This window comes from Pavona decussata, unplaced genomic scaffold, assembly GCF_977016875.1.
Source record: "Pavona decussata unplaced genomic scaffold, jaPavDecu1.1 SCAFFOLD_58, whole genome shotgun sequence".
Lineage (NCBI taxonomy): Eukaryota > Metazoa > Cnidaria > Anthozoa > Scleractinia > Agariciidae > Pavona > Pavona decussata.
Genome location: NW_028145480.1, coordinates 3,788,405 through 4,074,517, shown reverse-complemented (window position 1 = coordinate 4,074,517; position 286,113 = coordinate 3,788,405). Strand labels below are relative to the sequence as shown.

The window sequence follows — 286,113 nt, the reverse complement described above, 5'->3', positions numbered from 1 at the left end:
GAAAATGAAATATAAAATATATTGAAGAGACATAAATACACATTTCAATATGAAAGATCGAAATTAAAGTAATTACATGTTATAAAATAAATAAATACTGAATAAATACATATAAATGAATGAATAACAATATAGAGATTGTTTCACTTATCTTTGGAGTGCTCAATGCATAGATTTGCAGAGCAAGAAACCAATGAAAAGACGGAAAGTAAGTTGTTACTTGAGTTTCACAAATATATTCCGCGCGTAAGTAAGTAAGTAAGTAATTTATTTAGTGTCAAATACACAGGGGGTGGTCTCCCAGTCCCCCGAGCCACAGGCTCATGATATAAGTGTTTGACAGTATAAAAAAAGATTTTCAGTTTTAAATGCCGTCTTTTCATTTGTAATACATACATATATATGATGTACACAAGCAGTTTTGAGAAAAGAAGTAGCTGTAAGTTATGAATATTGAAATAAATGATAGATCACAGAGTTATACAATGCAGTGTATGTCAAAGTGCAAAAAAGAACCCATGAATTTCCCACTGAGATTAGCCCTGGTAAGGAACCCCTTTTCCTTTTTTCCTTTGTGTCCTCAGTTCTAGCGGCACCGCAACATTCATTTGTAGCCTTGAATATGGTAATGATTTGGAAAACAGACTAGGCGTGTTAACAAATTATAGTTGTCCTCAACTAACAGAAACTTTAGAGGAACTTGGTGCAATTTTATCTTAAAATTATCTTTTGACAGTTTCCGAATATCAGGTGGAATACTGATCCATATTTTACCTCCAATTCTAGAGGAATGTTTTTTCTAGTTTGTTCTGAATTGTTTGACGTAAAAGTTGCTATTAGATGAAAATCTGGTATAAGAATGATGTATTGTATTTGAATAGGCGAATAAAGTAAAGATGTCGGGCGGAGTGAGGTTTATTTAACAATTATTCCACGAGCGCGCGTTGGATATGAGATGATAGATAGCCAACGGGGCGCGTAGCGCCGAGTTGGCTATAATCATCTCATATCCAACAAGCGCAAGTGGAATAATTGTTTTATTAAAAACAACCGAGAAATATTGCAGGATCTTACTGATTTCGCTGTGCAAGAACGACCAGAAGGCAATTTAATGGTCGCCATTTCTCGGCCATGGTATAATTGCTCATATACCATGGCCGCTAAGCCAATCAAATCCCTCGAATTGCATTATACAATGATGCAGTTTTTAATAATTATAGATACATCGTGCATAGTGGCAGAGAAGTAAAGCATATTCACTGAAACGATATTCTTAACTCTTCTACTATTAAAGCAAACACGGCCAAACTTTGTGACTTTTTTCCAAAATTTATCTAACAACTAATTACTAGCTAATTGTAACTAATTACAACTTATCATTCACGTGACACGTTTCCATGGGGACATGATTTGGACAGCATGTTTTTCCAAATTTGAACTCTTTTACCTTTTTGCGAAAAATTAAGTGTATCGTTACTCCATGGTTTTGGTTGGTTTTGGTAAAAAGAAATCCAAGATGGTGGCTGTGCAGAATCGTGGACGTAATTGCTATGTCATGTCACGTCATCGCCGCATTTTCTAGAAGACAGAGGGAAAATGTTTGAACGCAATATTGATACTCCAGTCTTCGTTATCAATCATAGCTTTAAAGTTACGAAAGGGCACAACCCCTACACCCACACCCTCCAAAAAAAAACACAAATAAATAAATAAATAAATAAGTAAAAATGTGACTGAATAATATTGAATTACATATGTCCAGATTTCCGAGGTTCATCATCATCATCATCATATCTTTATTTTCCCTCGGATTTACAGAGTAGCTTAATGCAGCTAATATCTCCGAGCATTTACCCACCCAACCATGAGAGTATACACACAAAGACCAGACCACAGCACCGGGAACTACGTCCCCTACTCTTTGCGAACAGTGAGTGTGTTCTTAAACGTCCCACAGAGTTATTAGAGAGCTTTAGATTCAGGACGCGACGGCTTTTAGGACGCGGTGACCGAGCAAAAGACTGGAACGAGAACGCCGTTGTAAGCGCGGGAAAAATAAACTTTAGTTTTGCGACGCGAGTCTATTCGAAGCGGTAATTCAATATTGTTTTGACGAAAGAAAAATATGGCATCGTTCAAAAAAGCCCAAGAAATGTTGTTATTGTGCTTGGAAGAAGAAATGATTAACGACGAAGAATTTGCTTTGTTGTACGAGGAATACACACCTCGGAATCCTCCATTTCTTTACTCGTCGTACGATAATTTTTCTTTTGTAAACAAAGATCCGGCCGAATGTAAAGCCGATTTTCGCGTGGAGAAAGGAGATCTTCCCTTACTTGTTGAAGCTTTGAGAGTTCCTCCTATTTTCAAATGCATCAATGGAACTATCTGCGATGGAACTGAAGGCTTGTGCATAGTGCTGAAGAGATTCGCATATCCGTGCCGATATTCAGATATGATTCCGATATTTGGACGATCGGTGCCAGAACTGAGCCTCATCAGCAATGAGGTTATCGACTGGATTTACACCGAACACGGACACAGAATCACCCAGTGGAATCACGGCATTTTAAACCCAGCCTTACTGAGTACTTACTCAAATGCAATCTACAACAAAGGAGCTGCTCTTGATAACTGCTTTGGATTCATAGATGGAACTGTGCGCCCCATTACTCGACCGATAGTGAACCAGAGAACTGTTTACAACGGGCACAAGCGAGTCCATGCGCTGAAATTTCAGTCTGTCACGCTACCGAATGGACTGATTGCCCATCTCTATGGTCCTGTAGGTAAATACTGTATTTCCTTTCTTTTGCACTCTCCCTTCATCAAGTCCCCCCCCCCCCCCCCCAAAAAAAAAAAAAACCAATGCTTTTATCATTGATTTTGTCATACACTTCTCCTTTTATTAGTCCATAACTTTCTATAACCCCTACTCCCTTCCCACTTTTGTGAGATCTAAAATTAATATCCCCCTTTCAGGGACCCAAATTTGATGTACCCTTTATGTTCCCTGTAATCTAAACCACACCCCTCCCTTCTGTGGGGCTAAACTAGAGGAAATATGGTATTTGGAAAATGCAGAACACTCAAAATGATCAAAAGTTGATTTGCTCACATAACACAACATTTTCCCTTACTTTTAATCTTACAGAGGGAAGAATGCATGATGCAAGGATGTTGGCAGTGTCTCAATTGTATGATGATCTGGAAGGTTTTGCTTTCAACCCTGTAGGAAGAGAGATGTGCTTATATGGGGACCCTGCATACCCACTCAGGGTTCACCTTCAGGCACCATTCCGAGTTGGCGTTTTAACCAGGCCAATGGAGATGTTTAATGAATCCATGAGTGCAGTTCGTGCATCTGTGGAATGGCTATTTGCGGACATAATTAACTATTTCAAATTTTTGGATTTTAAGAAGAACTTGAAGATTGGTTTAAGTCAAGTGGGAAAAATTTACATAGTTTGTGCAATTTTACGAAATGCATTAACATGCCTTTATTCTAACACCACAGCTGATTTCTTTGGACTTGAACCACCAGCATTGAATGACTATTTCATTTAAAAGTCTCTGTATACTTAGGAATGTACCATTTTACTTTTGAGGGGGGGGGGGGGGGGGTATCTAACCAGAAGTACATCTATTTTCTTTCACTTGTTGTCAATTGTTTATGTTGTTTCTGAGTCCTCCATCACTGAAAGTGGTTTTCAGGAGGATCCTCTAAAAATAAGAATACATAAAATAAAACACTTAGAATAAACAAGAAGTACAGATGTACAAATTACAAAGAATTAAAGAGCTAGAAGTTCTAAAATAGAAATAAAAAGGAACTTTTTAGAGTATTTACCCAACCCTCACCTCAGAAATAAAATGGTCTTTCCCTTAACAAAGTAACATGAATTAATGTTAAAAAAAGGACAGTGTCCCTTTAACTAAATCAATTAATACATAAAATGGCATACAAAGAGTAAAAAGTGAAATTGACTGTTCATGAAACACAATTTACGAATAGGAACATCAACTGTCTCAAAAATCATCTCTGAGAAGCGAAAGTCAAAATTACTTATTAATTACTTTTTCCAATAAAGCCATCAGTACTTTCGTTTGCTCCTGTTGTTGCTGCATCATCAGCATTTGACTGTTCATCAACTGTTGTTGACTTTGTTGCTGACTTTGTTGACTTTGTTGTTGCTGTTGTTGCATCATCCTAAGAATTTCATTTTGCTGCTGTTGGATCTGCAATTGCTGTTGTCTGTTGACCTCCATCTGCTTCTTCTCAAAGTCTTGCTGCTCTTTCTTCATCTTTATTTCTTCTTGTTTCAGTTCATAATTTATCTCTGTTCTCTTGGATAAATACACCATTGCATCACTCCCTCGTCGACGTTGCCGTTTATTGTTGAAATCGTCGTCTTCACTTTCACCTGCTGCCGACTCTCTTTTCCTGGTCTCTGATAGTTTCTCCATGGCCTTCAGTCTTATGCTTTCTGCTTTTGCCCTCTCACTCTCAACTTTTTTTGCCCTTGCGGTATCCGCTTCATGTACTTCGGCATCTGCACTTTCTTCTAAAGCTATGATCGTATCCAAAGCATTGTCTAGTTCTGAGGGCTCATCTGGTGCTATCCCTGTAGCTTTTTCCTCATCTCTCAGCTTTTTCTTGTGTTTGTTGACAAAATTCCCTACGTGGTCACGAACCGAGCGCTTATCAACGCTGAATTTGGGAACTGAACATTTGTTTAAATTGTCTTCAATTTTCTCCCAAATGCCGCTTCTCATTGTTGACCCCTTTTTGGTCGAATACGGGTTTAGGTTGGCGACTTCTCGACACAGAATTATGTCATGGTCTTTCGTCCAACACATCACGGAACTAAAAGAAAAACAGCAACAACAACTTGAAACCGAGTTAAGCTTATTATAATTTGAGCTCAGATTTGATAAGAGCTTAATTTTGTGCTCAGTCCACTAAAAATTCATTCCTGCATGTTCTCAGCAAATCCACGCGTAAGGCTGCTAAAAAACACGAGTAATTATTCAAGAAGCGTTCAAGAGGCATAACTTAAAACTTACTTGGAAGACTTCGCCGAAGCCATCTTTCTTGGTAGCTGTAAATAAAGTTGAAAATGTCAGAACTTTGCAGTGTTTCCGCCGTAAAAATCGCTGTAATGTTTGAACATGAATCTAGGTTTCGAAATATGTGTGGAGGTGGTACATATTAAACCATTTTCTTCACAACAAGAAGGATTTATACTCACGTTTTCTTCGCAACGCCAAATCCTTCTGTTTCACGTTCTCTACGCCGTCACAACGCGGCAAATCGTAGGGGGGAGCATGCGCAACATGTCTTGTCTGTGGAAAATTACTTCCGGCCGCGTCTCAGAACCGTCGCGTCCTGGATCTAAAGCTCTCTATTGGGGAGCTTACGAATCGACAACTTTTGCACGACGCCGCCGTTAGATTGCGTGACAGGCTCACTGCGCTGCTGCTACTGCTGACGACGTTGGTGAGAGCGATTTGCCGGCGTCTTGGATACAGGAGGACGTGAGAATAGTTTTCAAAGTTTTCGCTCGATACTCCGGAATTTTTGCCAGATAATTTAGTATCACATTAGGGGCATGTCCTTGACGTTTAATTGTACTGATTTTGTCTGTTTTCGTTCATGAAACGACCTTCTACAGTGCCATGACGAACGCTATGAGCTCAACCAACACTGAAAGCGTACAAAGCATGACACGGTATGAACGAAAAGTAAATTGCTGTATGAAAAATCTTTCATTTTAATCACGCTTCACTTAAATATAAGACATTTTCTAGTGTACAATGAATTTGAAAGGACGAAGTTGTTATCTCGTCAGGTAGCTGTAGCTGTTCAGCAAGTTTATAAATGTCCTCCCTGTAGAAACGAAACTCGGCCTTGCATTCGTCGTTTGATTTCTCGTTTAAATCGAACCTGTCGTAGTTCCAGTACGGAAACTCTGGATTTGTTGACTTGTGACAGTCTTACAAAAGTACAAATTCTTGTTCGTTTATAAAGTTGCTTCCATAAGCGTATGCGATACAAGCTCTCGTTTCTCTGAAGTTAGGTATTTTGGTTTAAACTCGCCTTGTCAAATGATAAAAACAAACTTCAGAAACGGCAGGAAAATTTGCTGTTCGCGCATAAGCCTCGTCGTCTTTACTGCGAATCGTAAATTAAGACTTCTACAGGACGACGACGACGGACTATAAGGTGACCCAACGGCGCCGTCTTGCAAAAGTCGTCGATTCGTAAGCTCCTTATTTACAAACAAGGGTTGTGAGACGGGGCCTACGGTTTATTGTCCTTATCCGAGAAGACTAGAAAGTCTAACTATTTGCAGATGTTAGAGCAAAGGCAGCACTTTCTCCTAAGTTATTTAAAGACCCTGAGTGTTGGTCCGGCCGGGGTTTGAACCCACGACCTCCCGCACGGTAGTCCGACACTCTACCAACTGAGCCAACCGGTCGGCGGTTAGCTAAGCCTAGATTTAAATTTCAGTTTTCGGCGCAATTGTACTGTAGGTTCGAGGCTTAGCTGAGTGGTGCGTTATTGAGTCGCTTGTTTTTCTCATTTTAATGACAAACTAAATTAATAACAAAAATTGATCAAAATATCATCTTTACTTAAGTCAAACTTAACAAAAGCCAGTATCATTCCTAGCGATCTATGTTGATCTCCACAAAACAAAACAACACATCTAATGGAGAATGTTCTCTTAATGTTCTCACTCGGACATATCTGGACAAAAACTTCAAATCTTGTTTGTTGCAAAGTACCAAAGAAAACATCTGCCTTTCTGACGTTTTCCTTGCAAACAATTCCCAGAAATTTGACTCAGCCTTGAAATTTGCGGCCAAGCTACAATGTATAATGTTGCCTAAGTTTGGACTTTTATAATTTATTTTTCGCTTTTTCAGCCCATCATAACCGATGAAGACCTAAGCTTGTAGGTCGAAATGTCTTTCCGCAGTGTTTTGTTTTGTTTTGTTGTTGTTGTCGGTTTTTTTGTTATTTTGTTTTAAACAAAACGTTTGCTATAGCGTTTTTAAGCCAGTGTCACACCTTTTTACATATTTTCCAATGTACAAATGTCTCTATAAATGCGTGTATAACTCCCTGTACGAAATATTTACACGAAGGGAGGAAGATCTTAACGCTAGCAAGAACCTTGCACCATGTAAACTACCTTCGCTCGGAAGGTCATAGTTCCAAGGACAAAAAATCAAAACAAACATGGCGGCGGCCGGGTGTTCAGCTGCTAAAGGCCGAAAATTTTTCTTCTTTTCCTTCTCCACTTGGTAACCACCCCGACCGAAATTTCTGCACGTCATCCAAACGAGAAGTTGTTTCGCCTTCTAGGATGTAAACAAGGTCAAAATGTTTTTATAAGTGAGAACTTTTTCTGTCCGACTTTTCCTCGTTGATCTATTTATGTAAAAGATACCGGTGTCCTTTCCTATCTCCTGTCAATATATTAAAAAATTTTAAACATATTCAAAGCCAACAAAAATATTAACTTTGCCACGCTTAATTTGGTAGCAGTTAAGTTTATCCAATTGGTTTAGGTGTCACCACATGCCCTTTTTATCGTGTTTATAATGATAAACCCACGAAGCTCGTTTTCGCTCTATTTCCAGACCACCCTTGACAGCATTGTCGACTATATCCCAGTCCTCGCCTCCCCACGATTCTTTTTTCATAAAGGCCTCTGAAAATCCTCCGAAGTTCTGCCAATCCTCTTTGTACATTGCCATTGTTCCATAACTCAGGTGATACCATACGCCTCTAGGTAAAGCGCTGCTCCCGCCACAATGGAGGAAAACGATTTGAGGGCCGTACACCGTCTTTCCTTTTGAACAATGCTGTAACGAGATTAAAAGTTGAAAGTTTTTAAAACGGCAACTTGTCAGCACCCAAGAAACGCCATAGCGTTAAGTGTAAATAATTCTATCGTGTACCTTGTTTAACATTCTCAGCCCGATGTTATTATAGGCCGTGCCCAATTTTTCAAGAAAAAATAGCTGAAATAAATCACAGATACCTATACACTTGTTGCTTTCAGTTTGTAGGTTGTGTGTTAATTTTCCACCACACTCTCAAACCTCTGCATTTGGGGATTGACATAACTACACCAAAATTCCTGAATCTTATTGAGGTACAACGCATGTGAGCGGAGAGGGGGCCCATACCAACGGCCATTTTGAATATTCGTACGTACATCAATTTGTTAAGCGAGCGTGACACACAGCCTTTTATCACTGACAATTTTCTTGGTTTTTCAGGCGTGGGGAAAACCAGAAAAACCTCTCGGAACAGGGACGGTCGCCAACAACAAACTTGACCCACATACGACGCCGAGTCCAGAAACAAAAAAAACAACAGAAGAACAGTAAAATGATCTAAAACAATGAAAGTTAATTGAAAATTCGTAATCATAAAAACCTACTTATCAAAACCTGGTTGCCACGGTAGCATCAAATTTCACGAACATTCACCGGTCCAACAAAATTGTTCGTAGATTAATTTTGGGAAATTCACCAAGTTTCGCACCGTTTGCTCAAAAACTCAAAAACCCTTTGAACGTTCGAAGTTCAACTCACTACAAGTTAGACAGATTACGAGAAGGAAAGACCTGCCAGGTAAAAAGGTTGGATGACAGGTACCCCTCCCTTATTAGCATTTTGCCACTTTCCCATCTGGGGCGACCAGCACCATTTGCAACAAGACAAAAGAACGAACAACAGAAAAATGCTCTCAACCCTAAAAAAAAAACAATGCAGCTGCAGTTTATCAAGGTCCAGTAAAAATAGAGCTTTTGAAAGGTGCAGGTTAACTGTCCCATCTCGCTCTCTCCTAAGACCTACCTTGCGTATATCGTTAATAAACTGACTTCCAATGTCGAGATGCATATCTATGGTTACAACAATGGCGTTAGGGTTCTTTATCGATTCTATGGCTTCACTGAAAGAAACTGTACGAGAATACTTCCCAGGCTTTGTGATGTAATGGTAATTTTTGAGGCTGCTTCTTTGCAATGCCTGCTTTAAATCGATATCTGGGCTGTCAAAATCGTAGATAACCGCGTGCACATGCTCATCTTGCGTTTCTTCGGCGATCTTTTCCATGTTTTTGATAAAATGGTGAACCCATCGACCCAGGTTCTTGGCCGTGAGGATCAAATAGACATCCGCTGTCCTGTTCCATTGCAGGCCTTTGGGATAACATAGTGGAGCGTTCTTACCATTTGGTCTTAATACAAATTCCGACAAGATGTAACTCTTGCCATCAGTGCGATCTGTAACTAAAAGTTCAAGAAGGTATCTAACTCCTTTGTCGGGATCCTCTTTCTTCTCGATGCGTTTTATGGAACCGAGTTTGTATTTCCTGCAAAGAAATGATTTGTCTCTGTTAATTGTCTCGCTCTCCATTAGCATTACATAATTAGTTTTGATTTACATGGTTATCAATCGTAAATTCCATAGTTTAGCAATCCCAATCATATGTACGCGCAAAACAAAATTAAGTGCGAGTAAAGGAATATTAGCAATTGATAACACCTTAAAATTTTAAAAGGTTGAAGACAGCTCCGGTCATGTAACCTTGATCGATGTTACGTCTTCTACTACACTGTTTTTTTTTTTTTTTTATAAGGACGTCGAGGGTGAGATTAACAAAAAAAAATTTTAAGAACGTATTAAGAACATTCCTCAGGCTGAGAGTCGATTAAGAACGTTTTTATGCAATCATTTATGCTAATCTGTATATAAAATCAAGGTAACAAATGTAAATTAACCAAATATTTAAGGGCATTTTTTGTATAGCATTAATAAAGGTGACACACATCTCGGTTTGTCATAATCACTTTGACAGGTTTCCTGGTCACGTCCGCATTGATTTACTGAAATACATGAAGTGTATACAGTGTAAATTTGAGAACATCTTAAGAACGTTTTTTAGCCTCAAATTACAAAAAAAAAATACAAGAACGTTCAGCCTCAGCTCCAAAATTAGACGTTCTTATTAAAAAAAAAACAAAAAAAAAACAGAGTGTATCAGCAAAGGTTAAAGCCGCATATTCCATCCTATGTTGTTTCCTGAAGCTACACTGGTATGGGCTCTATGTTTTATTCATGTAAATATTCACAGAGTTGAACATGAACAGCCCTCTCGAGCAGTTTAGAAACGGCCGGCAATTGCTTTACTAGAGTCAACATTTGATTCTTTTGATTAGTACGGAGCTGAGTCAGAACGATTGCCGAACCGCGCTCCCTATGATTTACCCAAAACGGCGTATGAGATAGGTTCGATGATACAGTCCAACCTCTTCACTAGGGACACCAACTTTACAGAGAGTATAGTGTCCTTACTAAATTATAACACGCCCATTCTTTCTTAGAAGGATGTATAGTCTGTATAAACACGCTTAGGGACTTACACCGCATTTTCGTTCGTGCTCGCGCAAAAAATCAAGGACACTTTTAATGTACAGTTGATTGCTGAAGTAGCAGAAACTTATTAGGAGTTGAAGCCTTTAAATAACGCGGGCCGTGCAAACATTTACTTTTATTCAGTACCATGCTTGGGTGATAATGCTAGTCCAAAATCTCATGTCCGCACAAGTCAGTATTTTACTCAGTTTTCGCGACAATTTCATGGCATAACAAGAACGTCACAAAGAAGTATATACCGACGCAGACTAAATTGTGTTTCATCTCGTGCCGGAATGAAAGTAATATTGAAATCATGCACGTGAATTAAATAAGCGGCGTCGCTATGTCTAAGCTGCTCTTATATGGTGGGTTTCCACTGTCGCGTAAATTTTACGAAGGTAAGGAGATTTCAATTGTTTCTTTTTAAACAATATCCCGGTTCAAACTCTTCGTAACGTCGCTTCCTACTTTATTTGTGTGAGCCGTACACAGGAATTTGTCTGACGGATGATCGGTCTGAAAGCTCGTAGTTATACATAGACGAATTATCAGTTCTTTGCCCAAGTTCGTTCGAGACGGATGATCCGTCTCCAGTATAAATCGGGCCAATGGTACCTTACGAACTACACGTCGAAACGCTGAAGGAGACTGTCTCTTATTTACCACAAAGAGATGATCGTGGCTATGTTTGCGGCACTTCCACTACAAGCGACTTGTGAAAGCAGCCACCGCACTGCGGGTGCAAGAGAATTGGGGACAATTGCCAGCGAAAGAATGTACTTGTACCATTTAGGGTTTGTGTTAAAATGTGTAACAACCAGGCCTTTTACATCTATAAAAGGGTCCTCCAACCCCAGCTTTTAAGTTCTCATATACTGTGTGACCGTTTGTATTTTGAATTTATAGAGGAAATGTATGAGAAGGTCGAAAATCTTCGTATTATCGTACTAGATTGCGATAAATATTCACGTGACCAAAAGCAGAAAATGGAGCAAAGTTTATAGCATTGTGTCCTTTATTCAAGAATTTCCTGTAACCTTAAATGTTGTGTGTTGTCGTTCTTGAGGTTGAAGACGGCGATTTTAGCGATTGGAAGGGTTCGGCGTTGGACGTTCACTCGTGTGTAATAGTAGAGAGACAAGGGAGGAAAACTCCCAGTCGGACCGGTCCAGCGCCGAGCCGAAATTCACATGACGAACAAATCATCATCGCACGGGTTCCAAACCACGCAACAGGTAATTTGAAAACTGAAAACTGAAAACTGTCACGCTGTTTGAAATCAATACCCTTTGAAATCATCCAATCAGCGAGGAGCAAACAGCAAACTGTCACGCAGTTTTCAGTCGGCACACGAAAGTTCAGTTACGCATCCGCATCCATCGAGCTTGGATTGCTGAATTTTTCGGTTTCATTTTAGGTCTTCCTGTAAAAGTTTTGGACGGATTTCAAATCAAATGGTACGAGATGAAAGCTGGGACTTTCAACTTACCTGGTGCGTGGTTTGGAACCCGTGCGATGATGATTTGTTCGTGAATTTTCTGCTCGGCGCTGGACCGGTCCGACTGGGAGCTTTCCTCCCTTGTCTCTCTACTATTACACTCGAGTGAACGTTCAACGCCGCTTTAAGGCGCTTTAAGGTGACTCGACCCAGTTATTTTTTGGTGGTACCACCCTACTTTGAAGCTCTCTGGTATCCCCACTTTACTTTTATCGTAAGTGTAACACATAGAATGTATAAGATATAGATCAATCTACAATATAGCAAAAAAAAATTGGCGATCGGAGTAAATGTCACGTGGTTATAGTGCCGCGCCCCTGTGAGGTCTGAGTCAAAATTCTGCTGTTGCCGGCTTTTTTTTTGTGAGAATCTCTCGGCTACACATGGTGCGCATTAGTGCCTTGCGCTGAACAGAGTTTCAACAAAATCGCAACGACCCAATTCGAGAAATTTAGGTCATAATTTATGTAAAAATGATAAGCAAACTTTAAACGATTATATCTAATAAACTATGAGATTTATTCCTTTATTTTGGGGATCTTTATAACAGATGGGCCCTTGCAAGTCAGCAAAAAGCTTTAGGGTCTTGTAAATGTGCCCGATTTCGAGCAATGCAAACATATAGAAATTATAGTTTTAGCTATTTGTTGACGCTTGTCAGCGTTTCAGAGTCCTTCTCACAAAAAAAGCATTTTCTTAAAAATTCGTAGTTTTTTTTCCTTCAAATTTTTTCAGGGATACAATTGATTAACTAACTACCCGGACTATGAATTTCATGGTCATTGAAAAACTATGACATTCTCTTCTATAAGCCCAAACTTGAGTGAACATTGAAGATTTTTAGCGTTTTGGCTGAGATTGTGCTTTGAGAGTTTTCTATTGTTTCGAGTCTGTCATGATACAGCATTCTTGTTCAGCACGCGTGCAATGACCACGCTTGCCTGACTTCCGAATGCAGTCATTGGACATTGAACGCGTGCTTAACAAGAATGCTGTATCATGACAGACTCGAAACAATAGAAAACTCCCAAAGCACAAACTCAGCCAAAACGCTAAAAATCTTTAATGTTTACTCAAGTTTGGGCTTATAGAAGATAACGTCACAGTTTTTCAATGACCATGGAATTTAGAATCCGGGTAGTTAGTTTATCAATTAAGGCCCTGACATCGTCACGCAAATAAAAAAATTAAATCCTCAACCATTCAATAGATAAAGTCAAGAAATTGGTATGTTGTAGAAGAGTGATACGTAAGCAACGTGTGAAAGCCACGGGGCTGTGTGATATCTCATAATCGAGTTATTCGAGAAAATGTACCACGGAAAATTACAGAGTTTAGTATGCCCGGAGTATGGGACGCCATGTTGGTGGACACCAACATAGCCACCAACATGGCGGCCGGAAACCAGCAAAAACATCTAGAGTTTACCTTGTCTATTTCAAAGCCTTTCTTCTCTCTGCTGAACTTTCAAACATTAACATAGACGCTTCTATTACATGTTAGCTGATCAGACCTAAAAGAACACGAGGCAAATCGATGTTTTCATGTACGTGACATGTTTAGAGCAGCAATCCTTCTGTCACGCACTACGCAAAAATCTAAAGTTCAAACTGCTCTATTTTCAAAACAAAGAATGCTATCCTGCTGAAAGTAAGCTAGCCGATTCAAATTTATATTTTCTTTTATGTGATGAAGATAAAAACCCCAAATTGTGTTTAGTTATGATTTTCAGTTTTTTATGACGTCACGTGAAAAAGACTACCGAACACTGACTACTGGAGGGGAAGGGGGGGAGGCGATTCTATTGGAGTTTTGTTTGTGATATAAAGAGAACGGCATTGGAAACTCGGTGGAAAGAAAATGGTGTTAAAACAGGGTGGAAGACCCAAGATGGCTATCGTTGGCAAAGGTGTCAAAGGTATAAGGAGGCTTTACACGTTATATTTATGAAATTCGAACGGGGTCTTAGTTTTCGAGGTCTTAGGTTTCGAGGTCTTAGGTCTTTGTTTTCGAGGTCTGAACAAAGTGTCAACAAAGTGTCTGTGAAGAAGATTTGCTGAACGACTAAGGCCCGGTTCAGACGCCGAACTATTCATGAGCCGAACCTAGTACCTCCAATTAAGTACATGAAAAGTTCGGCGTCTGAATCAGTTGAGAACGGCTGTTTCAATTTGGAACGGCTCAGCCGTTCTTCCCGTCTGGCTCAGCCGGGAATTTCGGCTTTGATTCAGACGTAATTTGGATTAAGTTCGGCTCATGAAAAGTTTGGCGTCTGAACTGGGCCTAACTAGATTTATAGTAAAACATTTAGATTATTCGCTCTCGATTTCTATGCACGACAGTCACGCGATTTTCGAGCTCATGATGTAATTGTTAATTATATAAACAAAGGTCTCAAAAGGGTAATAATTTGCCCACGTGTATAGCCGAACTACGTCGGCTAGGTTATAATAATAAATAAGAAGAACTCGAAGACTACTTCATTCCCATATGATGATGATACAGTTAGATATATGTTTATCATTTGAGTAATTTTTAGGCAGAACACACCCTATTGCCCTCTAACTGTAGAATAAAGCAGGTGAAATTCACATGCTATTAAATTTTTAAAAAGCCAGAATTTACGATATTCCGCTGTGCTCACTAGGATAATAAAATTATCATGACTTACCCAGAATAGCTTTTCTCAATGGCATCCATATATCTGTTAACAACTGACCAAGCTTCTTCCTCGTCTAAAGGATAGTCAGAAGAAAAGTGTGTGGCACCCTGATTTCGCATAATACCGTCGACAATCGGAAGCGGAAAGCTGTACGTTTTGCGAACATGGCGGTAAACTCCGTGATATTGCCCGAAGCCTTTCAAATTCGCTGGATCGAGAAGATAACTGGGTCTGTATTCACAGAATTCTAACGCCTTGTTTACTGCTGTGTGCTCTAAGTAAGGTGTCGTCTCTGGTCTCATATGTTTGTTCTCGTAGCCTTTTTGATGTTTCCTTGCACATGGCAGCGCATGTGGCAATTTATCGTCAAACATCTTGTACCTCCCTTTCTCACTGTCATTTGTATACGATAATAAATATTCGCTGCCGATAACTTTGAAGTTAGATTCTTGGGGTCGCTTCCAAGCAACCTGAAGAAAGTTTTCAGATTTGTCATGAGCACCTAACGCGTACATTATCTCAATGTAATATTTCCCTTTGGCTTTCAAATGGATTCCGCTTGAAATCTGTGTTTCAGAAGCATTGAAATTCCATTTCGTGACAGATTGTGCGTCGAAAGGCCTTATAAAGGCTACCTTTTTCGCCGCTCTCCAGTGCTTGGTCAAGCTAAGCCAAATTTCCGCAAATCCGTTCGATGCCACAGCAAATTGATATTCGCCAGTTGAATTTGGAAGCACGAAACCAAACAATCGATGGCCATCAGTGCCCGCATCTTTTGGCGCTGTAATTTCCGTTCGAGATATTACTTGTCGCTGATCTGGGGCATTCGGAAAAACTGGGAAATTGCAAAGCGTTTCAATGGTCTTGACGCAGTTGTTTTCCCATATATGTTGATTCAATCCTCTAGGCAAATCAGTAACATTGTCGTCGTAGTCAAGAACACCCAACGGCTCCAACGAGGCAACGATGGATGTCGTGAATGCTGTGCCGATGCGGTACGGAAAGCATGTTCGATTAAACAAGCAAAAATTCGTCACAACCAGAAAAAGGAAGACAAGAAGTGACACAACAGCGACTGTGGACTTTATCGCTCGTACTTTCATAACGGATATTAAATGAAAGCAACCTTTCCATAAGCAAAAAGAATGTTCAAGCTAATTTATGCGCCATTTTGCGTAATTTATATTCATGACTGACACCCGTTATAACAACGATCTGTTCAGAGCCAATCATTAAGGGCCGCGGGGCCTTAGCAGAGAAGGGCCACGAAGTTGGCTCAGTATGGGCCGTTACCCAGGAAACAAATCGAGGATAGTAAAAATTTCGCTGTCATATCATATACCTTGATAAAATCCGGAAACCTAAAATGTTACGGGTTTCATTACATTTGGAAATTTCAAATCCTTCGCAAGGATTGTTTCTGTTTTGCCTTCAGGCGTTTATAACTCGTCACTGGCTCTGACTGCGGTAGCTGTTATTGTCTAGAAAAGCTTCCATTGTGTGTGAATGCATTGTTGCGTGACTTTCTCTTCAGGTGAAAAAACATGCCGACAAGAGCATAAAGAAAACGGTCACGAAAGATAAAATGCCGTGATTTTGAAACAAATTTTCTCATACGAAGTATATGAGGAGTAAGGTGGATTTGCTCGTTAATACCAGGGCTTAAATGCGTATATATAGACGCAGTCAGTTGTCAGATGTCAGTTCTAAAGAATAATAAATAAGCCCGGCGATATCAATCAATGAAAATCAATCATTGATTGCAATCAATATAATCAATAATAGTCAATAATAATTAATTGATTGATATTGATTGGTTCAACCAATCAATAGAAATCGAAACTCACTCACCGACACGTCTTAATTTTATTGATTTTTATTGATTTTTATAGATAATCAATAATTGGTTATGCAACGGTATCTGAGTAAAACCTGACCTTTAATTGACCTAACGACGTATGCACGTCACGCGTCATATATACATATACGACGGAATTTTGCACCCTGTGGTAATCCGATTGCACCACACTTGAGTTGGAGGAAGAAAATATAGGAAAAGGGAATTTAAATGTTGTTGTTTTGAGACCATCACTCGTTTTAAAAAATTAATAAATAATATGATGCTAAAATTAAAGGATACGTTTAGTTATGATATATATTTGAGCAAATAAACTTATTAAAATCATTTGTCAAGTCATGTGATGCGTTTTATTGAAAAGGAAACCGAGATTTGAATAATCAATGATAATCAATACTAACGAATGCAAACAGTCGATCATACTCAATGAAAATCGCAACTCACTCAACTTTTGGGCTTCGATTTCTATTGATTTCCAATACCAATCAATTGATTATTATTGATTATATTGATTTTCATCGATTATTGATTTTCATTGATTGATATCGTCGGGTAAATAAGGTAGTTGCGTTTGGTTTTCAGAAAAAAATGCATGTTATGCTTTTGTCAAGCCTTGAAGTCAGAATCTGATAAGAAAAGAGTTTCATGGAAGGCTGCAAACGAGTCGTATGTCGAAACTCGCTCGTGCATTTAATTAAGTCAAATTCTCTTCAAGCTTTTTAATGAATATGTACACGCGTGAAACACATATTTACATGGCCGAGGTCACACTAGAAAGTTAAATCGTGACTTTTACTGTAAATCACGATTTAACCTAAATAGCGATTTTCATTTAATGAGCGCCCTTATCGCATCCGGCTGTCAAACATTGACCCACAACTGTAATTCTAGTAGCATACAGATATTTTGTATAATTTAGAAATTTCGGTTGGGATGGATTCGGAAAAAGTTATCGTCGCTGTTTTAGCTTTTTTCATCATCAGACACGTATATCTACAAATCGCGATGTAGGCGCATGAGGAAATTGAGATTTCTTTTGTTACGAAGGCAGCGCAATCAAAGAATTGGAGCCGTTATTTGTTGGCAGAGCAGTAGACGGCATAGCCCCAGTTAGCCTGCGAGCAAGCTCTCTTGGGGGTGGGGGGCCGCCCCCCACCCCCAAGAGAGCTTGCTCGCAGGCTAAGCCCCAGTAAAAATAGGCGTGATCACGCCGTGATCACAAACCGTGATCATGCGTAAAAACGTTTTACGCGTGATCACGCCCGTGATCACAGAAAAAACGAGAATCACGCCTGAATGGCTGATGACCGTGATCCAGTGATCACTCCCTAAATCACGGTGGCGTGATCACGCACTTTTTCAATAGAGGACTGAATTCCGAATTGAACCGCTTCGATAATAAGCAAATTATCTATTATGGTTGGCAAGCGTAACAACTTATGTTAGTACAGTGCGCGTGCCTTAACATTATAAACACAGCAGTCTGCAGTTAAAGTTGTTTTGCAGTACGTATAAAGTTTATTTATTTTTGTGTACAGAATAAAAATGAATTATACACTGAAATAGTATACATTTTGACAAGTTGAGAAGTACAAAGGTTTATTAAACGTGAACTAATATTTTTTGGATTCAGAAGAATGCTAACCGGGAATCACTTTCTAAAATCATCGTTATTATATTATGTGATCGTGTTGCTCACCTCAATGATCATGATTCTGGAACGTTCTTCGATATTGACTTTCCCGTCTATAAAAGTGGACTAAAATTGACAACTTGCAAGAATCATTTCGTTTTACAGCAGACCAAAGAAGTGACAGAGTTCTCGATCAGAGTACATTTATCGCGACGAACTTCAAACATCCAAGCGGCTACAATCCGAAGGAACAGTCTGTTGTTTACAAAACGGCCGGGTGCAGATCTTCGCTTCAGAAAGGCAAAACATTAAACCGTTTCCCAAAGCGATAAGAGAAGAAACTTCGCATTGAAAACGTTTCCGCTCTTCTAAGTCAAATTACCAATACTCAAGTTTATTTTCAAGACAATTTTTGTAACGCGATCAGGAAGATCAGAGGTAATTCGAAACAGCTTAATGACATTTGGCCAATAAGATTAAACCCCCAGATGTCTCAAGAGACCTTGTGGATAAAATTCCGACACGCACGTGTCACGGAGGCGCTATTTTTTCTCGAAACTGAAGTTACAATCGTACCTAATGGAAATATTTTTCAGTGCTTCGTCGCGAACATGCAAAAAAGCAGCCTTGAGTTTTCGCCTTGGATCGAGTAAGTGAAATGAATCGAGAAGGCAACATATGCTACGACATATCAGGATTGAATTTGCAGTTGATCATCCAAATGTAAATATCCAGGCGTAGTCAATCGATAAACCGATAATCGGTAACAATCAATAGCAATCGATATCAATCTTCGATTGATATCGATTTCCGATACCACTCGATAGGAATCGATAAAGAAAAAAAGTTGAGTTCGATTGATATCGATTTCCGATCATTGGTTTATCGATTGTTATCGATTGTCATTGACTTTTATCGGAAACTATTTTTGTCAATTTCTACAAGTTAAAGATTGACACAACACATTTTCTATGGTTTTAAAGAGTCATTCAATCGTGGATATGCAATGCAAATATCAACAAGCTGATACTAAAAGAACAAGAACAATAACAGGATTGTTGGACGAGTTCCGATCCAGTTTTCCTGCTTTTTTGCCAAGCTAATAGAGGAATATCATGGACGAATTACCTGATATGTTATCAGTGACTTCAATGTCTGTTTATCTTTCTACGAAGGGAACTTGGGGAACACTTAACATGACTTGACAACATCGTGTTAATTACGCTTATTTATTACCCTGGCTATTATTGACTGTGAAATAACAGCTTCTGCCAAGTCAAGAACGGCACCTTATGCAAAAAAGATGGAAGCGTTCGGGAGGGCTACAATCCGGGCTACAATCTCACAATGTCCGTGCATATATACCATTTGAACGCGGGTCTCGTATTTTTGCTCCCGCAGGGTTTTGGCCCAAAACCCGAGGAGGCACCCTAGGATTCCCCTCGTGTATACATATAAGGAATTTCAAAATGTAAGAAAGTAAGTACTGTAAGTAAATTTGTTAGTATGCGAAAAAAAATCTCGATTTGATCAAACTAGGCGCGCACGGTCGTCTCGGGTAATATTTCAGCAAGTGCGCAAGGTGCTGTCGGGTAGCTGTCATTCTGCAACCACGAGGTCTTCGAGCAGCGTTCGACGGTCTTGCGAGCAAGAGTTTGCGTTTCGTCGTCCTCAAGCAGCATTTCGATTTCTTTCTAGTAGCGTTTCAAGGTCTTGCAAACACGAGTTCGCATTTCGCCATCATTTAGCAGCATTTCAACCACGAGTTCACGTTTTGCTATCTTCTAGCAGCGTGTCAAGGTCTTGCAACCACGAAGTCACGTTTCGCCATCTTCTGCATCTTTAGCAGCCTTTCAAACCACGACTTCACATTATTATACATACAATACGTTGTTTCACAAAACAAAACTGTATGACTGTAATAGATTTCAATGTCAAATTTACAGAGAAATATGCTAACCAGTTACATGGATGTTAACTTCAATAAATATTCAAACGTTTCTTTTTTAACATTCGTATGCACAGTATTTGTCTCCAGTAAAAAACATATACAGGTGTTAAACAGATCTTCAAAAGCGGGGGCAGCTCTAGTGAAAACTATTACTAGTTTACTAAATGAAATGAATACTCCTCCAGGGTTTCCTTGGGATTAGTGGTTGTTATCGATTACTGTCGATTGCTATCGAATATTATCCATTATCTCAATCGACAACAATCGATAATAATTTTTTTCTGTGAGTTCGATTGTTATCGATTACCGATTTGAATCGATATCAATCAGTGATTGATATCAAGTGATATCGATGGTATCGATTGATTTCCGATATCGATTTCTATGGATTGACTACGCCTGGAAATATTCATTCTTTAAATAGTCGTTTAAAAAGCTGCTATAAAGTGTTGTACAGGACTGATGGACGGAGAAAAAAACCCGTGAAACCATGAAACCTGTGAGTTAAAGATTGAACGACACGCAGCAAAGAAATTAAGATTCAATTGTCCCGAGTTTTAAGCGCGGTAAGTGTGCCCGCTAACAAAATGACTGAACCACATCTTAATTTACTAGAATAAAAGATTTTTTTACGCCATTAGTGTTTTAGTGTTACAGATATTTTGGACCATTTGAATGAGATTTATATGCAGTTTGGTTGTTTTTGTTGTTCAATTTTACTCTAATGTATGAACCTGGGGGGGGGGGGGTACTCCTCGGAATTCTTGGTGGGGGTGTGCCGCCCGGGTCTTCAAATCCCGACCCTATTTCAGACCTAAAAATGCCATTTCCCACACCTGTTTTCAGACCTGACCTCTAAAATTCATACCCGTTTTCAGACCTGATAATTATGCATCAGTGCCGAACGGAAGTTGACGCAAGGAGTAAAAGCTGGAATGACATAGTTTATCTATTTCTTTTTCTCGCTATCAGTTAGTCGTTCCAGTTACGTACTGAGAAGAAAAATATGTTTGTAAGCTTTCGTAAATGTTCCCCGCCCCAAAAACCCGACCCGATTTCAGACCGTAATTGTCAAAATCTATACTCGTTTTCAGACCAAAACAGCTCAAAAACCATACCCTTTGGGGCGGCACATACCTATATACCTTATATAGGAGAGTACCCCCCCCCCCCCCCCGGGTATATGAATAATGTTTGGACAGTTGAGCCATCACCGATTATACGTGATCACGCCATTACTGTAGAGAATCACGGTCAGTGGAGTGATCACACCGTGATCACGGGTGTGATCACTCCAATCACGCCTTGCTGAAGGCGTGATCACGGTGAAAGGAGTGATCACGCTGTGATCACAAAATATTTAACTGGCGCTTGTGGGTCATTCCACGGCCGCAACTCTGGTTCGATACGTTACTCGTCGGGCTCCGATGGTATGGAAGGAATAGTAAATCTAAACGGAGGGCGCTCGGACATTTAAAGTAAGAAACAAATCTTCAGTTAACAGATTTGCGAAGACCGATTTCAAGAGTTGTAAATACCGGGAAAACTGGCGGGAACATTCCTTAACTGAGGAATTTGAAGAAGTTGCTGTCATTTTCCTGATTCGTCCTCTCATTGGCTAGCTGATGGAGAGTTAGATAAATCGAATGATAAATCGTACTTTCAAAGATGACTTAGACCGATATTTAATGTCTTTAAACTCTGCCGCGAAAGCATCAACTTCCATCGGGGACTCCAAACAGCTATTTTAGAGGTCACACACAGATTTCGCTAAATCGTGATTTAACAAAGTTGAATCAAGATTTAACTGTCTAGTGTGACCTCAGCATAGACTTCAAATGGCGCAAAACTGCACGAAAACGCGTTTTAACCCAAGGTGACGATAGACAACACCGTGTAATGTTTTATTTACTTTCTTTAGTAATTTGACTGTCATTTCTTTCTCAAATTGCAAGTTTTGATACGATAATCAGGCCCGTAGGAGGGGGAGGGGGGCTTCAGCCCCCTCAGAATTTTCGGAAGTTAGAAAACAATGTGCCAAAAAATATATAATTAAAAAAAATTACAGTGATATGCGTTGTTCAGTCTTAGCTTGAATTCTGACGCTGCAAGTGCCTTTTCACAACCTTTAATAATCTGTTATCTACTACCTGTCAGTTTCCTTCGCTAACAGTCAGGAGCTTTAGTTTTATATACAACAGCAGCAAAGGCACTCCTACCTTGTGAATCAGAAATAAGAACCAAAATGGCTCGAAATCAACCAATCTCAAGCCGTAAAAGCTGTTGAAATAATATACTTGTTTTCTAAGACGTCCGCTCATTGATAGCACTGAATATAAATGTCCCCAATAGTTTATAACAATTAAGTGTTCACGCGTTATCGTAAGCCACACAAATATGTCCTCTCAAGAGGCACAGAAAAAGAAATTTCCCTACAGTCGGATTCTTACTGCTCGATTCCAAATTTAAATGAGAAAGAAAAATTTGCCGTCGTTTACGTCCTCCTTCAAACGTGAAATTAGGAAATTTCACATGGCAGTCAGTGTAAAAAAGAAACGGCAAAGAAATGTACCAAAAAGTGTGATGCAGGTGCAAAGAGTTTGCAGCAAAGTTATTGCTTTGCTTATTAAATCTTCTGCTTTTTCGGATGTTCTCGTTGCATCTTAAACTCCCTAATCGGTCTGTGTTTTGAGTACCGGGGAAGCGAGGCAGTTTTGTTCAACCAATTTCCTCGGCCTCCCTAGTGGTTTTAGCCATGCTACGTGCCTGGATAACGATAAACTCTTAATCCCCGGCTAAACGATCAAACATTTTCGTCCAACATGGTGTTAGAAGAGCATGTTTGACCATTTAGCCGCCTCTCTCAACATTTTTAAAGATGGCTTCCCATGTTTGATGTTTGATCAAACAATTTTATCCAACATTTTGCTTCACGAGCAAATGTTTGATCTTTTAGGGGTGTCAGTAAAACGCGAGGTCGGGGATGAGGACGGGGCCTGGGCCAGAGACGGGGCCGGGGCCGGGCAGGACCCGGGGGAGGAGGGGGTCGGGGTCTCTTATTTTTTATCAATTTCCTTTCTTTTTTTTTTTAATATTTTTATTTTAAGTCTTTTTTCCTTTGTTTTATACCCAAACACCGATTTCTCGCGAGTGCATATTTACTGTGAGGGTGTTAATGGGGTGGAGGCATTTGTTCGACGGCTAATATTTTGGCTTTTTCTACGGCTAACGGTTAAAGGGGGAGTATCACGCAAATTTGCTGTCATTTCAAAACCCCAAAATGCTTGTCTCTCAGCAGAAACAAAGAAATAATTGTCACGTTTGTTATAAGTTATCACCACAATGCAATAAAACTCTTGATTAGTGTTTCCGGCTAGAGACAGAGTAGGCCGGTATGGATCGAAACTTGAAAAATATTAGGCTTATGTTTTTCAAGTTCTCGCATTTTTGTTTCCAAAATGCGCTAGAACAGATCACGAGTTGTTCCTTTCAAGAATTGAGTTGATTTCTTTCCTCTCGTCATTCTAGAATTATTTGGCAGCTGATTGAAGGTCTTATTTTGTCATTTTTAACAAAAAATACCAAAAACCCCATGATAATTCCCCTTTAATTTGTCTCCGTCGCGTCACGGTTAACAGACATGTGAAATGAAGTCAATTGGTTAACTGAAAGTACAAAATTAGTTTCCATTGGTGCAAAACCCTTTTTTAAGGTCTGTAGGTTTCTAAGGACCTTTCCTGAATGAAAAAAAGGCTGAAATAGGGTACATCAGCCACTTGGAAAGACGCAAAAAGTCTTAACAAGCGATCTTGGCAATCTATTATTGGCAAATTTGTGGATTTCAATTTTTTTATACGACTTTTATTTTTTTACGACTAACAGTTAAAATTTTCCACTTTTACGCCTAACGACCGAAAATTTTTGTTTATTTTACGACTAACGGTTAACCAGGCTATTGAGACCCTCTGCATGCTGTATCTTCGCGTGTAAAGGAAATGAAATGCAGTGGAGCTTATTTATCAAGGACATTACCGCAAACGATCCGCGCCACATTTCAGTCAAGACAGTCGAATCTAGAAGCTGCATAAATTTCTTCTCTAGTTCAGTGCCGATCAGTTTGGTATTGCAGAAAGCGACAAGACAAAACGTTGACGCCTGAAAAACCCAAAAATGTCTATCTAATAATAATAATAATAAGAAGAAGAAGAAGAAGAAGAAGAAGAAGAAGAAGAAGAAGAACTTATTTATTCTGATAAAAAACCGGTCAGTCAAACAACAAAGGTTGATAGACTGGTATTAATCGGTGACCAGCACATAAGAAATACATAAACATATTTACATGAAAAACAGATACATAAAATAATTGTCTAACTTGAATTATCACCCTAGTGCAATAACTGTCGATTAGTGCCTCTGGCTAGAGACAGAGTAGATCGGAATGAATTTTTGTTTTCAAAATGCGCTAGAACAGATCAGTTCTAAAATTGTTTTTGTAGCTATGCGAAGGTCTTATTTCACCATTTTTAACCAAACAGGTCAAAAACGCCATGAGATTTCTCCCCAACGCACTTGGTTGTGCTGCATTTATAGTACTTTCAGGCATTACTGCATTACTTTCGTGGTATTTTAGTTGCATGGTTTTGTCTTTCATGATCAATGTTCTTGACGAACTTGTGTTTTCGTGAAGACACTGCAGTTGATTCAATTCAATTCAATTCGTTTATTTTGCCATTAACCAAAAAATACAATATAAATACATTATAGACGACACACAATATTCTTACTATTACAATGTTCATACTTAACTATTTACAATATTAAATGTGTTAAAGGCTAGGAAGCCTCTATAGAAGCCGGGGCTTATTAACTATAGGCTTCCTAGAACTATAGGATAAACCATAGAAGTTAAGGGTACTGATTGAAAATTCCAATTAATTTTTTTTAAAAGAAGAAAAAAAAGAAAAGGTAAAGAAAAGGTGTGTAGCTCAACAAAGAGTCAATTTAACTTAGAAAGAAGGAATTTTATAAGTCTTTTAAAAGTTGATATTCTTTCTTCCTTTGCTCCTAACATTAGTGACATTTTACAACTGGAAATCGAGTCAATTCCATCGTACCCCGCTATTGCAGACTCTCGTTGTAATGGACACCAAACGACGGTCCAAAGGGTGTCCGCTATAACGAGAGTTATAGTGTACGGTGTAAATCTTGATTTACTAAAAAAAATGTGTGCACAGTGATTGGTTAATGGTGACTTAAGGTCAAAATGGGAATTGGGTGATGATGATGACTACGCATCAGGCGTGCTCACACTGTCAGCAACCTTTCTTGCATTCTACCTAAAGATCGATAGAGTCGAGAGTTCATTTTCAACCAACCGTCACATATCTGAATTGATATATCGATCGGAACATCACGCTAACCTTGAGATCGACTTGTCGCCGAGGAAAACTTCGATCGCTCCGTCATTAAAAAGCGAACTCTTGTGATAAAAAAACTTTTCCAGTGTTACCAAAAAATTCCTTGCCATTTCTTCCCACCATTCTGACAGAGGAATACGCCTGAGAATTGCCATTTCATTCAAATCTCAGTTTGGAACAAAGCATCGCTCCTTCGGACGCAATGTTTGTTTACAATTGTTTTGTCGTTAAGTAAGTAAGTAACTAAGTAAGTATTAAGTAAGACCTTCATTGGGTAGAGACAAGTGGTTATAGCTACAATGTCCTGGAAATTTTAAAATGTCCTAGACTAACATCATTACTAAGAAAAATACTATTCGTGCTTTGTTGGCGTTAAACTGCGGAAAGTCTTGAGAAACTTAGTTTATCTAGTTTGCTCAGGTTTCACCACATTCCTTTTTTACTGTGTTCATAATGATAAACATACGGAGTTCGTTTTCGCTCTATTTCCAGACCACCCTTGGCAGCGCTGTCGATTATATCGTAGTCCTCGCCTCCCCAAGTGTCCTTATTGATAAACTCCTTGGAAAATCCTCCGAACTTTTGCCAATCTTGTTTGTACATTGCTACTGTGCCGTAGCTGTAATGATACCACCTACCCATGGGTAAAGTGCTGCTCCCGCCACAATAGAGGAAAATGATTTGGGGGCCGTACACCGTCTTGCCTTTTGAACAGTGCTGGAACGAAATTGAAATTAAAAAAAATTCAATTTTCAACATTTGAGCAACGCCATATTCTCTAACTGTAAGTAACGCTATGGGATATCTTTGCTTTTCAAAGGGAGGAAGTTGGGCATAAAGTCGAAGAGACTCAACGACAAGTTTAAAATTGAATACAAAAAGAAAGATGTTGAAGTAAAGACAAGTGTTGGGAATGGCAAAAGATAGAGAATATATGGATAGCAAAGCCCAAGAAGTCGAGGAAGCTGCGAAACGGAATGAGTTGGCAGGGGCGGATCCAGGTTTGATTGGTAGGGAGGGGGGGGGGGGGTCCAAACTTTGATTCAAAAACACTGTTGAAACTTAATTGAGGCAAATTGCTAATCCCCCACATCTCCGAGTCCTCCCCGCCCCGTTACACGTTATAATCAACCCTTACCGTGTACATGAATTCTACTTGTAAAGGATGCATCCTTGGAACATCCTGCTTTTGTGCTTGGTAACAAAGGCTGTACAAATGTCGTCAATATCAGAAAGCAGAAAGGAGCACACGTTTCTGTGAACGCCGGTCTAGCAATACTGCTTTGCGAGCAGACCACTAGAGGGTGCCCCCCAAAAATTACATTTTTGAATATACCTGGAATTTAGTTTAATGGGAAAATGATTCTTTAAAAAAGTCAACCAATTTGAAAAGTGAAATGCTATCCTGTCGATGCAAAAATGTAAGTGTCATACAAGTAGTAAAAAAACCACGGGTCTAGTAAGGGGTCCGCCCCCCTCCCCACCCCCCCTCCCCCCCCCCCCCCCCTAGATCCGGCACTAGTTGGGGACAGTGCATAGTATTACGAAAGAATTGTGTAGGAGGAAAACGTATTGCTTTGTGGCGTTGTCGTTACCGTCGTCGTCGCCAAGGCTTAAGTTTCCGTATCAGTGCCTGGATGCCTAAAGCAACCCTGGTAGCTGCTGCGACAGAACTGGGTGGGTTATACACAACGATCTGTAGAACTAAGAACATACCGAGTGACAGGTATAAAAGACTAGTTCTGAAGATTCCAAGGAAGGCTGACGAAACGGAGTGTGGCAATTGGAGAGGAATCACATTATTGTGGATACCAAGGAAAGTGCATAGCAATATCATAACTCAAAGAATCCGCACATTGTGTACCAGAAAGGCGTGCATGACTATGTAACTATGCCCAGAAGGACATAGTAATAAGACTTAGTAAAGCTAATATAGAGCAGTTTTTTCCTCTACTTCATAAAGTCGAAACTCTACCTGTAATATGTTAATGTATTGTCTGTTTTTGTGTGCCTAGTTGAGAACTGAAAAGTCAACAAGAACTGGAGAGAATAGGATGTTGGACACATTTCAGAAGAGATGTCTGTCAAACCACGAATTATACAGAAGCACCGGACTTACTCCAGTCAGTAAGGAAGTCAGATCAACAAGATGGAGGCGGATCGATAGGGAACTTTTGGACGATGCAACCTCTTATAGCCTTCCTCGCAGACTCTCTTTAGGCTCGTCACACAATCTTCTCACCAACGAACATTCGATGGGAGGAAAGATTAAGTGACGAGCCAAAACAGCGTCTGCGAGGGGCTAACCGAATAAGGACCCCAGAAAGGAATAAATGGCTTTCAGAGAAATGTGGGAAGATCCAAGACAACCTGGCCCCAGTTGTTCAAAGGTCGGATAACTTTATCCGCTGGATAAGACACTATTCAGGGTCTAAAATATACTTCACGTTAAACGTTGTCCAAGGCTTTGGTACACTACCAAACTTAACTGTGGTTGGAGTATGCATATTCGCTTGTACAAGAGGAAATACTGAAATCTTTGCACAGATTGAAACTGTCGGATAGTGACTTATCCACAGGATAAAGTTATCCGGCCTTTGAACAACTGGAGCCTGGCGTACAATGGCTGAGAAAGAAAAGGTGCGAAGATTTGGGGTGGAAGAGTTGGAAGGGAAGCCTACAAAGTGATAGCCAACGGGAGGGATGGAAACGACTCGCTGAATTCCTGTGCACCATTCAGGCCATTAGTTAATCCCTGGATTATCGTTAGTAACAGATATCTTATAGATATCTCTCGATTAGGTTCAGTTTATCTTCAGGTAGCGCTAATCGGCTTTCCAGGAACCGTGGTCAAAAAGGCGCCAAAATTGAACAAAAAGTAATCACAGCCAGTAGAAGAACAGACAAAAATCTAAAAGCGTGGAGGTTACGTTCAAAAAGTTAAAATTCTTCCATTAAAAACAGGATTATTCAAAACCATAAATACATGCTTTTCAAAACCTGCTCGCTGTGGTATCATCAAATTTGGTAAACATTCACCTGTCCCATCATATGCACCAAATCTTTCTCATATATATTTGAGGAAAATGCGTGAAAGTTTGCTTATTGGAAACGAAAAGAGTGTATACAGAAAGAGTCCGGATCCTCGCTCACTCCCCACCCCTTCTCCCTGCCTCCCCTCCCCGGAAAGACCTTCCAGGATCTCTGCATGGTAAACAAGTTTCCGTGACCAGTCTGATTCATCTATTTATCAAGAAACGTTTTCCCACATGCTCAACCTCCCCCTATCCTAACACCTACCTTGCGTATATCGTTAATAAACTGACTTCCAATGTCGAGATGCAGATCCATGGTTACAACAATGGCGTTAGGATTCTTTATCGATTCTATGGCTTCACTGAACGAAACTGTACGAGAATACTTCCCAGGCTTTGTGATATAATGGTAATTTTTAAGGCTGCTTCTTTGGAATGCCTGCTCTAAATCGATATCTGGGCTGTCAAAATCGTAGATAACCGCGTGCACATGCTCATCTTGCGTTTCCTCGACGATTTTCTCTACATTTTTGATAAAATGGTGAACCCATCGACCCAGGTTCTTGGCCGTTAGGATCAGATAGACATCCGCTGTCCTGTTCCATTGCAGGCCTTTGGGATAACACAGTGGAACGTTCTTGCCATTTGGTTGAAATACATATTCCGCTAAGATGTATCTCTTGCCATCAGTGCGATCTTTAATAATAAGTTCAAGAAGGTATCTTAATCCTTTCTGAGGATCTTCTTTCTTCTCGACGCGCTGTATGGACTGGAATTTGTATTTCCTGCGAAGAAATGATTTATTTTTGTTAATTGTTTCGCTCTGACATTATTATTACATAATTCGCTTTGTTCTCTTTTAAGTTTTTTTAGCTGCTGTAACTGCTTTATTCTTCCTTCAATACTGATCCATATATTATTGCTAATTCTTGGAAATTTAATCTGTATAAAAACGATAACAGTTCACGCCTGTACAGAAATTCAGTTTTTCTGGTTCTAAATACCCGCCCCTCACTTAAAACTGTTGATGACGAGTTTCTTCCATAGGTCGCACTCTTCCATAAGCATCGGTAGTGCTGATCACTTCTGATCAAAATGTTTGCGTTGAGCAGTATTATATAGTAGATGTTTTGGAATCTCTTTAAAATCAGCAGCACCACGAACAACCAGGGAGCCGGAAAACTGTTGTGGACAATGTGAAATCAGAAACGACGGATTCTGTGGCATATCATGCTGATTTCCCCGATTGCGCATCAGCTTTTCAGCGTGAAAGCGACAGTATGTTGAGATCTGTAATATTGAAATGATGTGGTTAGGTCTCATTTTCAGCTGAATAACCGCAGTTCGATTTGGAAAACGACAACTAGGCCTGACGATTATTTCGTCTGCTATAGAAAGCCGAATGCACCGCCATGTATTTTATCTTTGAATTCCTATTTCGATCGCTCTCGCGTCAAGATGAAGTAGACATGTGAACAAGGACATGACTCGTTGCATCCAATGGAGTTTCGTTTTGTAAGTTACTGAATTTTTGCGCTTTGCGGGAATCAATTTTCGAAAATTTTGATTTCATGACCACATACGCTGCCGGGAAAAAATTTTCATTATCTTGAGGAAGTCCTACCCGAGAGATGGGATTGGAAAGTTCAAAGACGCCAAACGTCGCCTCGTTTTTATGCGGTCATATTTACGATAAATCAAGCCTGGAGTCCTAAAGTGATACATTTACTAACAAACTAACAAAGAATGTTTTATACTAATATTGCATAAAAATGTAAACTTAACGACAATACACTTCAGCCTTTTTCGCAAAGCAAGGTTGCGTTCGATTGACCGTATTCCGGAATAAGAATAAGCGGAATAGCTGTTAGATTTCTCTTTATAAGAAAATTGGGGAAGATATTTCTGCAAACTTTCGTTCACATGATCATGTAAGAGCGATTTTGTACCCCACTAACTCCAAAAACCTTTTATGAGAGATTTCTTGTCATCCCATTGTATGTATTCCTATTCCGGAATAAAGTCAATCGAACGCACCCTAAATTCGAAAAACAATGACTCTCAAAATCTCGTTGCCGTGGAAACATCGAGTTACATGAACAATCAGATGTCATACAACATTGGTGCCAGATAAATTTACGGAAAAGAAACAAAAATTTGGTGGTGTTCGCTTAAATATCAAAAACGGTTCGAAGTGAGGATGGGCGGGGTTAATATTAATGGTAAATTATTCGAATCGCTTTCAGGGAAAAAAGCCTTCGAGGACAAATTGAAATTTACGTGATTTATCGTGACATCTCCGCCATTAATAGAAGAGAGAGCAGAACATCTGCTTTTGTCTTGCACAAACTAAATTGCATTTTAATATTCTAAACAAGTGGTAAACAACACGCTCTGCTTGGCTCTTTGTTTCGTGACTAAGCTTTAATCCATTCATTCTGCTTGGGCGTAACTATATATACTTACTTCCCTTAATGTTTTAGATCATTGAGAGATAAATTTCCTAGCTATAGTTTGAACAAAACAGAGAAGTTGTCACCTTAGGGTTAGGTTCAGGGTTAGCGTTAAGTGTTGTCTTGGCGGCAGCTAATCAGTTAGGCCTGACGCGACCACAAGCATTGTCTTCTTTAAGCTAAATTGAAAATTTGCATTGTAAATATTATTTAGCAGTTAGACTATTCTCTTAAAATATTTTATCCTGATGATGGACGCCATGCAATTCCGATACGGCTCTATTTTACTTTTTTTAGAATTTACTGCTGGAGAAATTTTTTGTCAACTAAATGCCCCATGAATATTGGGTATTTAAAAGGAAACTGCACTCACTTTTAATTATCATTCCTATTGTTTTTCATGTAAAAATTGTAGTATATTTCTATTATTGCACTGTTATTATTCTTTACTTTTTTGCTCTAGTTAGTTGCACGTGGCAGTGACCGAAAGCCTAAGCTCGTTTGGTCACTGCGCACATTTTACTTTTCACAGTTATGTAATTTAATGCTGTCTTTATGTTATTTTTCTTATATATTATAATTTCCTTTTGTTGTAAACCATTGAAATAGTGCATAATAATGAAAACCTTAAACCTTAAAACCTTAACAAGACTAAATAAATACGAATTTTTGTCATTAATTTCATGAAGCGCTGGTGTCCTGATTATAAGACGTGATAAATAAGCGAAAAAAGCAAAATAAATGTATTCTGGTTAACATTTAAGAATAAAATTAAGTGTGAAAACACAACGATTCGATGTCGCCAGGACATCATTTTCATTTTTGTCACTTGAAAATGATGTCATGGCGACATCGAAACGTTGTGTTTCCTAGGTAATTTTTATCCTTAAAAGTCTATCTAAATATAATCTAGTTCGAGTATTCTGGTAATTCCAGTCAAACAATGACACGGGTTTTCAACTACTATAAGAGCCTGTTTAAACCTTCTAGGAGAGCTAACTTTTTGTTTGTTTAAGCCACGTAAATGCTCAAGGTAGGGTTATCCTCCTAGAAGAGTCAACTTTAGGGCGATCAGATTTACTGTTACATTCCCGTCAACTATAAACATGGCTTCGCACGGTTATAAACCTGGAGAATTATTTCGGAGAAGTATGTTGACAAGAGCGGTGAATCCAAGCTGGAGCGAGGGCAACAGCTTGGCAGCTGGAATAAAACATTCTCGTGATCATGATGTGATTGTTCAATGAATGGGCGAAATTCTTGACCAAAACGAAGGCTCGAGAGACGAAGCCGTACTTTCGAAGCGATTGCTTAAGGTTTCCGCGGCTTTGTTGGCAGACATAGTCCTAGGGATAACCCTACACATGTAAAGGAGGGCTATCTTATGACCCGTCAACAAGGGTAACCCTTCTAGAAGGGTAGAGTCCTTCCATGTAAACAGGCCCTAAAACTTTACTCTACAATCAGTGTTCACAGTGCTTACTGCCAATAACCAGCAGCCAGTCAGCTCTGTTGTTAACGAAGTTGAATGTTGAGCTTCCATCATTTCTTGCATTGTTTAGTTCACTCTTTCTTTCGAATTTTGTTTTCGATTTTGTTCGTGTGAAACTATGACATCTTTTGTTTAAGCAGGTCCTCAGAAATTAACTGACAACTGTCTTTTAGTAATTTCATAACAGGATTTCTGTAAGTTCCCAGTGTTAGACAGTCAAAAGGAATCATTTTTAGTAGAACGCTTTTTAGTAGTTTCAATTAATGGGTTTACGTTTAAAGGTATTTCTCGGTACCGTTATAGTGTGTTCTTTGTTTAAGGTCATTCAAGTTTTATTCAAGTTTGAGCCTGCAGAGGCATTTCCTTAGTTTTTGAGTAGTCCTGTCTTCTTAAGGGTTTGTCGAGTTTAGGTGTGGTATTTTTAAGTAGGCATGCTTGAGGATTTAAGCTGACCTTGGATTTTATTGGCCCTGTGATTCTTGTTTGGGTTTATTGTCTAACTTTGTACTTTTGTTATGGGGTTTACATCGGCGGTCCTCCACTTGTTATTGTCGAGCATGTAGGTATGTTTTCGCACATTGAGTTAAGCAGTGGAGTGTGAAGCTAGAGCTCCCTTGGTCAGCAAACCCAAACATGTCTACAATTATAGTTTATATTGAGATTCGCAAATAACCGACGTTGGTCAGTCAGTTGTAAGTGAGAGCTGTGCTAAGGAATAAAGATTTGTCTTTAGGAAGACTCCCAGTACCTCTGTTACAGTCGCAAGCGGGTTGCTGCTCTACATCAGTGAGGCTTGATAGCTCAGTGTTACTGTCTGTCTCATTTTAGATGAAAATATACGCCAAGCCGTGAACAGCTGGTGAATGCGGTTAGATTCAGTTTGCATGCTAATAAAATAAAACCAGAGTTTAAGTTCCTCTGTACTTCATTGCGATTTATATAAAACGTAAAAACTTACCCAGAATAGGCTTTCTCAAGGGCATCCAAATATTTGTAAACAGCGGACCAGGCTTCTTCCTCGTCTAAAGGATAGTCGGCAGAAAAATGCGTGGCTTTTTTATTTCGTACAATACCGTCCACATTAGGAAGCGGAAAGCTGTACGTTTTATGAGCATGGTGATTTACTCCGTCATACCGCTCAAAGCCTTTCAAATTCGTGGGGTCGAGAAGATAACTGGGTCTGTATTCGCAGAATTGTAACGCCTTGTTTACCGCTGTGTGCTCTAAGTAAGGTATCGTCTCCCGCCTCATGTTTTTATTCTTGTAACGTTTCTGATGTGGTTTTGTTTCACATGACAGTGCATTTGGCAATTCATCATCAAACATCTTGTACGTCCCTCTTTCAATGTCATTTGTGAACGGTAATAAAGAAGCACCATCGATAATTTTGAACTTAGATTCTTGGGGTCCTCTCCAAGCAACCTGAAGAAAGTTTTCAGATTTGCCGTGAGTACCTGAGGTGTATAATATCTCTATGTAATGTTTCCTTTTGGCTTTCAAATGAATTCCAGACGAAATCTTTGTTTCAGGAGCAAAATTCCATTTTGTGGTGTATTGTACGTCGTATGGCTTTATAGTGGCGATCTGTGCTGCCGCTCTCCAGTTCTTGCTCAAGCTAAGCCAAATTTCAGCAAATCCATTCGATGACAAAGAAAATTGATATTCTCCAGTTGAATTTGGAAGCACGAAACCAAATAATCGATGGCCATCAGTGCCTGCATCTTTTAGCGCTGTAATTTCCGTTCGAGGTATTACTTGTCGCTGATCTGGGGCGTTCGGGAAAACTGGGAAAATACAAAGCGTTTCAATGGTCTTGACGCAGTTGTTTTCCCATACATGTTGATTCAATCCTCTTGAAAAATCATTTTCGCTCTCCTTGAATCCAAGATAACCCAGCAGCTTTTGAAATGAAAGTCGCTCAGACCACGAGGAAATTATGGAGGTCTTGAATTCTTTCGGCTTTGTAAAGCATCTACGATTAAATAAACAAAGGTTCGTCACAATTACAAAACCCCAAACTAGAAGCGAGCCAACAGCGACTGCAGACTTTATCGCTCGTAGTCTCATAGCAAAAGCTCAAGCTAAATTGCCAAAAACTAAAACACAAATTCTAATTAGGCCATTAGAAGCACAGGGTTTCACCTGCCAAATGCTGACGTATTACAATATGAATGAAAATAGACGGTCTAAAAAAAAAATGCAAATTTCCGGTTCCCAGGGAATAAGTCAGATAAACATGTTCTCTGGATTAACTCTGGAAGCAACCGCTGCGTTGGAGTGGACTGAACAAACGAGTCGTTTAGCGGTCCTTTGCTGACGCGCCTACAAGATTTTCGATTAAAACGACGAAATTTGGCCGGTGCTCTTCAGCTGTTCTCCTTTAGAGTTTATTGTGCTTTGCGTTTTATTGAGAGAATTGAGATGAATCGCGTAGAGTAAGTCACTTGACAATGAACACACCCTTGTTAGCGGAATTCCTGGAACTGTCTAGATTTCCTTTCTAAATATTTTTTACAAGTTATACAGACGAAAAAAGACTAGTTGATATCTCTCATTGTAAAAGTTTGTTGTAGACTTAATTTTAGTTATGCTGATCAAACGTTATTTTCTTCTGGTACGAACTCAGTGTGAAGCAAAAGTCGACCCGTTGTTTTGAATATTTATTATTGGTCAGTTCACAAATAATAACTGATTGCTTTTGTTTTTAATTGATATCTCTCATTGTGTACCAATAGGTTTTCGATGACTTAATTTTAGTTATGTTGATCAAACGTTATTTTCTCCTGGTACAAATTCAGAATGAAGGAAAAGTCGATCTGTTTTGAACAATTGGCCGGTCAACGCGTGTTTCATTAACTGGCTTGGACCTTCAGTTAGACCTCTTGTCCGAAATTGCCGGGAAATAATTCTTTTACCCACTTTTGATAGTTTTGGTGTAATTCCGCCGTGTTTCAAACCCAATTTGAAACCAGTTGATTTTTACCTTAAATTACTTTTACCTTCTATAACTGAGTTAATTAACTGGTGCTCACTGAATATGTTTTAAATTCAAAGGTGATCGGTTGAACGGTAACACCTATTGTACCAGATCTGTTGTACCAACAAGTGCAGCGTTTTTAATAAAGGTTCGTTCTTGTAAGCACTTTCCACTGTAACTATGGAAATAGGCGTGTGCTATAAAAGTCCATCCCTTCCAGTGTTGGATAGAAACGATTTGTTGACGGCTAAGTGGCCGGTTCCTTTGCAATGACTTTTTCGTTTATATTGCTCTCGTTGTGATATTTGGTATTTTGGTGGAGCACTTCAGTAGTGTTAGTGGAGGTTTGTGAATGAATGTCAATATATGAAACATATATATTTGAACTGCGGGCGAAAGAATGATTGATTTGGCCAAGCTTGCTTGCAGTGCCACAGGCGCCCCAAGCTCACGTTTAGAGAAAGCGAAAAATTAATTATCTATATATTCATATCATCAGGAGTATCATGATCGGTGAGCGCTAGTACCCAGATTCTTCTTACACACGCGCGAACTTAAATTTTAGTGGCGAATTTAGTTGTCTTCGCTCTGTTCAAGAGATTTGGATAAGAATAGCAGTGTTTATACGTCTTACTGTATCAGGATGGTGTATAAAAATAGCAAAGATCTTTTTAAGCGCTAGGAAACTTTGCAGAAGTTTTCACGTTTAGGAGCAATCGAATTTTTCCTTCGCGCCATCTTATTTTTCGATCCTGCGCGACTTTGGAAATGTTCCGCTCTAATGGCAGATTTGTTGCTCCGTTGGTGGACGGCGAAATTTCCGACGGCTCTGTGAATCGAGAAGGTAAGAGAATTCAAATCTTAACTGTTTGTAGTGTGTTTTGTTTTCTGAGGAGGGAGCAATTTTAATCTTTAAATGATAATATTTAACAATTATTCCATGAGCGTGCGTTGGATATGAGATGGTAAATAGCCAACGAGGCGCGAAGCGCCGGGTTGGCTATGACTAATCTCATATCCAACAAGCGCGAATGGAATAATTGTTTTATTAAATTCTCCGCGTTTGGACATTGCTGTTGCAGTTTACCGAATTTTTATATTTTAAGTAAAAATTTCTTTCAAATTTAAACGACCGGATGTTGAGGCAACCTCCGACCAAAGCGCGCGAAACCTAATGATCACATGACACGCGCAGCGCTTTGCATACGGAGTTGAATGAAAAATCGAAAGCGAAGAAAATCGGACACAGTCGGACATCTAAAATTCAAGAAACGTTTAAATGTACGAATTATAACCTTTCTGAGACTAGCATTCAAGTGCTTTTGAAGTTCCAGCTCATCGAGAAGCGTAATAGTTGTGCACATTTGAGCAAGTGTTCTGCTGTGTGGTGCCGAGCGAAGGAAGAGATCAGGGCAAGGACGGCTTTTATCATGCTGAACTGAATTCCTCGCGGACGATTTAAAACACTTCAGGCACGTCCAAGTGTACGAGGTACATGTACAACCTCACTGAGACAAGCATTCAGTGCAAGTTTTTAAACTTCAAGCTTATTTGAGAAGCGTAAGAGCTGTGCACATAAGTGCAAATGTTTTGCTGAGTGGTGCCGAGCGATGGAAACGAACATTATGGCCGCCGCTCGTACGGATTTCATAGATAAACCATCTGAAGTCCTCGTAAATTCGTAAAAACATAAAGGCAGGCATGAAGCTCTTCCTGAGAAATTTCTTCGATTGGTTTTAACCTCTTACCGCCAGGAGTTGCAAGCTATCCTGAAATTTTTGAAGGTAACCGGTTGTTATTGTTGTTGTTATGTGATCTAAAAAATCGTAAAATCTTGCAATTTTGAAGATTTTAAAGGAAAGTGTCATACCGAACTTTGTGGCTTTTATTGTTGTTATATTGAGATGGCATTGTTTAGTATTTCTTTCTTTTCCTCTTTTTTCTACATTTTTCCGAAGAAACTTTTGCTTCCCGCCGAAAACAAAAATTAGCTTAGTGACACCTGGGGCTTTCGTTTTCCATATAATGTCAAACTACGGTATATGAGCTGATAACCGAGATTTAGTGAACCAATCAGAACGCTAGAAATGCAATATCCGAGGCTGAGAATTTAACAAATTTATCCACTTTGCCTTGAGAATGGTGTCACGACGACGCCGGAACGTCGGCTATTAACTTTAATTTTCGCTCGCTTATGTTTCAAGAAATCGTTACTGATCAAAAATATTCAAATTGCAAGCTAATACGGACAATAGTAGGCCGGTGTCGTTATGTGAATAATCTTCATGTGGTCGGTAACATAATATGCACAATAAAGATATCATTCCAAACTAATACACTGTGGACCAAAACGAATCCTTTATTAGGGATGTACAAAATATTTTAGATTTCATCGTTTTCTAGTCAAATTGAGTGGTTTTTTTTGTTGTTGATGTTTAGGTTCTGTTTGAGGGAGATGCACATTGGAGATGTTTGAATACAGGAGAAATATTTCAAGTCAATTGCAACTTAGCTTTGTGCCATTCTTCTATTTCCTTTTAAATACCTAGACTGCAAGCAGTCCCTTTCTGGTCAGTCGAGAGGGTGCGCTCACAGCGCAGCGAGACTGGAGCGAGATAAAATGGTGAACCCATCGACCCAGGTTTTTGGCCGTTAGGATCAGATAGGGATCCGCTGTCCTGTTCCACTGCAGGCCTTTAAGATAACACAGTGGAACGTACTTGCCATTTGGTAGAAATACATATTCCGCTAAGATGTATCTCTTGCCATCATTGCGATCTTTAACAATGAGTTCAAGAATCCTTTCTGAGAATCTTCTTTCTTCTCGACACGCTGTATGGACTGGAGTGTGTATTTCCTGCAAAGAAATGATTTATTTTTTTAATTGGTTCGCCATCCTAATCGTTATATAGAATTTATTTTCTTCTGCTGTTCTTAAAGGGACTGTCAGCTGCGGCGCATGCTCAGTAAAGTCCGGTTGGGACTAATTTGCACAGAACCGACTCCTCGCGGGATTTTTAGTTTTCCGCCATTGCAAAAGCTTTAAAAAAATCGTAACAAACAGCTTCTGTAATTACTAAAACGTTTGTAAATAAAAAATTCAGCTAACTTTCGAAAGATGAACGCGATTCAAACAAATGAAAACAGCTTCCTGAACTCTCTGACCGGTATTTGGAAAGTTGGGCCAACGATTTCAAAGTGCTTCTCATCAACGCGCACATGCGCCTGGGATGACATAGCCCCTTTAAGTTCAGTATAAACCGTTGTTATTGGTCTTAAAGTATCCCGTGCTTTATAAGCATTATATATAATAGTTGCCCTGACTTGCCTAACTTTACCTTTTTACAAGTTTATCTTATACTGCAGCAGTTTAGTTCAACTGCTCTCCGATGATTTGGTTTAGATGTAGTTTAACTAGGTGGCGATAACAATGAAGCTCGAGATGTCTGTTATCATCTAAAGCAAAACGTTGGAGTAACAACAACCTGAGAGCTCGAGGTATCTGAACAACACAATCTCCGAAGCACATTGGCGTTGCATGTAAAAAGAATGTTGTTGCAGACTGGTGCAGGTGTTTCGCAACAAAAAACTCAGTTGAGAAGGTGCGTATTACGTGGTATACAACTTTATGATAGCATAGTTTGTTTTGTTTGCACGTGCACTTATAATCCACTGGATAGTGATTTATCGGCTGGATAGCGTTATCCAGCCCTTGAACTGGCTCGGCCGTGAAGTTTACAAAGCTGTTCTCTACCAGAGTTACAACTATTTTTCATATGAACAAAGTTTCCTGATAGGCCTGCTTTGTTTTCAAGATAAAATCCATTGAAAATTGCATGGAAGGCCAGAGAAGTCTTCGTGGCTTTCGTTCGAGAAACGTGTCCAAGCTCCCGAACTTAAGTCCCGAGCGAGCAACAAAGGTGTTCGAGGACGGAACGTCAGGCCCTAGGCGAAGACGCGGGAAGTCCTGGGAGGGTTTTGATTAAAAGACTGCGCGAACGACTTTTACTTCTACTCCAAACATCAGGAAATTGAGTTTTTGGTCAGCCGAGCTGGAACTGATCCATTTCTGGCGCAGCAGACAGGACGGTAAACACGTGCTGCAAACAGCGAGAAAGTACTTGCGCCTTCATTCAGTGTGGTCAGTCACAACAACCCATTTATCCCACCATCCCACCTACTCTGTACTTCTTCCTATATGAATTTCTTTCGGATACAATGAAACTTCATTTCATATAAATATATAAATATACACACTCTTTTTGTTTTGTTTTGTTTGTTTGTTTGTTTGTTTTTTTGTTTTGTTTTTTTTGGTTATTTTCGTTTCATTTTTTTTTTTCTTTATTTGTATTTTATTTTTTTGTGTATCTAATGTATTCATTTTTTATTATTATTATTTTGTTTTTTTCGTGTTCTGGGATGTTCATGTTCCTGGTTTTATCGAAGGCTAGGATACTATCGTATAGTCCGAATGTATCGATCCGTATTCGGACACATTCGGGCCCGAATATTGGCCTTTAAGCGCAGTTAATTTCGCACGAAACATGCTTCTCTTCTGATTGGATGTTAAACAATTTCAGTTACATCAGAGTGTGACGAATGAATCCCAAAGATTTTGAAACCGCAAATATACTTGAATCGAATCAGGCTGACAGCAAAATTGCACTTTCCTCGGTTTTCGTCCCTTAATTCTTTATTCTCCCGTTATCATAGCTAAAATTAGCCGGAAGATATAGACATGGCTCACTGAATGATTTTCTTACGCATACGTACCTAATTGACTCGATTTCTCAAGTGCCCGATGCGTGAACCATCCTGAGAAATTCATTAAATATATTTCGAGAGAAATTGTTGCGTTTATATTATGAAACTACGACAGATAAAGTCCGCATTCGTTGTTGGCTCGCTGGATGTCTGGATTTTTTTTATTGCGACGAACGTTTTCTTGTTCAATCGAAAATGTTATCCGGACCCGACAGCATTCAAAGCGTATATCGTTTCCTCGCTAGAAATGCTTTTCATTCCAAGAGCCTTTGGGTTTTTGTGACGACGAGGAAAACAATATTGATTTGCCGAGAGGGTTAAACCAGCATATATGGGAAAACAACTGCGTCAAGACCATTGAAACGCTTTGCAATTTCCCAATTTTTCCGAACGCCCCAGATCAGCGACAAGTAATATCTCGAACAGAAATTACAGCGCCAAAAGATGCAGGCACTGATGGCCATCGATTGTTTGGTTTCGTGCTTCCAAATTCAACTGGTGAATATTAGTTTGCTGTGGCATCGAACGGATTTGCGGAAATTTGGCTTAGCTTGGGCAAGAACTGGAGAGCGGAAAAAGGATTGCCTTTATAAGGCCTTTCGACGCACAATCTGTCCCGAAATGGAATTTCGATGCTTCTGAAACACAGATTTCAACTGGAATCCATTTGAAAGCCAAAGGGAAATATTACATTGAGATAATGTACGCGTTAGGTGCTCATGGCAAATCTGAAAACTTTCTTCAGGTTGCGTGGAAACAACCCCAACAATCTAACTTCAAAACTATCGGCAGTGAATATTTACTAGTGTATACAAACGACAGCGAGAAAGGGAGGTACAAGATATTTGACGATTAATTGCCACAGGTGCTTCCATGTGCAACGAAACATCAAAAAGGCTACGAGAACAAACATATGAGACCAGAGACGATACTTTACTTGGAGCACACAGCAGTAAACAAGGCGTTAGGAGTGTGAAACCCAGGAAACGATAACTCGCTAAAATGACCTCAAATCAGCAAAAGGAGACAGAGAATCAACAAACAGTACACCATATACACAAGGTATGTCATTTTTATTGAGAAATTTACGGAATTTTTATCTCCTAAACCCGATCGTAAATGTTCCCATACAAACTCTCAAATTTGCGCCGTGACGGTTATTACGCAAGATGATCTCAAATTTGCGCCGTGACGGTTATTATGCAAGATAATCACCACAACTCACAGCTTGAGCTTGGGCCGCCTGTGATGTCTCAAGAGACCTTGTGGATAAATAATTCCGACACGCACGTGTCACGGAATTCGGAGAAAAGGCGCTATTTTTTCTCGAAACTGAAGTTACAATCGTACCTAATGGAAATATTTTTCAGTGCTTCGTCGCGAACATGCAAAAAAGCAGCCTTGAGTTTTCGCCTTGGATCGAGTAAGTGAAATGAATCGAGAAGGCAACATATGCGGATCTTGTGTCTTATAGGGGGCCTCGATCGATTGTAACGGTCGATATGTCGGTCGACTCACGGTCGACTGACGGTCGATATCTCGGTCGAGCCTCGGTCGCTACCCGGTCGACACTCGGTCGATAATTGGGGATCACTCGGTCGATGTTGTACCGCTATGGCAGTCGTCGTATCGACCGAGGTGGCTGTCGGCCGATATAGATAGCAATACACCGACACTTCACCGACACATCACCGATACTTCATCGATATTTCACCGCTTACTGGCCGATAGTATCGGCCGATATATCGGTCAATATTCTATCAATATGTTTTTTCGACACTTCTTCCTTATCTCGATCGACATTCATGTACATAGCGCACCGCTATATCGGTCGTCATATTAATAACGACCGATAGTCGGTCGATAGTCTGACGTTATCTCATTTGATTCTTCCACTATTGCATCATTTAACCACATTAGGTCAAGAGATGGCGCAAAAATATGCCAGCGTATTACACTGTAGTGTCCCGGTTTAACCGGTTTAAAACAAAGCAAAATCCTTGTTCCTTTTTCGTGTGGACCGACTATCCGCCGATGCATCGACCGATACTTTACCGATACTTGACCGACGGTTCACCGATATATTGCCGACACTCTGCCGATGCTGTCGCGACCGACTGTCGGTCGATCTCTCGACCGAAGGTGATCCAATGATCGGTCGATACGTCGCCTATATAGTGGCCGATGCTCGACCGACACTCGCCCGTTACTCGACCGACAATCGACCGATACTCGGTGGATACATCGACCGAGATATCGACCGTGAGTCGACCGTGTGTCGACCGACATATCGACCGTTACCATCGATCGAGGCCCCCTATAAGACACAAGATCATATGCTACGACATATCAGGATTGAATTTGTAGTTGATCATCCAAATGTAAATGTCCAGGCGTAGTCAATCGATAAACCGATAATCGGTAACAATCAATAGCAATCGATTTCCGATACCACTCGATAGGAATCGATAAAGAAAAAAAGTTGAGTTCGATTGATATCGATTTCCGATCATTGGCTTATCGATTGTTATCGATTATCATTGATTTTTATCGGAAACTATTTTTGTCAATTTCTACAAGTTAAAGATTGACACAACACATTTTCTATGGTTTTAAAGAGTCATTCAATCGTGGATATGCAATGCAAATATCAACAAGCTGATACTAAAAGGACAAGAACAATAACAGGATTGTTGGACGAGTTCCGATCCAGTTTTCCTGCTTTTTTGCCAAGCTAATAGAGGAATATCATGGACGAATTACCTGGTATGTTATCAGTGACTTCAATGTTTGTTTATCTTTCTACGAAGGGAACTTGGGGAACACTTAACATAGCCTGCAGTGCAGGCGTTTTTCATGGGCGAGCGCTGAATAATAAATTTAGTTCGCGTATTTCCCTCCTCTCCCCCTCCCCCCTCCTTTATTTCTCAGCCAGTCGTCCTCTCCCTTAGGGTCACTTTTGACTCGCTCCAGCCCTCTCGCGCTTCCTCGCCCAAGATGACAGCAACAGATATTCAGCGCTCCCGCTCCAAAAATACGCCTGCATTGCAGGCTACACTTAACATGACTTGACAACATCGTGTTAATTACGCTTATTTATTACCCTGGCTATTATTGACTGTGAAATAACAGCTTCTGCCAAGTCAAGGACGGCACCTTATGCAAAAAAGATGGAAGCGTTCGGGAGGGCTACAATCCCACAATGTCCGTGCATATATACCATTTGAACGCGGGTCTCGTATTTTTGCCCCCGCAGGGTTTTGGCCCAGGAGGCTAAAACCCGAGGAGGCACCCTAGGATTCCCCGCGTGTATACATATAAGGAATTTCCATAAGAAAGTAAGTACTGTAAGTAAATTTGTTAGTATGCGAAAAAAAATCTCGATTTGATCAAACTAGGCGCGCACGGTCGTCTCGGGTAATATTTCAGCAAGTGCGCAAGGTGCTGTCGGGTAGCTGTCATTCTGCAACCACGAGGTCTTCGAGCAGCGTTCGACGGTCTTGCGAGCAAGAGTTTGCGTTTCGTCGTCCTCAAGCAGCATTTCGAGTTCTTTCTAGTAGTGTTTCAAGTTCTTGCAAACACGAGTTCGCATTTCGCCATCATTTAGCAGCATTTCAACCACGAGTTCACGTTTTGCTATCTTCTAGCAGCGTGTCAAGGTCTTGCAACCACGAAGTCACGTTTCGCCATCTTCTGCATCTTTTTAATAGCAGCCTTTCAAACCACGCCGTTCACATTATTATACATACAATACGTTGTTTCACAAAACAAAACTGTATGACTGTAGTAGATTTCAATGTCAAATTTACAGAGAAATATGCTAACCAGTTACATGGATGTTAACTTCAATAAATATTCAAACGTTTCGTTTTTAACATTCGTATGCACAGTATTTATCTCCAGTAAAAAACGTATACAGGTGTTAAACAGATCTTCAAAAGCGGGGGCAGCTCTAGTGAAAACTATTACTAGTTTACTAAATAGTAACGCCATCTTTGAAATGAATACTCCTCCAGGGTTTCCTTGGGATTAGGGACCGTTCATTTTTTATGAGTATGGGGGGTCTGGTGGGATTTAGGGGGGGGGGGGGGGGGGGGGGGCACGAGAAAAAAAATGGCACTAAAGGGGGGGGCTACCAAAAAAAATTGAGTGAAAGAGGGGGGGGGGGTCACCAGCAAAAATTGGCTAGTAGGGGAAATTGAAAGTTGCTCAACACAGAAACAGGTGAAGAAATTGAATATTATTTCAATTTTATTTAATACGATTTTCCTAACCACTTTTAATTTGTTTTACATACTGAGGTCGAAATCTGCATTTCATATTAACAACAATGGAGGAAATGAAGCATATCTGTTGGAAAAGCAATAATGAATATAAACTGAAGTAGACACCTATGTTTGTACAAGTTCAAATTAATATAAAAACGTAACAGTCTCACTATTGAATCATCCGTGGGGAAGTATTTTTCTATTAAGTGGTTGTACTCAGAACTATATCAATAGATTGTTTAATGTTCTGTTTAATAGTACTCACTTTTATAAAGACTGTTGATTAGTAAATTATTTGAACCCAGGAGTATCAGTAGACTCAGTAGTATGCCTAGTGTGAACATCCAGATTAGTTTTTAATAATAGAACTGTTGTTGGTGACTTCAGTTGACGGTAAATCTGAGCCGTAGGCTATCTTCAGAAAAGCTTGTAACTGTCATTTTTAATAGCAGTACTTTAATATCCAGGCGTGTAGGAGGGGGGGGGGGGGGGGTTCGAACGAACACCCTTTGAAGATCAATAATGGCGGAAGAAAAAGCACAATGAGGAGGTTGAACAACTACATGAGGTGTACCATGCGAGAGAGTAGAATGTCCGCCCTGGTTCTAATGCATATCAAGCATGATATGCCTGTCAATCTTGACGAGATAGTCAATTTGTTTGAAGGCCTACACCCGAGAATGATGCAGTTTACCAGCTTGGTGTATAAATATCTGCACTGATCGAATAGCTATCAGAACTAGACAGAGCGCGGAATGTACATTGAACTTCTTGTTTAAGTTGAGACAATTATGCCGCAGAAATGATGTATATAGCTTAAAAAGCTGCTGTAAAACAAATTTGTGATTTGCCTAAAATGGGTCTCAAAATGCAGGAAATGAGGTTTCTGGGAACCTAGATTTTCAAAAATTTCCGGGGGAGCATGCCCCCGGACCCCCCTAGTAAGAGCGCCTCCGGCGCTCAACAAACACCCCTATCTAACCCTTACCTACGCGCCTGATATCTGTGTGTCCGCTGTTTTTTTCTGTTTAATATGACTCGTAATTGTTGAGTGGTATGCTTCGATCCGTATTTTGTTAGTCACATCTGTACGTGTATTAATTGTTCCTACTCGAAGGGGAGTAATTTCACGTTAAACGTTTGCTTGATTAATTTTTATAGTTTCTCTAAGAATCTAAATGGAAATTTAGGGTTTGCCGTCGCCGTAAACGTGTTGCTATCTATAAAACGTTTTTTTAAACAAGAGAAATCTTTACCTAAGCAGAGAACGGTAACTTTTTAATAGTACTGTAAAGAAATCACAGTAACAATTACGTTTATCTTTGATATAAACAGTACCTAAGCGTTTTGCTAAAGTTAGGAGTATGATTTGTTTCTGGTTGGGCGGGAGGGGGGGGGGTCATCAGAAAAAATAGTTTCTGCTTGGGGGGGGGGGCCATGTGGAAAAAAATTGCATGTTAGGGGGGCGTCATACAGTTTCGTAGTGGCAATTAACCAAATCCCACCAGCCCCCCCATGCTCATAAAAAATGAGCGGTCCCTTAGTGGTTGTTATCGATTACTGTCGATTGCTATCGAATATTATCCATTATCTCAATCGACAACAATCGATAATAATTTTTTTCTGTGAGTTCGATTGTTATCGATTACCGATTTGAATCGATATCAATCGGTGATTGATATCAAGTGATATCGATGGTATCGATTGATTTCCGATATCGATTTCTATGGATTGACTACGCCTGGAAATATTCATTCTTTGAATAGTCGTTTAAAAAGCTGCTATAAAGTGTTGTACAGGACTGATGAACGGAGAAAAAAACCCGTGAAACCATGAAACCTGTGAGTTAAAGATTGAACGACACGCAGTAAAGAAATTAAGATTCAATTGTCCCGAGTTTTAAGCGCGGTAAGTGTGCCCGCTAACAAAATTACTGAACCACATCTTAATTTACTAGAATAAAAGATTTTTTTACGCCATTAGTGTTACAGATATTTTGGACCATTTGAATGAGATTTATATGCACTTTGGTTGTTTTTGTTGTTCAATTTTACTCTAATATATGAACCGGGGGGGGGGGAGGGGTACTCCTCGGAATTCTTGGTGGGGGTGTGCCGCCCGGGTCTTCAAATCCCAACCCTATTTCAGACCTAAAAATGCCATTTCCCACACCCGTTTTCAGACCTGACCTCTAAAATTCATACCCGTTTTCAGGCCTGATAATTATGCATCAGTGCCGAACGGAAGTTGACGCAAGGAGTAAAAGCTGGAATGACATAGTTTATCTATTTCTTTTTCTCGCTATCAGTTAGTCGTTCCAGTTACGTACTGAGAAGAAAAATATGTTTGTAAGCTTTCGTAAATGTTCCCCGCCCCAAAAAACCCGACGCGATTTCAGACCGTAATTGTCAAAATCTATACTCGTTTTCAGACCAAAACGGCTCAAAAACCATACCCTTTGGGGCGGCACATACCTATATACCTTATATAGGAGAGTACCCCCCCCCCCCGGGTATATGAATAATGTTTGGACAGTTGAGCCATCACCGATTATACGTGATCACGCCATCACTGTAGAGAATCACGGTCAGTGGAGTGATCACACCGTGATCACGGGTGTGATCACTCCAATCACGCCTTGCTGAAGGCGTGATCACGGTGAAAGGAGTGATCACGCTGTGATCACAAAATATTAAACTGGCGCTTGTGGGTCATTCCACGGCCGCAACTCTGGTTCGATACGTTACTCGTCGGGCTCCGATGGTATGGAAGGAATAGTAAATCTAAACGGAGGGTGCTCGGACATTTAAAGTAAGAAACAAATCTTCAGTTAACAGATTTGCGAAGACCGATTTCAAGAGTTGTAAATAACGGGCAAACTGGCGGGAACATTCCCTTAACTGAGGAATTTGAAGAAGTTGCTGTCATTTTCCTGATTCGTCCTCTCATTGGCTAGCTGATGGAGAGTTAGATAAATCGAATGATAAATCGTACTTTCAAAGATGACTTAGACCGATATTTAATGTCTTTAAACTCTGCCGCGAAAGCATCAACTTCCATCGGGGACTCCAAACAGCTATTTTAGAGGTCACACACAGATTTCGCTAAATCGTGATTTAACAAAGTTGAATCAAGATTTAACTGTCTAGTGTGACCTCAGCATAGACTTCAAATGGCGCAAAACTGCACGAAAACGCGTTTTAACCCAAGGTGACGATAGACAACACCATGCAATGTTTTATTTACTTTCTTTAGTAATTTGACTGTCATTTCTTTCTCAAATTGCAAGTTTTGATACGATAATCAGGCCTGTAGGAGGGGGAGGGGGGCTTCAGCCCCCTCAGAATTTTCGGAAGTTAGAAAACAATGTGCCAAAAAATATATAATTAAAAAAAATTACAGTGATATGCGTTGTTCAGTCTTAGCTTGAATTCTGACGCTGCAAGTGCCTTTTCACAACCTTTAATAATCTGTTATCTACTACCTGTCAGTTTCCTTCGCTAACAGTCAGGAGCTTTAGTTTTATATACAACAGCAGCAAAGGCACTCCTACCTTGTGAATCAGAAATAAGAACCAAAATGGCTCGAAATCAACCAATCCCAAGCCGTAAAAGCTGTTGAAATAATATACTTGTTTTCTAAGACGTCCGCTCATTGATAGCACTGAATATAAATGTCCCCAATAGTTTATAACAATTAAGTGTTCACGCGTTATCGTAAGCCACACAAGTATGTCCTCTCAAGAGGCACAGAAAAAGAAATTTCCCTACAGTCGGATTCTTACTGCTCGATTCCAAATTTAAAAGTAGAGAGAAAAATTTGCCGTCGTTTACGTCCTCCTTCAAACGTGAAATTAGGAAATTTCACATGGTAGTCAGTGTAAAAAAGAAACAGCAAAGAAATGTACCAAAAAGTGTGATGCAGGTGCAAAGACTTTGCAGCAATGTTATTGCTTTGCTTATTAAATCTTCCGCTTTTTCGGATGTTCTCGTTGCATCTTAAACTCTCTAATCGGTCTGTGTTTTGAGTGCCGGGGAAGCGGGGCAGTTTTGTTCAACCAATTTACTCGGCCTTCCTAGTGGTTTTAGCCTTGCTACGTGCCTGGATAACGATAAACTCTTAATCCCCGGCTAAACGATCAAACATTTTCGTCCAACATGGTGTTAGAAGAGCATGTTTGACCATTTAGCCGCCTCTCTCAACATTGTATTTTTAAAAATGGCTTCCCATGTTTGATGTTTGATCAAGCAATTTTATCCAACATCATGTTGCTTCACGAGCAAATGTTTGATCTTTTAGGGGTGTCAGTAAAACGCGAGGTCGGGGATGGGGACGGGGCCTAGGCCAGAGACGGGGCCGGGGCAGGACCCGGGGGAGGAGGGGGTCGGGGTCTCTTATTTTTATTACTTTCCTTTCTTTTTTTTTTTTTTTTTTTTTTAATATTTTTATTTTAAGTCTTTTTTCCTTTGTTTTATACCCAAACACCGATTTCTCGCGATTTGCATTAGCAGTGCATATTTACCGTGAGGGTGTTAATGGGGTGGAGGCATTTGTTCGACGGCTAATATTTTGGCTTTTTCTACGGCTAACGGTTAAAGGGGAAGTATCACGCAAATTTGCTGTCATTTCAAAACCCCAAAATGCTTGTCTCTCAGCAGAAACAAAGAAATAATTGTCAAGTTTGTTAAAAGTTATTACCACAATGCAATAAAACTCTTGATTAGTGTTTCTGGCTAGAGACAGAGTAGGCCGGTATGGATCGAAACTTGAAAAAGGTAGGGTTATCCTCCTAGAAGAGTCAACTTTAGGGCGATCAGATTTACTGTTACATTCCCGTCAACTATAAACATGGCTTCGCACGGTTATAAACCTGGAGAATTATTTCGGAGAAGTATGTTGACAAGAGCGGTGAATCCAAGCCGGAGCGAGGGCAACAGCTTCGCAGCTGGAATAAAACATTCTCGTTATCATGATGTGATTTTTCAATGAATGGGCGAAATTCTTGACCAAAACGAAGGCCCGAGAGACGGAGCCGTACTTTCGAAGCGATTGCTTAAGGTTTCCGCGGCTTTGTTGGCAGACATAGTCCTAGGGATAACCCTACACATGTAAAGGAGGGCTATCTTATGACCCGTCAACAAGGGTAACCCTTCTAGAAGGGTAGAGTCCTTCCATGTAAACAGGCCCTAAAACTTTACTCTACAATCAGTGTTCACAGTGCTTACTGCCAATAACCAGCAGCCAGTCAGCTCTGTTGTTAACGAAGTTGAACGTTGAGCTTCTATCATTTCTTGCATTGTTTAGTTCACTCTTTCTTTCGAATTTTGTTTTCGATTTTGTTCGTGTGAAACTATGAATCTTTTGTTTAAGCAGGTCCTCAGAAATTAACTGACAACTGTCTTTTAGTAATTTCATAACAGGGTTTCTGTAAGTTCCCAGTGTTAGACAGTCAAAAGGAATCATTTTTAGTAGAACGCTTTTTAGTAGTTTCAATTAATGGGTTTACGTTTAAAGGTATTTCTCGGTACCGTTATAGTGTGTTCTTTGTTTAAGGTCATTCAAGTTTTATTCAAGTTTGAGCCTGCAGAGGCATTTCCTTAGTTTTTGAGTAGTCCTGTCTTCTTAAGGGTTTGTCGAGTTTAGGTGTGGTATTTTTAAGTAGGCATGCTTGAGGATTTAAGCTGACCTTGGATTTTATTGGCCCTGTGATTCTTGTTTGGGTTAATTGTCTAACTTTGTACTTTTGTTATGGGGTTTACATTGGTGGTCCTCCACTTGTTATTGTCAAGCATGTAGGTATGTTTTCGCACATTGAGTTAAGCAGTCGAGTGTGAAGCTAGAGCTCCCTTGGTCAGCAAACCCAAACATGTCTACAATTATAGTTTATATTGAGATTCGCAAATAACCGACGTTGGTCAGTCAGTTGTAAGTGAGGGCTGTGCTAAGGAATAAAGATTTGTCTTTAGGAAGACTCCCAGTACCTCTGTTACAGTCGCAAGCGGGTTGCTGCTCTACATCAGTGAGGCTTGATAGCTCAGTGTTACTGTCTGTCTCATTTTAGATGAAAATATACGCCAAGCCGTGAACAGCTGGTGAATGCGGTTAGATTCAGTTTGCATGCTAATAAAATAAAACCAGAGTTTAAGTTCCTCTGTACTTCATTGCGATTTATATAAAACGTAAAAACTTACCCAGAATAGGCTTTCTCAAGGGCATCCAAATATTTGTAAACAGCGGACCAGGCTTCTTCCTCGTCTAAAGGATAGTCGGCAGAAAAATGCGTGGCTTTTTTATTTCGTACAATACCGTCCACATTAGGAAGCGGAAAGCTGTACGTTTTATGAGCATGGTGATTCACTCCGTCATACCGCGCAAAGCCTTTCAAATTCGTGGGGTCGAGAAGATAACTGGGTCTGTATTCGCAGAATTGTAACGCCTTGTTTACCGCTGTGTGCTCTAAGTAAGGTATCGTCTCCCGCCTCATGTTTTTATTCTTGTAACGTTTCTGATGTGGTTTTGTTTCACATGACAGTGCATTTGGCAATTCATCATCAAACATCTTGTACGTTCCTCTTTCAATGTCATTTGTGAACGGTAATAAAGAAGCACCATCGATAATTTTAAACTTAGATTCTTGGGGTCCTCTCCAAGCAACTTGAAGAAAGTTTTCAGATTTGCCATGAACACCTGAGGTGTATAATATCTCTATGTAATGCTTCCTTTTGGCTTTCAAATGAATTCCAGACGAAATCTTTGTTTCAGGAGCAAAATTCCATTTTGTGGCGTATTGTACGTCGTATGGCTTTATAGTGGCGATCTGTGTTGCCGCTCTCCAGTCCTTGCTCAAGCTAAGCCAAATTTCAGCAAATCCGTTCGATGTCAAAGAAAATTGATATTCTCCAGTTGAATTTGGAAGCACGAAACCAAACAATCGATGGCCATCAGTGCCTGCATCTTTTGGCGCTGTAATTTCTGTTTGAGATATTACTTGTCGCTGATCTGGGGCGTTCGGAAAAACTGGGAAAATACAAAGCGTTTCAATGGTCTTGACGCAGTTGTTTTCCCATATATGTTGATTCAATCCACTTGAAAAATCAATTCGGCTCTCCTTGAAGCCAAGATAACCCAGCAGCTTTTGAAATGAAAGCCGCTCAGACCACGAGGAAATTATGGAGGTCTTGAATTCTTTCGGCTTTGTAAAGCATCTACCATTAAATAAACAAAGATTCGTCACAATTACAAAACCCCAAACTAGAAGAGAGCCAACAGCGACTGCAGACTTTATCGCTCGTAGTCTCATAGCAAAAGCTACAAGCTAAATTGCCAAAAACTACAACACAAATTCTAATAAGGCCATTAGAAGCGAAGTGTTTCACTTGCCAAATGCTGACGTATTAAAATATGAATGAAAATCACGGACGGTCTAAAAAAAAATGCAAATTTCCGGTTCCCAGGGAATAAGTCAGATTTAAGCATGTTCTCCGGAATAACTCTGGAAGCAACAGCTGCGTTGGAGTGGACTGAACAAACGAGTCGTTTAGCGGTCCTTTGCTACAAGATTTTCGATTAAAACGACGAAATTTGTCAAAATATGCTGACCAGAACTGGCCGTTGCTCTTCAGCTGTGCTCCTTTAGTGTTAATTGTGCTTTGCGTTTTATTGAGAGAATTGAGATGAATCGCGTAGAGTAAGTCACTTGACAATGAACACACCCTTGTTAGCGGAATTCCTGGAACTGTCTAGATTTCCTTTCTAAATATTTTTTACAAGTTATACAGACGAAAAAAGACTAGTTGATATCTCTCATTGTAAAAGTTTGTTGTAGACTTAATTTTAGTTATGCTGATCAAACGTTATTTTCTTCTGGTACGAACTCAGTGTGAAGCAAAAGTCGACCCGTTGTTTTGAATATTTATTATTGGTCAGTTCACAAATAATAACTGATTGCTTTTGTTTTTAATTGATATCTCTCATTGTGTACCAATAGGTTTTCGATGACTTAATTTTAGTTATGTTGATCAAACGTTATTTTCTCCTGGTACAAATTCAGAATGAAGGAAAAGTCGATCTGTTTTGAACAATTGGCCGGTCAACGCGTGTTTCATTAACTGGCTTGGACCTTCAGTTAGACCTCTTGTCCGAAATTGCCGGGAAATAATTCTTTTACCCACTTTTGATAGTTTTGGTGTAATTCCGCCGTGTTTCAAACCCAATTTGAAACCAGTTGATTTTTACCTTAAATTACTTTTACCTTCTATAACTGAGTTAATTAACTGGTGCTCACTGAATATGTTTTAAATTCAAAGGTGATCGGTTGAACGGTAACACCTATTGTACCAGATCTGTTGTACCAACAAGTGCAGCGTTTTTAATAAAGGTTCGTTCTTGTAAGCACTTTCCACTGTAACTATGGAAATAGGCGTGTGCTATAAAAGTCCATCCCTTCCAGTGTTGGATAGAAACGATTTGTTGACGGCTAAGTGGCCGGTTCCTTTGCAATGACTTTTTCGTTTATATTGCTCTCGTTGTGATATTTGGTATTTTGGTGGAGCACTTCAGTAGTGTTAGTGGAGGTTTGTGAATGAATGTCAATATATGAAACATATATATTTGAACTGCGGGCGAAAGAATGATTGATTTGGCCAAGCTTGCTTGCAGTGCCACAGGCGCCCCAAGCTCACGTTTAGAGAAAGCGAAAAATTAAATATCTATATATTCATATCATCAGGAGTATCATGATCGGTGAGCGCTAGTACCCAGATTCTTCTTACACACGCGCGAACTTAAATTTTAGTGGCGAATTTAGTTGTCTTCGCTCTGTTCAAGAGATTTGGATAAGAATAGCAGTGTTTATACGTCTTACTGTATCAGGATGGTGTATAAAAATAGCAAAGATCTTTTTAAGCGCTAGGAAACTTTGCAGAAGTTTTCACGTTTAGGAGCAATCGAATTTTTCCTTCGCGCCATCTTATTTTTCGATCCTGCGCGACTTTGGAAATGTTCCGCTCTAATGGCAGATTTGTTGCTCCGTTGGTGGACGGCGAAATTTCCGACGGCTCTGTGAATCGAGAAGGTAAGAGAATTCAAATCTTAACTGTTTGTAGTGTGTTTTGTTTTCTGAGGAGGGAGCAATTTTAATCTTTAAATGATAATATTTAACAATTATTCCATGAGCGTGCGTTGGATATGAGATGGTAAATAGCCAACGAGGCGCGAAGCGCCGGGTTGGCTATGACTAATCTCATATCCAACAAGCGCGAATGGAATAATTGTTTTATTAAATTCTCCGCGTTTGGACATTGCTGTTGCAGTTTACCGAATTTTTATATTTTAAGTAAAAATTTCTTTCAAATTTAAACGACCGGATGTTGAGGCAACCTCCGACCAAAGCGCGCGAAACCTAATGATCACATGACACGCGCAGCGCTTTGCATACGGAGTTGAATGAAAAATCGAAAGCGAAGAAAATCGGACACAGTCGGACATCTAAAATTCAAGAAACGTTTAAATGTACGAATTATAACCTTTCTGAGACTAGCATTCAAGTGCTTTTGAAGTTCCAGCTCATCGAGAAGCGTAATAGTTGTGCACATTTGAGCAAGTGTTCTGCTGTGTGGTGCCGAGCGAAGGAAGAGATCAGGGCAAGGACGGCTTTTATCATGCTGAACTGAATTCCTCGCGGACGATTTAAAACACTTCAGGCACGTCCAAGTGTACGAGGTACATGTACAACCTCACTGAGACAAGCATTCAGTGCAAGTTTTTAAACTTCAAGCTTATTTGAGAAGCGTAAGAGCTGTGCACATAAGTGCAAATGTTTTGCTGAGTGGTGCCGAGCGATGGAAACGAACATTATGGCCGCCGCTCGTACGGATTTCATAGATAAACCATCTGAAGTCCTCGTAAATTCGTAAAAACATAAAGGCAGGCATGAAGCTCTTCCTGAGAAATTTCTTCGATTGGTTTTAACCTCTTACCGCCAGGAGTTGCAAGCTATCCTGAAATTTTTGAAGGTAACCGGTTGTTATTGTTGTTGTTATGTGATCTAAAAAATCGTAAAATCTTGCAATTTTGAAGATTTTAAAGGAAAGTGTCATACCGAACTTTGTGGCTTTTATTGTTGTTATATTGAGATGGCATTGTTTAGTATTTCTTTCTTTTCCTCTTTTTTCTACATTTTTCCGAAGAAACTTTTGCTTCCCGCCGAAAAAAAAAATTAGCTTAGTGACACCTGGGGCTTTCGTTTTCCATATAATGTCAAACTACGGTATATGAGCTGATAACCGAGATTTAGTGAACCAATCAGAACGCTAGAAATGCAATATCCGAGGCTGAGAATTTAACAAATTTATCCACTTTGCCTTGAGAATGGTGTCACGACGACGCCGGAACGTCGGCTATTAACTTTAATTTTCGCTTGCTTATGTTTCAAGAAATCGTTACTGATCAAAAATATTCAAATTGCAAGCTAATACGGACAATAGTAGGCCGGTGTCGTTATGTGAATAATCTTCATGTGGTCGGTAACATAATATGCACAATAAAGATATCATTCCAAACTAATACACTGTGGACCAAAACGAATCCTTTATTAGGGATGTACAAAATATTTTAGATTTCATCGTTTTCTAGTCAAATTGAGTGGTTTTTTTTGTTGTTGATGTTTAGGTTCTGTTTGAGGGAGATGCACATTGGAGATGTTTGAATACAGGAGAAATATTTCAAGTCAATTGCAACTTAGCTTTGTGCCATTCTTCTATTTCCTTTTAAATACCTAGACTGCAAGCAGTCCCTTTCTGGTCAGTCGAGAGGGTGCGCTCACAGCGCAGCGAGACTGGAGCGAGATAAAATGGTGAACCCATCGACCCAGGTTTTTGGCCGTTAGGATCAGATAGGGATCCGCTGTCCTGTTCCACTGCAGGCCTTTAAGATAACACAGTGGAACGTACTTGCCATTTGGTAGAAATACATATTCCGCTAAGATGTATCTCTTGCCATCATTGCGATCTTTAACAATGAGTTCAAGAATCCTTTCTGAGAATCTTCTTTCTTCTCGACACGCTGTATGGACTGGAGTGTGTATTTCCTGCAAAGAAATGATTTATTTTTTTAATTGGTTCGCCATCCTAATCGTTATATAGAATTTATTTTCTTCTGCTGTTCTTAAAGGGACTGTCAGCTGCGGCGCATGCTCAGTAAAGTCCGGTTGGGACTAATTTGCACAGAACCGACTCCTCGCGGGATTTTTAGTTTTCCGCCATTGCAAAAGCTTTAAAAAAATCGTAACAAACAGCTTCTGTAATTACTAAAACGTTTGTAAATAAAAAATTCAGCTAACTTTCGAAAGATGAACGCGATTCAAACAAATGAAAACAGCTTCCTGAACTCTCTGACCGGTATTTGGAAAGTTGGGCCAACGATTTCAAAGTGCTTCTCATCAACGCGCACATGCGCCTGGGATGACATAGCCCCTTTAAGTTCAGTATAAACCGTTGTTATTGGTCTTAAAGTATCCCGTGCTTTATAAGCATTATATATAATAGTTGCCCTGACTTGCCTAACTTTACCTTTTTACAAGTTTATCTTATACTGCAGCAGTTTAGTTCAACTGCTCACCGATGATTTGGTTTAGATGTAGTTTAACTAGGTGGCGATAACAATGAAGCTCGAGATGTCTGTTATCATCTAAAGCAAAACGTTGGAGTAACAACAACCTGAGAGCTCGAGGTATCTGAACAACACAATCTCCGAAGCACATTGGCGTTGCATGTAAAAAGAATGTTGTTGCAGACTGGTGCAGGTGTTTCGCAACAAAAAACTCAGTTGAGAAGGTGCGTATTACGTGGTATACAACTTTATGATAGCATAGTTTGTTTTGTTTGCACGTGCACTTATAATCCACTGGATAGTGATTTATCGGCTGGATAGCGTTATCCAGCCCTTGAACTGACTCGGCCGTGAAGTTTACAAAGCTGTTCTCTACCAGAGTTACAACTATTTTTCATATGAACAAAGTTTCCTGATAGGCCTGCTTTGTTTTCAAGATAAAATCCATTGAAAATTGCATGGAAGGCCAGAGAAGTCTTCGTGGCTTTCGTTCGAGAAACGTGTCCAAGCTCCCGAACTTAAGTCCCGAGCGAGCAACAAAGGTGTTCGAGGACGGAACGTCAGGCCCTAGGCGAAGACGCGGGAAGTCCTGGGAGGGTTTTGATTAAAAGACTGCGCGAACGACTTTTACTTCTACTCCAAACATCAGGAAATTGAGTTTTTGGTCAGCCGAGCTGGAACTGATCCATTTCTGGCGCAGCAGACAGGACGGTAAACACGTGCTGCAAACAGCGAGAAAGTACTTGCGCCTTCATTCAGTGTGGTCAGTCACAACAACCCATTTATCCCACCATCCCACCTACTCTGTACTTCTTCCTATATGAATTTCTTTCGGATACAATGAAACTTCATTTCATATAAATATATAAATATACACACTCTTTTTGTTTTGTTTTGTTTGTTTGTTTGTTTGTTTTTTTTGTTTTGTTTTTTTTGGTTATTTTCGTTTCATTTTTTTTTTTTTCTTTATTTGTATTTTATTTTTTTGTGTATCTAATGTATTCATTTTTTATTATTATTATTTTGTTTTTTTCGTGTTCTGGGATGTTCATGTTCCTGGTTTTATCGAAGGCTAGGATACTATCGTATAGTCCGAATGTATCGATCCGTATTCGGACACATTCGGGCCCGAATATTGGCCTTTAAGCGCAGTTAATTTCGCACGAAACATGGTTCTCTTCTGATTGGATGTTAAACAATTTCAGTTACATCAGAGTGTGACGAATGAATCCCAAAGATTTTGAAACCGCAAATATACTTGAATCGAATCAGGCTGACAGCAAAATTGCACTTTCCTCGGTTTTCGTCCCTTAATTCTTTATTCTCCCGTTATCATAGCTAAAATTAGCCGGAAGATATAGACATGGCTCACTGAATGATTTTCTTACGCATACGTACCTAATTGACTCGATTTCTCAAGTGCCCGATGCGTGAACCATCCTGAGAAATTCATTAAATATATTTCGAGAGAAATTGTTGCGTTTATATTATGAAACTACGACAGATAAAGTCCGCATTCGTTGTTGGCTCGCTTGATGTCTGGATTTTTTTTATTGCGACGAACGTTTTCTTGTTCAATCGAAAATGTTATCCGGACCCGACAGCATTCAAAGCGTATATCGTTTCCTCGCTAGAAATGCTTTTCATTCCAAGAGCCTTTGGGTTTTTGTGACGACGAGGAAAACAATATTGATTTGCCGAGAGGGTTAAACCAGCATATATGGGAAAACAACTGCGTCAAGACCATTGAAACGCTTTGCAATTTCCCAATTTTTCCGAACGCCCCAGATCAGCGACAAGTAATATCTCGAACAGAAATTACAGCGCCAAAAGATGCAGGCACTGATGGCCATCGATTGTTTGGTTTCGTGCTTCCAAATTCAACTGGTGAATATTAGTTTGCTGTGGCATCGAACGGATTTGCGGAAATTTGGCTTAGCTTGGGCAAGAACTGGCCGGAGCGGAAAAAGGATTGCCTTTATAAGGCCTTTCGACGCACAATCTGTCCCGAAATGGAATTTCGATGCTTCTGAAACACAGATTTCAACTGGAATCCATTTGAAAGCCAAAGGGAAATATTACATTAAGATAATGTACGCGTTAGGTGCTCATGGCAAATCTGAAAACTTTCTTCAGGTTGCGTGGAAACAACCCCAACAATCTAACTTCAAAACTATCGGCAGTGAATATTTACTAGTGTATACAAACGACAGCGAGAAAGGGAGGTACAAGATATTTGACGATTAATTGCCACAGGTGCTTCCATGTGCAACGAAACATCAAAAAGGCTACGAGAACAAACATATGAGACCAGAGACGATACTTTACTTGGAGCACACAGCAGTAAACAAGGCGTTAGGAGTGTGAAACCCAGGAAACGATAACTCGCTAAAATGACCTCAAATCAGCAAAAGGAGACAGAGAATCAACAAACAGTACACCATATACACAAGGTATGTCATTTTTATTGAGAAATTTACGGAATTTTTATCTCCTAAACCCGATCGTAAATGTTCCCATACAAACTCTCAAATTTGCGCCGTGACGGTTATTACGCAAGATGATCTCAAATTTGCGCCGTGACGGTTATTATGCAAGATAATCACCACAACTCACAGCTTGAGCTTGGGCCGCCTGTGATGTCTCAAGAGACCTTGTGGATAAATAATTCCGACACGCACGTGTCACGGAATTCGGAGAAAAGGCGCTATTTTTTCTCGAAACTGAAGTTACAATCGTACCTAATGGAAATATTTTTCAGTGCTTCGTCGCGAACATGCAAAAAAGCAGCCTTGAGTTTTCGCCTTGGATCGAGTAAGTGAAATGAATCGAGAAGGCAACATATGCGGATCTTGTGTCTTATAGGGGGCCTCGATCGATGGTAACGGTCGATATGTCGGTCGACTCACGGTCGACTGACGGTCGATATCTCGGTCGAGCCTCGGTCGCTACCCGGTCGACACTCGGTCGATAATTGGGGATCACTCGGTCGATGTTGTACCGCTATGGCAGTCGTCGTATCGACCGAGGTGGCTGTCGGCCGATATAGATAGCAATACACCGACACTTCACCGACACATCACCGATACTTCATCGATATTTCACCGCTTACTGGCCGATAGTATCGGCCGATATATCGGTCAATATTCTATCAATATGTTTTTTCGACACTTCTTCCTTATCTCGATCGACATTCATGTACATAGCGCACCGCTATATCGGTCGTCATATTAATAACGACCGATGGTCGGTCGATAGTCTGACGTTATCTCATTTGATTCTTCCACTATTGCATCATTTAACCACATTAGGTCAAGAGATGGCGCAAAAATATGCCAGCGTATTACACTGTAGTGTCCCGGTTTAACCGGTTTAAAACAAAGCAAAATCCTTGTTCCTTTTTCGTGTGGACCGACTATCCGCCGATGCATCGACCGATACTTTACCGATACTTGACCGACGGTTCACCGATATATTGCCGACACTCTGCCGATGCTGTCGCGACCGACTGTCGGTCGATCTCTCGACCGAAGGTGATCCAATGATCGGTCGATACGTCGCCTATATAGTGGCCGATGCTCGACCGACACTCGCCCGTTACTCGACCGACAATCGACCGATACTCGGTGGATACATCGACCGAGATATCGACCGTGAGTCGACCGTGTGTCGACCGACATATCGACCGTTACCATCGATCGAGGCCCCCTATAAGACACAAGATCATATGCTACGACATATCAGGATTGAATTTGTAGTTGATCATCCAAATGTAAATGTCCAGGCGTAGTCAATCGATAAACCGATAATCGGTAACAATCAATAGCAATCGATTTCCGATACCACTCGATAGGAATCGATAAAGAAAAAAAGTTGAGTTCGATTGATATCGATTTCCGATCATTGGCTTATCGATTGTTATCGATTATCATTGATTTTTATCGGAAACTATTTTTGTCAATTTCTACAAGTTAAAGATTGACACAACACATTTTCTATGGTTTTAAAGAGTCATTCAATCGTGGATATGCAATGCAAATATCAACAAGCTGATACTAAAAGGACAAGAACAATAACAGGATTGTTGGACGAGTTCCGATCCAGTTTTCCTGCTTTTTTGCCAAGCTAATAGAGGAATATCATGGACGAATTACCTGGTATGTTATCAGTGACTTCAATGTTTGTTTATCTTTCTACGAAGGGAACTTGGGGAACACTTAACATAGCCTGCAGTGCAGGCGTTTTTCATGGGCAAGCGCTGAATAATAAATTTAGTTCGCGTATTTCCCTCCTCTCCCCCTCCCCCCTCCTTTATTTCTCAGCCAGTCGTCCTCTCCCTTAGGGTCACTTTTGACTCGCTCCAGCCCTCTCGCGCTTCCTCGCCCAAGATGACAGCAACAGATATTCAGCGCTCCCGCTCCAAAAATACGCCTGCATTGCAGGCTACACTTAACATGACTTGACAACATCGTGTTAATTACGCTTATTTATTACCCTGGCTATTATTGACTGTGAAATAACAGCTTCTGCCAAGTCAAGGACGGCACCTTATGCAAAAAAGATGGAAGCGTTCGGGAGGGCTACAATCCCACAATGTCCGTGCATATATACCATTTGAACGCGGGTCTCGTATTTTTGCCCCCGCAGGGTTTTGGCCCAGGAGGCTAAAACCCGAGGAGGCACCCTAGGATTCCCCGCGTGTATACATATAAGGAATTTCCATAAGAAAGTAAGTACTGTAAGTAAATTTGTTAGTATGCGAAAAAAAATCTCGATTTGATCAAACTAGGCGCGCACGGTCGTCTCGGGTAATATTTCAGCAAGTGCGCAAGGTGCTGTCGGGTAGCTGTCATTCTGCAACCACGAGGTCTTCGAGCAGCGTTCGACGGTCTTGCGAGCAAGAGTTTGCGTTTCGTCGTCCTCAAGCAGCATTTCGAGTTCTCTCTAGTAGTGTTTCAAGGTCTTGCAAACACGAGTTCGCATTTCGCCATCATTTAGCAGCATTTCAACCACGAGTTCACGTTTTGCTATCTTCTAGCAGCGTGTCAAGGTCTTGCAACCACGAAGTCACGTTTCGCCATCTTCTGCATCTTTTTAATAGCAGCCTTTCAAACCACGCCGTTCACATTATTATACATACAATACGTTGTTTCACAAAACAAAACTGTATGACTGTAGTAGATTTCAATGTCAAATTTACAGAGAAATATGCTAACCAGTTACATGGATGTTAACTTCAATAAATATTCAAACGTTTCGTTTTTAACATTCGTATGCACAGTATTTATCTCCAGTAAAAAACGTATACAGGTGTTAAACAGATCTTCAAAAGCGGGGGCAGCTCTAGTGAAAACTATTACTAGTTTACTAAATAGTAACGCCATCTTTGAAATGAATACTCCTCCAGGGTTTCCTTGGGATTAGGGACCGTTCATTTTTTATGAGTATGGGGGGGCTGGTGGGATTTAGGGGGGGGGGGGGGGGCCACGAGAAAAAAAATGGCACTAAAGGGGGGGGCTACCAAAAAAAATTGAGTGAAAGAGGGGGGGGGGGTCACCAGCAAAAATTGGCTAGTAGGGGAAATTGAAAGTTGCTCAACACAGAAACAGGTGAAGAAATTGAATATTATTTCAATTTTATTTAATACGATTTTCCTAACCACTTTTAATTTGTTTTACATACTGAGGTCGAAATCTGCATTTCATATTAACAACAATGGAGGAAATGAAGCATATCTGTTGGAAAAGCAATAATGAATATAAACTGAAGTAGACACCTATGTTTGTACAAGTTCAAATTAATATAAAAACGTAACAGTCTCACTATTGAATCATCCGTGGGGAAGTATTTTTCTATTAAGTGGTTGTACTCAGAACTATATCAATAGATTGTTTAATGTTCTGTTTAATAGTACTCACTTTTATAAAGACTGTTGATTAGTAAATTATTTGAACCCAGGAGTATCAGTAGACTCAGTAGTATGCCTAGTGTGAACATCCAGATTAGTTTTTAATAATAGAACTGTTGTTGGTGACTTCAGTTGACGGTAAATCTGAGCCGTAGGCTATCTTCAGAAAAGCTTGTAACTGTCATTTTTAATAGCAGTACTTTAATATCCAGGCGTGTAGGAGGGGGGGGGGGGGGGGTTCGAACGAACCCCCTTTGAAGATCAATAATGGCGGAAGAAAAAGCACAATGAGGAGGTTGAACAACTACATGAGGTGTACCATGCGAGAGAGTAGAATGTCCGCCCTGGTTCTAATGCATATCAAGCATGATATGCCTGTCAATCTTGACGAGATAGTCAATTTGTTTGAAGGCCTACACCCGAGAATGATGCAGTTTACCAGCTTGGTGTATAAATATCTGCACTGATCGAATAGCTATCAGAACTAGACAGAGCGCGGAATGTACATTGAACTTCTTGTTTAAGTTGCGACAATTATGCCGCAGAAATGATGTATATAGCTTAAAAAGCTGCTGTAAAACAAATTTGTGATTTGCCTAAAATGGGTCTCAAAATGCAGGAAATGAGGTTTCTGGGAACCTAGATTTTCAAAAATTTCCGGGGGAGCATGCCCCCGGACCCCCCTAGTAAGAGCGCCTCCGGCGCTCAACAAACACCCCTATCTAACCCTTACCTACGCGCCTGATATCTGTGTGTCCGCTGTTTTTTTCTGTTTAATATGACTCGTAATTGTTGAGTGGTATGCTTCGATCCGTATTTTGTTAGTCACATCTGTACGTGTATTAATTGTTCCTACTCGAAGGGGAGTAATTTCACGTTAAACGTTTGCTTGATTAATTTTTATAGTTTCTCTAAGAATCTAAATGGAAATTTAGGGTTTGCCGTCGCCGTAAACGTGTTGCTATCTATAAAACGTTTTTTTAAACAAGAGAAATCTTTACCTAAGCAGAGAACGGTAACTTTTTAATAGTACTGTAAAGAAATCACAGTAACAATTACGTTTATCTTTGATATAAACAGTACCTAAGCGTTTTGCTAAAGTTAGGAGTATGATTTGTTTCTGGTTGGGCGGGAGGGGGGGGGGGGGTCATCAGAAAAAATAGTTTCTGCTTGGGGGGGGGGGGGGGCCATGTGGAAAAAAATTGCATGTTAGGGGGGGGTCATACAGTTTCGTAGTGGCAATTAACCAAATCCCACCAGCCCCCCCATGCTCATAAAAAATGAGCGGTCCCTTAGTGGTTGTTATCGATTACTGTCGATTGCTATCGAATATTATCCATTATCTCAATCGACAACAATCGATAATAATTTTTTTCTGTGAGTTGAATTGTTATCGATTACCGATTTGAATCGATATCAATCGGTGATTGATATCAAGTGATATCGATGGTATCGATTGATTTCCGATATCGATTTCTATGGATTGACTACGCCTGGAAATATTCATTCTTTGAATAGTCGTTTAAAAAGCTGCTATAAAGTGTTGTACAGGACTGATGAACGGAGAAAAAAACCCGTGAAACCATGAAACCTGTGAGTTAAAGATTGAACGACACGCAGTAAAGAAATTAAGATTCAATTGTCCCGAGTTTTAAGCGCGGTAAGTGTGCCCGCTAACAAAATTACTGAACCACATCTTAATTTACTAGAATAAAAGATTTTTTTACGCCATTAGTGTTACAGATATTTTGGACCATTTGAATGAGATTTATATGCACTTTGGTTGTTTTTGTTGTTCAATTTTACTCTAATATATGAACCGGGGGGGGGAGGGGTACTCCTCGGAATTCTTGGTGGGGGTGTGCCGCCCGGGTCTTCAAATCCCGACCCTATTTCAGACCTAAAAATGCCATTTCCCACACCCGTTTTCAGACCTGACCTCTAAAATTCATACCCGTTTTCAGGCCTGATAATTATGCATCAGTGCCGAACGGAAGTTGACGCAAGGAGTAAAAGCTGGAATGACATAGTTTATCTATTTCTTTTTCTCGCTATCAGTTAGTCGTTCCAGTTACGTACTGAGAAGAAAAATATGTTTGTAAGCTTTCGTAAATGTTCCCCGCCCCAAAAACCCGACCCGATTTCAGACCGTAATTGTCAAAATCTATACTCGTTTTCAGACCAAAACGGCTGAAAAACCATACCCTTTGGGGCGGCACATACCTATATACCTTATATAGGGGAGTACCCCCCCCCCGGATATACGAATAATGTTTGGACAGTTGAGCCATCACCGATCATACGTGATCACGCCATCACTGTAGAGAATCACGGTCAGTGGAGTGATCACACCGTGATCACGGGTGTGATCACTCCAATCACGCCTTGCTGAAGGCGTGATCACGGTGAAAGGAGTGATCACGCTGTGATCACAAAATATTTAACTGGCGCTTGTGGGTCATTCCACGGCCGCAACTCTGGTTCGATACGTTACTCGTCGGGCTCCGATGGTATGGAAGGAATAGTAAATCTAAACGGAGGGCGCTCGGACATTTAAAGTAAGAAACAAATCTTCAGTTAACAGATTTGCGAAGACCGATTTCAAGAGTTGTAAATACCGGGAAAACTGGCGGGAACATTCCCTTAACTGAGGAATTTGAAGAAGTTGCTGTCATTTTCCTGATTCGTCCTCTCATTGGCTAGCTGATGGAGAGTTAGATAAATCGAATGATAAATCGTACTTTCAAAGATGACTTAGACCGATATTTAATGTCTTTAAACTCTGCCGCGAAAGCATCAACTTCCATCGGGGACTCCAAACAGCTATTTTAGAGGTCACACACAGATTTCGCTAAATCGTGATTTAACAAAGTTGAATCAAGATTTAACTGTCTAGTGTGACCTCAGCATAGACTTCAAATGGCGCAAAACTGCACGAAAACGCGTTTTAACCCAAGGTGACGATAGACAACACCATGCAATGTTTTATTTACTTTCTTTAGTAATTTGACTGTCATTTCTTTCTCAAATTGCAAGTTTTGATACGATAATCAGGCCCGTAGGAGGGGGAGGGGGGCTTCAGCCCCCTCAGAATTTTCGGAAGTTAGAAAACAATGTGCCAAAAAATATATAATTAAAAAAAATTACAGTGATATGCGTTGTTCAGTCTTAGCTTGAATTCTGACGCTGTAAGTGCCTTTTCACAACCTTTAATAATCTGTTATCTACTACCTGTCAGTTTCCTTCGCTAACAGTCAGGAGCTTTAGTTTTATTTACAACAGCAGCAAAGGCACTCCTACCTTGTGAATCAGAAATAAGAACCAAAATGGCTCGAAATCAACCAATCTCAAGCCGTAAAAGCTGTTGAAAAAATATACTTGTTTCCTAAGACGTCCGCTCATTGATAGCACTGAATATAAATGTCCCCAATAGTTTATAACAATTAAGTGTTCACGCGTTATCGTAAGCCACACAAATATGTCCTCTCAAGAGGCACAGAAAAAGAAATTTCCCTACAGTCGGATTCTTACTGCTCGATTCCAAATTTAAAAGTAGAGAGAAAAATTTGCCGTCGTTTACGTCCTCCTTCAAACGTGAAATTAGGAAATTTCACATGGTAGTCAGTGTAAAAAAGATAAACAACAAAGAAATGTACCAAAAAGTGTGATGCAGGTGCAAAGACTTTGCAGCAAGGACCCGGAGCAGGACCCAGAGGAGGAGGGGGTCGGGGTCTCTTATTTTTATTACTTTCCTTTCCTTTTTTTTTTTTTTAATATTTTTATTTTAAGTCTTTTTTCCTTTGTTTTATACCCAAACACCAATTTCTCGCGATTTGCATTAGCAGTGCATATTTACTGTGAGGGTGTTAATGGGGTGGAGGCATTTGTTCGACGGCTAATATTTGGCTTTTTCTACGGCTAACGCCGGGTTAAAGGGGAAGTATCACGCAAATTTGCTGTCATTTCAAAACCCCAAAATGCTTGTCTCTCAGCAGAAACAAAGAACTAATTGTCAAGTTTGTTAAAAGTTATTACCACAATGCAATAAAACTCTTGATTAGTGCTTCTGGCTAGAGACAGAGTAGGCCGGTATGGATCGAAACTTGAAAAATATTAGGCTAATGTTTTTCAAGTTCTCCCATTTTTGTTTCCAAAATGCGCTAAAACAGATCACGAGTTGTTCCTTTCAAGAATTGAGTTGATTTCTTTCCTCTCGTCATTCTAGAATTATTTGGCAGCTGATTGGAGGTCTTATTTTGTCATTTTTAACAAAAAATACCAAAAACCCCATGATAATTCCCCTTTAATTTGTCTCCGTCGCGTCACGGTTAACAGACATGTGAAATGAAGTCAATTGGTTAACTGAAAGTACAAAATTAGTTTCCATTGTTGCAAAACTCATTTTTAAGGTCTGTAGGTTTCTAAGGACCTTTCCTGAATGAAAAAAAGGCTGAAATAGGGTACATCAGCCACTTGGAAAGACGCAAAAAGTCCTAACAAGCGATCTTGACAATCTCTTATTGGCAAATTTGTGGATTTTAATTTTTTTATACGACTATTATTTTTTTACGACTAACAGTTAAAATTTTCCACTTTTACGCCTAACGACCGAAAATTTTTGTTCTTTTTACGACCAACGGTTAACCAGGCTATTGAGACCCTCTGCATGCTGTATCTTCGCGTGTAAAGGAAATGAAATGCAGTGGAGCTTATTTACCAAGGACATTACCGCAAACGATCCGCGCCACATTTCAGTCAAGACAGTCGAATCTAGAAGCTGCATAAATTTCTTCTCTAGTTCAGTGCCGATCAGTTTGGTATTGCAGAAAGCGACAAGACAAAACGTTGACGCCTGAAAAACCAAAAAATGTCTATCTAATAAGAAGAAGAAGAAGAAGAAGAAGAAGAAGAAGAAGAAGAAGAAGAAGAAGAAGAACTTATTTATCCTGATAAAAAACCGGTCAGTCAAACAACAAAGGTTGATAGACTGGTATTAATCGGTGACCAGCACATAAGAAATACATAATAATATTTACATGAAAAACAAATACATAAAATAATTGTCTAACTTGAATTATCACCCTAGTGCAATAACTGTCGATTAGTGCCTCTGGCTAGAGACAGAGTAGATCGGAATGAATTTTTGTTTTCAAAATGCGCTAGAACAGATCAGTTCTAAAATTGTTTTTGTAGCTATGCGAAGGTCTTATTTCACCATTTTTAGCCAAACAGGTCAAAAACGCCATGAGACTTCTCCCCAACGCACTTGGTTGTGCTGCATTTATAGTACTTTCAGGCATTACTGCATTACTTTCGTGGTATTTTAGTTGCATGGTTTTGTCTTTCATGATCAATGTTCTTGACGAACTTGTGTTTTCGTGAAGACACTGCAGTTGATTCAATTCAATTCAATTCGTTTATTTTGCCATTAACCAAAAAATACAATATAAATACATTATAGCCGACACACAATATTCTTACTATTACAATGTTCATACTTGACTATTTACAATATTAAATGTGTTAAAGGCTAGGAAACCTATATAGAAGCCGGGGCTTATTAACTATAGGCTTCCTAGAACTATAGGATAAACCATAGAAGTTAAGGGTACTGATTGAAAATTCCAATTAATTTTTTTTAAAAGAAGAAAAAAAAGAAAAGGTAAAGAAAAGGTGTGTAGCTCAACAAAGAGTCAATTTAACTTAGAAAGAAGGAATTTTATAAGTCTTTTAAAAGTTGATATTCTTTCTTCCTTTGCTCCTAACATAAGTGACATTTTACAACTGGAAATCGAGTCAATTCCATCGTACCCCGCTATTGCAGACTCTCGTTGTAATGGACACCAAACGACGGTCCAAAGGGTGTCCGCTATAACGAGAGTTATAGTGTACGGTGTAAATCTTGATTTACTAAAAAAAATGTGTGCACAGTGAATGGTTAATGGTGACTTAAGGTCAAAATGGGAATTGGGTGATGATGATGACTACGCATCAGGCGTGCTCACACTGTCAGCAACCTTTCTTGCATTCTACCTAAAGATCGATAGAAGTCGAGAGTTCATTTTCAACCAACCTCACATATCTGAATTGATATATCGATCGGAACATCACGCTTACCTTGAGATCGACTTGTCGCCGAGGAAAACTTCGATCGCTCCGTCATTGAAAAGCGAACTCTTGTGATAAGAAAGCTTTTCCAGTGTTACCAAAAAATTCCTTGCCATTTCCTCCCGCCATTCTGACAGAGGAATACGCCTGAGAATTGCCATTTCATTCAAATCTCAGTTTGGAACAAAGCATCGCTCCTTCGGACGCAATGTTTGTTTACAATTGTTTTTGTCGTTAAGTAAGTAAGTAACTAAGAAAGTATTAAGTAAGACCTTCATTGGGTAGACACAAGTGGTTATAGCTACAATGTCCTAGAAATTTTAAAATGTTCTAGACTAACATCATTACTAAGAAAAATACTATTTGTCCTTTGTTGGCGTTAAACTGCGAAAAGTCTTGAAAACCTTAGTTTATCTAGTTTGCTCAGGTTTCACCACATTCCTTTTTTACTGTGTTCATAATGATAAACCCACGGAGTTCGTTTTCGCTCTATTTCCAGACCACCCTTGGCAGCGCTGTCGATTATATCGTAGTCCTCGCCTCCCCAAGTGTCCTTATTGATAAACTCCTTGGAAAATCCTCCAAAGTTTTGCCAATCTTGTTTGTACATTGCTACTGTGCCGTAGCTGTAATGATACCACCTACCCATGGGTAAAGCGCTGCTCCCGCCACAATAGAGGAAAATGATTTGAGGGCCGTACACCGTCTTGCCTTTTGAACAGTGCTGGAACGAAATTGAAATGAAAAAATTCAAGAATTGAAACTTGTCAGCATTTGACCAACGCCATATTCTCTAACTGTAAGTAACGCTATGGGATATCTTTGTTTTTCAAAGTGAGGAAGTTGGGCATAAAGTCGAAGAGACTCAACGACAAGTTTAAAATTGAATACAAAAAGAAAGACGTTGAAGTAAAGACAAGTGTTGGGAATGGCAAAAAATAGAGAATATATGGATAGCAAAGCCCAAGAAGTCGAGGAAGCTGCGAAACGGAATGAGTTGGCAGGGGCGGATCCAGGTTTGATTGGTAGGGAGGGGGGGGGGGGGGGGTCCAAACTTTGATTCAAAAACGCTGTTGAAACTTAATTGAGGCAAATTGCTAATCCCCCACTTCTCCGAGTCCTCCCCACCCCGTTACACGTTATAATCAACCCCTTACCGTGTACATGAATTCTACTCGTAAAGGATGCATCTTTGGAACATCCTGCTTTTGTGCTTGGTAACAAAGGCTGTACAAATGTCGTCAATATCAAAAAGCAGAAAAGAGCACATGTTTCTGTGAACGCCGGTCTAGCAATACCGCTTTGCGAGCAGACCACTAGAGGGTACCCCCAAAAATTACATTTTTGAATATACCTGGAAATTAGTTTAATGGGAAAATGATTCTTAAAAAAAGTCAAGCAATTTGAAAAGTGAAATGCTATCCTGTCGATGCAAAAATGTAAGTGTGATACAAGTAGTAAAAAAAAAACCACGGGTCTAGTAAGGGGTCCGCCCCCCTCCCCCCCCCCCCCTAGATCCGGCACTAGTTGGGGACAGTGCATAGTATTACGAAATAATTGTGTAGGAAGAAAACGTATTGCTTTGTGGCGTTGCCGTTACCGTCGTCGTCGCCAAGGCTTAAGTTTCCTTATCAGTGCCTGGATGCTTAAAGCAACCCTGGCAGCTGCTGCGACAGAACTGGGTGGGTTATACAGAACGATCTGTAGAACTAAGAACATACCGAGTGACAGGTATAAAAGAATAGTTCTGAAGATTCCAAGGAAGGCTGACGAAACGGAGTGTGGTAATTGGAGAGGAATCACATTATTGTGGATACCAAGGAAAGTGCATAGCAATATCATAACTCAAAGAATCTGCACATTGTGTACCAGAAAGGCGTGCATGACTATGTAACTATGTCCAGAAGGACATAGTGATAAGACTTAGTAAAGCTAATATAGAGCAGTTTTTTCCTCTACTTCATAAAGTCGAAACTCTACCTGTAATATGTTAATGTATTGTCTGTTTTTGTGTGCCTAGTTGAGAACTGAAAAGTCAACAAGTACTGGAGAGAATAGGATGTTGGACACATTTCAGAAGAGATGTCTGTCAAACCACGAATTATACAGAAGCACCGGACTTACTCCAGTCAGTAAGGAAGTCAGATCAACAAGATGGAGGTGGATCGATAGGGAACTTTTGGACGATGCAACCTCTTATAGCCTTCCTCGCAGACTCTCTTTAGGCTCGTCACACAATCTTCTCACCAACGAACATTCGATGGGAGGAAAGTTGGGTGACGAGCCAAAACAGCGTCTGCGACGGGCTAACCGAATAAGGACCCCAGAAAGGAATAAATGGCTTTCAGAGAAATGTGGGAAGACCCAAGACAACCTGGCCCCAGTTGTTCAAAGGCCGGATAACTTTATCCGCTGGATAAGACACTATTCAGGGTCTAAAATATACTTCACGTTAAACGTTGTCCAAGGTTTTGGTACACTACCAAACTTAACTGTGGTTGGAGTATGCATATTCGCTTGTACAAGAGGAAATACTGAAATCTTTGCACAGATTGAAACTGTCGGATAGTGACTTATCCACAGGATAAAGTTATCCGGCCTTTGAACAACTGGAGCCTGGCGTACAATGGCTGAGAAAGAAAAGGTGCGAAGATTTGGGGTGGAAGAGTTGGAAGGGAAGCCTACAAAGTGATAGCCAACGGGAGGGATGGAAACAACTCGCTGAATTCCTGTGCACCATTCAGGCCATTAGTTAATCCCTGGCTTATCGTTAGTAACAGATATCTTATAGATATCTCTCGATTAGGTTCAGTTTGTCTTCAGGTAGCGCTAATCGGCTTTCCAGGAACCGTGGTCAAAAAGGCGCCAAAATTGGACAAAAAGTAATCACAGCCAGTAGAAGAACAGACAAAAATCTAAAAGCGTGGAGGTTACGTTCAAAAAGTTAAAATTCTTCCATTAAAAACAGGATTATTCAAAACCATAAATACATGCCTTTCAAAACCTGCTCGCTGTGGTATCATCAAATTTGGTAAACATTCACCTGTCCCATCATATGCACCAAATCTTTCTCATATAAATTTGAGGAAAATGCGTGAAAGTTTGCTTATTGGAAACGAAAAGAGTGTATACAGAAAGAGTCCGGATCCTCGCTCACTCCCCACCCCTTCCCCCTGCCTCCCCTCCCCGGAAAGACCTTCCAGGATCTCTGCATGGTAAACAAGTTTCCGTGACCAGTCTGATTCATCTATTTATCAAGAAACGTTTTCCCACATGCTCAACCTCCCCCTATCCTAAGACCTACCTTGCGTATATCGTTAATAAACTGACTTCCAATGTCGAGATGCAGATCCATGGTTACAACAATGGCGTTAGGATTCTTTATCGATTCTATGGCTTCACTGAACGAAACTGTACGAGAATACTTCCCAGGCTTTGTGATATAATGGTAATTTTTAAGGCTGCTTCTTTGGAATGCCTGCTCTAAATCGATATCTGGGCTGTCAAAATCGTAGATAACCGCGTGCACATGCTCATCTTGCGTTTCCTCGACGATTTTCTCTACATTTTTGATAAAATGGTGAACCCATCGACCCAGGTTCTTGGCCGTTAGGATCAGATAGACATCCGCTGTCCTGTTCCATTGCAGGCCTTTGGGATAACACAGTGGAACGTCCTTGCCATTTGGTTGAAATACATATTCCGCTAAGATGTATCTCTTGCCATCAGTGCGATCTTTAATAATAAGTTCAAGAAGGTATCTTAATCCTTTCTGAGGATCTTCTTTCTTCTCGACGCGCTGTATGGACTGGAATTTGTATTTCCTGCGAAGAAATGATTTATTTTTGTTAATTGTTTCGCTCTGACATTATTATTACATAATTCGCTTTGTTCTCTTTTAAGTTTTTTTAGCTGCTGTTACTGCTTTATTCTTCCTTCAATACTGATCCATATATTATTGCTAATTCTTGGAAATTTAATCTGTATAAAAACGATAACAGTTCACGCCTATACAGAAATTCAGTTTTTCTGGTTCTAAATACCCGCCCCTCACTTAAAACTGTTGATGACGAGTTTCTTCCATAGGTCGCACTCTTCCATAAGCATCGGTAGTGCTGATCACTTCTGATCAAAATGTTTGCATTGAGCAGTATTATATAGTAGATGTTTTGGAATCTCTTTAAAATCAGCAGCACCACGAACAACCAGGGAGCCGGAAAACTGTTGTGGACAATGTGAAATCAGAAACGACGGATTCTGTGGCAAATCATGCTGATTTCCCAGATTGCGCATCAGCTTTTCAGCGTGAAAGCGACAGTATGTTGAGATCTGTAATATTGAAATGATGTGTTTAGGTCTCATTTTCAGCTGAATAACCGCAGTTCGATTTGGAAAACGACAACTAGGCCTGACGATTATTTCGTCTGCTATAGAGAGCCGAATGCACCGCCATGTATTTTATCTTTGAATTCCTATTTTGATCGCTCTTGCGTCAAGATGGAGTAGACATGTGAACAAGGACATGACTCGTTGCATCCAATGGAGTTTCGTTTTGTAAGTTACTGAATTTTTGCGCTTTGCGGGAATCAATTTTCGAAAATTTTGATTTCATGACCACATACGCTGCCGGGGAAAAATTTCCACTATCTTGAGGAAGTCCTACCCGAGAGATGGGATTGGAAAGTTCAAAGACGCCAAACGTTGCCTCGTTTTTATGCGGTCATACTTACGATAAATCAAGCATGGAGTCCTAAAGTGATACATTTACTAACAAACTAACAAAGAATATTTTATACTAATATTGCATAAAAATATAAACTGAACGACAATACACTTCAGCTTTTTTCGCAAAAAAGGAGAAAAAATCTAAGGTTGCGTTCGATTGACCGTATTCCGGAATAAGAATAAGCGGAATAGCTGTTAGATTTTTCTTTATAAGAAAATTGGGGAAGATATTTCTGCAAACTTTCGTTCACATGATCATCTAAGAGCGATTTTGTACCCCAGTAACTCCAAAAACCTTTTATGAGAGATTTCTTGTCATCCCATTGTATGTATTCCTATTCCGGAATAAAGTCAATCGAACGCACCCTAAATTCGAAAAACAATGACTCTCAAAATCTCGTCGCCGTGGAAACATCGAGTTACATGAACAATCAGATGTCATACAACATTGGCGCCAGATAAATTTACAGAAAAGAAACAAAAATTTGGTGGTGTTTGCTTAAATATCAAAAACGGTTCGAAGTGAGGATGGGCAGGGTTAATATTAATGGTAAATTATTCGAATCGCTTTCAGGGAAAAAAGCCTTCGAGGACAAATTGAAATTTACGTGATTTATCGTGACATCTCCGCCATTAATAGAAGAGAGAGCAGAACATCTGCTTTTGTCTTGCACAAACTAAATTGCATTTTAATATTCTAAACAAGTGGTAAACAACACGCTCTGCTTGGCTCTTTGTTTCGTGACTAAGCTTTAATCCATTCATTCTGCTTGGGCGTAACTATATATACTTACTTCCCTTAATGTTTTAGATCATTGAGAGATAAATTTCCTAGCTATAGTTTGAACAAAACAGAGAAGTTGTCACCTTAGGGTTAGGTTCAGGGTTAGCGTTAAGTGTTGTCTTGGCGGCAGCTAATCAGTTAGGCCTGACGCGACCACAAGCATTGTCTTCTTTAAGCTAAATTGAAAATTTGCATTGTAAATATTATTTAGCAGTTAGACTATTCTCTTAAAATATTTTATCCTGATGATGGACGCCATGCAATTCCGAAACGGCTCTATTTTACTTTTTTTAGAATTTACTGCTGGAGAAATTTTTTGTCAACTAAATGCCCCATGAATATTGGGTATTTAAAAGGAAACTGCACTCACTTTTAATTATCATTCCTATTGTTTTTTATGTAAAAATTGTAGTATATTTCTATTATTGCACTGTTATTATTCTTTACTTTTTTGCTCTAGTTAGTTGCACGTTATACGCCAGTTAGTTGCACGTGGCAGTGACCGAAAGCCTAAGCTCGTTTGGTCACTGCGCACATTTTACTTTTCACAGTTATGTAATTTAATGCTGTCTTTATGTTACTTTTCTTATATATTATAATTTCCTTTTGTTGTAAACCATTGAAATAGTGCATAATAATGAAAACCTTAAACCTTAAAACCTTAACAAGACTAAATAAATACGAATTTTTGTCATTAATTTCATGAAGCGCTGGTGTCCTGATTATAAGACGTGATAAATAAGCGAAAAAAGCAAAATAAATGTATTCTGGTTAACATTTAAGAATAAAATTAAGTGTGAAAACACAACGATTCGATGTCGCCAGGACATCATTTTCATTTTTGTCACTTGAAAATGATGTCATGGCGACATCGAAACGTTGTGTTTCCTAGGTAATTTTTATCCTTAAAAGTCTATCTAAATATAATCTAGTTCGAGTATTCTGGTAATTCCAGTCAAACAATGACACGGGTTTTCAACTACTATAAGAGCCTGTTTAAACCTTCTAGGAGAGCTAACTTTTTGTTTGTTTAAGCCACGTAAATGCTCAAGGTAGGGTTATCCTCCTAGAAGAGTCAACTTTAGGGCGATCAGATTTACTGTTACATTCCCGTCAACTATAAACATGGCTTCGCACGGTTATAAACCTGGAGAATTATTTCGGAGAAGTATGTTGACAAGAGCGGTGAATCCAAGCCGGAGCGAGGGCAACAGCTTGGCAGCTGGAATAAAACATTCTCGTGATCATGATGTAATTGTTCAATGAATGGGCGAAATTCTTGACCAAAACGAAGGCTCGAGAGACGAAGCCGTACTTTCGAAGCGATTGCTTAAGGTTTCCGCGGCTTTGTTGGCAGACATAGTCCTAGGGATAACCCTACACATGTAAAGGAGGGCTATCTTATGACCCGTCAACAAGGGTAACCCTTCTAGAAGGGTAGAGTCCTTCCATGTAAACAGGCCCTAAAACTTTACTCTACAATCAGTGTTCACAGTGCTTACTGCCAATAACCAGCAGCCAGTCAGCTCTGTTGTTAACGAAGTTGAACGTTGAGCTTCCATCATTTCTTGCATTGTTTAGTTCACTCTTTCTTTCGAATTTTGTTTTCGATTTTGTTCGTGTGAAACTATGACATCTTTTGTTTAAGCAGGTCCTCAGAAATTAACTGACAACTGTCTTTTAGTAATTTCATAACAGGGTTTCTGTAAGTTCCCAGTGTTAGACAGTCAAAAGGAATCATTTTTAGTAGAACGCTTTTTAGTAGTTTCAATTAATGGGTTTACGTTTAAAGGTATTTCTCGGTACCGTTATAGTGTGTTCTTTGTTTAAGGTCATTCAAGTTTTATTCAAGTTTGAGCCTGCAGAGGCATTTCCTTAGTTTTTGAGTAGTCCTGTCTTCTTAAGGGTTTGTCGAGTTTAGGTGTGGTATTTTTAAGTAGGCATGCTTGAGGATTTAAGCTGACCTTGGATTTTATTGGCCCTGTGATTCTTGTTTGGGTTTATTGTCTAACTTTGTACTTTTGTTATGGGGTTTACATTGGTGGTCCTCCACTTGTTATTGTCAAGCATGTAGGTATGTTTTCGCACATTGAGTTGAGCAGTCGAGTGTGAAGCTAGAGCTCCCTTGGTCAGCAAACCCAAACATGTCTACAATTATAGTTTAAATTGAGTTTCGCAAATAACCGACGTTGGTCAGTCAGTTGTAAGTGAGAGCTGTGCTAAGGAATAAAGATTTGTCTTTAAGAAGACTCCCGGTACCTCTGTTACAGTCGCAAGCGGGTTGCTGCTCTACATCAGTGAGGCTTGATAGCTCAGTGTTACTGTCTGTCTCATTTTAGATGAAAATATACGCCAAGCCGTGAACAGCTGGTGAATCAGTGCGGTTAGATTCAGTTTGCATGCTAATAAAATAAAACCAGAGTTTAAGTTCCTCTGTACTTCATTGCGATTTATATAAAACGTAAAAACTTACCCAGAATAGGCTTTCTCAAGGGCATCCAAATATTTGTAAACAGCGGACCAGGCTTCTTCCTCGTCTAAAGGATAGTCGGCAGAAAAATGCGTGGCTTTTTTATTTCGTACAATACCGTCCACATTAGGAAGCGGAAAGCTGTACGTTTTATGAGCATGGTGATTCACTCCGTCATACCGCGCAAAGCCTTTCAAATTCGTGGGGTCGAGAAGATAACTGGGTCTGTATTCGCAGAATTGTAACGCCTTGTTTACCGCTGTGTGCTCTAAGTAAGGTATCGTCTCCCGCCTCATGTTTTTATTCTTGTAACGTTTCTGATGTGGTTTTGTTTCACATGACAGTGCATTTGGTAATTCATCATCAAACATCTTGTACGTTCCTCTTTCAATGTCATTTGTGAACGGTAATAAAGAAGCACCATCGATAATTTTAAACTTAGATTCTTGGGGTCCTCTCCAAGCAACCTGAAGAAAGTTTGCAGATTTGCCATGAGTACCTGAGGTGTATAATATCTCTATGTAATGCTTCCTTTTGGCTTTCAAATGAATTCCAGACGAAATCTTTGTTTCAGGAGCAAAATTCCATTTTGTGGCGTATTGTACGTCGTATGGCTTTATAGTGGCGATCTGTGTTGCCGCTCTCCAGTTCTTGCTCAAGCTAAGCCAAATTTCAGCAAATCCGTTCGATGTCAAAGAAAATTGATATTCTCCAGTTGAATTTGGAAGCACGAAACCAAACAATCGATGGCCATCAGTGCCTGCATCTTTTGGCGCTGTAATTTCTGTTTGAGATATTACTTGTCGCTGATCTGGGGCGTTCGGAAAAACTGGGAAAATACAAAGCGTTTCAATGGTCTTGACGCAGTTGTTTTCCCATATATGTTGATTCAATCCACTTGAAAAATCAATTCGGCTCTCCTTGAAGCCAAGATAACCCAGCAGCTTTTGAAATGAAAGTCGCTCAGACCACGAGGAAATTATGGAGGTCTTGAATTCTTTCGGCTTTGTAAAGCATCTACCATTAAATAAACAAAGATTCGTCACAATTACAAAACCCCAAACTAGAAGCGAGCCAACAGCGACTGCAGACTTTATCGCTCGTAGTCTCATAGCAAAAGCTACAAGCTAAATTGCCAAAAACTACAACACAAATTCTAATAAGGCCATTACAAGCGAAGCGTTTCACTTGCCAAATGCTGACGTATTAAATATGAATGAAAATCACGGACGGTCTAAAAAAAAAAATGCAAATTTCCGGTTCCCAGGGAATAAGTCAGATAAGCATGTTCTCCGGAATAACTCTGGAAGCAACAGCTGCGTTGGAGTGGACTGAACAAACGAGTCGTTTAGCGGTCCTTTGCTGACCCGCCTATAAGATTTTCGATTAAAACGACGAAATTTGTCAAAATATGCTGACCAGAACTGGCCGTTGCTCTTCAGCTGTGCTCCTTTAGTGTTAATTGTGCTTTGCGTTTTATTGAGAGAATTGAGATGAATCGCGTAGAGTAAGTCACTTGACAACAAACACAGCCTTGTTAGCGGAATTTAGGGAACTGTCTAGATTACCTTTCTAAATATTTTTTTACAAGTCATACAGTCGAAAATGCGCTAGTTAATATCTCTCATTGTAAAAGTTTGTTGTAGACTTAATTTTAGTTATGCTGATCAAACGTTATTTTCTTCTGGTACGAACTCAGTGTGAAGCAAAAGTCGACCCGTTGTTTTGAATATTTATTATTGGTCAGTTCACACATAATAACTGATTGCTTTTGTTTTTAATTGATATCTCTCATTGTGTACGAATAGGTTTTCGTAGACTTAATATTAGTTATGTTGATCAAACGTTATTTTCTCCTGGTACAAATTCAGAATGAAGGAAAAGTCGATCTGTTTTGAACAATTGGCTTTCAGAAACAACAATAGATTGCTTTAATAGACTTAATAATGTCCGGTCAACGCGTGTTTCATTAGCCGGCTTGGACCTTGAGTTTAACCTCTTGCCCGAAATTGCCGGGAAATGATTTGTTTACCCGCTTTTGATAGTATTGGTGTAATTCCGCCGTGTTTCAAACCGAATTTGAAACCAGTTGATTTTTACCTTAAATTACTTTTACCTTCTATCACCGAGTTAATCAACTAGTGCTCACTGCCGGAATATGTTTTAAATACAAAGGTGATCGGTTGAACGGTAACACGTATTGTACCAGATCTGTTGTACCAACAATTGCAGCGTTTTTAATAAATGTTCGTCCTTGTAAGCACTTTCCACTGTAACTATGGAGATAGGTGTGTGCTATGACCTTTTGAATCCTAGGTTTGTGCTATTTTTTTCAATGACCTTCTGGTAATAAATCGTCTGAACCACTTAGTTTCTCCATAAATGGAGATGAAATAAAAATATCTGCGATCTTAAGAAACTGTGGGCTCAGGCTAAATTGCCGCGTGATATAAGTAACGGTTGTTGTTTGTTTCGAGCGAGTGCACGAGCACGAATCTGGTAAAATCATCGCTTTGTAAGTGTTTTTCGAGCCATTTTCCTCTGCAGAAACCCCCATTCTGGCATTATTAAGCTGGAATGTGGGTAGAGGCAAGCCTCTGAACGAAAACAGAGGTGAGAGGTGGTTTCATGCTGACTGAGTCGCCAAACATGCTGTGTAGCCGGACATGGAGGCCCATGAGCAATCTCGAACCCAGAGTCTTCAGGCTTTTTGGTCAGCGGGGTAACGCCGGGAAGACTCTGGGGACATCGAATTTTATTACCGCAGGATTTCTGCGGTAAAACAATGGAAACCGTTACGGAACAGCCAATCAAAAAAATTGAATTTTTTCGATGTCCCCACTGAGTCTTCCCAGCGTTGCCGCGCTGAGCAAAAAGCCTGAAGACTCTGGGTACGAGATTGGCCCATGAGTGAAGTTGTCTCTCTGGCCGTTTTGTAGGTGGATTCCAGGACGTACCACGGCAATTTGGTTTGGAGAAGTAAACTATTCAATGGATTCGAAATTTTGCTGTTAGTACTGGGTGGCTCGACACTTATAAAAAAAAAAACTTTGAAATGGAAAGGGCAGGAGTTCTCCCGCTCGCGCTATGGCTGAATTACCCAGAATTATTTTCGGGCGTGAACGAGGCAACGTGAGATACGCAAGACTGGGTCTGATAAAATGGCTTAAATATACCCCTCGGAAAGCGAGTCAGATACGAACATCTGACCTTGAGGTTTGCTGTAAATGTAGACTTTTCATTTTTGAACAAATTATTTGGATTAAAAATTGGCGATAAATAAGTGTAAGTTTTGGTGTTGTTATTTGGCCTACAAATTGGCATTTTGGGCTTTGTTGCTAAACGAACGGTGATATGCAGCGAAAGTCGGGAGGTGTAGTCGGTTTGCTGGGTGTAATAATGGCAATACAGCTGTTTTGACAAAGGTTGTCCAAAAAAGCTTAAAAGCGTACGCGACAATTCCGAAAGGTAGTCTGGGAATACCCAATAAATTTCAATAAAAAAAAGCTGATCTCGGAATCCATATTGCTCGCCATCTCAAGTCTTCGCTGTACGATCAAGGCATTGTGGATTCTGAGCTTTCATTGAAATTTATTGGGTATTTTCCAGAGTACCTTTCGGCATTGTCGCGTACGCTTTTATACTTTTGTGGACAACCTTTCTCGAAACAGCTGTATACATCAGCTGGTGCCATTCACACATTATCATGACGTTGTAGCTTAAAGGCCCACCTTCACCCAAGAGTCATTGCGGTCGTTTGTTTTTGTTTTGAAATGCTGTATTGTCCAAACGCGTTATCTTATTGGCTGTACGAACTCAAGCGGTTCATGCGGGTTTCCTCTACGACTCGTGCTGGAGGGAAGGAATATCCGTGATCGCTTATTGCTTTCTTACTCGACTCCCGCTCAAATAAAATGGGGGGGGGGGGGGGGGTTCATATATGAAAACTGTTCCTCTGCGCGCAATACATCTTGGGTAAATGTGGGCCTTTAAGTTAAAAAGCAATTTTTATTTTTAATTTTTTTTTTTATTAGACTTCGCCTTCAAAATAAAACTATAAACAGAGCATAACAACGTAAAACAGAAGATAAACAAGTACTGGGTTAAGGCAGGGTGACCACAACAGCTAGCGCCAATTACTGTGGGCCCAAAATTTACAAGGTTCTAAACACACGAATAAGATAGTAAAATATAGTAAACTAATAACAACACGAAATAGGCTCTAAAAGGTTGCGTGGCATATTACATTTCAAACAGACAGATTTCCAGGTTCTAGTCTCCGCAATATCGAAGTGCGAAATAAGTGCATCTTTGTAGTATGAGGAGAGCAGAGCCATTTAAATTGGTTCAGAGTTACATGTTCATATCTTAACTGCAGGGGAAGAGCGTTCCAGGTTCTAGAAGTTCTTACAAAAAAAGAGTGCTGATAAGTAGAAGTGCGGCATTTCTTTGGTCTGAAACATTTTGCATTGCTAGCGCTTGCTCTAGTAACCCTTGTGGGAACAATGCGTTCAGGGAGCATATCATGTGATACACAAACAATACCATTGGTGGCCTTAAAGAAAAAGACCAAGTCCAAAAACTCGTGCCAATAGCAGATAGGTAGGATAGAAGCAAGAACGGTGTTTTCCACGCAAATATGCGTTGTTGGGATCCAAAAAGTCCATCTCCTCCAGTGTTGGATAGAAACGATTTGTTGACGGCTTAGTGGTTCCTTTGCAATGACTTTTTCGTTTATGTTGCTCTCGTTGTGATATTTGGTATTTTGGTGGAGCACTTCAGTAGTGTTAGTGGAGTTTTGTGAATGAATGTCAATATATGAAACATATATATTTGAACTGCGGGTGAAAGAATGATTGATTTGGCCAAGCTTGCTTGCAGTACATAGTTATGCATCGTGATTCAAGATGGCCGCGTGATCGCTCACTCCGCAATTGTATGCGCACACGCAGTACGTGAGCTGATACTGATCTTGGTAAGAATATAAAGGGGAGATTTACTAAAAAGAGCACAGAGTTCCTGGTGGCGCATTTCATCAATAAATGGACCGGTGGTAGTTTAAGAAATATAATTTATGTCAATTCGCCAAATAAGATCAACAGAACGCGCAAAATATATAACTTTTATTTACCGAAGTGGAGGTAAATATTCACCACTTTCACCGACACTGAGGTGAATAATTGATTTAGTATGTACCACACAAGCTGAATAACTAGCGGGCCAAAACTCCTTTATTTTTGACAGTATACTGACAAATGGTGGGAAATTTTTAAATCTCGCACCGCGCGGTAAGTGATTTCTTGTTGTAGAAAGTTCCGTCTCGCTTTCTTGCGAACAATTAAAACTTTTTGAGAGACTTGTTTAGTTGCTGAAGTGTCATTTCTTTAATTGTTGTGTGAAATTCGTCTTGATTTTGAAACCATGCTCCAAAACAGTAGATGTTTCATTGTCTACATTGTAATTATAGTGCTCGGCAGTTTTCGTAAACAAGGGATTGTAGTTTCATTTTTCGCCTTAGAATATGAGATATGTACAGAAAAGCAGGCAATGACGAAAATGGCGAATTTGACGATATTTCGCCAAAGACCACATTGTTGGTACCTTTGTCTTGAGCTCATTCACTTGCATTTTTTGTCTTTGACAAAATATTGTCAACTTCGTCATTTTTGTCAAATTTGCGGCATTCATCGAATTCGCCGCTTTGTTGATACCCTTCTCTTGATCGAGCTTATTCACCTGAATTTTGATCTTTGGCGAAATATCGTCAAATTTGCCAAATTTGCTGTATTCGTCGAATTAGCCACTTTGTTGGTACCCTTGTGTTGAGCTCATTCGCCTGAATTTTGGTCAATATCGTCAAATTCGGCATGGCTGGTCTTCATGTGTTTAGCTTACTTGCATGCATTTGGCACTTTGACAAAATTTTGCTAAATTTGTCAAAATCGTCAAATCCTCCAACATGGCAGGCTTCCATGTGTTTAGCTTATTTTGCATTTATTTGGGAATTTGGCAAAATCTTGCCAAATTCGTCACCGTTATGACGTGGCAAGATTTGGTCAAAATTGCCAAATTCGCCATTGCCTGCATTTCTGGACATAAGTGGATAGAATATGAGGTTGGGAAGATGAAATTACTTACCATTTAATGCCGTCAAACTAAACTTAGTTGCCATTTTGTATTTTTTGTAACAGCTGCCTCGTTTATCTAAATAAATTCCTCTTTAGTGACAGTGGCGAAATGGGAAGCCATCTTGTTTCTCTTCGGTTGCTTGGAGGTGAATAGTACTTGGCTAATCACCTCCGAGCTAGCCAATCAGCGCGCACGAAAAGTACTATTCACTTGTGCGGTAGTAGCTAAATACCGTTATTCGATGGTTAATACGCGCGGATATATTTTGCGAGTTGGGGAAAAAAAATACGAGCAATGAGCAAAATGTCTGCGCATATTATACGTAAAACCATCGAATAAGAGATAAATTATTTCACTACGTAAAGATTTTGTTGTTTTGGTTTCTCTTTTCTGGTAAGAGCGTTGAAATACATCCAGCATTATCTATCCATCCAGCTTTCTATCAGTATATGGCGCGTGCGAATGACGTAAACAACACATTGTATAATGCAATTCCGGGGATTTGATTGGCTTAGCGGCCTTGGTATATGAGCCATTATATCATGCTCGAGAAATTAAATTAAATTACATAAAATTGTCTACTGTTCGTTCTCGTAAAGCGAAATCAGAAAGATCTAGCAATAGAAATGAATATCTTAATAGGAACGTTTCTATTGATCACAGTTGGTCCAACACATGTTAAGATCTATTGTGGTTTGGGCACGGTTAAGGCCAAAAATGTCGGTTAGCAAAAACATATGACAAAAAAGTTTGTCAGGCTTCATAACCATTAAAATTTATTAACTATGATTTTTCCAATTGGTTTAAGTGTCACCACATTCCTCTTTTATCGTGTTTATAGTGATAAATCCACGGAGACCGTTTTTGCTCTATTTCCACAGCGCTGTCGATTAAATTCCAGTCCTCGCCTCCCCACGATTCCTTATTTATACACACCTTTGAAAATCCTCCGAAGTTTTGCCAATCCTGTTTGTACACTGCTATTGTTCCATAACTCATGTGATACCACATGCCTCTGGGTATAGCGCTGCTCCCGCCACAATGGAGGAAAATGATTTGAGGGCCGTACACCGTCTTTCCATTTGAACAGTGCTACAATGAAATTGAAAGTGAGAAACTTAACATTTAAGAATTGCAATATGTCAGCAACTGAAAATCTTATCGTGTAGACCGAGCTTGGCTTGACCCTGCTCTGGGCTGGGTGAACGATATGACAATGGATCTTGGAGGATAAATATTACATCCTTGTTGGAAACATTTTCCTTCGAAGTACTCAACAGGAAATGATAATGTCACATGACTCAGGCCGATAAGCTCAAGATGGGATCTCCACATGGAAACCAGTATTGTAGCCGTTAGTTTGGATTTCCTGATTCTCCCAAAGCTTTTTAATAAATTCAATGAAATGAAAAAAATGTTATCGAAACCAATCAAAGAAGAGTAAAATGAATTATAGTTGAAATCAGAATAATCTAAAACTATATTAGACCCCGACCAGTCTGTAGCACGTGATGGATCTAATTTGCATAATTTTACAGTCACTTTTGAGTGCGTGATCTGGGGGAAAAAGTACGACTGCTCGCAGTCTAAAAATATAAAAACCCACCGAACAAAAACTGGTTCACATGCATGATTATATTACATTAAATCTCGTAAATATTGACTTTTCACACCCAATTGTTCCCAGATCGAACTGTAATAACGTAATTGCAACAAGAAGCAACCAACCAACATCGATTTGTATGGAGGCAAAGTCACAAATTTTAGTGGTGTCTCCTTGTGTTGAAAAGGAATGTCACGAAGTTTCAAAGCCCGCGAGGGCAGAATTCGCCCCATCTCAGGCTTCTGACGGTACTACGGCTAATCACGTCAGCAGTTATATTACGAGAGGGCTAACTAGACTCCCTCCCTTCCTAGAAAATTGCCATATTCCCTTCGTCCCTTCTTATGCCTACCTTGCGTACATCATTAACAAACTGACTTCCAATGTCGAGATACAACAACAACAACAATTTATTTACAGATTCAGATTATATAAAGGGCTTGTCCCGCAAATAGCCACAAAGCTAGTCGAGGCTGGACAAGGCAAAAAAAATTACGAGATGCAGATCTATTGTTACAACGATGGCGTTCGGGTTCTTGGTCGATTCTATGGCTTCACTGAACGAAACTGTACGAGAATACCTCTCAGGCTTTGTGATATAATGGTAATTTTTTAGGCTGCTTCTTTGGAATGCCTGCTCTAAATCGATATCTGGGCTGTCAAAATCGTAGATAACCGCGTGCACATGCTCATCTTACGTTTCCTTGACGATCCTTTCCATATTTTTGATAAAATGGGGAACCCATCGACCCAGGTTTTTGGCCGTTAGGATCAGATAGACATCTGCTGTCCTGTTCCACTGCAGGCCTATGGGATAACACAGTGGAACGTTCTTGCCATTTGGTAGAAATACATATTCCGCTAAGATGTATCTCTTGCCATCAGTGCGATCTTTAACAACAAGTTCAAGAAGGTATCTTAATCCTTTCTGAGGATCTTCTTTCTTCTCGACACGCTGTATGGACTGGAGTGTGTATTTCCTGCGAAGAAATGATTTATTTTGTTAATTGGTTCGTCATCCTAATCGTTATATAGAATTTATTTTCTTCTGCTGTTCTTAAAGGGACTGTCAGCTGCGGCGCATGCTCAGTAAAGTCCGGTTGGGACTAATTTGCACAGAACCGACTCCTCGCGGGATTTTTAGTTTTCCGCCATTGCAAAAGCTTTAAAAGAAATCGCAACAAACAGCTTCTGTAATTACTAAAACGTTTGTGAATAAAAAATTCAGCTAACGTTCGAAAGATGAACGCGATTCAAACAAATGAAAACAGCTTCCTGAACTCTCTGACCGGTATTTGGAAAAGTTGGGCCAACGATTTCAAAGTGCTTCTCATCAACGCACACATGCGCCTGGGGTGACATAGTCCCTTTAAGTTCAGTGTGAACCGTTGTTATTGGTCTTAAGGTATCCCGTGCTTTATAAGCATTATATATAATAGTTGCCCTGACTTGCCTAACTTTACCTTTTTACAAGTTTATCTTATACTGCAGCAGTTTGGTTCAACTGCTCTCCGATGATTTGGTTTAGATGTAGTTTAACTAGGTGGCGATAACAATGAAGCTCGAGATGTCCGTTATCATCTAAAGCAAAAGGTTGGAGTCACTGTAACAGCAAACTGAGAGCTCGAGGTATCTGAACAACACAATCTCCGAAGCACATTGGCGTTGCATGTAAAAAGAATGTTGTTGCAGACTGGTGCAGGTGTTTCGCAACAAAAAACTCAGTTGAAAAGGTGCGTTTTACGTGGTATACAACTTTATGATAGCATAGTTTGTTTTGTTAGCACGTGCACTTATAATCCACTGGATAGTGATTTATCGGCTGGATAGCGTTATCCAGCCCTTGAACTGACTCGGCCGTGAAGTTTACGAAGCTGTTCTCTACCGGAGTTACAACTATTTTTCATATGAGCAAAGTTTCCTGTTAGGCCTGCTTTGTTTTCAAGATAAGATCCGTTGAAAATTGCATGGAAGGCCAGAGAAGTTTTCGTGGCTTTCGTTCGAGAAACGGGTCCAAGCTCCCGAAGTTAAGTCCCGAGCGAGCAACAAAGGTGTACAAGCAGGCCCTAGGCGAAGACGCGGGAAGTCCTGGGAGGGTTTTGATAAAAAGACTGCACGAACGACTTTTACTTCTACTCCAAATATCAGGAAATTGAGTTTTTGGTCAGCCGAGCTGGAACTGATCCATTTCTGGCGGAGCAGACAGGACGATAAACACGTGATGCAAACGGCGAGAAAGTACTTGCGCCTTCATTCAGTGTGGTCAGTCACAACACCCCATTTATCCCACCGTCCCACCTACTCCGCACTTCTTCCTATATGAATTTCTTTCGGATACAATAAAAACTCCATTTCATATAAATATATAAATATACACACACTCTTTTTGTTTTTTTGTTTTTTGTTTTTTGTTTTTTTTTCGTTTCATTTTTTCCTTTATTTGTATTTTATTTTTTGTGTATCTAATTTATTCATTTTTTATTATTATTATTATTTTGTTTTTTTCGTGTTCTGGGATGTTCATGTTCCTGGTTTTATCGACGGCTAGGATACTATCGTATAGTCCGAATGTATCGATCCGTATTCGGACACATTCAGGCCCGAATATTGGCCACTACGAGCAGTAAATTTCGCACGAAACATGGCTCTCTTCTGATTGGATGTTAAACAATTTCAGTTACATCAGAGTGTGACGAATGAATCCCAAAGATTTTGAAACCGCAAATATACTTGAATCGAATCAGGCTAAAAGCAAAATTGCACTTTCCTCGCTTTTCGTCCCTTCCTTATTCTCCCGTTATTATAGCTAAAATTAGCCGGAAGATATAGACATGGCACACTGAATGATTTTCTAACGTATACGTACCTAATTGACTCGATTTCTCAAGTGCCGGGATGTGTGAACAGCCTGAGAAATTCATTAAATATATTCAAGAGAAATTGTTGACGTTTATGTTATGAAACTACGACAGATAAAGTCCGCATTCGCAGTTGGCTCGCTTATTGTCTGGATATTTTTTATTGCAACGAACGTTTGCTTGTTCAATCGAAAATGTTATCCGGACCCGACAACAATCGTTTCCTCGCTAGAGTGGCTTTCATTCCAAGAGCCGTTGGGTTTTCTTGACTACGATAAGGACAATATTGATTTGCCGAGAGGGTTAAACCAGCATATATGGGAAAACAACTGCGTCAAGACCATTGAAACGCTTTGCAATTTCCCAGTTTTTCCGAATGCCCCAGATCAGCGACAAGTAATATCTCGAACAGAAATTACAGCGCCAAAAGATGCAGGCACTGATGGCCATCGATTGTTTGGTTTCGTGCTTTAAAAATTCAACTGGCGAATATCAATTTGCTGTGGCATCGAACGGATTTGCGGAAATTTGGCTTAGCTTGGGCAAGAACTGGAGAGCGGCAAAGAGGAATGCCTTTATAAGGCCTTTTGACGCACAATCTGTCACGAAATGGAATTTCAATGCTTCTGAAACACAGATTTCAACTGGAATCCATTTGAAAGCCAAAGGGAAATATTACATTGAGATAATGTACGCGTTAGGTGCTCATGGCAAATCTGAAAACTTTCTTCAGGTTGCGTGGAAACAACCCCAATAGTCTAACTTCAAAACTATCGGCAGTGAATATTTACTAGTGTATACAAACGACAGCGAGAAAGGAAGGTACAAGATATTTGACGATGAATTGCCACAGGTGCTTCCATGTGCAACGAAGCATCAAAAAGGCTACGAGAACAAACGTATGAGACCAGAGACGATACCTTACTTAGAGCACACAGCAGTAAACAAGGCATTAGAATTCTGTGAATACAGACCCAGTTATCTTCTCGATCCAGCGAATTTGAAAGATTTCTGGCGGTATCAAGGAGTGAAACAGCTTGCCAGAAAAACGTACAGCCATCCGCTTCCGATCGTGGACGGTATTGTACGAAATCAGAGATTTTTTTTTTAGTACAGTTTTTTAGTACAGCAATTTTTTTAGTACAGTTTTCTTCAGACTATCCTTTAAATGAGGAAGAAGCTTGGTCAGTTGCTTTCAGATATATGGACGCCCTTGAGAAAAGCTATTCTGGGTAAGTCAGTTTGACATCTTATCTTAAATGTATTCTCAACTATAGTTCGGAAATACTGAAATTCTACCTTAAATGGCCGGTATACAAAGCCGCTAGCCCAGCCTTATACTTGTGTTTTAATTCGAAATGGGAAAATAACCGGCCAGGTGCGGTTCGTGATGCTAGTGAGATCTAATCACCTTGCACCTTCTGCACCTTTATTTGCACAATTGAATATCCTAGATATTTTTAAAGTGAATTCCCTTTATATTGTAAAATTTATGTTTTCATATCACCAACGTTTGCTGCCCTCGCCCCTTTTACAGTCAACCCAGGTCACGCGTGAACAGTATTTCCAAGAATGAAATGAACATTCGAATTTCTCTTTGTAATGTCCGACGTGTGAATGGAATGTTGGACATTTCTCTGGAAATCGTTCCGAAAAAGACGCATTAACTGAAAAAAAGATTCAAAATACTTGGGAAACAATTGTTATTCTTGAAATATTCAATTTTGCAATGTAAAGAAAAATTCATAGCTTTATACCGTCAATAAGCTAGGGAAAATTATACGGGAACTCTGAAATCTCGTTGGCGATTTTCAAAACTGACATGTAAATTTCAAAACTCCGTTCAAATTTCAAAAATATCGATCATGCGTGACCTGGGTTGACTGTAAATTTATTTCCGACTGGTGGTCAAATTCATAATTATGATACTAGAACCTCAGCTCATTTTCGACCTCACACCTGCCGAACTAATATCAAGCAATTTACTATACTCTTTTGAGGGCCAAAAATATGGTCCCCTGGTCTATCCACCTTCAAAAGAAAGCTTCTTGATTTCCTCAGTTAATTGTATGAAAAGTCCGACTCTGTTATGTCTTTATAGTCTTACCAGCGAATGTTAAAAAATCTAAATCAGATACAATGTCTTCACTAGTCTTACGGTCCTAACATATCTCCGAGGAGACCTCTCAGTATAAGCCCGGGGGTTTCTTGAGGTCTCCTCGCCACTTCTTACTTCTTCTTTTTTTACTATTATTATTCACTCTAAACTTATGTAAGATCCTAGTCTATTATTCATTGTAACTTTCTATGATTGTATGTCGTGGTGAATAAATAAATAAAAATAAAAACCTTCTCTAGGGAGCCGGTTAACAACTGGCTAAGATAAACCCTAGTATTAAAATACTGATGAGTATATAAAACTTAGCATACTTGTCTAGTCCTAAGTAGGATAGTCAGCACTCTTTTTCTTCTACTACTACTACTACTACTACTACTACTACTACTACTACTACTACTACTACTACTACTACTACTACTACTACTACTACTACTACTACTGCTGCTGCTGCTGCTGCTGCTGCTGCTGCTACTACTACTACTACTTCTACTACTACTACTACTACTACTACTTCTACTACTACTACTACTGCTGCTGCTGCTGCTGCTACTACTACTACTGCTACTGTTACTACTGCTACTGCTGCTGCTGCGGCTGCTACTACTACTACTACTGCTGCTGCTGCTGCTGCTGCTACTACTGCTACTGCTGCTGTTGCTTCTTCTTCTTGTTCTTCTTCTTCTTCTTCATCATCTTGTTGTTGTTGTTGTTGTTGTTGTTGTTCTTCTTCTTCTTCTTCTTCTTCTTCTTCTTCTTCTTCTTCTTCTTCTTCTTCTTCTTCTGCTGAGCTTGCAATCCCTTTTGCGCGCCTTCAGGTAAACTACGTAATAGTACACTGTGCAACGTTTTGCACAGCTTGCCTGTCAGCCTCTGTGAAGCAGGCGCACAGTAGGTGTAGCACGCAGTTATGAACAGTAGAACATACACAGAGTCTCTACTTTGTGCATTTCAAATATTCGCTGCAACCAGATGCTCGGTAACAATCACAAAATTAGAATAAAGTTCTAATTTATGCAACGATTCCAACAACGTTTTCTCCAAAAAGTTGTATACCACGTAATACGCACCTTTTCAACTGAGTTTTTTGTTGCGAAACACAGGCAGCAGTCTGCCCCAACATTCTTTTTACATGTAACGCCAATGTACCTAGGAGATTGTGTTGTTCAGATACCTCGAGCCCCGAGTCCGTTGTTACTCCAACCTTTTGCTTTAGAAGTCAATTTATATGTAATATAAATTGAAGTTAATGTGACAACCATAAAACCATCTGTATCAGTCACGCAAAGTGCTAACAAGACAATGAGCACTGTGTTTACTCTAAAGGTCAATTCGACCTCGTGCATTTGGCATGCTGTGTCATAAGTAAGCCAATCACAATACAGGAAGTCTTCGCTGTCAATCAAACATAGTCTTCTCTCGCCTTCCCACGTGTAGAGTTTACAATTCTTTCACTAATTACAACTGACCCACCCACCCCCTTGTCTTGCTAGCATATTTGCCACTTACGTTAGCAGTTTTGTTCTATTCCAAGTAGTGAATTTATCTGGCTTAGTTTGATATAGTACCAGACATGTTGCCAGCTTCGTATTCATGTCCACACTCCTTTGTTCCGACTTTTAGTAGTTATACAGCCCAGCGCTGCTGTGGCCTTATGCAATATGTCTGCCCATTAAAGACTTTGTAACAAAAGTTGAGATTATATTTAGCTTAGTGCTGGACTGGACTTGAGCAGCCTGTCTTCCCATTGAGACTAGAGTTTACCATTGTTTCAGTTATTTAATTTACACAGTGCCGCCTCTTTCAGGCACATTGTCTGATTATTTTTCTATCTTATTCTTGATTTCCTTGTTTTACATTTTCGAATCTTATTTTGTCATAATATTTATTTCCTAATTTATACTTTGCCAGGTTATGATTGTTTTTTCCGCAACACGGTATTTGTTATCCAAATTTTTTTTTTTTAATCCAAGTTTGGGTTGGGATGAAGTGCTCCATACAGGTCGCCCCTTGCCCCATAGACTCATATGGTCAGCTGTCTTGGTAGAATGGGACCCCAGGATAGCTTTTTTACCATGGTAACAACGAGTTCATGCTAAGTTTTCAAGAGGATTAGGACCACTAAATGGTCTGGGAATTAGGACTCCGTGAGAGGATAAGGACCTCTCAGTGGCCTGGTGATTGGACCGTAGAGAGGATTAGGACCTCTCTGGATTTGGATTCCGTAGAGAGGATAAGGACCTCTCAATGGCTTGGGGATAAGGACCCCACAACAGGCTTAACACTCTCGTTGCTTAGCAACTCGACCTGTATGAACATTTATAGAGCAATTCGAGTACTTCATCCCCCTATCCCTTTTTCCCACATAATGTGTTGCCGTTTCTAGGTTCATGGGTTGGGAGCATAATAATAACAAACATCTCGAGCTTCATTGTTATCGCCACCTAGTTAAGGACGGTGCCTACTAATGCAGAAGTATTTTTGTGCGATTTATGACTATGCGGAAAAAGCAGATCTTAGCAAGGCCTATTTGAATCCAAAAAGAAAATTGGGGGTGACCACGCATTTTTCAGAGATAATTAAGCAACAATATTTCTAAAAAGTGCCAAAATATAAAGCAATGTATGGGGTTTTTTTGTAAATTGAAGTTTAATTATCTCTGAAAAATGCATGGTTTTCCCCAATTTTCGTTTGGGATACCAAGAGCACATACTACGTCCTGTTATCTCCGTATAGTTTTTAACAGCGAAAAAATTTTCCTGTATTAGCAGGCACCACCCATAGGAAACCCGAGTATCTCGAGATGCGCAGAACGTATGCGCAGTAACTATAGAAGGCACCGTCCTTAAACTACATCTAAAACCAAATCATCGGAGAGCAGTTGAACCAAACTGCTGCATTATAAGATGTATTTGTACGTAGAAAGGAAAAAGACAGGCGGGTCAGTGCAACTATTATATATGCTTATAAAGCACGGAATACTTTTAGACGAATAACAACGGTTTATACTGACCTTAAAGGGACTATATCACCCCAGGCGCATGTGGGCGTTGTTGAGAAGCAATTTAAAATCGTTGGCCCAACTTTTTCAAATTATACCGTTGGAGAGTTCAGGAAACTGTTTTTATCTTTTTGAATCACTTTCATCTTTCGGAAGTTAGCTGATTTTTTTTATTTCCAAACGTTCTTTAGTAATTACAGAAGCTGTTTGTTGCGAGTTTTTTGAAAGCTTTTGCAATGGCGGAAAACTAAAATTCCCGCGAGGAGTTCTATGCAAACTAGTCCCAACCGGGCTTTACTAAGCATGCACCACGCTGTAAGTCCCTTAAAGAACAACAGAAGAAATTAAATTCTCTATAACAATTAGGATGAAGAACCAATTAACAAAATAAATCATTTCTTTGCAGGAAATACAAACTCCAGTCCATACAGCGTGTCGAGAAGAAAGAAGATCCTCAGAAAGGATTAAGATACCTTCTTGAACTTATTGTTAAAGATCGCACTGATGGCAAGAGATACATCTTAGCGGAATATGTGTTTCAACCAAATGGCAAGAACGTTCCACTGTGTTATCCCAAAGGCCTGCAATGGAACAGGACAGCGGACGTCTATATGATCCTAACGGCCAAAAACCTGCGTCGATGGGTTCACCATTTTATCAAAAATATGGAAAGGATCGTCGAGGAAACGCAAGATGAGCATGTGCACGCAGTTATCTACGATTTTGACAGCCCAGATATCGATTTAGAACAGGCATTCCAAAGAAGCAGCCTCAAAAATTACCATTACATCAGAAAGCCTGGGAAGTATTCTCGTACAGTTTCTTTTAGTGAAGCCATAGAATCGATAAAGAATCCTAACGCCATTGTTGTAACAATAGATATGCATCTCGACATTGGAAGTCAGTTTATCAATGATGTACGCAAGGTAGGTGTAAGAGAGGGGGGGAATGTTGCAATTTTCTAGCAAAGGGAGGGAGTCTAGTTAACCCTCTCGTAATATAACTACTGACGTGATTAACCATAGGAACGAGAAGCTGGAAAGGGGGCGAATTGTGCCCTGGCGGGCTTTCAACTGACTACAGCTTGTTGCGATTACGTTATTACAGTTCGATCTGGGAGCAATTGGGTGTGGTGAGAGGTCAATATTTACGAGATTTAATGTAACTATGCATGTGAACCAGTTTTTGTCAGGTAGGTTTTTATAGTTTTAGACTGCGAGCAGTCGTACTTTTTTCCTCAGATCAGTAACGCAAAGTGACGGTAAAATTATGCAAATTAGAAAAGTAAACTCGCGGCTCGCGGCTTCAGTGCTCGCTAGATCCATCACGTGCTACAGAACGGGCAACATGGAATCTATTTGTTTTATATAATAAAGAATGGTGACGTCGTGTATGCGTCTGTCCTTCAATAGACCATAAGTAAGAACCAATGAAAATGCGTACAGAATTCAGCTTAATATATAAATAGTTTTAGATTATCCTGATTTAAGTATAATTCATTTTGCTCTTCTTTGATTGTTTTCGGTAATATATTTTTTATAATTTTTTTGAATTTATTCAAAAAGCTTTGGGAGAATCAGGAAATCCAACATAGCGGCTACAAGACTTTTTTCCACGGAGATCTCATCTTGAGCTAATCGGCCTAAGTCATGCGACATTATCATTTCCTGTTGAGTACTTCAAAGGAAAATGTTTAGATGTAATAGTTATCCTCCAAGATCCATTGTCGTATCGTTCCCCCAGCCCAGAGGGACAAACAAAGCTCGGTCTACATAAGATTTTCAGTTGCTGACATATTGCAATTCTTAAATGTTAAGTTTTTCACTTTCAATTTCATTATAGCACTGTTCAAATGGAAAGACGGTGTACGGCCCTCAAATCATTTTCCTCCATTGTGGCGGGAGCAGCGCTATACCCAGAGGCATGTGGTATCACATGAGTTATGGAACAATAGCAATGTACAAACAGGATTGGCAAAACTTCGGAGGATTTTCAAAGGCCTTTATGAATAAGGAGTCGTGGGGAGGTGAGGACTGGGATTTAATCGACAGTGCTGTCAAAGGGGGATTGGAAATAGAGCGAAAACGGTCTCCGTGGGTTTATCATTATAAACACGATAAAAGAGGAATGTGGTGACACATAAACCAATTGGGAAAACCATAGTTAATAACTTTTTATGGTTATGAAGCCTGGCAAACTTTTTCGTTATATGTTTTTTAACATTTTTGGCCTTAACCGTGTGCAATCCACAATACATTTTAACCCTTCGTTGGAGCAACTGAACCAATAGAAACGTTCCTGTTGAGATATTTATTTGTAGTGTGAGCATTAAAACAAAGGATTTTGCAGGGTCGCAGCCCATCCAACGAAAATAGACCAATTTCGATATTAATTATTAATTCCTCTCTGAACCTCAATGTAATTTCTGTTATTTTATTCCCCTAATTTTGTTACCAAGACGAAATAATTTAGAATAATACTAACATAAGATTAAAGGTAAGACTGCATGCGTTCATTAATTCCTGGTGACAATGGCGTCTTTTAGATAGCACACCTGTTAGACAGTGATACCAGGTTTCTAACATTAATTGGATAAATTCATGAAAAAACATTCACCTTGAAGCCTTATTTCACTACCTATTTTGGTCTAATCCATGCTATAACGGAAAAGAATGGAAATTATATGATGCACCAAACTCGCAGACACGAGTTGAAAAGCAGAAACGGTATGAAGATGAGAAAAATCTCTGCAAGCCTCACTGCAGTTTAAGTCATTGTGGATAGCCAATTCTCCCCTCCAGTTTCACAGGGCCAGATCCTATACTTTCAAGTTTTCAGATTTATCATGGCCCCTAACGTGCCGTACTGATCTCTATACAATATTTCACTTTGGCTTTGATATGAATTCCTGATGAAACCTGTGTTTCAGAAGCATTGGTAGATTTTACATCGAAGGCGATCATTTTTGCTGCTCTCCAGTTCTTGCTCAAGCTAAGCCAAATTTCAGCAAATTGATATTCGCCAGTTGAATTTGGAAGCACGAAACCAAACAATCGATGGCCATCAGTGCCTGCATCTTTTGGCGCTGTAATTTCTGTTCGAGATATTACTTGTCGCTGATCTGGGGCATTCGGAAAAACTGGGAAATTGCAAAGCGTTTCAATGGTCATGGTCGCATGATACAGTTGTTTTCCCATCGATATTTAATAATCCTCTTGGCATCTTATCATGAGTTAATGACATTCTCCTCGTAGTCAGGCTGCATGAGAACCCATTAATGGCTCTTGAAATGAAAGTCGATTTAATGAATCTCTGTTGGATGTCTTGAAGTGGTTGTGTGATCCCGGAAACATTTATGCCCACGAAATAAACAAATATCCGTTACGATTAGAAAAAATCCAGACAAAACTGACCCAAAAGCAATTGCCAACTTTAACGTTTGAACTCTCATAACACCAAAGATCAGCGATGTATAGATGCATTCAATAAATTACAGAAGCTCACTGAGCATACCCTCGTACAAAGCCGATATATTTTAAGTACTCTTTAGCTTATACAAATTTATAATGTCGAAATATTGTTTTTCCATTACTGATTATTTCACAAAATGGAGTGGTTTCGCCTTTAACTTAGGCCATTTCCGAGTTGCTGTGAACCTCACTACCAAAGCGAGGCTAAGTGCAAAACTTTTCATAAGAAAATTAGTTTTCTTTGCATACTAATGAAAACCAATTTTCTTAACGGAAACTTTGCACATAGCCTCGTTTTCATATTGAGGTTCACAGCAACTCGGAAATGATCTATTCGAAGCCAACGAGGAGCCCTGCCCCCTGTACGCCTGATCACGCGCCCGTTCCTTCAGAAAGTGGCAAGCGGTGCGAAGAAAATTGTGACGCGAATGACGAATAGTAAAGCATCTCAGACTTAATTTTACGCAAGTAGTAACAAAAATGAGATTGGTAGCTGGGGCTAGCTAGGCCAGCATTGTGATAAGAGCACGAAAAGAGTACAATATAAAGCTAGAGAACATAACTTTGCCAATGCGGATTGCCGACAATGTGATCATGGTCACTGGAAAACTGTCTTGAACGTCCAGCTTAGCGGACAACAACATACACAATCAAGATCTAGTGCAGAAACGTTCAGAAACTCACACTTGATTTATCCTTATGATATTCCATTTGATCAAGAATATAAAAATCTGCACTTACAGCGTATAAATATGGTTTACTCGAGGAAGCGACTTCCAGCCATGTGTACAAACCGTAACTCCTTGTTAAACGCCGCGCACAGCCTTTCCCATAGAACACACGGTGGAAAAACTCCAACGTGCCCCCAATGTTTTGAAAACCTGTATTTGCAGATCGACAGCGGACGAACAGTTTCTTGGACGAGCGAGTCATCTAAAGGCTAGTACTGATTAGTTGGTTCTGAGTCCGGCATGAGCTAATTTACATGTTACAATTTTGTCGATGTAGCATGGGGCAAAGCGGCCTGATCTAAAGCACCGCCAAAGGCTTTTTATAAATTGGGCCAATTTTCGCCCGCTTACTCAATTTCTTTGTTAAATTGTGCCAAATTTGCCCACTTGTATAAATTAGCCTTAAAGGACAGGAAACCTTTTAGGGTGAGAAAGAGAAGGACACGATTTTTTTTTAACCACGGAATCTCAAAATCGCGCCCGTTCATTTTCGCATTAAGTCCGTCCGATACGACTTGTTCGTCCAACATTTTGCCCTTCGATTGCCATCATCATCAGTTTAGTCTACCCGAGTTTCCGCCGTGTGTGGAATTAGGGTGCAAACTGACACGGTAGTCCATTTGCTTGAAACGTTCGCGCGCGTGATTGAGCATAAAAACCCCCATAAGATGCTCTTAAGTTTCAAGTCAGTTTTTAGAAAATCGATCCGAGTCTCACCGTATTAAAGAATAAAGACCACTATGAATAGGACGTCAATAAGAACCAGCATCCAAAGTTTGTCTTACAGGCTGAAACAACTAAAACGCCTGGAGAAATAATAGTAAGTTTCCTATCGTCCGTTATCCTTTCTTTGGCTATCCCCGTCTGCCATTACACATCAAGCGAGCAGTCATTTTTCGCGGAGACACTTTTCAGGCCTATCTGCCTGCAGTTTAAAAGCTTAAAACACTGTATTGTGTCTTGTCAAGCTTACTGTGTTTGTCATTTGAGGGTGCCTTAATTAGTTGATTTGCAAAAAAGGTTTAAAGGCTTACGTAGCTTAGCAAACAATGGAGTTCTATAGAAGAGGCGATATTTTGTTTTGGACGTGTAGTTTTATTTGCATACGAAAGTTATTATATTTACATTTGAAAGCAGATAATGAAAGCAATAACCTCAAACCGCAAAAAAGGACAGTCTTGAAACTGCGATATCCATCACTTGGCTAACAATGGCCTCACATAATGGTTTGGAGTCTTCGCTTCTTTACAGAAAACGCTAATCCTTAGCGTCGACCCAACTCACTGATTTTTAATAAAAATAAAATGTTAATAGATGCATTCATTTAAGAGATGTAACACATAAATGTAGGCAAAAGTCGAGCGATTTCAAAATTACATCGTTCACAAATCAAGTTCCATGCCAGTTTGAAATAGAGCAAGGAAGATGTTACAAGATTACCCCGAGTTTTAACTGATGAATCAGTTGTGTAAACAACAAAACTGCAAGAAAATTCACAGCAACTATTTTGTTAGATTAGCATGTTAGTGAATTCTGTAAAGTGACAACAACCTGCTAAATGCAATCCGTCTTTGCATCTTGGCAGCAAAGACAAGCGCACGCATGGAAGTGACTGGACGAGATTTCGCCACTTATGTTTTTGTTATAATAACTTTGGCCAGAACACAAAACACGTGAAAAGAACAAACATGGCAAATTTTGCGCCAGATTAACCGCCAAAGAACTTAATAACGTCGTTTGAATAAAAAACAACGTATGGCGCTACCCCAGACAACACCGCCGATTTCCACTACGGTACGCTGATGTAGACAGAATTGAGCACTGACCACTGAACATTTGTAACATTTCATATGTCAAAGCGATGGTTTTTTATGGTTTCCTTCACGACTCCATCGCCAGGCGGCCGCTAGCTTTGTCAACACAAATTAATTCTCGATTCCACCACGGTAAGAGTGAATCAGTTTGTATCTTTCAATAAAGTAAGACGCTGCAAATTTGCTATGACACGGTGTTATGTCTTGTCTTCCGATTTGAAACTGCCAACCTTTGCTGGTACTCTTCGTGCTGCCTATCGTAAAAATCCTTCGCTCCTTTCTTAATCAAGTACGCAGCACAATCCAGCTTTCCTTGCTTGATAGCGGTGTACAACGGGGGCCAGCCTTTAGGATCAGTCGTATTTACGTCTTCTGTTCCGCTCTCCACCAGCTCTTTGAGTAGATCCAAATTTCCGTCGGACACCGCACGGTGGATTCTCGGCAGACCTTCAAAATCGTCGATGTCCGTTAAAGGTTTGTTTTCCACGTAAATTTTAGGGGGATCAGACTTGCTTGACGCTCGCTTACAGACTTCTAATTCATCTCTGCTTTGTTTATCAAAGGAATCGTTGTCTTGCTGAAAATCTCGTTGAAGGTGCAGAGACATCTCTGATCTGCTGCGTCGCCTGCACAAAGGCATTTTCGAAAAAGTATTCCGGCGAGATGCCGTTCAATTTACGTTCCAGTGCAACCTATCAACAAAACATCCCAGCCAAATAAACTCTATTTCAGAAGATTCACACGAGAACTTCACTGGAACCATTGTGATTGGTTTAACCGAAGACAAAGCTGGCTAAAAAGCATACGTCACTCGGGGGTTGTGAGCAAGACAAGGTGGCAAATATTAAAGAGCTGCTAATTGGCTCAAGTGCTCTTTAAGCTATAGTCACTAATGACTTATGAAAATGAGACATTCTTTTGTCAGTGGCCAACAAAGAAATACAGTGGACATGTAAAGTGGCGGAAAATTGAGAAGCAGGTGGAGTTTTGAAACAAATGTGATGTTTAGTATCTGATGCCACTCACTCCCAACCTGAAAAAAAATTCCAAAATGTTTTGCAAAATGTTGAAAACAAACTGCTCTGGCGAGACTAAGTAATGCCTTATTTATAAGGAATACTTAATTAATGATTAACTAATATAAATTTCATCCAACAACGTAACGCACAAGTGAATCACCTCACGAATGAAGGTTTTAATTTGCTGCCAGAGAATGTGATAATCGACGACTTAAACGGCATTTGCTCGTTTATAACCTCCAAATCGGGCCAACACAGTGTCGCGTACGTTTTGTGTCACTGACTAGCCAAAAAGCATATTTGAATCCATGGAATAGCTAAATAATGGTCCAATTTTGTTAACAATATCCCTACTAGTGCTTAGAAACTAGTATTAATTATGTTTGGCTGCTGATCGGCTAGGATGGAGACGGATTGCAACTTGAAAAAATTGGTTAATTTATTCAAGTTCTTCCTGTGAAGACTGAGAATGGTTTGTTCTTCCTCTAAGAGACCCCTTGATATTTTCTCCTTGGTGTTCTAAGAACAATCTCGTGTTAGAAAACAGGTTCTTTGTCAAATATTTTAGCAGTTGCCACACAAATACAGTAAAATCGCCGAGACAATGCCCCTTTAATTACCGAAAGAATCTATATTTATTCATTATAGAATGCAATTTAGCGTAGCAAATCGCCCCAATATATGTTTAAATGAGCACGTGACTGAGCCTCAATTAAGTCCATTGATTTTAACCCCACTCTTCAATATCAGTACTATATTATATCCGTAAGCCAATTCCAAATATTGGCTGCTACACTGATATGTGTCATAATCCTTTCAATCAGCAAAAATTATCTTCTTTCTGAGCTGCAAAATAGGCATATTTAAGTAACTCTTCTTTTTTTCTTATCTGGTGTGTTTAAGGGATGTGCGTCTTTTTGTTACTACGTATACAGCTGTTTCGACAAATGTTGTCCAAAAAAAGTGTAAAAGCGTACGCGACAACACAGAAAGCTAGTCTGGGAAATGCCTAATAAATTTCGATAAAAGTTCAGAATCCATATTGCCCGCCATCTCAAGTCTGTACCGTCGAGACATTATGGATTCTGAGCTTTTATCGAAATTTATTGGGTATTTCCAAGACTACCTTTCGGCATTGTCGCGTACGCTTTTACGCTTTGTCGAAACTGCTGTGTACGTTCCGCTCATCTCGGGATGTATGATCCAAGAAATTCGGGTTTCCTAAGGACGGTGCCAACTACTTCAATTAAGGTGTTTTGCACGAGTTAAGATCTGACTATGCGAGAAATTTAAAGACAGGTCTTAGCAAGGGCTATTTGGATCTAGGAAGAAAATTAGCGGTAACCACGCTTTTTTTAAAAAAGCTTCAATTTGGGAAAATATGCCATAACAATGTTATGTATTTTTTAAATGTTTTTTAGAATTATTATTGCTTACGCATCTTTGAAAAAATGCGTGCTTGCAAAAAGTTTTCTTTCTGGATTTCAACAGCTCTTCCTTGTCAAGATCTGCTTTTCACCTGTTCTCTTGTGGTTTGCACTTAAAAGAAAATTGTCTATTTAAAGACGAGTCAGTACTTTTGTCTCAAGAGTCTCGTACCCAGAGTCCTCAGGCTCTTTGGCCAGCGGTTGGTCACCAGGAGAGACTCTGGGGAATCCTGGTGACCAACCGCTGGTCAAAGAGCATGAGGACTAAGTACAATACTGTTAACACAGAGAAAGTTTTCAAGAATAATTTCGCTCAAAAGCCGCTTGCAAGTTTTCAATTTGCTGGTGAATTTCTTGTTCATGCATAACGCAGTAATTTCGGCTGCTTACCATTTTGGTGCACGCAGACAGCAAAGGCGTGTGTGGGAATATAGTTGGGTTGGAGGGGGGAGGAATTAGACTGACTCATGCTTTCCACACTTTTTATTTCAGTGGCCGGTTTTGTCCTCTGAATGTCTTTTTCTGCGGGAGAAAAAAATTGTATTTCTTTCACTTAATCCTGTCACCATGGACATCCCTCTTAAAATTTTTCCTGCCTCTGTAGATTAAGCTCTACTTTTACAATGTGTTATAGTATCAACAAAATTCACTTTCACTTTTCGTGTTTTGAGCAATTATTCTTTGCTGTGTTCCTTCGCAAGTTTATTTGGGTAGTCACGGTCTTGATAGTTTCATCTTTGCGTGAGATAGTTACTGGTATTTTTGAATGTCATATATGAAACACGACGGTGTGGATCCAATACTTTTACCGGAGAGTTGGTGGTAGGGACCTCACCGACTCTCAACAAGTCACTGATGGTTTGCCATCTCACAGTGTTATGTTAAGACCGAAATCGTCCCAAATTTGAGTCAGAGAGGGGCAAATGACTCGTCCTTTTGTAAATCACACCCTTGCGGCTGCCTGTAAGTTTCAAATCTGATTCAGGAAGATTATATTAAATATTTGACAGGTAGCTGACAGCCTGTCACTGAAGAACAGTTATTTATTTAATGGAGCCTGAATTGGAGTCTTGTGGGGCTTTTCACTTCGGCCCGGCTTATGCAAATAAACACAATTGTCCATTCCAGTCAATTCACGCTTAGCCTGGATAGTTTCAAGTTAGTTTCCTTAAGGCTCTACTCTCTAAAACTTAGCTAGCATAGTATTGGCCTCAGTTACAAAGAACTGTAGTACTCACCTTATGCATCAACCATTGAACTTCATTTGCCGCCACGTTTTGAACCTTGAGAGCGCTCGACCCAGTCTCGGTCCGTATCAACGTGGCCCGTGCACTGCCCAGTCCTTCCTGTGCCCCCAGGCTAGCCCCGACCCACAAAAACTATCTACCTCCCTCATCCTATACGCCACTCAGTCGTAAAACTGCCAAGCCACGAAAAATGTATTCCTTCTTTCTATAATCACTGACTAGCTGACAACAGCTCACTGACCGCCACGGACCGCCTGAGCCGTTAACACATATTCTTTTTTCTTTGTTTTCTTCCTATTAATTAAGGCTTTGTTTTTCTGCTACCGACCAGCCAGTAAGACCTGACTTTAGTAACACCGCTCTCGCTCTGAAGGTGGCCCTGTAGCCTGTAGTTGCTCGTAAGTCACTGATGATGCTCCAGTGTCAGTGGTCAGTGATTTCTTGGGAATTCTTCCATTGTAAACTCGATCAAAAGATCTCTCAGTGCAAAAGTGCTGATTTACCCCTTATTCAACACTCTGAAGCCCTCACGGTTGGTCAAAATTTGGGGAGTAAGAGGTAGGGTCGATCGCCAGCTGTCCCCGGGTTTGCCCTAATTAAGGAGAGCCAAATTTATCCCCAAACGGCTAATCTGGCTACTGCTACAAATAGATCATAATCCGGATTGACTTCACTCACAAAAAAAAATTTAGGTCCAAAACAGATCTTATAATTTTTGTTTTAAAGCATTCATTCTAGTTACATACGCACATACATAAAGTAAGATGATTGATGACTCTGAAAAAGGAAATCCGAGTGCTCTTTAAAGAGCCTATAAAATTTATTTTCACTCGAATTGGAGAGTGGCCGGAAAACTTGGAATGTCTTTGAGTAGAATTAAAAAAGAAAAAACATGTACAAAACCAAACTAAAAAGGAAAATAGAAATAAAATGTGAAATAGAATGCATCATCTTGATCAGGAAAAACCTTTAACCTTGCATTTACTTTCAACACACAATTTTCAAATGCAACAGATCTAGATACAAGAATACTATTAGTTCGTTATCTTAACGATCATTAAACATGTTAAAATTTACAATCTCCCTCTTAAATTTGTTTGTATCAGTACAAGTTCGTATGTTGTCTGCGAGGGAATTCCACCGTTTTACAGATAAATCTGATTTAAACTAGTTCAGCCAATAGATTGAAGTCCTAGGTTTAGGGTCGTTTAGGTGGTGCGAGTAAGTTGCTGCCCCGAAGGTCGTAGCTAACGGGGCCTTCATGAAGTTCGGATAGGTCAGTTGAATGAAGAGCCAAGAGCCTAGCGTGCATTGCATGTTTCAGCCAAGCTCGCAAGCTAATACCCTTGCTACTTAGCACTTGTTCAATGATGTCATTAGGGCTTAATTTCAGTTGTCTTATTTTCACGCGAAACGAAACAAATCTCGATATTTAAATTGTTTTGAGCTTCCACGCTTCAGATAAACGCGATGAGAATTTAGAATTCAGCCGTTAACATGACATTGCGAAACCGTGTCGTGAAGAACAGAGCGCAAAGAATTCGCGTGAAGGATCCAGCACAAAGGAACGTGACAGCTGTCCTCGTGTTGAATGCTTTCTTTAAAAAAAATGTGAAAACAATGGAAGAAAGGGGACAAAGAATGACGTGGGCTGCAACCAAAACAAAGGAATAACTCATGTGAATCATAATTGCCATAAAACATTGGATTCACAAGAGGTCAATCAGTGAGTCGCCAAAACCGCTTATCAAGCGAAGTTCACGGTTAAAGAGCAGTTTGCCAAACGGACACATGAAGAAACTCAATGAGTTGACGGGATTGTTTCTAGACGAGAGGCACCCTCGAATAATGAAATTTAAAGAAGGCGTGGCTTTCATCTGGAAAAGAAACAAGTCGACTACAGAAGAAATGACACTGCGGAGAACTTGCTCAGAAAGCGTTTTATCCTTCGGTGAATTAAAACGGTTAGGAAATGCCAACGGTGCAGAAGGACGCGGTGTATACGCATTGCTAAATCACACAAGTGCGACTCTGCGAAGGAGTGTGAAAGTTGAACAAAGTCCTGTGCGAACTAGACATGAGATAATACCTGTGAAATCGTGTCTTCGACAAGAGCCGCAAGGAACTCCATGTCAAAACTGCAAACGTGTGACATTTTCAACTTATGCATTGATACTATCGGCCGCTAGACAGAATGCCGTGTCTGAACTAAGAGGACTTCTTGATGAAAAGCCTTCGTATATTAACAAACCGAGCTCCTCCGGCGAAACGGCGCTCCACAAGGCGGCAGCTAAAGGGAGTTTAGAATGCATCACATTGCTGCTACAGCGAGGAGGAAATGTTAATCTAGCGGATAAGCAAGGGAGGACACCATTATTTATAGCATGGGAGAATGGACATTTCGAATGCCATAAACTCATGCTAACATCTCTGAAACAAAGCCTCGACTGTGATTAACTCAAAAGTGAATCCGTGAAAACTCACTAATGGGATGCAGTTTGTTTCTAAACACACTGTAAACAACTGATGTCAAAACATTTCAGTCGATATATAGGTTTTAACTTAAAAGTTCTTATTGAACGCTAAAAAGTAAGTTAACAATTTTATTCAGCTCGAAAGCTGAGTATTTTTGGGCGTCAATAATTTGTAAAGATTTTTATTTTTTTTATCAAGCCGAATATCATCTTTAACGCAAAAACGAGACCGTTATCGTGTATCTATATTTATACAATGTGCGCCAGGGAGCATAAATTGCGAAATATTTTTGTTAAACTAACAAGTGCTCAAATAGGTGTAATAAATTTTTCAATGATTTCGTGATAGCGGCCTAGCAGTATGAATTTTTTAAATTGAAAAGCTTCAATAAGTTTTTGTCATGTCTGTCGAGCTGAACGTTTAAATTACCTATAACTGTGAAACCCCTGATGAAACTCGGTTGGGAAGTTAAGTCACTAAAAATTATACATTTAAAAACAAGTCTCGTCTTGTTCTTTGTCATTATAAATAGATCGACTAGTAAATAGCCCATGGCAATAATATTATGTATTGTGAAGTCAGATTTATCATCAAGATTTCTAGTTCCTATCATTAATCAGACTAACCGAGTCTATTGGGTATATAAAGTTCAAAAAATCTGAAAAATCATTTCATCATAAGAAACGCAGGTAAAAATACCTAACACGTTTATTAATATACTGAAACAAGATCGAGGAAGACAAAGCCTTACGGGTATATTTGTAGCAAATCAGCAACAGTGACATTTGAGTTGTTTTTGAATAAAGATATGTTGGTTATCAAAATATGGAGCAGAGAACTGAATAAAGAAAAATAACCAAGTTTTGGCCTTTTTTTCAACTTTCACTGAAGACAAATCGTCCTTCCGGTCAGTCAGTCATTTCCTTCCTGCCTGAAGAGTAGGAAATGCTTGGGATTAAATAGGCAAACAGCGCGGAAAGACAAGCACAGCAAAACTGGGTCACAATCACACCAAAAGAGCTTCCAACCTTGATCGATAGGAAAATTATAACAGCTCGAAGCACACGACATCTTGATGGCGCTGCTTGAAGCCCAAGCCAGAGCGGCTCAGAGTTGGACAGGTCCTTCAGAAAGCTTATTATTTTTGAATGCAAATTGACAGCATGAATATATATATCTTGATCACAGGCTACAAAGGAAAGTATTATGTAGCTGGTTTCGAGTAATTTACTTCAAAAGGCTTGTGTTTCTCAAATGCAAGAAAATACCTTAAGAACACTCTAAGAACTCTCAAGTCTCAACAATTAAGAACTGACGTTCTAAAAAGAAAAATGCGTAGACGAATTTTCTTCAACAAATCAGTATGACTTCTTATATGCTGAGAACATGTCTAAGAGCGGTAAGGGGTTGTTATGTCTGTTTTAACACAATTCAACTCACTATGGCTCCCAATCACCGGCTCAATTCCATCAAATAGTTTTAAAGTTAGGCATAGTTTTGAATTTCCAGTACATCTGCATACCAGTACCGTCTACCCTTGCATGGGTTTTCGGGGTGTTTTAGCCGTATAAAATGACGGCGTTTGGCATTTGAAAGAGTATTTGTGTATTGCGATAATAGGTTTTAAATTCGTAAACTCTGAAGCATGTTCCGTACACGGAACAATACAGTTGGATGTCATACGGCTAGTTTTTGGAGGTATATTGCGTGTCTGTTCCGTAACTCCATTAGCTCAGTGTGCGGTTTGTTTCTTGCGGAGATTGAATTGGAAAATTAAAACATTTGCTTCTGCAAATGTAAAAGCGGCGGGGCATATTTTTTTCGTTATTTTTTCTAGGCATAACAGAAGCAACAATTTGCGCGTGGCAAAATCACACAATATGGATAATTCAATGTTGTTGATCTTGGCGACGTGAAGTCACGGTGTTTTCCACCCATATTTATTCTTTAGAACTACTGAAATAATTATCATGGCAGTTACACAGCTAAATATAGCCTTTCGTCGCAATTTACCTTACCATTTCAAATGCCGGAACCACAGGAAAATATTAAAGTATTGCTCAACCGAGCCGCTTATAATTCATTTGAATAGTCATAACTAGGGATTTCATGTGTAGCTGTGTAAAGGGAATAACTCCCGATAACCGTGTATCGATGACTGATCTCAGTTTGGCTCTGGTAGTTTAAAGGTTATGCAAGTTATTTCTAAACAGAATGCTTTCCATCCGTGTACCTTTAGCTCAGTTCAGTTCATTTCACAAAGAACGCAAACCGTTCCTTTTACGAAAAAATCACAGTTATTTACGCTTTCACTGTAAACCTAGCGACTTTCAAAGTACAATGCAGGCATTTGATGGAGGATTTAAAATGATTAAAAGACGTAGTAACATAACAGGTAAACCCCTACAACACCTAATAATAGCTTGAAAATCATACAGCCGGAAAATGAGAGAATAAAATCATTAGCTAAGGAACAGTGATTTTGAATAAACTGATGACGAGAATAGAAATGACTACACATGGAACAATCATCAAAACATGACCAGATCACGTTTTTTTAGTCAGAAAGGGGTCAAAAACTCTAATTTTCTTAGCTGACGGTTTCAAAAGCTGGTAAAACTGTTGTTACGATTAGTGGAACTTGGCCTCTAGCTACCGGCGCGGTTTTACAGTCGACTGACTGCCGTAAAACCCAAATCAAAGTAATTTCTCTGGCCAATCACAGCAGACCCAAACAGCGCCATGGGCTAATCAGAATTCGAGGCAAAGATGGACTACGTGACAGACTAGATGCTACAAAGGGGAAGTTAAGAATGTGAATGGAGCGCACCCACGCGCTCCCACGTGCTTCTCGCGCGTTCGAATCCCTTCTTCCCTTTGCCTTGCTCACGTCTGAAACGCAAGACAGTTCTTTTAAAAAAAATGTATCCACTTTGATTTGATGATTGCTTTGCTAATATCAAGTTAAATTTTGTGTAAGATAAATTGAATGAAATAATTTTTTAATAATAAATTCAAACGGAGAGACTGGTGATTAACAATTGTTCCTTGAGCGCATATTGGATATGAGCTGAGATGGTAGATAGCCAACAAAATGCGCATTTAATCGAGTTCGCTATAATAATCTGATATCTAATAAGCGCAAACAGAGCAATCATTTTATTTAAAGAACAACCTAAATCACTCAATCTCACTGATTTGGTGATATTTTTTTTCTCGCATACACGTACACTCAGACCATGTTTCTCAGGCTGGGGCATGATCCTGAGTAATGGCTCATATAGCATGACCACTAAACCAATCATGCATCCTAATGTAATTCCTGTTGGCGTCATCATGGTACATTTCTCAACATATGCACGGCCGTACGTCCATCCATTCTCGTCCGGTCCTCTTAGCCGCTTGAGACTGGGCACGAGGACCAAGTGGCTCTGGCAATCTCGTACCCAGAGTCTTCAGGCTTTTTGGTCAGCGGGGCAACGCTGGGAAGACTCTGGGGACATCGAAAAAATTCAATTTTTTTGATTGGCTGTTACGTAACGGTTTCCATTGTTTTACCACAGAAATCCTGCGGTAATAAAATTCGATGTCCCCAGAGTCTTCCCGGCGTTGCCCCGCTGACCAAAAAGCCTGAAGACTCTGGGTACGAGATTGTGGCTCTGGGGTGCAGAATTACGGAAGTCCTAGATTCTAGGACTTCCGGTAATCATGTATGAAGTCTTGAAATGTCATTAAATTTAGTGAGAATAACATGGCGGCTGCTAGAGGCGATACGTCTATTGAGATACTGGCGAATGTACTGCGTCTTCTTATTTTGGAATCGATTTTTCTTTGTGAGCAGCTTGGGAACGCAATTATTGTCGAAAAAAGGAGGTATATGTAAGGTGTCTTTGCCTTCGGCAAATCCTTGATATTCCAGCTTTTGCCCTTTGTTTTGACTCATGGCTGGAGGTCAGTGACTCCATCATTTTGGTCGCATCGCCGTTGAATGAGGTGACGCGGAATCAGATATCAAACTTGACAGCATGGAACTGCCATCTGCAATGATTCTTTGAGGCGAATCGTTAGACTTCTCTGTATCCCAGATGGAAGGAAAAAAAATTAGGAAGGTTTTGGACAGCGTTGAGATTAGGGAAAAGATCAAAGCAGCTGTAGATGTGCCATCTGATTGCAGAATGGTAACAAGTTTTATTCTAATTCTTTTCACAATAAACATATAGATGCTCTAGAACTATATACTTTGTGATCAATCTAAATCACACCATACAAACCTATGAGGGTTAATCTATCATTATATTAAAGTTGTACAATGTTATGCAAATCATTAATGGGAAGATGACTACACTACGTTCGCATTTTTAGGATGGAACTGGCGTTTCGAGGACTCAATTTATAATACAGATGGGCCATCTGATGGCTCATTCAATAATTATACACTTCTACTTTTATTTCACCTATTTTAAAATCACTGGTGATCCTTGCAATCTGATTGGCTCTCAATAGTGTGATTTATTTACGAATCGCACTATTTTTTGTCTCCAAATCGCATCCCTTCAGCCCATGAAAATAAAATGAAATAATAATAACCACTTAAAAAATGGGTTTCTTGAAGCAGATCAATAAATCTTAACATTGACAAAAAGAAATGTGATTTCAAAATGGGTTCAATAAATTACTAAATATTTAACTTGGCACTCCACTCAGTTCTATTAACAATTATGCTTTTAATAATTTTAATACATGAATGCCATTAGAAGGATAATCTGCCCATACTGTTATACACAGATGACAGATTATCAGACAAACTAGAAACACTTGTCAGTTCAAGTTGTTCCTTCTAGACAAGAAGTCCATCTTTAGTATTTATACCTGTAAATTAACTACCATACAGATTCATTGGGTTGGATTATCCATCTCTGCTATAAATCCACCCTTTTTGACTTCAGCACACATTGACTCATTCACTTATTATATTAATTAGGCATTGACATTTGTGTGTTTAATCATGTTATGTGTCTGTAGCCTTCAAGAGACTTATGTTGAGTTCATTGGGTTCAATGAGTGTTTCAAATATTAAGTAAATTAAAAAGAAGTTGTTCTAAAAAAGACCAAATGTTGAATGTAATTTCTATTATGATATAAAATACAATTTTAAGGAATTTTCATATTTTCAGTGACACTCTTTTTATGTCTCAAAGATAATTCTAGCAGGTATTAGATTTGAAGGAATGATAGTGCACTTGTAAATTATTTGTGCTGCCCTCTTCCACTTTCAAGTAGGTAATTTCCCAAATTCTGCAACCACCCCCTCCCACCCCCCCCCCCCCACAAAAAAAAAACAATCAGAAAATGGATGTTGCAAAACAACTGCATATTAAACATTGTTAATAATTATTGATAATATTCATAGGGAAATAATTATTTTTAGACCTGTTCCTAGGTATGCTAAGTGGCATGTTTCCAAATGTACCTATAATTGCACTTACAGTAACAGCAACAGAGAAAACAAGAGATATTCGTTAGAGATAGTGGATCCTGCCATCATATTATTGAAGTGAACTCAAACAGAAAGAACATTTTTTACAGTAACACTGCTGCTGCATACCAACATACATGAAACAGAGGCCCTCTTGCTGTCTTACATCGCAAAACCAAAGGCGCTAGGAGAGATGTCCCGTACTGTACTTTATTCCAAGTTAGAAATTTGTGGGGAATGCTCCAGCCATTTGAGAAGCAGTTGATGCTCGGAAAATTTAACCATCCAATGGCGTAGAACTGCGAGCTCTTTCACTTTTGTCTCAGCGCACGAAAGCTCCTGCGAAGATAGACTCTTTTTCATTTAAGACTGCCGATTCGTAAATGTTTTTTTATCTTGTGAAAACAAGGTTGACGGAGTTTTTTTTAAGGCAAATTTAATATCATCGAGCGAAACTTCCCTTCCCGATAAAAACTCTAAAGACTTTTGCCAACTCCACACCGTGTTTCCTTCACGAAACTATTGAAATAGCGGTTTTTAATTAAAAACCGTTTGATTATAACACCTACAGATGTTTAAAACATTTACCAACGGCTTTTTCGGAGAATCTTTATCGATTTTTATCGTCCGCCATCGTGCTGCATTTCTTTTTGACGATACTTATAATTTTCGCGCCAGGCCGCCAGTCGCCCGTCCTACGCTCTGCCGCTAACATTTTCACTTACGTTTTAGATTTCTATTGTTAGGAACTAGCCAATCAAATCCTGTGTCCCCAGAGCCTCCTTTCCCTCGTGCGAAGGCCCCGCCGGCTAAGAGAGACAGGAGGCTCTGGGGACGAGAATGACGTCCATCCAATTAAGTGTGCAAGTCAGATGGGGGAAGCATGCTCGCGCCATGTTATAAAAAAAACTTTTTACAGAGAGACAACACCATAAAAAATGTATTTTTACCACAATTGTTCCTAATCTCGCAATCTGATTGGCTAATTTTCCATTGTCGATAAGAGTCTAGGCAACACTGCTCGCGTCAATCAGCGCGCGGAAATTTTGACGGTTATTGTAAAAATTTTCTTTGACGTTCATATTGTGGCAAAAAAACAATTAAATCGAATGTGGTTTAGCGTCGTCTGCACTCTTATCGACAACAATATTTGTCATCACAGTGGTCAAAATTTGTTGTGGACTCGCTCGACTGCGCCTCGTGAGTCCACAACATTTTGACCACTATGATGACGAATATCGTTGTCGATAAGAGTGCAGACAACACTAAACCATATTCGAGTCATATTCGATTTGTTAAATTTATAAGAGCTTGTCGAAGTTTAATGAAACGTTAAAACCGATATGAGAAACCACTTTCACCTTTTTTTGTACAGAGAATTTTATAATTAATCAGGAACAAAACCTGTTTTCCAGGAATCATTTACTTTATTTTCACTATGTTATAAACTGAGAATTGGTTCATGCTTAAAGCTGTGCGTCTATCGAGTTATGGATGCACTTGGGAAGTTTGGAGAGCACTCAAGAAGCTAGAGTTGCTCTCGACGTTACGCTTCTCTCGTGCCCTCCAAACTTCCCGCGTGCATCCATAACTCGATATACGCACGCGGCATGAACCAAGTCTTAAATAATATGAAAATACCAGGAGAAAACGGAATAAAGGACCACTCCAATCAGTGCCAAAAAATGGGATATAACTTAAGAAAAGAACTCTGCAAGCTACACGATGCAAGATGCAAATCCTACAAAATTATCGTTGAAGACACAAATATATTTAACAACCGATGGAGCAGCAATACCAAACGTGGGCATGTTCAGGCTTGGCCCTCCTTAGGAATTTCCGTACACAGCGGACGTCACAAATTGCAAGCAATGCGAGGGTTTGAAGGCTTGAAGGTTTGTGGTGCATTTTCTTTTTCATTGATTTTTTTAGTCACTTTTGATGGTTTGAAACATCCCGAAATTCAAGATGGAGGATCTAAATGGTCAGCGTTTGGAATTCACAAGTAATTCTCGCGTCATGTGACGTCATAAGCTCATACTACTGACTACAAACACAACAATTTATCGCATATTATTTACCCTTAAAGTTTCACTTTCATTTAGTTTTAAGGTGGCTGGCACTGTTAAAGCACTTATACTTTTATGGATCATTACTACATGTACCACTCTTTATCAGTTGGTACAACAATAATGGTGTCAGACAAATGCCCAAACATTTTCCCAACGTAATAGGTTACCACAGCAACAGTATAACCTGTTAAAAGTACCCCTAATGTTACCTTTAAGTGGTTGTAATTCAAACGCGAGCTCGGTGAGCCCCAAGAATATTATAGAACTGTAATCAGCATGTTTAGACACAACTTTTTGCAGAGTTAAAAAAATTATAGCGAAACTGGTTCAGAGCAAACTTTTAAAATTTTCGAAAACTGATAGACTGAAACCTGTGCCAGCTACCTTACGTCGCCTTCACAATCTAATGCTTTTATTCGCCACTGAAGGAGCGAGGTGAAGGCCTAAGGGTCGATACCAGGCTCGATATCAATAACAAAGTAATCGAAACCATTGCCTTTTCGTTCTGTCGTTTGATTGGCAATGCCATCTTTTTCCCCGCGAAATCACTTTTCTAAAAATAACTCCTGGGCCGCGCGCCAATATGGAGATGTGACTTCTTTAGGAATTCTATATGTCATTGTATTAGCAACTGTTCTCTTCGAATGCTTCATGGTGAAAACCATGTCAGGAACCTTACATTCAACACAGAATCGAAGGATATGAACAAAGAAACTCCATGCAGTTAATTAGGATTCAGAAGGGGTCATAGCAATTTTTATTGTACAAATTAGAAATGTTTTATAGTCACCAACGAGAGATATTATAAACAGTGGTCTTCGTCTAAGTTTCTCAACTATTGTGTCCATGTGAGTGGACAATTCTTTCAAACGGATGATCTCAACTTCAAATTTTGTTGCGATTGCTCACCTGGTCGATCGTTCAATCCAGGAAGGATCCAGTGACAACAAGTCATTCTGCGCAATTGTCACATTTTTATGCTTCTGCGCTTGCGTATTTCACTTTATGCTTATGCTTATCGCACGAGTAAACATCCTTGTGCCTATGCTCGTGCTTATGCTTATACTTGCGTCGTACGTGTAAACCATGCAGGGTTAAGCGCCCTCCCTTGAAGTACCAAAAGTAAATGAACGCCCCGGGCGCTAAATTGAATCATTACGGTATACAATGTACATGACAACTAATTAAAAAACTGGTTTCAATTGAAACTGAAGATGATATTTTATTCTATAAATTATAAATCATATTGGTACAGTATTGATAATTTACATAAAACGTATTCTTCTTAGTTTCTGCCATTTGTTAGCCAGGTTTATCTTATAATTAGTTTCTGGTTATTTACACCAATGAGACAACGTAAAAAAGTCCATCAATGGAATACTCCTTGAATTAACAAATTTCGACTTAATTCTTAGGGTTAATAAAAAAAATTCGAATACTTAACTGACTCTAATTAACAGGGCCTCTAAGATGGAACCACAAGGCCCTTCCCCTAATTACTGATAAGAGATATAACGTAAAAAATACCAGAAATGGGAAGTGCGTTGACAAGCATAAGAAGAATTGTGTGAACTAGCGTGAGACGCGCAGCTTGTGCTTGTGTAGTTTATGTGGCTGCGTGGCTTATGCGGCTGCGTAGTTCATGCGACTGTATGATATGCAGTCCTTGTGCTAACCCTAGTCAGCCTCCGCCATTTTCGATGCCATCGAAATGATTGATCTTGCATGTTGAGGCGAAATCTTATTGCTTCAATGTAAGTTGCGTTCCTGAAAGTATGTTTCATTATCTTCAGTAGTTTTACAGTGATTTCGTTCATTTCGACATGCTCTGAATAAAATATAATAGCCAAACTCTTGCATACAAACAAAAACAAAGGTATGGCTGACTAGGGCCCTTTAAGCCTGGTTCCCACTTGTGCGATAAGCATAAGCACAAGCATAAGCTTGCGACGTTCCCACATTTTAAACAAGCACAAGAGATTAAGGTATACGCATGCGCAGTAACGTTGGAGGAGATCTGGACACTGATTCAAGATGGCGGACGAAGAACTTGTGCTTGTGCTTGTGCTTAGCTCACGCCGGTTCCCAATTGTAAAATAAGCACAAGCACAAGGATTGGAAAAAGTTTCTTTTTCATGCGCTTATGCTTATGCTTAACCCACGCTTATTTCATGCCGTTCGTACACAATTTTTCTTATGCTTGTACTTGTGCTTATCTCACAAGTGGGAGGCTTGTCCTTATCGCACACCGGTTCCAAACAGTGAAATAAGCACAGTGCTACATTATAAGGGCAACCCGACGAGGACATTCAAACAACACTTAAAATGTTGTCTCCTGTGTTGGCCAGATCACTTTGTGGCCTTGAAAAGGTAAATTTATGTAAGCTAATACAGATTCATCTGCTTGGATGCTTTAGCTGAGAATTTTAAAGTTGGTTTTAAGAAAACACTGGCCGAAGTTTTATCTTACTTTTTACGACATATTAACGAAAGGAAATAGTTTTCCAGTGCTACGAAATTCTGGGCTGATATTTTGCCGAAGAAAATAAGACGAGATCCGAATTTCTGAATCGAGTAAGGTCATCTAAACAGATATCCACCGAAATAAACCATTGAGTACCCCTGACAGAACCACGTGCAGTGTTTCTGAGCTCTTATCGGCTTGTGGCTTGTGCTTATCTCATACCCCTGACATAAGCACAAGTAAGGTAGCCTGCTTACCAGATGTAATCGAGGAAGAGGAGGGGGGGGGGGGGGGGGTAACGAGGAAAATGCTCGCTCTCCTTCCTCCTCCCCGATTAGGTCTACTACGTATAGTTATGCAGGTTACCAGTGTGTTATCTTCTGATTCGCATGGTGAGCAGCCTGAAAGGTCTCAATAACATGTAACTGACTGAAAACAAACGTTCATCTTATTATCTATTAAAACTTCAATGACTGCACTAATTAAAGGCTTAATTGATTTCAATAATATTAATTTGCTAGCAATTGATTATTATAACCCTAGCTTCCAGTAAGGAAACGAAATTGATATATTTTATAAGAATTTCAGTGAATCAAAAACTGACATTTGGCCAATCGCAACGAAACAAACGTACACAGCCCAATAGCACAAGTAAGCAGATCATGTAGCCGATACGATGCGCGGGGGGAAATGGCATTTATTTGCAAATTTCTTGATGAGAAAGTAGTATCCTAAACAGGTTCTCGCGGGAGATGTCACGCCTTTGTGAAGGAGCGGGCCGGGCGACTGGTTGACTGCATGTTGCAATGCGTGGCGCTGTATGCATTAACGATTGGAAGCTATTTACCATAATAAACCCTATACAACCATAAAGAATTAACATCTTGATCAATTTCTTTTCAACAGTGATAAAAAATTTCTTTACCGCTTTCATCGTTAAGTTCACTTCCAAAAGAAGGCAGTAATTTTATATTCAGAATTTTATGGTATTTTCCGTAAGGTAAAATCAAATTTTAAAATTTTCACGCGAAATTGTCAACCAGGAGGTTTGTGAAACTGGTAGCATCCCACCCCCTAGTACAAGGCTGTCTGTGCAGCGATTCTACACGATCACTTAATCAGCTTAATACAACGGTATATAGGAGCGGTTTTCAATTGAGTGTCGTAAAACCAAAACCAAAGAAATTACTCTGGCCAATCATAACAGAGTTTCAGGGTTAAGTATATAGTCTCACACGCATGCGTTACCTGGATCCTCGTGCATAACGTTGCGTGACGACCCTGGTAACGCTTGCGTAGGAGCTAGGAGGCAAGGTATAGCTTGCTAGCTAGCGTACAAACCAATGGCTCATTGTTCAACTCCATTTTCGTCGAACACGCTTCGTGTATTAGAGACAGATTCGAGACCCATCAAGTCTCCTTTGTCACCGTTACTCACCGGTACTTCTTTTACCATCTCCCCGCTGTCGATTCGATCCCTCGTTCCCTTGACAACGCCGGACACGCCGGAGAAATCTTCGTCTTCGACCATTTTGTGCGCCTCTTTAATCAACTCGCCCTTTTCAATTGACTGTGTTGTTTGCTTGGCGATGCCAGAAACACCCGTGAAATCTTCGTCTTCGATTGTTTTGTGCGCCTCTTTGATCAACTCGCCTTTTTCAATTGACTGTGTTGTTTGCTTAGCGATGCCAGAAACACCCGAGAAATCTTCGTCCTCGACCATTTTGTGCGTTTCCTTGATAAGTTCGCCCTTTTCAATCTGTCGCGTGGTTTGCTTGGCAACTCCTTGGGTCACTCCAAAGTCCTCCGTTTCCACCAACTTGGGCGCCTGCTTGATGAGGCCACCAGATTCGATCTCTCGGGTTGTTTCTTTGGCTCGGCCCTGGATGCCGGTGAAGTCTTCATCTGCAATAGTCCGCTTGGTTTCCACGTGAGGCGCGCCTTCTTTCTCGTAGCTTGACTTCACAGCCAGTGCTATTCCTCGCGCCGCTTGGAGATCGTCCTGTTCGTTGTCCATGGTCCTTCTCCTTGGTCCCTGATTTTGCACCGCTTCTTGGTACTGTTTCATTTGTTCCTTGGTAGATCCATGTGATACGATAGGCTCTTCTCGCTCGATAACTTTCTGGTCTTCGAATTCTCCTGTCTCAAATCGAGTTCTTGTCGACGAGGCTCTTCCAGGCGTCAAAGCTTCATCCTCCACTTGTGACTTTTCGTAGCCTTTACCAGCAGCCGCTTTCAAAGCTTCTTTACTCGCTTGCGCCGCTCCCGATTGCGGCAGTTCGTCCTTCCAAGAATCCTGTCGATTTGTCTCTGCGTGGATAACTTTACCTTGCTCAAACATTTGTCGGACACCACGAGCCGCTCCGGGAGGTGGGCGGGCATCCTCTTCATCTTGTGAATGGTTCTTGCGTGAGGTTTCCTCGACGTTTTGCATGTACATTGCCAAGCGTCCTTTAGCCTCTCCTTTCTCTGGCTCGTAGCTCAATCGTCTCTGCGCCTTCTCTTCATCCTCGGTTTTACCTTCAAATCTTCGGCGCACGGCGGAGGCCGAACCGGCTGTCGGCATTTCTTCGGCGATGTCCGTCTCGCGGACGTGTCTTTCTTCGGCCCGGATTACTGCTCCAGATTCAATGCTTTCGCGCGTTTTGGACGCAATACCCGCGGTGGGTAAATTCTCCTCCTCTTCAACTCCTGTACTTCTCTCCACATTGCTCACTTTACCCTTTTCGAAGGCGTCTCTGTGCGAGGAAGCTATCCCACCCTGAATCTCATGAAGATCCTCAAGTTGCCTTTGACCAGAAGGCGAGGTAGAACCCTGATTTTCTTGGTACCTCTTCATACTGGCTTTAGTAACGCCGGAAAGAATCTCCAAATCAACTGGTGTTTCCTTCTCTTTCTCTTGGGGCTGGGATTCAAACATTTGCTTTGCCCGTCTTGCACTCCCACTTTTTGGAAGTTCCTCCTCTGCAATCTTGCCTCTTTGTTCGCGTTCCCTAAAAAAAAAGACACCAAAGTTACAATGGGCATGTTCTGACATCACTGAAATTATTCAGTTTGATATGAGTCAAGTTTGATGATTTTGAGACGTTTTTGAAAATCGATAAGAAATCAACGGATGTGACCTCTTGCAGCGAGGAACCAGCTTAGTCACAACATTGATACTTTACTTCCATCGCGAAAATAAACCATTTGCTTCCTAACCCAGTCCGCGCGCGTTTTATTGTCGTTTTAACTCCAATGAAAACTAGTGAGCAGTTCTTTCCTGTGGTGATGTTTACATAAAATGCTTTACAAGGTGGCTCAGACTGTTGAGTTCGTGTGAATAACAATGCAATTCAAATGAAAGCTATCGGACAGGTCGACTTTCTTTTGTGGTGCCGTGTTTTTGGTTATTAGAACAAACAGTACTTCATGATATGCGGTCAATTTTGGTGTTATGAAAGCCTCCTTAAAATTTTAAAGTTCGCTCCAGTTATTTACGCAAGAATACAGCCGCCGTTTTACACCCTGTTTGGCAGACGTGTTTTTTTGTTTTTTGTTTTTCATCAAACTTTGAATAATAATCAGTCTAGAATAAAGCTGGCAGTCTTATATGCCCCGAAGACATTGCATGAAAAAGAAAATCCGGAAAGTCAATTGATCAGGAAATAGTCACGCCTGAGTTTATTGACTGAAGTTTTGTTCGAAATCATTGTAAAAGCAAGCGCATTGTACAAAAAGTTGTATCAGCTAGCGGTAGATAGATACAAACACTGCAGTGAGTCGCAAGTGATATATCCCCTTGGATAAAAGAACAATTTTGCGTTCCAGTATACTGTATGTACTTTTCATATTCAATACCGACGGTGTTGTATTCCGATTATGGCATTCATTATCCATCTGCATGGATAAGTACTTTTATCGATCGCTGAAATGATCTGTTTTGTCAGCCCAAACGCGTTTCAGGCGAGAATCTGTTTTGTTTTTGCTCGTTATTTAATAACATTACATTGATCGAAGTCTAGTGTTAAGCTATAAGAAATCGCGTAATAAAACAGGCGCGACTTGATCGAGTGAAGTGAAATTACCTTGTAATCAAAGGATGACTTTTGCTTCTGATTTCAGAAACACTCAAAAAAATAAGCGGCATAGTAACCTACCTAAGATGCGAAGCGAACTTAGCCGGTCAATTGAAGGTATATTCAGCTCAGTAAAATCCGTCTTGGCAGCGCAACACAGAGAACCACCCCAAAGTCGCGACAGGCTGGTGAATTCTAATGAAGATAAAATAGCCGTATTTGGCTACTATGACAAGATGACTTTCGTATCGCTTTGTTTCCAAACAACGGGCAACGGGCCAATACCATGTCGAGTCTAGAATTACGTTTGATAAACTGAGCTTATTTAAGGAAGGCGCTCCGACAAAGTGCTTTCAAGACTTACTACGAATCTCGTAATAAGATGCAAATTAAATATTAAGGAAGTGAAATTAGAAAGCACGACAGGTGATACGTGGGATAATAATAGGCTTATCAATAAAATATTGCTTGATATCCCCGGGGGTACTCCCCTAGATAAGCTATATAGGTATGCACGGTGCCAAAGGATATGGTTTTCAAAGCCGTTTTGGTCTGAAAATGTGGATAGCTCTGCATCGTACCCAGACGTCTCTCTTGTTATACAAGTTAGCATGCGAAGGGCCCTGGTGCCTTGCATTTCGCGCTCATTCAAAAGCGAGGAGGCAGGGTATAGCTTTTTAGACCTTTTATCGATTTTCATCTGAAAGTCTGAAAATGGGTATAGATTTTACAGAAACAAGGATAGATTCTAGAAACCAGGTCTGAAAATGGCAAAAAAATTGGGTATGAATTTCGAAAGCATGCAAGGTTGAAAAAAAAGACCAGAAAATTTCACATTTAGGTCTGAAATAGACTAAGGGTTTGGAGCATCGAACCGCACACCCCAACACAAATTTCGAGGAATATCCCCCCCTCCCCCGGCTTGATATCAACCTATCGAGGAATACGAGAAACCGTCTTGTACCGTTTCCACCCTTGCCCATATGTGGGCTGCATTCCGTTAACTGATCTTAACCGATTATCGATAGATACACTGAATTTTTTTATGACACGAACGACGTCGCCGAATTTATAACTTACGGACTTAAAAAAAATTGTTTTAGTTTTCAAAATAAACGTCTCTTTGTTCTCCTAATAAACACAACGCCGTCAACGCGCGTTGGATTCAGTGAGTGGAGAAGCCGCCAGATGCGCGAGCGGTCGCATAAGCGGGGAAGACAGGCCCTTTTTTTTCCACCTTCTCCCCAATCTCTCCTCGTTTATTCTGCTGATTTCCATAGACTTTTTGCTTCAGGATCTGACGGGAAAATGGATGGTTGCTCGCAGTCTAGAATAAACGCTTCTCCTTCAGATGATCACGTGAGGCCTGATCTCTTAGTGAGAGAATTATTAGATTAATTCGCGCGAACCTGACTTAAGGACGGTGCCTACTAATAAAGAAGTATTTTTGTTTGGTTTTTGACTATGCGGGGAAAGCAGATCTCTGCAAGGGCAATTGAAATCCCAAAATAAAATTGGGGGTAACCACGCATCTTTTAGAGATAATTAAGCAACAATTATTCTAAAAAAAAAACAGTAAAATACAAGGGAATGTGTGGCGTTTTTATTTTTTTTGTTTGTTGTTGTTTTTGTTTTTTTGTTTTTCAAATTGAAGTTTTATTATCTCTGAAAAATGCAGGGTTACCCCAAATTTTCTTTTTGGATACCAAGGGCACTTGCTAAGTTCTGCTTTCTCCGCATAGTTCTAAACGCGCAAAATATCCCTGTATTAGTAAGCACCACCCAAAGGAAACCCGAGTATCTCGCCGGTGCGCAGAACGTATGCGCAGTAACAAAAGTAGGCACCGTCCTTAACATGTTCCATCATGGTGCCAGTCGTGTTCTTTATTTCGCCACACTATAGTGCGCGTGAGAGAAACTGCAGGATCGAATAACAGAAAGAACCCGACGACGGCATCGCCAACGAAAACGTCTCACGAAAATTAGCCTGCGCAAATCGGGGAGGGGTGGGGGGGCCCTCACCCTCACCCCTACCCGATTGCGCCTGCTGACACAGGCTATCAAAAAAATAATTTTAGGGATAATGAAACTTGTCGGATTAATTAATTTTATTGAAAAATACTTTTCCATCCACTGTCCGCAGACGCTGCTAGATTTGAAACTTTTTTTCCGAAACTACAAACTGTTCAAAGAAAACCCAAATCTGTTTTTGTTGCTGTTGTTGTTCGATCTGCTCTAAGGAGGTCGTGTGGCTTTCGCTGCAAAGAGTCTATTGACACTGTTCCTTCAATGTTTACTCTGCATTGTTAATTCGCCAGTTTGTCATCAGACCGTTGGAATATATCCCAACTGTAAAATTGTTTGTTTATCTTATAAACAGGGTGTATTTTATTTCTTTGGGACAGCACAACACAACACAACCGACACGCAAAAGAATCTCCACATTAAATCAAGGAGTTTTTCAAAGCATCTAATTTAAAAGTATATGTATCTTTGATAAGCAGCAACTTTGTGTAAACGCCACGGAGCCAACTGAAGAAATACATTTGGGAGAGGCCTTGGGGGCGAAGGTCAATCCCCGAATTTTTTTTTTTTTTTTTTTTGGCGGGGGGGGGGGGGGGACTGGGGAGGGGGTTAGGCAGATATTCCTGTCAAACAAACCAGTCAGATTCTGTGGCAAGGCTGTCGCAGAATTTTAAAATAAAATGTTCACAGTGAAACGAAGCAAAGTGATATCTTGCAAACAAGACTGGTGAGCAGAGAAAATTTGAACATAGGATTTAGCCAACCCATCATCACACCAAAAATAAAATGATAAGCGCGTACGGATGGCTGGGCCAGAGTCCAAGCATGTTGATCACGAAGCGGTATCTATATATCTAATGTAAGTATCAACAAGTATTAAAAAAACAAAAAGCGATTTCGTCCCTGGTAAAAGCAACTAACAAAAATAAAGCTTTATTTACTTGTACCACCAAAGCGGCAAAAATTTGTGTAGTGAAAAAGCACACAGCGTTTAAAAAGGTAAATAGCTCGTCAGTCGATGACGGATGAACAAATATAAGCGAGTAAAACAACTTTATCACGATTATATAGGTCCTGCTCATCCAAATCTAATAATGGCTTCCTTATCTCGACAGATCTATGAGAATCGCTGACAGTTTTAGCCAGCTGATTGAACTCTTTTTCGCCAAGTTTTAAAACGCAATTGTGAGGGATTAATTTTGAGGGCCAAATTACTCAAAATCCGGACCGAGAACTTTCTAGAATTTTTATCTTTCAACAAACCTTTCTAAAAACATCCCTGAAATTTGAACTGTTTCCTCTTGAGCACGCGTACGTGTAGGGGGTTAAAAAAAAGGGTGATATTATCAACAGCGCATTACACTTTGCGGAGACCGAAACAACATTTTTTGGTTTCATTCCTTCCGATGTGTCACGACATATTACCATATTTGCGTAAATTTGGCACTCGATTTTCTTCAACTATTTGCCGTGCTTCGATTCCCTGACAGCAACATTGACTTTTTTTTCATTTCTTTTTTTTAATTTTACGAGAAACAAGCCCGTCGTGCCATTGAGCGGTTCGAACCCAATATGTTACATTTGCTTGCCGAGATAAACATGCGATTATTTCAAGCGAAAGAAGTCTACAACATTAGATTGCGTGACAAGGCAGAAACCTGAAAGTTTTAAAGGCCATGTAAATTTTATACGTGTAAAATGCCACGATATTCAATGACCAAGGTTCCAGTAGATGTTTTCGGGGACTGCGAGACTAGATTTCCATCTAAACGTTGTTGACATGTTACGGGTTTCGAAATTTCCCAGGTTATTTTGACAGAACACTCACGCATACAAGCTAATTTTGTCTGTTTCAACAAAAGGCGGACAAAGGACATAGTTTTGCATCCCAGTTGTTAATTTTGTAAACAGTTAAAAGTTCACCAATATTCTTAACTGTCAGTGTATAAAGGCTCATGTGAAAACGTGAAACTATAACTAAGTTCCAAGATCGCTTGATCGCTTTTTGGATTTAATACGAACTGAAAATTCGATCGAAGCAGGTTCTTCGGGTTCCAAATTTAACAAATTGTAAACATGTAACACAAAAGTTACAGAATTTGCATTTATGTTTCACCACAATTTGACGAACTCATCATCAAAACTCGTCAAAAAGCAATACAAGATGGGATCGGGTGAAACAGAGCTGATATTCAGCAAGAAATCTGACGCGATCTTTTACTCTGCGCTGCGAAGACACGAATATTTAAGTAAAATGCTCGGCCAATGAATCCCGGCCGAAGTACTGGCCGAATGTATTTGCACATTGATTCACCGATCACCACTCAATTAAATCGTTATTTTCCCAAACCACTGGGTGCAAGGTAATTAACGCCTCTATAAGAAGCCTCACCTTCGTTCGCGCTCGATTTCTTCTTGATCGACTTCTTCCCAATAAGAAGCACTCCCGATCGTTTCGGAATCTTCTGCAGGGCTGCCTCCTGGAGAGGAACCTTCTCCAGCGTGATTCAAATCCTCTGTTGCAACGTTCTCCCCCATTGCTGCCGCGGCATCGACGTTTTCGGGATCCATGTCTCTTCTCGCAGCTCACAAGATGCTCAGCTCACTGGCGATCGAGTTAAAATGCCTGGAACGTCAAGGCTTTTTTTCTTGAGTGACTAAATAAACACGCCCAGAAGAAAGCTTGAAATGCATATCAAGGCCGTGGTCTATTGTTTCATTATCCGCTTACCTGCCGTAGCCAATGAGAAGGCAGGATTAAGTAACACCTGATTGCCCCGAGCTGGCTTGAAGGGACTCCATGTCGAATCACGCAGCTTCTGCAGCAGCGAATGTCGACGTTTTTAGATCACGTTTTTTCGTCCACGATTATCTCATCTATGACTACCTTATTATTATTTTTAATCCCTCGCGAAAAATTTCAACAGGAGACGTGTTTAGAACAATCTATGGAATCTTGTTTCTTTGTCCGAAAATCGCGGTGCGTAACTTTCTTTCATAAAAATAAACAGACAACAGGCATAAATGCAATTCATCGAGTACGAAGATTTTGATATCTGTACCCTTGAGGTCAACCCACACCCATTGGTTGCAACTGTGAATAAGCTTATGAATTGGTGAAAGTTACACCTACGATTATCGATGTTTTTCACAGACAAGCAACGTCTGGACCGCAAAGTCACGCATGCTTTTAATACCGTCTATGTTAATCACGTCAAGAAGCGGGTTTCTTCTTTTAGCACGTCTTATCTTACTGATTTGATGGATAACGTGCGGTGCATTATTATTATTTCAAGAATGAGTTGTATTTTAGCCTTTTCTGGGCATTGTTTAGATGTAACAGCATCGGATCGGAGAAAATCAACCAGAAGGTAGAAAGGACTAGAAAATAGATGGGGAGTTAGTGTTTTCCAAACAGAACACTCTTTCAAGTCTTTTTAAGGAATTTGGGGCGTTTCGTTTAAAACACAAAACAAACTGTCTTATGATAAATGCAAACGACGTTATCAATGCATCAATTTTTATTAATAATAAACTGCGTCATACGGTAAAAGGATTAAGCTACATACTTGTTTTACGCATAAGAACATGTAAGAACAGCAGGGGCGTGTATGTATAATTGACAATGCTCGCTTTTCTATCACTCCGCGACCGACTCAAATTCTGCGAAAAGGAACAGAAGGAAAAAAAGAAAACTATTTTTCGAAGAAAAAGAAAACGAAAGTATTATGCACTCCTCAGTCTTTTCTCACGAATCTCAGATTTAATTGTGTGAATGTGATAAGATCTCATAATACAATTTCCAGACTTTACAAACTTAGTACCACCACTCCCCAATGGCGCGTTTTGCTTTGCGTGCGAATCCAATCATTAAATTTCTTTTCTCTTTTTTTTTCTGTCCAAGACGGTAAAGCCGCCGTTACACGTTGAAACTTTTAGCTGAAACTTGTGTGCAACGGCAAACGAGACCAGTTTCACGAACTGGTGTTACACGGTGAAACTCTTGTTTTTTCATCAGCGCCACCGTTGCGAGCCGTTGCAGAAGTAGAAAGCGGTTCTACTTTTCGTGAAACTTGTCTCGCAACGAAGTTCGAAAAAGTTTCCCGAAACCGACCATGTTACACGGTGCAACGCCTGCTGAAACTTGTTTCGCAGCGCCGTTGCACACAAGTTTCAGCTAAAAGTTTCAACGTGTAACGGCGGCTTAAGAAAGCTGTAATTCAGTTTTTCACGCTTCAAATCCAAACCGACCACTTTCACAAAGAGAAAGAGGGCGATGGCAGACGAATCATTAGTGGAAATATTTTAAGGTTATCTGATGTTCCAGCCTTAAAAGATCCTAAAATAACATAGTTTAGTTTTGGTTAGTTAAAGGCAGCTTGTCGCCTAGAATTGCTTACAGGAATTCAAAGCCACGTCAATCTATATTTGTAAAAATAATGCAGAGTTGCTTTTTCGACAAAACACCGTAGAATTTGGCGAAAACAAAGATCTATTTTAAAACATGTTTCAATAGGACAATGGATTAATGCTTAATCGCCAAAACCGTTAATTACTTTCTAAAATTAGTTAAGACATCTCAAGTGTGAAGAAAGTTGGAATTTCAAACTCAGCGAAGACTGTTCTCGAACTAATCGCACATGCAAGAAAGATTAATCTAGGACAAAGAGAATGAAAGCTCTTCCGAAGGGAAAAAAACAAACACTTTGAGGACATGAGTGGACGAAGACCACAAGCAGCCTGCGTCTAAAAAGATTTAAAGACAAACGAAAAGAAATCAGCGTTTTCGTTCAAGAGATCTGCGTCTAAGATTGCCCGACCATTTTTCGTACATTCCTACATAGTTTCCTACGGGGGAATTGGAGTTGCATCTCTTTGTTTGAACCAAAATAAACTATCACTCAGTTGTAGCAATTTTAAAACGATCACTGATCATGATCAAGCCCTTTTGAGGCATTTGCAATCAAGTACTGTAACCAGAAAATGATAGTGGAGGAAAACAGTCAATTAGGTGATAACAAACGCCAGGCTGGCCAGGGGGCGGACCGACGAACTTACGATGGTCGCGAGTCAAATATGTCTCTTATGGTTTGCGAGCGGTTTTCAGTATGAGTGTCGTAAAACCAAAACCAAAGTAATTACTCTGGCCAATCACAACAGATGTAAACAACACAACGAGCCAATCAGAATTCGAAGAAAATACATGTAACTGGCGCCGAGCGCGGGAAAACGCGTGCGGTCAAAACACAATTGGTTTTGGTTTGGATTCCCATTGGTTGAGAAAGTGGCGCGAGGTTTGTTAACCAATCACAGAGCGTAGTCACGCAAAACCAAAGCAAACGCGAAATTACTTTCGACACTCAGTTGAAAACCGCTCTATAAGTATTTTACAAGAAAACAATTTCTGTCAGTAGTCACTATTATTACTAGGGTCACCCAACGGGTCATTTCGCTGGATATCTGTTGACTTAATCACCTCTTAAATTCGGATTTAGTTGTAAAGAAAATCTAAACTTTTTGGACAAAATGACAGCTCAAAATTTCGTGACGTTGGAAAACTGATTCCTTTAGTTTTCGGAGGGGGCAAATGTGTCATTAAAAATGTGAAAAGACGTCAGCCAGCATTTTCGTAAAACCAACATCATGTAGTAAATAAAATAGACTTGCTACAAGTCGACTTCGCGAGTTTGGCGAGCGGAGCGAGTTGTTTTATGAGCATTTTTAGGCCGCGAGCGACGACCTCGCGAGTTTGGCGAGCGGAGCGAGTTGTTTTATGAGCATTTTTAGGCCGCGAGCGACGACCTCGCGAGTTTGGCGAGCGGAGCGAGTTGTTTTATGAGCATTTTTAGGCCGCGAGCGACGACCTCGCGAGTTTGGCGAGCGGAGCGAGTTGTTTTATGAGCATTTTTAGGCCGCGAGCGACGACCTCGCGAGTTTGGCGAGCGGAGCGAGTTGTTTTATGAGCATTTTTAGGCCGCGAGCGACGACCTCGGCGAGTTTGGCGAGCGGAGCGGGTTGTTTTATGAGCATTTTTAGGCCGCTAGCGACGACCTCGCGAGTTTGGCGAGCGGAGCGAGTTGTTTTATGAGCATTTTTAGGCCGCGAGCGACGACCTCGGCGAGTTTGGCGAGCGGAGCGAGTTTTTTTTGATGAGCTTTTTAGACCGCGAGCGACTAAGTCGCGAGGGACTTTTTTGAAAGTCTAGGAATACAATTTTCTTTTCCTTAACTTTCAGCAACTCAAAGTTTCAGCTAAAGTATTAAACTTTTTTAACTTACAAAATATGTCTTTAAAAGGACACAGAACGACCTGGGAACACAGCCAGGAGAAAGCACTTCAAGTATTTTGCTTAATTGTTCTCGTTGGGTGCTACTGCATTCCATCACGTTTTTATGCAAGGTTAAAATTAACTCCAAAATGATATTCGCGATTGTAGAAACAACGATCCTCAGTCGTAACCAAAATCTAATTTGTTCTTACAATGTCACTTCTTGATTAAACATTTAAGTCAGGAGAATAAAGGAAATAATCACCAAAGATGAAATGCCTTGATTTTTAGACAAAATATCCCAACTAGTAGCATAAGATATATGGAGGACATGCAGTGAAGAGAATATATATAGTTAAAATTTAAAAAAGCGATCTCTGGCTAAAATGATTAAAAAACTACGAACTTTCGACTGCCCATACTGCTGTCTTCGACGGGTAAAATGAGTGATGACAAACCTTCTTTTACTTCTTATAACAAAAGAAAAATAAAAGATCATCGCTGTTATGAAATAATTATGGTTTAACTACGATAGAAAACGCCCAAAACGTGAACAACGATTACATGTTATCTCGACGAGTACAAACGACGAATCTTTCAACGTGTGTAATAGGCTTTATCACGGTTTTGGAAGCCATCGAAAGCCATCTTGATAGGTAGGCAAACACGTCTTGTAATAACAGTGTTTGTATGGGAATCCGATGTCAAATAATTTTCATAAAACATCGCTTCTGAAAAATTCATGAATTGGAAACTTTAGGCACTATGCAAAGGATTTTACAGAAAATAACTGAGGAATGTAGCTGTGCTAGAAAGCATCTAGTTGCGTTTTGATATTTCTACACATTTGTCTGTTTGGCGAACCAGCCGTGAACTGCTACTCAAAGTAGTTCGCGGGAAAAAATACAGGGAAACGTATGGGAAAGTTCAAAACACGACTGGACGCTTTCTGGCACAGCTACATCCCTCCCTTTTTTTTTTTTTTTTTTGTTTTTCTTAAAATCCTTTTCCTAGTGCCAAAAGTTTCCAATTCATGAATTTTTCAGAAGCGATGTTTTATGAAAATTACTTGACGAGTAGGCATGTTTGCCTACTCGTCAAAATGGTTCCTAAACCGTGATAAGGTCTATTTACTTCACAAAAAGACGGAAAAGCATATAAGCCATTTCTGTCAAGAGACGCAAAGTTCAACACAAGCTCGTCAGATGGCATTTTAATATTTTTTCCCCTAAGTACGTGTTTTCAACATCACCGCATAATCCTTCGTCACAAAGAGAACCGCGTTGCTTGTGTTTTTGGTTCGGAGGCTGGGGCTTGCAAAATGAAGGTCGTCTTCTTCTATCTTCTACCATGACTTAACAGCTATTTGAAATGATTAATGTCACAATGATTTTAACACATTCAAAAACTCATTAATAATGCATAAGCCCATTGACCTATCAAATGGTCGATAACACATCAAAAGCATCATTGTTATGAATTCCCTTGACACACGCTTTTCCAGGAATGTTTTTGAGGCTGCGCCTCGTGGTTTTAAATCCCGATAAAACACTGCTGCTCGTGTTTTAAACATTACTTAGGTTACAGCACTGAATAAAACAATGCAGCTTTGAATGTCCGGATGAACTCAGCTGATCCGATGAATGTGACTTTAAAATATTTAAGTTCCTTTTTTTCTTTTCTTTTCTCCCTTTCTAGTGCGGGAAATTAAACGATTCAAAACAAAAAAATTATTTAACAATGGATGCATAAATAAAAGAGTTTTTGTCTTACAAGAAAACAAAATTCAAAAATCAATATCATCCAATTGCTGTAATACACAACAAGGAAAAATTACTAAACAACATGTGACAAGATGGAAAATGTCCATATCTTATATTATTTAATAGCCCATATGTGCAAATTTTAAAATCTAAAATACAATGGCTTACAAACTCCAACCATACTCGCCACGCCTGAAATGTGTGATCATCCTTTGGTTCAAGTCAAATCCCACCTTGCAATTATTCCAGAAACCCTTAATTCGCCATCCAAATTACGATTTCCACAGTGCGCTGGAAAATTTCACTGTACACGTGTGCTATAATGAATTGTTTAGGTCTGAATCTTGTAAAATTGATGCATCTCTTAATTGATTGACTAAACTCTCCTCTTCTTTGCTTCTAAGCGATGAACCAACTTGGAATGTGGGTGATATGAGAGGTTCTATATGGTCTTCATTGATCTGAAAAAGTAACAAAGGAGAGAATTTAAGATGTGGAGGCACGCTGGTGTAGTGGTTACTGCGTTGGGCTTTCCATTGGACGGTACGGAGATAGGAGGGCCCGAAAATTTTTTAACTTCTGATACACAACATAAGAATAGTCCGATTTCGATATATTAAAATTCATGAGAATGATGTATTATTCAGTAAATGACATAGGTATACCCAGAAAAAAAATCTGAGTGCTCTTATCAGGAGTTGAACCTAAGACTTCTGATTACTAGTTCGGATGCTCTACCACTGAGCTACAGGAGACTTGTGGGAGCGAAGGCCATAAAACAAAAAATTATTGCTTGACACAATTAACATCACTGCGAGGCTCCTGGGAATAAACCCATATGAACCCTATGGTTGATTCCCCGGAGCATCAAAGTGATGTTGTTGTTTTAGGCTGAATTTTAATATATCGAAATTAGGATATTAACAATAAATTGGTGTAATTCAAGGGATTGGTGCATAACCAACCTGTAGTGCATTTTATAGTGTAGACCTTTCCCGATATATTAAAATTCTAGCTTGGTTTCAAGGCTTGGGGGAATAAAACAAAAGAAATTAATTAATTATCTCTGAACCTCAATGTTATTTCTGTTGTTTTATTCCCCCAAGCCTCGTAGCCTTGCTAGAATTTTAATATGTCGGAAATGGTCTATTGGGGGTGCTACAGCATGAAGCAACAGTGATGGGATGCTAGTCAAACACAAGAAACTTACACCCATTTACTTTTGTCGGTTAAGAGTACAACTTTTGTTTAAAACTGCCATACACAACTTGTGGTACACATTGCTTACGTCATGCAAAATAATATCATGAACCATTCTTGCAATTCCACATTGGTGAGGATTATCATCAGTTTATTGTTTATTACTGTCAGTATGTTGTCGTTCAATCTTATCCTTGTTTTAAATTTTATTTTCCATCGTTTCAAACTCATTATCATGCATTACCATACCCAAGAACAATAGGAAGATAAAATTCAAACCAAAGATAAAATTGAACCACAACAAAGTGGGACCATCTAAAATCTGCCTTTAGATTGTGCTCTTTTTGTTCCCTGTCAGCTACATGTATAATTTGAAGACCAGGATAGAGACAGACACAGCTGTAATATGGAATAAGGTTTCTCATCTGTGATATCAACACGGCAAAACTTACTACAGTGGAACCCCACGTTACGACCACCTCGTTATTACGACCACTTTTTTGTGCCCCAAACGAATTGAAAGTCCAGTCATTTCCTTAGTTTTACGACGTCTTTAATTCAATCACCCTGTTTTTACAACCCGTCATTTTTACAGCCCAAAGGTGGTCGTATTAACAGGGTTCCACTGTCATTACAATTCTCCATTTCTCTTACCATGGAATTAAAAAGTGATCTCCTAGCTGGTGACATGTGTATCACACCATTAGCTGGACTGTTATGGGGAACAGAATAAATGGGTTGAGGAGAAGTTCCAGTGGGTGTAGAGAGTCCAAAGGGGTTATTGGAAGGGGAAGCAGGATTAGATCCTTGATGTGAAATCATTTCTCGTCCTAAAGAAGACAACTGTTGTGTCAGTCCTAAAAGTCCTCCTTCATCCACACATAGAATAACCCATATGACATCTGGAGGAAAAACAAAACATGTCAAAAGGAATTAGTACATGTACACTGTTGTCTGTATACCCTATCCTTGGTCTACTCTCAAGGTTTATTCTACATAAGAAAACGCCATTGAGGGGAAATGGTATGGCGCAATGGTGAGAGCACTCGCCTCCCACCAATGTGGCTCGAGTTCGTTTCCAAGACCTTGCATCATATGGGTGTTGAGTTTGTTGTTCAGGTTCTCATCCTTGCTCCAAGAGTTTTTCTCTGGGTGCTCTGGTTTTCTCCTCTTATTAATAAACTTCATTTCAAAAATTCCAATGTGTTCTGAAATCTGAGGACTACAGGTTTATCAGTCTTAAAAGGCTGTTAAGTGTCACCATTGTTAAACAAAGTCAATTTATTTACTTAGTTAACTGTAAGTTATTTACCACAAAGAAAAATGTATTCAATTGGTGCATAACATTTGCAATAACATGTCAAACATGGCACACAAATTTCACATAAGGCTAAGGTTCCTTCATGTATAACAAAGAGATTTCTAATTGACAACTGAATACCTTTAAAGTTTTGCAAATAAAGTGGTTGCATTTGAAACCATTCTGTACATGTACATGTATACAACACACCCAAAAACCCCAAACTACAAATTTAAATTGCTACCAAAGCAACTTCAGGGTTCTCTTAGCCATTTGTAAAATGAGGTAAATAAATTTGCAATAGCAGGTGGACAACATCTTGTCTCCCAGGGAATAATGGGAGCAAGACGGCTGCAGGAAGAATGGAAACCAAACATGGCGGAGCTTGAAGTCAGTGTTGATTCTGAAGAAGGAAAAATGCTCACTCCAAGGGCAATTTCTTTACAGGCGATGGACTTTCAATTAAATTATGATGTTATCTGCTGGATCAGTTTAAGTTACATTAATTATGGAAAGGAAAGTCCCAAAACAAGGACAAGTGTTTTTCAAAATATGATGAAGTATGAAAGCGGTTTCAATAATTTCGGAAACATTTTTTCACAATAGCCAGTAGCATTTACATCAATAGACGGTAAAGATAACTGCTTACTGGCTCCTAACAAAAACCCTGAACTTACAATGTACCCAACATTGTATAAAAAGTTCTAAATCTCTAACGTTCTACATGAAACGTTCAAATATGTATCTTTCTTCCCCTTTCCTGACAAATGACTCTCTAAAATCTCCAAAGAACGACTACTGGCCCTTGAAAGATTGAGCCAATTTCTGGAATTTAAATCCTGTAACGTTCTACTACAAAGAGAAGAGACCAAAATTGAGACATGTCCAAAAATGCACGCTGATGAGATTCATGAACTCTATGAAAGACATCACAAGGTGTCCCCTAACCTTAATTCCTACTAAAACACAAATAATTCTGTCAAACATGAAGTCATATGAAAAGGACGAAAAGGTCTGTTTTATGTGAAGTACCCAAATTTAGGGTTAGGTGCATTTCTGGACATAAGTGGGGGAACCTTACCTCCAAAATGCTGTCCCGTTGGAGTACACATACGCCACTGACCCTGGTACATGCCTGTTTTCCCAGGCGATATCATGTTAACACTGAGGTCATAGTATTCACCAGCATCAAGCGGTTTAACTGAAACCAGGTTTACAGGACCTAGCTGATCCCCAGCAGTATATTTTAAAAACACACCAGATGGCCATGCACTGCCACCTGTTTCATTAAAAATACAAAAAAAAGATATCAAGCAGTCAAATCTGCACACATTTGTCGGTGCTGCGATGACAATGACACGCAGTTCTTTGCTACATGTATTCATTTTTTCGGTTCCGTTCACCACATTTTGAAGCTGAATTTAACAGTACACGTACTGTAGTATGTAAACAGAACATAAAAAAGTATACTTGCAAGCACCATGCAAACTGAGATTTAAGGTTTAGATGTCATTGTTTCATGTAAACTATACAGTGAATCCGTCACATTGAACATTATAAAGTGCCTGTGCTTACACTTTGTGTGCAAACAGCTGTTGTTGTAGCAGTTCGATAAATCGTCCCTCGCACTTCCAGTTTGCATATTTTAAAACTCATTGTTTCTCAATTCTTGATCCTTAATTCTCAATCCTCAATTCTCGCGTCTCGAAACTGGAATGACTCAACGTTCGAGTCATCAGAATTGAGTTTCAAGGATCAAATTAAGACTGTCATCTTACTTTTGAGCGGTATTGCACATATTAAAACGATATAATAATTATTATGATGAATCATATAAGGAATAATTACGCGGGATGCCCTGAGGGGGCATACCATGTCTAAAAACAGGTCGATTTCTTTTTTTTCTTCGTCGTAGTCACCAATCGGTACATTAATTTATTCATTAAACTCTCCCCTCTCCTACTCAGGATGTACTGTTCTGATTGTCTTCAACAGAAGCAGGCCAATCAAAATCCATTCTTGTCACGTATATCGCGAGAGAGGGGACCCACTCACCCCTAGTTGTGTGACATCAAAGCATCATTTGATTTATTCATTAATCTTGGATTAAATTGGTGGCGCCATATTGTTAACATGTTGTGGAGACAAGTGTGCCGTTTTAAAACAGAAAATAAACAATTTTGAAACGGTAAATCGAAAGAATAACTTCTAAGAAGCACTTGACCTTTAAAATGGTGGAAATTGGAGAATTCCCAGCGAAGGAATCGTGCTTTGTTTGACCATGATGTGACACTGAAAAGAGGTTATTGAGAAGCTTACGTTATCGTAATGGAATTTCAGAAATTTCCGGTTAAAGTCTGAGTTGCGTAACACAAGGGAAACAACGTAACACGATCGTCGTGACTTAAACTATTCCATTAGCAAGGATAGTTTTATAAATCTGCGAAGCATACAGTTGGAATAAATGCATCTCGCGTAAATGCCAGTATAGGCATCTTGTTATCATAATTATTGTGATAAATAAATGCAATGGAAGTGAATGAAATTCCTACCATTGTTCTGGATTCGCCAGGTTTTCACAAAAGGTGTGTTAGGTGGGACAGATTCTCCTTCTCCAATCGTCACATCTCGGTTAAACACCATGCTTGGTAACTTGTCCTGGGGACTGTTGAAATCATAGTATGCACCTATTGCCGCCTAAAACAAAAGTACAGGCTGTTAACTGGATTGTGTATAACTGCATGTAGGTCTTATACAGTGCCAAAAATAGCCTTTTGACAGCTCATTTTACACACCGTTCACTTTAGCCAAGGATGAAAAAAAATCATGTGGTGAAAATAAATTAAATTAGCCAGTGCCAGGCTGGCTCGCGATGTTAAGCAATTACATTGTGTACTACTGCAACTTTTTAAAGCCTCCCCAACAAGGATCTGCAATAGGTTGCTTACAGCTGTAAGTGAAAAGTCTATTCTTGTATGAGTTTACTCTTGTAGTTTATTTTAGGGGCCAATTACAGTAAAAACCCGCATACAAGAACATGTGGATTAAGAACACCCATGCTGAAATTTGGTAAAAAAGGAGCATATATATAAGAACACATTCAGCCTGAAAATTGAAAATTGTTTTTATATATAAAAACTCTTCCCTTTTCAGTTTAATAGAACAAACAGTGTCTGTAGCTTTACTGTAGTATTGTACTTAGATCTCTGTATAAATGCTAGTAATTTCTCTTGCTTGTGCAATTTATTTTCTAATGTCATGTGTCTCAAGTTTAATTTTCTCTCGAAGTTATATATTTCATCATAGTTAGTAAATCCCTTACATTTTATTAGAGGTAAAAAATTAAGAACACTTAAGAACACTTTCAGGTTGATTTTACCTAAAATACCCGATATATAAGAACCCAATCAGCCTGAACCCCGAAAATGGGTGTTCTTGTATGCGGGTTTTTACTGTACATGAGCTGGGCTGGTTCATTATGCTGCGGATTAGTTTTAGTCCAGTATTTAATGCATAAGTGCAGCAATTAGAATATAATTTACCTTTCAAATATAAAGATAAATAAATATAATTTATAAAGACAAAACAGTAAACTGGCATTTTCTCAAAAACTTTGCCTAAATTATACAGTACACTGTACAGCTGTACCTAAATATCTTTAACTATTGTCCCAAATGTTTCTTTACACAGACTACCCATTGGTAACAGCGTAATGTAACGTGAGGTTGCTAGATGGTAGATTTTATCAAACAAAACCTGACTGACCACAAAACAATTAAAATTCATTGTACGATGGGAAAACATAGCATGTGTACAGCCGCCCCCTCCCCTCAGGAAAAATCGGGGAGAGACTCCCCGAGAGACTCTCTCCACGATTTTTCCTGAGGGGAGGGGGTGGCTGTACACAGGCTAGGCACACATAAACCGAAAAATAACATTTATAACAATGATCATGAACTATACCCAATGAACTAATAGATTTAAATTAGAATATCACAAGCAGTTCAAGCGAAAGCAAACTCTTTACATTAATTCCATTGATAAAGTTTACAATCCGACCGATTATCAGAATTGAAGTAGGGACTTTTCGTACGCAACTTTTAATTATTGATTAAAATTAATAAGCTTCAACTTAAAGTATTTACGTGTGTTTTGATATATAATAATCAACTTACCTGAAGGTTCCTTGACACAAGAATTCCCGTCAAAACAAAACCACACATTAGAATTGTCAGTCTTAAGAAAATCAAAGCCATAAATATTGCAAGACAAGAAATCGAATGGCATTTTGCAAGCTTACCAATTTGTCATATCAAGAAAGAAAGCACATCCCGATGGATTGAGTTGGAAATCCAAAACCCTTTGTAGCTCGTTGATAAGCACATCGCGGTCCGTCGTTCCCAGACAGCTGAACTTTGTTAAAAGATCACTGTCACACTCACAGTCTACGTCCATTCTAAGCCTTGAAATTCTCCCAGAATACCAAAAACTTCGATTCTAAAGAACGCATTTCAAATCTCTTCCGATCGAACGGCCAAAGCCAAGCTCGCTGACGTCATATTTTTCATTGGTAATTGCTGACCAGTTATACCAAGGTTTCATAAATTAGCCTCGTTTCCATAACCAGGCTAATCTCGTACCCAGATCTCCTCACTTTCATGCTGGAATTATGATGGCGGCCTCTGTATATAGTTATTACTTAAAGACTTTCTGCGCTTTTTTCAAGGAACATGAGACGAGGGTTTGAGCAGGAGAGTCGTCATACTTTGTCTAAACACGCTACAGAGTTTAAAAATAAGGTAAAGTTTCCATTCGAGGAATCTCAACATGAACGATCGAGTGTCATACCCTGTACAATCATGTAAGCTGTCTGAAAGAATCTAATTAAGCTTTTCTATTTTTTATACCCCTTAGGTTAGGGTGCTGATCGAGAATGATGAAGAAAAAGCTGCGTTTTATGACGCTCTCAAGGAATACCAAGAGTAAGAATTGAACATTTTGATCAATTTTTAAGACTTATCACTAGGCTGAGCTGAGGAATCATGCAACTATCGCATCGACTGAATCCGTCATCACACAGCATATTTTATGAGCCTAATTTTATTTTTGGCAAGATTTCTGCATAGCCCCATACGTCAATTCAGTTTAAGTAGGCTTACAGATTTCTTGACTTAAACTAGTATGATATATTATGCGCCGATCAACTCGAAACTTCAACATCCCCCCCCCCCGGGCAAACCCCGGGCATTTGAACTTTTGAAGATTGGATCGTTCAAATTCCCGCCCCGTCGGGCCAAAATGGTGTTCAAATGCCCCTCCAAAAGAACAATCGTTGTCGGCTCCTGTCATGAGTTACTACAAAAACCACAACTTTAACATTGAAACTGATGATTGGAAATTGAATTTATCAAGTCGGACAATGTCAATCAGCAAGCGTAAGCTGCTCTAACTCCGAAACACGGCGAAGGTTGTTTAACGAGAAATACATAATAACATATTTAAAATGAGTTAGCCGGCTACGTAGACTGTTCGAGTAGCAGGGTATTCTGCAGTTTAAGCCAAAGTAGCGGTTTTTCATTGGACAATGTTTTTTTTTTCTGCTGTTTTATGGCTATTCTAAAAACCTCTGCAGACACAAATGCGGGAGAAAGGTGCAGCTGGACTGATTGCATAAAAAACTACATCGTTTGAAGAACTAGAAATACATATTAATTAGTTAGCCGGCTACGTAGAATGCTGTTCGAGTGGCAGGATATTCTGCAACTTAAGCCAAAGCGGTTTTTCATTCGACAGTGTTTATTTCTTTCACTATTCACTGCAGGACAAAGCCGCAGCTTGACTCATTGTATAAAAAATCTACATCGTTTATATACAATTTATTTTACGAATTAATATTTAAGCATCTCACTTTTGAAGACCTTTTTTTGTAACATTTTTTTGTAATGCTGTATCTCTTCCTTTAAACTCCTCCATCTCGTCCAAACACGTATTTATAGCTGTTAGCGACTTCGGCGCCCCCCCAAAAAGCGATTTGAAACCTGACACTTCCGGTTCAATTTTCCCCACCCCACCCGGGCAAGGTCAAATTCCCCACCCCCGGGCACAGAGAATAGTCAAATGCCCGGGGTTTGCTCAGGGGGGAGATGTTGAAGTTTCGATTTGATCGGCACATTAGCTAGTAGTGGTGCACGTATAATTAATAAATTATATGGGGCTGTACGGAAATCTTTCCCAAAAAAAGTACAGATTGTATCATTTCTGGAGTGAAAAATTAAAAATGACAGTAAGAACAATACCCTCCTATAAAGACAGGCACTCTTTTGGCTTGTCATGCATTCCTTACGAGCCTAAAGAGCATCTGCATTCATGTACTGTATGATGTAGGTGGCAATACAAACACACTCATATATGTACAGTTTAGGGGGTTTGATTTTAATTTAATTGATGGTTGTGAAAAGTTTGTTCATTATTATAAGTTTGTGTAACAGGGCGCACTTCTCTGAGATCTTCAAAATTCTTTGACTTTGAACTTACACTCTAGTCCCACTCCCAGCAATGCACCCACTCTACACCAGGCCCCGGTTCCTGGAAAGCCGATTAAACTATCCCCCGATTAACGGTTAAACGGTGATTAAATTTTTTATTCTTAGGATAACTAATCTAGGAATAAAAGAACGTTCCTGAAAGCGGATTTATTCCTCAATTAACTAATCCTGGATTAGTGACAGTTCAAACCGGATTAACCAGTTTTTCGAAAATCTGGCACGAGACGTTTCCATTTCGCGCGAGAGAAAAAGTGAAGGAAAGGAAAATGGCGGAAAATGAAATTGAGATTAAGGCCGAGAGGAAAAGAAAACCAAATTTTTCTATCAACGAAATGTCTGTCATAACAGAAAGTGTGCGGAAAAATCTTGATTGCTTTCAGGAACAGAAACTAATCATGGGATAAATTTTATTCCTGGGTTAAGGCGATTTAATCCTCGATTAGCGCTAATCGGCTTTCCAGGAACCGGGGCCAGATGTACATCCCTCAAGGAGGGTTGTCCAATACACCCAATCTGACTCGATTCGTCTGGGATTATGGCGATTCGACTCGAATCGATCGATTCGTTTGCCCTTGTAGTCGATCCGTCTAACCGGAAGTCGATTGGCTAGACCCTTAGTAAAAACACGGCAAGCCAGCCTTGCGGGAGGGTAGAAAATGTCGACGATTCGACTCGATTCGACTCGAATCAATTCGTTTGCCCTTGTAGTCGACCCGTCTAACCGGAAATCGATTGGCTAGACACTTAGTAAAAACACGGCAAGCCAGCCTTGAGGGAGGGTAGAAAATGTCGACGATTCGACTCGAATCGATTCGTTTGCCCTTGTAGTTGACCCGTCTTACCGAAAACGATTGGCTAGACACTTAGATAAAACATGGTAAGCTTGCCTTGAGGGAGGGTAGAAAATGTCGAGGATTCGACTCGATTCGACTCGAATCGATCGATTCGTTTGCCCTTGTAGTCAATCCGTCTAACCGGAAGTCGATTGGCTAGACCCTTAGTAAAAACACGGCAAGCCAGCCTTGCAGGAAGGTAGAAAATGTTGACGATTCGACTCGATTCGACTTGAATCAATTCGTTTGCCCTTGTAGTCCACCCGTCTAACCGGAAATCGATTGGCTAGACACTTAGTAAAAACACGGCAAGCCAGCCTTGAGGGAGGGTAGAAAATGTTGAGGATTCGACTCGATTCGACTCGAATCGATTCGTTTGCCCTTGTAGTCGACCCGTCTTACCGGAAAACGATTGGCTAGACACTTAGTAAAAACACGGTAAGCCGGCCTTGATGGAGGGTAGAAAATGTCGACGATTCGACTCGAATCGATCGATTCGTTTGCCCTTGTAGGCGACCCGTCTTACCGGAAGTCGATTGGCTAGACACTTAGTAAAAACACGGTAAGCCGGCCTTGATGGAGGGTAGAAAATGTCAACGATTCGACTCGAATCGATCGATTCGTTTGCCCTTGTAGTCGACTCGTCTTACCGGAAGTCGATTGGCTAGACACTTAGTAAAAACACGGTAAGCCAGCCTTGAGGGAGGGTAAAATATGTCGACGATTCGACTCGAATCGATCGATTCGTTTGCCCTTGTAGTCAACCCGTCTTACCGGAAGTCGATTGGCTAGACACTTAGTAAAAACACGGCAAGCCAGCCTTGATGGAGGGTAGAAAATGTCGACGATTCGACTCGAATCGATCGATTCGTTTGCATTTGTAGTCGACCCGTCTTACCGGAAGGCGATTGGCTAGACACTTAGTAAAAACACGGTAAGCCGGCCTTGAGGGAGGGTAGAAAATGTCGACGATTCAACTCGAATCGATCGATTCGTTTGCTTTACAGTCGACCCGTCTAACCGGAAGTCGATTGGCTAGACACTTAGTTAAAATATGGTAAGCCAGCCTTGAGGGAGGGTAGAAAATGTCAACGATTCGAATCGACTCGAATCGATCGATTCGTTTGCCCTTGTAGTCGACCTGTCTTACCGGAAGTCGATTGGCTAGACACTTAGTAAAACCACGGCAAGCCAGCCTTGATGGAGGGTAAAATATGTCGACGATTCGACTCAACTCGATTCGACTCGAATTGATCGATTCGTTTGCCCTACAGTCGACCCGTCTAACCGGAAGTCGATTTGCTAGACAGTTAAAACACGGTAAGCCAGCCTTGAGGGAGGGTAGAAAATGTCGACAATTCGGCTCGATTCGACTCGAATCGATCGATTCGTTTGCCTTACAGTCGACCCGTCTAACCGGAAGTCGATTGGCTAGACACTTAGTTAAAACACGGTAAGCCGGCCTTGAGGGAGGGTAGAAAATGTCGACGATTCGACTTGAATCGACTCGAATCGATCGATTCGTTTGCTCTTGTAGTCGATACGGGCGTAAACATGGTAAATAAAATTAGAGTCGATGTATGAAAGGCCGCGCGTAAATAAATTTGCACGCGCGCGCATACGTAAGCTTCCAGGCCTGAAAACCCACCCTTCTCCAAGCGTAGCCAGATAATTTTTCTTTAAACAGAGGTTGTCTCAGTAAACTACAATTTTTCAAGCCTGTTTCAAACAGATCCGGGCCACTACTTCAAGTAAAGAGAGAATTTCCTCAAAACAATCTGCAAATCTGACGCGTAAACATACCTTACACGCGTGACAGATTTACACACCGCGCGCGGTTTATTATTTCATTTGCTTCATATTTTATACTGTCAATCAATTTAGTTTAACGTAGTTCTGCTATTGCGCAAATATTTGTCAGCTATATAAGCGTATGTCCCAATGTAAATTTCCATTGTACCTGAAGAAGGCTCGGTTTGGCCAGCCGAAATATAGTAACCTTTAAACCGTATTTCTACGTTGTATCGGTCTCTGCTTCTTGTATCGTTTTTTTACAGCATGACGCATATGCCATAGGTTGACCCAATCGACTTCCGGTTAGACGGGTCGATTGTAGAGCAAACGAATCGATCGATTCGAGTCGAATCATCGACATTTTCTACCCTCCCTCAAGGCTGGCTTGCCGTGTTTTTACCAAGTGTCTAGCCAATCGACTTCCGGTAAGACGGATCTACTACAAGGGCAAACGAATCGATCGATTCGAGTCGAATCGAGTCGAATCGTCGACATTTTCTACCCTCCCCCAAGGCTGGCTTGCCGTGTTTTTATCAAGTGTCTAGCCAATCGACTTCCGGTAAGTAAAGCCAGTCATGAAATTCACGCCCGTACGCACTTTAAATTTACGCGACAGTGGAAATCGACCTTTAGGCGCAGCAAGCGGAAAGGCTATGGTTACTTGTCGTTAGGAAACGGTGTAGGAATTAGATTATAAGCACTTCTGGCAAAAAATCTTAATTCAAAATCACTGCTCAAACTTTCGCGCAGGCGTTCTTTTAACCGGAAGGCGGATTGTTGCTGGAAATAGGGTAATATGGTAATAGGAGTGAGTAGAGTCTAATTTGTTCTGTGATTGTTATTCACGAGTATGATGACAGACAGAATTGGATGACAGAAAGTCCTATTCCCAAATAATCACAACTATAACAAAATTTGTAAAAACAGTAACTGCTGGTTAACTGTTTTGATGAATAAAAATGTTCAGTTGGATACAAATAAAAAAGGCTCTCCGATTCACCAACAAAGATCTCGTCGCCATCCAAATTCTTTCGCTTCCCACTGACAATGACCTCTTTTTCTCCACACGCATATCTCTTAACAACTGACGTCAACTCAGATAATTTAAAAAAACTTCTTCTCACAAAATTAAGATCAGAAGAAAACCGAAATAACCGCATGTGGTCTTTCATAAAGCCAGCTATAGTTCACATGCACGCGTCCTTTGCTGAAAATCGCAGCCTTGTCCCCAGGCCCTCAGGAACTCAAGGAAGGTTTTATGTAAATTTCGTCGCACGGTCTAACACGTTTTAAGAACGAGGAATATTCATGTATATTTCCTTTCTCAGGGAGGTTCATCTATATTCGCTCTCTCCGGGATGTTCATATATATATTTCCTTTTTCGCGCAACGCTTTAAGAACGAGGAAGGTTGATGTATATTTCCTTTCTCGTGCCCACGCTCTTTCTCGCGCAAACGCTTTAAGAACGAGGAAGGTTAATGTATATTTCCTTTCTCGTGTCCACGCTCTTTCTCGCGCAAACGCTTTAAGAACGAGGAAGGTTGATGTATATTTCCTTTCTCGTGCCCACGCTCTTTCTCGCGCAAACGCTTTAAGAACGAGGAAGGTTGATGTATATTTCCTTTCTCGTTCCCACGCTCTTTCTCGCGCAAATGCTTTAAGAACGAGGAAGGTTGATGTATATTTCCTTTCTCGTGTATACGCTCTTTCCCGCACAAACGCTTTAAGAACGAGCATATACACGCTTTTCTACCTGCCTTCTTTGTTACCTTCCCGGTAAGAGAGGTCGACTACAAGGGCAAACGAATCGATCAATTCGAGCGATTCGAGTCGAATCGAGTCGAATCGTCGACACTTCTGCCCTCCCTCATAGCCCGCAAGCGAATCGACTTCCGGTAAGACGGGTCGACTGCAAGGGCAAACGAATCGATCGATTCGAGTCGAATTGAGTGGAATCGTCAACATTTTCTGCCCTCCTTCATGGCCCGCAAGCGAATCGACTTCCGGCGAGACAGGTCGACTGCAAGGGCAAACGAATCAATCAATAGCGGCCTTACGAAGCATTTATTCACGACCTGACTTCCAGTGAGTCGAATCGTCTTCGTCGACTACAAGGGCAAACGAATTGATCAATTCGAGCGATGGAGTCGAATCGTCGGCATTTTCTGCCCTCCCTCATAGCCCGCAAGCGAATCGACTTCCGGTAAGACGGATCGACTGCAAGGGCAAACGAATCGATCGATTCCCGCAAGCGAATCGACTTCCGGCAAGACGGGTCGACTGTAAGGGCAAACGAATCGATCGATAGAGGCCTTGCGAAGCATTTATTCACGACCTGACTTCTGGTGAGTCGAATCGTCTTCGCTCACTGACGATTCGACTAAGATTGGGTGTATTGGACATGAGTGCCCTCAAGGCATTCAGCATCAACCCAGACATCTGGGAACAGACCACCATGGACTGTGCAAGGCCAACAGAACTGTAGTGGTGGTGCATGAAAGACTGGCCAGCAAAGCTTGACCCAGCGATCCCCCAGAATATGTCCTCCTTATCCCTTGTCCAAACTATCACCAAACCTTCCATGCAAGGATGACGGCCTATTCAGCCATCTGCACAACCCAAACATGACTAAAGTGGTCTTCATCGAGGCAATGGATGTATGAGCCTGCATTGTTAAACTTACATACAGTGGAACAATGATTTTATGATCGTCGATCTAATAATATTCCCGATTTAACAATCGACATTCTGTGTTCCAGCAAAAGTTATTTATAAATCGGAAGTTCGTTTACAACGAAATCCCGATCTAACAATATGATTTTGCTGTCCCCTTGCCATATCATAAGATCGAGGTTCCACTGTACTATCTGCACTCCCCTCCTTTCATCTCTTTTAAATATCTCCCACCCCTCCTATCACTGCCAGAAACTTGTTACAATGTATTTAGCTCCCTTAAATTATTTTGTGGGCTTCATACACTGTAGGACTGGGACTGTATAGGACACTGTAACTTGTGTAAAATCATGTCTGACGTTGAACAATAATAGAAGTCTTAATATACAGTACGTGTAGTTTCAGTGGATGTGGCAAGGACTTAAATATAACTGCATATTTTTGGTTAAAAATTTAATCTTTAGGTCTAACTCAGTCCAAAAGCTCATCACTGATCTGAAATCTGTTATCAACACTCCTAAGAGATATCCACTCTTCAGAGAAGTAAGGTAAGGTACATGTACAAATAGTGTTAAACCGAATATTTTTCAAATCACTACATTTTTCTCCCACAACGCTGTGTGTAAATATTTGGTATTTTTATCTTTTACTGATTAGAGGAATGACAAGACATGTACTTTATTATATGGTGTAAATAGCTTTACCAAGTTTTTCTCAGGAAACAGGGGTTAGAGGCACTGGGAGAGGCAGAAGTTTGTGAAAGTTAGATCTACATGTACTGTATCAGTGTCATACATGTATGAGGTTAAAAAATAATTATTGACAAGTCAAAGTTATACACATACAGAACTTTACATAATCTTCCCTCCCCTTTCAGTGTGCTTGTAAGCAGCCGTCACATGTGCCATGATGCTTCTAGTGATACTTTTTTTTTTTCATTTTGCTGTGTTTTTTTGTGTTGGCCACCCACCCCAGACCTCCAGGTTTCACTTGGTCAGAACATGGCAATCTGGTGGTTACAAGTTTATGCGCTGGTCAGGGCAGAGAATTTAATTTTTTTCTTTTTCAGTTTTCCTTTTCGAAAGGCTCCAAACGTTTCAAAGAGATTAAAAATAACTTTAAAAATTTCACTATCTTAAGAAAATTACGGCAAATTCCACACCCATGCAAAGAAAGCTAGGCCGAAAAAGCAAAATGTATGGGAAGATGGACAACATTGCAAAGTCTAGATGCATTTTATGGCTGTATCTTTTAAGCTAATCCCATACAAAATTTATAAATCAACATCAGACTGTAAGATTCCTGCTATCAGATCCGGAGCTAATGGGCTACCCCTGATCAGACAAAGTGCTCTCAGTGCATGGAGAAAAGATGCCAGTATGCTTAAATGTATATACATAATTATGTGTGTATGTTGGCTAGAATTTTCATGTTCATTTGCCTTGTTACATGTAATTGCCTGTATACATTTAACAACATCTTTCTTTTTACTTCAGATATTTGATAAAACCAACTGATACTACTTCATATCTGAATTTGATTCCCAAGTCACCAAGGTACAGTGACTTGTATAATTAATGAACTTTTATTATTTTTATTCTAATTAATAATGCTTTAAAAAATACAGTACACAGGTAAGTAAAGACCTCCTTAGCTGTTTCAAAGTACTGAAAAATGCAGGAACAAATTTGATTGTTGAATTCACGAAATGCTGTACATCAAACAATTAAGACCACACTTGAATGTACAAACAGATTCGATCCGCGCCAAAGCATTTATTTAAATTACCCCATTAATGCAAATCTAAGATCTTACTCTGTTGAACTCGCTTGTATTATTCATTCCTTGAGAATGGCGTCATGACGTCGCCGAAACGTCGGAATATTATATCGTTAGTTTTTACTTGCCTGTGTATTTTTATTCTATCAGTTTTCTATACATGTATGTATTGTTAGTACTAAATCATTAAGTCATCCTCACTCACACAGGGATGTACTCACATAGTTGTACATGAGAGCACTGGTTAACAAAATGCACTTAGTTTGAGCTCCAAACTAAACAGTTATTTTCTTAGTCATAATACTTGTCTTGAATTCCTATTTGAACATCGTTAATATTATTTTGATTTCAAATTATTGAAACGTGATGCATTCAGGCAGAACCAGCGGAAGGGTGTACACAGAAAAGAAAATGATAGCAATCATTAATTAAGTTGTAGGAATGAATCTTCCACTCTAATAATAAGGTTATGGAAATAAGCACTCAAAGAAAATAACATTACTTACCTGTATATGTGGTAGTTATACTGTGTTCTCTGCAGTCGGCTGACCTTGAAAGGCTGTTTGTCATATTATGGTACAAGTCTCTATATAAAATATAATCCACAACCTCAACATGATCTGATAATTAGTTATCCCTTTCAGTGATGGAATACGTCTTATCAGGGTTCAACATTTTGGAAATGGAGGCATTGGTTTTAGTATCCGAGGAGGTAAACTAAGGGTGCGTTTGATTGACCCTATTCCGGAATAGAAATACATATGATTATTACTAGAAAAATTCTCTCATAAAAGGTTAATAGGAGTTACTGGAATACAACATGGCTCTTAAGTCATCGTGTGTCACCGAACCTTTGATATGTCTTCCCAAATTTACCTAAAAGAGAAATCTAACAGCTATTCCTCTTACAGTATTCTTATTTCGGAATGCGGTCAATCAAACACGACCTTATTTGGTTCAGTATATTTATAACTATGCTGTATATTAAAATGCAGTGCACTTTTTTTAATACACAAGTAGTGGTGCACATACATGTTGTAAGTTTTGAACTTTTTTTTTTTGTTTTTTTTAATACTACATGTACATTATTTACAATACTAACAAATTACTTACAGTAATACAATATTAACATTACCTATTGTTAATTGAGATATTCCAACAAAAAAGTCTAGAACTGTTTAAATATTAATTAATAAAAGTTATTACAACTGATAAGATCACTTTTTTAAAACACACTGTATTTAATGTCTCTTAATGTTTAGGTCGAGAGCACAGTGTTGGAATCTTTGTGTCTCTTGTTACAAGAGGCTCACAAGCTGATATTGTTGGATTGAAGGTACATTGCTACCCAGTACAGTAGAATCTCGATTATTCTAGCCCTCGAATTTTTTTAAACTCCCGATTCTTTGAACTTAAAGTTGTTTCCCTTAGATTTGCTCTGGTCCGATTTTTTTGGGAACTCCTGATTTTTCAAACCAAATTCAGTTTCCCTAGGAGGTTTGAAATTCGGCATTCCACTGTAGTTAATGCCTGTCTGTATACATGTAAATCAAACTAATTACAAGGGAAGGGTGGCAACCTTGGTACTTGCCAATTACAGTTGTACATGTACATGTATTATTGTTGCAAGGTCTGGGGTTTTCCGCATAATTTTTGGGAAAACTTGTTTTCATGGGAGCATTGATATTTATTGCTTAGGAGAGATTTTTGGATTGAGCATGACAAGAAAATCAGCTTGAAACATAGAAATATTAATGTTTAAATAACATATAACAAGAATTATTATTCCACAACCGCACATTGATGATAGATAGCCAACAAGGCATGGAGCGCGCCGAGTTAGCTATAATCATGTCATCATTATCCAACAAGCATGAGTGGAATAATAATTTTTTGTTTTTATTATTAAAGACAATCACAAAATATTGCTAGATCTTCCTGATTTTGCTTTGCAAGAACAAGCAGAAGACAATTTTAATGGTCACTAGTTTTTGGGCATACAGTTGTTTAATGGCTCATATACCATGGCTACTAAGGCAATCAAATCCCTGGAATTGCATAATACAGTGATCCAGTTTTTAATAATAATTCTTTATAATATTACAGTGTATCTATCAAACGGCCCAATTAAAACAGCTACATGTACTTTTACATCGTACATTGTTTCATAGCAGTGCATGGGCTTACTGTATGTTCAGGTGCGAGGGCTGCTTGCTACTGGGAGTTGGTATTGGGAGTTGGGGGGGGGGCGCAAGTTATATTCAGAGGGGGTTGATTATTCAGAATTCTACAGGTGAGGTTTGTATTTTAATTATTGTTAGACTGCAAAACAGTCATTTTCGGAAGGCACGAAGCGCGGTAAGCGTGATCCTCGCGTGTGAAGCGCGTGAGCCTCACACACCCGTAGGGCGTGTGAGGCAAGAAAACGACTGTCGGCTTTTCATACAATGAATTCGTTCTAAGCGGGGGGTCGTACAATGTCACTGAGGTGACAGAAATTGCTTGACTTTGGATGCCTGATTTTCTCGTGAAATTTGTTGTGTTGTCATGTTCAGCCGTTTTCTCTTTGCGAAGTTTCGTACGTCCAATTTAGCGGTGATTTGGAAAGGACGAGCGTTTGTTTTTTCTGTAAAATGTAGGACGTGTCCTTTTTAAAGAGGAATAAATTCAATGAGTCAAGCAACACCGAAAAAACCTGCCTCACGTAGAGGAAGAATTAACCAAAAGAAGCAACAGCGTCTGACAATTGCAGATTGTGCGGTTGTGTGGAATTTTAAGCCTGGATGGATAACAACCGAAAACATCTTTACCGCGCCACAGAGAAAGGGAAAGACGTTGCCAATGCTGGCTGAGGTATTCAGGGAGCTACTGGAGAGGGGGGGTAGTTAGGTACATGACTGTACACTAGTGACAGCATGGACTTTTGGGGTTTGAAAGAGCAACACTGGACTTTGTTGGGGATAGAAATATTCTTCTCGATTTAATGTGATTGCCGAACTTCAGTTTGTCATCCATTTTAAGTGTGACAATTGATTACAAACTCAGCCTCGTCAATCCCATTAAATAATATGATGGGCAATGTAAAATTTGCATTTTGCACTTATCAGGAGATAAACTAGAAAGGGAAAACCTCATTTATCTTCTTTTCACTTGGATTTGTGAATTTGTGAATAAACTTTCTTTTCATCAAATGACATCTGGGTCCAGAAGCTACAGGGGTTCGGTGGGGGGGTATACTAGAGATAGTGAGGATCACTTTTGGAGTTTGAAAGAGGAACAGGGGACTTTGTTGGGGATAGGAATTTTCTGTTGGATTTAATGTGATTGCCGAAGTTCAGTTCGTGATACATTTTTGACAAATTGATCACAAACTGAGCTTGGTTGATTCCATTAATTTATACACTGGGCACTCAAAAATTGCATTTTGATTAATGTAGTCAGAGTTTGTGATTAGAGTATACATGTACATGTACATGCAGAATGATGTCATCAAGTGGTAATTGTGCCTAGCGCACATGTATGATCAGAGTCTAAAATTAATAGCATATGCCAGAAAGCAAGTTGGAGGATAATTTGTGGTTCCAATGACACTATAAGGAACCTAATCCCAACAGATGTGAAGCTACAGCTGTACATTAAAGCAGCTATACTTCCACATTTTAATCTACCGACTACAAGACATTTCAATTCTTATGTTCAAAGTTAAGCATAAGTTATTATCACATAGAATCAGAGTGTGATCGCTTCTTAACTAGCCTGACTCCCCCTATAACTTAAGAAAGGCTGATTTCTTCCTCACTTTATCTCTGTCACCTTCGGAAAATATTCCCCCCAGTGCGCAGGTGAGAAACTATGGAACAATCTCCCCACTGAAGCCAGAAACATTTCATCTCTAAAACAATTTAAATTCTTTATTCACAAAGCTGATCTGACCAAGATTCTTGACACTGATCTCTGTAAAAAAAACTTTACCCTTTGCTCCACACAGTCCTCACGTTTATATAAAAATTATATGACAATGGCACCAATGTAATTAATTATTATTACTTTTAATTTTAGTACAGTCGAACCTCGATTATCCGGACCTCGATTATACATCTACTATTCGATTATCCGGACTTTTTTCACTGGTCCCAATTTTTTCATGAATATTAATTAGTTGTGATCTTGAAAACTAAAAGTCTCAAAAAGCCCAATAATCCTTTCAAAAGACTGTTGAAACAGCATATTATCCTGTGCGCTTTTCAAAATTTGCAAGTGCAACGAGACAATACCTGAACTAAAAGTTTTTATTTGTAAATACATACAGGCTGTGTAGATTTCATAATTATAATGACGTTTTCTTTGCTGTAATCTTTTGTTTACATTTCTATCTCATTAATATTCATATTTTCGATTATCGGGACTATTTACCGAGGTCCCGATGAGTCCGGATAATCGAGGTTCGACTGTAATAGGTTTTCTCAAGTTCTTGTATCTTATTTAACTTTAGGTGCCTGCTGCAGTCCAATATTTTAATTTTAGGTTTAGGATATTATCTGTATATGGCAATGACAGGAAATTTTCTGAAGAGTGGTCTATTTAAACTTCATTCCAGGCTGGTGATGAAATTTTAAGTATTAATGGCTTGTACATCGCCGAATCAACACATGGAGAGGTGGTCAACATTTTAAGGTCTCGGAAAAATCTTCTCCTTAAAGTGCGGAGTGAGTATTTTGATCATGGAAAGTAACTAAAGTTTATGTAATATATCAGACACGTTCACGAGGAAGCGTGTTTCATCTGATATCCAAACACTTAGAAGTAGGTTGAAAAAACGAGGCGCAGCCCAGTTTTTTTAAACGACTTTGAGGTGTTTGGACATCTCAGGAAACACACTTTTGAGTGTTTGATATGGCTTCTCAAAGGATCAATAATTTTTGGAGAAATTCAAGCTAAGGCTAGAGTTAGCAAAATTTTATGGTAATTAGGAACACATATCCAAACCACGGTCACATGTTTTCTCTTGATGAATTATTAATGAGTTCGAGAAACTACTTTATCACTTGATGGCATTATCTCTTAATATAAAGAGAACAGCTTGTTTTACATGTAGTTTCAAATGCGTGTTTTGGGTACTGTATGTCAAAATCCATATTTCAACCATTTTGCACAAGTAGTACAGGAAAACCTTTCGATACAGTCACCTCGTTGAACCTTGTTGAATGTTGTAGCTCCTCATGTTACGACCATTTCTTTATTGGCCCGACAGAAGTTGAGTTTTTTTCTTGTCTGAAAACTTAAATGTTTCTCTTTACTACATGTAATTTAAAATTAATGATCATACCAGTAAGATGTTATCCTTTGATAATATAATAAAAAAGTCTTAATTTTTTATTTCTTTTTTTTTTTTATTTGTTTGTTTTGTTTTGTTTTTTTTTTGTTTTTTTTTTTTTTTTGTATCATCACCTACTTTTCATCCCACTGACAGCCACAGGGAAGGTTCCATGCAAGATGTAAGTGCTTTCAATATTTAATCATACATGTCCCCGGCATGCGTTTCCAAAACTCCCAAATAAAACTATTTTACCTGCACAAAGTTGATTACCAAAAATTAGCAAATTTTTGATAATTTTGGAAGTAACATTTTAAGTTTTTCAAAATTAAGAAACACACTGAGTTAGTTTGAATGAAAAGCAACTGGTAACTCTGTAGAAAAGCGATAGGAAAAACACTTTTTGGGCCTGAAAGCTCTCCAGGGGCTTTGAGAAACGCCTGCCAGCATCCAAATACATATTCTCCTGACTTTTCTCCATCCATTTCACATAGTTCAAGTTGGGAGAATTTACTAGTATCAGGGTGATAAATAAGATCTTGCTGATTTCATGTTTCAAGAAAGACAAGAAGACGATTATAAATGGCTCTATTTCTCGGGCGTGGTATAATTAACAAGTATTCCTCGAGCGCGCATTGGATATGAGATGGTAGATAGCCAACGAGGCGCGTAGCGCCGAGGTGGCTATAATCATTTCATATCCAACAAGCGCAAGTGGAATAATTGTTTTATTAAAAACAATCAAGTAATATTGGTAGGCCTTAGCTTGCTGATTTCCTTTTCAAGAGCAACCAGAAAACAATTTATGGTCGCTATTTCTCGGGCATGGTATAATGGCTCATACACCATGGCCACTAAGCCAATCAAAACCCTGGAATTGCATTATACAATGATCCAGTTTTTAATAATGACTGATATCCCATGGGTGCTAAAAGCCAATCAAAACTATGGAATTGCATTCTCCAATGATCCATCTTTTAATAATTACTAATTATTGAATAAATGCTTTGTAACAGACATGATGTTATCAGCTGGGAAACTGCTGAAGGAAAAGAGAATGTCTATTATCATCCAGATTTACTGGTTAGTAATTGATAGGTGAAATCCAATTTAAAATCATTTCCTTTTCTTGCTAACATCAGGTTTTCAGCCCAGTCAAAAATCACTATTTTAATGTATGACTTTCCTAGCTTCGCCCATTGTTTAAAAAAGGGAAAGTATCATGGGGTTTTTGATATCTTTTGTTGAAAATGATAAAATAAGATCTTCACTTAGCTATAAAATAATTCTAGAATGACAAGAGGAAAGAAATCAACTCAATTCTTGAAAGGAACAACTCATGATCTGTTCTAGCGCTTTTTGGAAATAAAAATACGAAAACTTGAAAAGCATAAGCCTAACATTTTTCAATTTTCAATCCATACCGACCTACTCTGTCTCTGGCCAGAGGCACTAATCGACAGTTGTATTGCACAGGGGTGATAATTTACAACAAACTTGACAATTATTTTGTTGTTTCTGCTGACAGACAATCATTTTTGGGTTTTGAAATGACAGTAATTTTTTGTGATACTTCCCCTTTGAGTTTTCATCTTTTAGCTGGCTTGTAGCCTCTTGGGCTATTTCCAAATGACCTCTTAGTGTCTCCAAAAAGTAAACGTACCTTAAAATATATTCCTGTATCTTCAGCTATTTATTATCAGGGGCACCCAATGACAGTTTTCTCTCAGATGCTTTGAAACGCTATTTGAGGCTATCTGGAGTGCCTATAAAGCTCTGTAGGTTCATTTTAGGCAGCGCTATAATATTTTTATCTGTTCGGTCATTCTAGGGCAACCTGAGTCTTTTCAAAATTATTAGGGCATCTTTGTCCGTTTCCCAAAAACCTTAGGTCTTATCTCCTTTCCGAAAATCTTAGCTGACCTTTTTTCGGTACCCGAAACGACATTTTTATCAATCCGAAAACACTAGGCCTTAAATTTCCCATATCACGAAAGTTGGAGGTGAAAATTCCCTGCAGAAAATTGTAGGGGATGAAGGGCCTTCCGAGCAGATAATTTACCGAAACGATCCGTTGGGTGCCCCTGTATCAGTTATGGTTTTGACCGCAGTACATTTTACTTGTAGGATTACCTAATCAAGGAGGGAGATTTCCTAGATAACGCACGCTTTGAACCTGCTCCGGATGACAAAAAAGTGACTTTGATTGTTGGACCTAAAGGAATTGGCTGTAGGTAAGAATATAATGTACATGACCAGTGCCAGTTTGAAAATGCTTTCTAGTCTTGTATCAGTGTTATACATGTTGGAAGTTGTACAAATGTTTAGAATTAAATGTTACGTATGTTTAATGGTCCACCTTGTTCTACCATTTATAGTGTCCGCAATGGCATCCCAGGAAAAGAAGGGCTTTTTATTATTTCAGTCACATCTGGATCGCTGGCAGACAAAACTGGCGTAAGGGTGAGTTATCGATGCTTGATTTAGGGGATTTAGCTGCTGTCCGTGTTATCGGAGGGTCTGTAATAGCGAGGTGTCCGCAAGGCGAGAAGTAGACTGTACTTGCTGCTCATGATAGAATGTTAATTATTTCTGGCTAAAGGATTCAAATTACCGAAATTGATGTAGGCTTCAGTGGTGATAGTGGCCAGCTGACCTCTGCCTGTGAGAGTACATGTACACAATGTAATTCATGTTTTCATGTTTCCTTCCCAGATTGGTGATCAAATAGTCGCTGTTAATGGCAAGAATATTATGAAACTGAGATATTCAGAGGTAGATAATTATTTAGACTTTGCTTATGTCTCATGGAGCAGGTTGTTTGTTTGTTTGTTTGCTTTTGCTGTTTTTTAATCTTCCCTTGTAGTTTAGTTCAGAATATGGAAACTTGAAGGCTACCTACTTTTGAATCTCTTTGTAGCACATGACTAAGTCGTTTCATATTTTAAAAACTTTTTACACAGGCGATATACTTGCTGAAGTCATTCAAGGAATTGCATCTTGTTCTCAGACATAGCAAGGTACAGTATACACATATATTTGATAGCAATTACTGGTATAGTTTAGTAATCACATACTCCATACTGTGTTCTGCGTTTCAATTCTGTCGGGATCAACGTCCATTTTTCTCCCGGCTGAAAATATTACGAGAGAGCTTTACGAACGTCGTTGGCGACTGCAGCGAAAACGTCACTATTCAGTAAAATGAATTCGCGTTTTTTGTTTTTTGTTTTTTTTCTAAACGGTGTCGCAATTATTCCAACTGGAGTTGAATTCTTGGAGACCGCACCCAAGTTTAGAAAAAGGAAGAAAACTTTGTCGTCTTGTGTTTACGTCCTTCATTAAACGTACCATCAGGAAATACCACGTCTTTGTCGTGCAGTGATGGAAAAAGAAATGCACCAAAAAATGTAATCCACGACCAGAGTTGTTGTTTTGGTTATTAAGCCTGTTGCTTTTTTGACGTTTTCATTGCCGTCGCCGTCGTCATTGGTAAAGCTCCCTAATACTTCATCGAGTGGCCAGCTGAATTAAGAAAAGCATCTCCTATAGGTGTAAGAGAAATTGTCTTTTGATTGAGTACCATGTCTGGGGTAAACGAATGGGCAGCGGGGCGGACTTTTGTCCTCAGTTTGTTAGTCTCTCTCTAGCTCTTTACTCGTCCTCTTTCTTTCTGCGCTTTATTACCAAAGAGTTACCTGTGGAGGAGGCTTAAAGCTTAAAGCTCGTGCATTTTAAGAGGGGAAAAAACTTATTGATGCACGATGTTCTCCAAACAGGAAGCCGAGGAATTTATCATGGCAGAAATTGCCAAACAGCAGGAAGACAAAGTGCCAGAATTTGCCATCAAAACTCAGCTGCTGACTCGAAAAGCCGAGGAAAAAGAAAAACTGGAAAAAGCAAAAGCGCAGATGCACTTTCAAAAACTGAGCGAAGACATGGAGACGAGGACTGAATCTACACAAGCAACCACAGCAACAGGTAAGATACAACAAACTAGTAAACAAACAAATGTTATGGTTACGTGTATAGACACGAACGATCGTAGTCCGGTTCATTGGTTCTGTATGTACTTGACAGTGTAGCTCTGTCCAAGGTTTTTTTTTTCCTTTTTCCTTGCTGGTAATTGCTCCTTCCGAAGTTCGTAAAGGGACTGTGCCCTAGTTTAAACATTGTTCAAATTACGTCGTATGATGAAATGAACTCCATCGCCAGAAAGATCACATACAAATTAGTGAGTTTTTCCAAGTTTGGTTATGTTTCATTGCATAGTAACCTGACTGTGGCCTGTCAAAGGTCGCCCAAATTCCATTTCAATGTCTCTAACTCTGAGATGGCGTTCCCCAAATCCATACAAAGTCTCTAATTTTTCCGATTTTTGGAAGCCTTTTACATGGTTGAAATCTATTGACAGAATCCCAAACTTGGTAAACTGTTGTTAGGACGAAAAGGGCGGTCCACATCCCAAGTAACCACGAATAATTCACGTTTCATTTTTTAATTCATTCATTTCATTCACTTTACATATTTCATTTTTCAATTTTCATTTTTTAATTTTTTTTATTTTGCTTCTTCATGGAACCAAAACAGCAAGTGGAGAAGTTTTCAGCGCTCTTCAGCCATCTGACGAACGACAGTCGGAAGAGCTGACTGACAGTCGCAAGAGAGCGGCATTTTCAGAGACGTAAGTTTCAGCAACAATAATAATAGTGCTTTAATTCTTTAGCGCCATTTCCATGTAGCCCAATGGTGCTTGACAAATATCAAAGAAACATTTTCCATTGAGTCGTTGTGAATATCCTAAGGTATATAAAATTTTCCTTAAAGAGGCTATGATTCAGGGTGCGTTTCGCTGGGATGATCCAGATCAGGATCAATGATCCAAGATCACTCGGATCATGGTGCATAAAAAGAGCCGACGAATCCACTCTGGCCAAGAATTCCTCGGTTCCTTTGATGCACCATGATCCGAGTGATCTTGGATCATTGATCCTGATCTGGATCATCCCAAAGAAACGCACCCTCGGAAGTAGTTAATGGGGAAATTCGTAAAACTAGAACGGCATTATATATTTGATGAAACGTTTTGAGTGATATCCCATTTTGCTCACCGTCTTCTATTTTGTTAGCCCTTTACGGCTGAAATGGATTTTTTACACTGTGCAAACTTGCAATTCAGCTAGCTGTTGCTAGCAGGTTTATCCGGTTAGGCTTCCTAGCGATAACCTTAGCGGTGTATTTACGAAGTCTAATTGAATCAGCAACTCAAGGCTTTAATGTTAATATTTCCTGTTGTTTTTCAGTATCCAGATCGTGGTTTCAGGACCCAGTAACAGCCAGCATGGAGAAACCGTGATCGCTGATGTCCATCCCGCACCTGTGCATCACAGTAACACGCAGGTATTTGTTTTTTACTCGTCCAGAACTTGTCTGTTTACAGAGAGACCGTGCGTTTATAAATTACTATTGTTCAGAACATAATTTTAGAAATGATGTGTTTCCTTTGCGACAGTTTGAAGATGACGTGCTTGAGGGAAGAGCAGCTCATTTTCTAACAATTGAAAAGGTAAATAAAATGGTGATGGCTGTTGTATTTTGTTTATCTCCCTCAAAAAATTGCAACTGTTGTATTTCAGTTACTGGTTCAGGGCAGTGGCTAGTAACTGAAAGTTACCGAAGGGTGATTCTTAATTTTCGGCTAGAACAATCAGATATTGTATTGAAGTTTTGCAGTTTTAATACTTGCCGCATTTTGTAACATCGCATTTTTAACACTTGACGCATCGTGCAACAACACAGCTAGTTTTAGCGTTCCCTTTTTTTTCATCCCTTCGTTTCTTTTCTGTAGGTGTCAGACTTAGGATTAGAGCTAGAGGAGCGTGATGGCGGAATTTTCGTGAAAGAGGTTCAGGAACATGGCTGTGTGGCTGTGCACGGTACGTGGACAGACATTTAATCCGCTTGACTTGACTGTTCAGTTGATCCAGCGGATAAAAATGTCCTCCAACTAATACATTTTATCCACTGGATAGCGACTTGTCCATTAGAAAGCTATTAGAGATTTTGTCACGGGAACTATCAAAATGCTGGAAGTACCCTGCGATCAATAGCTTGCCTTTAATTAAGGGGGTGGGAGGGAGTAACACCTCACTGAAGGGGTGGGAGGAGTTGCATCCATACAAGGGGTGTGGGAGGAGAAGTATCCCATTTTAAGAGAGGACATAGGAGTAGTATCCCATTCCATTGGGTACGGGCGGGGTAGTATCCCATTCCATTGGGTAGGGGGGAGTAGACTAGTATCCCATTAGGCCCATTTGATCATATGCACATGTTAATTTGCGCCATACAAATATTTGTTATTATTATTCCATTGGGTAGGGGGGAGTAGACTAGTGTCCCATTCCATTGGGTAGGGGGGAGTAGACTAGTATCCCATTCCATTGGGTAGGGGAAGGGAGGGAGTAGTTTCCCCTTTCATAGGGTAGGGGGGGAGTAATATCCCATTCAAGGAGGATACGTGAGTAGTAGTATCCCATTCAAGGAGGTGGGGGAGGAGTAGTACTTGACTCCCTGTTGCTTCATGCTATGTAAAACGGAGTTAATTGCCGGCGTTGTTAAGGCCCACTGGTTTTGTACCCAAGTTCACTAGTGCCGTCATCTTTCTTGCTTCAGGTGGCGTTCAGCGTGGAGATCAGTTGTTAAATGTTGAGGGTACCAGTCTCCTGGGAGTGAGTGTTGAGCAGGCGCACGAGGAGCTTAGCAAGGCTATGAACAGAAACTCGGTAAGTGGTATACCCCTAACAACTAGCTCCAACTCAGTTCTGGAACTCAGCAAATTTAGATTAACTACTCTCTGTATACAGAGTAGTAGTCACAGGGTTTACGCTAGAGCATTGCACCGGTATCGCAGAGGTCATTGATTCAAATCTCGCTCAGAAAATTTTTTAGGCTTTCTTTTCGCAGTGCATAACCGCGATGCTCTCTCATTCATTAATAACTCAAATAACGGATTGTTTTCGCTGATTTTCTTATCAGGAAAATCTCGATCTGGTAGTAGCTGTTTCTCTGGAAAGAGGCAAACGGCGAGCTGTCCTCAGAAGTGGGAGCGTGGTGCGCAAACGAGATCCAGTCACTGGGAACGAAGTGTGGGTAGTCTTGTCTCTTCATATCTAACATCGGAGGCTATTGGCCCTCTAAGGGTTTTCACTGGGAAATTTTGATGCGATTTTAGCGCCAATTTGAAGTGCGATTGCAAGTCGCCTACGTGGATTTTTTGGCGATTTTTGCTGTGAACTTTGCTATTTTCGGTCGGCCTAAGGGGGAGTGCATGCGATATAGGCGTAAAAGTTGTCAAATTGAGCTCACCACCACCTCCCCTCTCCCTAAGGTAACTTTAGCGTGCATGTTCTATGTTCACTCTGTCTGCTACCCAGCTTTATCGACGCCAACGCAGAATCGCATACAGAATCCCTGGTAATCAGCACTTGAGGTCTCTCCCGTTTGCTATAAGCGAGTAGTCTATACCGCTGTAACTGTAAAACTTTTTTTTTAATCAATAAATCAAATCCCATCATTTGTCGAGCTTAATACGCCGCCAAGAACAAAGCATCGTTAGTTTAGCCTCGATTTCCGCCTTTCTCTCGGGTCCGGCATCAATAGATTCTTCCGGCGTGCAAAGACGTGGCCTTCACCAGGCTTCAGTACAATCAGAAAAAGGTTAAAACTGTAAAATGGTTTAAACCAAGGAGTTGCATCTTGCGAAGGTAAATTATGATCAGCCGGGCGAGTGTAGTCCTGAGAAGGACTGTTTGAGTTGCACTTCAAAAAACCACACAATGAAATCGACGAGTATTGAAGTTTTTCTTTTCCCGTTTATTCTAGATATGACACTTGGCTTTGATAAAACCCCCGACACAAGAAGACAACGTTTTGAGGAGCAAAAGGAAAAAATCTAACTAGCAACAAAACATATTTGCAAACTTTTAGTTTTATTTAATTATTATTATTATTTTTTTTTTAATAAATCGACCCGCAAATTTCTGGAGGTTTTGTCAATGGTGAATGGGCCATTTCCGAGTTGCATTGAACCTCATTATGAAAGCAAGGCAAAGTGCAAAGTTTTTATTGTGAAAATTAGTTTTGATTCACATTCAAACAAGACTAATTTTCGTGTGAAAAGCTTCGCACTTAGCCTTGCTTTCATAATTAGGTTACATTTAACAGCAACTCAATGGGAAATGGCCTTTTGGATGTCTTTTGAGCTTACGAGACAAGACCATAGGGTAGTATGGGTAACTGTAATTTTTTTGTAATTCGGGTGTACTTTCACGTTTGGCAGTGCGATAGGACGGGTGAAACAACCATAAACGTTTGCCTCTGTGATTCATTTTCAGTACGGATGAACCATAGTTGAGTTCTGGTAAGTTGCTATTCAGTTAACCGTATCACCTTGCCGTCTTGTCGAGGTTGTCCGACAATTTTAATAGGCCATTTCCGAGTTGCTATGAACCTCACTATGAAAACGAGCCTAAGTGCAAAACTTTTCATATGAAAATTAATTTTGTTTGCATATGAATGAAAACTTATTTTCATAACAAAAACTTTGCACTTAGCCTCCCTTTCATAATGAGGTTCAAAGTAACTCGGAAATGGTCTATTGACCTATTGAAATAGTTACATTGGTCTGGAGCACGAACCCGCGCGGTGTTAGAGCAACAGACCTTGGGCGCGTGTGAACTAAGACGGTGAGTGGGACCGCGCGAGAACACGCGCTTTTGGCTGTTTGCGTCCCCATCGCCGAGTTTTAAATAGACGAAAAATAAACGACTCTTCTACAGTCTACCTAGAAAAAGGAGGTATTTCTGTTAAATGGATTATGTTAGGTGGCATTGTGGATCAGCATCGGTAGGGAGTAGAAACGAATGTTTGGTTTAGCGACGGAGTTGATAACTAAAGGCTGGTTTCCATATGATCGCGGATCGCAGATCGCAATAAGGTCTGCGATCGTCTGCGATCATATGATCGCACGATCGCAGAAGATAGAACCATGTTCTATCTAAAGGCTGGTTTCCTTATGATCGCAGACGATCGCAGACCTTATTGTGATCTGCGATCCGCGATCATATGGAAACCAGCCTTAACAAAGCAATTCGCTCTGACGAAGGGCTAACACTCGAAACGTCAGCACTCGAATCTCTCTACGGTGGCCAATTTACCTTTAGGTATCAACTCTGTTTATAAAACCATACATTCTTTTCTATTTTTGTCCGGTTATAGATAGCCTGTGGCTTTCAAAAAGCTGAAAAGGCGTCTGCTTTCGCTGGCGAGGTTGTAGACTATGTACAAAGAAGCGATATTTATTATTATAGGTATTTATTTGTCTTTTATCATTTAGATAAATTATATTCGCTCCACTCAGAAGTATATTTAATTCAGTAGAAATATTTATTGAAGACTGTTTATTTGTTGTTTTATTATTAAATGATGCACTTGTACAAGTCAACTTTGTTTATAGTTATAGTCTTTTGACAGGCTCTTTACGTGATAGCTTCAGAATTTCACGATTTTGAAATTGGAACGGTTACATTATCCAACGCTGAATGTTTCATTTAAGCGTCTCTGTTTTTGTGTCAACAGGGTTTGCGATTTGATGGCGCAATTTTTACTACGATAAGAGGTTCAACCAAGTTTTCTTCAATTTTTCTTCATACTTGAGTAAAATTGATAAAGACAGTAACAAAGGTCGTGGGTTTATAACCGCAGTGCAAAAGGTTATCTTTGTAATTATTTTTAATTCAAAGTTGCATCTTTAATATTGACAACTGCAAAACACGTATAAATAATATGGTGTACGCATTTGATACGTACACGTTATTTTAATGAAAACGGGCTCTGGCGCTTAATGTTCATCTGACAAGGAACTTTGTCTATGACCAAACAAACTTCCGGGAAACACCCTCCCCTCCCTTCAGTATCCTCTTTCAATCCCGTTGATCGTCCCCACCCCGGAAAAAAAAACTTTTGGGGGGGGCATTAATTAAATCTAAAATATAATGACCACCTTGCTAAACTATCATAACGGTATTTCAGTTCCCTTTGAAACCTCAAAGCTGACAAGTTTGTTGTGAGTCTGTAAGTTTACCAAAACCTTTATAAATATTAGAAATCCTTTTATGATTTGCTGAAAAAGTTTCGGGAACCATCATTTGAATCTGTTTTCCGGATGACATCCGTTCAAACAGTAAACACAACAACGACAACAACAACTTTATTTAATATTTATATCTTTTATATTTATTACAGAATTACGCAGTCCGCATATAGCATAGCTAATCGAGGCGGACTGCGTAACTTAATATTTTTTTAACACAGACTCAGTGCCGATCGGTCTTCACATTCTTCACTTTAAAAAACTTGAAACATTTTTAGTAGATAATAGAATGATTGAGTAATCTCACTGACTCACAAAAAAACTTGTCAAAGTAAAAACTTTATTTAAACGGACTTTTCTCCAGGAGAATCCTGTGCGATAACCCCCTTTGAATATGGAGCCTCGTTTTAAGGACGGTGCCTACTAATAAAGATGTATTTTGTTTGGTTGATGACTATGCGGAGAAAGCAGATCTTAGCAAGGACTATTGAAATCCAAATTAAATTTGGGGGTAACCACGCATTTTTTAGAGATAATTAAGCAACAATCTAAAAAACAGTAAAATGCAAAGCAATGTATGGCGTTTTGTTCAAAATTGAAGCTTTTTTATCTCTGAAAAATGCATGGTTACCCCCAATTTTCTTTTCGGTTCTCCGCATAGTTTTAAACCGCGCAAAAATATCGCTGTATGAGTAGGCACTACCCATAAGAAACTCGAGTATCTCGAGATGCGCAGAACTTATGCACAGTAACAAAAGTAGGCACCATCCTTAAATACGCTAAAATCGCTCTAACAGTCTAAGAAAACGAAAACTATTTGGGATAGAGCGATTTGCATCTGACCTCAAAAATTAGGTATCCGCAAGCACTCGTTATATGTTTAAAAGAGGAAGTCTCCTTCGTTCACCTCTAAAGAGCATCCTTATACGGATGAAACATTGTTCGATTGACCAATCAGTTCGCTGAAAACTGAGTGACGTGAAAGACATGTCAAACTTTCTAGAAAATTCTCGGACCTCTGTCTCTCTAAACCAGTCAAACCGCTATTTTCCAGTTCGTTTGTTTAGGTTTCGCCGGGTTTTGTACGAACGCTGGAGTCATTTCAAAGTCAAACGAAAATCCTCGAACCGTCTGAGAATCAGACTATTCCAGCCCTCGCGTTTCCGCTGTCGTTTACAACTGTGATATTTTTATTGTTAAATTGTACTCAAAATAAAGACCTTTTCACGGTAAATCCACGATTTTGAAAACAGCACAAACATGGAGTGAAATACAATATTTGTGTGGGAAAAATGACGAAACCCGATGCCAAAAAACGCACGAAAAATTCGAATAGAGTTGCCCTTCCAATTCAGGAACCAAAATTCATTTCCTGAAGGACACAAGCTATTCCGTCCCATTCCGGAATCTTTTTTTAGGTGATAGAGTTTGAAGTGTCGTCGCGTTACTATGTGGTAAGAGTCACGTGATTGCGTAATGGAATGGAAAGCTTACGTGCTTTAAATCAAGTTTGCATTCTGAATTGGAAGGGAACCTCTATTCGAATTTGACAAGATCGAGAATCAACATCTTCAACATCGGCCTTCGGATTTCGGGATTTCCACATACAAGCATTATTTTCCACCGTGATTTCCACAAATTGAAATGGCGGATTTGTGCCGTGAAAAGGTCTCTGAATCCTCATTCTATCTAGGTTTAAGTTTCAAATCTTGTCGTGTCTACTGCAAATACTGCTACAAGAGTGATAACAACAGAAAAAAGAAACAGCCATATAAAGAATCTGTTGAGCACATTCGCCGCCAGTACCCACTGTTCTTGGACTTCTTCAGACTTGTCGCGATCTTTGATGTTTTCTGCCAGAATTTTGACCGCGAGGGACTCGGCTACAGGGAGCTCTGCTTTCTTTTCTTGAACCGCCGCTGTACAAAGAAAACGGCAAAATGGGTTATCAGTGGCCTCCCGCGAGAATATCTAAACAAAATACTTGAAATGGTGTCTCCTGTGTTCATAAATCGTTCCTTGCCGTTTTGAAGACATGTTTGTGTAAGCTAATGCCAACTGATCTGTTCGAATGATTTAGCTGAAAATTTAAGAGGCAGAAAGTTTTCGGAAAAAGGGATTTTATCCCCAGAATATATAAGCCGTTGTTTGTTTGTTTTACGAAAATGCGAGCTGACCTTCGGACTGCTAGGATTATTAAGTATGCATGTACCTTTTCTCGCATTTTAAAAACGAAATATTTGCCCCTTAAGTTCGAAAACGAAAGGAATTGGTTCTTCCGCAGTTTTACGAAATTTTGAGCTGGTATTTTGTATTTTGGAAACCGAGTACAGATTTTATGTAGGACTAAATCCAAATTTCTTAGGCGGTCAAGGCTTCCAAAAGCGGTTTCCACGGTATCTACTTCTGGATAGTTAGGCCTCTTTATCCTAACTGACCGTGACTGAATTTTAAAAAACGCGAATTAATGTAATTAAAAAAGTATGCAATCTCAAAATCTTAAGGATAACCTTAAAGAGGTAATTATGACTCTGCTTCCTGGTAAAACGCAGACAAAAGTTGCCTCAATTTTAACCGAGATGGGGGCGATAACGAAGCAATGATTTTGTTCTTCTGTGGATGTTGAAAGCGTTTTCTAGGCTACAAAATCAGAAATGTTCTACTGGCCTGAGGTACAGGCCCAGCTGAGACGGAGAGCGGTACCAGCCATTCTAAGTGGCACAGATGCTAGTCGTGGAGTCTATCTCTCCACCCCTGTACCCAACCCCCTCTACTACCCCTCGCTTTCTCCAATCGGACTCTATTTTCTTACGTTTCCTCCACTTTGTTACTGCAATCCGTGCTTTCGTTCCTCCCTCTTCAAATCCGCGGGGATCTCGAGGGTCCAGCTGTAGTCTTGTATTCGGTGTCTCCTCTTCCTCAGCTTTCGTTTGCCCGGTTTTGTAAAAGACGACTCTCGCCAAGTACCCTAATATATATTTCTAGCAAACCAAAGAAAATGCGCCCAGTTGATCATTTTGACCATACTACGGTTATGAAAATTCAGACTTAAAAAAAAAAACGAAACTTGGCCCAGTTGTACAAAGAGCGGATAACTTTATCCAGCTGATAAAATGTATTGGTTGGAGTCACTTATTCCGCTGGATAGTGATTTGTCCGCTCTTTGAACAACCGGGGTCTGATGCGTAGGTGTCAAAAGAAAATTTGCGTGTATTGGGGGTTAATCAATCAAGTATTTTGTTAAATAATATTTTTATCTAATAGACCCTATGCGAAAATGGCTGATAAATTCAAATTTTTTTGTTTGCATTCAAATTAGTCCGACTAACCTCGTTCTTGAGTTCAAAAATCAAAAGAATATTTTACGTCGAACGAGGCTAGTGAGGCTAATTTGAATGTAGACAAAAGAGGTCCATTAGAGCGGTTTCCAATTGAGTGTCATAAAACCAAAACCAAAGTAATTACTCTGGCCAATCGCAACAGATGTAAACAATACAACGAGCCAATCAGAATTCGAGCACCGCTCTATACAACATATGTAAAGTTAGATATTAGTAATTGGTATTAGCATGCAGGCTGCTCGTATTTACTCACCCGTATCCAGTCTGGTAATGCACACGGCTGGTGATGTACATACCGCAGTACGTAACACATGGCTGCTAGAGACAGTGATACTTCTATTATTGTGCAGCAGTAGTATTTGCCAATCAAGGGAAGGTTCTCAGAAACCGGCATCTTTTCTTCGACCATTAAGAAAAATACGGCCAGAGAGAGAAGAATTGTAACTCCGACGGCCATACGCTCACCAGTGTCTGAAGATTGAGACAAAGAAAAACAAGTGAAGGATGAAATAAAGTAACATAAGTTTAGTTGCTGGTTAAACTTGACTTGTCAATCAAATGGTTTCATCTGTATAATTGACTGGGTGAGTGGCTGGTTGACCTATTGAAAGACATGATGACTGACTGACTTACTGACTCACTCACTCACTCACTGACGGAATGATTGACTGACTGACAGACTGACTGACTGACTGACTGACTGACTGACTGACAACTTACTGATATAAACTCAGAAATCAGTCCATAATCTAACCTTCAGGCATAAGAAACACGAGAAGAGTCAGCACAGAAATCAGAGCGCAAGGTAAGATGAAAATTGTGACGTAAAACAGCGACAAACGCCTAATATGAAGCACGTACGACACGCCTGACACCATGGACTTGCAGCAGAAGTGTGACATGAGACTGCGTTCAGAACGAGTACTGATCAGCGCCCACTCTCCATTTTTCAGGTACTTCTCCCTAGAAATGGTCTGGCTTGCGGGGTAAATGTTGAGTTTGGTGATGTCATAGTTCCATGAGCCGAAAGTTAATTTACACATCTGTAAAACAAACGCAATTTTTTTAGAGTTCCTTTCTGCACTTTATTGTAAACATTTTTCCTTGAAATCCTTGACCTCCAAAGTTCAAAAATAAAATTATATATATCTAGCTTAAATGTCAGTTACCACCACTCCATTCTGTCTTTCACATTCATGCGTGGGTAGGGTGGGTGAGTGAGATCAAAATATGGACTAATAGCGGCTGCCAGTGACACCTTTATATTACATGCTGGCGACCGATCTCACCCCACATTGCCGTGCGACTATGTGATATGTGCGGTATATAAATACATTACCGTTAAACCCAATCAACCTTTTGCTCAGAAACGGTGGCTCTTGTATCGAACAGTTTTCATCTGCTCAACCAACGATGCAATGCGTAATCCATGAAGCCTTACCTGCTCATCCAACGGAAAATTTTCAACACTTATTTGGCAGGAGCTCTTGGTAATCATGGCAACGACCCATGTGACAGTTCCATCATACGTTACAGTAGCTTTGAAAGAAGGTGTATCTGAGTCATCAGTAACAGCACTAAAGATGAGAACAAGACAGTAGAGAAACTTTAGTTAATGGTACGTTACTTGCAAAGACCATGTTTCACTCTCGGAATATAACACCCTGTCAACCCCCCACCCCTCAAAAAGAATCAGAAGCTAAAATCTTCCTCTTCCTCATAATAATCCATATCCCGGACATAAGAGTTTTAAAGCTGCAAGCTGACTATTCTAAACAGGCTTTATTGTCAAACCCAACCAATTTTAAAACGTAATATTCCCTCCAATAATAAGGCGTCGGCGAAAACAAAATTGACCCCTAAAAAAGCCTTTTGAGCGAATATGAAGACACGACTGAAATTCTGAATTCTAAATTGCATTTGAAAATAAACGGAAGCAGGATAAGATTACCGAATAAGGACAGAGCAGCCCAGTTAACGATATTATGGTACATCATCATTTCAACTTTCAAGTTTCTTTTTTCCATTTACTAATTAAACACAAAGAACAAGAATTTTTAGGGAGAAAGAAATGTGAGAACATTAGCAAAGGAAAGAGTGAGAACCAGATAGTTAAGTGCAAAACAATCTCTATTATATCACTTTGGCATTGCTGGCTTGACACAGGAAAACTGGGCTCTTTTAAAATTCAAAATAGTTTACCTAAGAACATGATGTGGAAATTCAAATAACGGACTGACTCCACCACTTAGCGTGCTACATCCCGGTATCTTAATAAGTGGTCCGCATAGCGAAATTCGGTCAGAGCAACAAATCGCCTTTTTTACGAACAAAGAAACATCTCTTTGTTGAATCCAAGATGGTGCCGCTAGCTACCGGCGCCCTAACCACAAGGCCACTCGGCCTCAGTGTTGTATAACTTCTACTGTGTAACTTACTTGTTGTACAATATAATCTGCGGTGTCCAAATGTCGTTATCATCCAAATTAATCTGTTTTATGTCACCGTATTCGGACGAATTCCACATCAAGTTCACATCTCGCCATTGCTGAAACAAAATCGCAAGTATACTAAGGCAGATGGTAACAGAAAAAGGCCATTAAATGAATGTGAACAACGGCCTTGTAATACATAAAGCTAGTAAATAACCCTTTGAAAATGAACCTGCTTCTGATTTTCACTGATTTGTGGTCATCTTTAGAAAGCATTGGAGACTCCTTGATATAACCCTCTTGTTGTAGTTGTTGTTGTTGTTGTTGTTGTTGTTTGCAATTAATTTTGTTTGTTTTGTTTTGTTCGTTCGACACTTGTAGTAATGTAGAATCAGCAGTCACATTAAAATATTTTAGGCTTTGTAATTTTTTTCTTTATACAGTTTTACTTTATATATTTTATTCAGAACGTAGGTATTTTGAACGAGCTTTTAGCTCATTAAACTTTACGTGGGTAAATAAACGATTGATTGACTGACTGACTAACTGACTGTTTGATTGATTGATTGATTGATTGATTGATTGATTGATTGATTGATTGATTGATTGATTGATTGATTGATTGATTGATTGATTGATTGATTGATTGATTGATTGATTGATTGATTGATTGATTGATTGATTGATTGATTGATATTACTTACGACACATGCATCAGAATGTTGAGTATTTAGTTTATCGACTATCTTGCCGATACCTGAATCATTTCAGGGGAGTAAATCGAAGGAAACGATCTATGAAAATCACGACGAAATCTGTATCATTAAAAAACTAAACATGCGTATATTTTCAAACTATTAAAGACTTTAATTTACAAATTACACAGAAATACCTTACCATTCTAATTCTCACATCTAGAGTGATTTGAAGATGCTTTTCTTCCTAGGAAAAGGAATAAAAATAACCATTTCGAAATCGATATCTACAGAAAAGCAGCCCCAAGCCACGACGGTGTCTACTAATACCGTAGTATTTTTTAGCGGGATTTATAACTATGCGGGAAAAGCAGATCTTAGGCTATTGAAATCCAAACCGGCAGAAAATTGGGGGTAACCAGGCATTTTTCAGAGATTAATTCGCAACAATTATTCTAAAAAGCAGTAAAATACAAAGCAATGTATGGCGTTTTCTTTCCAAAATGGAGCTTTATTATCTTTGAAAAATGCGTGGTTACTCCCAAGAGCACTTGCTAAGTTCTGCTTTCTCCGCATAGTTTTAAACCGCGCAAAAATATCCCTGTATTAGTAGGCACCACCCATAGGAAACCCGAGTATCTCGAGATGCGCAGAATGTATGCGCAGTAACAAAAAATAGCACCGTCCTTAAACTTTATACCCCTCCAATTAATGGAATTAGAGATTCTGAAGAACGCTTTAACAACCAAGTATTTCTGGATCACTTACTAGTTTCACTATCCTAAGCAGAATTAAACTGTGTTTAACATCCACGATGTGGCTATCATTCTTCACTGGTCTGAACTTGTTGGTGTAACGAGTGCTGTCCAGGAGGTAGCTTGTTAGCCTTCCTTCTTGACTGCAGCAACCTAAAAATCCTATTATAACATACAATAGTTAGAAAGCTGCGATACGTTTTTGTCACTTTAGTTATGAGTAGCGTTGCCAATTCTTTACCAGACGCCACTAAAATCCTTCCAAAAATAAGCCCTTCCCGACCTCCGACGTGTGTTCCTGGCTCCCAACCCAAAGTTTAGCTGAGGCCTATTAACACAATTGCCGGTTTATGAAGCCGGAACACTTTAAGAAAACTGAAAACCGGCTTCGTTGACAGATTTATGATAAATTCAGCCAAAACGTGCGGTTTGGTGTGATTCTCCTTCAAATTCAAGAAAATAAGAAAGTCTGAATTTTACGATGTTCGACTGAAATATAAGGCCGCCATGCTAGAACGCCATGAATTTCTTTAGAAATACCAGAAAGACTAATTCACGCCGTATTGTGACGTCGTCTTGATAAAATGCAAGTCAGTATTCTTTATTTTACCTACTCAGATACTCAGAGCGAAAGACGAATCATGTCCGGTGAGGAACATTAGGGTGAACGTTGCGTGGTTGTGAGCAATCTTTCTTACGATGTTTAATTTCAATAGATTCGTTCTTACGGAGCGCCTGTTTACCCGCATAGTTTGTAAATCCGGTCTCAGCGTTGGGTTGTTATTCGACCAGGATTAATGTTTTTACCGCTTTTTCTCGGAAACCTCCTTATGTCACCCCTCCGTCTAACATCGTATAAACTTGCGGAGGGATTGTTGGCAACTTCTGGAATTGTTCGCTCATAAAGTTCACCTTTGCTTTTGGGAAGGTGGTGAGTAGGGCTTTCGAGAGGTGGTGATCGCTACTATTGGGAGGTCGATGCACGTTTAGGGCCTTAAAAGTATATATAACACATTGTTATAAGGAAAACGATGGCAAACATTTCTTGTAGAAACATGATACAACTGAAAACAACATGGCCGTCATGACGTCATCACCAGCAGACATTAGCACATTCAGAATAACAAAATTAAAATTTTCAATTTGTCAGACGAAAATTGCTGAACGATTTAAAAGATATCAATCTTTACCTGTTACAAACACTATTTGTTACATTCTAAGAATTTGGTTTCATTTCAGTCATTTCTTCGCCAAACTATTGTTTGGTGTCATGAATTTTACTCATTAGTGTGAAATTAGCAAAGAGATGGTTGTAGATTGAATTCCTTTTCAAAAATATTCGTTACCAACGAATTCGAATGCCCTACGGGTAGGACTCTACGATTAGAAAAAGATCTACACAATTCTTACAATTCTCTGACTGCGGGCTATCGTAAAATTGTTTCATTTCTATTCATCTGATATTCCTTGCTTAAAAACAGGATGAAATTTACAAAAAGGTGACATGAATGATTTAGGAATTCAAAAACTAATATATATATACCGATTCTTACCTTCGGTCAACAGCACAAGCCAAGCTATGTACAATTTTTCGTTGAAGTGCATTCTTTTACGAGAAATTCTGTTAGTGAGTAAAACATATTTCTCAACAGTGCTTGAGAACAAATTAGAGCGTAAACGGGCAACTCAGTCAGTGCCCACAAGTCGTTTTATTTTAATAGCATTGTCCACCAACGAATTTAACGGGTGGCAAGTTGCTGTCAAAGTTTGGACTCTGTATTATGCGTAACCACGTACTGACATCACAACCAAGGAATTGAACTGATTAAAAACACGACTAATTATCGATTAGGTTTTGTGTTATTAATATGCAAAACACAGTGGACAGGTACTTTTTCAAAAGTGTAAATAAACGAATTCAGAAATATACCATGAATTCGTTTGGAGTATTAATATAAATTACATTTTTTATGCGAACGATTCGTATTATCGGGGTTATACTCCTAAATCCATGAAATATTTTCACTCGAATGTTGTGTATCACGTGCTGAGATATATCCGATTTATTATTCAATACATTATAACACTGCCCAAATACGGTCATGGTGCACTCAATATTCGTCGCCCGGTACACAACAGATATCCTGCGATATGCGTAATTTCATGTGTCGGGGAGAAAAGTGACAATGCAAAGCCCTTTAAACAAGTAACTAGCTCGGAAGATCGTCTCCAGCTTTTCTCTAATAAAACTGTACCTTGTTATCAATGTGTTCAATAATAAAACAATTATCCTGCTCAATCTTGCAGAATATCCCCTGATTTTAGCCAACTCGGCCTACGGCCTCGTCGGCTAAGTATCAGGCGATATTCCGTGCGATTTCGCAGTATAATTGTTAAATATTACCCAACAACCTTTATTTTGTTTCAGAAGCGTGGAAGGAAATTGTTTATTCTAGTCTGTTCCTCGAAGCTCACAGCTTTTCTCGAGTTTCCCTCAGAAAATAATTCGGTTTGCCGGACCGCGTTATCTTAGCGCACAATATCGGGGCATTTTTCCCGCCAAATAAAGGAATAGAATGGATGTATCGTAAATGAACCCTCTCTGAAAATGTTGAAATGTAAACTCACCAATTTTACATTTGCCGTTTGGATGTTTTTCGTCTTGGCAACAATAACTACAGAGGGTTTTCACGTTATTCCTGTTTTGAACGAAATAGTCGGAAAATTAATCGCCTAAGTGAAGTAGCATCTTTTTGTCTGGTCCAAATAAACACAGCCATTTCCCTGATCTTTTCAATAATTATCACAAGAATTATTTAGCTAGTCGTTTTATGTTGGCGGTTATTTTTCTCTCCTTAAGTTTGTTGAAAATTCTAATTAAAATGCTACAATTTCATGTTCTGTAATTCTCAGCTTGCTCATATGCAAATAACACCGGCTGTGTTTTACATCAGCAAATGCTGAATCATCCATGATATGTTTTTGCTGACTCATCGACGTTTGCTGTCATTCATCGTGCACAGAGCAGTCCCAAGTCCATTCTTATCCCTATTTTTTTCCGACATTTCGGAATTCTACCAAATATTCAATTAATTGCCTGATACCGTCTCAACATTCAAACCGTTTCATCTTGCTGTGGCCGTCACATTAGAATTAATTAACTATCGTCCATACATAGATCACTTAAGTTATCTGCCGATTCAGTAATGTGACCACTTCTTCATTTGCTCAGCAACTATAATTAAGAATTTTCGCTTTGGTGATCCAGAAAAATAGTAACTAACTATAGTTAGACTCAAGCAGGATGAACGGTTTATTAAGCTTAAAAGAAACGACTTCAAGGGCCAATCAGAACGCCATGTCTTGGCATGCTTACTTTAGTTTGCACGTACACTCAAATTTACAGGTAACAATTACTGATTCCACAAGCGCGCGTATGAGATGATAGACTAACGAGGCTATAACCATCTCATATCCAACAAGCGCGAGTGAAATAATTGTTTTATTAAAAACAACCAAGATTATCGCTAGATCTTGCTGATTTTGCTTTCCAAGAACAACCAGAAGACAATTTAATGGTTGCTATTTCTCGGACATAATGTAATGGCTCATATACCATGGCCGCTCAGCCGATCAAGTCCCTGGAATTGCATTATACAATGATCCAGATTTTAATAAATAGTGATAGTAGTGAGGCGAAACATGAACGGATTAAAGCAACTTTAGTCGATGAACATTTCAAGGATCAATAATTCGTGATCAGTTAACTTCATCCAACTAAAGATTAACTGTAGTTAGCGTCGTGGACGTGACCGCAACCTATATTTGGACACGTTTTAATACGTCGCCAAAGAAAACAGACTCTTACATCTTTTTTTGTTGACATGTGCTCGTTGTCAAGACAATGTATTTCGTTTCATATATTTGTTAATTCCCTTATCGACCAGTCGGCTGATGATATTATTATAGTTTTAGATCCTGGCATAAGTTCGAAATAACATATCTGTGAAAATGAACATTCTAGATTTTGCAATGTCACTGCGTTAATTAAGGAAAATGTGAACTTCGCATTTATAACCTTTTAGTGTTGCCTCGAAGTCAAACTCTTTCTATGTCGGCGTACTTTTCTGAAAATTTCCTCCTTTAAGATGTCTCTGTTTCGGCCAGCGAAACCACCTTTTGTTTGAACTTGATCAGCTTGGAGAAAATGTGCTCTGACGCTAGATTTTGAAGTCAGACATTTTGCAATTTGTTGCCGCAAAATTACTTCGCTTAAAAACTGTTCGCGCGTTACCCAAACCTATAGCCGTATAAAAATATCCTTTTTGCATTTGGTGGCGTTAAATTGAAAACAGTTACCGTTCACGTCTGAAATAAACTTAGTACAATATTTTTTCGAGGATCTTTCTTCCTGTATTTACAATATCACTTGCACGATTCTCATCTCTGATTGGTGGAGAGGAAGAATTTTGAAACTCTATCGAGGTTAAGGGTTATGGGTCTCATAATGACATGTTTTACAATTCCGTAGCAACGGCACGTTTCATGGGGTACATTTAAATAAAGTAACAAAAGGAAGTTGTTTGGACGTTTCAAAGAAAAAGATGTTTGAATACTGCAAAGAAAGAAACTATGAGAATTAAAAATGTCTAAAAACTACAACCAAACAGGGTTGTTGTATGGCGGAAGTGTTATGAAAGAAGATATTGCGTATTTGTTGCCATAGCGATCACCTTTGAAGTGCAAAGTCTCCGTCGTTTTCTTGTAATAATTTTTAAACAGTTTTATGGGCTTCTCTTCAGTATATCTACTGTTTTAACCAAATAAAGAATTGTTTACAAGTTTGTGAAGTGGTTTACATGGGAAAATGGAGAGGCAGTGATTCATTGGAAAGGATTGGGCTTCAATACTAAGAGGACATTTTGAGGTTAAACAACAAAAGGTTAACGGCACGCAAGAATATAAGTTAGTAGCCTGAGTATCAAACATTTTTTATTTATTTATTTATTTATTTATTTATTTATTTATTTTAAGATTATTTTAGTGTTTTTTTACTGTTGATGATCTCAGTTTCAGTGGTTTCTGGACGTATTTGACAAATCCGTAAGAAATCCAAGATGGCCTCAGTTTGAAAATCTTGACGTAATTACCACGCCATGTGGCGTATTCAAAGAACGATGAGGATCTAAAAGAAAATTTAATATATCCTCTAAGTTTCCTTGTCGTATTTTTAACACTCTCGGAGTTATGGAAGGGAGGGGGGGGCTTCCCGAAGAATGACGTCATCGCAATACATGACAGCGATGAAAATAGACAGGTGAAGTCATCTTTAGGAGGATTATAGTGTGCCCTAAAATGCTCTACAGTCAATGCTCTTGTTATTGAACTCATTTCATTACAAGTAATAGCTAACCGTTGCTAGCCAAAGGCTGAAATGTTTTCACAGGGATATTTTATAGTATTGTAGGTTGGGAGATTATTGATGGCAAATTTTGAAACCGCAATTTTGTCAAAGACATGTTACAGAGGCAAAGAATTAACTTTACTCCAAATACAATATTCACCAAGCAAGGAAACTTCAGCGACATATTCAGCGACTAAATTTTGTAATTATTTCCTTCAACAAGTTATAGGCTGTTACGCTGATAAATTATACTGTCTGTATACCGGCCGTTCCCGGCCCATTCCCTCCTCCCCCCCCCCCCCCCCCCCTTGTGAAATAAGTCAAGTATACCGGCCGTTACACCGTATTCAAAGAGGCTTGTTTTCAAGCGTTTTTAAGTCTATAAGTAACTTTTTTCGTGAGGGAATCAAGGGAGTGCTTGGGAGGAGGGAGGTCAATACGTTTTAATATTTCAGATCCAGTTCGCCCGAAGTACGAGAACCAAAATGCATCACAGGGAAGCAAGGGAGACAATTGTCTCCCTTGCTTCACAGGGAAGTACTGATGCAGATACCTCTCGTCAAATCAACGCAAAGATAACCATAATGCTTATAGCTCACCACTTTATTTTCTCCGAGTCAGATTGGTTAAAATTGATCACGTGACGTGATGTCTATCCGTGGAGAGGCAATGTCATTGCATAGTCAGTTCATTCGTCGAAAATGCCCGGATCGATAGAAAATTCTCCTCTATTATTCTTCCAATGTGTTAACAAACAGGTCGCTTTCATTGTATTTTTAACTTGTACGTTGATCATTGGTTGTTTTTGTTTTCCTCGCCTGGTGAGTGTTACTTTTACCTTCTAAGTTCGTGGATGAAATGCCAAAGTGTTACCTTTCAAAGAAACCTTGTCATGATTTCAAAAGCAGCACTTGGTTTACGTACTGTTTCTCCTGTAAGGAAGCAATTTTTCTGATTGTGTACAAAATCAGCCCAAAGTGTGACCATTAGCACGCAAATTCGTTTTGCAGTACTTTAGGCGTTCTCTATCAGATATTGCACACAATGGTTATAACATTTGATTCTGTGGATTGAACTCGAATGCGCAGGATTCCAATTAAAGAAGCTGACAGCGAAACACTCTCCTGTGGTACTGTTTATTATGATGCACATTGTGATTTTTTTTTTTTTTTATCAGCAACCTTATCCGGCGGGACTTTTTTCTTTTTCAATTGAATTAAAGTATAAATTTCTGACTTGTTAACTCGTTTATTACCGGAAGTGCCTAGGCAATTCGTATAACCGAGAAGTGCACTGACAATAATCTATTCGCTTCTATAGTTTCTAGAAAAAAATAAATAAATGAATAAGATGTTGTAATTAACCCATCGTGAGAATATCAAATTAAAAATATTTTATCCGTTGTCATTATTTATTGTTGTTTATGCTACGTTATTTTGATCACTTTTTATTGCCTTAAACCAAATTAATATAGTTTATTGTTTTTAAGTTGTTTATTGTTTAACATTTTATTACAAGAATACACTTACCGTGCTTCAATAGGCTTACAAAAACCCAAGCAGACGTTTGAGAGGAAGAGAAGCTGTTGTGGAAAATACTAGTCACAGTCGATTGTTTCGATCGCCTGTTGATAAGAGTTCCTCAAACGTCTACGAGCGCTTCTAACTCAGTGTTCTATAGACTAAAACGGTGAAGAAACAGAGAACATTCCTTCTACATTTTCAAAGATTCTCACACTGTGGGTGACACATTGAAACTGACTTGAGATAAAAATGAGAATAAAGATAAATAAATAAATCACTTTATGTAAGTGTCAATGTCTTTAGCGCAGAGCACTAATTGGGGACACTTTCCAAATCGAATTGGAATTTAGAAGTGTTGGTTTTTGAGGAGAGGACAAAACCGTAGTACCCGGAGAAAACCTCTCGGAGCAAGGCTAGTACGTGAACCAATAAAAAACTCAACCCACATATGTCGCCAGGTTCGGGAATCGAGCCCGGACCACATTGGTGGGAGGCGAGTTCTCTCACCACTGCGCCATCCCTGCTCCCCATAATTAAAACAAAAATCAAAATGATAATCAAATTTTACTAGTGTAGTAAAACATCTCTTCAAGATTCATAGTTTTAAATGTACTTTCATCAAAAGACATTTATAATTTTACCCCAAGGATGTCAACAAAAGCAAGGAAAAAATTCGCCCAATTGAGTGACGTCACAGTCGCCAGTAAACCTCCTGACCTAATTAGCCAAAACTGAAGAAGGAATATTTTCCTCTCGGAAAAACTCTCCAGCGATATAGAATAGGTGACAGTGCTTAACCTTTTTAAATTATATCAAATCAACAAAAAATTTTGGGTGGTTGGTCTCGGAAAGCAAAATGTGTTCTAATGATTTGCCTTGTGGCTGAAATCATAATTTACGCCTCCCACTTTACTAAAAAAATAAATAAATTCGGCAGAAACTATAACAAATTTTGTTTTGAAAGAATTTCAGGAAAGTGCCTCTAAAGAGCATTTATTTGAATGATGACACTTCAGGATTTAACTAACAACAGAGTTAAAAGGGTTGCATAGCATAAGAAATAGTACAGGCGGCAGGAAAACACTGCTAAGTATCTTTCATTGAGGGTCGTACATGGGTATTTTCGTGATGCGTGATTAGCTGATTTTATTTCCCGTGAAACGTGAATGTAATAAATTGTTCTTCGTAATCCGTGATCTGAAGGTTTTGCGTGACCCGTGAAGAGCTTGAAAACGAAATTTTCATTTCTGTGATCCGTGATTTGCTATTTTTTCTGTTCGTGAACTGTGCAAGAGACCCCTCTGTACGACCCTCTTCATTTGAATGGTCACACACAAGAATTTCATCCACAGACTCAAACGTTAGAACCACTTTGTACAGCGTAAGAAACTACACTACAGGAAAGTACTGCTCAGTGGCTTTCAATCAGTAAATGGCCACACTACATACTTAAAATTTCAGCCCCCCTCCCCCCCCCCCCCAACTTTGTACAGCATAATAAACAGCACCACATGAAAGTAAAAATAAATACCCTTCATGTGAGTGGCCAGAAAGGATTTTTTTTTCGACTTCAAAAAGAAATACCCATTAGGAACATAACAAACAAAGTAGGTCTCGAAATATTGAAACGTTTTCTTTAAACAACTGTCCCACTTTAAAGCATCGACATCAAATATCTCCTTCAGCATCTGAGAACTGATAAGCGTCAAGAATGCACGGAGGAATACTACCAATTAAAAGTTTAAATATTAATGTTTAATTATCAGCTACTTTCCAGTACAAACATAGAGTTCAAAGTTATACAATTATTGGTTAGGCTAAAGGATCATAAGATTTTTAGACCCTTATTTTTCGAGTTTTGATTCTGTGTTTGTGCAAACAATATCTCAGTCAATATAACTGAACGCCTGCTCACTTCATATCTATTACCCAGCATACGGCCGTCGATTTCCAAACAAGTAAACAAAAGAAACCGTAACTAATGCCATAGCAACAATAGCTTAGCAACCTTAAGTGTTTGGATAAATTTGTTTGCCTTGCCAAATATACATAAAAAGCACCGCTTCGAGACAAGATGGATCTGGAACAGCACTTGATCATCCAATATTTTAGATGGCAAAACATACTAAATGCGATCAATGTTAATACTGATCTAAATTTCTTTCCTTTGTTGCTTACCTTTATTGTTTTATATCGGAAAAGATACCGTTAAAAGTCATTCTTATATTTGAAGGATTATTCTGAAATAAACAATCAATAAGTGTATTCCTCTGAACGTGTATTCAACTCGCAAGAAAATGCTTTCATCGTTCAAGTACTTCCTCCAAGTACTATCTCAAAAACAGAATCATTGTCAAGAAACTGCCAAAAACAGCTCACGCCAAATATCGTAATCAAATGCAAATCTAGCGCCACTAATTATCTTTGTTCCAATCTTATATAAGGCAAGCAGTTTGCTCTCCATCTTTATTCCCAACTGCAACACCATGGCATTCGCTGCACGTTATCATCTCGGTTTGGTATTCCTTTGTTTCGGTAAGTTTGACTTAGAAATCACAGCCACATAAAAAACTTGAATCAAAGTAACAATTGGCAGTCACTGATTAATTGATTTACTAACAAAAAAACGTTTAAATACTATATAATTAAGCTTTTCGGATCTAATTACTACAAGCTAATTTTCAGTCTTACTAAAGAGAATATTCAATGTTCTTTCAAGATGAAACCATCGAGAAGTACAAAGCATTATAACAATATATTTCACCAATCTTCCACAAAGAAGTAAGAAGGCTGTATATAAACTTAAGGTTACCCGATACCTTCAGAGGTGTCTCGCGTTTAAGCGATGTAGCGCGTCCAGTTTAAACTGTAGATACCTAAACCATCATATCAAATTAAAGCTTATAGAGCAAACTATCAAACCATACCAAGAATTTTGAAACAAAATGAATTGTCGAATTTTTCACGATCTCTAATTATGAGCGTCCGAATCACCTTTTTAAAGCCACAAGTCAAAGTGAATTTTGTTTTTTGTTAATTTAATTTGCTCCTTAGTTTCCGGACCCAAAGCGCTTCAAAAACGTGTCTGCGTTTTGCCATATTCAATCGCAGTGAAAAGTTATAGAGCATTTTCGAAATAGGATAAAAAAAATGTGGAGTAATCGTGCAAAAATCGCTCTCGGAGAAAAAATATTTCGCAAGGAAAAATTCGCAGACACGTGTTTGTTGTCCAAATTTGAAGGCAAACGAACAAATTCCTTTTGAGTTTTAGCTCTTTGAAGTTGCTCTTCCAAGTGAAAAAAATTGATTCGAGAAAACAGCGCAAAAAATTCGGCAATTCATTTTATTTCAAAATTCTTGGTTTAGTTGGATAGCCAGTTCTATAAGCTTTAATTTGATATAAGGGTTCAGGAAGCTATAGTTTAAACCGGATGCGCTACATCGCTTGGACGCGAGACCCCTCTGAAGACACCTGTGAAGGTATCGGGTAACCTTAAGCACGGCCGTATAACTCGAGTTTCAGCATAAAGCAACAGTCACTATGGTATTACATTTTGAGTGGAAATCTGTACTGAAATTGGATCGTTCTGAAACATGCATGTTCCTCAAGCAGTTGGTGGTTTCAAACAAAAACTGCTACAAGGCGTGCTGACACGTTGCAGATGTTCAGTGTTGCAATTTGGGGATTATCTGCTAGAGAAGCACTCCGTCTTTTGCAACGAATTCTCTGCTTTTTTCGTCCTCAATTTCAAATCGTGTTTACCCGCTAAAAAAGGCAAATTTGAGGCCGGAAAAGTAGACTGTTATGATAATCAGTGGACAATTTTTGCTGGGACAATTAGAAGTAACGTATCCTTTTTTCTTTTTTTCTTTTTTACTAAAACGTCTTGCACATAAAAGTCCAATTAGCAATAAATCAGTTTCTTGTTCTCTGAGCCTTGCAAGCCTGTATAAATAATGATTGTCACTCGTGGCCAGTATTCATGGGAAGTTATTTGCCAACGTGGAGCAATTGCAACAGATTTAACATGAAACCTTGTCTGGAATATTAGCTCACAATGACCTCGTCCAGATTTTTCTAAAGCCATCGCCACAGGGGAAGTCTGCAAACAGTAGTTTTGATTCAGTGCAATTTTAGAATAGAAATTTCAAGGTTCTTCTGGACTTTTATTCAGGTCGACTTACACGAAATCGTCAGATATATTGGCCTGAATTCTTTGTGTCTGGCATTTTCAGTATGTGTTTGTAGTAAAGTGGTTGCGTCAATCCCACATCCTCTGTTAATATTTTTAAGCTGTTTCAGATGATACGATGTTGATTACTTAACCACTGATACTTTACCTAGTTGCACGATGCAAACATCACTGTGACTGTGTAACAGATATTCCTCAAAGGATTGATAAAATCCTATAAAATATTGACTTAAACGACAATCGCCCTTTCTGGCACAGATGTAAGGCATACGCGAGGATTTTACCCACAATGCACTTTAACCTGCGTCGCATGCGCACTAAACCGTCTTAACAGGGTTTAGTTCGGCTGCGACGCGGGCTATGCATTTATTACTGTAGAATTGATAGACTTTCCTGGTTTTCTTGCCTTCATCATATTATGGTATTTTCTCTTGTTTATAATCATTCGATATTCAAAAACAAGTATATATAACACTTATGAAACGTCAATACCTCTTTTGCCATCTTATTGCCACCGAAGCTTTACCGTGTGTTGAAGTTGCTGAACTGAAGTTTACATAGGGTGGAAAGATACGCAGTGCAATGAAACAACGAGGAAAAATGGATACGCGTTTTTTATTGAAATTTTTGAATCGTTAAGCCAGGTTTGTTTCATATGTGGTAAAGACCTGGTTTTCACATCGATCTGTTAAACACTAGCGAGTTACAGTCAGTCAGTCCGCTAGTTAGTTAGCTGACCAGCTTGCTAACTGTGATAGCTAGCTTTGTATTGGTTGGTTGGTTGTCGGCTATTTTGCTCAGAGAGTGTTTTCTTGTTGTTGTTTTTGTTTTGTTTTGTTTTTTTGTTTTTCGTTTTGTTTTGTTTTTTTTTCCATTTATTCTTATTAGTTGTTTTAAAAGTGGTGGGTTTCGTGACGAATTCGGATCTATTCGCCAACCTTACAAACACAGACGTATTTGATGTAACTTCTGCAGTAAACGGTAATTGAACTTAAACCAAGAAATTAAATTAACTAAATTTATGCCAATTAATTATCATGCCATGCATCACTTACCTTAAATTAACGAACAGAAATCGGGTTGGAAGCTATTTTCCAAGGATACTTTTGTTGTTCTTATTCCATAGCATTGGTCGTCACTCTCTGCATTGCCGATGAGCGCAACAAGAGAAACGACGAAAGAACAATTCGCGATGATGACGTCTCCGCCAGGATGCAAAGTCGGTCCGGCAGAATCATGGTCGTCCGAGATGATGATGGCGATAATTCAGGAGACGATTCCGGTGACGGTGATGATAATGATAATGACAGCGATAATGATAACGACGATGATGACGATGATGACTTCAGTGACGACAATCAGGACATGCTGTCGTTCGTATTGGATGGCATAGAGGAAAAGGATGCCGATGGCAATAAAGTAGGCTTGTTGGAAAAACATTCCGTGGACTTTGACAGCAAGGACTTTACGTTTTCTCAAGTGAACAAAGACAGTAGTTTCCAAGGAGTCCGGGCGATTAACGTGAACATGTCAACTTATTTGGACGACCCCAAGTCCCACCTTGACATCATGGTGTATTTGTTTCGTGAGGATGGTACCGTCACATTTGGTAGTGAGACGTTTGCTGTGCAAGCTGGGACGGTCAAGTTCAACCTTAAGGTATGAAAAAAAAATAAAATTAGTTTAATTTGTTAAAATTTAAAAAAATCAAAAATCTCGCTAACCTACTGAAAGAACGGTCAAGTTAAAAAAAAAAAAACAAGCAAAAAATCAGTTTTACACACTGGTGTTTTCATGAACAGTGTCTCGTCAAGATCATGGTTCTCCTATTGGAGTCATTGAGTCAAATCTTTGCAAACTAACGTAATGAAAGTTACTGAACCGTACTTTCCTACAGTGCTTTTTTGTGCTGTGCAATCTCTTTTTGTTATTTTGAGGGTGTAGGCAGAAATAAATTTTCTTTGTTGCTGTTTTTTTTTACGCTGTACAAACTCGTTCTAGGTTTCAAGTATGTGGATAGATTAAATATCAAATTCTGCCCTTTCATACGAAAGATGTCGATAGTATTTTCCAGCGTGTATATTCAGTAATTATTTACCAAATATAGATATTACCCAAATAAACTACCGATGGAGCATGGACTTTTGTAGTTTACTGCGTACAAGAACGGGACGTCATCATGAACTTTTGATAATCTATGCAACAACCTGTTTTTTTTTTGTTGTTGTTGTTTTGTTTTTGTTTTTGTTGTTGTTGCTGTTGTTTTTTTTTTAACTTATATTAAGTGGCCTATTTATTTTGAAAACAGACAATAGTGTCTGTATTTCGAGCTCGTCATTCAAGAACGAATGTGTTGTTTTTGCTTCCTAATCACAGATTAGTAACTGGGACTTCTGTGACGGGACGAGATTGGACTGCAGCGAGGGCAAAGCGGGAGAATATCTCGATCTAAGTATGAAAATTAGAAGCAGGGATTCGCCATCTGAAATAGATGATGACGACCGTAAACAAGCCGATAAACCACCTGTGTGTCAGGACAAACCGGATGACGGCAATGACGGAAACGATGACGATGATGACTGCCCCAGGATATATGACATGGGAGGGGACTCTGAGATGCTGCTCAACAGAGGGGTGAGTTGATTGATCGCATGACAATTGTTTTTATCGTACTCTGCATTACAGCTTTTAGTGAATCTAGTCTACTTACCTCTATCCCCTGTAATATCACCTCAGTTTGAAATGGGAAACTTTCTCTTCACTGTGATACGAAGTGTTATGCTTGTAGAGCCCGGTTTACTGTTATGCCTGATCGATAATGTTAGCGGAACGGAAAACAACGATGCTTACTATCCCAACAGAGAGAATAACGCGGAAGAATTCCAAACTGACTCGTGCTTGCATGACCAAGGCCCAACGAAGTGTTCTATGGTACTTTTTAAATTAATTTCTTTTCATCTTAGCAAGTGGGTTTTCTAGTCTCAACGCAAAAGCTCATCTCATGTGGATTTCAAAATTCGTCTGCCTTTCCATTTCCCTTAGTTCTCTTTTCCCCTTAAATTCAAAGTAAGTTTTTTTCTTTGATAATCGTTGTTTTCTTTGCTGTTTATACTTATACGGGGAGGAAATAAAATGGGCTGACCCCTCATGACTTCCAAAGCAACTCCGAACGTTAAATTAATAATCCTTTTCTTTTTGTTTCTAGGTTATGTACGACAACACCAAATACACTGCGATGCCACAGGGATTTCCGAAATTCGAGATTGACGACGGACAGAAGAAAGTTACGTTCCGTCTTTCCAAGTTTGACGACAACGCCTTAGTAGATCCAAGTATAACGCCTGGTAGAGTTCAAAAAAGTGCTTCATCTGCGCACGCGTGCTGGCTGCAAATCCACGTGGTTTTCATTCTGTTGCTCCAAATTGTTATAATGTATGCCGCTCATTGAGAACGTTTGGTGATTTTTGTAGTTAAAATGGTTTTGTGTTACCGTAGACTTGCGAAAGTTGCGACAGATAAATATCTTGGATAGTTAGGTGGATTGATGTTTAATCAAAATCAATGAAAATCGATTAAAATGGATTATTTACTGGGGTTCCAAAACACGTCTAAGTGACAAAAAGTAAAATGTCGTACGGGAACCGTGCTCTTAAAGGGACAGTATCACGCTATTTTTAGTAACACATCGAAAATCGAAAAGACGCTATTCGGTTGATAGCAGCCAATATATAATAACAAAATTTATATTAAGATTTTTCAAATTTCGCTGTTATAACGCACTAAAAATCGCAGGTTGTACTATATTTTGGATCAACCTTTCGTCTTAGAATCACTATTAATATTTCTTTGAATAAGCGACTGAGAAATTAATTAACACAGTGTTCAAAGTTTAAATTTAGTGAATTTTGGCCAAAAATCATGATATCTACAATCGATCTCCCATGATACTGCCCCTTTAAGTAGGGAAGATGCTAGAAGGTATCGAAATAGTACGAAACCATTTGAATTCTCTCCTTGCTAGAACGAAATCAGGTAGAAGATTACGACAGGAGCGATGCGGGGGTGAAAGACGATAAAGATAGGCTATATTGAAATATCTTCGTTAAAAGATGGTATAATCAAATTATTTTATTATAGTATAACAAAATCATTCTATTAAGTAAAACACAAGAATTATGATTCTGAATATAAACTATGACAAGGACTCATGATGACGGACACTAAAACATGGAATCAATGTTTATGGTTGTGACAGAAACAGTAGTTTAATTGTCATAACTTAGTTTGCGCTCGATTGACCCTATTACGGACTAGGAATAAGCGGAATAGTTCTTAAATTTCTCTTTTTTAAGTAACTTGGAAAGCCGTTTCTGCCAACATTCATTGACACATGATAATTAAAGAGGCATTTCGTACTTCACGAGCTACAAAAACCCCATAGGAGGGATTTCTTGATATCGTTGTATGTATTCCTATTCCGGAATAGGGTCAATCGAACGCACCCTTAGTGTATATATGTATAATAAGGAATTTGTACAGTAGAAAAACTCATCAGGCGTTCATGTAGACCAGGTGTGAACAGTGTTCGTCTCTATTCTCATTACGTGTAGGATAGGTGTCGAATTCAAGATGTGAAGATATGAAGGCATATGTCAAGGGACTCCATGGTTCCCCTCGGTACAATGTCTTTTTCGAAGGCCTTAGCTACCTCAGAAATTGGGACCAAATAATGATTAAAAAACTGGAATTTTCTTTCACAAAATGTCGCCTACAATTTTTCATCACTGGAAATTTGATTCCTATTGATTTTAGAGCGATAAAATTTCCGTTTAACCCTTTAAAGATCCCTAACAGTGATCAGCATCAAATTTTTCCTTGTAATATCAATGCTCATTCAACCCCTGAGGTCATGATAATTAAGGATAAGAATTAAGGTGAATTTTTTTGATATTTTAAAAACTTCTCGTAAGTACTTTTATAAGAAAAGTATAGGAACAAGATAGGAAAATTTGTTTGTTGATATAAGGGATTAAAGGGTTCAAGTGAGAAATAAGAGTAGCTAGGAATTTCATAAAACTAACAGCTGCTCCAAAAAGTTGAATCTTTGAAATTTTCTGCGATGTAGATTTTCAGCCAAAAAAATCCGAAGAGATCAAAACTATGTTAGCTTATAACGTACAAATACGTACTTTCAAGAACCCTTAAAGAACCTGGGAATACAAGCAACAACGTTGTGTATTCCACCTAAACATTTTCTTTCGCTGCGCCTGTTGTGTAACAGCGAATTGAAGAGCTTCTAACCCAAAACTAGAACCCTGGTTGCTTCGTAGTTCTACGGTAATAAAAATTAAATCATCTCTAATTGTTTTACACTATCCACAAAAATAGAGGGGTCTGGCGCTCATTTCCAAGAGAAAACAATATAATATTATACAATTAAACAATATACAATATGATATTGGCATGTGAGAAAATTTAGCTTTTTAAGGCCATTATACTATGCTATAGCAACGTAATAACAGAACTCAATATCCAGAATTTCAATCATTAGTTATTATATTTTACCACAAATAACTATTAACATGGGATGATGTACAGTAATTATTTAACATTAATTACAATAATGATGATTAGAAAATGAAAATATGTAATAAAACTTAAGTATATACGGGAGGAAAATAACAAACAGAAAAAAATATACGCGAGTTCAACTAGTAACGTGCACAAAAATGTTCAAGTTTATTTTTAAATGAGGGAAGAGAAATGGAATGTTTTTAATATCGTTTCCTAAGGAGTTGAAGTACATTGGTCCTTAGAAGCTTACAGAAAAATGTTTGAATATTAGTTCTACAGATAGGAATGTGAAGATCATTTGGATATCTAGTATCATGGTTACGGAACTGGTTGTTAAAACAAAATATATCGTTAAACTTTGATGGTAGAAAAGAGTGTTTATGAGAGTACACAAATAAATAAATTTAATCAGTTCTAGTGATCTAATGTACGAACATTTCATGGCTCTTTGAAAACAGGGTCTGAGAGAGCATCAAAACTTTTTTAATCCCGTACTTAATCAACGTCCTTAAGGTAACTATTTATTGCAGCAATTGATTTCATCAAGCACTGAAATCTATTGCTTTAACCTCATGCCTAGAAATCTTTGTAAATCTCGAAATTAAAATACTGCCAAAACTCGGCAAGCATTTCAAAAATGGAACAACTCAAGCATCGCAAATAATAGTTGCCGAGAGCCCTCAAACAAATTCCACAAGAAGTTTAATGATGGTTATTTAAATATTTCATATTTAATTCGATTTTAATGAGTACTGTTTCTTCTTGAAAGCTTTTTCAATGATTATCGCTTTAATAAACATTATAAATTATAAACAATAAAGTCAAAAGCTTTCAATAAATAGTCTCTTAGGGCTAAGCTCTATGGTAAAAGAGCAACTTTAACGACCAATACATCAATTACTGCAACTAGTTCTCTTTTAAATAGGGCCAGACCCATACTAAATGAAGGCAGGTAATGATAAATGACGGTGGCGGAACTAGGGGAGGAGGGAGGATCCCGGGGGCCCTTCTTCCCCATCCCTAACCTCACGTTTTAGACTAAAACCAAGGCCCACAGAACCGAGGCACCAAGATAATTCGTTTAGCGAAAAGAAGAAAGTCGCGAGCGGCCTGGATCCGCCATTGGATCTATGAAATAACATGAAGTAGAAGAACACCGTTTATTTTTGCGTTTTTTGCTCCAAGAGAGATCATCACTCCTTTGACGTTTATAGCGGTGCTTTTAAAAACATGGCCAAGAACGATACAACAACGGCGAGAAGATAAACCCAGATACAGATGTGATTCAACACCAGCGCCGCTTTTCTCCACTCTTCCCGCCTCGCTTCCAGGACCATCTGATGACGTACGTTATCAGCTAGGATATTATTGGCGCTCTTCTTGTCTCCCGTCACATGACCATTGCTCTTGCTGCTTTTCGATTGGTTGCTTCCTGGTGTGTCCTTGGCAACGGTGGTTGTTCTGTCGTTCACTGTGGAGAAAGAAAATATTAAAATATTCTCACCCAGCTAAACGATCAACTACAATACTTTCCAATAGAGTGTCGGAACTAATATTCCAGTGTTTGCGTTGGTTTTCCTTTTCTTCTATGTAATTGGTTACAAGAAATCTCGCTCCACGTTTTCAATCAATTAAAACTAACATCAAAACGAATGTCGCCCCATCGCCAGATGAAGACCAAGTAGTGGAGATGTCGCGAACAACCGTAAAAACGACTACATCGCCAGACCAACCATAATACGCTTTGTCAACTTAAATATATTTACTAAAAAGAAAACAATTACCTTTTGGTCTACTGTTGTTCTCCACTGAAGAATTTTCGCCTTCATTCTTCACGTTTTGCGGGCGACCTTCCATAGCATTCTTCTCTGCCCCGAAATCAAAGCGAAATAGCCTCGCCCCATGGCCAAGTAAATAAACCTGTGAATTGTTGAATAAAAGCAGAACAAACAATAAATATTAGTATTTTTGTCATCTTTTTTTTTTCCAATGCAAACAGTTCAAACAAATTAAAGGTCTTGGTATGTATATGAATCCGCCAACCACATACAAACTTAAAATCAAAAATAGGCCATCACTGAAGAACTATTTGGAACTTTGGAGTGGTTGCAAATTAGGAAGTGTTATAAGATTTGTTTCTGTCGTAGCCTTTTCGATTGCTTGAAGTGTTTCAATTTTGTAAATGTCCTTGCCGGCTCAGAGACATGTTCTTGTTCCCTACACTTCTATGGTATCTGTATGTAGAGGAGGTGTGTTACTTATTAGCTTCGGGTGATAACTGAGCTGTCCGGCATAATCGATTTATTAACTTTATTGCGAAAAAGTCACTGCTTCTCCTAGACTCAAACCAAAATACTTAAGCTAGGGTAATGTTTGACATCAAACAATAACTCTCTGTGATACCAAAGTACTGACAGTGGCCCAGCTAGTTCACTGATTTTATTGAGCTCCTTCCTTCCAACTCATCCTCCTCAAGACTTTTACTGATCCAGGTCCGGCATCTCTCCGCGTCTTGTCGCTGTGGTTTTGCCAAATTTAGAGTTTTAAATTTAACAGATGATCGACTGGTCGACATAGTCCCTTATCTCCCAAGACCTAGACCTTCCCCATTGGAAGCTTACCTTGACCCACTTAGGTACCTCCCCTTCCGTTGGATTCATATGGTGAAAACGCAGAACCCAGCAAGTCATGAAGAATGCGCATGACACCTCCATCATGGTCACCGTGTAATACATTCCCAGCAGGGGTACGGCTTCGGATGTGGCAGGCATGTTTTCGGCGACAAGGAGAAAAAAGAAGCTTAAACCAACGAGAATCGCCATGCCTAGAAATAACAAATAATGGGATAATGAAAGTCGATCACAATCCACCTGGCTTATCAATTAACAAATCGACGACAGTTTTCTATGGTCTATACTCTTTTATTAATAACTTTGAACATTGTAAAATGCAATTCCAGAGATTTTATTGGCTTAGCGGCCATTGTATAGGAGCCATTAAATGGCGACCATTAAATTGTGTTCTGGTTGTTCTTTCAAAGCGAATTCAACAAGATCTAGCCATATTTCAGTTTGTTTTTAATAAAACAATTATTGCACTCGCGCTTGTTGGATATGGCATGATTATAGCCAATCATCTCATCTCATATGCAACGCATGCTCGTGGAATAATTGTTAGACCATAAAATGAGGTCATAAAATGTTTATAATTCAAGTGGAAGCAAGTTTTGAACATTTTATGGCGTCATTTTATAGTCTATAGGAGTATAGACCATAGAAAACTGCCGTCGATTTGTTTGTTACAATACCCTGGAAAAAGTACGAGCGAAATTGACTTCATTTTCCTTCGAGAAAGCGCGCGTCACATCTGACGTCATTTTTGTTGTCTGTACTCTTATAGACAATAGCTAAGAGCCAATCAGCGCAAGCTATTGGAAAGAATTGAAAAGAACACGATGACATGATGCGTTGTTAAAAAGTCCTTTGATGATCTAAATATTCCTGTACAGTACGGCACCAGTCAAACAATTTTAGCACGTTGATTGATTTTGAGATGTCAAGCCAACCAATGAAACCTTAGACCATAGACGATGTAATAAACAACTAATAACAACGAAGCCACTTGGCTGTTCTTAGTTTGCAAATAATTCTATTTCTGGGTTCACTCTCACGGTTTTGGACTCGCACAGTAAAACGTTTCCCATAGTTAAAACGGCTTTTGTAAGCTTCTGTTCTCTTTCCATTTGCGTTGGATGTTGTTTCACGGCCACCCCCCACCCCATCATCGTGGCACAATTTTTTTTTCTTTTTTTTTTTTTGGGGGGGGGGGGGGAGGGAACCCTTAATAGTAAAAGTGCATGAGTCTTCTCATCTTCTCTTCCTTGTAATGATCCGCCCGTGTTAATTATCGTAAATATGAGAATAGGGAAACCCCATCGCACGCTTGCGTTCTTTACTTCCTTCTATTTTTGGAATGAATAAATCAACTTTGATATATTAAAATTCTTACCTGGCTGCGAGGCATAAAGGAATAACATAACAGAAATTACATTGAGGCTCAAACGTGAATAATTATTGTTCTTTTTGTTTTATTTCCGTAATCCTTGTAGCCAAGCTAGTCTCTTAATAGATCGAGCTTAGTCTATTAGCGGACGGTTTGGGTTCAGTCTACACCATTTCTTACCCACTGTCATTCTCTCGTTGCAGTCAGGCGGCAACAGGAACACCAACAATGTCAAGATAGAGATCATTGCACAGGGTATTATCAGGTACATAGCGTAATACAACGCTCTCCGCTTGATACGCACATTGTAGGTGACGTCATGATAGGGAATATCACAACACACGTACTTCACAGAATGGAACTCGCCAGCGGCCCCAAGCAGCTTCCACTCTACACTAGGCGAGTACTCACTCAAGTCTGCAGAAGAGTTCTGGAATCATGGAAATTGTGAAAACGTTTGAAGGAGAAAGAGTTAGAGGGAAAGGTACAATTCAATACCATTGGATGCGACCCTGATAATAGCAAAAAGTAGATTCTATAATAGTGTGATGTACATGATTCCTTTTAAAGAAACGCTTAATCAATTATTCTTTGTTTCTTCAGTTATTAATTACGTACAGTCAAAATAGTGAATGGGTTGACTGGCTGACCAACTGACTGACTGACTGACTGACTGACTGACTGACTGATTGACTGACTGACTGACTGATTGACTGACTGACTGACTGACTGACTGACCGACTGACTGCCTGATCGACCGACTGACCGACTGACTGACTGATTGACTGACTGACTGACTGACTGACTGACCGACTGACTGACTGATCGACCGACTGACCGACTGACTGACTGACTGACTGACTGACCGACTGACTGACTGATCGACCGACTGACTGACTGACTGACTGACTGATGATTGGCTTAATGGCTTGATGGCTGATTGACCGGTAGGATGAAAACCTGACTAACTGACTGACGGACCAACTGACTGATCATAACTGACTGATTTCGCTGTCAAAAGAATTACGCAACACAAAGGCAGTTATTACTTTGTAAATTTTTTCTTTCTCTGATTTCATTGGTGTTAACGTGAACGAAACCGGTGAACCTACACCATTCACAAGTTTTAGCCAACGATACCCAAACATTTGTATAGATGTCCGTAAGAACACACCGCTAGTCAACTTTAATACCTCCAGTTTGAGCGCGATGCCATTTGCGTCGTAAGTCCAGGAACCAAATTTTAGCTCGCAGTCCTGCTGATCAAAAGGATAATTATCCACGTATATCTTGCAGCTACTTTCAATAATTGTTGGCACGTCCAATGTGACCAGACCATCGTGTCTGATGATGACATTTGTTCGGGTCATACCATTACCAAAACCTCCACCGGCACTACAAATGAAATGTTTCAATTAAAACTATTTTGAACCTTATCTGAACCAATGAAATTGATTTAAAATTAAAAAATAAACTAAATTTTCATCAACCTTCTGTTGCCTTCATCAGAGTTTAAAACAGTGTCGTTTGCATAATTACAACAACAACATCTAACAATAACAATTTATTTACAAATTCAGATGATATAAGGGGCTTGTCCCGCAAATAGCCACAAAGCTAATCGAGGCGGGACAAGACGAGCACGAGAACATAATGGAAAAAAATACAATAAATTACAAACTGCTGGAAAACGGAAAAACTAAACTTTACATAATAACGCAGATTTAGATAAGGCTATGCATCAAAATTAAAGTAAATTAAATATGTAATTTTTTTTAATTTTCATTAATATTACAATAGAAAAAAAATGAAAAGGGAAAGGAGACTCAGATTATACTAGCAAAGAGAAGGACATGAATGATCAGTTTTTCATTTGGTCAATTATCGTCTCCACTTCAATATAGGAGTCTACAGTTTCAAGTACATCAAATAACTTTCCTTTCAGGGATTCTTTAAAAGATTTTTTTGCATTTTTTTTTTTTTTTTTGCACTTTCTTTAGCGTTTTTTTAATTAATGGTTCTTATTTGTCGCCTGTCCTCAGGAATGCAAACGCAAGCGACACTGTTTCAAACTTTGTCAAAGGCAACAGAAGGTTGCCGAAACTTAAGTTTTTTAAAATGTTTTTAAAGATCAATTTTCTTGCTTTAGATGACTGAATCATGTTCAACACTGATCGCTAAATAACATACTGCAAAATAAATTTGTAATAAACCAATGACAGTAACTCCGTTTGATAGAAAGAGTAACAAAAAAGAAAGCAAAGATGGCATATTTAAAATAAACTAAAACTCGAGATTACGAAGGAAAACTGCAAGTCCGTGACGACGGATGAAGAGCCCATGGCCTTCCAAGGATCCTAAAGAGGTTCAGGGTTTCACGGGCCAGTTATTCACGCAACCCTCCTTTCAGTAAGTTAAGATATATCTTAAGTACTGTTTGTTAGAGCGGTTTTCAATTGAGTGCTGAAACACCAAAACCAGAGTCGAATTTCTCTGACCAATCACAAGAGACGTAAACAGCACAATCAGCCAATCAGAACTCGAAGCAAATACATGTAGCATGCGTCAAGCGCGGTAAGCACGATTAATTATATTGGTTTTGGTTTGGCTTCCCATTGGTTGAGAAAATGGCGCGAACTTTGCCAACCAATCATAGAGTCTAGTAAAGCAAAACCAAAGCAAACGTGAAATTGCTTTCGACACAAAATTGAAAACCGCTCTAACAGTAGGCCATTATTAGTCCAACAATAGACTTTTGTCAAGAAACAACTTGGGAGGGTTTAGTAAACCTGGCCACGGGGCTCCAGAATGGAACAAAATGCAGGGCTCCAATGCTCCAAGACAGAGAACTCGGGGCACTAGGCTAGGACTCCTTGGGTTTTCTCCGGGGCACCATTTACCCAGAAAGGGGCCAGATTCACAAAGCCGTCCTAATTTGAGATGTATTCAAAGTATTGTTTCAGTTAACAACAGTCTATTGTCATTTATAACAGAAGGCTATTGTCATTTATAACAAAAGGCTATTGTCATTTATTTGTCATTTTAATAAAAGGCTATTGTCATTTATAACAAAAGGCTATTGTCATTTTACAACAGTCTATTGTCATTTAAAACAAAAGCCTATTGTTCAGAAACAATACTTAACATACATCTTAACTTAGAGGGGCTTTGTGAATCTGGTCCCAGGTTTCCAAAGACACTCCTATGGGACCTTGCTTTCTGCAGATCGGACGGATGTTGTACTCACCGAGCTCCTCAGAGATCGAGAGAGAATTTTAGCATGAAATGGCTATTCATTTGGGGCTCACCTCGTGTGAGTGCAAAAAATAGGAAAGGTAATTATTTACTTGTTGTACAGCACAATATCGGGTAGCCAGATTGCTTTTGGATCAACGCTGATGAGTTCTATTCCACCATACTTCGAGACATTCCATGTCAGTAAGGGATCAGTCCAGTACTAAATAAAAATCAACAAAGCATTGTTACGAAAATGGCGATTAGCTGCGTTAGTGAAAGTGACTGCCTGACTGACTGACTGACTGTCTGGACTGACTAAAAGGCTAATTAAGTGATTGCATGACCGACTAGCTGGCTGGTTGACTCACTAATGTCAAACCAGAAGACAGACAAATATCATACATCCTGTAAAGCGATTGACCTGCTGATGACTGATTGATTGATTGATTGATTGATTGATTGATTGATTGATTGATTGATTGATTGATTGATTGATTGATTGATTAACTGACTGACTGACTGACTGACTGACTGACTGACTGACTGACTGACTGACTGACTGACTGGCTGGTTAAGTGATTAATTTATTCATTGATTGGCTGACTGTATTGATTGATTGATTGATTGATTGATTGATTGATTGATTGATTGATTGATTGATTGATTGATTGACTCTCTGACTGGTTAACAGGTTAATTTATTCAGATTAATTGATTGATTAATTGAGTGACTGACTGACTGGTTAAGTGATTAATTTATTCATTGATTGGCTGACTGTATTGATTGATTGATTTATTGATTGATTGACTGTCTGACTGGTTAAGTAATTAATTTATTCAGATTAATTGATTAATTAATTGACTGATTGACTGACTGGTTAAGTGATTAATTTATTCATTGATTGGCTGACTGTATTGATTGATTGATGGATGGATGGATGGATGGATGGATGGATGGATGGATGGATGGATGGATGGATGGATGGATGGATTGATTGATTGATTGATTTACCTCTCGTATTTCCGCCCTTATAATGAGCAGCTGATTCTTATCATCCTGTAAACAAAAGGAAATCTAGTTAATTGGCAGGTCAGAGCTGATTTTGGTTGTGCTTCTTAAATAATTAAGACAGTGTACAGCAGTCTGAGGTTTGACCAATCACGTGGTATAGTAAAGCAAAACCAAAACAAATTAAAATTACTTCACTCTAAAGTCTCCTTACCAGGTCTTCGATTTCTTTGATAACTAATCCAAATGTTACTTTTACTGGCTCTTGACTGCTATGTACAGGCCTGACACGTCTGTTGTACCTTGTGGTATTGAACAGATCTTCTAGCAGATGATGTTCTCTTGTACGTGCACGAGTTACATTTGCCGCGCGCACGTCTTTTGGAGAAAAAAAAACAAAACAAAACGGCGTGACTTTACTCAATACGTTTCCTCCCAGAGCCTAGCTTTAAGTCGTAAGGCACGGCTGCATCTTTGTGGGTGTTGATATTCAGCGGACTACTTTACACTGTAAAGTTGTCTTAGTAGTGTATAGTGGTGCTGTGTGTGATACTGCACATGGCTGGTCTTTTCAGTCTATAGGTTAAATCCTTGAAAGTGAGATAATTCAGGTAAATGGTACTCTTTTGAGATGCTATCTGTGGGCAGTAGATCTCTTTGTGTTTATAAAAGCTGACCTGCTGTTCATTACTGACACTGTATAAGGTGGTTCTACCTGTGCCAGTTTATGGTTGAAGGCCATTCATATAAAAGGTTTTAGTAAGTAGTACTCCAGTTGTGCGGTTTGGTCTTACAACAACTTTTGTAATAGTGCGTCAATTTTTTCACTTAAAGGCGTATTGTCTCGGAGATTTTGTTGTATGTTGGTCAAAAACTGCTCAAATATTTGACTAGGGACTTCTTTCCTAGCATAAAAATGTGAAATAATTCCTCCCAGGAAGAATAAACTATAATCTGCTGTTAGCAATTTTTCCAAAATACTAAGAAGGAAATTGAAAAAATTGGCCAATTTTTTGACGTTGCAATCCGTTTCCATCCTAGCCATCAGCGGCCAAAGATGTATGATACTAGTTTTTGTGAACTAGTAAGGTTATTGTCAACAAAACTAAACCATTATTCATATAAATACATTTTTGGCTATTCAAAATGACACTAAAAAGTAGGTGGCATGCGCTACCCCTTTAATTCATTTGCAGACTGTTCAATGCAGGTCAGTCGCTTTTAGGTCACGTTGTTTCTATACAGTGAGTGAGTTATAACAAGCATTCTGTCTGTCGATCTCCAGATCTAACCACCAGAACCGACCGATTCATAATGGCAAATACGTTTACAAGAATAAGTAATTCAGTTTTACGCCAAAAGTATATGTGCCTTTGATGACCAAAGTAGTAACTGACAATATTTTTTGTAAAACATGTCTTAATACTGGCTTTGAAACGATGTGGAAAATACTGTTTTATACCATGGACAAACTTTATAAGCAAAAATGTAAACCACCTGCATGAATGCAGATTTTAATTTTCGAAAGCAATTCATCTGACGGATTTTTTAATGTTTTTGGCGCGTGTTATTCTAGTGGAGTTAAGCCGGTTCATTGAAGTATCAACTTAGGTAAGTTAGGTAAGAGCATTGTGGTTGATAGAGCAATCTTATTTCAAGATATTTCCTTTAAAGCCAGACATCGTCGATAATGTTGACAGTACAGATGTGACAATGGTAGTTTGCCAAGATGGTCCACTAACATTTACACTTTCCAGGCTTTTCTTCTAAAAATGACTTATTTTTGTGAACAATTTCATTTCTCCCAATGTTTGTTTAGCTTCTTCCTACCTGAAAAAACCAAAGACGCAGCGAGCACAACACCAACGAGCCTTTCAAATTGAGTTTCCATGACAATCGTTTCTCTTCACATGCGGAAAATATGGGAAATGCTGTTTTAATTTTGTGCCATTTACTAAAATATGCAGCGCGGAGTTTTGGACCATTGCCAGACTGACAGGTGGCTTTTTGACAATATTTTTTTATATAAATATACCCAGGAAAGGGATTTATTAGCAGTTTTAAAAGCGATTTGTCACCCAACTTTTTAAGGACGACTCACGAAAAGTAAAGTCAAGTTCATAACAGAACATCTTGGAACGAGCTTTCGAATCAGATCTTTGAGTCACTGGAAAAAACATCCCATTTTATAAATGTCCCCTCATTCACCAAAGGGGCTTAGGGCTCCAGAGCTCAGAGACAGGGCTGTATGGTGCCCCCATTTAACCAGAATCAGTATTTTTGCTGAACTCCAAATACAGAAAGGCTTCGGGCCGTGCGTGGCTCCAAAGCCAAGATATCGGAACTTTAGGGCTTCAATGATCCCCTATTGTTTACTTGTTTTTCATTTCATTTGTTTAGGTTTTTTTTGGTTCTTGAATTTTTTATGGAAAACATTTTAATTTTATCTGGGATATATTGGATTATTAATTAACTCAAAAACCTAGCATGCAACTTTTATCTTTTAGGACATGTTTAAAAGGAGGTGGAATAACCCTGTTGCTATGGTTACCCTGGTAATAGGACTCCCCTAGCGATTTCGGGTCGCTTATTGGGTTTACAAGGCAGCTAAGGTCACTCTTCTTAAGATCCAGGAGCACTTTCCATTTGTATGGCAGAAACGGTGAGAGTTTTCCACCAAATGGAACGCTACAATTCTCGAGCGCTTTCCATTGACATGAAATGAACTGGTTGTTCCTGTGGGATGTTAAATGGAACGGTTCCTTTCCACTGGGCATTTTGGGTAACAAACCACGTATTTCATCATGGAGCATGGTACTAGTCTGCTAAAGCAACTGGTACAGTGTTATTCCCCTAATTCTGATGAAAACGAGAAAAAAAGGAATACCCCTGCAGGTATTATCTTTTTTTACGAAACATTTACAGTAGAGAAGACCGTTCCATTTGATTTCCTACCGGAACGACCGATTTTTTTCTCACAGATGGAGAGCGTTTCAGGGTTGCCCAATCTGCGTTCTACGGTTACCATTAAAAGGCTGACAGAACATCATATTTTCCTTGTAACAAATCGACACCGACAAAAGTCTGGTAAACCTCGACGTTATATACTTCAGTAATTCTAAATCAAATTTACGTTTCTCGTCAAAATATATACTTGTTTTCAAGAACAGCCTATTTCGGCGAAATTTTGGTTTTAAAGGGCCAAGATAACAGAAGGTTTCTAATTTGACCACAAAAGGCCTTGCAAAATTGCAAAAAATACTTATTCAAATATTTCTTGATTAAGGCCATTGAACTAAAAAATACAGTAGTCTGATGTAATTTGAACAGAAAATCGATCTGGGGGTTACAATTTTTTCCTGATGCGAATTTTATTCATCGAAGTTGAATTTTATTCAGCTGCTTTGGCAACCTGAAAAATTTGCTTGCAAACCCAGGCCAACACTTTGTTTCCTCTGCAAGGGAAATCCTAGTAATCGGGTTACGTTTCTCTTCGTAAGTAGGTCCCAACTATAGGAGAAATTTTCGTTAATTCACCGGCTTAAGCAATAGTTCATTTGAAGTTTAGCAGGTTAATTATACTAGGTCCGGTAAAATATCGATCGACACCGACCAGTTATCGATTTGCAGCAGGTACCGTAGCAGGTGGCACTACAAAATTTTACGTTCTTGAATTTGTTTTGTTTTTAGGCCTCATCCAGTGCGCAAAAGCTGTTTGGCAAGGGCGTGTAAAATTTCAATTTACAAACGTCGGATTTTGCCACGCTTGAAGGAACACCCGTTTAAAAACGCACCTTGGTAGAAGAAATCGGAATAGAGCCCCAGGAATTCCTCTTAAAATGGTAAACGCGAAAATGATTTACTTCTTAATTCTGTAGTACGTTCGACAAACAATCGTATACGTTTTCTCGAGAAACTATGGCTTCTGTGGAGGTTGAAAAACTTTCAGAGCACCTTCTAAAGTGTCCAATCTGCCTGGAAACTTACACATTGCCCAAAGTTCTCCCGTGTTTGCACACGTTCTGTCAGCACTGTCTTCAGGGACTCATTCACTGCGGCGAAAACATCATCATATGCCCGACTTGTCGATGCGAAGTTTCGGTGCCCAAAGATGGCGTCGGCGCCCTGTCAACGAACTTCTTCATCAACAATATGCTCGACTTCCTTTCCGTTGCAAAATGCAACTCGGATCCTGTTTTATGCACAAATTGCGAGGAGCAAAACAGGGCGACTTCGCGTTGCATTGAATGCATGGAGTTCTTATGTGCACAGTGTGTGGCGGCGCATCGTAGAACTCGCCTGACTAAAGAACATGAAGTGATCGCTTTGAACGACTTGCAGGCGCAAAAAGAAGTGCAGGACAAACTGCATCGTCCGCTGCTCTGTGCGGTTCACGAGCGCGAGGTATTGAAGTACTTTTGCGAGACCTGTGATGATCCTGTTTGTCGCGAGTGTCTGATTATTGAGCACAGAGAACACCATTATGGATACTTGAAGGATGTGGACAAGAAGCATCGCTCCGAGGTATGTAGTATTTAGTGCATAGCTAAGTACGTACGAACGATGAGAAACGATGCCAAGATCCAATAATGGCAAATTTAACGTCAAATTTGCTGCTGATGATTTTTGGAACAACAAACTTCTAAACATCAAGAATGCTGCATCTTCCTAATGCTTTAGAAATAAACTTAAAGCCCATTTGCTTAAATCTGAAGCTTAAAAACGGCTTTCTGCCTAGATCCTAGATATCTGCTCGACTCGGCTAAGTTTTTTTGTTTGCCCTCCCATTCTTTCATGTAGTAACTTATTTCAGTTCAATCCAACGTTCCATACATAATATTTGCCAAGTATATTACAAGTAAACATTTAGTTCCCAGATTAGGTTGTGAACTTTCTATAACACACTGGTTTTCGTTCACAATCCTCCGCATTTGCTTAAACTTCTTGTTTATCTTCATATTATTGTAATGTTTTTAAAACGTGGAAATACTATAAACCTGAAACCTAACCGAGTTTTCCTTGACAACTGTTCAAATGACAAATTGTACTTAGCTCGTGTATAGGTAAAATAAGGCCGCAATAGTTCCAGCCTTGTGGCGGCCTTAGCTTGTTCAAAAACTGGCTTGCTGCCTAGCTTTTGAATGTTGGAGACTTTTCAAGAAGGTAAACACAACTCACAACGAAACTACAAAATGTATCTTTTCCTGGTCCGTTTTGTAACCGTAGGGAATGGGTTTCGAAGGCTTTTACCGGGCTATTGCTATAAATTACTTCCCCATCTCGCTTTCAAGAGGAAATTCTGTAGTAAAAAAAATCATTATTTACCAGTTTGTGAGCCTAGGAGCCGTAGGACAATGAAAAAACAATTGCATTTGAGTCCTCGGGCGGGACTTACTGGGTCACGGTAATTTTAAAAGTAATCTGAGTAATCACTTGAAATCACTGCCATTACTTAACCTGTCCATGCGCCAACGAAACAATCACCGAATAAAGAATTAGGGTTCATAGGTAACCTGAACTATTGGTTATTTTGTTTATCAGAATGGTGCTTTTCTTCGATTATTTTAGCTCATTTTCGTTATTATAACAGGATAGCGACTTAGCCTATAAGTTAACAAATCTTTCTTAAAGACGTGCAGAGCCTTGGGGAGGCAAATTTAACAGTATGGACCGCGATAATGAATAAATGTAATTCTGAGTAAATGCCTCGTGTAAATGATATGGACAGGATGCATTTATTCGGCATTATACATTTATTCTTTATCTCTTAAAATTATCAGCGGGTAATGGTTTTTGACCGGGATAATAAAATCTTCATTGACAATTTTCTCTGCATAAAGGCCAAGTAATAAGGCCAGAATTTTCGTCTGCTGACTTGCTACAAGTTGCGATTGTTTTTATGCGTATCAACACCTTCGTGCACAAGAAATGTTTTGTGGCCGAACTGTAAACGTCGTTTCTACTCTTAGTTTTCAAACGCGGATTTTATGTTTTCACCTGTTTTCACCTGGTAATAGACGCAACAAATAATTGCACCCTGAAAGGCAATATTTCAGTCTTGCTGGAGAAGTTGCACACCAAATGTTAACCCTTATTACTCAGGCCACAGCTTACTGTACCACTGTATAATGATCCTTGTAAGTTAACGTACTATTTTGACTGAGTAGGAAGGCAAGACAAGAAGAAATATTTGACATGAGCTCAAGGTATTTGTGGTTGGCTCTAATCTTTCTTGGTTTGTCTCTGCCAGGTTGGCGTCTTGGTCATGAACACAAAGAAACGAATCGGTCCACTAAAGGAGTCCATTGAAAGAGTCGCCGAAACGAAGAAAAGGCTTGACTGCAAGCTGGAACAAGTGCTACAAGAAGTGAATCAAAACTGCAAGCGCTGCAGAGAGGTTATCCAAGAGCGAGAAGAAGAAATACTGACTCAAGTCAACAACGTTTACCGAATGAAATCCAAAACGCTGGAAATACAACTCGATGAGCTGGAGTTAATGCTGGGCAACTTAAACAGCAGCATCGATTTCACCGAAAGTTTGCTGAGGCACGGAAACGAAGCCGAGGTAATGATGGTGAAAAAACAGATGACACAGCGATTGCAGGACTTGAACAATCAGAAATTAGAGTATTTGCCGCTAGAAGACGACCTCATCGATTACGCGTTTTCCACAGACGATTTTAGAAAGGCAATTGAACACATTGGAGAGGTCAAGGTATACCATGCCTATCCACCATACTGTTTTGCCACAGGTGTTGGAATTCACCGCGCAAAGGCTGGAGTGGAAGCAGTGTTTCTTGTTACTGCAAAAGATAGAATGAATGAAATATACAGCGGTAAAGGCGAGCCAATCAAGGTTGAGATTGAGCCACCCGAGGGAGATCCCGTCCCGAGTAAGTATCCATCGCTTTTACTAGATAGCTGGGGTAGACCTTCACCTTTCAAAACCTCTATTTTTAGTGGACCCTGATAACCTGCAGCGGCATTGCTTTTTAGGGCTGGGAGCATTGTTCTCTTGTTCGTTCTTTTGTCCTCTCGACCAACCATGTAAACGTTGCAAACGGTGCAATCGCCCCGGTAGCTGCAGCCAACAGATGTCTTTACTCTGTAAACAGTTGCCTCCAACAACATTTGCAACAAACGTCGGGTGCTTACGAGAACTGGAGTGTCTTTTACCTGTCTTCAAGGTCTTGTGATGCACTGCGCATGCTTCTTGCCCATCGTCTTTTTGCGTGATTACGCCAGAGAGATCAATGGGCGTTTTTTCGTTAGTGACTCGGTTGCCCACGATACGTCCGTTTGAGGCTAACAACAGCTCCCTATGTAGGATCACAGCCATTATGAGAGCTGAGACGATAAAGATGAGCCAGTTAGCTACTAAAACGTAATCAACTTTTGAATTAAAAGAAGCACGAGCGAAACAACTTGGCAGTCCGTTTGAGCCATGTTCCTGTCCCAAAGCCTACACTAAATTGTTCTTTTGGATAAATAATTATAATTAAATTCATTTCAGGATTCATTTTTCATCATGTCAGAGTTTATTTCGAAGGAATCACCCTCTAAAACGGTGATTTCCTTGGTTTTTCAGTGTAGCTAGATGTCATTTATTGTGTGGTTAACTGGAGAAAGATCATGAATCTACTTGTCAGTAGAAGTCGATCAGACTAGCTCTCTAAAGCTCGTTTTCTTTTTGTAAATAGTTTACGTAATAGACAACGAAGACGGGACCTACACGGTGTCTTATCAGCCGATAGTGCGAGGAAACCATCAAATCACAGTCACCATGAGAAGTATCAACATTAATGGAAGCCCTTTCAGTGTTAATGTGACTGGCAGAATGGACTTTGCTAAGGTTGGAAAAGTCATGGCTTGCTTTGGATGCGAGGGGAATGGAGGAGGTAAGATTTTCGCTAGGATCGCGCAACTCTTAAGGTCAAAACCTAGGCTCTACTCGAGGTCAAAACATCTGTTTTTCATACTTACGCTTATACATGTACTAAATAACCCATTTGAGAAATGAAGCGCGTTCACTTCTGCCACATGTACGCCTACAAAGTCGTCATGGAGAAAGTTTTGTTTACTGTGAATGAGGTATGAGGGACTGCACCTTTCAAAAGCTCTATTTTCACTGGACCCTGATAACCTGCAGCTATATTGTGTTTTTAGGGTTGGAAACATTGTTCTGTTGTTCGCTCTTTAATTCTATCGACCAACCATGTAAGACGTTGCAAACGGCGCAGATCGCCCCAGACTTGTTCGAGTCCCACACGGCCAAACTATCTTTCGTGTATCAACATGCTTGCCCTAACCGGAGTATATCCCCAGCGTCCCCAGAGTTGTCTTATCAAGTCAGTCCTACTTAGCTTTTTTTTTTTTTTACTACATGAGTCGCTGGTTTTGGGCAGTCCCGGTAAGAGCGGTTCTCAGCTGAGCGACCATATTAGTGGTTATAACCAACGAAAAACGTACAAGGAAATACGATGAACCAATTAGAATTCGAAGCAGATAGATACAGTTAATGCCGTCAAGACCAGGGAAACAAATAGATGCAAGCGAATCACAATTGGTTTTGGTCTACCTTCTAATTGGTTGAGAAACTGACACGATTTTTTTTAACCAACGACAGCCGAGTGTGGTAAAGCAAAAGCACGAATTTTCATCTCCTCCAATACTGTTTCTTCATTCTTTAAGTGACCACTTTATAAGTTGTTATTTATTGAGAGAAACGAACTATTAGAGCCTGTATCCCCTGTCAGCTGCCACAAATATTCCATTGCGATAAAGACGTGAAATTTCCGTATAATATTTCACTCGATGTCTATCTATCTGTAGGTGAATTTAACATGCCATGGGATGTAGCCATTGATGAAGAAAACCACCATCTGATTGTCACAGATTGCAACAACCACCGAGTACAGGTCTTTGACTTTGAGGGAACATTTGTTTTCAAGTTTGGCTCGGAGGGGACAGAGAAAGGCCAATTTAGAAACCCCAAGGGCGTGGCTCGTGCCCCTAATGGTCACATGATGGTAGCGGACTTCAACAATCACCGCGTTCAAGTTTTTAACGAGGACGGTCGTTTCATAAGAATGTTTGGTGGCTTTGGAGTTGAGCGACCTGGCCTTATGAACCATCCGTGCGGAGTGGAGTGCACCCCTGGGGAACTGGTGATAGTGTCGGAACAAGATAACCACCGGGTGCAATTGTTCAATGTGAACGGGGAGCCCGTACGCCAGTTCGGATCCCAGGGATTTTCCAAGGGACAGTTTATATACCCGCATCACGTGTGCGTGAATCAACGGGGGAGGATCATTGTGGCCGACTGTGTGAATGATCGTGTGCAAGTCTTTGATATGGAAGGAAAATGTTTGTCAGGCTTTGGAAAGGAAGGTACTAAGCTTAATTTAACTTAATAATCAGAACGAAAAGAAACTCCGCGAAAAATTACTTACCTCCGCTTCTGTTACAGTAAACGCTCAGGAAGTTAAAAAAGAGCACTGATTCATCAGACTAGACAAGTTAAGCAAGCAGAAACTGTGTAGTAAGTTTCGACTATCCTATTTCGAACACTCAAGAGCGGTATTTATTTCTGCTTGAGTGGTTCTCTAATAGTAGCTGCGTTTGAGCTGATAACCTACCCTGTCCCGGGGGAAGACAGGAGGGGACGGGGGAGGTGGAGAGGCGGGATTCCCAGTCATTTAAAAGAGCAAAAAGCTGAAAGTAAATACCAGCTTATCGGGATAGTGCCGGTGATCCTGCTTTGGTCCCAAGTTAATTCAGAAAGATCACAACAGAAAGACAAGAACAACAACACAACAGAATTGTTATCAAGTATCACTCGCTTACTGAGTCGCTAGGAATGCTGATCTACGTCTCGACTTTTTAATGAAGAGGACCACACAGTGCACTATTAAACTGTTCTGAATGCTTTTCGCTGACGAATGTCTTGTAGTAGAAATGCACGCGCCAGACGTCACTTCAGTTACGTGTAAACAAACCAAACTGGTTGCAAAGGACAATTTTAATTGGACCAATATTTCAACAAGTACAACTGGTCTTCTTTAGGACCAGAGCTACAATGAGAGAAAACAACAGCTCTTAAGGACGGTGCCTACTAATAAAGGAGTCTTTTTGTGTGGACTATGACTATGCGAGGAAAGCAGATCTTAACAAGGGCTAATGAGATCCAAAAAGAAAATTGGGGGTAACCAAGCATTTTTTCGAGATAATTAAGCAACAATTATTCTGAAAAACAATAAAATACAAAGCAACGTATGGTGTTTTTTTTTTCCAAATTGAAGCTTTATTATCTCTGAAAAATGCGTGATTACCCCCAATTTTCTTTTTGGATACCAAAGGCATTTGCTAAATTCTGCTTTCTCCGTATAGTTTTAAACCGCGCAAAAAATATCCCTGTACTAGTAGGCACCACCCATAGGAAACCCGAGTATCTCGAGATGCGCAGAACGTATGCCTCTAGTATGCCAATTCCACAACGTAAAGATAAGATCGCTTGCAATTTTATTCTACAGGATCACAAAACGGGTTGTTCGACGGCCCAGAGGGTGTTGCCTGCGATGACGAGGACAACATTATAGTTTGTGACTATCACAATCACAGGATACAGGTGTTCGACTCTAATGGCGAATTCGTCAGCACTTTTGGCGCGTTTGGTGAAGATGAGGGCTGCTTTAAGAACCCTTGCGGTATTGCTGTAACCAAGGAGGGAAGCATTATTGTGGTTGATAGTGGAAACAATCGAATACAAGTATTTTAGGAACAAGAATTTTATTAATTAATCATGTATTAACTCTCCTATCTGACATTTTGTAAATAATGAACATATTCGTAGAGAAATATTATTGCATATTAAGACACAAAATAGCTTTTGTCAACAACTTATACTTATTATTCTAAACGTTTTACAAAATCAAACAAACAAAACGAACGGAATCACAAAGAGCATCTGATTAGGGGGAGGGGAGGGGAGGGGAGGAGGGAGGGGGCTTTAAAATAATTTTAATTTTATTTATTTTTACGGTTGGTGTGATATCTAATGATTTTACCGACCAAATAACATGTAAATAAATGTAATTGTAAATATACACCTACAAGCAACCCTCTCCTGAATTTTTGTACTAGTAGGCAAGGGTCCGGATTTGCCTTCTGGAGGATACAATGAAAAGCTGGCAACAAATACCAATTTATCGAAGGGCCGAGTCCAAAAGTAACTTCCAAATTTTAGGTCATTTTTTTGGCGTTCTCTTCAGGTTTCCTTGATTTTCAGTTCATTCAAGAAACGCCACCCAGTGAACTATTTCCCCTAAGTTTCATTAACTCGGTAGTTTTGGTAGAAATGCTACTGCAGCCTTTTTCGCTGCTCAGTGTTCTTCGTTTCGGTCACAAAGCATAGTAATGTTTTTTTTTTTCTTTTTTTTCAATCCAAAGGTTAAGAAAACTTGGTAAAAGGGATCAGTGTTAAAATGTGGAATAGGTATTTTCATGGTAAAATCGCCCATTCTGAAAATGGAGCCAACAAAAAAACACTTAGGCAAAAAATACGGATGTTGCATGGCAAACAAGAATAAGATGTCAATTTAGAACTGGTCGTTCACAACAAGAAAATGAAACAAGCAAACTTGCATTGTTTTTATACTATGTGTCTGAAGAATCTTGTTGACCACCGAGCTTACATCTAATAGATACAAGGGGTATACGTTTTCAAGCTTTGTCTATCGCTGAAAATGAGTTATTTTACTTGTTATTGGAACATTTTGTCCACCGTTGTCGTAAGCATAATTTAGCAAATTTAAATCAAAGGATATATTGTGTAAGTTTTTATTTGTATATATCTTTTACAGTTGTAATCATTCCAAGATATATTTTGTAAATAGGTTATTTGTTACTTTAAATTTTTGAATAAACTGTGATTTAGTTACAATCCATGATTAGCACTAGAAGCATGTGCCGGACGTGATTTTCTTTAGTCGTACAATACTGGAAAGCAGAAAGGGTTTCAAAAATAATCTCAGCAAGTTTATTTTTGTTTTTACTGTCGTAATTCAACTGGACAAACTCGTTTCCAGACAACCTCGTTTCCGTGTCCCTGGAGAAATCCAAGATGGCGACCACAAACAGGTGTCGTGTGTTTCCTACCCAGGGATGTGTTCATTTGCTTAACACGTGATGTTCGTTTGCTTACGCGAAAGAACATCCCTCTTGACAACACCCTTGCTATTTAACATTCTTCAAAACTAAACAATTTGACAGACTGATGTAAAAGTAACGGGGAGGTAGCCACTAGGGATTAAAAAAACAAGCAAAATACCAAGCCTACAAATAAATTATAATTTTATTAGTTTTTGTTTATATTATTTACAGCAATGTTATTTTTTGTTTTTGTTTTTCGGTGTTTAAAAAGAAAAGAAAATGAAATGGAAAAAAAAATGAACTGCAGTGCGGTTCCTCGACTAAAATCTATTAACTGTGTTGAAACACTGCTTTTTTGCCTTATAGCCCCCAGATTATCACAATTCTATTCTCATCACTTTTCTACTTGAGTTTTTTATCAAAATAGTAAAAGGAAGTTAACCAATTCATTACGGACTCTTCCCTACGCATGTTTCTCGATCCATACTACGTGCGATATTAATTATATCATGATATCCCAGATATAAGCGTAAACTTAAAATACATTTTACTAACAATAATGTCAAAGTAAACTGCGACTTTTTATAACCGCGATAAATTTCCAGTATTATGTTTTTTTCAACAGTTTTCTTTAAAAAAAAAAAACATTCGTAAAACGTAGCATACATATTGGGACTATTCCTTTCCTGCTGTTCTAGGTTCAAAACATTCTACATTTAAAAACATGAGTTTGGACTTTGCCATTGCAGAAACTATCTACAGTGTGGTTTTACTTGTAATGCTGCACTATAAGCAGTAAGTAAGTAAGTTTACTTTTAATAAATATTCATTGAACTGGCAATAAGATAGTACAATGAGAACTACACAGGTTAGAAAGGGTTTTTGTAATCGAAGTGCTTTAAAATCCTCGTCAGATCTATTCCACAAAATACTGTCCATACATTAGAGTTAGAACAAAATCTGTAAAAAGTTGGAAGTACGAAAAAGTTTACAGTAAATAGGTCTTCATATCTGTCGTTTGTTTCAAGGGCTTTTTCAATCAAACTGTCACTGGTTTTTCACTGCCGTAAAACTGGTATTCAGTGTTGTACATCCGGGGTACTCGGAACGTTTCTCCAGGGCCAGGACCTGCAAAAAACGGAAGTAAGGGAATAAGCTCTGCCTTCCGGTCACGCTTGGTAAAAAAGGGTCGGGTCGGGGGGCGGGGGGGGGGGGAGTTCTGTCCCAATATTTTCGTTCACAAAGGAGAACCGAACTGCGGTTGACTGGAGCTTGCATGTTGGGTTTGTTTTAGTGTTGGTCGGCATTGCGGGGTGATCGCAGACAGAAATATATCAGCGGGTAAAATTTGAAGAGTTTGACCAAAGAAGGTTATGTTCCTGTAGTTATAAAGAGATTTAAAATGACAAAAGATTACCTACAAACCTCAAAACGCTGCACTAGTCAATCGGATATCAAAGCAACTTATTAAAGGTTTAAGTTATGTTGTTGTAAAGCATTATTGCACCTTTCTGGAAATATCGCTATATAATTGTATTGTCATTGTCATTGTTCCCGCAAATCTCAGCTATCATCAATTATTTTGTTCTGTATTAGAAGGCAAGCTTGATCCTAGGGACTATGATTAAAAGTGAGAATACGAGTAGAGGACGTGCAACGCCTAGTCCAACAAGAGTGTAGGGACAGTCGGAAACCTGAAAGATGATTCTTTGCTGTCAATGTGTCCTTAAATACAACCTCAATAAACTCCAGAAACCTCTTATGAGCGATTCCTTGTCATCATTGTATGTATTTCTATTCCGGGTCAATCAAACGCACCTTAAGTGTTTAGCATGTATAAAGGGGGAAAGACTGAGATTACAAAATATTTAGCTCATTTCTGAGTGTGTTCTTACTTTCAAGCGGTGCGTGCCAGGGTTTAGGTACGTTCATGCTGAACAACTCCCATCGTTTTCGCTCGGGAGGCATCGTGTATGATTCAGTCATTAGCGTTTTCATTCCCCTGAAACAAAACAAATATACGTTATTTTACACTGAACTTCACTTCAGTATAGACAGGAAAACCCACTGCACTGCAGAACAGAAATGAAGAAATCCAACATTGATTGTATCAGTGAGCCATGTTGAGTGCTGGTGGTTGAAAGGGGAGTAATTTGTAAAAGCTAAGTTTGTAAGTGCAAATTTTTGATAGGTGTCCAAACAGAACTGATTCTCGTGTAAACCAAATTAAATCAGTCCCTCCCTCCATGTCAAATCACAGTGCTACCAACATAAACAATGGTATATTTGTCAACTGGTGTTGACTTGCACTGGGTACCCTGTTCCCAGAGATCTTCTTTTTCCCTTTTTCCTAAAACAAAATTGAACCCCAAAGGGGCTACAACGAGTGGTTCATGCAATTTTTTTTTCAATGTTTCCTTTTCATTCAAGTTACTTTACTTTTTACTTTTAGTATAAAGAACACCTACTTGTTCGGTACAGGATCCAATGATTTTGGCAGTCTGGGAATAGTGGTAGGCTCTCTGAACCAGATGCGATCCCGCAAAGGTCCCTTTTCTCTAGGAACAGAATTTGGGGGCAGTGGATTTTCTTTGGAGCCATGGCCCCAGGCTTTTGTGTACTCTTCGCATTCCCAGTAAGTTGCATAATCTTTGGCTGGATAACGTCCCAATTCATGTCTGGTTAAAAAGAAACAAAGGTTTGAGAGTTATGCCGTGAGTAAACGGAGTCAAAAGTCATCACAAGTATTTCACATTAACGGGGAAGTATCATGGGGTTTTTGGTTTCTTTTGTTAAAAAAAAACGATGAAATAAGACCTTCAATCAGCTGCCAAATAATTCTAGAATGACGAGAGGAAAGAAATCAACTCAATTCTTGAAAGGAACAACTCGTGATCTGTCTGTTCTAGTGCATTTTTCAAGTTTCGATCTATACCAGCCTACTCTATCTCTGGCCAGAGGCACTAATCGACAGTTTTATTGCACTGGGGTGATAATTTATAACAAACTTGAGAATTAGTTCTTTGTTTTTGCTGACAGACAAACATTTTTGGGTTTTGAAATGACAGCAAATTTGCATGATACTTCCCCTTTAATGCCGTTATTGTAGAATGGTGTTTTTCAATGCTTATAGTCGTGGGGCAGAGTGGGGGGAGTGGTTGTTCACTATTGTTTCACATGGTGAGGCTCAACCCCCTGATCTTCTCACATGCCAGTTTTTACAGAAATGGTGCCCCTTTAACATAGTACATTGTATTTAATGACAAAAATTGCACCCCCTTCTTAGTCCTCGTAGATAAGCCAAGGAAAGGGAAATCTTTGCATTTACAACTTCTGCCATGAAATTTTTTTTCACTTCTTGCTATCCTTGTATTAAATTGCTACAATTTTACACTGTAGTTCACACCTAAGTTTACAACCTTTTAAATACTAAGATCTTAAATTTTCCTACTCCTTCACACACTACGAGAGTAAGCCTTGTAATTACAGTAATGTATTTTAACCCCTGCAAGGAGTGAAAGCTGGTAGATTCAGCCACAAAATTTTAAGGAAATGTGACGTAATTGACGACCAAAACAAATCCAAAGAAACTGAGAACAGCTGATTTCCAGTTGTTATTCTGCTATTTTGCTGTCTTTATTGTTGCTGTTAAGATGTTTTCCTTGTTCTCGCTGCAGTGCATCAGATGTGTGTTTATTGTATAGGCTGAGTATTCCATTCGACGAGCCAAAGAAACTGTGAATGAGCCAATGAATTAAAAGGAGGACATTTTTAACAACTAGAAATTGTGCTGTTCTCAGTTTATTTGGATTTGTTTTGGTCGTCAATTACGCTGCAGCTAAGGTCAAGGGGGTAATCATGTAAGTCTCTACAATAGAAAATTAATAATGTGAGGGCTGTATGGAATTTAAGGTAAGAATGTGATTCACCTATGTGGAGACTACTTCAGTAAATGTAACCGCAAATTTTTCTTACTTAGTGAATGCTCGGTGGTCCTTTTGTGTTGTGGTCAAATACGGATCCATGTGATAAGTCAGTACACCTCTATCCCTGGGATAAAACTTCTGACCTGCAATTCCGCTGTTGATTGTTGACGGCACAAGATCCTGAAATACAGTCAAGTTGTTTATTTGTTTGTTATTTTTTACTTACGATCACTGATAATAATTGCTTTATATCATCCTTGTTTAATTTACTCTTAAGCTGTTTTTGTTCAAGAGATGTGTTCCAGAGATGTACTTTCCTCCAATTTTAGTCAAAAATGCACCTGAAAGGTCATTTCAAAGACTGATTATTACCAGCAGAATTATTGAGTTTGTCCCCACCCTCGCTGAAAAATCTTTTACAGCTGTGAGCGGGCCTGCAGTAGTAAAACTCAATACCGGTACCCACTAGCCATAAGAACTTGTAATTTTTGGATAATTTTAAGAAACAGCCAAAGACTTTCTATTACCAGTAAATAGAAAGTCTTCAGCTGTTTCTTAAATTTTCATTTAGCTTCTTCGTGTTGAGTGGTGTTATTTTGGGCATAACGATTTAAAATTATGACACGTTCGTAATAATTTCATTTTTAGCATAAGTTGACTTATTGTTAACTGCGCATTTGATCATTGTTATGCTAAAATGTGCTTTATATATACAAATGGATAACTGATTTATTTAATAAATTATTTATTTTATGTCCTTTAACCTGAGACTTGAGTAAGGGTCCTTAAGCTGAAGTGGAAAAACTTAAGATACCGGTAATTCAAGTGGTTCAGTGAAGTCATTCAAAATTTCAAGCAGAACTGAAGACTTCCAGTTCACCACTTTCCTGGACTTTCATGGTCAATTTGTTTCTCTAATGAGATTACTATTAGGCAAACAATACGAACCTGCAATTCCATTCAGTCACTGTCAAAGAACCAAATTTTGATCACTAAAGAAAGTGTATTTACATGTACAAATTAAGAAGAATATCAGTCCACTTTGCTCATGAAGAATTGTTAGGAATGGAGAAAGAAACAGACCAGCATATTTGCCGTCTGTGGAAGCTTAACTTGCTGCAACAGAGCAAAGAGGCATCTGAGTATTATTAATATTTATTACCTTGCTATTGCCCTCTCTGTGGTGATCAGCAAGGTTGAATGGCTGAATGCCTGCATTGTATACAGTATCTAGGTTAACTCCTGGTCTCCCTGTGTATTGAGACTGCATTTCACTGCACTGATTTCCCATGGTCAGAGGTCTCCTCCATGGCTTTACACTCAACTGTTCAACAGATCAAAGTAAAAGAAAAAGTAGATAGGATAATAGTTATTTCAATCTGCCAAAAACATCACATTGCACTTCAAGTATGGAATTTTGTTCACAAACTGAGATTGCAGATAATAACATAACATCTCCCACTACTGGCTCAAAATTAAGAATCAATAATTATTATTATTATTATTATTATTATTATTATTATTATTATTATTATTATTATTATTATTATTATTAATTCCTGAGAGGAATTGACAAAAAAAATGCTCAAAACAAAAGCAAATTGTTTACAGACAATTGGTTTTCAACCTGATATTATCTGATGGATGTTTTTATTGTATTTACATGGAAAAGAACAAAGATGAGTTTTTTAAAAGTAAAATGAATTTGAAAGCAATTTCAACAATAAAAATTTCGGAAACATTTTTTTTTTCACGACAGCCGGTTAAACATAATACAAGAAAAGATGCTCAAAATAACCCGTTATCAACTCCTAACAAGAACCCTCACAAATGAATTTAAAGATGTCAGTTACCTTTCCAATATTATCTTCTACATAATGAACTTTCCATGATCCAGGGGCTTTTTTGAACCTGGTGTTGCTCAGCGCTCCTCCATGGGCTTTATAGTCGTGAGTTGTACCAGTCGTTGTCTTGAAGTGTTCCCTGTCCGTTATGTAATCTGGATTTCCAAGTACAGGGGGCAATACATCATAAACAGTTCTCTGAAATACGACAGAAATGAGGAATAACTTCAAGTATGAAGGATCAAAAATGGAACAGGATAGACGCAGTCAGTCTCCTTCCTTGTTTGGGTTGTCATGCAGAGAAGTGTACATCATGACAACTCAAAATTAACAAAGTCCTAATTACATGTGGGAATGCATGGCTAAGTGTGAATGGCAAATTCTTTGGCAAAATCCAACAATATTGCAAAATAATCGCATCATTCTGAAAGACTGAAAGGTATCTTTGGCTATATCAGGACTATGGCTTGTCAGTTGACGCAGTGGGTTTTACAGTCACTCCATGGCCATGTCTCAGTGTGATCGGTATTTTTGAAATTTGTATTGGGCAGTTTTGAACAAGTACATCGCCAGCAAGATTTCAGAGTACCCATGGACATTTCCCTAGTTTATTGACAAATATAAAGCTATGAATTTTTCTTTACATTAGAATAACAATAATTGTTTCGAAAGTATTTTGAATCTTTTTTGCAGTTAATGCGTCTTTTTTGGAAAGATTTCCAGAAAATTATGTTCAAGTTCAAGTTTATTAAAAAATGTTTAACATAAAATTCAAAGACAACACTCACCCGCAAGTAACTAGAGTGAGTAGTGAGAAGACTAATTTACAAGAATTAATTACAGTTTACAGAAATCTATATACAATTTGTCAGTGAGCCAGATACTGGACATCACAAAGAGGAACTCGAATGTTCATTTCATTTTCAGGAATACTAGTCACGCGTGACGTGGACTGACAGTAATATACATACAACAGAACAAGGAAGGTGTCTTGAAAAGTAAGTTGTGTGCTTGTAAAAGTGGCCCTGTATTCTATTACTTTTGTAAACAAAATACAACCTAAGAAGTCGCTAAAAAATACAAAACTACAATACAGTGTTTTATAATGTTTGCATAGAAAAGAACATAAGCATACGAACAGTCAATTAAAATGTGAAGATAGATTTTATTCTTCATCGAAGAAGGAAATCTATGAGTTGCAAGCTACCAACTGGGGATTCAAGCCCCAGTTAGTAGCTTGCAACTGATACGTTAAAATTGCCTTAAATAAATCTTAATGATATATCCTAAGCCGTGGATAACAAATGCCCATAAAATTAGAAGCTATAATCAAGTGATCATCGAGTACAAAATGGTTACAGATTTCAGATGATTTGATCGAACATTCGATCGAGCTACAAGACATTCACGTCGGGCATTTCACGTCTTGATCGTAGAACTTTTAAAGGAACAAAATATAAAACATCTTAGGCGAACATTAACCTTGATAACACCACGCAAACCAGCGTTAATTCTTCAGAAAAAAGAACAAATAATCAACTTACTCTGAAGCCGTCTGGAGGAAAACCATGTGGCGATCCGTAATAATGCGCTTTTCCTGTCGATGTTAGGTGAAGATCGTTGCGACGTTCGGAGGACATGGCATATGAAAGTCACTCTTGTGTAGTATTTGATAGAAAACTGTTTCCAATGAAAGAAAAATCTTGAAATCGGCAAGAAAATTTCGTAAACTTGTTGTGCAAAAAGCTGGACTCTTCGCTTGTTGCTAATCAAAGGTTCGTTGTCAAGGAAAACCGCGCGTCTTGTCATTGGTAAGCCGCTGACAATACAATTATGTGGGCACAAAACGCGCCAAAATTTTAATTTATACTGGCAAATCTAATTTTCAAGCGCTTCTGGTGTGACGAAGGTTGACTACAGAAATCGAAGGAATTGGAAAACTCGGTCCAGGTAAGTGAGGCTTCGACATAGCGTAGGTATGATCAGTGGGCGAATAATGTAAAAACAGTGCTAGCTTTTAGTTTTGATCTGGGAATCAAGGGATTAAAACGATTATTCGTCAAACAGAATACTAATCGTGGCCATGCATGCGTGTGAAAACATTCAAGACCATTCAACATGATCGAAATCCGATGAAGCCACCTTGTTTCAACATTTTGATCGCCAGGTTTCGGTTTAGTGAAACATCGTTTGCCTTATTGTCAACTTCTCAGATCGGCTGGACCTTTAGTTGGGCAGATATCATGAACGATCCAAACCTCAAACACGGTGATAATTTGCATCGAAACTTATGCAAAGATATATACAGGACGAATCACCCGTAGACATTTTCACTGAATTAAGTTTTAGAACTTGAAATCTGTTTGAGGGAAAAGACAGAAATACGATGAATGAGAAGTCAAATGCTTGAGCTTGAGCTTTTGAGTGAAGGAGTCGAGACCAGCAGACTCTCGAAGCAGACGCTCTTTTGGCTCGTCACGCAATCTTTCCTTCCCAACGAACGTGACGAGCCATAGGAGCGTCCGCGTCTGCGAGGGAGGCTAAGAGCAAAGGGCGAGCATTATAATTTACATCACCCTACGTTAGATTTCATTAGTTTGATTCGAAAATGTAGGAAAATCACATGGAATCTTTCGACTGACCAATCCTGCGATGTAAAATTGCAAACTTTACTTTACTATAGTTCACCGTCGAAGCGTCAGGGCTGTTCAAGGTGGCCATTTTAAGATACCCGGTTTTCGTTTAACTTTAGGAAAATAATAATCTGTCTGTTTTCGAAGAATAGTGAAAAAAAAACTCTCGACTGGAAAGCGAGAAGTAACCGTAACTGGTGTCATCCCATCGCGTGGTCTACAGCAGTATCCGCGGTAAAAAGACGATTCACAGGAATCTCTTTCCTGATCCTGCTTAAGAGCAGAGGAACACTTCTTTAGCCCATAAATAATGCTACGTAGAATGTAAACGAATACTTCTTTGTTCTGTACAATGTAAACGAACACTTCTTTGCCCCATAAATATGCTCCGTACTATGCAAATGAACACTTCTTTGCTCCATAAATATGCCCTACAATGCAAACGAACACTTCTTTGCAACATAAATGTTCCGTAGAATGCGATGATAACTGTGATCTGCTAAATTTCTCTAGATCTATTTACTTTACTTCTTGCAAACAAATAAAACTGAACAGCCCTTCTTCATTTGTCTTAGGTGAACAACGGTCCTCGGGTAGTGGCCATAAAGTAACCACGTACCTTTAAGTTCGTCTTTTCTTGGAATAAAGTGACAGCAACAAGCCATATGGGAGTGGAATTCACTTGGTAGAAAGTTATCCTGCCCAGTAATCTCCCGAAGGCGAGTCAAATCGAGTCATTCCTGGAACCAGGGGTACTGCACCTTTCATAAACGGACACAGGACGAGGTAGCATTTCTGGATAAACGTGCTAGCCATATACTGGCAGTAAATTAGATCAGTGAACATAATGGAAAGCCCAGTAGCTCCTCAAAACATAGAGGCCAGGAATAATTTTGACGTGATTGAAAGCTGTGCAGCCTATCAAGCTACAGAACGCGCTTCACATCAAGTCATTCCTGGAACAAGGAGTTCTTTACCTTTGAAAAGAGAAACAGATCTCGGCGAAGGATGCCAGTATGAGGAGATAACCAGCCACATACATGTAAGAAATCAAATAAACGTGATGGAAAGTGCTGCAGCTCATCTTTGCTCAGAAACCGCTGGGGTCTTTCCTGGTGGTGACACAACGGTGGCACCTTTCAAAATAGACACGGATCGTGGTAAAGAAAGTGATTCTGAGAATGTAGCCAGTCATCCAGATTCAGGAAATGTCATTGACGTGACCAAACGATCTGCCTTGGCAGCTCATCATGGTACAGAGGCCTCATCAAATGTAGTCATTCCTTATGATAACAACGCTGCTGTACCTTTCGGTATGGATACGCATCTTGGCGTGGAACGAATCAATTATGAGAAAATAACAAGCAATGTACAAGTAGGAAATAACATCGACGTGATGGAAAGCTCTACTTCAGCGCCTTATCAAAATCCAGAAGCGGCATCAAATGGAGTCATTTCTGATGGTGACATCCCAGCGGTACCTTTCAGCATGAACACGGATCTTGGTGATCTCGGCGAAGGGAGGTATTTTGATGAAGAAATCTTCGAGTGCTCCTATTGTGATACATTTTCATCACGGTGTGAGGATATTGAAAAACACATAAGTGAAGCGCATTCTGACGAAATAAGAGCAGTACGTTCTGATCAGGGCCAGGACCTGAACAGTTCTTCAGTGGAGGGTCTTCCTTGCGGAACGAACAGTTCTGAGGAAGTAGCCAACCACACGAGAAGTGACCTCCACATCCCGGAATGTTCTGCAGTTGAGCAAAGCACAGAATATGCAGCAAATCAAATCACTGTCGATGACGACAGTCTCACCTTACCTTTTAACAAGGACACGGATCTTGGTGTGAAGATCAAATCTGGAGAGGATATCTTCAAGTGTGCGCATTGTGATGAAGTTTCAAAACGACGTGAGGATATTGAAAGCCACATGAGTGATGAACACTTGGACAAAGTAGGAGCTTTTGGTTCGGATCGTGGTTTGGACCTGAACAGTGCTCCCTTGGAGAGTCTTCGTTGCAGAATGAGTATTTCGGAGGAAGTAACCAGCCGGACGGGGGATGAGATTCACATGATGAGAAGCTCTGCAGCTGATCAAGGCGTACAGCACGCAACAACTCAAAATCAAGGCTTTTCTGGTGGCAATAGTTCCACATTTCCTTCGAACAAGGACACGAATCTTGGTGTTGGAAGCAACTCTAACGAACATGTCTTCAAGTGCGCGTATTGCGATGTAGTTTCAAAACAACGCAACGAGATTGAGACTCACATATACAAAGAGCATTTTCTGAACATAGACCTGTGGGAGAGCCGTACACTGCCTACCAACAATGGCACCAATCTTGGAACTGTGAGCCATTCGGAAGAAGTAACTTTCAAGTGCGCTTACTGTGATACACTTTCAAGAAGTCGAAAGAATATTGAAATTCACATAAGCGAGAAGCATTCTCAAGACACAAGAGGGGCACGTAACAACAACGACGCAGATGTCGGAGGAGCGAGCAATTCTGCGGAAGTGAACTACAAGTGTACTTACTGTGATAAAGTTTCAAACTGCAGGGAGGAGATTGAAAATCACGTGAGCGAGAATCATTCTGGTTCTCACGTGAGCAACAACCCAAACAGTTCTTCCTTGAAGTGTCTTTCTTGTGGGAAAGTGTTTTCTTGCCAGGAGGACTTGACACTCCACAGCAGTGAGAGGTATGTTTTGACTTTTTTTCTGATTCTGGTGTTTGGTGTTATGGTGTTTTAGGCTGCTTTTCACTAGTGACATGTACGCAAGCTCTTCATCGTGAAAATGCGCTAAACTCAAGCATAGGCACAATAGGAAGCATAATCTTGTCAGATTTATTTCTTGGTCAAACAGGTGTAGCACATAGCATCCTTCTAGTCGTAAGTTGCGGGGCCTGTCGTATAAAAGGCACTGTTGGGCTACCTAAATTTGATTTACTTTTAATGGTTTTTGGGATATAGTTTTGCTGAGACGCAGCTCAAAAGAAATCCCCAAAGGCTATATGGCACTCCCCTAAAGTCTTTAATGTAACAAAAAATCAAACGAAAGGCATACCACTTATTTAGTCCAATATCGTTTGATTGGCAAAACGCGGAGTCCGTTATTTCACTTTGTTAAGAACTACCATGAGAGAGTTCTCGCAGAAAGTTCCATGCATGACCTTCTTTTTTTTTTTTTCTGGTCAAGGCATCCCTTCTAAGTAGTCGTTTTTAAAGAGGTCATATTACCCTCCTGACGAGGACTGACTGACTGCTTGGGAGGCTAGATCAAGGGTAAAATTGCAATAATTCGAGGTCCTGCTCAACTGTCGTGCCCCTTATGTATTCGTGTGTAAAATTACATTTTTGTTCTTCAAAGTTGTGGTGCAGAAGCTGGCCTTGATGATCACGAGCAGGCCGATGAGGCCACTTATCCTTGTCCTTCATGTACTAAAGTGTTTCGTTGCAAAGACAAATGGACCTCGCACAAGAAGAGCTGCAAGTATGACGAAAAATGCCCATATTGTGGTCAGAAGCTCAGGATGAGACATGATCTGTTAGAGCATGTGGTTCGTAGTCATGAAAATGAAGATCCAAGTAATTTGGTGCCCGAATCCTCTCTGAAGGAAGCATCCGAAGGTAAGAGGTACACCTGAGCTAAACTGCCAAACGGGTTAAGGACGGTACCTACGTTTGTTACGTCTTTAATCCCAGTAAGTGTAACGCGCCAGAGAACTTCCCTTGAGCGTTCATTTGAAATAGAAAAGAGCTATTAATTATCAAAAGTGACACCACCAAAAATATATAAAACCTGCTACGGTATTTTTCAATAAGAAATATATAAAGGAAGTTGGGTTTCGGGCGTGAAATGCAATACATGAAGACGTCCTTCGTTCATGAAAGGATGATGGGTCGCAAGACCTCTTAAATGAAAATGCTTGAAAATTGTACGAAACGCAATATATCGCCACAGCAAAAGAAGATACAAGTTTGTAGCTTGACTATGACCACAGAAGAGGTACAAGTTAATACTTCCTTCAGGCGGAGCACACTCAGAAAATTACAGAAAATTGAAACGACGCAGTTATTTATGCTCTAGTGGTTGATTGACAGGTGAAGCTGAGCATGCGCAGGTAGCAAAGGGGTCAATATAGCCCGTAGATGGCGCAGCGATATCAGTCCGTTTTGATCACATGACTTAAAAACCGCTCTCCGATTGGTTATGGACTATATCGATCCCATTTCAGTACAACTTGTACAGGACAGGTCCCTTGATACAAGGACTTCTTGTTGAAGATCGTACTAACCATAATTCAAATCCACTTAAGGTGGCCGAACACAGTTTGCGCGCGCTTTACAGATTCTGTTAGTGATGCTATTAAGCGCGCGCTAGGGTTGTGGTAAGCAAATACTATCGATCCCTCGATTTTATACCAAATGGATCACAAAGGTAAGTTTTACTGTCAAAATAACTTAATTTCTCGTTTGTGAATCCTTCACCATTTATCGCCGAACAAAGAAAGTGAGTTCACAATGAGCTAACCTTTTTTGTACGCGTTTAATCTTTGCTGAGAAAACCTAATTAAAAGCCACGCATGCGCATTTGAGCAAAAAATTGTGACTGGCGTTTTTAATAGAAAATGAACTGTTTTCTAAGGAACTGCTCGTTAGAATTTCGTGAAATTTGACAAAACATTAGTTTTCTAAAGGCGTAACTTGCCTACAAACCAAAAACAAAATCTAACAGAGGGTATCTTCAAAAAACATTAAAGTGCAAAACCAACATTTGCAGGAGATCTTTCTGTTAAAATTACACGAAGGCAGCCTCGCTATGTCAGTATTTTGTGACTTTTTCTGGTTACAAAAAAATTAAAAAACTCTAACGAGTGCATTTTCTAAAAATTAAGGAAAACCATTATTTGTGGACGGTTAATAGCTTGCTGCGTTGCCATGGCAACAGCACCTTGCTCAACAAGAAGTATCAAAATTTATTCCTCTTTAGTTAATCTTGCACCATACTAATTTCGAGTACTCAGAATTACGTAGTTTTCAAATAATGTTTACTAACACCTGTGTACTGGAAAACTGCGTTCGGCCACCTTAATAGGCAACACTGTCAGTTAAAGATTTATAGAATCCCGGATATGCACTGTTATCACAATTCGATGGGACATTTGACTTATATTTGATTGATTACAAATCTGGCTGAGTAACTGACGGACTGACCAACTGTCTGACTGGCTGGGTGACTGACCGACTACCTAATTGATTGATTGATTGATTGATTGATTGATTGATTGATTGATTGATTGATTGATTGATTGATTGATTGATTGATTGATTGACTGACTGACTGACTGACTGACTGACTGGCTGACTGGCTGACTGACTGACTGCCTGCCTGACTGACTGACTGACTGACTGACTGACTGACTGACTGACTGACTGACTGACTTTGTGACTGACTGACTGACTGACTGACTGACTGACTGACTGATTGACTGGTTGGTTGGTTGGTGGGTGGATGAATGGATGGATGGACGGACTAATTGACTGACAGAGAGGCAGACAGACAGGACGCAGTTTGTACAACGATTTTGTTCTTTTCATTGATATAAGATAACCTTTTTTTTTTTTTTCTTTGTGACCTTCAGGTGCTGCACCAGGAAGATTTAAATGCTGTTTTTGCCCAGGGGAGTTTGACACTCTTAAAAGCTTGGTGCAACACTGGGTTTTCAATCACAGACGCAAAATGAAAGCCAAAGGTCGAAAGATGAAGGTGAAATGCTGGATTTGTCAAAAGGAACTAAAGTCAAAGAAAAGCCTGCGGAGGCACATCCAGGGTCACACGGGTGAAAAGACAATACCGTGTGACCACTGTGACAAGTATTTTTGTACTAAAGCTGAGCAACGACGTCATTTAACATTCCTTAATATGGAAAGATCCTTCAAGTGTGAGCAGTGTGGAAAAGGTTTCAAGGGACAGCACCACCTAGACCTCCATATAATGCGACACGGAAGCGAAAGGCCATTTCAGTGTCCACACTGCGATAGATCGTTCAAGTTTAATTCGAAACTAAAGGAACACGTGCGGGTTCACACTGGAGAGAAGCCTTATGAATGTCGGTACTGCGATGAGGGATTTGCCTTGACTCGACAACGGACTCGACACGAACTGAAAAAACATGGTGTTGGCGCAAAAGAGTACAAATGTGATCAATGCTCAAAAACGTTTAAATCGCGGAATACACTGAGCACTCACAGAAGAATACACTCGGATGATGTACTACGATGTGACCAATGTCCTTTTGTTACAGTCCACAAAGTTAACCTGGATATGCACTATGTCAGGCATACAGGTGAAAAGCCATACAAGTGTGACCAATGTCCCATGCAGTACAGCCAGATATCCCGCTTAAACATTCACATGCGTACCCATACTGGAGAGAAGCCGTACTCGTGCGAGCAGTGCGACAAAGCGTTCGTTGACAGCTACAGTCTGAAGCGACATAAGAGAACGCATACAGGAGAGAAACCCTACAAGTGCAGCTACTGCAATAAGAGCTTTGCGCAAGGATGCCAGAAACAGTTCCATGAAAGAACACACACCGGAGAAAAACCCTACGAGTGCTCGCAGTGTGACAAGAAATTCACCCGCAGGCAGGAGCTGAACAAGCACATAGCGACTCACGAGAAAGCTAAAAAGGCAGATAAAAAGAAAAGGAAAAGGAAAGAGTCCTTTGAAGATTTGCAACGTGAAAGAAGAATAACCCGAAGCCGAGTAAGTCAGCACTCGGCGGCGGCACACGAGAAAGCAAAAGATGCAGCTGAAAAGAAAAACGAGTCGATTTCAGGAGATTCGCAGCGTAACAAGAGATTTACCCGGAGTCAAGAAGGTAACAAACACTTGTTGGCACACGAGAAAACAAAACAGGGAGCCAAAAGGAAAAGAAAAGAGTTGTCTGAAGATTTGCAACGAGACAAGAGATACACCCGCAGCCGAATGCTAAACAACCACTTGACTACTCGCCAAAATGTTGACCAACCAGCTGAAAGGAAATTAAGGAAAAGGAAAGAGTCCTGCCAAGATTCGCAGATTAAGGGGAAATTATCTCGCAGACAAGAAGTGACCCAAAACATGACGACTCACAAGAAATTTAATAGGCCAACGAACAGGAAATTAAGGGAAAGAAAGAGCAAGCATTCCCCTTAAGATTCTCCAGTAATATCTCATACCAGTTAAATTTCCAGCAATATGCCAAAGATGTGATGGTAATGGTAAGGTTGCATGTCGCCTTAACCACACGTAAACGGAAAGGTTCTGTTGTACACATCGTCAATCAATTTGTGCTTGGCGACTCCAGATTTCGCTTTGTTTTTCCCAAGGTACCAAGAGTGAGTTTCTGTCAAGCTACTAATTCCTTGTTCATGTCAAATTTCAAACCACATCTGGAATATCAGAAAGAAAGGCATTAATCGAATCCTCACTTAAAATCTCTGTGTTCAATAATTTCAGCACATTTATAACATTTTTACGATATTTTTGCTGTTAAAGGACTGATACGATCTGTGAGCTGTTTTTGGATAAGGTAGGATATGTTTATTTTACCATTTTTGTCGTGAAATGCGAGGTGTTTCGCTTGATGGGCTGAAATAGGATATCGAGCCTCTTCCCAGTCGTCCTCTGCGCGCAATGAGATGTGACGTCACATGTTGAGTTGGCCCCAAGCCTTCGACAGATAAGCTCGTTTACCTAAATAGCGCTTTTAGGCCCGCGAACGAGGCTGAGTGTCAGAAATAAGTTTTTTTCTGGGGTGTGGGGTGAAATTTGGTAAAGTTTTTATCCATATTGATCTCAAATATGGTATTGATTTTTTTACCATTTATGGCTGACGCGGATATGAAAGGTCGGCTTTGTATTTATAATGGTAATTGAACTGAGTGGAGTGCAATTTGGTCTAAAATCATACGCGTGATTTCAAAATCGAACGAGCGCGCAGTGCGAGTTTGATTTAAAATCACAAGTATGATTTCAGCCCAAAATTACACGACACAAAGTTCAATTACCACTTTATTACACCTATTTTGAAATCACCGAGTATCATTGTCAATATTAATATTGTATTTGTGTTACTTCATTTCCATTTTGATGGGCTAAAGAAAGGATGCAATGTAGAGCAAAAATGGTACAATTTGGGAATAAATCGCACCGTTGAGAGCCAATCAGATTGCAAGGATCACCAGTGATTTCAAAATGGTGTAAGAAATATTTAAATTAGGGTTTTTAAAGTTTTCGTTTTGTGTGCAGCACTCCATAAATATCAAATTATACTTTAAGTCTGTTTCAAAGGACGTGCTATTCTAACTGCCACCGTGCCGACCAAAATGGGACGCGCATTAAATTCGACTTTGGTGCGCGTTTGAATCCAAGTCATTTACACTGAACCATTGACTGCCATGTTGTACCAGGATCACCCAAGGTTTCATTTCGGTGGATATCTGTTGCGAAGGCCTTGACCGCCTACGAAATTTGAATTCAGTTGTAAAGAAACTGCAATTTTTTTCTACGAAATATCAGCTCTGGAAAACTAGTTCTTTTCGTTTTCGGAGGGGCATTTATCTCGTTGAAAAAAAACACGAACTAAGGTCAGCTAGCGTTTTGAAAAAGCCAATTACAGCTGGTACAAAATTTGTCAAACTGACAATTAAGATTCTGTTCCCTAAACACCGCTTTCTGTGCCTTAATTTTCCAACTAAAGCATCGGAACTAGCTCCGAAAAATATGCCTTTACAAGGCCACCAAATGATCTGGAAAAACAGAAGACAACGTTTTAAGTGTATTTTGCTTTAATTAATTATTGTTCTCGTTGGGTCCCCCTATTGCATGGTAAGTCAGTTCTGTGTCGTGATACGCGGCTGTGAACAGGCAGCGGCACAAATTGCTATTGTTGTGCCGAAGAGAATTCATAGTTTGTAACTAAAAATGGATGTTGCTTTGGATTTTCGCCGACAATCATTAATGAGAGTTTAGTTTTGGAGCTCGCATTTTGAATGCAGTATCTTCGGCGTCTGAATCGAAGCCGCCCTAGGGAAGGTGAGGGAACCATCCCACAAGTCAGTCGGTATTACGCAATAGATTTTCCCATCTTGCGACGGAATTTTTAATTGTTCGTGCATTATCTTACATGGAAACGTATCAGTACCATTTTATATATTAACAGACGTAAAGTCCACATTCAAAGCTATAGCTGCTTTCACTTAGATAGGTAAAGTGTGTTGTGTTTGGCTTCAGATATCTATTTGTATATTGTATTTAATTTCTTGCACGCTTTAATGATTCTATCAATCTTCTATACACCATTTGTCAAAATAAATATTATTTAACTTTATTTTGGTCTTTGCGATTTGTTAGCCTTGCTATTTTTTGCCTCCAAGCTGGCTCAGATCTCAAGGTCAAATGTATCGTGTTATCTACGTGGTACGACGATATTTGTCAATTTTGGGGAGGATTGGATTACATTGGACGCGACTTAACTTCTCCCCCACCCCTTACCCCCTTACCCCTGCGCTGACATCCGTTTCTGACTCGCATCCAGGCGTCTCTCTCGTTATGCACTGGTGAAGGTGAGGGGATAGTCCCACAAGTCAGTCCGCTATTACGAAAGAGAGACGCCTGGGACGAGACAGCATCTTTTGCATGTCCAGTCTCTGATTGGTTGACTGCGTTATTTTTTTCTTTCTTTCTTTTAACCAGAGATAGGGATTACCTTGAATTTTGTTTTACAAAGTCATTATCAATCACTCACTGACGTTCCATAATTTAATTCACTGATGATGGCTTCCGCTCAGGTTGTCGAAACATCAGAGTCAATGCCGCCTGGATGGTCCCAATTTACTTACTTATAGCTCGAGCAATTCTAATCCTTGTCTTACTAAACAAACTGAAATATAACAGCGTCGTTCTGTTTCTTTCCCTAGAGTTAGGAAAAAGACTAAAAGGGATGTACTCGTTAAAATTACACTAGAGTGGTGATGTTCTCTCTTGAATTGGCTGTGAAACTTTCAAGTAGTTTTAACTAACAACTTTGGTTTTAAAATAGAAAATAGAAGCTGCTTGCCGGTTCTTTCTAATTTGCAAACATTTACTTGATATTTTAGCATAAATAACTTATTACTGAATATTACTTGGTTTCTTTCCGGCAACCTACACGAAAGCAAAAGGCACTGGCGCAATCAAATAATAGGTCCTCATTGGTAATTTCCTTGACTTTTTCTTGAAAGCGTAAAAATGGGAAATAATTTTTCCACTTCCTAACACGTGCATTCTTGGTTGCAAAAAGTCTAAGACAATGCTAAATTAGATATTCGGCAGCCACTTTCAGGGCGCGCTTTTAGCGCTAGCGGACATATTCTGTTCATTCTGAAAAAGGAATACGCTGAAAAAATCTATGTTGTATCTATTGCCTAGTACGGAAAAATATCCAAATGGCCAAAGTAAAAGAATCGAACTCTTATTAATGTTGAAAAAGAACATATTTATTTTTTCGAGGTATTCTGATTATCCGGAATATGTCCCCCTAAAGAAACCGCGCCGTAAGTCTTGTCTGTTTTAATTTCCTCACTGGAAGATAAATACTTAACTTAAAAGACCTGTACTCGATGGTTATGCCTGTCGGCGACTATTACTCGTCCATCTTTTGTGAGAGCCAATCCACCCGGAAACTTGAATTCTCCATCTCCATCACCTTCACTGCCAAAAGCAGCGTAGAACTTCCCATCGGGCTGGAAGATCTGAACCCGGTGATTTTGAAAATCACCCACAATGATGAATCCCTCGGGATCTACTGCGATTCCCCCGGGACGGTCGAGCTGACCGCTTTCGCTACCTTTCCCGCCAAAAGTGAACTCGAACTTGCCGTTACAATCGAACTTAACAATACGGTTGTTTTCTGTGTCGGTTACCAGGTAACCGTTGTCCTCGGTGGCGGCCACGTGGTTTGGACTGTTCAGTTGTCCGTTTTCGCTGCCATGGGAACCAAAGGACATGATGTGTGTGCCGTCCATCTTGAAGAGTTGGACTCTGTGGTTGTCTTTATCAGCGATCAACAAGTTGCCATCTTTGGTCAGAGCTAGGCCAGCCGGGTGAGTTAGCTTCCCGTCCTCACATCCTAAAATATCACAGTAATAGAGCGGCTTTCAGCTGAGTGGTGGGGAAATAATTTTGTTTTTGCTTTACTACGGTCAAAAAACACTCGCGCCTCTTTCTCCACGCTGATCATTAATATAGAGGTACAAGTGTTGCCGTACAACCAAAATCAATCGCGACTTGTTCGTTCTCGATTTCCCGTACTTGACATCATTTTCTTGTATGTGCTTCATAATGTTAGCTTATCTTCGTTTTCCCGCGCTTGGTGCCGGTTACTAATATGTGATTCGAGTTCTGATTGGTTCATTGTGTTGCTTACGTCTATTGTGATTGGTTAGAGTGAATACTTTGGTTAGGGTTTTAAGACACTCAAATGAACACCACCCCATAATAGGTTAAACTGTCACAGACGCTCTGAAAGGGTTACTGAGGTCTGGGGATCGGGCTTTGATTTGCCAAAACATTGGAAAAGGGATCTCAGCCGCAGAAAGGTGGGAACTGGCCAGTGGTACTTAGGACGTTTCCATTTGATGGAGTTACAGTAACTAGTACAGCAAGATAGAAAGGAAATGATAGTTTGAAAACATTTTAGTATGGAAATGAGATTTATATCTTTCCTGAACACCTTGTGAAATGGCGAGATATTAACTGAAAACTAAGAATTGACAAAAGCCTGAAGCAGATTCTCAGTACAACAGCGAATCTAGCTAGCCTGGAGCTTGCAATTGATTTGGGTTCCACCCTGTTTGGCAAAGTAGATACTAAAAAGTTCCCGGGGTTAGGGGGTGAAATGTTTTCTCTTCGGGGCCCCAACGTATTTATGCCGGGCCCCGGTCTCCCACCTTACACGAAGCTATGGATCCCTTGTGCTTTACAAAAACCAACATCTTCAAATTCCAATTCGACCTGGAATGCACGAACACCTTTGAGCGAGTTCCTAGAACTCTTTGGTGCTTAGTGAGTGAATAAATTACATTTACTGTCGCTCACCTTTAGCTCCGAACTTGCCAATAAATTTCCCCTCGGGACTAAACAGCTGAACGCGGTGGTTGTCCCAGTCTGATACGACAATTATCCCATTGGCATCCACCAAAATACCGCACGGGTTCTGGAACTGACCATCCCTGCTTCCGCGGGATCCAAAATCCTGGAGGTGTTTTCCAAGCGCGTCAAACTTTTGAACTCTACAGTTCACAAAGTCCGTAACATAGATATTTCCCTCCTTATCGGTTATCACGGAACAAGGTTGTTTGAACTCTCCGCTCTTGGTCCCTTGGGAGCCTATCTTCATGAATGCTGGCCCAACCTTTTGGTAATCGATTCCCTCCACCACGTTGACACTGAAAGGGCTTCCTTCAATCTCACGCCCACGGACTGCTACGTGCAGAGTGTGCTTGCCTTGCGTGACAGGGGTGTAACGCACTTTCATAGTACCGTCGCCGTTGTTCGTGACTTTGTTTCCGAGGAAGAATCCTTCTGGAGCCTGAACCTTGACTTGTACCGGGCAAGCATGATCACCTTCAATCGATGTATTCCCGAAGCGATCTTTCATTTGAACGACGAAGCACGACTCCACTCCGACTTTGCCCGATTTGATTCCGAGACCACGAGCGTTGCACAATGCGGTGAAAGTTACGCTTGATGTCACACGTCCCATCGTGGTTGCCACACTTTCCACGGATTCCATGTCGAGGATGTAGTCGATGACATCGTTTTCTTCTGGCTCTTTGTAATCCAGTTTTATCGCATTCAGCTCATCCAAGCGATCAAGCATCAACTGGCGAAGTTGAATAATCTCACACTCATTGCCATGGAGAACCACATTCTCAACGAAGTCACGTGAGCTTGTGTACTTAAAGAGTTCTGCCTCGAGTTGGTTTTGTTGGTGGCGGAGGACTGCCTCTTTCTCTTGTTCAAGGGCGTCAACCTTTACGTAAAAAACGACGATAAATTGAAACGAAATGTAAAAATATTCTTTTATAGCACTTCATTGTCCTGCCGGAGTCTTAATAACTTCTTAAGAAATTGTTAAAATTATGAAAACGACAGAGCCAAATATTAACTAATTTTCTGTATGTTCTCCTGATCAGAACTTTAGCCGCCAAAGCTTGCATCATAAGATATACCTCGTCTAATGCGACTCTGGTTTAATGTTTGCAAGCTCTCCATAAATTATGTTTTTTAGTTTTTACAGGCTTAAATCAGGCCCCCACACCCCCACCCCCAACTCTAGCTTAAAGTCCTTTCTTTGAAGAAAAATAGCACTTTATGGCTCTCCTTGGATCCACATCGAAGCTTGATTGACTAGACTAAATATGGCCTTTGGGGTGAAAGTGATCGTTAACCGTCTTCAAAAGTCCACGTTATCAGGTACTAAATGGAAACGTAACAGAATTATTTACCCTAGCCAATATTTCCTGTTTCCTGGAAACAATTCTCTTCACGCATTCTTCAGCCGTAGCGGTTATCTCGCTTTTAGCAGCTTCTGCGCGTGCGCGCAACTTAGCGGTCATGGACTTGACCTCTTGCACTGCATCTTGGACGGGGGGGATCTTTTCCTCGATGCAGAAATTCAGGCGCTCATCGATGAGAACCTTCCGCTCTTCCAAAGCTTCTTTAAGACCTGAGACAATTTCCAGAAAAGAATAAAATGAGCAAAAATGTAACAAGTTATCTATATACGTAGAATACTATCATCTTCAGGCCATGAACACCTTTGCGCTGAGCTCCCCTAGCGGACAATATTGTTAGACAACCATATTGTAAGGATATTAGGATGCTGCATACTTCCCACCGTTGGCACGCAGGACGGATTTCAGGAAATAATGGGTTCAAATTCCAGATGGACCATAGACCAAGGAAATAAACTTATTTATATTTTTATCTTCTGGTTCCATTTATCACCCCTTCTCAAATACGACAGTTGTGTCCTTGGGCGGTGATGTAAAGCTGTTGTCCTCTTCTACTTTCTTACACTCAAAGTAGATGAGGATGTTGAAAACCAGCATCCGTGTACGAAATTACATGAGTAGGGCACGTCTAAAGTGTTGTGCTTTGACATATGCAGTCGTCATCATTATCAATGCTTTCTTACATTGCTGCTCTACCCAAAATTGCCATTATCGCCACCTGCTGGGAGGGGGATACTTGGTTTGGTACTTCTGTCGTTTTATAAGATGTTCAATAAAGTTGAAATGTCAAAATTTGTCATTACTGTGGTTTGAACTTAAGGGTATCACAGACAGGCAGGCCGCTAGCACCTCCAAGAGAACCTGTTACCCCTTCGAGGAGCTACTTTCAATGCCCCATCAGTATCCCCACCAGGGTTCCTTCACCCGAGAAAATTCATAATCACCTCTCTTTTATTAATTTAAAATTTCGAAGTTTAGGTCTTGATTTTTGCATTAACCTTCAATGTCTTGGTTATAATCCGCCAGCCCTCATTGACGCATGATTGTGGCAAAGAGAAGGTATATCTGAGTTTGAATCTGATTTTTAGTGTCTTGTCTCAGTTTCTGAATCCAGTCGTACCAAATGTCTGCAGAAGAGCCGTCAAGGGATTGTGCAACGTGCCTGAATCCAACACCCGTTTTACCGGTTTTTCTTCAGATATCCTTGTCCAAACCAGTTGCTTTAATTACCGGTGCTCTTTTCACAAAGTGTTTGTTTTGATTCCATTACCTGCTAACTAGCGAACATATGACGAATATTCAATATTTTGACGAACGAATACTGCTTCTTAACGATACTGAGAACGCGGCATACGCTGATCCTTTCAAATTTTATTTTGTATAACTCGTAAATCTTTGAGCAATCCATGTTGTAAACGGCTATGTCCGATAGGCGACAACCTTCATGAGATTACGTTTTCAGAATCAGTTGTAACTTAAGGTTTTCGTAAGCAAGGAACCACCTTTTTTCCTAAACGACATTATTTTCTTATCACGAGGGTCGAAATCTATTGGGTGTAATTTTAGTGATCCACTCAGGCCAAGAAGGACCACAATTATCTTCTTTATTGAATGGCGCTTAAAATCAAATCTCCTATACTCTTGTTTACCACTTTATATTTGTTTTCTCTTTTTATGCTACCGAAACTATAGAATATAGAATATAGGTCAACAATTCGGCGTGCCTCGTTGTGCAACTAGATTTCACAATTAAGGAATATGTCGCTACATGCATCTGTTTCAGCTTAACATTGCTTGCAAATTTCTAAGACGCTAACATAATCGTAAAACAAATCAAAGTTTTTGTAAGGTTTTCAAAAACATACCGTGAATCGATTAATTGGAATCACAAGAAAGCCTTTAAAATCAGTTGATCACTGATTTTGTGGACAGCATCAAATGTTTCACAATTTTACAATTGTTGCTAACAAGGACAACCCTGGTTTGGCAGAAAATACTGAAATGTAATTTAAATGAACAAGACTACTCTTCCCTCTGATAACAATTTCTTGCATTTTACATTTTAGTGTAATATCTTAATTAGAGTCGTTATTATTCAAAATGACAGCTCATATGATGGTTGCTGAAAACAAAATATAACTCAGTCGAAAGCGAGCCATTCGTAGCAAATTGACAACGATTTGAATTCTAGTTTTTGATCTTTTATGGGAATTTTTCCCCTCTCAAGACATTTTTATCCGCTCAAACTTCCATTTAAATCGATCAACGTTTTAACTCTCAAGATTTCTAGTTTGGTCGCTATTAATAGCTCTCGTGCGCTCTCCTCGAATCCCGCACTCTCTCAAATACTGTTCAAGTTTTCCCCCTTGTTTCAGCAAAGCCGCTAATTTTCACGCACTCTCATTGCGTTTAGTTTGCTTTCAAAGAGATTTATAAGGTCCTCGTGTACCCTCAGAATGTTCTAGTGTTTACTTCGCTAACGGAGTTTAAACTCTGACAAGATTGCGTGCGCCTACATAAAGCCGGCCTAGTTTTTGTTTCGTTCTCGTGCGTTCTCAATGCGTTTGCGCTCTTATTAACACTTATGCGCTATCAAAGAGTTTGAACTCTCAAACTACTTTCGTTGTTCTTAGAAGCGGAGTTGACTTAAGGCTCAATTTCTTACCGGCATACTTGTGTCCGCGATGATCAAGAATCGTGCATTCACGACAGATCAAGCAATCGCACGGCACGCAGTAAAACATAAACATCTCGTCAACGTGTTGCGCACAAAAGGACGGACGATGCAGGGTCTGTTTATCGGCCTGAAGGGTGTCAAGCGACAGGATACGATGGTCCTTGGTGACTCGTATTCGTCGGTGAGCCAAAACGCAATTCGAGCACAGAAACTCGGCGCACTCGAGACATCGCGACGTCGCCGGCGCCTCGTCCTCGCAGTTTGTGCAGTGTAGAGTATACTCCTTGCTTGACTTTACGGACAAATGATCCAGCGCGTTTGTCAGGAGGAAATTGCTGGGGAGGATGTGGACTCCTTCCAGTGGAATCTGAGTCAGCTTTCGACAGAGAGGACAGACGATCGAGTTGGTGCCCGCTCCGATCACGTCGTAACTCTCCAGGCACTTGCGGCAGAACGAGTGAAGACATGATAAGATTTTTGGGTCCTTGAAGATGTTTTTGCAAATCGGGCACTCTAGTGATTGCGGTGAATATTTCTCGTCCTTCACTGTGGCCATTATTTGTGATAGTGAGCCGCGCGTCGCAACCCTTACTCGGTGATTGAAAGGAATAATTTTTTAATCAGCCCTTTTCCGCTTCATGCTTCGCGCTCTCAACTGCTTTCGCGGTGAGGTAATCTCATGAAACATTCATTGTGTGTTTTTAACAATCGGATTAATTTAGTTTTTTCAGAAACGAATCATCTTGAAAATGAAAAATAGTATACGCTTCCAAGCGGCGTTCAATTCAAGCTGTATATTCATATATAAATTGTCCGTGTTTTTAATTTGTTTTTCGGCCATTACTTGAATCAAAGGTTTAATACATGATCCGTTAGTCGGAGCTAGACCCAACCCTATTGATGTTTTATATCGGCATTTATTTCTCCCTCAAACCGTTTCGCCGGTTGGAGAAAGTGGAAATCTCGCGCCTCCCGGTAGAGAATAGCAAAACCGACAACACTTCGAACGCCGCAGTAATCATTTAAAGAATCGAACAGAGCCTAGTTTTACTAGGGCATCAGAGCGTGTTACTAACTGTTTAAGGGGAATTTGTTTACAAAAGAATGAATAAAAAGGGTTCGCTGGTACCGGCTGCTATTTTGTTACCACCACTTTGAAGTAGATTCCACTTGCTCGGCAATGTGAATCTGATGGGTTGAAGTACGTGACAGCGCAAGGCGTGTTTGACATGCGCGTTCACGTGATTCGCGGAGCGCTTGTTTACCGCCATAGAGAGTGCGTTCCCGATTCAAGAGCCCATCGGTAAAGTAATCGTTTTTGCACAGTACCGCTATACAAAGAGCCCAGTCGTTTTAAATTTATTTTTTAAGAAAAAACTCGCCTATGAAACAACTGTTACAGTGGTTCATGTGGACTTGACATGCTATATGGCCTGGGACCAGTTATTCAAAGCCCGATTAAGCTAATCCTGGGTTAACGTGAACTTTCATTCGAGTATATTTACTAATCCGTAAGGATTCGTCCAAAAGATTTTTGTCCCTTAGTTTTGAATTAGACTTTCCTTTACCATTAGTTAAAAATGAGCCTTTAAAATCATTTTTACTGAGCGAGATGAAAACCTCGGTTAACTTTTAATCGTGGATTAGCGTTAATCGGCTTTCGAACAACCCGGCCCAGGGTTTCACCGGTAGCCTAAGCATAAGAGTTCGTACAAGCACTTAGAACGCAAGTGCACACACAACGAACAAAGTGTCTTCACCCTTATGTTTCCTATGTTTTGTATTGACTCGTGCTCGGTGCTGCTTGTTGTCAGGCAAAACCGGCCTTATTTTGACGGTCTATTTGTGTACTGTGTACTGTACGAAACCAATCGACAATACATCCTAATTGCAAGTTGATGCCGCTTAGCAGCATTACTAAGAACACCAGTCTTTTGTCACCAGGATATTTTGCCTGAATTAAAAACATTCCTTTTAACTCTGCAAATTCTGAAAATACGATGACAGTTATCTGCGTGTTGCGAATGTTTGGTTTTGTTAACGATGACGTTTCGAGCTTCAGCCCTTCGTCAGAGCAAGTGAGCGAATGATTTGCCCTGACAAAGGGCTAACGCGTGAGACGTCTGCACTCGTATCCCTCTACGGTAGCCAAATTACCTTATCAACTCTGTTGATAAAACCTAACATTGGTTTCCACTCCGCACAGACGCAGCACCGCAGTTTCTTTAGAAGCGAACTCCCTTAAATGTGTCGTTGACTGCGAATAATAGGGAGCTTAAGCCGCAACGACGACGGCATCGGCAACGACAACGCCGCAAAACAATAGTTAACGAGGTTACCAATAGTCTGAAACTTAATATCTGTACTCGTATATTTAGTGTTGGTGATTGCGGGAAAGCAAACGTAAGCGTTCGTGGCCATTTTCGTGCGCTTTTGACACTCTTAACATGGATGCAATGCTGTGATTGGCTAGTAAGGCCCAGTTCAAACGCCAAACTTTTTCACGAGCCTAACTTAATTCAAATTAAGGTCGGCCCAAATCACGAAAATCCCGCCTTTTGATTCAGACACCGAACTTAATTAGCCAAGCTTAATTTACTTGAAGCGAAACCAATCGAAGTGTTAGCGTTTATTTTAATTTTATTTTTTTATTTGAAATACGTTATAATAATTTATGCATTAGGTTCGGCTCATGAAAAGTTCGACGTCTGAATCAAAGCCGTTCCAAAGCCGAAATTCCTGGCTGAGCCAGGCGGTAAGAACGGCTGAGCCGTTCCAAATTGAAACAGCCGTTCTCAACTGATAGACGCCGAGCCTTTCATGTTCTTAATTCGAGGTATTAGGTTCAGCTCATGAAAAGTTCGGCGTCTGATCCGGGCCTAACTGTGTATGTAGCAGTAGACACACCTGCCGCCAGTTTAGGCGGGAAATCTTTCATAGGTGGTATGAAGTGATGCGTGCCGTTGTAGGTTTTGGCGGGAAAGCAATTTTCTCCGCTGCCTGCCTGAGCGGGGATTTTTGATTTGTTTGGTCATGCATGAGTTTGTTTTCTGCGCTATGATTGGTCAGCAAGTATCTATGTACCCGACGATTTTGTGGCTGTCGTTTCTGGTTCGTTGAGCATGGTGTTGACTCTTCATGGCTAGATGATTATAAAAGATTTATTGCGCTTCCAAAACTAAGAGACGAGTCATGCGTGTCTTTCAAGGCGATAATCATAGAATAATTTGGAGGAACACTTCAAATGAAAGACAACAAATTGTAAAGACAGATATGAATATATTTTTAATTCAATGCAAAGGTTTTTTATCATTTTTCTAATAAATAATTATTATTCTTCCTCAAAAACGGGACTGAACTTTTAAGTTGTGCAAGTTGGTGCCAACTTAGTAGATCTTGAATCTTAAGGACCTGTTGAACGCAGTTTGAAGAATAAATTTTAATGCATGTCATATTTGATCTCCTTTTTTACAGTTTCAACAACTCAACTAATAAAAGTCCCTTATGAGATTTATTTGATTTTTAAGATTTGGTTCCTCTTTTTCCACATTTATGAATCGTTACCTAAACAACTCCTTTCCAAACAAGCCATGACATCACACAGCAGCGTTTAACCAATCAGGAAGCACGACACCCCATGAAATCAACCTGCTATATTACTTTGATGACTTCGGGCGCTTCGTTGTAAAGAAAATTGAGAAAAGGGGTTGCCTTTTTTGAAGGGCATTTTTAGTGCTTTCCCATGTAAGATTCCGACGAAAACTTCACAGTATGGGCTCCGTGCCGGTGAATAAAATCACTGATCATTACGAACTAACATGTGGGATTTGCAACGAGACGTATAAAAACCCAAAGGTGCTACCTTGTCTTCACTCATTTTGTCAAAACTGCCTGGATTCGAAAATAAGGTAAGAATTAGTGGTTAAATTTTGTTCCCGGGAATCATTTTTAGAAGATTTCGCTTCCTCGTTTGCCATTAAAATTCGTTCAAATCGTATTTGAAGCGAGTTTTCGTACGCTTTCTCAATTTTATTGAACATATAGTCCATTATGACAGCAATTTCTATTTGAAAGTAGATAATCATTTAAACGTTAACACTCAAATTGATTTCGATGTTAAGAAATTTTGCCGTATTGTATTTATAATTATAAATTAGCGATCGAAACTTAGTCAACATGCAGCTATAATAATGTTTAAAAAAAACTTTATAAGATTTAAAAAAGATCAAAAGTCGTTTTGAATATTTAAAGATCAAAGATTTCAGTGAATTTGCAGGTACCCGGAAGATCAAAACTTTCCGAAATCAGGCAAAACACTAGCGTAGGCAATGTAATAGATGAGTTCAACTTTTTACCGAAATCCGCTTGCAAAACACGAAAAAATTCTAATATTGTTAAATCAAATTCACTAGAATAAAAAAAAATGAAAAGGACCTTATAGTCTTTTTTCCTTACACCCCTTTAACAAGTTAGATCTGTAGCATATCACGCTCATTTTGTAGTAATTCGACTTCATATGCCGTCTCGCAAACATATTAAATGCATCGAACTTAATGATACTCGGGGTATACCCCTATATTCGGTTAATAAAGACTTCCAGAGTCAAACTTACTGACTAAAATTCAGGATTAATTCTGTAAAAGTAATCTTGAAATAAGCAACACCAAACGAAAATACTGCGCATGCTCAAACCCAGAAGCAACACCCTCCTCTGGAACTGTTTTTAGCCAGTGCAAGATGCTTCTAAATTTCGAGTCTTTCGATAAATTTCTAACTGAGTCTGACCATTCGAATGCATGAAAGCTAGTGAGCAATATTTTCCATTCGTATGGTCACACTTTAGGTCCTCTTAATACTAGCTAGTTAAAATCTAAGAGCCGCTCGCTGATGTACAATTATCAATTATGATAGATGTGTTTTTCAGTCAGCGATACAGTACAGGCATCCTCGGAAGAGGAAAAACCAGTTTCCCAACATGAGTCGCAACCTAAGACCTTCCGATTACTAGTTCAGATGTTCTACCACTGAGCTACAGGAGACTCATGAAAGCTTGGCCATTGAACTAGGTTCATGTAACAAACGTCTTGCTTATTGCTAGCATTTGAACATAACATCACACATATTACACATATTCCAGTTATCGACATTCAATCGAGCAGTATGCAGGATGTTTTGATTGGCTTAGCAGCCATGATATATCAGTCATTATACCATGCTCGAGAAATAGTGACCATTAAATTGTTTTCTGCTTGTTCTTGCAAAGCGAAATCAGTTGAAATTAGTTGTTTTTAATAAAATAATTATTCCACTCACGTTTGTTGGATATGAAATGTTCATAGCCAACTCGGCGCTGCGCCCTTCGTTGGCTATCCATCATCGTATATCCAACGCCCGCTCATGGAATAATTGTTAACTTTCCGGCGTTTGAATAGCCAATCAGAACGCGCGGAAAACACTATCCGCCGGTTTAGTATATACTAATGACTCATGATCTCCTGCTTATAAATATAATACCAGAGAAAATACTTCTCAAAAGCAGGTTTATTTATGGTAAAACGCTTCCGTAAATTACCCAGAGCTGGGTAATTTTCTGCGCGATTAATAATAACCCAACTTAGCCCTAATATACTCTAATTAACCAAGGTCATCAAAGATATTACCAAATACTATCTGAGAAGGTGTTTACTTCAATAGGCTACTAAACTAAGAATAACGAATTTGTACTACTAAGCATTTTTCGATTTTCCGTCAAGGAAAAACTAGATGAAGAAAATCCTTCATAACGCGAACAAACGTTGGTGAAAATCCTTCCTCTTGTGGCATCGACATGTGTAACTGAGTGCCTGTAGAGTTTATGACGTAATTCTGCAGATGTTCATTGCATTTTGTTTTGTTTCACGCCATTGGTTTCCCTTCTTAAAGTGTACTAACCAGCATTAGTTATCTTACCGTTTTATTTGTTGTCATTGCAAAATGCCCTCTCATCCAATTTTGTTTTGTATAATCCCAGACCTCAAGACCGAACACTAGAATGTTCAACATGCAAGCTACTTGTTCCAGTGCCCGCCAAAGGAATCGAGGCTTTTCCACTCAACTTCTTCATAAACAACATGTTAACTGTGCTAGCGGTCCAGAATCCCACTAAATGCACCAACTGCGAGGATTCTTCCCAGGCCACGGCGCGCTGTCTGGACTGCGTAGAAAACCTCTGTACAAACTGCGTGTTTGCGCATAAGCGAATCCGTCAGACCAAAGACCATAGGATTCTGTCGTTCGATGAGATTCAGGCCAATGAAGTCAAGGATATAATTCGGTGTCCATCATTTTGTTCAGTACATCCACGGGAGGTGAGCTTTTCTTCTTTTGGTAGTTTTTGGGGATTGCAGGTTGAGGCTTTAAAGTTCGACGGGGTGGGCATAAATAATCTATTATAGGTGGTACGCGGGAAATATTTAAAATAGGGTTGGACGAGTTTATATACTGCATACTTTGTATACTATTCCAAAAGCACTTGCTAAGCTCTGCTTTCACCAAATAGTTTTAAACCGCGCAAAAATATCCCTGTGTTAGTAGCCAACACCCATAGGAAACCCGAGTATCACGAGATGCGCAGAACGTATGCGTAGTAACAGTAGTAGGCACCGTCCTTAAAGAAACAATACTTAAGGTATATCTTAACTTAGGAAACATGAATAGTAAATTTTATATGGAGATACTTTTGTTAAATTCCCAGGTTCTAAAATACTTCTGTGAAACCTGCGACGAAGCCATCTGCCGCGACTGCGCCATCTACGAACACAGAGAACACATCTATGTTGACCTAAGAGAAGCCGTGAAGAAATACCGCTCCTCGATCACTGCCCTACAGGACAGAACAAAGCGTAAAATTCCAGTGCTTCGAGCCGCTGTGGATGAAGTGCATGAGGTGACTCGAGACTTGAGGGAGAGGGTGGAGGTGGTGCGCAACACCATCCGGGACACCATCCAGAATCACATCCGGGCACTTGAGGAACAGGAAAGAGAGCTGATTGGTCAGCTGGAAGAGATATCTAATTCCAAGGAAAAGGTGGGGTTTGCTTTTATATTTGCTATACTCTGGCAAACGTTCCGGTCTTCAGTCCTTTCTTGTTTTGTGTACCGCAGAGCTTCGGGATTTGACTATCAGTGGGGCCTTGCAAATGCAAAACTAGAATACAAATAATTAGGATTAATTTATGCATTGCATTGCAGTCGTGTCAAAGTTTGTAATACCGACCAAACAACTGAAAAAAAAAAAACAACAACAACACGCGGTACAATTTACTTTTTGAGTGAATGTCCCAAACGTTCTTTGGCTTCAGGATGTGTTTTATTCTCGATCTAACTATCAAAGCTGACAATAAACCGGGTCCAAGACGATTGGCAATTTCGATTGGTATCAGAAACACCATGAATTGTATTAGATGCGACATATATCCGATCCAGCGCAACAACAATAATAACAGTACATCTTATGAACCGTTATACGGGCTACATCGTGTACGCTGGTTAACCATTATCTATTTACGTTTAAATTTAAACTTTTATGTTAAGAGCCGTTATTTTCTGTCATTTCAACTCTAGTCTTAAAGAAGACTAGTGGTACTAATTGAAATATTGGCCCAAATAAATTGCCCTTTGCCGTATATAGTGTCAGCCCTGCAACCAGTTTGGTTTATTTACACGTTAAGTGACGTCTAGCACGTGCAGTTCTACCACAAGAGATCCCGCAACGAAACGTATTCAGAACAGTTTGTTTGTACGTCGCGATGTCCCCTGCGTTCAAAAGTTTATTCTCGTTATCTAACATCAGACCTGACCATCAATTGGGTTTGTTGCACTTACGAAACTTTTGAACGCAGGGGACATCTCGACGTACAAACAAACTGTTCTGAATACGTTTCGTTGCCGGATCTCTTGTGGTAGAACTGCACACGCGGTTAGGCATAATTAAGGGAGCATCCATCTCGGCCTGTCATTTCTCTCGATCTTTTGCTGCCTTCACAGCTTCGCCACACGTAAGGTCCAAGTCTGATAAGTTCCTGGGGCATTCTTAGAACTTGGCCTAGTCATCTGGCTTTAGTAAAGACCTTTAAAATATCCCGTATGTCTCTTTATAGGTTCTTACTACTCAACAAGAGATACTGGAATTGGACCTGTTAAACTTGTTGAGTAGCTGTGAATTCACCGAGAATGTGCTCAGGTACGGAAACGAGGCTGAGATTATGTTGGTGAAGCCGCAGATGGTCAGCAGACTTCACAACCTGAACAGTCACGAATCACAGTGCGAACCGGAGGACAACGAGGTAAAAGAGCGTTCACACGGTTAATCCGAGTAAACAAATTTGATGCCGGGAGGTGCTGGTATACTCCAAAACGTTCAGTAGGCGATTTTCACGATGACTTTATTTTACTATAACTATAGCAGAATTCTCTTTGTTTTTCCTTTCTTAATTATCTCTGAAAAATGCTTGGTTACCCCAAATTTTCTGTTTGGATTTCAATACGCCTGGCTAAGATTTGCTTTTTGCGTATAGTCAGCTAACTCCGCAAAGCTACCTCTGTATTAGCAGGCACCGTACGCGTTCTTTAATTATTCCAATTTCGTGGCGATTGAAGATGTTTGACGTACTTCTTCTTGTATGCTACCACTCACAAATGTGCTACGTGTTTAAGAGTTGTTGAGAACTAAAAGGTTAATTGTTCGGTTCTCATCTTTAGCCAAGGCCAATTTTTCAGTTGATTTATATTTATTTGATTTCTTGAAGCCAAACAACACAATTTTCGTAGAATAAGCTCTTGCACTTCATGTGCCAGTTTCCCATTCAATATGCACAAAACTGTGGTTTAAAAAGTTTACCAGAATTCTTGTTCTGAAGCAAAACAGCTAATGTAGACCGTTGTGCCTGTAGGTTGTGGAATTCACGTCTAACGACGAGCAGCTTTCAAAAGTCATCGCCAAACTTGGTAGGGTGTCCACCAGTTATTTGTTCCCCATGCTGTCATGCGCAGAAGGATCCGGCCTAAGTCGCGGGAAGGTTGGGCACAAGTCAACTTTCACAGTCATTGCAAAGGACAGAAATGGAGAACCGTGTACTACTGGTAGGTGCTATGGAAATTCACCTGCTAATTGGCTAAAACGCATTGTAGGTTTTTATAGCTCACACTCGAACCTATTTAATATGGACAGCACTGGAGAGAGCGAATTATTCGTATTAAAGGCTTACCTAGCTGATCTGTGATCTCATTAGATCACCTTTACTACATGACTGAAGAAGTGGTGCGGTCCAAATTTGATCAAACAGATCTACAATTTTGGCGAAACTTCAGCTGTGCGAAAGATTTGTCCATAGTACTAAACATACTTTTTTGTAATGGGGCGTTACTGCAATGATAAAGATGTACCGGTGCTGTCTGCAACTGATTTACGAAAAAATGATATTGATATTAGTCAGTTAAAGTTTACGGAACTCGACCACGGCTCTCGCTAATAACTGTCAATTAGAGAAAAAGGACTTCAACGTTGCTTTTGTGACACGAACTCCATACTGCTTGAATATTAAGCGTGCTGAACGGGATTCTCACCTCGAAGCGATATAAAGAACAATCACTGAATTGAATACCAAAACTCAAATGGAAATTGGTTTAGTTTCCTCGCGAATATTAAGTTAGCTAGTTAGCTAGTTAGTTAGTTAGTTAGTTAGTTAGTTAGTTAGTTAGTTAGTTAGTTAGTTAGTTAGTTAGTTAGTTGGTTAGTTAGTTAGTTAGTTAGTTAGTTAGTTAGTTAGTTAGTTAGTTAGTTAGTTAGTTAGTTAGTTAGTTTTTCCTCGTAAACATTAAGTAAGTTAGTTAGTTAGTTAGTTAGTTAGTTAGTTAGTTAGTTAGTTAGTTAGTTAGTTAGTTAGTTAGTTAGTTAGTTAGTTAGTTCGTTCGTTCGTTCGTTCGTTCGTTCGTTCGTTCGTTCGTTCGTCAGTTGGTTGGTTGGTTAGTTAGTTGGTTGGTTGGTTGGTTACTCCATCCATAGTCGGATGTAGCCCTCCGCCTGTTTATTCCAGCACATAAGGTCCCTTGGCAAGCTGAACTTCGACCAAGTCCGCGTGCCGCAACAGCAATGTCGTCGAGCCGGTGTCTGAATGGGTCTGGCTCCCTACACTTCTCTTCCTCTCTCGAGGTCGCCACTCTGTTCAACTTCATGAACACCTCTTGTCAGTGTGTCGGGCCATGTGCCCCGCCCACTTCCCTTTCATAGAAGCTGTGTAACTGACAACGTCCTTCACTTTAGCACGCTCACGAATCTCGTTATGTGGTATCTTTTACCTCAGATTTTCATGTAGTATCTTCCTTTCCATTGCTCTTTGTGGAGTTATTAGTTTGTTCTTTCGATCGTTGTTCAAGCTCTGTCTGGCAACCGTATGTCATCATAAAACGCACATATCAAGAGTATCTAATAAAAGCATTTTTTTATGTAATGCGGTCTCCCTTTACGTTGTGTAGGAGGAGACCTGGTGTCAGTCAAACTTCATTGTCCAAACGGTTCACCAATCACAGCTGACGTTGAAGATAACATTGATGGCACTTACACGGCTTCCTTCTCCCCAGTCTCCAGGGGTGATCATCAGATCACAATACACGCACGTGGAAAACCTATTCAAGGCAGTCCCTTTGACCTTCAGGTTTGAAAAATCTCTTCACTAGAGTAAAACTACAGTAATGTCAGTATCATGATAAGTGCGTAAATTATGATCATCCGGGTGAGTGTAACCCTGACAAGGACTAATTGCGGTGACATAGACTGACGTTTCGAGAACCTGAGCGGGTCATCTTCAGAGTCAAGTGTCGAAACGTGATCAGTCAATGTCAGCTCAAACAGTTCTTCTCAGGACTACACTCATGGAAATGTTAATGGTATTTATATACCGCATTTTCTATTTACATATTCAAATGCGGTTACATTATTACTTCAGTGCAAGGGTGAGATTGGACATCAGCATATGTCCATTAGCGACCTCATCCAACCCACCCAACCCATGAAATCATGAAATAGCACCGCAAAAGACCAGACCAGCACACAGAGAACTCCATGCCCTACTCTTTGCGATTAGCCTCACTCGCCAACATGATCATAATTTATGTACTTATGAGAGAACTCCTCGGTTCAAACCATTTACAGACGTACTGGTTAGCATGTAAAACAACCGTCTTTACCGAAAAGTACAGAAAACATTCCTTTATGCTATCTGAGATTTTCAATAACCTTTCGTTTTCATAGGTGACTTCTGGTATAGACAGTGCCAATATTGGACCAATGTTGTTGAAGTTCACGCCCAACAGCAATAAGACCAACGACGAATATTACGAGCCCTGGGGAGTTGCCGCTGATCCAGAGGGGCTGTATGTGGTCTCAGATCATCACAACCATCGCATTCAGGTATTCTATCCAGTGCGATGCCAACAGAAAACTAATTACAGTCGAACCCCGCTTTACGGACACCCGCTTAATGCGGACACCCCGTTAATACGGACACTATCCACGGTCCCTTTGGTGTCCGCATTAACGGGATTCGACTGTAAACTCTTTTCAATTCAATTCAATTCAATTCAATTTATTTGCCATTAACAAAAAAATACAACATAAATACATTATAGACGACACGCAATATTCTTACTATTACAATATTCATACGTGACTATTTACAATATTAAATGTGTTAAAGGCTAGGAAGCCTATATAGAAGCCGGGGGCTTATTAACTATAGGCTTCCTAGAACTATTGGATAAACCATAGAAGTTAAGGGTACTGATTGAAATTTCCAATTAAATTTTTTTTTTAAAAGAAGAAAAAAAAAAAGGAAAGGAAGAAAAAAAAGAAAAGGTAAAGAAAAGGTGTGTAGCTCAACAAAGAGTCAATTTAACTTTCAGGAACCACTGAAAGCCAATAAAAACTGACCCGCGTATAGGCACGATAAATATCATCTGTATTCTTCCGCCAGGTTTTTGATGCCAGTGGTCGCCCTCTGTTCCAGTTCGGCACGCGGGGAAAATCGGAAGGGGAGATCTGGTACCCAGCTGGCGTGTGTGTGGACAAAAGCGGACAAATCTACGTAGCAGATCATGGCAATCATAGAATTCAAGTACGGAAACGCTACATCTTCAAATATTCCCTAAACACAAATCCTTCCAGTTTTAATGACCCTATACCGTCTTTAACAAAGTCCAGAGTCACCAACTATTAATCACGGAACTCGAAATTTCTAAAATATCCAACCAAAACCAGCAAGTAACCACCTTTACTGATAACTTTTTGTTGCAACTGAATTAGCCACTGGGTTATGCTAAAACAAATTAACTTTTTCCATCGCTGATCTCATCGACTCAATTTCAAATGGTTGAATTAGGGTATTACCGTTTGCCTACTGGAAACGGATAGAAAGTCCGCTGTTGTACTGAATTTGAATGACCACGATCATCCGTCGTTTTCTTTTTGAAGTCCCTACAATTTACATGTTTCGGATCTCGGATGAACAGGTTTGAGGTTATGTAATGTTTAAAAAACGAGCAGGCGTGTTTTTTCGGGTTTAAAACCACGAGGCGCAGCCGAGAGGTTTTATACCCGATAAAACACGTGCTGCCAGTTTTTAAGCGGCTTCAAAAACATTCCCGGAAAAGCGTGTGTCAATAGAGTTCATAACAATTATGCTTTTGTGAACGTTGGAAATTAGCTTAAGAGAAAAACACCGCATACTAATGAGGAGTGTTTTATCAGCTGATAAAACACCGCATACTAATAAGGAGGAGGTTTATCGATATAAAGTCACTGCACGTGATGTATTATCGACCATTTGATAGGTCAGTGGGCTTATGAATTATTAATGAGTTTTTGAATCGATAGCTACAGTGTAGCTGTAAGCCCTGTAGATCTAAGCGGGCTCTTGCTTTTTGTACTGCACCTTGACTATAACAGTATTTGAACACTGCACTACGCGTCCCTCCCCTTTTGCATGTTAATTATCTCTTTTTTAGCGTTTACTTCTTTATCAATCATGGTGCCCTTTTTCTCTCAGGTATTCACGAACGAGGGGCAATTCGTTCGGAAGTTTGGCTCCAAAGGTACCGGTCTCGGACAGCTTAAGGGACCCTGCGGTCTCGCCTTGGACTCGGAAGGTCGGGTCTTAGTCGCCGAGCGCGACAATCACCGAGTCCACATCTTTGACTCCGAAGGTCAAGCGATCATGTACTTCGGTGGTTACGGAGATGGCGAGGGAAGATTCAACTGCCCACGACACATTGCCGTCAGTTGCAACGACGATATTTTTGTTTCGGATTCTGGAAACTTCAGAGTGCAAAAGTTTGACAGCGAAGGGGAGTTTTTGGCCAAGTTTGGAGAGAAAGGAAGCAACGACGGCCAGTTCAGCTGTCCGGCTGGAATTGCTGTGGATTCCGAGGGACACATCGCGGTGGCGGACTTGAAGAACCTCAGCGTGCAGATCCTTGATTCAGAAGGAGTTTTCGTAAAGAAACTGGGTGACAACGTGGAGAGTAAAAATGGCGGTGTCTTTGGCAAGCCGACCGGTGTCGCTATCTCGGGCCACGGGAATGTTGTTGTGGCAGACAGGGGATATCATAACGTTCAAGTATATTAAGCCCTATCAAAAACCCCGGTACAAAATTAAACACAAGATCGCAATTTTGCAAAAATTGAAAAAAAATCATCGATTGCACATGAAAGCTCTATCAAAGATGTTCTATAAAAGAACTTTCATTTCAATTGTGATAAACTAGGATTCTACTTCATGCACTCAATTGCTAGAACCAGTTTCAAACTATATAATGAGGGTTACTGCTTCGGCAGTCATGGCAACACGTCGGCAAAATTTAGATAGAGGGTGATAGTTCAAAATTCTTGTTTACTCTGGGAAAAACAGAAAATCTTGATCAGTAACTCTTTAGCATTTCTTCGATGTTCTCTTTAGTTAAAATATCCTTTTGTACATTATCAGTCACATAGATGTGTACAGAAGCTAGTTACTATGCAAGACTTTTCCGGTTGTTCCGCTCTGTACTTTAAATCGCAAGTCAGTCTAGATAAACCTATAAACATTTAATAGCATACTAATTAGACGTTAGTATAACTATGTAACTTCCTCAGAAAAGAAGAGAAAACGAGCAAAATCAACCTCGATAAACGATTACCTTTATTTTTCTTTCCATTTTTGGAAATGTTTAAACAGATTGTTTATGCAATTATTCTTGTTTTGACCTTCATGGATAGTTTAATCATGAGCTTCATTATAGGAATTTTTCTTCGCCATTACGGTTAGGAAGCCAAGCAGGCTGTGTATATAAACTCCAGTTCCAGGCTCTCACAGGCTGCTTTCGCAGTTCATTTTCGTACGTGCCGAGCCTGTTTCCACTGCCAGTCATTGCTTTGGACGCGAAAATTAAACGCCTCTGGCCAGGGCCTACTGTCCGAGAGCTTTCAAGGGGCCGTAACTGTCTATATAGTAACAGCAAAAAGAAAAATGCATATTGTATCTTTTTCAACACCGGATTAGTGTTAGCTTCTACAAAGAAATGAAATATTTAGAGGTGTGTTGTAGTCTAGATCTGCTGTCTTCTCATTCTTACTGCTAGCTCTGTAAATAGACGTTCCTTCAACATAGTCAACGTTGAAAATGGATCAATTAAAGGTGTATTAGTTGACAGCATGTAGTAGTAATATATAAAAGTGTAGCCTCCACCGAAAGTGGATGCTAGTAAAGTTACATGGCTTCGCGCAACTTCGACATTGGGGAGGGGTGTGGGTTTACAGGAAGAGCAACCTCCCTGTCGTCGTGTCACTGCCTTTTTTTTGTTTGTTTTATTTGTTTGTGCACTAGTAGATAAACAGTAGCAAAGGCGAGAGGGAACGTCGTGACCTAATAATGAGAATGACCTCATGTTGTCAAAATTAAACACAACCAATACCTTTCAACAGCATGAAACAGTTTTGGAGAATGAGAAGGACGAGTTATATGAATATGTCACTCCGAGGACACACAACGCAACCCTATAAGTTCTGCCGTGCATGAGGCGAATTTAATTCTGATTTGCGTACTATGAATTGTGTACGGCTACCTAGTGGGGGAAAGGGCGTTCAAACATCTGGACGGGGCGACAAGGTGGGAGGGGAACACCTATCCTCCTCGCCAGTTCACGCTTGGCTCACAGATTGTCCGGATATGTACACAGGCTGTTTCTCAACTGGGTTCATTAATCGACCACATTGTCCATATACATTCGCTGGTGAAGAAACTAAAACAGTAGAGCTGATACAATACTTAATCCCTCCACATTTTAAGTCCAAATTGAAGAAATTTTTATTTAGAGTTGCTTACAATACGATGTAAGGACTGTAAGAATTGTAAATAACTATTTTTAATTAATTATTTTTTATTTTTTACATATACAATTTGTTAGGCGCATTTGATCATACGCACATGCTAATTTGCGCCATACAAATATTAATTATTATTATTATTATTATTATTATTATTATTATTATTATTTTTATTATCTCAGTTCTGTTGTATTCGAAGAGAGGCCGGTTGATGTGCCTTCAGTGTTTCGGACCAGATTTCGATTGTTCCATTTCTCATTACCATCTCACTACTAAGGAAATGTTACATGGGACCAGGGACTATCTTAAATGCGTTTAAGGCTTGATTGATAACCAGCTATTACTAAAGGGAAATGATCCCGCGGTGAGAGTTCGGCGGAATTCAAGCCTTTCATGCGACATCGATGCAACATATCACAATCTCGCTCTTCAGGCTCTTTGGTCAGCGGTTGGTATTAAATTGCGTACGGTTACGTACTGAGTTACGGTTTGCAAAATATAACGACAGAGGTGGCGAACCTGATCAATTGTCAGCATTTCCTATGTGTAAGGGCTGAGAGTGTTATTACCTAATGTGGGATTCTAAAAATGATTTTTTTTAACCAAAATTGCGAGTGGAGACCAGCGCAAGCATTCCACTACCTAGGCTGAGCGAGCGCAAGGTACATCTATACGGGCAGATCTATTTTGGAGCCGCTGCAATCTGTCCTAGTCTTATTGTTATAAGCTACACTATGCGACATCAGTGGGAGAATAGTGAATGGGTCATATCGAACAAGAACAGGAACCCATTACTTGGAGAGTGCGACTGCCATCCCGGTAGGCCTTTGCTACGGCGTTTTCACAGATCGGTCTATTTTTAGATACGCATGGGAATACTGTTTCCCACGAAAATTTAATTTCCGTTCCACATGAGAATTATGCAAAGTTTGAGACTGGTTAGTAAGGCTCCCGTGGGAGACTGGATTTGTGGGAAGTCCAATCTAAAAATAAATAAGTTGGTGAAAACGCCGTGACATGAACATATTGATGGTTTGCATATGACGTCATGGCGGCCATGTTGGTGGGTAGGGACAATAAGATTTTCCTCCTAGCTCTGGGAGTTAACTGCTATTTTTATGCAATAGGAATACTCGGAATAGACGGTATTTGTTTTCTTTTAGGAGCTATTCCGTTTTCAGAATAAACGGAATATCATTTTGTACATTCTGCTTCCGATAGCAGAATGAAAAGAATGGAAGGAATACGGTTTACTCGGAATAGACAGAATACGCGTTATTTTGGGAAATTTTTGGCGGGAAATCCTACTCGGCCGCTCGCACGCAGACATAGTAGTTCTCAGGTCACCTCCGCCATGGGTACCCCGTTTTAAGATTTTAGGAGCATTCTTATCGAAATTAAAATTCCTTGTATTCTGTTATTCCTAAACCGGAATAAGAATAGCTAGAATAACCCCAAAAGAATGCACCCTAAGATTACTTGTCCATGCCTCTTCCAATGACTCCCACTTCTGATCCTTGACATGATGTAGAGGGGTATAAAGACGTCATGTTGTCCTAACTGACCGTTGCTCTTAGCTTCACCGATGTAGCATATGCGCCCTATTCACAGACTTCGCGTAAGGGAGCTACGCACACAAGCGTGTAAGGGAAGGAAAAATGCCTTCATAGAAATGGATGCTGCCCAGCCCGATGTAATTTGACACAGTTTTGTCCTTACACATCCGTATCCAGGGCCGTACCTAGGATTTTTTGCCTGTGGGGGCAAACGCCGCACACCCCTCACTGGGGTCTACCGTATGCAGACAGGGTTTCTAGTTGGACATTGATTTTGTTTTCACTCCTACACAGAAAGTTGCCTCTACCACGTTTAGAGAGAAAAAAAACACACCGATGCTTTTTGTTTTAAATTGTCATGACTTTCTATGGAGTTAACGTCTTGTTTAGCTTGAAGCAAATATTGTGTCTCATTTTAAAACACGGTCGATGCACTGCTGTAAACAAAGGGAAAAAATCACTGAGTCTCCACAATTCAAACGCACTATATCAGTGGAGCGAAGCATTTGCAAAAACACAGTCGTTATTTAAATTCAATTCAAGCCTTTTCAGTATTACTGTGACACGTTGCATAGCTCTATAACACGCTACAACGATTACTAGTCAGAGAACCAAAAAAACCAAATAGCCGTGCGCGCCAGGAAACACAACACCTTGTGACAAACACTAATAGCCGGGCCCGGCATTGCAACAACTACAGAATGAAGTTCATTGCATGATACAAGCAAATGACTAATTTCTGTCCTAACATTACACAAATCTCAACAAGAAAGGCAGTTAAAACTAACAAGCACTTAAAAGAGCTAAGCCAAACCCAGCTGAAATGCCCAATGTGGCATAAAAACACCGTTGTTGAACACACGGAATAAGAGGTCATATTCCGCAAAACGAAGAGAATTCAAAATAGGAAACTCAAAAATCATTAGGCGCAAATGACCTGTCGGATGATGAACATATGATGGTTAAATCCAAACCCGCTACAAATACGTGCGAGCAGCGCAGGCTTTTAAAACCAATTTATCTCTGAAAAAAAAAAAAAACATTTCAAAAGGCTAAAACACGCGCCAGAAAGTGGCGTAGGCTTGTCAGTCTTTATTTACACACCAAATTCTAAACCATGGGCAGCCCAAACTGACAAAATCATTATTTTGATAAGAAAACCGGTACTGGCTTTTGCCTCAAAAGATTTTCCAAAATAATTATTTGGAATTCCCATTGAAGGAATATTTTTCCAGTCGATTAGTCGATTTTCTTGTGATCAGTGTGATGTTAGAAACAAATTGAGATTTCCTGGCGGGGGCAGCTGCCCCCTCTGCCCCCGCGCTATGTACGGCCCTGGTATCATCTAATCTTTAGCTCAAACTGGACAACGATAAGTCAAAACGTTTTAGCGACTTTCAATACGAAAATTCAACTTACGTTGTCGCAATGACAGTTAACACTAACTGTGTTTGGCTGGGTAAAGGCCCTTTTAAACAATTTCAACATTTGCTTCAACATGCGTTCAACACAGTCGTTGAACCAAATGTTGGGGGCGTTTGAACATGTCGTTCAACATTGTTGAAAGTGTAAACTGAAATGTTGAAAGCTTGTTCAAAGCGTTTTGAATCAAATTTAAATTGGTTTAAATTTTAATTCAACATCGATTCAACATTTACTTTGTTCTTGAGAATGTTGAATGGCGTTGAAACCGTTTGAACACTCCGTTCATCCAACATTCGCCCAACTTCCGTTCAACTTTTGTTGAACGAATGTTTGGGGAATGTTGAATCCGCTGAGGATTTATCAAAAGCAGATGGTTCTTAAGCCATGGCCTCTATTCGTACATTTTCCTTCTGAGCTTGCAATCAGTACGCCATTGTTGTGCTATACATTTCCTGAGTTGACTTGTCATATAGTATCGCTAATTTAGTCACTACCTTTATTCAATACCTGACAATTGATTGTATCATATAAACGAAATGAACTAATCAGAAGCGACAATTAGATCACAACCTTCTGGATTTCGCCAAGGAGCGCGAAAAAATGCTTATGGCTATCGTGGGCCGACTTCAATCTGAAGAAACAAAGTGTCGTCCACCAGATAGCGATTTGTATACAGTTTTTCATGGGATATTAGTCCCTTCCCAAGTCCAAAATTTTCTTCTGTCTTGGGTCTATTAAAGTATGGATGCTTATCTGCAGTGAATTTGAGAACGATGTTTTCTCGGTCTTCTGGATCTTCCTGTTGATCGATGATTGTAAACGTTATTGCTTTGTCCATGGGCCACACCAATATGGCGTCATATTCACCTTTCATGACAGCGATGTAGACTGAAAGGCGATTATTATAACCAGGCCCGTCGCCGTTGGGATACACTGATACTTTCAATTTGTAACCATATTCTTCGGTGTAGAATGGAGCACTATCTATTTTCTTTTTTATTCCGGACTTCGCATCCCCCATCATTTTACTGAACTTGTTAATCTTCCAAACAATCTTCCTTGTGTCCATTTTTTTCTCCAGTTTCCGTATTGTTTCTTGCGCATTCTTTAATTTAGCTTGGGTGTCATTCAGCTTATCACAACTCAAGTCAAGATGGTGTTTCAAGTTCGATTGAAGATGGTATTGCATATTTTTCATCGAAACCTACAAGAACAAGACAGAAAAACATCAAGAAACGTACAAAAAAGATCCTTAATTATTTAAACATGTTTTGCAACCGGTCCCTCTTGCAGAGCGTGAAAGTGGGGACGATGTGTGCTTCAAAAGTGTACTCATGACACATGAACGTAACCGATATTTGATGTTTTGGTTTGTCTCGGATTATGGTGATGAACTGGCTGCACAGAGGAAAAAAAATTAAACTGGTTTGAAAAGTTTTAAACCACAAGATATATATGACCATGTTCCGTGCCGATGTCTCTGAGTTATATTTAGTACCTGTTTAGTATAAGAACAGACCTTTATGTTGCAGCCCATCTGAACAAAGGGACATGGAATATCCTTACGCGGACAATGGTTTTCAATGTGCCTGTCCATCTGAAAGATGAATCAAAAGAACAGATGAAGATGAACTTCACCCAGCTACATAATCTTCTACACGCTCATCTAGTCATGCTTTCAAGTTACCCATAATTAGAATGATGTGATTTTTCTAAGTTTTCCTTCTTTCCAAAAACTTACTAGAATGGAACAGACTGCCAAGAGAAGTAACTTTGGCAAAATCGCAAAAAAGAAAAAACCTTCCTGGTGAGTAAGCTACGCAATGGGACATCCGAAACAAAGCGACTTCATCCAGTCAAATTTGAATTTTCTTTGTAAACGATGTCCCAGTGCGTAGCTTGCTCAGTCACCAGCAAGGTGTTTTATGTACCATGTGACCGTTACCTGCGAAAAGCCCATTCGATTATGCGGATTAGTTATATCAAGTGGAAAGGGTGCGAAATTTTAATTGCACGTGAATAAAAACGACAATGTAACACACAGAGGGTGCTAATTATGAGGTAAATAGTTTTGCTTTAAACATCATGAAATGTTGCAACCGGTGACAATTCAAAAAGAGATCACTCAGCTGAACTCTCCTCTTCACCAAAGGTCTCAAGCACAGAACCTACCTCTTCTCTCGCGATGACTGCTCCACATTTCTTGGGACAGCTTAACGGAAATCTTTTACATTCGCTTTGATGGCCCTTTTAAAGAAACAACGCAAGGCATTTAATTTTTGAGAACCTTTAAAACCAGCAGATAATTTCCTCTTGGTGGAAAGGGAGCGAAATAAGTTGGTTGGGATAAATTAATTTAAGCGACTCTTACTTTGGCACTTTAATTTGTTGTTGTTGTTGTTGTTGTTTAGTTTTTTGTTTTGTCAGTTTTGACTTTGTAATGTTTTTATTTTTATTATTTGATATTTTTTTCAAGCGCTTAATAATTTCACCAACCCAAGGACCTAAGCATATACGTCATAAACAACCACAAACAAAATTTACAGGAGACCAGCGAGCTCCTTCACTTAAACTACTCACGAATTTCTTGGCCCATAAATGTATTCAAAACATTGCCATTATTTTACTTCTCAACAAACGAAGGTTCTTACCTTTGTATTATACGCTGTATGCGACGCACCACAGTGTCCGCATCGAAGAATCCTCCATTTACAGGTGGTGGTCACGTGTTCTTGTATTTTGCCCCTTGCTAGTTTCACGTGGCAATTCTCGTTTGAACAAGGAACAAGTTTGAAGGAGCAAGATTCTAAATGCTCCTATTTTGTTTAAGAAAAGAGGAAAAATAACATTTAAATATTGTTGTTCTTTGTTTTTAAAGATTTGCCGGCATATATTCATTAGAGTGTTATACTTTAGCCTGCCTCCAGACGATCTTTTGGCTCGTCACCCAATCTGGATCGTCCCTAGAGGGTTTGATCAAGAATGACGCACTAATTATCTATTTTTAGGAAAATAATTTCAGGAAATGGAGTGCCTTACTTCTTTTGACCTCAGTTCACCAGTCCATTGACATCCTTTTTTTTTTTTTTTGGTTTTGTTTTGTCTGTTTTGACTTCGTACTGTCTGTTTTTATTTTTATTATTTTACATTTTTTCACGCGCTTACTAAATTCACCTACCCAAGGACCTAAGTATATACGTCATAAACATCCAGAGACATATAAATAACAGGAGACCAGCGAGCTCCTTCTCTTGAGCTGTTCGTGAATTTGTTTGCCCATAAATGTATTCAAAACGGTGCCCTTATTTTACTTCTCAACAAACGAAGGTTCTTACCTTTGTATTATACGCTGTATGCGACGCACCACAGTGTCCGCATCGAAGAATCCTCCATTTACACGCGTTGGTCAAGTGTTCTTGCAGTTTGCCCCTTGCTAGTTTCACGTGGCAATTTTCATTTGTGCAAGAAACAACTTTGAAGAGGCAAGATTCTAAATGCTCCTATTTTGTTTAAGAAAAGAAGAAAAATAACATTTAAATATTTTTGTTCTTTATTTTTAAAGATTTGCCGGCATATATTCAATAGAGTGTTACAATTTAGCCTCCCTCGCAGACGATCTTTTGGCTCGTCAGGCAATCGGGATCGTCCCTGGAGGGTTTGATCAAGAATGACCCATTATCAAATTATCTATTTTTACGAAAATAATTTTAGGAAATGGAGTGCCTTACTTCTTTTGACCTCAGTTCACCAGTCCATTGACATCCTTCACTTGCACTTGGACACTTGATAATAAAGGAGAGAATCTTTCGATTTGTTCCTTTGTCAGGGAACATGTCCTGCAAAAAAAAATGTTATAACTGTTTATAAATCCAGTTGATTTAAAGTTCAGAAGAAGTGTTAGAAAAGGGAAAGTCAGGTTTAAAAGATAAGCTTTAGTCAGGGAGCAAAACCAAATATGAATGGACGAGTTTCCGCTACCTACATTAATTATGTTCTTATCGATTCCGACTGACTAATTCCCCATTACAGAAACCTGACAAAAAAGTAAGCGAGGACTGACAGAGAGAACAAAATAAGCATTACTTCAGTGCAGAAGTTTCGGTTGGTAATTGCCTCACCAAAAGTTAATAAACTTGAAAGAAACAGGGGCTCTGATTTTTAAGGCAGCATTCCCTTTATAGTAGCCGGGCCTGAGTTCATCACTTCCTCTAAGAAAAAGAGAAAGTCCTGTGGTGTTTGCAAAGACCAGATGCACAGGCTCAGCGGATTTCCATTCCATTTCATATTTTGATTCAAAGCACGCCAGTCTCAGTACTTTTCGTCATTGCATGCTCGTAACAAAGTGACCATGTTTATTTCAATCAGTTCCCGTAGCTTCATAGTTAACCATTATTTATTCGCCCCCTTTTTTCGAATAAAGCTATACAAGATGTATCGTAGATTTAATTATACTTCCCCCTGATAAAGCTTACAATTGTAAAGGTTTTCAACACGACTGTGATATTTGTTCATAATATTCGCTTAAGATTTACAATACTATTCACAAGGCTAAAAAGTTAAAAATATTAAAAACCAAAAGTTTTCGACTAATCAAGTCATACTCAGGGTAAAAGTACTGTGGTATTTATTATTAATATGTATAGATACTATTTTAGTTGTCTTACCCTTTTCCAAGTCAGGTTGTTTCGATCCACTGGACATCTTAATGGTTTGTTCTCACCCTCCAGCCTGTATAAAAATAATTAATTCAAATAAATTTAAATTCAAAATTCCGGTTACGAGACTGCTACCTTTGATAACAAGCCAGCTATGGGCGTTTACGCGGGATGAGTGGGTCAGTATGTTTAGCATTAAGTGCAGGTGGAAACGTATCCTCCCTTCACGGTTGAGCTAATGGAATAGTTTGAGTCACAAAGATAGCGTGATGTCGTGTCGGTATCCATTCGATACGCTACTTGTCTTGATGTCGGAAAGAGATTTACGATAACGCAATGACCGAGCCAAACACATACAGTCCTAACGCACGTTTTCTATTTTGGTTATGCAATGTCGGTAAGTGCACGGTTACAAAGTGTCCCCCTTTCATTAAGGAACAAAAACAAAAACAGAAAACCAAACAGTAAAGAAGATTTTCCAAATGATAACTTCAGGATAACTTTAAGTAAAAATTGACAGTCAAATTAAACATTTATTTTTTTTGTGTTTGTGTGTGTGAAGTGGATTTCCAGTAACGTTGAGGCATCAGTTCGGCAAAGTCTGCAGTGTAGGTAATGTTTTGAACATGACCTTTCGGCTATGTTCACACGGGACCGGTTCCAAATGGTTCCGATCTAAAAATCGTGACGGAGAGGCCTTTTGTTCACACGGGATACCGTTAATCCGTTTCCGATCAGGGGCCCGTTTCTCGAAAGTCCCGGTAACTTATCGGGCCCGGTAAGTGGCCCGTTAAGTCTCCGATAATTTTACGGGTGTTTCCCGAAGCTCCCGTTATTTACGATCACGATAAATTTCCCGGTAACTTGCCCGGTAATTTACAGGAGGTCATCACCTCCCGTAAAGTTACCGGGAAATCGCAAATGTTGCGACACTAAACAAAATGGCGGCCGGAGGCGGACTTTTTTGTTTAGTTTAGAAGACCTCGGTCTTGTCAAGGACGACCCATTCTGGCCGCCTTAGCCTACTGTGAAGTCATAGAGAGATTCAGGCTTTCACGAGGGAGAATCGAGTGGCTCGTGAATGCACTTGGAGACGAATTGCGGAGATATACAGCGAGAAGCTGCCCGCTGGCTCCGGAAGCGAACGTGAATACAGGCGTAGTACTATTGTTGTTGTACGTTGTTGTTGTCGTTGTTGTTGTTGTTGTTGTTGTTGTTGTTGTTGTTGTTTTAGATGTTTGAAAAGCGCTTATGGTGTTTGCATATCGGCGCTATATAGATTTGAAATTATTACTATTTTATTGTTATAAATTATCAACCAACGGCGGAAGAAAGAATAAATAAATATTTTGTCATGTAAACACGGCTTACTCGCCGCACATTATTACTTCGAAATGGCTTCCTTTTTAGCATAAAATGGATTCCTGAGAATGATGATTATTCAAGAAAGTGACGCAGGCATACTCGGAAAAAAAGAAATCCGAGTGCTCCTATCAGGAGTCGAACCTAAGACCTTTCGATTACTAGTTCGGATGCTCTACCACTGAGCTACAGGAGACTCGTGGGAGCTAAGGCCATTAAACTAGGTTCATGGATTCCTGTCATGCAAAACTAATCCTACAGCAAGCGATATTGTTTTCTTTGTTGTAATTTGCAGAGTTTTCATAAGAAGGAGGAAGTTAGAAATCTGACATGGCCATGCTACACTGAGATAAATGTAAACATAACTATTGATATAAACAAGGCGATCGCGATGAGAGTCGAATTATGCGCCGTCCTCGGCGAAATACACAAATGCAGTGTTTACTGCATTAGCTAGAGGGAAAAAGAATAAGAAGCTTACACAAGATAGATAAACGAGAATAAAGAACTAAACGAATCGTTCCACTTAAATTCGCAAAATAGTTTCAGTCGCATTTCAATTGATTGAGCCTTATTGTATGATACAAAAGCCGATTTCGGATCGGTAAAAATAGTGCTTGATGTCTGCCGGAAAAGACGATCAAATCACGCCAGTTGAACTATAGCTATTCAATTTTAAAACTTGTATGAGATCCTTCCTTATTCCCAATATTCTCTATACTTACTAAGGCTGCTAAAAGTAAATTTCTATCAGTACGAAATTGGCGTTGAAATAGGACAGCACGCAGACACTGTTCCCCGGCGGTCGCCATAGCTTGCTTAGCTTCATCTCTTCTACAACTTTGAAGGAATTATATACTGATCCTGACTATTAGTTTGATGCTCACCACAAGAATTCATGTTGATAACATTCATAATCCTTTTCAGGTTCTATTTCGCATCAGGGAGTTCCTAAACGTAATTGCCGATACCATGCATGATGCAAGATAATGATCTCTCTTGGTTGCTCCAAAAAAAGTTAAACTTAGAACGTATTGTATTGTCCTTCAAAAAGCATGAAGACAGTCCTGTCTCATTCATAACCGTGCTTTTCTCGAATGAATCGAATGGATTACGTGTAGTCCTAAGTCGTTCTCCTTCTCTTGCGAACGAGCGTGAAGCGCGCGCAAGAGCCTGGTAATGGTCCCCTATTTTACCGGGCCCGGAAATTACCGAGAAAGTTTACGGGTGCTTCGAGAAACGCAACATCGGGCCCGATGAAATTTCCCGATAATGGGCCCGGAAATTACCGGGACTTTCGAGAAACGGGCCGGTTCGATAAAACAGGTTCAGTTTTGGAACCGTTTCGGTCCCAAATGGATCTGTTACCGTGTAAACACCGGTTCATTTCGGTTCTAGCAGCGTAATTAAGCTTGGGCAGTAGTTGAATTTATCGTAGTTCGGTCAAGAAAAACACCCTTTCCTTGGTAAAAACGCTCTTATCTCTGCCGTTAGGATATTCAGCTCTTGTTAGGCATCGGAAATCTCGGAAGGATATCTTTCGAGAGACCTCTTAATGATGTCTTCATATTTCCTTTTAACATTTAGCCAAGTGATGACGTCATAAACTCAACCGAATTTTGATCAAATATTATGATAAAAGATATCTCAGCCAATTTGTATCAGAAATGCTTGATTCTTTGCAGTGACATTATTCTAGGTGCGCTTTTAACTTTTAAGAGAAGGGATAATTCAACGTCCGTCCAGCTGAAGGCTTTATCTCCTTCCTTATCGATTTAGCCTTCTTCGGCGCCATTTTGAAAGCTTCAACGTGTATTCTGCGCTTGCTTAACTGGTAGAAACAATTGCTTTTCTTACCGAACCATAACAGACCGGTCCCGTGTGGCCTGACGTTGATAAGCGGAACGGTGCCGTGTGAACAGAAATGGTCCGTTCCAGGGGCCCGTTTCTCGAAAGTCCCGGTAATTTCCGGGCCCGTTAACTTATCGGGCAACTTACCGGGAAACTTTACCGGGCCCGATAAGTTACCGGGACTTTCGAGAAACGGGCCCCAGGATAGGGTCGGGTCCATTTGGAACCGGTCCCGTGTGAACATAGCCTATGTCTCCGCATTACGAAACACAATCTGTCAGTCAAAACCTAATTTATTCCCCGTGAACCGCCCAATTTGCCCCATTTAAACTGTCGAATACTTCTTAGAACTTATACTTTCGATTTACCGCTTTAAAAGGGTTAATTTTCTTTCTGAAAACGGCATATTTAAGTCTAAAACATGTAAACAATTTGGCCACTGAAAGAAGCCTTCTTTCAAGGCTATTTGACGTCACACTCGTAGAAAGAGTCCGTCCCCGGCCCTCCCTCTTGACATACGTGCAAATAACGAATTCTGATTGACCTGTTTTCGTTAAAGACAATGACAACAATAGAGGACAAAGATGTTCCTGCTAGGAGAGAGCTACGCAACGAGCTCCCTTCCCTTCTTCTTCTTCTCCTTCATCGGCCCCCCGATTATCAAACAACTGTCATCTGTTTAAACACGAAGAACAATAACTCTTTGAAGCCTAATTGAACTTAACTTGCTTGTTACAGGAAACTGTGGTCGAATTTTTTTTACTTGTCTTGTTATTTAAGTTATTATTCTGTTAACTGAAAGAGATAACAAAAATCTTTAAAAAGACGGCTAAGCTAACATCATCCTGTGCAAAGCTTGATTCGTTACAAGTTAGAAAATCAAAAGGGAAATGAACTGAGGTGCGATTTTAGTAAAGTAAAGTAAGTAAAGTAAAGCCAGCGACATACCTGGCGATTTTATACGCCGATCGCAGCGAATTTGATTGCAAGCGATTTTCCGACTGACGACTGATGCGAACACACCTGATTTTTCGCTAATCGCGGCGATGTCGCATTTTTGAAAAGTCATGTGCTAAAATCGCCCAACCTGGGCCCAGTTGCTCGAAGCATGGTTAGCGCTAACCCAGGTTAAATACCATGACAACCTATAGGTTTTAATACCTCTTAACCGATGGTTAGCGCTAACCATGCTTCGAGCAACTCAGCCCTGATGGGCTAGCTATGGACTGGCTTTACTGGCGACTCGCAGCAATAAAATAAACGCGTAGAAAATCTTGGTAACGGGCACACTTGGCGAATGCCGGCGAATTTAATCGCCGATATCTGACATGCCAGGTTTCGGCGATTCGCGGCGATCGGCGAAAATCGCAATCGCTGAACCGGGCACACCTGGAGATTTTCGCCAACTGCGGCGATCGGAGTATAAAATCGCTAAGTGTGTCGCTGGCCTAAGCAGCCGGCTGGAGCAGGAAATATCTTAAAATTCTTCTCTCTCTTTCTCCTTTTTCACTCGTGAATGCGCGCATGCGCAATGAACGAGTTATAGCGATAGCTGACTCTCGACTTGGTCGATCAGTCGATCAGTCGATCAGTCGGTTTTGTCGTTAACTTTCGGGCGTGCGCAGTGAATGAGTTTTAAATTCAATTAGTGGAAAAAAACACGCGAACATTTGTTGTTCATGGCGCATCAGGAAATTCTTATTCAATATGTAGAGAATAATTTGACGATCATTTAGTGCAAGAATGGCGATTTTTCGTTCAATCTGAGCAAAGTTTCAAGTTTTTTCAGTTTTTCAGAAAGTCCGGGGTCGTAAACTCAATTAGTGAAAAAAAAAAAAAAAAAACGTGAAAATTTGTTTCACGACGCGTCAGAATTCTCTCATTCATTCTGTAGAGAATAATTTGACAATCATTTTAGTGTAAGAATGGGGATTTTTCGTTGAATCTGAGCAAAGTTATAGGATTTTTTCGTTTTTTTCTACGAAGTGCGGTTTCTTTCAAGAATTAAAAATAATTTAATTTAAAAATAATTTAATTAAAAATAATTTAATTTGTCAGTTTTCACGCGAAAGCGGAACGTGCCATGTCACGCATCATTGACGTCGTAAACAAAATTATGCAAATTTCTGGTGAAATGAACACTTCTAAGATCTTGTCAGCTTTCATAGAGGTTTCAAAGGGAAAAAATGTTTCATTTTCGAAATTTACAACTGGTAATTTATGGGAAAGCAAAAGGACGCGGTCGATAAATAATTCTTATTTAGCAAGAGCTTGTCATAGTTCATTATTTTTACTTGAGGATTGCGTGGACTGAACTCCAAAGGAAAAATTTCACGCATTTATGTCGGGCATGAATCGTAATGCGATACTTTGTTGAACATATTTCCCTTTGTGAGATCGGCTTGCCCTACAGTAATTTTGTAATTTTAATTCCCAAAAAAACTTCACTTGCCCATCGGGCAAGTGATGGTTAGAATCCACTAGCCCGATCGCGAAATCCAGTAGCCGCGGACTATCACACGAATTTGCATGACGTAGCTGCACATGGCGTGCTCCTATAAACTTTGAATAAAAAAAACACGTGATATTTTTTAATCGGCGCATCAGAATAATCGGCTTATTCAATCTGTACAGAATAATTTGACAATCATTTTAATAGTACAAGAATGGTCATTTTTCGTTACATAATCGGGCAAAGATATAATTTCTTTTAGCTTTTGAGGAAGTTTCCGAAGCCGTCTAAATTGCAATTACTACGTGTCATCTGCATTCACGAGTTGGCTCACAGGAGCCTTTGATCTTTGTTTTTGTTTCATTTTTATGGGGTGAGGGAGAGGGACAGGTTAGTACGAATAACAGGGGGAGAATCCAGGGACGAATTCATCACCCTTTGAGGGATAGCAAATTCTGTCTAAGTTTAAAACTGACTTAATCAACTTCCTCGTGTTTGGTAGAGATCCCATAATTAATTAGATAGTGACACAACAAAAAACAACAACTCGGTGTGGCTGAAAATGGGGAAGTGGGTGACGAAGTGCTCTACTAAGAAGTCAGCCCCGTGTACTCCTGGAGTATCGCGCTAAGAAAACTTACGGCCCAGGGTGGTGCACAGAAGGTATGGAGGAGGGAGTAGGGCCTCCTCCCAGGGCCAACTGTGACCATTCCTGGGTAGAGAGGAGGGAGTTGGGCCTCCTCTCTGATTGGAGGGAGTTGGGCCTCCAGTCTAACCTAAATCCAAGGAGTACATAATGGAGGGAGTTGGGCCTCAATAATTTCGAGTCTATGGGGGCAAAAGTGTGACAAGAGGAGCACTTCACCCCCATTCCCAGGTTTATTGAATATTTTCAAATACATTCAGACTGTCACTAAAGTGGCTAAAATCAATCTAACATCTCCTCCAGGTCCTTAACTAGTATAATTACCCTAAGAGTATGTAACGTAAAGCAGATAATATATCGACATAGCAATTGACATGATTATTATTATTATTGTTATAACTTTTTTTTTTTTTAAGAACAGAACAAATGTAATAATAATTAACATTAAGAAGCTTTGAGGAACTAGCTAATAGCAATTGAGAAAGTTTGAGAAGTCCTCTGTCCAGTGATTCTAAGCAGGGGGAAAGGAGTCCTGTTAGAGTTCACGAAATGAAATTATTGAGGGGAAACAAATAGAGATCAAACTCTTGGGTGGGATGGGTGGGAACGAAAGCAAACGCTACTGCTTCGAGAAACGTTTTGCCTTGTTGCTTGAGTTGAAGCAAAAGACCACGAGCACATGGAGCATGTGCACGATACGGTAACATGGCGTCATTTGATTGGATAGTTTGGTGTCACGGAGGCTCAAATGGTTCTCACGTGCGGTCACGCGACAATCACTGGACAAAGTTCAAAGCTCAAACAAGAGTTGTTGATTAACTAAAATTTATTTCCGACGTTCAATAAATTGTGATGAGAAATTGACAATTTACTGGATCAGAAATGGTCAAAGACAGTAGTGTTTTCATATGAGTTCGCGACTTTGTTTTCCACGAAATTGAACGATCACAATCGCAAACGATGGCAGCTGGTCACGTGAGATATGGCATGGTTCTACCCCTTACGAACTCGATCGTGATTTATTCATATCACAGCCAAAGTTTTGGCGGCAGATTTTACGCTTCAGTAGAGATCGTTCTCGATTTAACTACGAACCATATCTCGTACGAATCAACACATTGATTACTGATGTAAAATCATCTTTGTGCAAAAGAAAAAATATGTTTTGAAAAAATCTGCGACCATATGAAGCTATGAAGTTTTGAATTCACAATTTCTTCAGTGTTAGGATTCAGAACTTCGTGATGTGATCGTTGAACAGCACACCCCATCTTTCCCAACCGTCCTTTCTGATCCATTTAAAAAACTGAATGTAACCACAGGGAAAAAAAAGTTAAAAACAAAACATACAAAAATCAAGAAAAAAGTGGAGAATTGAAAATAAATTATCCGGTTGCTTACTTTGTTTAATCGCTTTGTTGCTTTCGAACCCTTGCATTTTCGAACTCCTAACAGATCGAGTTTTGCATGGAGTTATGCCGCCTAAGTCGCCTTTTAAAGACTTCTTTCCCTCTTTTAACCCCAGAATAATAGGATAAACAACAAGACGAGGAAAAACAATTTTCTCACTCATCTGATGATTTTGTCAAGTCAAACAATGATCGCTGCTGCACGCACAAGCGTGCACGTGCAAGTGAACAATGGTATATATATCTATCTATATATTTCTCTACTGGATGAAAACGTTTTTGAAAACGGGTGTATATATATACATATACAGCTGGTTCAACAAAGGTTGTCCGAAAAAAGCGAAAACGCTTACGCGACAATGCCGAAAAGTCAATGTCAGTGTCAAACTAAATTTTTAATATAGCCTTGTGACTATATTCAGCAGTCCAAGCTGTTATCTCAGCGAACAACGTTTCTGCTCTATCATATGTATATAGTAGAGCGTTGAAAACGGAAGCCCATTCTCCATTGTGCGAGTTATATCAGTATATACACATATATACACATATGGTCAAAAGCGCGCGTGCATCACTGCTAGCTAGTGCCACGTTGTGACTACAGTACTTTAAAAAAAATGTTGTAACAATGTGTTTATAAGTTATTTTCAATTTATCGCTCTCAGCTAGGCCGGTAAGAAAGCCAAACTGAATTTTTGCTGGCCGGTTAACAGAGGTTTAAAAAAATGAAAATCACTCGTCGGGACGCCAGGAAAGTGGCCGCGGCTGCTTAATGAAGGTGGTCGTTTAATAGAGGTTTCAAATGCAGTGTGTAACAAAGAATATTGTTGGGACTCTGGCAACTGGCCGCTGAAAAGAGGTCGGCCGCTTAATAGAGGTTCGACTGTATAAATAAATAACCAAGAACAGTTGCACCAGCCGATGAAGGTTTAATAATTCTAAACAATATCAAATTTGCGCACTACTGGTTTCACTGATCTACGGAAAGTAAGCAAATGAGCACTTTCTTTCCGTTGAATTGCAATGTTTTTCGTGACTGTTACTGATCAAATTTACGCTACGTTTTCAGACTCGAACGAATAAATTCGCTAAATTGGGGTTTTATAGTTGCTATTACATAGAAACCTTTCGCTTGTACGTCTTCAAGTGCTTCAATACTCATCACAGCTTTGTTGTGTGCGATTTTAATTCACGGCTATACTAAAAGTGTTCCTCGGTCTAAAATGAAGTCCAGAGAAAAGTTTTGTTTAGTAGCTCAGCCTCATAAATCTCCTTTCGACTACACCTGCGATTCCGCTGCGCATTAACACTTTATATTAAAGCTTAAATTTAAACCCAGGCCACGAAGTACTTTAAAGGAAAGCTAACCTTAAAAAGTGCCCTTCCAAACACTGTCTGCAAAATCGGTGGCCACATTCTTCCGTTAGGACTGTATCTTTCAGTGGCAAATGACAGATTGGACATTGCCAATCTTCGTCCACTACACTCACAAATTCCTCGTCGTATCCACCAAGCGATGGATATCCTCCAGTTTCCGTCATATTTGTCACCTGACTAGAGCGCCGCAAGTGAGTTGGGTGTGTTAATAAAAACACTTTCGCTTTCGGGTCAGTCATGAATCAGCTGGCATTTTTCCTTTGTCAGTAAACTGTCAAGTATATCATTTTTATGTCATGCATAACCGTCACAGTCTGATTGATCTCTATTTCGAAAAAAAAAAAAAAAAAACGAAAAGAAAAGAAAAGAAAAGAAAAAACGAAGGAAGAACTTCAGGAGTGTCAGATCAATTTCCAAAGCTCATTCGGCTCCGCGGCACTTCCTCGAGGGAGGAGCGTCAGCTCGTTTCCCAAATAGCGTCAGGTAATTCACAAACGGTGTTTGAACGATTTGTTTTGTGTTTGAAAATTCCTTTTCTTATAGCAGTTTGCCCTAGGATATTTGGTCTATAAAACAAACTGTATCTCCACTACAAGAAATCCGGCAACGAACATTGTTTAGAGTAGTTCTTTGCATTCAAAAGTAGTCTAAAGTTTCGTAATTTAGTCTATGATTGTAGTTCTATGGCGCATGCGTGTACCGAAGAATCACGTCACTATGCTCCCCGTCCCTACCTAGCTGTCTTGTTGTCCAGTAGCGTCCTAAATTGTTTCATTTTTAAAATCACTGAAACATACTTGCCTGAATTTATCAGTTTCTTCTTAATGATATCTGATAATAAATTTGGTTGTGGTTGTTATCGGTTGGTATAGATAAACTCGAAATTCTAGCTGAGAAGAGTTAACGCCTATGGGCGTTTACGCGGGTTTTGATTGAGCTAATTGAATAGTTTTAGAGAGAAAGATAGCGTAATTTTGTTTCACTAACGTTCAGCTTAACTGTAAACTGATTTATGATAACGTAATGACCGAGCCACACACATACCGGGACCGCAACTTTCGGATGGTTAAAAAGCGTTTGTAATTCATTAAAAGGTGATTCTGTTTATGCATGTTATTAACTCTCCACATGAACAAAGCAAACTGTAGCAAAAAATTGCCGCAAATGTTAGTAGACCTTAGTTACTACTGTATAGCGAAAATAATGTTCGTATTGTACTGCAACTAATTTCTGTATCATTTGATTCTGCTAACACATACAGCCGTTTAAATGATAGTTGAGGAAAATTGTGTTGACAAGTTATCAGAACTTTCGAGAAAGGGAGGGAAATGACGTGTATAACGCAGAATTCGAAACAGGGAATCGTTGGGGAAAACAAACATAATATGCATGGGGTGGGAGTAAAAGAAATCATTCCTCGAATGTCCTGATAGCTGATAGAGGCCAGGCCAGGACACTTCATTGTAGACTAAATGAAAAAGATCCTTATCGCCGTTTAAAACAAAATTTCTTGGGCTTTCATGTATTTTCTCTTGTTCGATACAAGCAATCACAGAGCGCGGGCGTCAATGACCTGATGAAAACTTAGTTTTGACCCGGTTCCAGTCCCGTAGCATGGCTAAAACATCTGAGGGGGCTAAGCAAAATGGTGAAACAAAACTACCACCCCCCCTCCCCCCCCCCCCCCCCACACACACACACACACACACACTGTTACTCAAAAACAGACGGATTTGGGAGTTTAAGATGCAACGAGAACATCAAAAAACCCGATAGATTTAGTAAGTAAAACAATCCATTTTGCACCTAGATCACACTCTTAGGTACATCTTTTTGCCTTTTCTTTAACGTGGACTGCTACGTGAAGTTTCCTAATTTCACGTTTGAAGGACGACGCAGACAAACGACGACAAATTTTTCTTTCTCTTTTTAAATTTGGAATCGGGCAGTAAGAATCAGACTGCAGGAGAATTTTTTTTTTCTCTGGTCCTGAGGACATATTTGTGTGACTTTTTTGTGTGACAACGCGGGAACACTCAATTTTTATAAACTAAGGACATTTGTATTGCTTAAAATGAGCGGTTGTCTTAGAAAACAAGTAAGTTTATTTCGACAGCTTTCACGGCTTCAGATTGGTTGATTTCAATCCAGTATAATTCTTATTTCCGATTCACAAGATAGGAGTGCCTGTTAGCGAAGGAAACTGACAGGTAGTAAACAGACTATTAAAGGTTGTGAAAAGGTACTTGCAGTGTCAGAATTCAACATTAATTTGTTTTAATTATATATTTTAGGGCACATTGCTTTTTAACTTCCAAAAATTCTTCTTCCTCTTCTTCTTCTTCTTCTTCTTCTTCTTCTTCTTCTTCTTCTTCTTCTTCTTCTTCTTCTTCTTCTTCTTCTTCTTCTTCTTCTTCTTCTTCTTCTTCTTCTTCGTCCCCTTAAAATACCAAAGTATTCAAGGAGCTCAATCTTGCTGAGGGGGGAGGCTAAAAACAGGGCTGTCAACTCTCCCGGAAAATCCGGGAGTCTCCAGATTTTGAACCGGTATCTCCCGGTCTCCCCCCCCCCCCCCCCCCTTCCCCGCCACCCCCACTGAAGCCGTGAATTTGGCCTTGATGCGACGCCTCTGTAAGGCGCTTTGCCTGGGAAGTCATGTTCTCCATATTTGAAGACGTGTGAGGTTGACAGCCTGTAAAAATAAAATTTAATTGGCGTAGAGGGCAGAATAAAGACAGTTCCTTCTTCAAATGAATTCTTCCGGGAAGAGAGCAGTGCATCATGGTACTTTTCTTGCTGCGCATGGTCACACGTGGATATTCAACATGGCGTCTTGTGATTGCAAGAAAGAATTATTGTTGTTTTGAGTGTATTGGCTCGCCTATTTTAGCTTTCATTTTAGTTGAATATAGGCGATCGCAGAAAAAATTAATATAGTTGTATAATCCAAGCTATCGAGCTCAATAATGCGTCGGTTTGGCGCCGTACGAAACCGGAAACAAACGCTAAAAGTTTTGAAAGAGCTTGATGCTTTCCCAAAGGTGCCCGAAAATTATCAACAAACGTCTGCAAGTGGAGGCTCTGGTAAGTACCCTAAATAAGCTCAACTTTCTAATTCACAACTCTTGCTGTCAAAATTTCCAAATAAATAATAGGAGAAAGCTTGGCTTTGTTTATTCCTGTCGCTTCCGTTGCATCCTTCAAGTTAAAAGAGTTGACCGGTACCAGGTGGAATCTTATGAATTTTGAGTTTTACATATATACTGTTACAGTGGAGCTGTCTTTGTACCACATTTGCTTGTACTATGTTATTACAACTTTGTGTGAGTTTTTGTTGTTCTTGCTAGCCTTCAATCTTAATTTGCTCTGCGATTTAAGCTTACATGTAGCTATAGATTTAGATATATAAATTAAATTTTCTCGTACTGTACAATTCAACATGAAGCATGTCAGAGTTTCTGCCAGATGTTTCTTCTGTAAAAACTCAGTAATGGATTTACAGCTGGTCTACAGTCAATTTTCATGGTTCTGACTGTGGTAATTAACCAGCTATTTCTTTGCCTGAAACTGTAACTTTCAAACTTCTGCACAACGCAAGTCCCTTTCAAAAGCAATGAAAGCCTTGTTCAGGCTTTTTGCAAATTAGGGGAGATGAATACAAGTGGTTAAAACTGGCTTTTTGTGTTCAATTCAAGAAAAGCGCAGTGTACTCAGTTTCAATTTTGAGTTTCAAATTTTTGTGAAGGAGCATGCTTCTAGATTCTGCCCACCCTGCCACCCTCTGCACCCAAAGTTGTGCTAGCAAAAGTTCATCCACCCTGCAAGTACAGAGTGCTGGCAGGCAAATAAGAAACCTCTATAAACATGTATCTGATTTCCTGTGTGCATGCACATACATCACGACATGTCGTGCGAATTGGCTCTACCAGTCCTGCATTTTAGCATGTTACATCAACAACAACTCCACCTCAGAAATCACAAACACATTTCAGCATTCAAGGTATTGATAAATCTTCAGTGCCTCACAACAACGTTTACCATTATTTTAATGGTTTAAAATATTATTATTCTCCGTTGCTTCCTACAGTGTCCATCCTTATATTTGTCTTTATTGGTGTTTTGGTTGTGTCCGAGTTCTGGTATTACAGAGCAGTGGAAACTAAATATGATTATGAAGTAGACACAGATGCAAATAGGTGAGTATTAAGGACGGTGCCTACTATTGCTACTGTGCATACGTTCTGTGCATCTCATGATACTGGGGTTTTCTATGGGTGGTGGCTACTAATACAGGGATGTTTTTGTGCAGTTTAAAACTATGCTTAGAAAGCAGAACTCAGCAAGTGGCTCCCTAGAATTGTGTATGCTGTAGAGCAAAAGAAAGTTGTGCATTAAAGTGAAAACAAAAAAACAGTATATTGTTTGGCAGACACATGTCACACATGCAGACACTGCGTCATGTTCATCTCGTGACACAAAATTTCCATGATGTTTCCTTTCATTTCTTCGAAAATTATTCAATGTTTTCTTTCGCTTATGCGGAAATTTTTCGATATTTCGCTTGTTAGAATTTTCTTTTTATCGAGGTTTTATTAGCCCTTGCGAATTTTTTTCCAAAGTTCTTACAATTTTCGAAGAAAGATCACAAAATAATATGATTGTTTGAAATTTCCTTGAAAATTCGCAAGAACAAAGGATGAATTTCACTCTTACTACTTTTCCACAGTACTGTAGCTCACCAATGTTTGAATGGTCTATTTGTTGTTCCTAGTTTTCTAACATTTCTGTTTGTTGAGCTTTGACTAATTTTGAAATTCAGGTAGTAGTCCTGTTCACTGAACTCCTAGTCATACAGGGAGGAACATATTTAACACATTTTTTTATATTCATTCTGTCAACAGTAAACTTCAAATCAATGTTGACCTCACTGTAGCAATGAAATGTGAGGGTAAGTAACTCAACTTAATAGAATATATTAAAAATTGATTATTGTCATTGGTTGATCTTGAATATATGTTATTCCAGAATAAATACAATTTATCAAAATTTGACACTGGCCAAATGAAGTTTGACCCCAATGTTGTCATAACAAAACATACATGCAGGGACCATGAGTACATGTATTTTTAATCACAGGTATTTAAGTACACTTTGATCAACTGGTCTTTTACTAGGTTTCTTTTAGTTGTTAGTAATAAGGTGGATTAATTTTATTTTTACACAACCCTACCAGCTACAGTATGATGATTTTTTAAACATGTTTAACAAAGCATTTACTTACTTACATACTTACTTAATCTGGTACCCCTTTCTTATCTGGAATGCTATGTACAGAACTACCATGTTAATACAAAAAGAGCCGTGGGTTTGAAGCTAGAAATCCTTTCCAGTATCAGTACTTGATACACATATGGCGTAAAAATCGAAATTTTGTTTTGTGCCTATATTGCTTATTAATTTTGACCTTGCATTTCCATGTCTTTCAGATATTGGAGCAGATGTCTTAGATTTATCTGGCTCCACGTTAGAACTAGGAGACAAATTGAAATTAGAACCAGTAAGTGTTATTTTGCTTATCATTTGCCTATTATAAAATTGATAAATAAATTAGGTTCTTAATAAATTATATTGTAAAAATATAGCCTGAACTGTACATACACACATACATGTAACATTGCTAAGAATGCCTCCCCTTTGATTCTGAATGCATACCTCAACATTATATTCCCACAGTCGGAAAAAAGTCAGGGAAAACAGTCAAGGCAACTTGTAAATTCTACCTTCAGGTCAATGGAAAATCAAGGAATTTTATTTTTGTTTAGCTGCAAGTGTTGCAGAAGAGTTTCCTTGTTGGCCTTTTTGGTAATGTCATTTCAAAAATTATTTCTGAAGGAAATGATTTCTGTGGCCTTGTCACCAGTTTTAATGCCAAAGGATCAGTCGGAACTGACCAGTTTCGTCAATGAAAAGTATTTTTGTCCTTATGGATGGCAACCCTGCACCTTTTTTTATTGTTCATAACCTTGTTGTTTTGTTTTGTTTACAGAGTCACTTTGAGCTAACCGAAGAACAGAGTCAGTGGTTGCGGTGAGTACAGTGCAACATGCCTTTAGTTAGTTAACTTTGTCACTTGGAAAAAATTCTTTTGGAATTGTTTAACCGTACACCATTCTGACTCTATTAACTCAGCAACTTTGTGGTTAATATTTCAGCATGTTTAGACAAATGCATGCTTTTATGGAGGGATACAGAGCACTGAAGATTCTTGAACAGTTTCAATCTGATTTACCCACTTACATGCCCAAACGGTCAGTGAAACTAGACTATGTACTATTTACTTTGTAAGTTTGATCTGCTACAGTGTTTCAATACTATACAACATGTTGATGCTAGTAATTTGTGGCATCAGCCTGATGTTTCATTATTAATTACATCCATTTTGAAATCACTGGTGATCCTTGGAATCTGATTGGTCCAAAATGGTGCAATTTATTCCCAAATTGCACCATTTTTTGCTCTAAATCGCGTCCTTTCTTTAGCCCATCAAAATGGAAATGAAGTAACACAAATAGAATATTAATATTGACAATGATACTCTGTGATTTCAAAATGGATGTAATTAAGTGGTAATTGAACTTCGTGTCGTGCAATTTTGGTCTGAAATCATACTTGTGATTTCAAATCAAACTCACGCTGCGTGCTCGTTTGATTTTGAAATCACGCGTATGATTTCAGACCAAATTGCACTCCACTCAGTTCAATTACCAATATAAATCAAACACAATATTCATGGACCTTGGGGTCTTAAAATAATATAACACAGATAGCATATAAAAATTAATGCAAATGAAGGGTTTTCTGCAAAAGAGGTGTAGGTAAAAAATTTTTGGCCAAAAAAGTCAAAATGTGTCAAACGTACCCAGCTTTAGCCTGTGCTGTGGATTTCATGTTCTAAACTGTGAAGGTATAGAATTTAGCCTCCACTTTCATTAAGTTGTAGTTTTGTGTGACTGAGTCCTTCAGAATTCAGTCTTTAGACTAAAAGCAAAACAATCTGGATCCACATTTAACATACAAAATCTACATAATTTGCATACTAATACTGGGCAAGTTGGCGGTTGTTTTCTGACTTATATGTTTGGCCCAAAAAGCAATATACAACTTACTCCCTGGTAGTAAGTTCAAATAATATTAATAAATGATTGATAGTAACACAATGATTCAACTTCGGTCCTTAATCAATGCGATTAATACAAATCTCTACTCCTATTGCGCAGTTATAGGTTACATCGAACAAGTTTAACAAGTGAACGTTCATGAATGTAACAATAAGTAGATTCCTTGATGCATCACATCTTGATTCTCTTTTCCAATAGCTACAGTGTATATCCATTTTAGTCCAGCATGTGCGTGATGAATTAATTGTTCTGTTTTTTCTACATGCAGGAGTGGAAATGAGGACAAACCTTATGATGCTTGTAGAGTTCATGGCTCCTTTGAAGTCAACAAAGTGGCTGGCAATTTCCACATTACGGCTGGGAAGTATGAACAGCATAATTTTTTGTTAAATAAATAAACAGTATCGAAACAGTATTTAGATTCCTGTTACATTCATCACTGCCTACATGTATCTCGAGCCTCTCGCTCTCAATCTTGAACAGATCGAACAGACCTCATTTCTTGAACAAATCGTCATTTGCTTGGAGTATCAGGATAGCGGAACAGGGCTTGAGACTACTGGTGACCAACTTGTCACAGACTAGTAAAAATTCAGCTTTGGAAAGTACATGCAGGTCTTTTGCCTTCACTAGCCAAACTGTGAAGCACTGGAGCACCAGATGGAAATCAAAACTGAAAATTATTTCAGATAAATCACAAAAGGAATCAGACAGAACAGAAACTAAAATAAAGCCCTTCATGGAAAATAAGAAAAGAGAATGAAAAAGAAAAATGGAATTTAATGGAAAATTTATAAGATATCTGTTGCAGTTGTGTTTACAAGTCACACAGAAAATGTCATTTTTTTATTGTTTAAAGTATTTTGTCTCCAACTCAACTAGCCACTTGTCCAAAGATATAGTTTTTCTATACCAAACCATCAATAGTAGGAGCCAGTATAAGTGTAATCTAATAATAAGTTTTCTACCTCACAAGTTTATTGTCATAACTTCTTATTCATTTCTCCATCAGGTCTATTTACCACCCCAGAGGACATGCTCATTTAAGTGTTCTAGTGCCCTCAGAGAGTAAGTGTCTCAACAAATATAAATATATATGAAACAAATCTTACCCGAATCCGATGAGACTTTGACGTTGGGCTTTCCAGTCCTGAATTTTGTAATTTTTTTTATTTTTGTTTGATGTTGGTTGTACTTGATGCCATTAGCTAGGTGTTGTTTGTTGTTGTTTGGTAAATATGCTTGTACAATAAAACATTGTTAACCCAAGTATTATGTTCATTTATAATTGAACACAGTTTTCATGTTGGTCTGTATTGTGGGTTATATGTATTCTTGAGACCAGGAAGCTACTGCATTGCACTAAACATTTTGTAGTGTCATTAAATCAACATTCCTCTGTCTTTCCTCAGCATTTAACTATTCTCACAGAATTGATGTGTTATCCTTTGGCCAATGGGCCCCTGGCTATGTAAATCCCCTTGATGGAGATATTGTCACCACTGATAAGCGTAAGTAAATTAAATGATGAAATTATTATGAATGGGAATTTACTGTATACCCACAGAGTGGTTTCTATTGGCACTCTAAATTATACCATAAACTGTAAACTGCTCATTTCCAAACGGATCCCTCGCAAAGTTGTATAAGCCCAGGGCTAATATACATGTAAGCAGCAATTTGCATCATCACTAATATTACACAGTGGCCTAATGGCTTTTAAAAGAATTCCAGAAATTGTTTGCCTGCATGTGCCATTTTTTACCCCATAAAAGTTCTAAGTAGCGATATACCAATGTTCAAATATGACATGCGTAACTGCATTCTTGAAAATGTTTATTTGCATTTTACTGGTCTTCGGTTCATTTCCCGTTGGGGAATTAGATATTAAACCGGTCTTGAGGGAAACAGTTAATTTTGTTTCAGAGGTGTCTTGTGCCATTTTTTACCCCATAAAAGTTCTAAGTAGCGTTATGCCAATGTTCAAATATGACATGCGTAACTGCATTCTTGAAAATGTTTATTTGCATTTTACTGGTCTTCGGTTCATTTCCCGTTGGGGGATTAGATATTAAACCGGTCTTGAGGGAAACAGTTAATTTTGTTTCCTGAGAATCTCAATGTTTGTAGAGGGAAACATTGAGATTTAGGATAATTAACTGGTTTCCCAAGGGACCAACCATCAAGTGATTTGTTATATATAGCACAACAAAAATTTAAGGTTACCCGGGACCTTCAGAGGTGTCTTGGGTGCAAGCAGTGTAGCGCGTCCGGTTTAAACTGTAGATACCCAAACCCCTATATCAAATTAAAGCTTATAGAGCTGGCTATCAAACGATACCAAGAATTTTGAAATAAAAAGAATTGCCGAATTTTTCACGACCTCTAATTGCGAGCGTCCGAATCACCTTTCGAAAGCTACAAGTCAAAGCGAATTTGGTTTTTCGCTAATTTAATTTGCCCCTCAGTTTCCGGACCCAAAGCGCTAAAAAACGTGTCTGTGTTTTGGCATATTCAATTCCAGTGAAAAGTTACAGAACATTTTCGAAATAGGTTTTAAAAAATGTGGAGTTATCATACAAAAATCGCTCTTGGAGAAATTGTTCATATGTTAAACTAGCTGCTGTCCAAATTTGAAGGCAAACGAACAAATTCCTTTTGAGTTTTAGCTCTTTGAAGTGGCTCCTCCAAGTGAAAAAAATTTATTCGAGAAAACAGCGCTGAAAATTCGGCAATTCATTTTATTTCAAAATTCTTGGTTTAGTTGGATAGCCAGCTCTATCAGCTTTAATTTGACATAAGGGTTCAGGTATCTACAGTTTAAACCGGACGCGCTACATTGCTTGGACGCGAGACACCTCTGAAGACACCTCTGAAGGTACCGGGTAACCTTAAATAGATCAAACTTGGAAGACAAATTGTCACAAGCAAAACTTTGAATAAACATGCTGAATCTTAGGTAGATAGATAGATAGATAGATAGATAGATAGATAGATAGATAGATAGATAGATAGATAGATAGATAGATAGATAGATAGATAGATAGATAGATAGATAGATAGATAGATAGATAGATAGATAGATAGATAGATAGATAGATAGATAGATAGATAGATAGATAGATAGATAGATAGATAGATAGATAGATAGATAGATAGATAGATAGATAGATAGATAGATAGATAGATAGATAGATAGATAGATAGATAGATAGATAGATAGATAGATAGATAGATAGATAGATAGATAGATAGATAGATAGATAGATAGATAGATAGATAGATAGATAGATAGATAGATAGATAGATAGATAGATAGATAGATAGATAGATAGATAGATAGATAGATAGATAGATAGATAGATAGATAGATAGATAGATAGATAGATAGATACTTTATTATAAACACCATTGCAGCCATAAGCTGAATTACTGGATATTTACAAATTCTAATAATAACAAAGAGAAAATAAGAAAATTATCTACATCTTAAAGACATGGCTAAAAATATAATAACAAAGAGGAAAAGAGAAAATATCTACATCTTATAGACATGGCTAAAAATAAAACTGTTCTTCAAACGCTCGGTCTTACATAGAGGGAGAGTGAAATCACTTTTGCGTCTCAGTGCATATTTACAACTCTTCCTGTGAGGGAGGAGGCTATGGAGACTGTGGGTGGGGTTACAGACGATCTCGTCAAACAGATCGATTGAAATCTTTTCTCTCCTCTCATGAAGTTTCGGTAGGCCAACTGTTTCTAGTGCTACACTATATGACAGGTCAGGATAGATGATTCTGAATGCCCTTCTTTGGATCCGTTCCAAATCTACACTAATGTAGTTTGGTAGAGAACAATGGAATACAGGACTTGCGTATTCCAGGACGGGCCTAATACATGTCACATAGAATTGCACCAGTTCACTTGGTGCCACTCCGGATCTCTTGAGTTGCCACCCTCACAAAGGCAGTCAAAATTCACCATAGTTTTCGCAACATCACACAGTTGTGGGCTTTTGGCAGCAGTTTTATTGTTAGATGTCATGTGACTATGAACTAGCCAATGAATGTGTGTGCTTTGGTGGGAAAAACGTCAGCTATAGATCAACAATTTCAATTATTAATTTTATCGTATGCCCATGGCATGATCAATATTGTCATAACATGTTTCTTTGTTAGTTACATCGATCAAATTGTTCCTGGTAGTTTTAAAAAGATTTTGAATTTTAAACTTCCCAAATAATATAATTATTATTTTCATTTCAGACTTGCAGATGTACCAGTACTACATTCAGGTGGGCTAGAGTTTGTTTCAATACAAAAACTATAATAATTCCTCGCGAAGCGAGGTTAATAAATTTGTCGGGCCGAGCCGGCCCGAGCGGAGCTAAGCCGCGCGAATTCGAGCGAAAAATATATTTATATGTTTATATCTTTGAAGGTGTCCGCACTTGAATGACGTCAGACTGTCTGGCGTCGTCTGAAAAAAATTTGCATACATCGGAAAAAATACAGTGCGTGCATGATCAAATTTCAACTGCAATGTTCATCAATATTCACTGGATACAGAACTATCTCTCCAGAATCTTTTCCCTTTCTTTTAGAAATCTTTTTTTGTGAAAGATTGCATTGAAGAAATTACACGTTTTGTGGCCGCGGTAAAATAATTTTCCGTGGGAAATTAAAATTCATCGAACACGACAGCGCTGCACGCCCATTGTACATTTCATCGCTTCAGAAATAGATTTTTAACCGCAAACTAGCCTGTGGAACTACGAAAAGACCATGCTCATCAAAATCCGAAACCTTTTAATCTCCTCATTTGATGCTACAACATGAAAGAGGGCTTTCCACCCAGCCCCAGCTTCGCGAGGTTTTGCGAGTCACGTATTTCTAGTTTATGTAATGATACACGCTAAAGCAGTTTTCAACTGAGGGTCATATTTATAACTAAAACCAAAGAAATTGTAATGAACCAATCCTAATTAGAAACAAACACATGTTACTAGTACTAAGCACAGGAAAACATGTGTATGAGCAAGTCACAGTTGGTTTTGATTTTGCTTTTGATTGGTTTTTCTCTGGAACCAATCACAGCACAGTAAAGCAAAGCGAAAGCAAACCCAAAATTTCTTTTGAAACTCAAGTAAAAACTGTGTATGATACAAAGACCAGTCTCTAACAAGTGTTTTCACCAATTCAACCAGCTCACAGCGGTTCACTGAGCTGATGTCAAGGACTATCTGTTCCTTGTTTGTTTTATGCAATCAATCTTTGTTGAGAGTGTTCATTTGTTTTGGTATCAGGTCATTTCTTCAAATAACGTTTCTGTCATTTGTTCTTCAGATTGTACCAACAACTGTCAAGTCACTCAGTGGTCAGGAAACAAAGACAAATCAATACTCAGTGACACAAAGGGTAAAGAATCGTAAAAATAAATAAATAAATATTTTATTAAGGAAAATCATATTGTAGCAAAAAGGCCGAATTGTATAATTATTTGCATAAATATTAACCCATTAAGAATATTTAAAAATTCAGCTCCATCAACCATTTACAAACATATTAATAATAAAAAAGGTAAATAAAAGATAATGGAATTTAAAGAAATTGGGAGAATTAATGGAAGAATCAAAAATTGATAAAAATGAGTAAGCAAACATACGGACATCCTAATATCCATTGTAATGTGCCGTTACAGAAGATATCTATACTCCTCCCACAGACATAAATGCAACTGACAGAACACTCATTTCAAACTTTGCCTTTAACCCTTTAAGCTCTAACTGTGATCCGAATCAAATTTCTCTGTGTAATATCAATGCTTATTCAAGCCCTGAGGTCATGGGAATTGAGGATATGATCACCCAAGGTGAATTTTCTTGCTATTTTAATAACTTCTCCAGAGTCTTTTTATAAGAAAAGTGTGGGGACAAGATAGGAGAGTTTGGCCTTTGATAGTAGGAGTTTAAGGGTTTAGAGGGGGGCACTTAAATGGCGTGGGGCGGAATGAAAACCACAGGGACTTAGAGTTACTGGTGTCCTGAAATAATATTACATTGATGAATAAACCAAATCAACATTATTATTATTTTACTCAGCATTAGCTGTGCTGGAGACCACTAATGTTTATTGAGCAAATATAAAAGCTTGCAAATCAATTATTAATTTTTCGTATGGTTCAATACTCTGGCTTGGAGTTAGGCTTTTATGGCGAATGGTGGGGGCGGGGTATTCAAAGGATAGGGGTTGGTGGTGTTATAACATATTTCTCACTCCACATGACAGGAGTGCTTGTTTCAGGGATAATGCTTAATCAAAAAATAAATAATCTTAATAATCCTACCGGTAAGAGTGCTACTTCAGTCGCCTCACTGTTTAAAAGATCTTTTAATTAAAGAAACTCTTAAATGGTTTGTGGTTAACTGATGTTGACATCATTGTTATAGATAATTTAATAACCAACCTTTAATCAAGATAATTATATAATCTTTTAGTAATCAGGTGTGACTTACTGTTAGTACGTACTATGACTCTGGGTTGGGCTGTTATAGTGAAGGATGGGTTAGTGTATTTGAGGGATGGTGGTGTAGATTTCTGTTCTGGGGACACCAAACTTTGAAGAATAGTCTTAAAGTTGTGCAAATCAATGATGTTTTACAGTTTACATGTAATTTCAATACCATGGCTCAGAGTGTATAGGCTTTTATGGTGAACGTTTGGGGCGCTTATTCAAGCAAGGAGCCCGAGGTTTATAGTAGATTTCTCAATCCACATGACAGGAGTGCTATTGACATTGTTTGCCCCAAAACCGTTCAAAAGTTTATCTTTTTAAAATGTAACTCTTGAAAGGTTTTGTGGACCTGATGTTGCTATCATCATGATAGATGATTTATTAGCCAAGTTTAGAATCAGATATACAGTCATGTAATTAAATGTTATACTTTATATAAATTAGCATAAAATGGAATTCTATTCTCTTCAACCACAAGGTAATTTTAATGTATAGATTTTTAGCATACTTTTATAGAAGTAAGAGAATAACAGTAAATACAGTAGGTAAGTAAATGCAATAATGTACGCAGTTACAACTCAACAATACCTTGAGACAAAACCTGTCTTTACTGCCTATTGAAAGTCTGCAGTTCTCTATCGCTTATTTATTACAAAATCTGACCTCAATACAAGGGAGTTGTCGGTGGAACTGGGGGTGTGCCAGGGGTGTAATGATAGTGGACACAGAGTTAGCTTTCCTAAAGACACATTGTTAGCTATTTACTGGTACATTGAAGTCAATAATGCAGGCAAAGTAACAGTCTTAGAGTACACAAATCAATGTTTAAATTCGTTATAGTCTAGTTCAAATTATTATAATAATTTATGACTCAGAGTAAGGCATTTATAGTGAAGGGTGGGTTACCTTATTTGAGGGGTGGGGGAGGGATGTGCAGATTTCTGTTCTGGAAATAACAAACTTTGAAATTTGTAAGAATATGCAGATCAATGACTTTTTACAGTTTAGTTCAATACTCTGACTCACAGTTAGGTGTTTATAGTGAAGGGTGAAGTAAGCTTATTTGATGGGTGGGGGTGCAGATTTCTGTTTTGGGGACACCAAACTTTAAATCTTGAAGAAAAGTCTTGACAGTATGGAAATAATTGATTGTTTTACAGTTTACATGTAGTTCAAAACCATGTGTCAGAGTTACATGTAGGTTTTTGTAGTAAATTCTGGGGGTGGTTATTCAATTGAGGGGGTGGGGGGGGGGAGGGCTAATATCAGATTTCTTATTCCACATAACAGGAGGGCTTGTGACATCAGTTGCCACAAAACCCTTCAGAAGCTATTTTTAAAAAAATTCTTGAAAGGTTTTGTGGACATGATGTTGCCATCATCATGGTCAATGATTTAAAAACCAAGTTTAGAAACAGCTATACATGTAATTGTGTCATTAGTATAAAATGGAATTCTATACTCTTAAGCCACAAGGTAATTTTAATGTTCAGATTTTTAGTACACTTTTATAGAGGAGTCGGGATGCAGATTTGTTTTGGAGACACCAAACTTTATATCTTGAAGAACAGTCTTAACAGTATGCAAATCATTGATTGTTTAACAGTTTACATGTAGTTCAAAACCATGTGTCAGGATAAGGGTTTTATTATAAATGCTGGGGGGGGGGGGGTGTTATTCAATTGAGTGGGTGGAGGGTGGGGGGTTATATCAGATGCCTTAATATTTCAGATAACAAGAGTACTTGTGACATCAGTTGCCACAAAACCCTTCAGAAGTTCTTTTTAAAAAAATTCTTGAAATGTTTTGTGGACATGATGTTGCCATCATTGCGGTGGATGATTTAATAACCAAGTTTAGAATCAGATTTACATGTAATTACATTTTTATCATAAAATGGAGTTTCATTCTCTTCAGCCACAAGGTCATTTCAATGTACAGATTTTTAGTACACTTTTATAAAAATAAGAGAATAACTGTTAAATACAGAAGGTAAGTAAATACAATAATGTATGCAGTTACAACTCAACAATACCTTGGAACTCTGGCTTGGAACTTATTTATGACAAAATCTGACCTTAATACAAGGGAGTTCTCGGCATAACTGGGGGAGTGCCATGGGTTTAATGATAGTGCTATATTTTCCCCTGCTTGTATTTTATTTTTGTAAGGTGTGTTATTAATAAATAAATAAATAAATAAATAAATAGAAAATAGAAGTAGCTTTTATGGTATATCTGTGTATACCATAATTTGAATGGCTCAGTCTTGCATAACTGACCTATGGTGAATTTTAGCTCCCTATTTGTTGATTTGGCTCTGATTTGCCAGATTGCTCTGATGTTTTATGTGCTTGCATGCTTTGACAAGGATTTCCTGAACGAGTTGAAGGATAAATGAAAAATTATACAAAAGCTAAAACAACACAAAATCAAGCTAAAATTCACTCTATGTCCATTAGACCCTGTGACCTTCATTTCTCTTTCTTCACAGGAGTACAATGTATTTATCATACTTCCAATGATATCCCCTTTAGCAGGGGTGCTTAATTGGTGGTGGTGGTGGGGGGCACGTGAGGAGGTGGTAGAGGTGGACACAGAGTTAGCTTTCCTAAAGACACACTGTTAGTAATAATATTAACATTGAAGTGAACATAAAGGCAGGCAAAGTAACAGTCCTAGAGTATGCAAATCAATGTTTAAATTTTTTACAGTCTACTTCAAATGATTATTAATAATAATTTATGACTCTCAGAGTAAGGCTTTTGTACTGAAGGGTGGGTTACCTTATTTGAGGGGTGGGGGAAGGATGTGCAGATTTCTGTTCTGGAAATAACAAACTTTGTAATTTGAAGAATAGTCTTACACTTTGGAGATCAATGACTTTTTCAGTTTACTTCAATACTATTACTCACAGTTAAGTGTTTATAGTGAAGGGTGAAGTAAGCTTATATGATGGGTGGGGGTGTAGAGTTCTGTTTTGGAGACACCAAACTTTTTATCTTGAAGAAAAGTCTTAACAGTATGCAAATCATTGATTGTTTTACAGTTTTGTACCTGTAGTTCATTACCATAGCACAGAGTTAGGCCCTGTTTATATGGAGAAAAGTTGTCCCGGGTAGAAGGGTAACTTGCCTACTGGAGCTACCCTGGGCAAGCCAACTTTTCTTACATTTCCTTACAAAACTTGGCAAACCGTTTACATGATAAACAAAAAGTTGGCTCGGCTGGAAGGGTGACCTGCCCAGCCAGGGCACCCTCCTAGCCGGGCCAACCTTTCTCCATATAAACACTTTGGCTCGCCTGGCTGGGTCAACTCCGTCAAGGCGAGACAATCAGAGCATGCGCAAGCGCTGTTGGCTCTTGCAAAGGGGTCAACTTTTTCTCATATAAATGCTCGCTGAAGTTGACTCGGCTGGGACGGTGACCCTCTTTCCTGGGGCAACATTTCTCCATATAAACCCCCAATGGTGAACATTGAGGGGTGCTTATTTAAAGGAGTTGGGAGGGATGGTATAGCAGATTTCTCATTCCACATGACAGGAGTGCTTGTGACATCAGTTGCCACAAAACGTTTCATAGAGTTCTTTTTAAAAAAATTCTTGAAATGTTTTGTGGACATGATGTTGCCATCATCATGGTCGATGATTTATTAACCAAGTTTAGAATCACATATACATGTAATTTTGTTATAAGCATGAAATGGAATTCCATTCTCTTCAGCCACAAGGTCATTTCAATGTACAGATTTTTAGTACACTTTTATAGAAATAAGATTTGAAGTCAATAAAGCATGCAAAGTAACAGTCTTAGAGTATGCAAATCAATGTTGTTTTACAGCCTAGTTCAAATTATTATTATGACTCCGAGTAAGGCTTTTGTACTAAAGGGTGGGTTACCTTATTTGAGGGGTGGGGAAGGGATGTGCAGATTTCTGCTCTGGGAACATCAAACTTTGTAATTTGAAGAATAGTCTTACACTTTGCAGATCAATGACTTTTTACAGTTTAGTTCAATACTATTACTCACAGTTAGCTGTTATAGTGAAGGGTGAAGTAAGCTTATTTGAGGAGTGGGGGTGCAGATTTCTGTTTTGGAGACACCAAACTTTATGTCTTGAAGAAAAGTCTTAACAGTATGCAAATCATTGATTGTTTTACAGTTTACAATGATGTAGTTCAAAATTGTGCGTCAGAGTTAGGCTTTTATAGTAAATGCTGGGGGAGGGGGGTTATTCAATTGAGGGGGCAGGTTTTATCAGATTTCTTATTCCACATAACAGAAGTGCTTGTGACATCAGTTGCCACAAAACCCTTCAGAGAGTTCTTTTTAAAAAAAATTCTTGAAATGTTTTGTGGACATGATGTTGCCATCATCGTGGTAGATGATTTAATTACCAAGTTTAGAATAGTACACTTTTATTGAAATAAGAGAATAAGTGTTAAATACAGTAAGGCGGGAAGGGGGAGGGGGGGTGCAGATTTCTGTTCTAGAAACATCAAACTTTGTCATTTGAAGAGTAGTCTTTACTTACACTATGCAGATCAATGACTTTTTTATAGTTTAGGTCAATACTATGACTCACAGTTAGGTGTTTAATAGTGAAGGGTGAAGTTAGCTTATTTGAGGGCTGGGGGTGCAGATTTCTGTTTTGGAAACACCAAACTTTGTATGATAATAATTTGAAAAAAAGTCTTTTAAAACAGTATGCAAATCATTGATTGTTTTACAGTTTACATGTAGTTTAATACCATAGATCAGAGTAGAATGTTTTACAGTTTACATGTAGTTTAATACCATAGCTCAGAGTAGGCTTTTATGGTGAGCATTGGGGGATGCTTATTCAGACAAGGAGGAGGGTATACATATTTCTCACTCCATATGACAGGAGTGCTAATGTGACATTAATTGCCACAAAACCATTCAAAAGTTCTTTTTAAAAATACTCTTGAAAAGTTTTGTGGACCTGATGTTGCCATCATCATGGACGATGATTTAATAACCAAGTTTAGAATCAGATATACATGTAATATTATTATGTTATTAGCATAAAATGGAATTCCATTCTCTCCATCCACAAGGTCATTTCAATGTACAGATTTTAAGTACACTTTTATAGAAATAAGATAATAACAGTAAATACAGTAAATGCAGTAATAATGTACACAGTTACAACTCTACAATACCTTGGAACAAAGCCTGATGTCTTTACTACCTATTGAAAGTCTGCAGTTCTCTATGGCTCATTAATTACAAAATCTGACCTCAATACAAGGGAGTTGTTGGTGGAACTGGGTGTATGTGTGTGTAGGGGGGGGGGGTATAGTTATAGGACTGTAATGTTTTTTCTTCTGCTTGTATTTTGTCTTAATTTTGTAATGTGGGTGGTGAAATAAACATATAAAAAAATAGCTTTAATTTATGGTATACCTAAAGTATGTATACCATTTGAAGAGCTCAGCCTGGCATTAGGCTCGATTTCCGCCGCTCACTCAGTTTAGTGTGCTAAACTGTTGTTACCAGTAAGTGTCTCAGTGGCCACACTGGGTTAGAGTGAATTGCAACTTCAAAAAGGTTCGGCTTACTTTTTCATGTTCTTGCATTTAATTTGAAATTCCAAAATGTGCTTGAACAGATCATTACTCATTCCTTTCCATACTTTTTTTTAATACGTTTATGTCTTTCTGTACGTGTTCTCGAATTATTTTGTAACTCAGAGTGATTTCCATTTGCCAGAACTGGGCTTGTCGTCTGTAAATCACAAGTCATTTTGAGGGGATGTTGCAGCTGCAAAATCTTGAAAAATTATAATTACTCTGAAAATAGTACACACTATAATGAATTAATTCAAAGGACTAGGGTAAAAGTTATCCTTCAGATTGGTATATTATGGCCAAATTATTTGAGACTAGAGACTTACGAATTAAAGTAATCGAAACTTACGCTCCAGCAAGGGTATACGGCTTCAAAGATCAATGATCGCCAATAAGTTTCAAGATGAAGCTGCTAATTCATTCAATAACCTTCCTCTTTCTTTAAGAAACTACATGGATCCAATTTCATTTTTTAAGGAGAAGAAGAAATTGCTAAGATAAAGCCAGGCCCAGACTGTGATTGATTTTTATTTAGCGTTTGGAATGCATATTTTGTTATTCATTTTAACACAGCCTTTCTTAAGTTTGTCTTAGTTGTAATTAACTTTAGTTAGATATTAACGGGTGAAGAGCCACTTTGTGGAAATGCTGTTAATGAAGTCTTTATTATTATTATTATTATTATTATTATTATTATTATTATTATTATTATTATTATTATTATTATTACTAAAATATTCCATTTACAAACTGATCAGTCTGGCTGGCGGCCTGTTCAGACAGATGGAAAGCTCCCAAAGTGAAGGTATATCATTGCTGCACCATTTTCACCAAAACAGGTCAAAATCACTGCAGCAACACTTTTTCTTTGACACAGTTCTCTTCAGCCGCATGATCATTTCAATAGAACCTTCTCCAAAATGGCGGTAACAGATTTGAATGAGTTAAAATTGAACTGAATGAAAACCTGATACCAGCATTGGAAAGAGCACCTTTACTTTAGTAACCTTGTAAAGTTTCAGCATATTAGGTGTTATTAGGGTATGCGTCATACCCCCAGTCATACAAACATCTGTAAATTTTTCATTTTTCAACTTACATTTTCTCAGCTGACATTACATTTGATATGCTGAAACTTTGCAGGGTTACTAACGTAAAAGTGCTCTTTCTAGTGCTGGTATACATTTTTAATTTTAACTTATTACTTAGGGCTTATTTACAGATTTTTTATCAGTACAATAATTATTTATTTTAGTAAATAAATACAATGATAATTATTTATAATAATTATATACAGTACAGTTGAATGTTAAAAATGATAAAAAGCTTCTTAAAAATTTGCAATTTATCTTTCAGATACGAGAAATAAACCATGATGCTGGTAGCCATGGGATTTCTGGTAGGGAAGAAATATTTTAAATTTATAGATTCGTACTGTGGTGGGTCAGTGGATTCTAACAAAGCAGACAATACATTCAATTAATGAAAATTTATGCCATTCAAGCTAGGTAAATTTGTCTGTTTGAAAAGGTTTGAAAGCACTAACCAGGGTTTTCATTAACTAAAGTTTTGAAGTAGAAGGGCACATGATGTTGAGTAGGCAAGCACCCTGACTAATTGAGAGGCAAAGGCCCAAGCTTTTAGGGGGTCTGGGGAATTTTTTTAAAAATCAGACTTCTAGGAATACATTTTCCTGTATTCTAGGAAAGGAATTCTCCTTTTGTCATTACTCAACACATTATTTACCTAATTATACTAGAAAAGAATAGTACAGTGCTCTCTGAGAATTTTTCTATTCCTCTAATGTATGACAAAAATAAAAAGTCTTAAGATAAATCCAATAGCTACATGGACAACAGGAAGTTCAAAAAGTGGGGTACTCTGCTCAAAAGTAGACGGGTGCCAGTACCCAGGTCCCAGCTTCTAATAAAAATCGTGACTGATGCTTTTAAGTTTGACCAGAGTATTTAACTTTTCCAAATTTTATAATGTGACTATTAAGATTGTTCACTCTGAATCATTGAGTGCATGACCAAATACGTTTCACATACTTTAAACAACCTAAAACAGGAAAAAGGAATGGCAAGATACATGTAAAATCATGCAGGACTTGTTCTTTGACATCTGTGTTGAAGTGCACAGATCTCATCACAATCTAACATGATTCTATTAGATATGTCGGCTAAATACTATGCAGTGGCATTTATAAAAACTTTCTTGTGGCTCATGCATGCTTCATAAATCTTTTGGATGTATTAACTTTTCTTCAAGTACGTATTTTGTCAAACCTGAAAAAAAATATATGGAGGCTCTGAGTTATTGCTCATAGGGGTGTTAATTGTACATGAATAAAAATTACAGTGTAGCATTTTAACAAATTGATTTGTGAACTACTTTGTTCTTATTATTTCTTCATAGGAATTTTCTTCAAGTACGACATGTCATCCATAATGGTGCGAGTTGAAGATCGCCACCGATCTTTCTGGGGTTTCTTAGTTCGCCTGTGTGGCATAGTAGGAGGAATCTTCGCTACCTCAGGTAAAGTCCAAGTTTGGTGTCTGTGCTTAAAAAGACCAGCTGGGGATCAATACAGAAGAATCTAGTCAGTAATGTTAACTGTCATGAGTTAAACATTTTGTTGAAAATGCAGCACAATAAAAGAAATGTACAGATGTGTTGTAGGCATCTAGGACTCGTCTGGTTCTCTTTCAAACTGATGAAGTCCTTTGAAAGCTACATGGCTCAGGGTGGGCTTTGTAGGCAAGGGGAAATTGTTGGGTGGTGGGCCAGGAAATCATGAATGTTTCCTTGAAAGTTTTAATTGATCTTTTTAAAAGTTAAACATCAGTTAGGAGTTCAGATAATCGAGCTCAGAGGCCAGATTCACAAAGCCCTTCTAAGTTCAGATGAATTCTATGCATTGTTTCTTAAAGGGGAAGTGTCACTGGAATTTGGCGTTATATATCAAGAACTCGAAAACAATTTTTTATTGCCAGAAACCGAAAAGTATTGCTCATATTTGTTGTAAATTATCACCTCAGTGTACTAAGACTATTAATAAATATCTCTGGCCACAGATAGAGTGAGTTGGAATGGAATGTCACTTGAAAAAAATAAGGCTAACTGTTTTCAAGTTCTCGCATTTTTGTTTCCAAAATGCAGTAGAGGAGGTCATAAGTTGTTCCTTTGAAGAATTCAGTTGCTTTATTTTTCTTGATGTTCTAGAATTATTTTGTAACTAAATGAAGGTGTTGTCGTACCATTTTTACCACAGAAGGTCAAAATCCTCATGTTTCTTCCCCTTTAACCAAAGCCTTATTGTTAAACTAACAATAGACTTTTGTACGAAACAATACTCAGGATAATTTATTTAATTTAACTTAGGGTGGCTTCACTAATCTGGCCTCAGGTTATAATTATAATCCATTAACAGGTTGACCAGGGTTTCAGAGTAACAATAAACTTGAACTATCGATGACATGTGCATGCATGTACTTTAGTTGTATCTCAACAATGAGAGACTGAATTAGTTTTCCTTTCTTATTTTGTTGTTGTTCCAGGAATGATGCATTCATTCATTGGTTTCTTATTTGATGTGATAACATGCCGGTTGCAATGGAACAAAAGGGAGGATAAGGTGAGCTTTTAAAATAACATCAGATGCAAAATAAGTAGCGAGATTAAAAGTTTCTTACAAGTCCAGTGTTGTGCAAGTTTAGATTAACATACAGTATACCTCCATGATAATATTATTGAAGGGTTTAATGCAAGAAAAGCATAAAACTAATGACTTTTCAAAATTGCTCCAAGTAAGCCCTATTTTGACACAGAAACTGGTTTTCATGTCTAGGAAACTCAGCTGCATATTTTAGTTTTTGAAGTCATAAATGCCACAATGTCCTTTAATTGGTCTTCATGCAAGAAAATAGGGAGCTTAAGGTGGTACTGGAGGCTAAATCGGATCTTTCGGATCATGACCTTTTTTAAACATATGGGAGATTACTTAAAATGGGACGTGTACACCAAATTTCAGAGATCAGGAATGAAACATTCACGAGTAATAAGCGAGAGAAGTTTGGTTTCTACGGGGTCTTTCGCGGAAAAAAACACGGACTGCTTACTGCGAAAATCCTTATGTTGTCTTCGTGTACAATTCCCCAAAGAGTATGATATTGAGAGATCTGTCAAAAGTGCTCTCTTTTCGACAACCCCACAAAACAATAGATTTAATGAGCACAAACAATCGCTCTGCACATGCGTTTTACATTCTGGTGCATAATTTTCTTTGCCGTCCTCTGCAGAACGGCAACGTAAAATGACAACATTTAAGGTTTTGTGGAGAACGTGAACGCACAACAGTGAATTTTTCATTTTCTTTCTTAACTTGTACGCTGGCCACTCCTACCAATTTGGTTCCTGGATAGTTTGCCATTTTTGTAAAAGTTGAGCAAGTTGAAATAATCGCGAAGTAGCACAAATGAAATAAAGATATATTTTCAGGTGACGTTTTCGTTGCTGTTGCCGTCATCGTTGCTTTAGCTCCGTTATGACTTTTACCTGCAGTCACAAGACCCCAACATAACATATTTAGGAGACACAGTTAGTATGCAATGTGGTACATCAAAATCTGTCTGAGATGAAGTATTTTTTATTTTGCAGCCTCTTACCATGTCAGAGATTCCAGTGGGAACATCTGTGATTCAACAAAATGGCTTCCCTGGAGCAGATGGCTCTCAAAACCCACAAATAAATGAAAGCAAAGAACTTGTGTCACCTGTTGTCGGTTTTTCAGACCCCAATGCTAGCGTTATTCCACCAGCAAGTGCAGTTACGTCTTGAGGAACAGCCATTATTGGTCACTTAGAGCACTTTATACATGTACAGATACCTGTGGCAGTTACTCTTCTTTATAGTATTGTGGCTGTCTATCTACTAGTAAAGAATTCTAAACTTGAACATCAGAAGGAAAGTTGCAGTGACAAGGAGATTGTGACTTCTTACACTCTCTTGCCCATTTTGATACCGTTGTTGAATATTCAAATTTTTGAATTCTTCACAGCAAAGTCCTAATTACACTATACTGTCTTAAACCAGTGGTAGCATACTAACAGCACTTCCTGGTTTTTACATGATCTATATGCTGGGCAACTGTTCATGAGCTTGACAAATTCTCTCCAGCTCTCAATTTTCAATTCAATTCAATTTCAATTTATTATTATTTCCAACAAATATACAAAGACAATTTACACAACCCGCACAATACAACTCACTTTGCTTCTTGGCTCAAAAATACCAGCTCTGCTTCCAAGAGACTATTTTTTAGCCAGAGTTCAGGGAAGTGAGCCTGCACCCCTACCCCGAACAAGTGACACAAATTAAGCCTACCAAGCTAAGTAACTGGTGGCTGAGACCTAACAAAACACAGGTTACCTAGACTCATAGTGAGACAAGGCTTCTTACACATTTAATGCTGTAGATCATAGTGGTGTATAATTTATGTAGAGTATTTCTAGTCAAATTGTATTTATATATCTCTACTTTATGGTCTAATCAGTTGGCCCACTTCTTTTTTATGGTCATTTTTCCTATGCTGTATGATTGAGACAATCAACAGTCCGAATTAAAAGTCATACAAAATAAAGCTTCTTACCTTGACCTTGTTTACTCTGTGTGTTCTGGCTGGCTTAAATGCCATTTCATCATTTTTTCTTCCCTGGCTAGTACTGTTCCACCATTGATAGAACATTGGTTAAGCAGACATAAATACATTTAATTTTGAAATACTCTGGATGTTCCGATTGGGCTGCCTTTGAACGAAGTGGGCTTGTTGTCAAGTCAGACCAACGTTTTAAGATTTACACTGCTGTGTGTTGTCTAATGGGCATCTGAGGAAATGGGTTCACAAGGTCACTTTAAAGGCTTGTAATAGACTTTTTTCATAGATGGCGGCCGATTTATTATTCTTTTTAATATATGTTAATTAGCCCTACTAACCTCATTTCAGAGTAAAAATTCTTTTGAATTTTGCACATGCTGACGAGGCCAGTAGGGCTAATTTTCATGAAAACAAAAGAATAATTTATCTGCCGCTATTTATGA

General features: G+C 39.3%; 19 protein-coding genes and 3 pseudogenes across 26 annotated transcripts; 9 read left to right on the top strand and 13 right to left on the bottom strand.

Annotated features, from left to right (window-relative positions):
* The first annotated feature begins 1,963 nt into the window (after positions 1-1,963).
* LOC146479768 (uncharacterized) lies at positions 1,964-3,576 on the top strand. The gene is made up of 2 exons (XM_085110574.1): positions 1,964-2,789; positions 3,155-3,576. The coding sequence occupies exons 1-2, from the start codon at positions 2,126-2,128 to the stop codon at positions 3,565-3,567; spliced, it is 1,077 nt and encodes a 358-aa protein (XP_084966700.1). The 5' UTR covers positions 1,964-2,125; the 3' UTR covers positions 3,568-3,576.
* A 477-nt stretch (positions 3,577-4,053) lies between these two features.
* On the bottom strand, positions 4,054-6,431 carry LOC146479767 (uncharacterized). The gene has a single exon (XM_085110580.1). The coding sequence runs from the start codon at positions 4,858-4,860 to the stop codon at positions 4,063-4,065; it is 798 nt and encodes a 265-aa protein (XP_084966706.1). The 5' UTR covers positions 4,861-6,431; the 3' UTR covers positions 4,054-4,062.
* Positions 6,432-6,985: 554 nt separating this feature from the next.
* Positions 6,986-15,800, bottom strand: LOC146479766 (uncharacterized). Its single transcript, XM_085110565.1, has 3 exons — positions 14,616-15,800; positions 8,881-9,400; positions 6,986-7,878 (listed from the first exon to the last, which is right to left on the bottom strand). Exons 1-3 carry the CDS (start codon positions 15,707-15,709, stop codon positions 7,585-7,587), a joined length of 1,908 nt encoding a protein of 635 aa, XP_084966691.1. The 5' UTR covers positions 15,710-15,800; the 3' UTR covers positions 6,986-7,584.
* Positions 15,801-25,002: 9,202 nt separating this feature from the next.
* On the bottom strand, positions 25,003-34,527 carry LOC146479765 (uncharacterized). Its single transcript, XM_085110564.1, has 3 exons — positions 33,404-34,527; positions 28,766-29,285; positions 25,003-26,182 (listed from the first exon to the last, which is right to left on the bottom strand). Exons 1-3 carry the CDS (start codon positions 34,510-34,512, stop codon positions 25,889-25,891), a joined length of 1,923 nt encoding a protein of 640 aa, XP_084966690.1. The 5' UTR covers positions 34,513-34,527; the 3' UTR covers positions 25,003-25,888.
* Positions 34,528-37,967: 3,440 nt separating this feature from the next.
* On the bottom strand, positions 37,968-51,754 carry LOC146479764 (beta-1,4-N-acetylgalactosaminyltransferase 3-like; annotated as a pseudogene). The gene is made up of 2 exons (XR_014864839.1): positions 50,646-51,754; positions 37,968-38,279 (listed from the first exon to the last, which is right to left on the bottom strand). The product of XR_014864839.1 is annotated as a beta-1,4-N-acetylgalactosaminyltransferase 3-like (transcript).
* Positions 51,755-67,369: 15,615 nt separating this feature from the next.
* On the bottom strand, positions 67,370-77,261 carry LOC146479763 (uncharacterized). 2 transcript variants are annotated; one of them, XM_085110563.1, is made up of 4 exons: positions 76,060-77,261; positions 71,382-71,901; positions 68,482-68,801; positions 67,370-68,445 (listed from the first exon to the last, which is right to left on the bottom strand). In XM_085110563.1, exons 1-3 carry the CDS (start codon positions 77,166-77,168, stop codon positions 68,508-68,510), a joined length of 1,923 nt encoding a protein of 640 aa, XP_084966689.1. In that variant the 5' UTR covers positions 77,169-77,261; the 3' UTR covers positions 67,370-68,445; positions 68,482-68,507. The 2 variants fall into 2 exon arrangements, with proteins under 2 accessions (XP_084966689.1, XP_084966688.1); XM_085110562.1 differs by having other exon boundaries at positions 67,370-68,801.
* Positions 77,262-82,995: 5,734 nt separating this feature from the next.
* On the bottom strand, positions 82,996-95,214 carry LOC146479761 (beta-1,4-N-acetylgalactosaminyltransferase 3-like; annotated as a pseudogene).
* LOC146479762 (uncharacterized) lies at positions 86,746-94,264 on the top strand (annotated as a pseudogene). Its single transcript, XR_014864896.1, has 4 exons — positions 86,746-87,751; positions 87,787-87,878; positions 92,170-92,689; positions 93,606-94,264. The product of XR_014864896.1 is annotated as an uncharacterized LOC146479762 (transcript).
* A 7,954-nt stretch (positions 95,215-103,168) lies between the features above and the next one.
* Positions 103,169-104,288, top strand: LOC146479760 (uncharacterized). The gene has a single exon (XM_085110246.1). The coding sequence runs from the start codon at positions 103,263-103,265 to the stop codon at positions 103,926-103,928; it is 666 nt and encodes a 221-aa protein (XP_084966372.1). The 5' UTR covers positions 103,169-103,262; the 3' UTR covers positions 103,929-104,288.
* A 10,882-nt stretch (positions 104,289-115,170) lies between these two features.
* Positions 115,171-122,719, bottom strand: LOC146479759 (uncharacterized). Its single transcript, XM_085110557.1, has 2 exons — positions 122,434-122,719; positions 115,171-116,951 (listed from the first exon to the last, which is right to left on the bottom strand). Exons 1-2 carry the CDS (start codon positions 122,610-122,612, stop codon positions 115,307-115,309), a joined length of 1,824 nt encoding a protein of 607 aa, XP_084966683.1. The 5' UTR covers positions 122,613-122,719; the 3' UTR covers positions 115,171-115,306.
* Positions 122,720-127,507: 4,788 nt separating this feature from the next.
* LOC146479758 (protein ILRUN-like) lies at positions 127,508-135,138 on the bottom strand. Its single transcript, XM_085110555.1, has 6 exons — positions 134,873-135,138; positions 134,748-134,757; positions 133,125-133,269; positions 131,654-131,851; positions 129,927-130,174; positions 127,508-128,533 (listed from the first exon to the last, which is right to left on the bottom strand). The coding sequence occupies exons 1-6, from the start codon at positions 135,025-135,027 to the stop codon at positions 128,390-128,392; spliced, it is 900 nt and encodes a 299-aa protein (XP_084966681.1). The 5' UTR covers positions 135,028-135,138; the 3' UTR covers positions 127,508-128,389.
* Positions 135,139-135,215: 77 nt separating this feature from the next.
* On the top strand, positions 135,216-157,558 carry LOC146479757 (harmonin-like). Its single transcript, XM_085110554.1, has 21 exons — positions 135,216-135,371; positions 135,487-135,554; positions 142,883-142,966; positions 143,915-143,974; positions 144,842-144,909; positions 145,460-145,533; positions 148,795-148,903; positions 149,668-149,692; positions 150,528-150,594; positions 151,639-151,745; positions 151,890-151,974; positions 152,227-152,286; positions 152,475-152,531; positions 153,291-153,492; positions 154,102-154,195; positions 154,815-154,911; positions 155,024-155,077; positions 155,360-155,447; positions 156,184-156,293; positions 156,547-156,656; positions 157,393-157,558. Exons 1-21 carry the CDS (start codon positions 135,303-135,305, stop codon positions 157,409-157,411), a joined length of 1,707 nt encoding a protein of 568 aa, XP_084966680.1. The 5' UTR covers positions 135,216-135,302; the 3' UTR covers positions 157,412-157,558.
* A 1,982-nt stretch (positions 157,559-159,540) lies between these two features.
* Positions 159,541-168,629, bottom strand: LOC146479756 (acetylcholine receptor subunit alpha-like). Its single transcript, XM_085110245.1, has 9 exons — positions 168,438-168,629; positions 166,898-167,046; positions 166,332-166,376; positions 165,441-165,550; positions 164,444-164,579; positions 163,757-164,045; positions 163,256-163,473; positions 162,474-162,642; positions 159,541-161,580 (listed from the first exon to the last, which is right to left on the bottom strand). Exons 1-9 carry the CDS (start codon positions 168,487-168,489, stop codon positions 161,357-161,359), a joined length of 1,392 nt encoding a protein of 463 aa, XP_084966371.1. The 5' UTR covers positions 168,490-168,629; the 3' UTR covers positions 159,541-161,356.
* A 7,610-nt stretch (positions 168,630-176,239) lies between these two features.
* Positions 176,240-183,999, top strand: LOC146479755 (skeletal aspartic acid-rich protein 1-like). The gene is made up of 4 exons (XM_085110573.1): positions 176,240-176,346; positions 179,131-179,663; positions 180,381-180,638; positions 181,210-183,999. The coding sequence occupies exons 1-4, from the start codon at positions 176,298-176,300 to the stop codon at positions 181,450-181,452; spliced, it is 1,083 nt and encodes a 360-aa protein (XP_084966699.1). The 5' UTR covers positions 176,240-176,297; the 3' UTR covers positions 181,453-183,999.
* LOC146479754 (neuronal acetylcholine receptor subunit alpha-10-like) lies at positions 183,538-193,973 on the bottom strand. Its single transcript, XM_085110570.1, has 9 exons — positions 193,656-193,973; positions 192,040-192,203; positions 191,829-191,873; positions 190,928-191,037; positions 188,774-188,975; positions 187,761-188,010; positions 186,200-186,402; positions 185,363-185,498; positions 183,538-185,049 (listed from the first exon to the last, which is right to left on the bottom strand). Exons 1-9 carry the CDS (start codon positions 193,714-193,716, stop codon positions 184,787-184,789), a joined length of 1,434 nt encoding a protein of 477 aa, XP_084966696.1. The 5' UTR covers positions 193,717-193,973; the 3' UTR covers positions 183,538-184,786.
* Positions 193,974-195,147: 1,174 nt separating this feature from the next.
* On the top strand, positions 195,148-202,798 carry LOC146479753 (E3 ubiquitin-protein ligase TRIM45-like). Its single transcript, XM_085110560.1, has 5 exons — positions 195,148-196,349; positions 198,076-198,718; positions 199,526-199,723; positions 200,658-201,215; positions 202,358-202,798. Exons 1-5 carry the CDS (start codon positions 195,744-195,746, stop codon positions 202,600-202,602), a joined length of 2,250 nt encoding a protein of 749 aa, XP_084966686.1. The 5' UTR covers positions 195,148-195,743; the 3' UTR covers positions 202,603-202,798.
* Positions 202,799-204,159: 1,361 nt separating this feature from the next.
* On the bottom strand, positions 204,160-211,531 carry LOC146479752 (stabilizer of axonemal microtubules 3-like). 2 transcript variants are annotated; one of them, XM_085110575.1, is made up of 7 exons: positions 211,290-211,531; positions 209,755-209,943; positions 209,064-209,225; positions 207,951-208,081; positions 206,444-206,653; positions 205,871-205,977; positions 204,160-205,103 (listed from the first exon to the last, which is right to left on the bottom strand). In XM_085110575.1, the coding sequence occupies exons 1-7, from the start codon at positions 211,383-211,385 to the stop codon at positions 205,015-205,017; spliced, it is 984 nt and encodes a 327-aa protein (XP_084966701.1). In that variant the 5' UTR covers positions 211,386-211,531; the 3' UTR covers positions 204,160-205,014. The 2 variants fall into 2 exon arrangements, with proteins under 2 accessions (XP_084966701.1, XP_084966702.1); XM_085110576.1 differs by lacking the exon at positions 205,871-205,977.
* Positions 211,532-211,606: 75 nt separating this feature from the next.
* Positions 211,607-222,032, top strand: LOC146479751 (uncharacterized). 2 transcript variants are annotated; one of them, XR_014864876.1, is made up of 5 exons: positions 211,607-211,695; positions 212,954-215,081; positions 215,752-216,011; positions 218,027-221,466; positions 221,997-222,032. XR_014864876.1 is itself a non-coding variant. In XM_085110558.1 (4 exons), exons 2-4 carry the CDS (start codon positions 213,226-213,228, stop codon positions 219,583-219,585), a joined length of 3,675 nt encoding a protein of 1,224 aa, XP_084966684.1. In that variant the 5' UTR covers positions 211,607-211,695; positions 212,954-213,225; the 3' UTR covers positions 219,586-221,957. The 2 variants fall into 2 exon arrangements, 1 of the variants encoding a protein (XP_084966684.1); XM_085110558.1 differs by lacking the exon at positions 221,997-222,032 and having other exon boundaries at positions 218,027-221,957.
* A 21-nt stretch (positions 222,033-222,053) lies between these two features.
* LOC146479750 (E3 ubiquitin-protein ligase TRIM71-like) lies at positions 222,054-230,301 on the bottom strand. The gene is made up of 4 exons (XM_085110559.1): positions 228,595-230,301; positions 225,921-226,141; positions 224,509-225,445; positions 222,054-223,540 (listed from the first exon to the last, which is right to left on the bottom strand). The coding sequence occupies exons 1-4, from the start codon at positions 229,160-229,162 to the stop codon at positions 223,014-223,016; spliced, it is 2,253 nt and encodes a 750-aa protein (XP_084966685.1). The 5' UTR covers positions 229,163-230,301; the 3' UTR covers positions 222,054-223,013.
* A 1,702-nt stretch (positions 230,302-232,003) lies between these two features.
* LOC146479749 (E3 ubiquitin-protein ligase TRIM45-like) lies at positions 232,004-243,326 on the top strand. The gene is made up of 9 exons (XM_085110561.1): positions 232,004-232,514; positions 234,617-234,953; positions 235,340-235,672; positions 236,745-236,930; positions 237,537-237,726; positions 239,119-239,297; positions 239,894-240,052; positions 240,615-240,755; positions 241,686-243,326. Exons 1-9 carry the CDS (start codon positions 232,378-232,380, stop codon positions 242,262-242,264), a joined length of 2,241 nt encoding a protein of 746 aa, XP_084966687.1. The 5' UTR covers positions 232,004-232,377; the 3' UTR covers positions 242,265-243,326.
* Positions 243,327-247,454: 4,128 nt separating this feature from the next.
* LOC146479748 (TNF receptor-associated factor 4-like) lies at positions 247,455-260,987 on the bottom strand. Of its 3 annotated transcripts, none has more exons than XM_085110569.1 (8): positions 260,722-260,987; positions 251,646-251,709; positions 250,751-250,817; positions 250,021-250,055; positions 249,633-249,797; positions 249,154-249,228; positions 248,501-248,578; positions 247,455-248,185 (listed from the first exon to the last, which is right to left on the bottom strand). In XM_085110569.1, exons 1-8 carry the CDS (start codon positions 260,967-260,969, stop codon positions 247,592-247,594), a joined length of 1,326 nt encoding a protein of 441 aa, XP_084966695.1. In that variant the 5' UTR covers positions 260,970-260,987; the 3' UTR covers positions 247,455-247,591. The 3 variants fall into 3 exon arrangements, with proteins under 3 accessions (XP_084966695.1, XP_084966692.1, XP_084966694.1); XM_085110566.1 differs by lacking the exon at positions 250,021-250,055 and adding an exon at positions 250,317-250,481 and having other exon boundaries at positions 250,710-250,817; positions 260,722-260,983; XM_085110568.1 differs by lacking the exons at positions 249,633-249,797; positions 250,021-250,055 and adding an exon at positions 250,317-250,481 and having other exon boundaries at positions 250,710-250,817; positions 260,722-260,977.
* A 2,552-nt stretch (positions 260,988-263,539) lies between these two features.
* Positions 263,540-285,674, top strand: LOC146479747 (endoplasmic reticulum-Golgi intermediate compartment protein 2-like). The gene is made up of 15 exons (XM_085110571.1): positions 263,540-263,814; positions 264,818-264,926; positions 265,632-265,678; positions 266,217-266,287; positions 266,777-266,817; positions 266,943-267,038; positions 268,177-268,272; positions 268,921-268,976; positions 269,321-269,419; positions 272,174-272,202; positions 273,254-273,325; positions 281,371-281,413; positions 282,433-282,552; positions 283,575-283,651; positions 284,674-285,674. Exons 1-15 carry the CDS (start codon positions 263,697-263,699, stop codon positions 284,851-284,853), a joined length of 1,254 nt encoding a protein of 417 aa, XP_084966697.1. The 5' UTR covers positions 263,540-263,696; the 3' UTR covers positions 284,854-285,674.
* Positions 285,675-286,113: the final 439 nt, after the last annotated feature.

Bases quoted from the DNA above. Each gene is read 5' to 3' on its own strand.
- LOC146479768 (XM_085110574.1), top strand. From the start codon at position 2,126: ATGGCATCGTTCAAAAAAGCCCAAGAAATGTTGTTATTGTGCTTGGAA. The intron at 2,790-3,154 runs GTAAATACTGTA...TTAATCTTACAG, and splicing joins CCATCTCTATGGTCCTGTAG to AGGGAAGAATGCATGATGCA.
- LOC146479767 (XM_085110580.1), bottom strand. From the start codon at position 4,860: ATGTGTTGGACGAAAGACCATGACATAATTCTGTGTCGAGAAGTCGCC.
- LOC146479766 (XM_085110565.1), bottom strand. From the start codon at position 15,709: ATGAAAGTACGAGCGATAAAGTCCACAGTCGCTGTTGTGTCACTTCTT. The intron at 9,401-14,615 runs GTAAGTCATGAT...ATTTCTTTGCAG, and splicing joins ATTGAGAAAAGCTATTCTGG to GAAATACAAACTCGGTTCCA. The intron at 7,879-8,880 runs GTAGGTCTTAGG...ATCTCGTTACAG, and splicing joins TTATTAACGATATACGCAAG to CATTGTTCAAAAGGAAAGAC.
- LOC146479765 (XM_085110564.1), bottom strand. From the start codon at position 34,512: ATGAGACTACGAGCGATAAAGTCTGCAGTCGCTGTTGGCTCGCTTCTA. The intron at 29,286-33,403 runs GTAAGTTTTTAC...ATTTCTTCGCAG, and splicing joins CTTGAGAAAGCCTATTCTGG to GAAATACAAATTCCAGTCCA. The intron at 26,183-28,765 runs GTAGGTGTTAGG...ATTTCGTTCCAG, and splicing joins TTATTAACGATATACGCAAG to CACTGTTCAAAAGGCAAGAC.
- LOC146479763 (XM_085110562.1), bottom strand. From the start codon at position 77,168: ATGAGACTACGAGCGATAAAGTCTGCAGTCGCTGTTGGCTCGCTTCTA. The intron at 71,902-76,059 runs GTAAGTTTTTAC...ATTTCTTCGCAG, and splicing joins CTTGAGAAAGCCTATTCTGG to GAAATACAAATTCCAGTCCA. The intron at 68,802-71,381 runs GTAGGTCTTAGG...ATTTCGTTCCAG, and splicing joins TTATTAACGATATACGCAAG to CACTGTTCAAAAGGCAAGAC.
- LOC146479760 (XM_085110246.1), top strand. From the start codon at position 103,263: ATGAAGAAACTCAATGAGTTGACGGGATTGTTTCTAGACGAGAGGCAC.
- LOC146479759 (XM_085110557.1), bottom strand. From the start codon at position 122,612: ATGGATCCCGAAAACGTCGATGCCGCGGCAGCAATGGGGGAGAACGTT. The intron at 116,952-122,433 runs GTGAGGCTTCTT...CTTTTTTTTTAG, and splicing joins GAAATCGAGCGCGAACGAAG to GGAACGCGAACAAAGAGGCA.
- LOC146479758 (XM_085110555.1), bottom strand. From the start codon at position 135,027: ATGGACGTAGACTGTGAGTGTGACAGTGATCTTTTAACAAAGTTCAGC. The intron at 131,852-133,124 runs GTAGGAATTTCA...TTAATGAAACAG, and splicing joins CTGGCGAATCCAGAACAATG to GTGGCAGTGCATGGCCATCT. The intron at 128,534-129,926 runs GTAAGAGAAATG...TTACTTTTTCAG, and splicing joins GATCACTTTTTAATTCCATG to ATCAATGAAGACCATATAGA.
- LOC146479757 (XM_085110554.1), top strand. From the start codon at position 135,303: ATGAGACGAGGGTTTGAGCAGGAGAGTCGTCATACTTTGTCTAAACAC. The intron at 135,372-135,486 runs GTAAAGTTTCCA...TATACCCCTTAG, and splicing joins CTACAGAGTTTAAAAATAAG to GTTAGGGTGCTGATCGAGAA. The intron at 152,287-152,474 runs GTAGATAATTAT...CTTTTTACACAG, and splicing joins TGAAACTGAGATATTCAGAG to GCGATATACTTGCTGAAGTC.
- LOC146479756 (XM_085110245.1), bottom strand. From the start codon at position 168,489: ATGCACTTCAACGAAAAATTGTACATAGCTTGGCTTGTGCTGTTGACC. The intron at 165,551-166,331 runs GTAAGGTATTTC...ATTTTGTTTCAG, and splicing joins TAGATGTGAGAATTAGAATG to CAATGGCGAGATGTGAACTT. The intron at 162,643-163,255 runs GTGAGTAAATAC...TTGGTTTGCTAG, and splicing joins CATTACCAGACTGGATACGG to AAATATATATTAGGGTACTT.
- LOC146479755 (XM_085110573.1), top strand. From the start codon at position 176,298: ATGGCATTCGCTGCACGTTATCATCTCGGTTTGGTATTCCTTTGTTTC. The intron at 176,347-179,130 runs GTAAGTTTGACT...CTTATTCCATAG, and splicing joins TTTGGTATTCCTTTGTTTCG to CATTGGTCGTCACTCTCTGC. The intron at 180,639-181,209 runs GTGAGTTGATTG...TTTTGTTTCTAG, and splicing joins AGATGCTGCTCAACAGAGGG to GTTATGTACGACAACACCAA.
- LOC146479754 (XM_085110570.1), bottom strand. From the start codon at position 193,716: ATGGAAACTCAATTTGAAAGGCTCGTTGGTGTTGTGCTCGCTGCGTCT. The intron at 186,403-187,760 runs GTAAGAAATGGT...TGTTATTTCTAG, and splicing joins CAACGAGAGAATGACAGTGG to GCATGGCGATTCTCGTTGGT. The intron at 185,050-185,362 runs GTAATTGTTTTC...CTTTCTCCACAG, and splicing joins GAACAACAGTAGACCAAAAG to TGAACGACAGAACAACCACC.
- LOC146479753 (XM_085110560.1), top strand. From the start codon at position 195,744: ATGGCTTCTGTGGAGGTTGAAAAACTTTCAGAGCACCTTCTAAAGTGT. The intron at 198,719-199,525 runs GTAAGTATCCAT...TTTTGTAAATAG, and splicing joins CGAGGGAGATCCCGTCCCGA to TTTACGTAATAGACAACGAA. The intron at 199,724-200,657 runs GTAAGATTTTCG...ATCTATCTGTAG, and splicing joins ATGCGAGGGGAATGGAGGAG to GTGAATTTAACATGCCATGG.
- LOC146479752 (XM_085110575.1), bottom strand. From the start codon at position 211,385: ATGTCCTCCGAACGTCGCAACGATCTTCACCTAACATCGACAGGAAAA. The intron at 209,944-211,289 runs GTAAGTTGATTA...GTCGTATTTCAG, and splicing joins TTCCTCCAGACGGCTTCAGA to AGAACTGTTTATGATGTATT. The intron at 205,978-206,443 runs GTAGGTGTTCTT...GTTTTGTTTCAG, and splicing joins TTGGATCCTGTACCGAACAA to GGGAATGAAAACGCTAATGA.
- LOC146479751 (XM_085110558.1), top strand. From the start codon at position 213,226: ATGGAAAGCCCAGTAGCTCCTCAAAACATAGAGGCCAGGAATAATTTT. The intron at 215,082-215,751 runs GTATGTTTTGAC...TGTTCTTCAAAG, and splicing joins ACACTCCACAGCAGTGAGAG to TTGTGGTGCAGAAGCTGGCC. The intron at 216,012-218,026 runs GTAAGAGGTACA...TGTGACCTTCAG, and splicing joins TCTGAAGGAAGCATCCGAAG to GTGCTGCACCAGGAAGATTT.
- LOC146479750 (XM_085110559.1), bottom strand. From the start codon at position 229,162: ATGGCCACAGTGAAGGACGAGAAATATTCACCGCAATCACTAGAGTGC. The intron at 226,142-228,594 runs GTAAGAAATTGA...AAATTGTCTCAG, and splicing joins TCGCGGACACAAGTATGCCG to GTCTTAAAGAAGCTTTGGAA. The intron at 225,446-225,920 runs GTAAATAATTCT...TTTTACGTAAAG, and splicing joins AACAGGAAATATTGGCTAGG to GTTGACGCCCTTGAACAAGA.
- LOC146479749 (XM_085110561.1), top strand. From the start codon at position 232,378: ATGGGCTCCGTGCCGGTGAATAAAATCACTGATCATTACGAACTAACA. The intron at 239,298-239,893 runs GTTTGAAAAATC...TCGTTTTCATAG, and splicing joins GCAGTCCCTTTGACCTTCAG to GTGACTTCTGGTATAGACAG. The intron at 240,756-241,685 runs GTACGGAAACGC...TTTTTCTCTCAG, and splicing joins ATGGCAATCATAGAATTCAA to GTATTCACGAACGAGGGGCA.
- LOC146479748 (XM_085110566.1), bottom strand. From the start codon at position 260,969: ATGACTGACCCGAAAGCGAAAGTGTTTTTATTAACACACCCAACTCAC. The intron at 251,710-260,721 runs GTTAGCTTTCCT...ATTTTTATACAG, and splicing joins TTGGAAGGGCACTTTTTAAG to GCTGGAGGGTGAGAACAAAC. The intron at 250,818-251,645 runs GTAAGACAACTA...TTTTTTTTGCAG, and splicing joins ACAACCTGACTTGGAAAAGG to GACATGTTCCCTGACAAAGG.
- LOC146479747 (XM_085110571.1), top strand. From the start codon at position 263,697: ATGCGTCGGTTTGGCGCCGTACGAAACCGGAAACAAACGCTAAAAGTT. The intron at 266,288-266,776 runs GTAAGTGTTATT...TTTTGTTTACAG, and splicing joins ACAAATTGAAATTAGAACCA to AGTCACTTTGAGCTAACCGA. The intron at 283,652-284,673 runs GTGAGCTTTTAA...TTTATTTTGCAG, and splicing joins GGAACAAAAGGGAGGATAAG to CCTCTTACCATGTCAGAGAT.